The sequence below is a fragment of the Apodemus sylvaticus genome, chromosome 14 (assembly GCF_947179515.1).
Source record: "Apodemus sylvaticus chromosome 14, mApoSyl1.1, whole genome shotgun sequence".
Taxonomy (NCBI): Eukaryota; Metazoa; Chordata; class Mammalia; order Rodentia; family Muridae; genus Apodemus; species Apodemus sylvaticus.
In genome coordinates, this window is record NC_067485.1 from 43,268,388 (window position 1) to 43,549,986 (window position 281,599).

Consider the following 281,599-nt stretch of genomic DNA (forward strand, 5'->3'; position numbering starts at 1 on the left):
ATTTTGTTTTATGTAATTATTTCTCCAAATTTATACTGTTTCAAACAAGAAATCAATTAAGATGCCTCCCCTTAGTTATTAACACCTAAAAACATGACACCTCCCCCTCTCCACCAAGCCCCAGATGAGAAAAGTTTCATCTTTCTAAAAGAAAAAAGAAAAGAAAAGAAAAAGAAAAAAGTCCCATATCATTTCTAATCACCGTTCTAATCACATTAGATCTCATCTTATCATATATTTCATAATAAAAGCAGCAAGCCAACCATCATGTCTGGAACTTTCTATGTTCTGGAATGCCTCCTGTCTTTTGTCTACTTTTTTCCCTGTCTTGCTCACTTGTTGTTGTTTTTTTTTGTTGTTGTTGTTTTGGTTTTTTTGCTTTTTTTTACTGGTAATTATCTTTGTTTTGTTTGTCTTATATTATCTTGTCTTGTCTTGAGACAGGGTCTCACTACATAGCCCTGTCTAGCCTGAACTCACTATGTAGATCAGGTTGGCCTCACACTCATAGAGCATCACCTGCCTCTGCCTCCCAGGTGCTTGGATTAAAGGTAATTGCCACCACTTTCCTGTTTCAGTATTTGGTCAATAGGAAGGAATGTTAGAAGGTAACAGAATAACCAGAATATTTCTCATCTTCCTTTTTACTCTCTGTAGCTTCTCTGTCCTCTCTGGAGTTCCACCTCTGGCCACTCTAAGCCAATCTGCTGGTCCTGTCAGCTGGCGCTTCCCCATCTCAGAAGGCTCTGTTCCGCATCTGCTGGACAGTATCATCTCCTCCTGCCTTGGTTCTCTAGCAGAAGAGAAGTGCCTCAATTCTGTTGCCCTTTGGTTACCCATCCCTCCCCCCCAGCACAATCTTCACTGATTCATCATCTGGTGACCTAATTACCTCCATCAGTTACTGAAATGTTCCCTGCACAAATACAAATACAAATAATACAAATACAAACACAAACACAAACACAAATACAAATGCACGAATGGTAAGACATGAAAGAACTCCTTTCCAAAGGGGCTGGAGGATGGTGTTGAAGGTCTTGCCTAGTCCTCCATACTGCACTGTCTCTTCTGCTGCTGGAGCCCACAGTGGGCGGCTGCTCCAATCAGAGCTGGCTTCAGCATGTGCACTAAGTTTCCTGCTTTGTGAATGAATTCAGAAGCTTTGGACTGTCTGTGATCTTGTACATCCAAGAATGTTGACATAGCTAGTTTTATGTTAACTTAACACAAGCTACAGTCTTCTGAAAAGAAAATGATAAAATGCTTCCAAAAGATCTAGCTGTCTGGTGTTTTCTTACTTAGCAATTGATAGGGGAGAGCCCAGAGCATAGTGGATCGTGCCATCCCTGGGTGTGGTCCTGGATTCTATAAGAAAGCAGATTAAACAAGCCAGTAAGCAACATGGCCCTGCATGGCCTCTGCATCAGCTCCTGCCTCCAAGTTCCTGTCTGTCTGGTACTATTTTCCTTCTTTTCCTCTCCAACTTGACTTTGGTCAGGACATTTCATCATAGCAAAAGTAACCTTAACTATGACAGTTGAAAACTCCAGAATGTCTTCACAAGGAAAGTTGGAGAAGTATGTTCTGGTTGGGAGGACTGAATATGAGGCCAAAGGGGTGGGCGACCTGCTCTTGAGACCAAAGGGATTTGAGTACTACATATGAGGACTGTGGTGATTTGAAGGAAAATGGCCACCATGAGCTCATAAGGAGTAGCACTGCTTGGAGGTGTGCCCTGTTTGGAATAGCTATGGCATTGTTGGAGGAAATGTATCACTGGTGGTGAGCTTTGAGGTTTCAAATGCTCAAGTCAGGCCCAGTGTCTCTTTCTTCCTGCTGCCTGCCAATCCCGAGGTAGATCTTTCAGCTCCCTCTCTAGAACCACATCTGCCTGCATGCCACCATGCCTCTCACCATGGTGACAATGGACTAAGCCTCTTAACTGTAAGCCAATCCCAGTTAAATGGTTTTCTTTATGAGAGTTGCCATGGTCATGGTGTCTCTTTACAGTAATAAAACCCAAACACAGAAAGAGATTTGGGAGCACTGCACATTAAGTCAAAGGAATGGGAGCACAGCAGATGAAAACAAAGGGATGACAATACAAGGAACAATAAGAGAGCAAAAGAGGAAGGTGGAGTAAACCCAAACATTGAATTGTCCTTGTCCTTGAAAGAGTACCATGATGCAGACTATAGGTATGCTAACATTTTATCAGGTCTCATCTTTATAGAATATGTCCATTTACCTTTCCTATTCCACAGGTTAAAGTAACTAAAAATCCAGCCATTGTTGCCTTTAAAATGCAGTAAAACATATTCACCCGGGTTTGCATTGTATTATAGCAATGGTTCTCAACCTTCCTAATATTGATATCCTTAGATTACAGTTCCTCCTGTTGTGGTGACCCTCAACATAAAATTACTTTTGTTGCTATCTCAGACAAATTTAGCAACTGTTAGGAATCAAAATTAAATACTTTTGTGTTTTCCAATGGTCTTAGGCAGCCCCTGATAAAGGGTCATTTGACCTCCAGATTGAAATGGCTATATTATAATCTAAGTGGTCTAGAGGTGATTTAAAGTGTGTGAAGGATACAAATAGGTCATACATTTGCAGTACTATTGTATTTTATATAAAAGATTTGAGCATCCATGGACTGTGGCTTCTAAGTTAGGCTTGAACCCCAACCCCTCAGAATGGCAGTGGTCTACTGTATACACTCCCACAAATTGCTTGGATCTCTTATGTTGCCCCTGTATTTCTACCCTACTCCCATAACAGAGTATATAAAAATAAAATTAAGAAACATTACAATGACATTTTCTCATACTTGTGAAACAGTCATTTCTAAAAGTTGGTAGAATTAGTCACTGGAGGAGTTTTCTCAAAAGAAACAACAGCAAAGGTAGGTCTCTTAGATATACAAAGTTACAAGGTATGTTACATCTTCAGATTCAGTTTTGTCTTCTGTTGAAATGATAGTAAGAGCTCATGAGCTTATTGTAAAGTCTGAGAGAGTCCTGTTCTTAGACCAGTTTCTGCTACATAGTATCTACTCTACAGGAAATTACAAATGTATCATTGTGCATAACTTGCAACTCTTTACATTTGCTTCAGGACTGATGTAAATTATAGAGGGTTAGAGTGATTGTTACAAGCCTGTGGTGCTATTCGTGGTTGTCCACTCGACTACATCTGAAAGTGAAAACTCAAGCAGCTGAGTTAAACTCATATAATTATGAGAGAATTTCTTGATTGGGTGTTCTGAGGTGGGAAGACCCACCTTAAATCTGGTCCACACGTTCTCATAGCAACCTACATAAAGGCCATGGAGGATGGGGAACATTTGCTTTTTTGTCTAGTTACCTTCACCCTCACAGACTAAGTGCATGCATCCTGCTACTGCGGTATTCATTTCACTGGCATTAGAGCCCTCTTCCTTGGGATTCAGACTTATACTGAAGACCAGGTAAGATACCCAGCCTTGGGGACTGACAACTACTGTATTCTTGGACTTTCCATCAGGACGCAGCTATGGCTGGACTAGTGGGACCACAGCCTGTAAACCACTCTAATGAATCCCATTGTATATTCCATTCTCATTCTCTAGAGAACCGTATAAATCAAAGTCCATGAAGTTCAAGCAAGAAAAATGGCAGGGGCAAAAATTCAAAGGGTTGATGAGTGCAGCAAGAAACACAGCCCAGAACTCCCCTAGCAGCCTGGAATACTTCTGAAGTGGAAACTTAAGCATTCTTCAGAAAGTCAGTTGGATGATGTTCTGTTGGGGTAAATACATGAAGGAGTGGTTTTTTTTTTTTTTTTTTTGAGTGGGCATGGGTGAAAGACTAAGGTAGACTAGTGTAGGAATGGGCAGCTAAAGCAGGCACCGGAGAAAGGTTGTTCTGTTAAAGTAAGCATGTGAAAGGACATGTGAGGAATGATATTTTTGTTAACAATATGTATGTATTGGTCTATCTTATACTATATAGTTGAGTTATATTTGTTGGGACTCTATAGAGAGAAACATACCAAAAAACTTTTGGTGGTGTGTTATAGTGTTTGCTTGGTTTTTTGGACTCCTGCTGATTGTCAGAGTGATGTTATTTGAGACAGACGTATGTGTTGAGGCAAGACCTGTGGAAGACATGTGATCTTTGGAAGATATAATTAGGACTCGATGGACAGTAACAGAGGCTGACCTAGGCTTGTTTATAGAGTTAGCTCTGCAAAGCTTGTGGGTCTCTCATCTTTGCTGATGCTCGCTTCACTGAGAGAGGCACAGCCAAGAACTCCTCCTGGCATTCCTCCTGGTCCCTCCTTCTGACTCCAGCCAAGGCTGAGGCCTGGCTGTTCCTACCAGGTTTTGCCATTACTACTGCTGACCTGGTATTTCCATGAAGTATTTGTGAGTTCATCGAGCTGCCACTGCTAACCTGTAAACTTAACTGCCAGTTTCCAAACCACACAGATGGTAATTACTCCAAAGAACCTTTCTAAACAGGTTCACTTCCTTGTATCCTTTTGTTTCCACTACCCCTGGCAGGTGGTGAGTTAAAAGGAAGGTTAAAGCATTTAAGAACTGCTGGGGACAGCAAACAGTGACAGGGACTACCTGCAGTAGGCCAGGATGAAGACATCTCAGAAGCCTGCAGCAAGGGAACCTTGCTGCAGGGGACCCTCCAGGGGACCTGCCTTCTGAAATAAGGGACTGCCTGCAGTAGGCCTGGATGGAGACATCTCAGTAGCCCGCAGCAGCTCCTTGTAACAACAGTTGTTCCCATTTCTCCTAACTTTAGCCCTGGACAACAGCTGTATAGATTTCATTTGTGTGTGACTGCTTTGCAGTTGGCCTTGGTGTGCATAATTATTATATTATATCTGACTTTCTTACTTCTTTCTCCTTCTGCTCTGATGAATTCTGTGAAACCAAATGTTCCCTGATGTAATGTTTCTTACACAATTAAAAATCGAGGCATGGGACACAGCACAGCGCAGCCCTAATGGCCCAGGTGCATGCTGTGTGTTCTCGTTTTGGAAACAATGTAATAGCTGCACAATGGTAGTTCCAGATTAATGCTTGACTTGCAAAGAAAGTTTGACGAAATTATTAGAAAATGAATCAGAGCCAACATTGGGACCCCAAAGAAAGAAAAAATTATTAAAGTTTTGAAATAAGTTTTACACAACATTTGAGAGTAGATCCTTGATAAACAAGTATAGAATATGTAAAAATCTTAGATTAGTAAAACTAAGTCAAAACACTGGGACTCTAAGGAGAGTCATTGTATGCAATGTGTAGAAGCAGAAAGCTAGGGGAACTATGGAGTGAAGGGTTAACTTGATTCTTTCTGTCCACTGCCTGGAAGCTCTGCCCATGTCATTTATCATTAGAGCTTCACAAGAAAATGCAAGTAGCTGGCCTCAGAACTCTGCACTCCAAAGTATAATAAGTTAAAGTTAAGGTTTAAATAATGATAAGCTTGCAATTATTATTATTTTAGCTATAGACCTGGGAATAGGGAAGCTTGAAACTTTAGGGAACAATTGTAATTCTTTGTGGGATGTGGTTATTCTTTTGAATTTGGTTTGGCAACAATTATACAATGGTTTTTTTTTTCCCTGCTTTTTGAGTATCAATAAAAGATTGGAGCAAGAAGAAGACAAGAGAGCATGTAGAGAGCATGTAGAGATCGTGTAGAGAACATGTAGAGATCATGTAGAAAGCATGTAGAGAGAGTGTAGAGAGCATGTAGAGAGCACGTAGAGAGCGTGTAGAGAGCGTTTAGAGAGCGTGTAGAGAGCGTGTAGAGAGCGTGTAGAGAGCGTGTAGAGAGCATGTAGAGAGCATGTAGAGAACGTGTAGAGAGCGTGTAGAGAGCGTGTAGAGAGCGTGTAGAGAGTGTGTAGAGAGCGTGTAGAGAGCATGTAGAGAGCGTGTAAAGAGTGTGTAGAGAGCGTGTAGAGAGCATGTAGAGAGTGTGAAGAGAGCGAGTAGTGAGCATGTAGAGAGCGTGTAAAGAGCGTGTAGAGAGCGTGTAAAGAGCGTGTAGAGAGCGTGTAGAGAGCGTGTAGAGAGCGTGTAGAGAGCATGTAGAGAGTGTGTAGAGAGCACGTAGAGAGCGTGTAGAGAGCATGTAGAGAGTGTGTAGAGAGTGTGTAGAGAGCGTGTAGAGAGCATGTAGAGAGCGTGTAGAGAGCGTGTAGAGAGCGTGTAGAGAGCATGTAGAGAGCATGTAAAGAGCATGTAGAAAGCGTGTAGAGAGCATGTAGAGAGTGTGTAGAGAGCGAGTAGTGAGCATGTAGAGAGCGTGTAAAGAGCATGTAGAGAGCGTGTAAAGAGCGTGTAGAGAGCGTGTAGAGAGCGTGTAGAGAGCGTGTAGAGAGCGTGTAGAGAGTGTGTAGAGAGCGTGTAGAGAGCGTGTAGAGGGCGTGTAGAGAGCATGTAGAGAGTGTGTAGAGAGAGTGTAGAGAGCATGTAGAGAGTGTGTAGAGAGTGTGCAGAGAGCGTGTAGAGAGCATGTAGAGAGCGTGTAAAGAGAGTGTAAAGAGCGTGTAGAGAGCGTGTAGAGAGCATGTAGAGAGCGTGTAGAGAGCATGTGAAGAGCAGTGAGAGAGCGAATGTGAAGAGCATGAGAAGAGCTTGTGAAGAGTGAGTGAAGAGAGAATGTGCGATGTGTGTGAAGAGTGTGTGTGAGTGAAAGGGGAATACACGAGTGTGTATGAGCGTGAGAGTGCAAGAAAAGAAAGGCGCACAGGAGAAAAGCAGAGTGCGCAGGAGACTTCAGAGCGTGTGCAGCCTCGAGCTGCGAGCGAATGAGCGAGAGAAAAAGAAAGAAGAGAACGAGAGAAGAGAAACTTTAAGCCTTGAAAAAATTGCCTGTCAGCTTGTACCCAAAAAGTAGACTGTGTCTATTTATTAAGCACCTTGCAGATATCCCTGCTTCCAGCTGAGAACTCCGATCCTGTGTCGAGGCTGGCGCCCGGCAAAGAATCATCATTAAAAATAAGTTTTGAAAAAGTTAAAGTTGCATACTTCCTTTAGGGAAACCTCTCAATTATGTTGGCTCCTTGACTGAAGTGCAAAAAAGAATTTCAAGACATGCAAGTTTCAAGCAGAGTTGCCTTTTATTAAACAAAGAGAATGGGCGGGGCTGGGAATCAACTCAGTGCTTGAACTGCTTGCTCTGCAAACTACAGGCCTGAACTGAACCTCCAGAATTCATGTAAAAGAAAGCAGGCATAGGGGGGCTGGAGAGATGGCTCAGTGGTTAAGGGCACTGACAGCTCTTCCAGAGGTCATGAGTTCAAATCCCAGCAACCACATGGTGGCTCACAGACCATCTGTGATGAGATCTGATGCCCTCTTCTGGACTGTCTGAAGATAACTACAGTGTACTCATATACATAAAATAAATAAATATATCTTTAAAAAAAAATAGATGGAGGGACTTGTAATATGGAGCTGGGAGGAAGAGAAAGGCAGCTCTTCTTCTATTTGCCCAACTTGAGGCCAACTAGAGACCCTATCTCAAAAATGAGGTTGCTTCTAGGGAATGACACGCAAAGTCTTCTGGCCTGGACTCACATGTACACACAAATGTTAGTGTGCATGCACATAAATAAATAAATAAATAAATAAATAAATAAGTTGAACAGAAGAATAAGGTAGACCCAGGGTCACAGGTGTGGGCTTCTCCAGGGCAGTCTCGATTCATTGTCTATTGACAAGTGTTTATAGGACTTAAGAAGCTATGGGGGTTAAATTGGCCAATTTCTAAAAGACTCCCTCTCCTCTGCCTCTTTGTCCCTTTTCAATAAGTATGATTTAGGGGTAGGTCTGAAGGTGCCTTGGATAGGATCATAGACTGGTAAGGTTAAGCTATAGATCATAAAGTTTGTACAAAGGGTTAAGAAATGTCTTTTACTGTAAGTGGAGTTTCTGGTAAGATTGCCAGAATAAATGAAGGCCTACAACTAAGAAACAAAAAAATAAAGACCATTTGTGATTGGACCCTAACCATGATTCACTGTTATTTTAGCATTCTTGCTTGAAAGTTTCTTTTTATGTTTGTTTGGGGTTTTTTGTTTTGTTTTTTTTGTTTTTGTTTTTGTTTTTTGGATTTGGTTTTTTTCGACACAGGGTTTCTCTGTGTAGCCCTGGCTGTCCTGGAACTCACTCTGTAGACCAGGCTGGCCTCAAACTCAGAAATCTGCCTGCCTCTGCCTCTCAGAGTGCTGGGATTAAAGGCTGTACCATCACCGCCCTGCCGAAAGTTTCTGTGTATAAAAGAAACATTGTTTCCACATTGGCAACTTTCACAAGTGTTGACTGTGTTGCAATTCTTGACTTTGAGCTGGTAATAGGCTTCAACCAGACTCTGGAGCACCAGGCCCCTTTCCCTGCCCATATTCCTATAACTTTTCCTATCTTACTTCTTGGCCTCATGGAGAAAGAGAACAGTAGAGGAAGTACCTGCTTCCCTGTATGTTTTCAATAAGAAAGGTTGCAATTCACTAGTGCTCTTAGAAATGGTCAAGAGACATCTCTTAAAAGCATTTTCAAGTGCCATATATAATTCTATTCTCAAGATTATCTTCCAATTTGTATTTAGTATGCTTTCCAGAAAATAATATAATAATTACCTGATCCACAGTGCTGACTTGTAACAATATTTTTTAAATTAGTTTTTCCTTCCAGCCCCTTAGTTCTCATCAATAATGAATCTGAGACTAATTAGTTATTATTATGTGCCTAGTTATTATTAAGTGAGTCATTCCTAAATAGCGTGTAACTTATTTAACCCATTTTAACTATTCTAAGCCTACCATGTAGGTCGTTACCTCTCCTTTAGTCCCAGCCCACTTCCTTCGAATCTCTTCAGCATCTCCCTGCTGGTTTACATCCACCTTCCTGGTCTGTCTCCCATCTCACTTCTCACAGCCCTGCCTGCATCTGTCTTTCATCTTTTACCCTTTCCCAGAATCTTGTCTCTTCCTGCCAGTGTCCTGTTCCCTGCCTCCATGCTTTGGCCATTGGCTTTTTTATTGACAGATGATGTTTTTAAGAGCTTCATTCCACAGTAGTTCTACCCTGTATTTTAAACAAAAAAGGAACTAGACTCAGATAACACAGTATGCAGGGAAATCACTGAGATGGAAAATAGACACCTTCCACTTATGCATTTACCATGAGATGATGAACAACACAGATGTAATAGCAAAAAGAATTCCTCCCATGGGAGCGATTTTGCAAGGCTATATCAATAAAAGCTGATGATGTTCCCACAGTGAGTAGGGAAGGCTGAGAGCAATAGCATGAGCCACTGCTGTATCCTCACCCAGATTTTAGAGCTGGAATATGAAAAAGGACTAAACTGCTTAGTCACCTAGTCGTTCAAAGGCTTCAGATTTGGTGTGAGGGGCTGTCTGCAGAACCGTCACTCTCAAGACTTGTACATTCTCTTTCTGAAGTACATATGACTGACCTGTTGAAAGCATGGAGCAGTAGACCTGCACTTTTCTCTTTCCTGGATCACTCATTCTGGGGAAACCAACAGCCATGATGTGAGTTTCTGTGCAGCCTTGTGGATGGTCACATGTGCTCCAAACAGAGCCTTCGGCCAAAAGCCACCACATCCTTGCCACCTTAGTGATTCAGAGTCCATTCTCCATCCATTGGGCTTGTTAAGTCTACAGAGACCTGAATGTCCAGCTAACGCCTTATGCAAAATCACTGCTCAATACCACTCACTGTTTACCTCCAATTCCTACCACATGAAAGCTATATGTGATAATAAAACTTTACTGTACTCTCAACCTACTATGAAGATTACTCTTGCTTGTAAACTTTATGAGATTTAGAATCACCATCTAAGCTTGTCTGTGAGAGATTTTCTAGGTAAGTATGTCTCTGAGCAATTTCTCTAGGTTGTGATCTGAAGACCCACCTTCAGCGGAGATAGCACTATTCCGTAGTCTAGAGACCTGCATTGAACCAAAAAGAGTCTAGGAACATTCACCTCTGTCTGCTTCTTGACTGTGCACCCAGGATGACCAGCAACTTTGAATGTCTGCAGCCATTTCTCCCCAACTATGATGAACTAACTACACCTGATATCTATAAGCCAAAATGAGCCCTCTTCCCTTAAGTTGCCCTTTCAAGCATTTTGTCATAACAACAAGATAAGTAACTTACACACATTTGTTGGGAAATTTGTTATGTAGTAATAGCTAACTCTGCAAAGAGTCTATCTGCCTAACCATTTATGCTAAACCACCAGTATTTATGAATTAATGATCCTGTTTAATAGATAATGCTGATTTTCAAACTAGCATAGACACATAATACAGAGTATAGAAAAATAGATAAGAAATAATCAGAATATTGCTAGAACACGTATTTTGAAAGTCTTCAAAAACCAATGGGTTGAAACTTAGTGCCCATCCTTTAATGCTAGTGGGAAAACATAGAACCTGTCAAAAGCAGAGCCTAATGGGAGAACACTGAATTATTGGAGTGTATATTAGGTTGCCAAGCAACTGCCTCTCCTGTTCTCTCTTTGCTTCTATGGCAGCCATAAGATGAGAAGTCATACACCATTATATGCAATTTCACTACAGGCCCTAAAACAATGGAGCAGGCCAACAAAAGCCCACAATCAAAGCAACCAAAGCAAACCTTTCTTTTTTTTAATAACCTGATTTTCTCGGATACTTGGCTATAGTAACAAAGAGCTAAGTAGTAGATAGAGAAGCTAAGGAGGAAGGAATCCAAAAGTCGTCTCTTCTTTCTCATTGAGATCCCTTTATTAAAGGCACCAGTAAGATCTTTGAATAGATAAATGATAAAGACATTAATTAGGAGAATGATTATGGGACAAATATTAAAATTAATTGAAAGGTAGCTCACGTTTCTGACATTTTTTATACATGTCATGTTTTCACACAGAGGAGAATATCCTTATTTCCAGAATTAAGAGATCTGTGTACTGCTCATAAGAGCAGCATGTACATGAAGGCTTCTGTAACATTCTTAAGATCTCCTGGCTCAAGAAAGCACAGACAACAATTCTCATTCCTACATACAAACATTTCCCACCTATACTTTTTTCAGTAGGAAAAAAAAAAGCTAACTTGCTGTAAATTTCAAAGGATTCCCTTCCAGTATCCCATAGTAATGGGGCAGCCTCTATCAAGCTTTATTATTATTATTATTATTATTATTATTATTATTATTATTAAAATGGAATCCTGGGACTGAAGTGATGGCTCCCTGGTTAACAGCACAGCACCAACAATGGGTGGATCACAACTGCCTATAAATCTAGTTCATGGAGATGCAATGTCCTCTTCTGGTCTCTGAAGGTACTGCAGGCATGTGGCACACAGACAAAATCCTGGCAAAACACTTGACACGTAAAATAAACCTTTTTAAAACTAAAAAAGAAGAAATCATGAAGAAGATAAAGGTTGCATATAATAAGTGTAAAAGGGGTATCTATTAATACTTCAAATTTTTGTTTTAAATAGGTCCTATATATGTGAATGTGTTTGAGGGAGTCAATGATACAAAATGTGTTTTATGATGGTTATTGACAAAATGAGTTCCTAAAAAGAATAACTAGTCAGTTACCAAATTACAGTAGTGTAATGTAATATAATGTAATGTAGATAAATGTAACAGTAATGCAAACCATTACTGTTTGGGCTATTCGTGTGATATAACAAAGAACCCACAAAATTTAACAGCTTCAAGAACCGTTTTACTCTGCTCACTCAATTTAATTTGAAAGATTCGGCCACATGCTCATGTCCTGGGGACTTGCACGTTGATAGTCTTCTGGAAAGCGATGGGATACTGAGGCTCGCACCTCAATAATGTGCTACTGCCCTGCTGGGTTGGTAAATTGGAGTGACTGAGAAATGGCGGAAAGCAGAAGGTAGGAAGGACCCACCTAGAGGAAATGGGTCAGTAGGGATACACCCTGGGAAGGCGTATCGGGTACCCTCCTCCTCCCTTATCTGTGTCCCAGCTACCACGAGGCAGGAAGTATCCTCCACCACACAGTTCTGCCACTATGATGTTCCGTGTCAGCAAAAGTTCGCACCCACGGAGCTAGAAGGTTCTAAAGCCATGAACACGGACCAATCCCTCCTGCCTTAGGCTGTCGCTTGCATCTCTGTAAGTGGTGAAGAGTCTAATCCTGCTAACAGAGCTGAGGCATCAGAAGTTCAGATGGGGTTCAGAGGACTCAGTTTGTCCTTGTGCCTTGATTCTCAGAACTGCAACCAAGGAACCATGATGCAGGGAGCTGGAAACCTTCACATTCCTGGTCCTTGCTCTGGGGTGGTTCAAAAGCTAGAATGGCTAAGCAAAGTGTCTAATTGGCTTCCCTGTGCCGCCATCTTTATCATATTTGGTGGCAACGGCAGCACTCCAAATGCTAGCTCCGGAATCCAAGGTTACACATAAAGTATCCACATTGTAGCTATGAGAACAAGGATGAGACTCTCTGAATAAATAAATATTCTGGACTATTTTTATTATATGAAGCGGCCTCTGCATTAGCGGTTCTCAGCCTGTGAGTCATGACTCCTTTGGGGGTTGTAGAATGACTTTTTCACAGGGATCATATGTCAGATAGCCTACATAGTAACATTATGATTCATAACAGTAGCAAAATTACAGTTATGAAGTAGCAATGAAAATAATGTTGTGGTTGGGGGTCACCACAACATGAAAAATTGTGTTAGAGGCCACAGCATTAGGAACACCGAGAAACACCGCAGAGTTAAGAAAGAGGCAACCCGGACTTGTGGGCGTGGCCAGACTCACCTGTAATGCCAGCAGTTCAGAGCCGGGCAGAAAGATTATAAATGCCATGCTGATAGAACAACCCTCTGCCTCAGAAAAAAGAACTGCAACACCCAAAACAAAAACAAAACACTAAAGGAAATCTCTTGTTAAAGAGAAAACAAAACAAACAAACAAAATCAAACAAGCAAGCCCCACCCCCCCTTATTGTAACAATAAGGTACAAATCACTATTTAAAATTATTTCAAATTATTTTCTAATAATTTCAAAAGCAAGGCAAATTGAAACATATTGCTCAAGGATACATAACAAATTAAAAAAGAAAAATAAATGTAAATTATTTCACTAAAAGTCCAGGTTATGAGAAAGAAGAACAGTCTCTGAATTATTGAGGATATTGGGGGGGGGGGGAACCTAACAAAAAAAAAACCTTAGAAAATATATAAATAAATGCAGATTTAGGCACAAAAATGAAAAATCTACCACTCTGGGGAAAGCTTTATTCTGAATTATTTTTATTGGTAGAAAAGTTGCAAGAAGCATTCAAGAATTTTCTTATTTCCTTCAACTGGCTTTCAGCAATGTTGATATTTTATATATCAAGAATAAGAAATAGATATTGATACAATATTAACTAAACTTCAGATATTTTTCCAAATTCCAAAAATTCCACTAGTGTCCTTTGTTAGCTCTTAGACATGATTCAGAATATCACATGGAATTTATTTTTGCTTTTCTTTCGTCTCAACCTGCAAGGGTGTGTCAGTGGGTCTCATATCTTGAAGACTGACATCCGTAGGGGACTGAACACACTTCCTTGCATGTGCCAACCGAATACTCAGCCATTCACTCATATCCTCAGTCATGATCGGCCATTTTGAAGACTGACCCTTGACTTGCATTTCTTTGATGTTTTCCTTGGAGTGGTTTTATGTGTTATCCTGGTGGGGTTTTATTTTCAAATTGACACAATACAGAGTCAACTGATAAGAGGGATCTGAATTGAAGTATGACCCAGATTATATTGGTCTGTGACCACGTCTGTAAGAGATCGTCTTGATCGTTAATGAGGAACCTCTGCCTTGTATAAGAAAGCTGGCTGAACACACGAGAGTCAGCAAGTGGATGCAAACCAGTAAGCAGCTTTCCTCCATGGTCCCTTCTACTTCCTGACTTCAGTTCACGGCTTGACTTCCCTCAGTGATGGACTATAGTATGGGTATATCACTAGGGGTGGGTTTTAAGGTCTTAAAAGCCCATCACACACACACACACACACGTGCGCGCTCATGCACACACACTGCCTGTGGATTAGGATACAGCACTCTACTTCTCTATCACTATGCCTGTCGCCATAATGATAATGCACTAAACTTCTGAAACTGTAAGCAAGCAAGCCCCAATTCTCGTAGAAGAGAGTCACCTTGGTCATGGTGTCTCTTCAAAGCAATAGAATAAGGACTAAGATAATATCCAAGTTACTTTTGGCCATGGTGTTTATCACAGCAACAAAAAGGCAAACAACAAGATATATATATATATATATATATATATATATATATATATATATATATATATATTGCCAAAATGGACAAGCACATTTCTTGAAATGAGGAGTGAATGACATAGATATTTCTTATGCATCATAACACTTACCTTACTAGGTCAGTGTAGTTTCTGTTGGAATTCTTCATTGTCAACTATCTGTTTCATCATACTTAAGAAATGTTTCAGAAAAGTTATGTAAAACTGCTCTTCTACATCCATCATAGATTATATCTATCTATAAGAAAATAACAGTGATTACATGGTAGTCTCCTTCTACATCTATCAATTAGACTTAAACCATATAAAAGTTTTTCCACTTTTATGTATTTGTGGATATATATTTATATATGTAATATATATTAGACATATAATATTGATATATATAATGTTATTCTATGAGTCATGTATATTTGTAAATGATACATTATCAATTAACAATATGATTTATAATAATATTTTATGTAAGATTATATATTATATATTATTATATATATTATTCTATGGGTTAAAATAAAAAACAAATGCCTTCTTCTCCTCCTTCTCCTCTTCCTTCTCCTCCTTCTTTTTCTTTCTTCTTTTTCTTCTTCTTCTTCTTCTTCTTCTTCTTCTTCTTCTTCTTCTTCTTCTTCTTTTTCTTCTTCTTCTTCTTCACTATATATTATATTATATATATATTTTTCTATGGGTTAAAATAAAAAACAAATGCCTTCTTCTCCTCCTTCTCCTCCTCCTTCTCCTCTCTTCTTCTTCTTCTTCTTCTTCTTCTTCTTCTTCTTCTTCTTCTTCTTCTTCTTCTTCTTCTTCTTCTGTCAATTAGGTCCATTTTTACCATTAGGAGTTTCTTGAGATTTTCTTGCTTTCAGTTTTCAGCAAGTTTCATTTTTCTTTTCTTTTTCCCAATCTCATTTTCTAACCTTGCACCATATCACAGGCATGCTGAATAATACTCTACCTCCTGCCATGAAATCAATCAAACTTCAGTAAGCAACTCAAACTCTTGGTGAAAGTGGTAATTGCCACTGGAAAGTGACCTACTTCTATGCTACACAAGCTGTCAGAGAAGACATGTATACATACTGAGCTTTCCAAGACTGGTGTTCTAGTTCTATAAGTGTGGTAATGCTTTTCAGTGATTTCTACTATCTCATTTTCAACAACATGGAATATTATATATGTTTATCTAATTCCAATGTATAAAAACAGTTGTTTAAATCAATAACCTATATTCTTGAAGAAGTACTTCCACAAGATTACAGCATGGGGGGGGGATGTATCTTTGTAGCTTTGGGTTTATAGTATCAATCACTAGTTTTCCTTTATCCTTAAACTTTATCTTTCTTAATACCCCAGTGTTATCAGGGTCTCACATGTCAGTGTGTGTATTCTACTGGATTCCAACTGGTTTTAATCACTTATTTAAGATCTTGGTTTTGCCTGGATAGCAAATATACTAAAGAAAATGTCCTCCTTCCTTTTACTTTTTCTTTCTATTACCTTTTCTTCTACCTCCTATATATAAGCAATCTTTTCAGTTTTTATTTCATCTTCCCTGTATTTATTCTATTCAAATGAACAAAAGGTATCTTTCTTGCTTTGCCTTCTTTATCACAGAGTATCGTATTATGAATATTCCTTTGGATTTATCTTATTACCTGACTGTATTTCCCGTAATTCAGTCCAAATTAGTTCATAGAGATCTTCCTGAGACATTTTGTAGCTTCATGTTATTCCCTTATGTGAACATACCTGTGCTCATTCAACCACCCACATTTAGATGGACACAGAAATTATATCCAGTTTTTACAATTCCAAATACTACTGCCAGGAATAACTCTGAGTATACAACCCACAGCTTTACATTTTTACTTAAATGAAAGGAAAAGGGATGCCTGGGATTTAAAAAAAAAAAAAAAAAAAAAAAAAAAAAAAGGTTACTCTGTGTATTCTAAAATGTCTCTTCTACAAACTCTGCCTTTAGAACACTACCCATGAGGTCATACATAGCATCATAATAAAATGGCAAGAAACTCAAAATTGAGAAGGGAAAGGAACTAAGTCTATGCCTCTTATTCTTTCAACTTTTCTAGAAATCACATTGTTCCTCTTATAAGAGATGCTATATATCCAAAACAGAAATGATCAGAGTGTCAATAATACTCCAGAATGCTTAGAATAGTTTTTGGGTTTTCTTTGTGTGTTTGTTTGTTTGAGACAGGGATTCTCTGTGTAGCCCTGGCTATCCTGGAACTCACTTGGTAGACCAGGCTGGCCTCGAACTCAGAAATCTGCCTGCCTCTGCCTCCCAAGTGCTGGGATTAAAGGCGAGTGTCACCATTGCCTGGCTAGAATTGTTTTTTAAAAATCAGACAGAAATAGTGAGTTATGCCTATTACTCTGGTACATAGGAGGCTGAAACAGTAGTGTTGAGTGCAAGTGAAATCCTGAGTACATGTGTGTTGTTTGACATAAGCGTGACCATGTTGAAGACTTGTGCATTAGCCTGATGGGGGTGGCAAAGACTTCCTCCAGGGAGGCTCAAAGGGATCTCACAGCTTTCCACTGGTCTAAGTGAATACAGAAAACACCCATCATTGCTTCTTCCCCCCATCCTCCCAACCCCAGATGATGCAGCCTAAAGACTTATCCCCTACTTATCCTCCATTCTTACCAAGATTAACTAAACTTTTCTCCTTGATCCAGTTGTATACCACGAACCGTACCTCCATGTTCAATGTATGCAGTACCCCATCTTCCAAGCGTGTGCTCACATCCTAAAGGTGTGTCCATGCCCAGGTTTTTGCCAGTGTCGTAGATAATCTTGGTTAGTAGCTTGGCACCCCTAAGAAGAGGGAATTGCCCCCATCAAAATGGACCATGGACATATTTGTGAGCCATTTTCTAGATTTCTAATTGATGTAGGAGGGCCCAGTCTGTTGTAGTCATTACCATCCATAGGCAGGTAGGACTGAGCTATATAAGAAAGGTAGCTGGCCACGAGTCAGGGAGCAAGCCATTGAGTAGTGTTCCTCAGTTGGTTCAAATTCAAGCTCCTGCCTTGGTTTTCTTCTTGGCTTCCCTGGACTGTAAGCTGAAGTAAGCCCTTTCCTCCCCAAGCTGCTTTTGGCCATGGAGTTTATTATAACAAGAGAAAGCAAACTATAATAGGGAAACCTATATTTCCATAGAAATACTCACATGACAAGAGGCAAGTTTGCCTCATTTCATCCCAGTTAGAGAGCAGTGACTCTCAGACTTGGCTGGGTAATAGCATGTTATGAGAAACTAAAACACTCATATTTTTAGACATATGGAGAGTCATTAATCAGAATCATCCGGAGAAAAGTTTGTAATTTGTAGTTAAAATACAAGAATGAAGGTTCACACATGCATGTGTCATGTTGCTGTTGCTGACTTGCCTGTCAGATTAATGCAAAAGAGTAAAGTTTTCATAATGTTCCTATGTCATTATTTTTATAAAAAAGTATCAAAATCACTTGATTTAATGGTGGGCAGGGTTGATTGCCTTCTTTGTCAAGCAAGCAGTTGAAGGGGAAGACTTATTGACACAGAGGACTTGAATTGCCTCAAAATTCAGGGAGTTTAATCCTGGCCCCCATTGAAATCAATGAGAAACAAGAAACCAAAGAGATTGAAGAACAAATAGTAATGTGTTCTACCATTTACATGAAGTTTTGGGGGGTTTTTTGTTGTTGTTAACAAAAAGGGATTAAATCCCCACTGTTCAGTGTCAAATACCCATACAGTTTCTCTGCTCTGGCTCAATTTTAATGAATACCAAAGTTTGCATTTATTGATATATGCAGGTGAAAATATACATCATAGCATAGAAATACTGATAATATAAATCATTTTTATATCAAATTCATTATTAAAGATAATACTACAAGGTCTTAAAAATGCTTCATGGACAGTGTGTTTAACTGCTGTGTTCCTCTAGTTGCATTGCTTTCTGTGTGGAAGTTTAGGGTAGTAGAATTGATAATGTGATGTTAGAGACAATTGTACCACAAAACAACAGCCATCACATTATACAATTGTATAATATAACATTGTTTCTTATCCTATTGTATAACATTGTATCTTATGCTATTGTATGATATAAGATTGTATCTTACACTATTGTATAATATAACATTGCATCTTACACTATTGTAAGATATAACATTGTATCTTATACTATTGTATAATACAACATCTTATACTATTGTATATTATACTATTGTATAATATAACATTGTATCTTGTCTCTGTAGTGGAAGCCTTGTGATTTCTGAATATAATTCCAATAAAATATCCCAGAAATAATTATTGTCACTGGGCTTTCATTGACCTCTTAGTTGTTACTTTGGTTGAACAGCTACATAAGCAAAACAGCTCATTTAACATCTTGTAAGGCATGTCTTTGATTCTGCTTGAATGTCTTCTTAAATCTGATTCTAATGTTAAATCTTAGCCCCACATTCACCCTAAATGTCAGTTATATTCAAGGAGATCCAGGAAACATTAGTCCCATGTTTTCATGAGGAACAGCCATATTTGGAGAATAGCTGTTCAGTAACAGGGCTGGGATTTTCTAAGGATGGGAGTAGTGATGTTCTGAGCTATATTTCTCATCTGAGTTTCTCTTGGCCAATGGTTTAGTTATCTAGTTTTAATATAGTATATTACAATTTAGTCCTAAAACATATTTCAGAAGAACTATGCAAGATCCAAGAGAAATTTCTCAAAGTAAAACCCACCTTCATTTCCAAAGACTTTGAAAACACCATTTATATGTTACTTGGAAATTAGTCATTTTCATGTCTGCACTATAGGTATGTTTTGTAATCTCCCCCAACCCCAATACTCTAAATTTGAGTACCTTAACCCAAAGGAGTAGTTGTCTAGAGAGATAGAAAAGCAACAGCCCCGCCCCCAACCCTTGGGAGCAGAAAGAAAAGAATTATACTAAGAAATTATATAAAAACTTAGGTGGAGCGGGTAGAAATAAAACCACAGATATATAGACTCATGGCCTAGGAGAGAAGAATTTAACTCAAAATGGTAAATAATCTGTTAAGCATTGAACTAAACCAGCTTGATGAACTCAAATGCCCTCGGCTCAATAGGCAGGACTCTCGGAGGAGCCTGTGTTACTTCCCTCACTTAAGTGCAGATTTGTAATAAAAATCATAATGCCAATGGCATGGTTTTGGGCTACACAAGAAGCTAACCACTTGGAGAATAATCTTTGATGGGTCAGAAAACTGTACAGTCCAAGATCAGTTTATAATTTACGAAGAAAATAGAAAGTTTTGTTTCTCTGAGTTGAAATTTGCTGAACACCGCGGGAAATATTGCAAGTTTTTGGCAGAAGGCTTAGTGCTTTGCTCATTTTTTGAGATGTGCATGAAGCCCGAGACTTCGGGGATCATTATTTGAGAAAAATTGGGCAATTCGATGTAGGGAATTTTGACATTTTTGGCTTTTTTTGAGGTGTAACAAACACAACTCTGCATCCGAGAGGACACTCCACGGCTGCGAGGCGGGCTGGACAGCGCACCAATCACGACGCAGCTCCGCCCTATATAAACGGGCGGGCGCAGCGCCGCGGCCCGAGTCCCGGCCAGTGCCTCTGCTTCCGGCTCGAGTTCTCTCTCTTCACACGCCTCGCCATGTCCGAGACTGCGCCTGCTGCGCCCGCCGCCCCGGCCCCCGCCGAGAAGACACCCGTAAAGAAGAAGGCACGGAAGGCCGCAGGTGGCGCGAAGCGCAAAGCGTCCGGACCCCCGGTGTCCGAGCTCATCACCAAGGCTGTGGCTGCCTCCAAGGAGCGCAGCGGCGTGTCCCTGGCCGCGCTCAAAAAAGCGTTGGCAGCCGCCGGCTACGACGTGGAGAAGAACAACAGCCGCATCAAGCTCGGGCTGAAGAGCCTGGTGAGCAAGGGTACCCTGGTGCAGACCAAGGGCACCGGCGCCTCCGGCTCCTTCAAACTCAACAAGAAGGCGGCTTCAGGTGAGGCTAAGCCCAAAGCAAAGAGGGCAGGCGCGTCCAAGGCGAAGAAGCCTGCGGGCGCAGCCAAGAAGCCCAAGAAGGCTGCGGGAACAGCCACCCCCAAGAAGAGCACCAAGAAGACTCCAAAGAAAGCAAAGAAGCCAGCGGCGGCTGCAGGAGCCAAAAAAGCTAAGAGCCCGAAGAAGGCAAAGGCAACTAAGGCTAAGAAGGCGCCCAAGAGCCCTGCCAAGGCGAAAACGGTAAAGCCCAAAGCGGCCAAGCCAAAAACCTCCAAGCCTAAGGCAGCTAAGCCAAAGAAAACTGCAGCCAAGAAAAAGTAAATTTTCTTTGGCTAACTGCTTAGAAGCCCAACAACCCAAAGGCTCTTTTCAGAGCCACCCACAAGTCTCAGTAAAAGAGCTGTTGCACACTCAGAGGGGGCGTGGTTAGGGTGGGACCGATACCTAGTGGGCTGAGCTTCGCAGAAGAGGTTGGGGATTTGTGGGTGTGCGCAATGGTATTAACTCTTAACATGGCTATCCTCGTTTAGGTCTGTATACGATATTAACGAAGGGGGGACTCATAGCCCACAAGTTAATCCTGGCTGCCACTCGATATGCAGCTAACTTTTAAGGGAGACAGCAGAGTTTAGTGATAGAATCGTAAGCATTAAGCCGTTCAGTGCGGAATGAGCTGGGTCAATGTCCTGATAGCCCCCCGCCTGTATCTCACTGCAATGACTGCTGAATCAAGCATACAGACCCAATCAGGATTTTCCTGTATCACCCGCCCCCATGTTTGATAGCGCCTTAAGTAGGTTAGCTATAGCAGATTTGCGCAGTTTAATTCGTACTTCCCGATTGGTGAAAGCGAAGTGACAAGACAGCCAATGAGACAGAGCTTCAAGTGTCGTTTATGTTCCTGTTCGTGACGAAACACTGAAACTAATCCAATCCTGAAGGAAATCTTATTAACCTCATTTGAATACTGCGTAATGTAAATGAATGTGGTTTAACTGATGACGGGTAGTTATTTTACCAAATGTTTGTTTAGTGTACCAGTGGGAGGGAGCTAAATTTTGCACAATGCCTGAGCTAGCGAAGTCCGAGCCTGCCCCATACAAGGACTGTCACCAACAAACAGAAAGATAGCAAGAAGTGCAAACACAGATGAAAGGAGAGCTTCTCAATGTAAGTGTATAAGGTGCTGAAGCAGGTGAACCCCGACTTGAGCATCTCGTCCAAGGCCATGGCTATCAACTACATTTTAAAGCGCATTGCCTGCGTCGTGCTGCATTATAAAAAGCGCGTGACTATTCTGTATTGCCCAGGAAGCTGGCCAAGGACCAAGCCTGTCACCAAGAAGCCAAGTAGGCATTTTAACGAATCATTCCAAAGACTCTTAGGAACCAGGCATTCTTTCAACAAATGAGTTGTAAGTTGTTTCAAGTATCCTTAAACTTAAAGCTATGCGCTTTTTTCCCTAATCTGTTGGACATGTGATCAAGGATTCTAGGCCAAGTTAGCCCTGGAGTTTCAATCCTTCCCAAGTAAAATTTATTCCTGTTCACTACCACGCTTGCCAGTACCACATGCTTCAAACTTGTGTTTATGTGAACTCCATGGTTCCCTGGAAATGGGGGTGATCACAATAGTTTCCAGGAACGACACACTCACTGGCACAAACATCCACATGCCATAAGGGTTCCATATAGTTACATCGCTGTCGCATAACTTCAGGTGCTGAAATTAACTAAAGATGCTGTGTTAAGCAGGCAGCTCTCTATTCGAGTGCTTATGTATCCAAGTTCCTCCTCTCTAGAGACTGCATTGGCCATAAGAGTCCCTGACCAAGCCCGCTCAGTCAGTCAACAGGTTCTCCAGCACAGGTGTTAGGATTGAAAAGAAAGAGACAATTAGACAAAACTGCAGCATGACCGCAGTCAATTCTGAGACTGAAGGGTGGGCTTAATAATTATCAATCCATTTTTATACTTGCAGATTTAATTACATGCAGGAACTAAGGTCAATAGTAGTACAATAAAGAATAAGCAAGATGTAAGCAAAATCTTACATCACTTCAGTGACAGTTGTTTCCAAGGGTGTGTAAGGATGACCAAAATATCTGAGCCTACTTCCTTGTCAAAGCCCAGAATCTTGCCTGAAGCTTGCTTCTGCTGTCACCTACTTCCTTATTATGCCCTAATGTCAGATTCCTGCTTGAGCCCTTGTCCCTGGTCAATGTCAGGCTACTGGCAGGCAGCACGACACCCCAATAAGGCTCTCCACAAGTCTGGAACTGCTCTCCCTGAGCATAAATGACCATGCTCAATTCCATTTTGATTGAAGCTTCTGCTTTCTTCCCCATTCAGACCCCCAACTTCCCCCCCCCCCCCGCCCCCATAAGGTAAGTGCTACTGAAATGGGATCTAAGACAAGAGTTCCCACAGAAATGTGGCTGGTTGTAGACGCTTGCTCTGCAAGCAGGCCAGTTTCAATAGGACTGAGTTTGCCACTGGCAGAAATAAAGGGAACCTGGGATGACCAGGTTCTCTGTTACTGTACCTTAGACACGTACTTAGTTTACATCTTTGAGCAACTTTCAGCAAGTATGTTCCCCAGGTGCCTGTCATGGTGGCGGCACACCTGTGACAGCTGCAAGTCAGGAAACAGGCTGAAGCCAGAAAGGGGAAAATCCAGGTCTGCCAGATGTAGCTGCTTCTTTAGAAGTCGACTGGATGGCATCCTGTGCTAAGGGAAGAGATGATAGCAGGGAAAATAAATCAAGGAAACAGAGGGGCTGGGAAGGAATGTGGCTAGGAGAAAAGCATCGTAGGTTTTTCAAAAATCTCACCATGGGTCAGGCTGAATGTGAAGTAACTTGGGTGGGATGGTGGAAGCAGTGAACTTAGAACTCTCTCACACCCTCATGAACAAAAACAGGTTCATACTGTAGGGATAATTTTAATATAATGACAAGTTTGATAGCTCTGCAGATAAATTAAAATCCTAAGGATGTTTTCCTTTTACGAAGTGCAACACTGCTCAGGAAAAGGGACCTGGCATCTGTGAAACCCCAAGAACTACAGCTGACTTCACCCAGCCTAAACTTTGGTACATAAGGAATTACATGGACCTTTAAGTGGAGCTTTAATCAGAATCTAGAGCTAGTGATGTTGTGGCAAAAGATCTTTCTTCAGCAGTGTGATCTGAAAATCCACACTGCCAAGCACAGGGGCCCTACCCCAAGACGACGACATGGAAAAGTTCTGACCTTGGCTCTGGAGCAGGCTTACATTCCAGAATTCAAATCAACAAATACAGTAACTAAAATGGATATTTAAGTAGGGTTTTGCTAAGGTAACTTTGTATCTGGAGGCACTAGGGGGAGTTCCAATACTAGTTATGACTTTGAATTCTTAGAACTGTGTATCAGTGCATGAGGTAGAAACACTAGGATCACAGCTGAGAATTGTGTAAAGTTGATGGATTTCTTAATACAAGAAATGAAAAGAAGAAGGTTTGCATCATGGCATGGTGGATCAAACTATAAGCTCTTAATAAATACAGTACTCATTGTCTGGAGATCCTGGTCTCCTGGAGCACCAGACACACATGCAATGCACTTATGTAAATACAGGCAAAACATCATATACATAAAATAAAACTTAATAAATTTCTTCAAAGGAAAGAAAGCCACAGAGTGTGGTAGTACACACCGTTAATCCCAGCACTCAGGAGGCAGAAGCAGGGAAATCTCTATGAGTTTGAGAGCCTGATCTATAAATCAAGTTCCAGGCCAGCAAAGACCACATAGTGAGACCAGGCCAGACAGAGAGAGAGTGAGAGAGAGAGAGAGAGAGAGAGACAGAGAGAGAGGGGGCATACAGTCATCATTGTCTTTTAAGTTCCTTTTCATAAAAATGATTTGGGAATTTATGAGTTAAAACATTTCCTTGTATATGTGTTTAGTATTTATTGAGTTGTAATTTCCTTCTAACTTCATTTCCAGTTACTAATTAGGTATGGGGTTTATCCTTTCTGTTTTGGCATCACATGAAGTCGCACCCTACCCTTTATTGACCTGTTTTCATAAGTAGAGGTAGAGATCCTCATGTTGGTTCCTGCTTACATTCATAAGACATATTTTAATATTTTGTTCATGATGAGTTATTAAATTAGAATATGTTTGGATACATATTAACATTTTATATGAATTTTTTCCAACTTATTTTCACACATGAATCATTCTGTTATTTTTCTTTTTGAGGGCTACCTTTCCTAGGTTTTGCCATTAAGATTATGACAGCTTCATAGTCATGTTTATCTATTACTATATGAAGAAAAGAAGGAAGAAAGAGAGAGAAAGGGAGAGAGGAGAAAGAGGAAGAGAGAGAAGGAGAGAGAGAGAGAGAGAGAGAGAGAGAGAGAGAGAAATTCCAAACAGGAATACTTAAATCAATGAGTAGCTGTCATTTATTGTCTCCTGTGAGTCAATAAGTTAAGCGAGAGCTTAAGCCAAAGGGATCTTTTCTGAGACTGAATCAGAGGGAAGCATGACTGTGGTCACCCAAGAGCTCTCAAGTACTTGAATGTTCCAAAAAATCCTCCGAATTTCTTTAGAAACCTCATTGACTATCTTCAAAACAAGGAATTCCAGTATGAAAGGCTAAAACAAGAAGATTGCTGATAATCCAGCCAGCCTGGTCTACATAGTATGTCCTTGTCTCAGGAAAAGCTACAAAGGAGGAGGAAGGGGCCAGGCAAGGTGATGCTTGCCTTTATATCAGCGCCGGGGAGGTGGAGGTCAGCGGAGCTCTGTGAAATTTAGGCCAGCCAGGTCTACATAGTAAAACCCTATCTTTAAAGATGATGTGCAGATTCTGGAAGTACCCAGGCTGAAGGTTTGTGCACTGTGGTGAGCAGCAGTTCCCTAAGTCACATCCTCAAGGCTGGGATAAGATTCTCATCTTTGACCAGCTGGCCCTTGAGTGCTCCCATCTGGTCCTCTGAAGGGCCAAGAGGTATACCGATATTTTGGCAAGGCCCCAGGAACCCCACACAGCCATATTAAAGCCTGTGTCTGTTCCAAGGCCAGGAAGTTCAAGAATGCCAGAGGTCGAAGGGCCAACCAAGGCTACAAAAAAACTAACCCTGAATCTTACTATTAATAAAAAAGCTGTGGATGTTTTAATAATAATAATAATAATAATAATGGGTTTTAAAGTTAGACACAAAGTGGTGCATGTCTTTAACCCCAGCACTAGGGAGGCATGGTAGGCAAATCAATGTAAGTTTAAGGTCAGTCCTGGTCTGCAAAGGGAATTCCAGGATATCCACCAAAATCAAAGCAAGAAAATAAGATAAATCTAGACCCAAAGCTAAAACCAATTTATTTAATATATAAAGTATAAGACTAGTAATTGACAAAATCTTAAGTTTAATATTAAAAACATAAGATATCAAATTAAGAATTAGAAAAAGAGAAGAAACAAAATAGAAGATTTAGTCCTGTAGAAAAACAAAGCAATGAACCCATGATTTCCACATTTGAGAGGTGGGGGCAGGGGAATCAGGAACTCACACAGTCACACTGAAGTACATCAAAAGTTAGTTCAAGGAAAGCTTAGACCTCATAGTAAGTACATAGCAAGATCTTATGCCAAATAAAGAAATGAATGGGTGAATACCTATTGAACACAAAGTTATAGAACATTATAACAAAATGATACATATTAAAATCAGCCAAGACAATGCCGAGCGGACCATGCTTCCAAGCACATTGTCATCTCTGAACAATGATATCAGACAACACAATCTGCTCTTCTGAAGGAAGTGCAAGGGCTTGAGACAGAAGTGAGTGCTCTAACTGAGCACCCATGGTGGACTTCGCCTGAGAACTTCAATGTCCCACGAATGGTCCTCATGGAAAGGAGCCCATATTTCATATTTGCACAGAGACATATATCTTGTATGCATTGAGATACACAGCAACACCCTCATGCAGCTGCACTGGTAGTTCACAGACTCAGACCAGGCTCAAATCACTGGAGTTGGACCATACAAGGCGAAGCAGTGAGGAAAGGTTAGGATCTAATATGTGAGTAGCCAGGTAGCTTACCAACAGGCCAAGAGACTGACCAGCAGGTCCTGTTCAACCCTGACCAGCACTGACCTAGATACCACTCTCAGTTCAGTCACATAGCTCTGGTCTGTCTCCAGCTAACAGAATGAAAGGGGCCACCTGATCTTCTCCGGGAATCTAGAGAGTAAAGAAATCTTTACCAGACTGAGAAATGCATGAAGAATAATAAAAGGAATCAGTGCACATCCTGTCACTCTCCCACACCTGTGTGAGGAAAGTCTCCCAATAAAATAACCTACTGAGTTGGAAGTCAGGCTGGTCTCCTGAGTGAGTTCCAGGACAGGAAGGGCTACACGGACAGAGCTACAGGAGAAACCCTGTCTGGGAAAAAAAAAAAGAAAGAAAGAAAGAAAAGAAACAAAACAAAACAAAATTTACCTACTGAATGAAAAAAATAGATACATAGTGATACATATTGACAGCCCAGGAAAACCACAGAACCTTGACTATAAAACTTGTTGCTAGGCCTCAGTCTCACGCACAGTCATGAGTGCTTACACTGCTGAACTTCAGTTTCTTTCTGTCCACAGACAGAAATGGCATTGTCAATGTTTCTACCACAAGTGATACCAGCAGACTGACCAGAGTAGTTCAGGGTCACTGGGAAAGAAGACAGTCTGCAGAGCTGTGATTGTTTGAATAAGAACAGCTTCCATAGTCTCATATTTGGGCTGCAGTTGGTGCAATTGTTTGGGAAGTAATAGGAGGTGCGGCCTTACTGGAGGACTTATGTCACTGGAGGTAGACTTCGAGGTTCAGAACCCTCCCACCATGCCCCATTGGCTCTCTCTGTCGCATTTGTGGACCAACTGGTAACTCTCAGCTCTTCCTGCCACCATGCTTTTTTTCCACCATCACAGACTCTTTTAACCCTTGAGTCGAGTTTTGAGACAGAATGGCAGACTGTATACATACGTAAACAGGATCCAACATTTTGCTACATACAGGAAATGCACCTCAGTGTCAAAAACAGACACTACCTCAGAGTAAGGGGCTAGAAAACAATTTCTAAGCAAGTGGTTCCAAGAAACAAGCTGGAGCAGCCATTCTAATATCGAATAAAATCAACTTGCAACCAAAAGTTATCAAAAAAGACAAGGAAGGACACTTCATACTCATCAAAGTAAAAATCTAACAAGAAGAACTCTCAGTTCTGAACATGTATGCTCCAAATGCAAAAGGCACCCATATTCATAAAAGAAACTTTACTAAAGCTCAAAGCACACATTGCACCTCACACAATAGTGGGAGAATTCAACATCCCACTGGCATCAGTGGACAGATAATGGAAACACAAACTAAACAGAGACACATTGAAACTAACAGAAGTTATGAACCAAGTGGATATAATAACTGTTATCTATAGAACATTTCATCCCAAAACAAAAGAATATACCTTCTTCTCAGCATGGTACCTTCTCCAAAATTGACCAAACAGGCCTCAACAGATACAAGAAGATTGAAATAATGCCATGCATCCTATCAGATCACCATGGATTAAGGCTGGTCTTCAATAGCAATAAAAACAACAGAAAGCCCACACACACATACAATCTGAACAATGGTCTACTCAATGACTTGGTGAAGGAAGAAATAAAGAAAGAAATTAAAAACTTTTTAGAATTTAATGAAAATGAAGGTACAACATACTCAAACTTATGGGACATAATGAAAGCAGTGCTAAGAGGAAAACTCACCTCTGAGTGCCTCCAAAAAGAAGCTGGAGAGAGCACACACCAGCAGCGTAACAGCACACCTGAAAGCTCTGGAACAGAAAGAGGCAAATACACACAAGAGGAATCGATGGCAGGAAATCATCAAACTCAGGAATGAAATCAACCAAGTAGAAACAAAAAGAACTGTACAAGGCAGTGGTGGTGCATGCCTTTAATTCCAGCACTTGGGAGGCAGAGGCAGGTAGATTTCTGAGTTCGAGACTAGCATGATCTACAGAGTGAGTTCCAAGAAAGCCAGGGCTACACAGAGAAACCCTGTCTTGAAAAACCAAAAGGAGAAGGAGGAGGAAGAGGAGGAGGAAAAAGAGGAGGATGAAGAGGAAGAGGAAGAAGAAACTATACAAAGAATCAACAAAACCAGGAGTTGGTTCTTTGAGAAAATCAACAAGATAGATGAAACCTTAGCCAGACTAACCAGAGGACACAGAGACAGTATCTAAATTAGCAAAATTAGAAATGAAAAGGGATATATAGCAACAGAAACTGAGGAAATTAAAAAAAAAAATCAGATCTACTATAAAAGCCTATATTCAATAAAACTGGAAAATCTGGATGAAATGGGAAATTTTCTAGACAGATACCTAATACCTAACTTAAATCAGAATCAGATAAACCATCTAAACAGTCCCATAACCCCTAAAGAAGTAGAAGCAGTCGTTAAAAGTCTCCTAACCGAAAAAATGCCCAGGACCAGGTGCGTTTAGTGCAGAATTCTATCAGACTTTCAAAGAAGACCTAATACCAATACTCTTCAAACTATTTCACAGAATAGAAACAGAAGGAACACTACCCAATGCATTCTATGAAGCCACAGTAACACTGAGTATTCTCCCCAGAAGATGGAACAGTTTTTGTCTAATCGTGAACCTGTTGCAATTTCCTTTCATAGAGGACTTCATAAGAGATTTTCTTTTCCGTTTCTATCATATTTATTGTTCCAAATAGATTTTTAAAACTGGTTGAGTGCATATTACTCTTAGCTTCAGAAGACACAAGAGGCAATTAACTATTATAAATTATTTTGATGACTTAAAAATGTCAATACTGAGTTGTATATTTTAAAATAAATTTTATTAATAAAAATGATGTAACTTTCAAAAAACAAAAAACCCAAAAAACAAAAAAATAACAAATATCAAATGCAATTACTGGTCAGTAATAGCTTCTGACATAAGATAGCATTCAGTTTCCTGTCTTGAGGTCTAAGGAAGACCAGACTAAAGTAGAAAGACAAAAGAGAATAGTGATAACACACCCGAAGACAAGATACAAGGAATAACTGTCCCTTCAATGAGATATGTATTTAGAGCCAGGTACGGTGGCCCAGACCCAACCCTAGCACTCAGGAGGCGGTGCTGTCACAGTGTTGACCTCTCCTGCTTTCTTAACTCCCACCTTAGAAAACATCACCTCCCCTCCCCAGGTCACTCCTCTTCAGCTGGCCTCACTCTTGATTTCTCGAACAAAATCATCCCTGAGTCCTCTTCTCAGGACATTTTTAAAAGTGTTTATGTGTAGGAGACTAAGAATGAGCTAGAGGCCGAGGAGATAGCTCAATGGATACCGCTCTAATGGACAAGACTGAACACTGGAGCTTGGAGTCCCAGAACCCGTGTAAAAGCCCAGCAGCCATGATAACCCTTCTGTTATTCCAGCAGACATGGGGGAAATCCCTGGGACATGTCGAATAAATAGACTAGGAGTCAACAAGCTCTGACTTCAGTGAGAGGCCTGTACCAATATATAAATCAAAGAAGGCACCTGAAATGAGCTTTTGGGCTACGTGTGCACTTGAACATTTCTCCCACTCCCCCTTTGTAGATCATCTATGTGTGTACACATCTGTCCATTCATCCACCTACTTAGCTAGCTTCACATTTTCATGAGTGGACCGAGACATTAAGAACTGTTGTGTCTCTGTGGAATAACTCTGAAGGTAAGATTGCTTCAATTTAACTAAGTCATTTGAGAAGTAGCATACTTATCCAAAGGAGTTGAAACATTCTCAAACTTGTTTGTGTCCCCAAGTTATCTAAAAGACTTTTAAAGCAAATTGCAAGTAAGTACCATCTGTACTTGATGGTTTCAACTCCTTAAATTATCATGGTGACGCTGTTGATTATATTGATTATGTTGTTTTAATTATCCTGAAACACTATTACCAAATAACAAATATAGTCTTGAAGTAGAGGTGGGAGACCCTGAAAGTGACAGACACTGTCCTACTGGTGCCAGTGTGAAAGGGTGGTAGAAAATCTCTGTCCCTCCACAAAGCCCTGCCACAGTTCTCATCGGCTCAAGTCCACACCTGAAAGTCATGAAGACCTGCTTTCAGGGCTTTGCTTTGCATTCTTACCACAATTCAACATTTCAGGTTCCCGTTAGACAGCCTGTGCTCATGGGCCCAGCCACTGCTCCCTCACATTCCCACAGCCTGGACAGCAATTCTGTAAACTTTGGCAGTACTTAAAGTCCAGGAGTCTAAACTCTACACCTCAGTCATTTACGTAAAAAAAGGTTCAGGATACAGCACAGTGGACAAATTACTTGCTTTGTGTAGTGGTTTGCAAGCACTGTGAACTTAAGTCAGATTCCTCAGAACAACAACAAAAAAGCTGTGTGTGGTAGCCCTCCTGGACTACTTGGTGAATTCTAGATCAATGAGAGACACTGTCTGAAAATTTTAAATTAAATTAAAAATAAAAAGGCACACAGCTGGACAGTGTTTGAGAAAGAGTAAGACTGACCTGGTCTACAAACACACACACACACACACACACACACACGCACGCACGCACGCACGCACACAATTATTTATCAAAATTAAAAAGACCATCTTGAAGATTTTGGTCCTTTTCCTCCTCTTCCAACTGTTTCTGAAGACTCAGCATATAGAGAACTAGTGAAGATTCGGGAAGAAAAAAAGAGCATCCATCCCAAGTCTCTTCGCTGAGAGAGCTTATCCCTAGTATGTAATTGTTTCCTCTGAGATTTAAACATTCTAACCTGCACAAAGCTCCTTGAGCAGGATGAGGACAACTTAAAACAGCTCCAGAAGTCCCTGAAACTGATCACATTCACTAGGCTTCTTCCTACAAGAGTAAACTATAAAAGCTCTCAAACAGAGAAATTCAAACTACAAAGATCCCTCTCACACCAGACCAGACCAGACCAGACCTGCTGCCAAGAAAACTCAGAAACCAGATGAGCTGCCTAAAAGTTTAAACCAACAGAAGCATCTGGAAAGGACACTTTTCAAGCTGTTGCTGTTGCAAAGGACCTCGGTTCTGTCCCCAGAACCTACATGACTGGTCACAGCTATCTGTACCTCCAGTTACAGAGGATCTGACACCGTGTTCTGGCTTTTGTGAGCAACAGACACACTTGGTACTTGTACATACACATAGGCAAAATGTCCTTGAATGTAAAATAAAAAATTAATTTAAAAAGAAGAAGAGAAAATTTAAAATTGAGGTCAAAGAAAATATCCTTACAGCTATACTCATCTTCCTTTAACTCTGATACCACTATCATTTTTAATATCTGAAGGAACACACAAAGGTGTAATCGCATGGGATCCAAAATATGTAATATCGTAATGAGGGTGCATAGCAGACAACATTCCAGATCCACTTTTTTTTAAGATTTATTTATTATATGTAAGTGCACTGTAGCTGTCTTCAGACCCTCCAGAAGAGGACATAAGATCTCATCAATGGATGGTTGTGAGCCACATGTGGTTGCTGGGATTTGAACTCAGGACCTTCGGAAGAGCATTCAGTGCTCTTAAACACTGAGCCATGTCTCCAGCCCCCCAGATCCACTCTTTGCTTGTTCGTTTTCCAGTATCCTATAGAGAGTTAGTGGCAGTGAGCATTCTGACCCATCCTGATTAGCTCTGAGTCCTTGCTGTAATCATTACAATGAAGGTATCATCACTCGCTAACCCTAAGGAATTAATCCAAGGAACATGTTAAAACAAACAACAACAACAAAACAACTTGGGCAGGCAAAATGGCTCAGCAGATAAAGGCAGTTTCCCATTAAGCCTGGCTACTGAAGTTCAGACCCTAGGGCCCTCACCGTGGAAAGAGAGAACAGATGACAGTCGTCCTCCAACCGGCACACAGACATAAAAGTGAGACTTGCTTCTCACAAGACAGTGAAATTTCCACTTTTTTCCCTCTAAGCACCCACTGGCATCCATGATGGGCAGTGGTCCTCCCCCTATAGAGCAGGGCAACACTCACTCAACTGCCCCACCCTTTGTATGTACGTAAATAAGGTATTAGCTTATCGCTTCTGAGAATTTCAATCTCTGAAATTCTTTGCTTGTCTGGGGAAGTGTGTGGAGACTTCTGTTGATGACCAATGGATGTTCCAAGCTATCTGTTTTTCCCTTTGACATCATGAAATTTGTTTATAACCTTATATTTCAATAACCAGTGTCCTTGAGGATGAATCTGTCACATAAAATGCACATGATAAACAGTAGTTCAATAAACGACTTGCCTAAACCTAAACAATTAACAACAACAACAGTAATAATAATAATAATAATAATAATAATAATAAAAAGGTTGCCAACTGAACTTAAAAGCATGGTTGATATCCTAGGAAGGTGTTTTGCCTTTGTAAACCACAAGGTGGCGCTACGAGGCTGTATAATTCCAGGACACTTGAAATCCCAAGGTAATATTTGGATCCAGTTTCTTCCTTCCAGTACTCTGCCAGCTTTATAAACAGACTTTGACTTTACCCTTGATCCGAGTGTGTAGGCATCTTCGTTCTATTAAAAGAAAAACAAAAACAAAAACAGAAACAAACAAACAAACAAAAACTTGCAACTCTTTTCTCCAGTAGGCAAAAAATCTCAAATCTCATCGTGGCATTTACCCAGGAATTCCTAGTTTGTTACCCTATTTTAGGTCGTAAGTCTGTGTTCTGTGGAGTTTCAAGGATTTCTGTTGTTATATATTTGTTTTTTTAAGCAGGATAGGTTTGTGTGGAGGGTAAGTTTCTCTACTCTTTAGGCAGGAGTTTTGCTGTGGGAAGATTTTCAGAGTATCTGGTCTTCCTCTCTGTAAATTAAAATCCTTACCATGTCCGTTTCTATCACTAATACATTGAGCCTTCATATTCTGTCTGATACTAAGATTGCTGAGTAACATTTTCCTGTAAGCATTAGCAAGGTGTTGTTTAAATCAATTCATGAGTTGTTTTCAGGCTGATAGGCTTATATTATAATATATGCATTTATATAGTTCTTATATAATTAATGTGCATATAGGTCCTTCACTTTAACATACAACATATAGAGACTCCAGATTTGATATATTTTTAGAAGTCAAAAGCAAACATAAGCTTCCCTTCTCTGAGTTCACACCCATAAAGTAAAACCTTGGAATGTATCTTTAAGTCAATGTGATATTTCAGTTTTATTTAGTTAAGTGTGGAAAAAAACGTTGTGGATATGGGGGCAATTTCACAAGGCAAACTTTAGCAGAACAATCTTGCTTGTAAGAATTCTAGCCAATTGTTTTGATTGGGTGGTTGGTTGACTTTTGGGATTGCTTCTGTTTTGAGACAGTGTCTCCTGTAGCCCATGCTGACCTAGAACTCACTATGTAGCCAAAATGGCCTCGAAGCCCTCATCCTTCTGCCACTGCCTACCAAGGAGCTGGAAGCAAAGCATATGTAACACAAGGGCCTGCTCCAGTACGCTTTGCAAACTAGCATCCCGTGGTCTAGTAAGACATAACACTGCACCAGCAGACAAAGATGCCTTCACCAGTGAACAATTCCAGTTGGATCAGGAACTCTGCAAACTTCAGTGTAAACACATCACTACAAATCACTGATCCATCCCAGCAAGTCTACACTACACTAAGACAATACCAAGTGTGTTTCATAGTCATCTTTCATACAAATTAGGCCTAGCACGTTTTAATGAGATAGTACTTACTCCACCTGGCAATACTGACCATGATCTGGGGTGACCCTGGAAAGCAACAGCAATTAAAGACATCCTAAATGTCTTCAAATGGTTTTGTTTTGTTGTTTTTGAGAGGCTTCTGATTTAAATGGACATTTTGCTTTGTTTCCTGAGCCAAACAGCCTAAATTCTTATTCTTTGCCTTGTAAATAATAACCTGACCTGTCTTGCAGATTAATTTACAAAGTGCTTCTTATTCAAAATAGTTAAAAATTCTCCTTCAAGCAGGCCCTGGGAATTTCACCTCCTTTCTATCTCCTGCCTTGAGTGTCTCTGTGAGACTAGCCTAACTTCAAACTAAAAATGTTCTTTGATCTAGGATTCTATCAGGCTATGTACATTCTGTCACACTTTCCAACATGGAATGCCTTGCGGCCATTTCTCCTGTTGGTGGGAAGTACGGAAAGGAGACAGAGTATCCGAAAGAGGAAACAGAAGAAACTAATGTTATAGGTTTTCCAATAAACTTCCTTAGAAAACATTAAGTTGCACAAAAGTAAAATTTTGCCACAGAGCATGCCTCTCTCTCTGCCAGGCAATTTGGAGAGGCCCACCCTGGCTGACAGGTCCTAATTAAGCCTTATACCTCTTATCAGAAAGACCATCATTCTTCCAGGCAGGCAGGACAACCCAGGTTGGCAGCTGTGTGGGAAAAGCTGCCTTGCTCTGTCTCTATAAAACAATAACAATGTTTATAGTGAAAATGTCTGTACTTGTCCAAACAACCAAACCCTGGGATTATACTCTATGAAACATGATAATTGATCAAAGTGTAACCTGAGGCCATAAACCTATATGAATTGTCAGGAACCTATATGAACTGTTCTGGTCAGAGCAGTCATGCACAATCATCACAACATTTGTCTAATTGATCTCTAAGAGCACAGGAGTGTTTACTCGCTAGGAAGGTGTGTTGATTCTACACAGAACAAGCAGCATTGAACTGTCGGTCTTTCCACCTCCAGATCCCAACCGCTGGGCTTCTAGGAGCCCCACACATGTTCTGATTTCCCTTTCAAAGGCGTCTGCTTAGGAATACAAAGCACCGAGATAGACTGACCTCTGTAGTAAGAGCATAGAATAAATCTCTTAATGTAATGTAGACCCAAAGTACTATTATGGCCCTACACCTTCAAGGTGAGTTTAACTTGTTCCAGGGTGATCAGAAGACATAACAGATGACCTTGTCCTGCTTCCTTGACCTTCCTCTTGCCTCAGGAAGGATGGTCTGTCTTGTCTTGGACAAAGATTTTGAAGGGGAGTCTGCAGGAGAGAGATATAGACCTCTATGGTTGCAGCCAGGTTTTTCCCTTGGCAGACCCAAGGAGGGCTGCTCTCCACCCTCCCTGTGTGAGAATCCTATCTGTTGAGGGTCAGTCTCTTAGTTCTCTCTTTATGCTGCCTCAGAAATCTAACATTTTGCAGCAAAACACAGGAAGTGCATGCAAGGTCTACTAGCAACCTGGGCCTCTACAAAGACAGGCCTCCCTTATCCTCATGCACTTGACAGACCCACGTCCCACGTAGGCCAGACAGGGCTGTCTGTCTCTCTCCAGCAACAGTTTCTTCCACTTTCCAGCTCCATCCTTCTCTCCTCTCTGTTTCATTAGCCTGGTCTTCTGAGTGCTCAGTCAAAGGTTCCAGGAGCTTTGCAAAGCCCCGCAAGCATCCTTGGTAGAGAATTCCAGGAACTATCCACAGGCCATCAAGACCCTATCAAGCAAAGGTTCGGGGAAGCATCCATTTGTCTCTTGGGTCTGGACTCTAGGAAATCCAAATCCACTGGTTAACCTGAAACCTGAAGATGCCTCTGGGTAGCTGGATCTGACCCATTGTTTTACTCTGGGTTCACATCTACCATGAATTCCAAATTGTCTCTGTCAGAGGACACACTTTTAGCCTGTCTGAGAGCTAATGAAACAGCGCTCCAGTTAGGAGACCTCAAACTGGACACACAGGTTCAGCTCTTGGTCTCAATTTGGCTTCAATATAATTGGTCAGCAGTTCCCCAAAAAAACACAAGTAAATCTTGGCCAAAATGCTAACACTTCATTCAACCTATTCCTCACCCCCATTCCAGGGTTTTCCCAATAGACTAAAACTGCAGTTTGGGGGATATTTTGAACATAATTCAACTCTATGGGTGTGTGACATTAGGGGTATATTAGTGTGAAATTAGGGGTTTATTAGTGTGACATTAGGGGTATATATACAGGAGCATGCATGAAAGATGCCTAACAAAAGCAGAAACTTGGAAACTCAAGGACAGCTGTATCACCAAAGCCACATCCCAGCACAGGTGACATCTTTCAACAACTGGGTAACCTGGAAGGCACTGCAAAGCCTCAGGCAGCTCAACAAGGTAGAGGCTGCCCCAGGTCACCCAGTGGCTCTAAACTTCTTCCAGGCATCCCAGCCGGCCTCTGCTTCTCCTTTCAGTCTTTGCAACTTGGTTCGTTTATTCTTGAGAACGGACCTGGTGAGTCTGTTCAGTTTCAGGAACTTCCAGAAAGTTATTCTGAGTTGGTTAACTTGCCGTGTAAGGAGATTGTCTAAGGGATGGAATGATTCAAACCTGCTATGCTACCCTTGTCCATTAGAGCTACTACCAGTAAATATTCTTACGGAATCTTTTAAAGGAATCAAAAAGGTTATTTTAGGGCAAATCCAAGAAGTCATAGAAAGAGATTGAATTAACTCATTAGACAGAAAATAGTTGTTCAGTGCAAGAATAACTCTTGAGGAGATAACTAGCTAGGATCTCCTTTAAAATATCAAACAATGGTATTGGTTGTTTAGTGTTTAGCTTTAAATAAGGTCTATGCATGTCTCCCAAAAGCTTCTGGAAATCACTTAAAGTTTGTAATTGAGTGAACTGAACTTCTGTTTTGAGATTCAATAATATGGTCCTCCATTTTAGAACCTAAGAAATTATAAGGAGCCGAACCCCTTCAGGAACAGTTCGTAAGTTATCCTTTCAAGGTGACAGTGTCAACAGGGAGATGCCAATGTGAGATAAACCTGTTCCAAGGTGACTAATAATAAGCCATCTCTATAATGCATAATAGCTTGAGAAAAAGCACATTTAACACACTGAGCCACAAACAATGACATCGCATACAGATATTTTTCACTCCTTGTGGCGAAACTTTGCAGTGGTCTCATCCCATAGCCTCTCGTTAGGTCTGTAGCAAGCTCTCAAAATGGAGCAGCTGCTAATGATATTGTAAAACAATAGCCTAGGCCTGGCTAACAGAAGGACTGTTACTGGATCTCCTGTGGTGGTTTGGTTTTTGCCAGAAAAGCCACTTCCTCCCTTGCTCCAGAGTGGTCAGCCACCTCAGGAAGGGGCATCTGGTTCCTGATTAACCCACAGATCCCGCAGCAATCGGCCTCCGGGTGGTTGTTAGTTCCCAAATGGACATCTTCCTCCCTTAGACGGCCTGATTCCATAGCTTGGCTGCACCCACATTCACAGTGATTATGGAAGGATCTTGACAATATAAAGTAATGGTTAAAAAATAACTTTTAAATCTAAAACTATGATATGGCACTTTTAAGGGACCATAGAAAGATGGAGGCAGCCAGGTTGTGAGGACCCCATAGCTTGCTTGCGTAACAGTATTAATGGCTCTTAAATTATTTAACAATCTCCATGTGAAGGACCGATGCACCAATGAAGGGGGCTTAAAAAGAGAGAAAGGGGGGTTTAGAGAAATGTGGCACAGTGGTGTGGGGGAAGGGGGTGCCCAGGCGGGCCCATGCCCAGGCACCTCTTCCCCTGAGGGACCACATGCACACAGACATGGTATAGAATAGAGTTTATTCAGGGCAGAGAATGGGAGTTAATGGTATAGTGGAAGTAGAGAAAGGCAGAGAGAGAGAGAGAGAGAGAGAGAGAGAGAGAGAGAGAGAGAGAGAGAGAAGAGAGAAAGAGAAGAGAAGAGAAGAGAAGAGAAGAGAAGAGAAGAGAAGAGAAGAGAAGAGAAGAGAAGAGAAGAGAAGAGAAGAGAAGAGAAGAGAAGAGAAGAGAAGAGAAGAGAAGTGGAGGCCGGCCATGAGTACGTGAAGAGGGGGGAGGGGAGGAAAGCCCAAGAGGGGCAGAGCTATGAGAGAGCGAGAGGAGGGGCAAGCAGCCCCTTTTGTAGTGGGTCAGGTCTATGGGGCAGGGCAGACCTGGCTGTTGCCAGGTAAGTGTGGGGTGGAGCTTAGACAGAATACTAACACCATATACCAGATTTTTTTCTTAATAGTAAATAGAGGTGTATTCGAAGGACTTAATGAAGGCTCAATGTGACCAGCATCAACTTGTTCTTCAGTTAACTCTTTAGTAGTCACAAGTTTCTCCCTGGAGAGAGGTCACTGATTAGCCAAGACCAGCTTATCTGAAAGCTAAGTGATGGCTTCAGCTGTTCTGAGTTAGGGAGACTTTTCAATGACCCCACTAAAGCTTGGTTGGTTGGTTGGTTTCTAAGACCAGTATACCTACTGGTAAAAGAACGCCTTGTTGATTTTTTCCTAACTCTTTCTCTAGAATATACCCTAAATTAATCATCATGACTTGAGCATTGCAACTTAAAGTTATTCCCATTAGGAACAATAAATCTCTTTCCCATAAATGTAGTGGTGATTTTTGTTTCATCACATAAGGTTTACATGATCCTGCATGATCAATTAAGCAATTGGGTAGCCTGATAAACTTCTACTGGTGTGCCAACTCCTATGGTACACTCCCCTACTGTCCAACTAATGGTTAAGCAACTGGCTACCATTTATCAATAATTATCAATACAACAACTTGGATCAAAATATCCTTTTTAAAAAAATGTTTCCTATTAATATTAATATTGGAACCTATGTTTCTTTAGCTTTTCGGTCTCAACACTTCCACAAAGGAGTCTTTCATATATATATGAAATTCACATATTCATATATACATGAATGTGTGTGTGTGTGTGTGTGCAGAGAGAGAGAGAGAGAAAGAGAGAGAGAGAGAGAGTAGAATTAAGAGTTGGACAAGCCCTACCCTGAGAAGTATTCAATAACTAAATTGATGGAGACCATAAAAAGAATGTCTCCTGTAAAATCTAACCAATCACTCCAATTCCTGTTTTTTGTGTAGTCATTTGCCCTATCTGGTACCAGCTCTCAGGATATAAGGTTCCTTCTCCAGGGAACCAAGGATTCTAATAAATCAGAATATCTAAGCGTTATTCTAAATCCTTAGTTACTTTTATTCCTCTTAGTTTCAACATATTATTTAACAAAGACAAATAATGTTACCTTAGACTTTGTGAGTTTCCCATGTTCTTGGGTACTTACTGGAGTGTGTTCCCCAAACTTGCTTCTTCTCAGGTCACCCCAGAACTGCTCTGTGACTATAACTGTCGATGTCCTTCAGGTTCCACTCTAGGTGTCCGTCACACCCCACAATCGGCGCCACTGGCTGCATGCATGTGTCCAGGTCAGCAAAAGCTCACACTTGGAGTTCCTGGAAGAGAAGACAGTGATCCCAGGGCAAAGCTTCACCTGGAGTCTCCAGGTTCCTTTTAGGGAGAACAGAAAACAACTATATTTTACGATTCAATGTATTTAAAGGGCAGAGTGGGATTGCTCCAAGTTCCAGACCTTTCCTAGGGCGTTGGGGGTGATAAGTGCTCAGAGATCTCTCAAAGAGCACACCTAGAGGCGCTCTCCTTCCTCCTATCAAATCGTCTGCCTTCTCCACAGAGACACCTGAATATCAAGGAGAGCATTAGCTGAATCACAGGTTGTCCTTGAATTTACCCTTGATGAAAGCTTTGCAGAAAGACTGCATAGCAACATGTGATTACAGTTAGTGTTGTTAATTTAACCAAATATAGCTAAAATGATATGATTTTAACATGTAATTAATAGACAAACTATCAATAAAATCATTTATTTCCTTCTTTAGCACTAAATTCTTGAGAATTGATGTGTAATTTAGATATAGACCTCATCTCAATTTAAGAGTAAATTAGCGTGGGAAATCTGTACAGAGATTCCATAAATTTTAAAACCAATATATACTCCAAAGTTACATCTAGATACTTAGCTTTTCAAGTACATCAGAATTGTTTTTCAAAAGTGCTGGGGTATCTGTTACTGCATGGCTACAGTTGTTGGCAAAAAATATCCTCAGTGTCCCACAAAGAAATACCAAACAAAAGCATCTTGAAAAGGCAACTTTGTCTCTTGTAAAAAGAGGTGTCAGAACCCAAGCCAGGCCAGCTTTACCACACCCGGGACAGGAAGTTCAATGAGTTTTTTTCTAACATAGGTGGTGACTATGTATCATCCCATTGATCTGGCACAATTGGCAAATTCATAATTAGCACAAAGGAAATGAAGGGAAACAGAAGAGGGCGGCTGCTCTCAGTCAGCGAGCCCCAGGAATGAAGCAGGGCCTTTGTGTAAAGAAAAGATTTACCAGGTAGGGGAGACCAAAAGTCTTAAGTGATTGGGAGACTTAGGGAATACAGGCCTTTAAAAGGCTAGCCACCTTTGACAGAAATCACAAAAGAAGCCTTTTCTCATGCACAGTAATAGTACCTGAAAATGCACACCTGCCATCTCCGCACTCACGGACCGCTGGAGTTCAAGACGGTCTGGACTACCAAGCAAGTTCCAGGCTAGAGAAGGAAATATACTGATAGCATGTTAAAAAAAAAATCAACATAAAACCTTAAAGTGATAATTTAAACATGATTTTTACAATGGCTTAACCACGCCTAAGTCAACTATACACTTCTAGTCTGTCCGAGCATGAATTCACAAACCATTCTATTTTAATTTGTTTCTCCAACACTTATGCGGTTTTTTTGCTTTTTTGTTGTTATTGTTGTTTTGGGGGTTTCGGTTGGTTGGTGTGTTTGGGTATACTTAGTATTTACTAAACAAGCAAATGCAATGCAATTACTAATGATCCTTAATTATGCTAAGATAATGTACGTACAAAAGTGAGAAAAGAAGCTCTAGAATGTCAACGTTGAAAAGTCCAGTAAATTTAATTGGACATTAACTAAAACATAGGCAAAAAGAGCAAATATTATTGACATTTTATTTGCTTTTTCTAATTGTTTGGTGTAGGGGGCAGGAAGTGTAAATCAACACAAAAGTTATAGAGTGCCTTCTAGACAATGCCTGGCAAGGAAAAAGGTCCGGGGTGTCAAAGAATCCACCATGGCATGGTGGTGTGCACGTGTAGTCCCTGAAGTTTAGAAGGCTGAGATAGACAGGCTCCTGACCAGCCCGGGAAATAACCAACACTCCTCCCAGAAGGGGGAAAAAAAAGAATTTCATGTGCTTTTGATAACTCCCTCAAGGGTCTCTACCAAGGTATGGTGGGACTGTAGGCAAGGTGGCCTGTGAACTATCTCTGGATCCTGCTCTGGGCATACCTGGCTTGTACAAGCCAAGTGTTACCTGGCAGCAGCCAGGTATGCTCCGCCCCACGGTTACCAGGCAACAGGCAGGTAGGCCGGACCAATATAAAAGGGGCTGCTTGCCCCTCCCCCTCTTGTCCTCTTGCTCTCTAGCTTCTCTCCTCTCTTCCTCCCCCCTCCCCATTCCCTTCCCTCCCCCCCTCTCTTCACGTGCTCAAGGCCATGGACTCTTTCCCTCTCTCTGCCTTTCCCTACCTCTACTACCCACTAAACTCCCTCCCCATGCCCTGAATAAATTCTATTCTATTCTATTCTATTCTATTCCATACCATCATGTTGCTGTTCCCTCAGGGGGAGGGATGCCTCAGCAGGGGCTGGTTGAGACATCCCCTCCCCTCACACTCACCTCACCCCCATAGAACATCTTATATCTCTATCTTTTTATAAACACGTCAAGGTGGACATCATTCCCCTAAGCACAGTTCCTCATTAGCACTGATTACATACTGTGGCTCACTGAGTTATCCATCTACGTGTGCTCTGTGACACACGTGGTCAGGTTGCTAGTCTCTTCCTGTGCCTCATCCTCCCCCTACATTTTCTCTTTACATCTAACATTTTCTTATTGAAGACGGTGTCTCTCTACTTTGTCATGCTGACTTCCAATTCCCATGTCTGGACTCAACCTGGTACTTCTTTGCAGATAAAAATGAAGTGAAACTCAACCACTGCTCTCAAAAAGGGACACACGATCACAGCAGAAGGCCACGTATGTTGTCATAGGAAAACTAAGAATCAACTGCAAGGAAAGACAATTAGAAATTCTTAGAATTAATTAAATGAGATGTTCTTTACACACACCCTAAACGAATGTGTTTTATCTACCCGAAAACAAGCAAGAAAGTCCATAGCAAAATAGACCTTAAAGATCTGGAGAAATAGCTCAGCAGGTGAAAGCAGGTACTTCTCTTTAAAAGGACCAGAGTTTGGCTCCTAACACCCAGGTCAGGTAGCTCATAGGTGTGGATAGGAAGCCAAAGATATGCAATAATACATAATTTCTGAAAATATATTGAACTCACAGCTGTGAGTGTACTAGGCCATCGCTCTATAACTGAGCTGTTAATACATGCCCAGTTTTCACACCATAGCTTTTAAACTCGGGTATTTGTTACCAGGACTAATTTTGTAATTCTGATATGGTCCACATAAATTTAATTTGCATAAATGACTTTAGTTTTGTTTTTTAAAAAAACCTATAGATGAGTCTTAGGACAATGACTGAGTAAAGTACTTGTCATTCAGGCATAAGGACCTGAGTTTGAATTCCCCAGATCCCATATATACCCAGAACAATGGAATACCTCTGTGTTCCTACTTGGAGATAAAAGGCAAGGGCAGGATATCCCATGGGAATTCAAGGAACAACTATCTTGGTATACACAGCAATGAACACCAAACAAACAAACAAACAAACAAAAACCAAAAAAACAAAAAACAAAAAAACCCAAACAGATAAACAAACAAACAAAAAAAAAAACCATCAAACGATACAGAAGGAAAGTAGAATAGGCACCAGATTTGTCCTTAGATCTCCAGAGGCATGCCAGGACACAATACACGAATACAAACCATAGGCCCATGCATCAAAATTTTTATTTAAGATTCTAAAAATATGCACAGTGAGCTCATGCTTATAATTCCAGCACTTGAGATGGATGCAAAATGCTCAGAAGTTGATGGTCAGTCACCCTTGGCTACAGAGTGAGTTTAAGGCCACATGGACCTTAAACCTTATAGAAAACAAATAACTACTAGTGTCTTCAATCAGGGATGAAAATTTTTCAGCACTGGTAGGTAGCTCTCAGTATTTAATTTTTTTAAATCATTGTCTTCATTACCTATGTATAAGTCTTGTTTTTTTTTTAAGCTAGATATAAAAGTGAAGGAATTTAAGTCTTTAGCAGTAATTAAAATAAAATATTATTTACTATATTATTAAATATATTTATATTATATAATTATTTATCATGCATTTATATTATAAAAGTATAATTAAATAAATTAATTAAAATTTAAAAATAAGAAGAGAAGGGTCACAGCTGTGTTCATATCCTTAAACTAAGAATCTGAGTGGCTGAAGCAGTATTGTCATCCTGTCAAATGTCACCCTCCATGGCCCAGTGAGGGCTGGACCAGTGTTGGAGACCAAACCCTAGAAAACCAGAGTTTCAACAGCCCTCACCTTGAAAGTTCACCGACCTTGCGGTTTACAGCAACCGCCCCCCCCCCCCGCCCCCCACCTTCTTCACCCAAGGCTGATCAACCGGTTCTCATCCTGGTCCAGCACCTGGGATGGTCTGGGCGGAACCAGCATTCCAGGAAAGCTGCAGATGCCTCGAGCCCGAGTCAACTTCCACCCGGGATGACCGGGTGCTTCTTTCGGTGCTTCTAGTATCCTCCCCCCCCCTCAGCCCCTCCCTACTTCCTCTCACTGAGGGTTCATAACCAGGTGTTTTGCAGTTCATTAAAGAGGTCTTGACAAAGACACTCCAAAACGCTTGGCCTCCCTCTTCTTTCTCTCCAGTTTCTCTCTTTCAGGCTTGGCTGCCCCTCGGGTCCCCGAATTACTAGGTCCCGCCGGTCGGGACAGACCAGCCTGGGAATAGGTATAGGAAGGAGTGCAGAGTGTCAAAAACAAAACACTAAATTCACAAATACCAATGGCTATATCTTTTATTTATTTATTTTTTATTTTCACTAAATTAAAATTTTAGTTCTGATGTTTGCCAAAGAAACTGACATTCCCGTTTTGGGTTCTTAGTCTCATTAAATACTAGAACTTAAAAACAATTTCAGAAGATTAATGCCAGTTTTATTAGAGTCTGAAAGACAAACAGTATGGGAGCTGTGCTAAAACCTGAGAAACCAATGGGGGGGGGGGGAGGGAGAGATGGAGGAGGGAGAAAGGGAGGGAAGGAAGGAAAACCGGAGTAAGGGAGGGAGGGAAAAAGAGACAGGGGTAAGATCATACTTTTAAGTCCAACTTTTAAGGTAGCCTTGGAGGTCAGAAACAGAGTAGCCCACAGTACCATGCAAAATGTTGTCGGGCCGGCTGAGCAGAGGTCACCAAATTCCAGACTTACATCTCAAGGGAAAAGGATTACTCCAGGAACACGCGGTTGAAAATAACTAGCAGCCTGACCCGTGGTGGCGCACACCTGGAATCCCAGCACTCTGGGAGGCAGAGGCAGATGGATTTCTGAGTTCTAGGCCAGCCTGGTCTACATAGTGAGTTCCAGGACAGCCAAGACTACACAGAGAAACCCTGTCTAGAAAAAACCAAATCCAAAAGAAAAAAAAAAAAAAAAAAGAAAAAAAGAAAAGAACTAGGGACAGATAATAAAGGAAAAGCATCCAAGCCGGTAGTGGCCAAGAGGGCTAAAGAAGTGTCCCAGAAAGCCACCTAATGGACAGCCCGTCTTTGTCTTTGGCATTTAGCGGGCTTTTTTTTTTTTTTTTAATCGTAGCCAGCTGTTGCCCAGAGGCTGTCTGTGGTAACGGACGGACTTCCAAACTTCTTCAACAATCCAGCTACTTCCATACGTTAGTCTTAATGCTTCCATTCTGTCCACCTTCTCCAAATACAAGATCTTCCAATTCGACTAAAGTGTTCTGTTTATTCTTTTTAAACAAGACGCCTTATCCCTGCTTTGCTCTAACTCTTGGCATCTGTAAGATTTACTCCCAGCCTTTTACTGAGATTTACTTTCTGTAGAGCAGATTGCACTGCCCTGGGGACTCGGGGAAGCTTAGAGTCGACTGGATCTTTTCTGTTCTTCCTTCACTGGACTGAAACTTAGATTAAAGTGTTAAAATACAGCTTTTACAGGAACGTTTCAATAGTTTCAGAACATTTGGTATTAAATTAAGCACAAGCTTTAACTTCTGGAATTTCAAAATAGAGCAACCTATGTTTAAAAAAAAAAAAAGCACTTTAAAACGTTTAGAAGCCGGCAGTGGTGGCGCACGCATTTAATCCCAGAATTTGGGAGGCAGAGAGAGGTAAGCGGATTTCTGAGATCTAGGAAGAAACCGATTACTGAGTGTTAAGAGGCATAGTCGCTTGAAAATAGTTACAAGATTAGGAATTGACCAATGGGAGAACAAACCGTCCTTTGTAACCTCTAACCAATCAGACCGGGTGAAAGCAAACCTTAATTTACATATGACTGCCTACAAATAAACAAACACAGCCCAAGAATTCACTTTCTTTTTCTTCCTGAGAAAGAGATCCGAAGATGCCTGAGCCCGCCAAGTCCGCGCCCGCCCCGAAGAAGGGCTCCAAGAAGGCCGTGACCAAGGCGCAGAAGAAGGACGGCAAGAAGCGCAAGCGCAGCCGCAAGGAGAGCTACTCGGTGTACGTGTACAAGGTGCTGAAGCAAGTGCACCCCGACACGGGCATCTCCTCCAAGGCCATGGGCATCATGAACTCGTTCGTGAACGACATCTTCGAGCGCATCGCGGGCGAGGCGTCGCGCCTGGCGCATTACAACAAGCGCTCGACCATCACGTCCCGGGAGATCCAGACGGCCGTGCGCCTGCTGCTGCCCGGAGAGCTGGCCAAGCACGCCGTGTCCGAGGGCACCAAGGCCGTCACCAAGTACACCAGCTCCAAGTGAGTTCATCTAATTCACTCCTGACCCAAAGGCTCTTTTCAGAGCCACCCAACAGTTCACAATTAAGAGCCATACGCTTGTTCGTAATGCCAGCTAGTAACCACTGTTACCTGCAAAATTCTTAATTTTTACAGGCTGTTGCTCAGTCAAGTACTTAAGACGAAAACGCTTACAAGTATCAATTTCTCCTTTGTAAAGGCATTTGACTACGCAGCGTAAGAGAGGCTCCATTTCCGTTCTGAATAATGAATCGGATGATTCGGTTCGGCATCCCGAACTAGGTTTAACAGTGGCCTCAGAGTCCAGATCAATTGCGCTTGTAAACGGTCTTTTGTTCTAAAAGCCTTTCTGGGGAATTACCATTGGTTCTGGAAGGAGGAGTGGAACCGCGGGGTTTACTACGTGGTTTAGCTATGCTACATAAGGGTCACCGGTGTCTCCAAATTTCGATCAAAGCGCAGGACTAAGCTGGTTTTCAGTGAAGCTCAGGCCGCCATTTTATGCGGCGCCGCCCTGGATGGCGAGAGCTCAGTTCAGTTCGCTGAAAGCGAAAGTCTCAGCATAAAGGGCCAGCTCGAGCGTCTACCGCTCCTAATTCTTCCCTAGTCTTCTTCCAAAGGCCTACAGCTTTCGGATTTTTTTAAGGCTTTCACACATGAATTAAGTTGTGGGAGAAGCCACGAGATCTCCCTTTTTAAAAACATGTACTTTGTTTACTTTTTAAGTACAGGAAATGGTGAAGGGGGGTTGTAAAACTAAAAAGCAAAAAAATAGGCAGGCCTGCAAACATTTAATTTCCTTCCCTTTCCTGACCTGCTGGGTAGTTTTTTTTAAACACCAAGAAAATTCCCAATTCCCTCTCCTGACTCGGTTTGTAAAGAGACCTGAAAAATAAATCATTTCCTAGCATCTAGCCACATCACTTTCTTCGCTGCTTACTATAGAATGTTAGGTGTGGCTCTGCAGATTCCCATCTCTTTAATCTGCCAGGCTCTGGAGTCTACAGCTTCTGAGTTTGAGCTATTAGTCCCAGCAGGAAGGGACCCTGGCCCAGTCTTGTGAGAAAGTAGGAGTATCAGAAAGTGCTGGGTGTTGCAAGTATCACAGGTGTTGGGGATGGAAGTCACGGCCCAGCTCCGGAGGCGGTCTTGCCTGGGTCCAGCCTCTTCCAGGGCTCTCTTCTGAGCCTGGGTAAGTACCTTTATGCAACAACCTTCCTAGGCTTTAAAAGTAAATACAAAGAAACTTTTTAAAGTAACAAAATTGCAGCTGCAATCCAGGAGGCTTCAAAAGTAAAGTAAATACAAAGAATCTATTTAAAGTAACAAAATTGCAACTGTAATCCAGGAGGCGTCTCAATGTATAGTTTTTTGCCACCAAGGCTGAACACCTAAGTTGTGTCCTGTAGCACCTACAAAACAGGTCCTCTGATCTACAGACATCCCAGAGCACGTAGAACACACACATGTGTGGGGTTTTTTTTAACCTTTTTTAAAAATTACAAGTCAACTTTACTCACAGTGGCTTGAGAAACTGTACTGAAACTTCCCTGTGAATTATTTACACATCAGAGTTAAAATGTTCATGGTAATATTTTGTTTTCCTTTGTTTTGCTTAGCTTTGTTCTTTTGTTTGGTTGGTTTTCTTGGGTTTTGTGTGTTTGTTTTGTTTAGTTTAGGGTTGTTTGTTTGTTTGTTTGTAACAAGATTTCAGTCTGTAGCACTGGCTACCCTGTAATTAAACTCTGAAGTTCAAATTAAGACTCAACAATCCCGACTTCTCCATTCTAAATATGGAATTATAGGTGTAGACCATTACACCTTGTAGTATTCCTCTGTTCTTGTTTGTGGTTTGTTGGTTTATTGAGACAAGGTCTAAAATTCATTAAACCAAGCTGGCTTCAGAGACTTCAGCCTGACTGACTGCCTGCTGTGCACCGGGGTGTGTGCCTCCAAGACTGCCAAACTCTTCATTATTAAAGCATTCCTGATTGCGCATGCTCGGAGCCTTTCAGCCATCTCCCACAGATCTTAAAACTGGAATTGCAGTGGAGTAGTGCTCAGTAGCTCTCCATAAAACCCAACCTCAAGCAATTCCTCTCTGGTGATTGTCTTTTTGATCTTTTCCTATTGGTTAAAATTCCCCAGGGGTTCGTGGCACAGAGCTATAGTCCTCACTGCTCCAGATGCTAGAAGAGGAAGATCACAAGTTCAAGGCCAGCCTACACAACTTAGTTAAACCCTGTCTCAAAATAAAAATGGGTGAAGGGTTATATCTTTAGCTGGGAGATGGTGGTGCACCTTTAATCCCGGCACTTGGGAGGCAGAGGCAGGTGGATTTCTGAGCTTGAGGCCAGCCTAGTCTACAGGACAACTAGTTCCAGGACAACTAGGGCTACACGGAAAAACCCTGGGGGGGGGGGGGGGGTGGAATTCCCCAAGAGCCCTCCAGTTTCTGTTCTGGGATAATTTTCTCTACCTTGAGGCCTGGCTTGCCTACATAGCAAGATGCTACTTTAAAATAGAAAAGAAACAAAATCTGGACTCCAAAGTGGATGTGAGTATTGTCTGTGGGGCTTGTTGAAGGATATATTGATAAGTTACTTCTTCAGGTAAATGAGCCAAATCAAGCCAGATTGGTTTATTGGGAAGGTGATTTCTGGTGATGTCACTGTCCCCAAGGCCAGGGAAGTCACCATGGGCAGAGGGGGTGGAGGAGAGGAAGAGAGAAGGGGCGCACACCAAGAGAGAAGAGGAGAGAAAAGTGAGAGGAAAGAGAAGGCAAGAGACCAAAATGTCTGAAGTACGCAGGGAAGAGCCTCTGGGGGAAGGGAAGCCAGGTCCTGGGCTGGACATTTCAGTGTTGGTGGCAGGGTGTGCCAGGTAGGCACAGAGAGAAGCAGGGAAAACCTGAAGGCCAGGTCCGCTTTGATATGTAAAATATGTTAAGTTGTCCGGAAGCTGAAGCACCTACAATTCCAATACCCAAGTATTTGACTTCAAAGTCTACGTCTTTTCCTTTTCTTTTTTTTTTTTTTTAATTCTTGGAGAGAAGGGCTGGAAGGACAGCTAAAGCTAGGCCCTGTGAGCCTGATGGACTGAGTTTGATCCCTAAAACGTATATAAAGGTAACAAATACACACGCAACACAAATAAAAGAAAAAATTTAAGTTCTCAGGGGACATTGATGTTTCTTTGGTGATTTCTTTGGGAACAACTGATAAACGCTGACTCAGGTTAATGAAGTCCTGGACCACACGAAGTTATCCTTCAGTAGATTGGTATGTCAAACTGTGGTGTTTATTTTACAGATTAGGAAATTAGAGAAAGCTGGGTGTGGTGGCCCAAGCCTTTAATCCCAGTACGTGGGAGGCAGAGGCAGACAGATCTCTGTGAGCTGGAGGCCAGCCTAGTGTGCACAGCAAGTTGCAGGCCAGGGCCGTTAGACACAGAAGCCATGAAAGAATGAAACGTGGGAGGGGAAGAAATTGTTTTCCAGAAAAGAAAACTTGAACATGATCAGTTTCCAAGGATTGGATTGATGAGAGAGGGTTTGGTTGAGACAAAATAGTTACACCTTAAGGGCCTTGAAAAGAGGGTGATCTTGACCTCTGACCCTGACCCTCAAGCCTCTACCTCCTGAGTACTGACATTTAAGAATGAGCCACCAGGCCTGCTTTTAGGCTATCAATACTGGAGATAGAATTGTAGGCCTGCCTAAACAACACTATGCATTGAGCCACAGTCCCATTACACATCTCACTCCTCCCATGCCTTCACCCCCTTCCAGAAAGCCACCACTGATAGGAGCAGATTAAACATTGTATAAGTAAAACTTACATGCGCACACACATATATGCATGTGCATATAAGAGTAACAATAAAGGTCCATTATGAAAAATAAAACAAAATCCTGGTCAAGAGAATAGAGTCTCTGGCCAGACAGAAACCCCTAAGACCATCCGAGGTGGTTTCAGCTTAAACCATATTAGTGATGCATAGATTTTCTTTTACCTCTTATGAGATGCAGTATTTTTCATTCACAAACATTCTCCACCACCACCCCAATTACATCAAGATGAACAGCTATAAAAGTTTGCACCATCTGCCCACTTCTTTCTCGGTCTCCTGGCCAGTACCTAAATGTTCTGATGGTTTGTACCTTTAGGACCACAAGCATACGGGAAGACCCTGAGGTGAGACACCTTGAACTGGAGTTACAAACGAAAGCCACCTTGTACATGCTGGGAAACCTGAGAGACTGAAGAGGGAAAAATCCTTAGCGCCAAGTCTGTAAACAGGAAGCCTAAGGCAGGTGGCTATCAAATTAAGTCACCCAGCAGCTGAGAGCGACCATTTTCACTGTCAAAAATACCAGACATTTTAACTTAATCTTAAGGTTAGAACATACCCATTCAGTTAATAGAGAAACTGACAGCAACACCAATTGTGTCTTGCAAAAATGTCAGTTTCCCCACCAGATACAATGACTTACAAAACCGGAACAAGCTCCTTTACATGAGAAAGTAGTGGCCCTGAAAAGGGCCTTTGGTTTATGGTTGAGAAAAAGTAAACTTAGCCGCCGAAGCCGTAGAGGGTGCGGCCCTGGCGCTTGAGCGCGTAGACCACGTCCATGGCGGTGACGGTCTTGCGCTTGGCGTGCTCCGTGTAGGTGACGGCGTCGCGGATCACGTTCTCCAGGAACACCTTCAGCACGCCGCGGGTCTCCTCGTAGATGAGGCCGGAGATGCGCTTCACTCCCCCGCGCCGGGCCAGGCGGCGGATGGCGGGCTTGGTGATGCCCTGGATGTTATCGCGCAGGACTTTGCGGTGGCGCTTGGCGCCACCCTTACCGAGCCCCTTACCGCCTTTGCCGCGACCAGACATGTTGCCAAATAGAAAGCTAACCTCTCTACACAGTGAGGGTAAGATGCGCCCTTCCTGGCTTTTATAATACAGTGGCGGACCTGTTTGAAAACCTGAAGGGAAGGGGCGGGAACTACACTCAACTCCCGCCCTTCTTGCGTTTATCCTATGAAAAGGCTGAGGAGACAAGGCGGAGCCTGAGACAACAGCAGAGCTAGGAGTAAAAAATTGTGTCTATACAATTCTTTCAACCCTCGATAGAAACGATTTATGTATCGTGAAAGAAAACTTTGTCTCTTAGTTCAACAAATAGAAAGTAATACATTATTAGTCTTGTGAGCCTATAAATAGGGACGCCCCTCCCCCAGTAGCATTTCAGATACTTACAATTCATAACAGTAGCAAAATTACAGTTAAGAAGCAATGAAATAATTTCATGGGTGAGGGTAATCACAACATGAGGGGCTGTAGTAAAGGGTCCAGCATTCGGAAGGTTCAGAACGACTGCATCTAAGGTTTTAGGTATAATTTTAAGAACATGTGCCATTTCCCATACATGAAGCTTTTTACTGACTTAGGTACGCCTAGGAATCTGAACTGTGCTTTCTACCATTCAGGCTGACCAGGGGGAAGTAAAGCCTCAAAATTAAAGCCTACAGGACTGTAGCGCTAAAAGATTAAACCATGCAATGGACATCCATCCCAAAGGTGTGAACTGAATTACACATAAGCATCAGGAGCTCTGGAAATGCGGATGGGGGAAAGGTTGTCGCTCTGTGTTTTCACTATGCTTTCATTGGATTCGGAATTTCTTGCATGTATGTGTTTAGTCAATAAACATTACACAGAAAATCTACTATCCTTATCGCATCATACTTACATGTACCTCAAAACATCATGCAAGCACACCATACCAAACTGAGGAGTTCCTAGTCAAAGGATTATGTATTAATGAAGAGTCACATACCAATATCTCACCAAGTTGATTCATAAAATGCTAATACAGTCAATATTCCTGTTGTTTTCCACATCTACATTTCTCTCCTAGAAAGAAACAGAATAGGTTCTTCTGCTCTACAAATGAGTGGATGACCCAAAGCAATGTTTTAGAATCACTCTCCTCGAAGAGCCCTGCAGAATTCAAAGACTGAGTTTCTGGATGTTCACAGAGAAACATTAAAAATGTATGTGAATATTCACTGGGTGAAGTGCTTGACTACTATAAAAACCCTGGGTTTGATCCTGGGGACTACAATGGTCTGGTGACAATGCACTCCTGTAATCCCAGCACTGCTTAGGAAGTTGAAAACAGGAAGATCAGGTATAAATAATTCTCAGGTACATAGTGAGTTTGAGGATAGGCTGGGCTGTGTAATGTTTTGTTGGAGAGAGAGGGTAGGGGAAGACTCCACGCTTGTTGAAATGAAATTGTGTTCCTTATAATGATCTATTAGAAATGTCCAAGATTCTGGAAATGAATGGTATGATTACGATTTTTGTCCTTCAATTATTCTTACAGGTTTTTATAGAGAAATAGTAAACTTAACTTTTAGTCCTCTCAGGGGTAGATGAGAAACATTATAGAGATTAAATCAAGTCTGCATCTTTAATAATGGAGAGAGTTTTTTTTAAGTCATGGGCTTAATGACCTCTGTGAAAAACTAGATAGTCTTCTTGAATCAGCTTTGAAAATCTTCCAAGATTTTTGGAAAGTGCCAGAGACACAGTCATCACTGTATCTTCTTCCACTCTGCTCTGATTGCCATCCTAATTTTATAGCCATGTTTATATGTCTTATGAACATACAGATCTCTTAATGTCTGCTCCTATCATTGATAAGTGGTGTTCTTCTGTATTGGTAAAACTCACAAACATGAAAGATTATAGGTTGGGTTTTTTTTTGGGGGGGGGGTTGGGATTTTTTTTTTTGGGGGGGGGGGTTCGAGTCAGGGTTTCTCTGTGCAGCCCTAGCGGTCCTGGAACTTACTCTGAAGACTAGGCTGACCTTGAACTCAGAAATCTGCCTGCCTCTGCCTCCCAAGTGCTGGGATTAAAGGCATGTGCCACCACTGCCCAGCTATAGGAAATTTCATATTCCTTCATTTTCTCATGAGCAGAATTATCATGCCTGACATGAATTATCTATCTAGGTCAATACAAGCAGATTTCCCAAAGATCCCACATTTTTCTGTCCAAGAACAAAAAGTTGAACAGAGATATACGGTAGGAGTATATACCAAGGAAGGAAGCCAACCAGTGCAAAAAGCTGACTGTACAAAGAAATGGGGTTTGGTCTCTGATAAACAGCTCTAGGGTCATCGGAATAACATGGACTTGATGACAGTGCTGTTACATATTTATTGGTTTACAGCTTCCTACAGTTCAGTCTCAATAATATTACAAGTGGTGGATTTCTGAGGTCACCTTCAGACTTCATTGAGTACTAGTTCTCCTCCAAGAGTGACAGATGGGGCAAGGGACTGAATGGTGCTTTCCTCCTTATGCTAATATCTTAGCCTTGGGGGAACAGGGTCTTCTCAGCTTCACTTTTCACTCTACCTTCTGTCCCAGCACAATCACAACTGATGGGAAGTCGAAATAATGACAGATAAACATGAGGTTTCTGGAAAACCTCACCAAATGTGATAGATTGCATTTGGTAATCAAAGCAAGAAGGGAAGAGCCATGTTAGGAAAAGATGGCACCATCACTGTTTCCAAACAAAAAAGAGACAGCCGATAAGATCCAAGATTGACCACTGAAAATGGAGTGGCAAAGCCTTTCTGACAACGGGAAGAGTACATTGGTCTATGGAATCCCAGCTACTCTCTGGAGACGACTGTTACTGCATTCCTTTGAGAGAGGGGGGGGGGGGGGAAGGAAGGAAGGAAGGAAGGAAGGAAGGAAGGAAGGAAGGAAGGAAGGAAGGAAGGAAGGAAGAAAGAAGGAAGGAAAGAAGATTTTGAACTCGGGAAATCCCATAGTAAATACAACCTCCAAATAATCAACAAAAATCCGTTAAAATAATTAGTCTAGTCCAATAGAATTTTCTGATCAGAAAGTGATGGGCATCTATCTGTTACTGTGGTGAATTACCAACAAAGCACATTTATTAAAATACAAAGCGGACCTTTGATTCTTAAAGTAAATCTCAATGGAAAACCAAGTAGTTGTTCTGAGTCTAAACACCACAGAAAGTATGATTTACTAGAAAGTCCATAACTGAAAACATAAGCAGGTAGCCAGGCACAGCGGTGCACACTTTTGATCCTAGCACTGGGGAGGCAGAGGCAGAGGCAGAAGGATCTCTGTGGGTTTGAGGCCAGCCTGATATACAAAGAAAGTCCAGGACAGCCAGGGCTATTACCAGGAAACCCTATCTCAGACAAAAAAAAAAAAAAAAAAAAAAAAAAGTAGATAGAATGATAGTAGATAGATAGATAGATAGAGGATAGATATGCATATAGAATATATACATGTATATGTATAGAATTTTTTAGACAGTAAGTTACCTCTCAGCTCTCTCTTCATCAAAGACTCGTAGTCCTTGATGATGGTTATATCAGTTCATTTTGTATTGTTACAATGAACAAAATCAAATTCTGAAAGAAAGGGTTTATATGACTAACATTTCTCATCATAGCCACTCATTGAGAAGTCAGGGCAAGAATTCAAGGAAGCAATTTGGAGATAGAACTAAAATCAGAGGCCATGGAGGAACACTGCTGTTATTTGTTCACAGTAAACGCTGGAAGATGTGCCGGAGAGTAGCACCACTCAGTGAACTGCGCTGCGCCACATCAATCATTAATCAAGACAATGTACTACAGACTTGCCCACAGAACATTCTGATAAAGATATTTCTTTGGATAAGCTTCCTTCCCCTCAAGTGACCTTAGTGTGACCCAAGTGGACAAAATATATCCAGCACAATGCTTTGGGGATGTTTGATTAAACACTGGAAAAAGAAAATATGAAACTCCCAAAGCTGCAGCAATCCAGGATAAAAATCAGCGTTGTCCTTCCTCGGGATTTTCACCCCTCCTCTGCATATTTATTTTTCATTGTGTATGCTTAGGTCTGTGTTTGGTGGACATATACACAAGAGTGCAGGTCCCACGGGAGACCAGAGGCACACGATCCCCTGGGAAAGGGAATTATAAGCAACTATGGCTCCCTTGGCACAGAAGCCAACAAGAGTCCCCTGCAAGAGCAGAAAGTGCTCTTAGAAAGGGCTTCCCATATCCTAGTCATTCTTTTTCTTTTTTTAGACAATTTTACAAGTCCACTTAAAATCTAAACTTCTTTGAATCCCAGGTTAGTCTCCAAATTCCTATTTCCCTGCCTCACCATTAGAGTACAGAAATGGCCAGGTGTGAACGTCCACTCTCGCACGATTGCGGTTATCCTGAGTTATAACCTATTTCAGAATTAAGACACTGTACCTGAGAGCACACAGAGGAATAGTTTGGAACCCATGCAAAAGCTGTGTCCCTTAATTCTTGCTTGCCTGACAGCTTCAGTTGGGGATGTCTGCTCAAGTTCTGACTACCGACAAGGCCTACAAGGTTCCACAATCCAAGTTTCTCTCTAGAGAAATTGCGTAACTTAGCAGACATGGCAATATCTAGCCGTGGCCACAAAGGAAGCAGAGCTACCAGTTAGAACTTGTACAGGTTAATCAAGTTCATGGTTCTAATAGCTTCATAAGCAAAGGCAGAATTCGGAGATCTGGGCCATAGCCTCAATAAAACCCCAAAGCAATACAACAATTGAATGGCAAAAACGTACAGTGTCAAGTAAATGCTAAAACCAAGTCAAGGGACTCCAAATACTAAATATAGATAACCCAAGATTTCGGTAGTAACTGAAGTCAGAACCTGCGCAATGCTTAAAAGGTACTGTAAACAATTAGAGGACAATTACAAGGAAAGAAAGGCTAACAACGACATACAGTCTTTTAGAGAAAATGTGGGTGGCTCTGAAAAGAGCCTTTGGGTTGAATGTTTTTCACGCTCTACACTTTATGCCCTCTCCCCACGGATGCGGCGGGCCAGCTGGATGTCCTTGGGCATGATGGTGACACGCTTGGCGTGAATAGCGCACAGGTTGGTGTCCTCAAACAGACCCACCAGGTAGGCCTCACTCGCCTCCTGCAGGGCCATGACGGCCGAGCTCTGGAAGCGCAGGTCGGTCTTGAAGTCCTGCGCGATCTCGCGCACCAGGCGCTGGAACGGCAGCTTGCGGATCAGCAGCTCGGTCGACTTCTGGTAGCGCCGGATCTCGCGCAGCGCCACGGTGCCGGGCCGGTAGCGGTGGGGCTTCTTCACGCCGCCCGTGGCCGGGGCGCTCTTGCGGGCGGCCTTGGTGGCCAGCTGCTTGCGCGGGGCCTTGCCGCCGGTGGACTTGCGGGCGGTCTGCTTGGTGCGAGCCATAGCAAGAAATAGACAGAACTCTCAGGCAAAGAGAAAGCGAATGAGCTGTAGCTGGAGTACATATATATAAACCGAGAGAGCCCTGTTCTCATTGGACAAAACAGTACACTAACACAGCGACCTAATTGGTAGCTTTGCTGCTATCTCTCCAGACCCCGCCCCATTCATTTTAATATTTTTCCATTGATCTGGTTTTATGTTTTATGCTTTTCTTGTTCTTACAGTTCTTACAAAACCAAGCTCTATCCAATCTGTACTTCTTAGAAGGACCCATGCTGTTTGAGTACTACCATTTATAAATTGTAACCCCAAAACCTCATCCATTCTTCTGAAAGGCGTCGGGCTATATGTGTGTGTGTGTGTGTGTGTGTGTGTGTGTGTGTGTGTGTGTGAGTGTGAGTGTGTGTGTGTGTGTGTGATTATTGAAGTATGTTTTACTTTTTTCTTCCCAAAGGTTGAAGCAAAGGGAAGATATAAAAATCAAAACGTAAACTGAGTCTTTGTCTCTAAAGAAGCTATTTCATTCCAGTATGTACATTAATAATAGTTATGCAGTAATTTTAACGATGCTTTTTATCTGGATACGTGAGAACTTTTACCTAAAACCTTTAGATGTATATTTTGTATATAAAAATCTGGGTAAAGAAAACTCTTGATTCACGCTTAGTAACAATGTTGAGAATTACCACATGAGTTTTGTCCAACTTGTAACAAAGATAATGCACATCTAGAAGTGTTTTCTAGCATGAAAAATCCCAGTAAGTAAAGGTGTTGACATTTAAAAGAACGCTGATACATGAGGCTTGGCAAAAATCTTGCTAGGGATACTAGAGAAAAATCCTACATTATAAAATAGGGGCGTTGAAAGTGGGTATTACAACTCCCACTTGTATGATTTCACTGGGAAAGGTCAGTAAAAGGCTCTTTTAAGTGATGGAGTGGTGGCTCTGAAAAGAGCCTTTGTTTTGAAATGGTGAGGGTTCGGGACAGTGGTCTCACTTCCCCTTGGCCTTGTGGTGGCTCTCGGTCTTCTTGGGCAGCAGCACGGCCTGGATGTTGGGCAGGACGCCGCCCTGCGCGATGGTGACGCGGCCCAGCAGCTTGTTGAGCTCCTCGTCGTTGCGGATGGCCAGCTGCAGGTGGCGCGGGATGATGCGCGTCTTCTTGTTGTCGCGGGCCGCGTTGCCCGCCAGCTCCAGGATCTCGGCCGTCAGGTACTCCAGCACGGCCGCCAGGTACACCGGGGCGCCGGCGCCCACGCGCTCCGAGTAGTTGCCCTTGCGGAGCAGCCGGTGCACGCGACCCACGGGGAACTGCAGGCCGGCCCGGGAGGAGCGGGTTTTGGCTTTGGCGCGAGCCTTGCCGCCCTGCTTGCCGCGTCCAGACATTGAAGTAGATGTAGAGGAACTCCCAGAAAAAGCTTTCACAAGACTGTACTGAAGGTAAGTGAGTAGCTATTTATATTCATAGATGGAATGGAAAAGGTGAAGTGTGATTGGTTAAAATTATCTTTGCTCTCCAGCCAATCAGAGAAGAAATATAATATGATATAATTTGCATAATGGTGTCACTAACTGGCTTTCAAATCACAGTTGACTACGTTCGAATCGCTTATTTGCATAGAACCTCTATAAAAGCGCAAGAACCACGACTAAACTATATTGCATTTCCTCTGTTTTACTTTCTACCAGTCTTTAACATGCCTGAGCCAGCGAAGTCCGCGCCCGCCCCGAAGAAGGGCTCCAAGAAGGCCGTGACAAAGGCGCAGAAGAAGGACGGCAAGAAGCGCAAGCGCAGCCGCAAGGAGAGCTACTCGGTGTACGTGTACAAGGTGCTGAAGCAAGTGCACCCCGACACGGGCATCTCCTCCAAGGCCATGGGCATCATGAACTCGTTCGTGAACGACATCTTCGAGCGCATCGCGGGCGAGGCGTCGCGCCTGGCGCATTACAACAAGCGCTCGACCATCACGTCCCGGGAGATCCAGACGGCCGTGCGCCTGCTGCTGCCCGGGGAGCTGGCCAAGCACGCCGTGTCGGAGGGCACCAAGGCTGTCACCAAGTACACCAGCTCCAAGTGAGCACCCAGTCTTCAGTATCCAAAAGGCTCTTTTAAGAGCCACCCATACTATCACTTTAAGTGGTTGTAATACCTGGTTTTTTATCTCTTAAGCAAATCGGGAAAGTGGCACAGTACTATGTAAGTATCTTATTTTAAGTTTAATGTAAAGAATACATGCTTCCTTGTTTACATCAATGTTAATCACCTCGTTGCCACCACTTTGTAAACTAGACAGTAACTTCCCATATTTTTGAGAATGGCTGGATGGTTGGAGTCCTTAGGTTTTCTCCTGAAAGTGAATGTGAGAGGGGTTGAGTTGGAATATTTGCCAGTTGTATATAATTAGCCAGTTCTAGCATCTTCCTGTAGTTCGAGTTCCAAGTAATTGATCCCCTCTCAGATCTGTGTATACTAGTTACAAGTGATGTCTGTATGAAGGGGGTGCTGGGATAGATTTCTGTGGGGTTGTTTACAAGCATCGAGGTAATCAAGGGAGGTTCACATTGAGGCCTAAACTGCTAGCATCCTCCTCTCCCAATTAAAGTCAAGTGTGGTTTTGATACTACCATCAGTAATTCTTGAACCTGTAAAATTACATTATAATACTACTGCCAGTGGTGGCGCACGCCTTTAATACCAGCACTTGGGAGGCAGAGACAGTCGGAGTTCGGGGCCAGGTGGTCTACTGAGTGAGTTCAGGGACAGCCTGGGCTTGTAGAAAGAAACACTGTCTGGAAAGAAGAAGGAAAAAAAATCTGCTGCTTTAAAATTTTAATTAGTCTCAAAAGGTGAGGTTTATTTCTGATTTTCTGAGGCTAGCTACCCTTTCGATGTGTCCTTTAGTTTCAAGGCAATTAATTGCAGCTGCATCCTCCATTAGCCATTACCTTCTCTTCCAATTTCCTCTTCCACTGTTATAGATTCAAGCAATTACAAATTAGATAATCTAAGACAATGTCCTAAATTCTGGAGTGATTTCACATTCATTTCACATACAAGATGAAAAGATGCTTTTTTTGGACAGCCTACCAATACATCAAAGTATGGCAATTCCTGCACAGCATCGTGAATCACAACATAGATTGACCGCTAACTTCTCAAAAAGGAAGCAAATACAAACAAGTTTCTTGATAAGTTTCAGGAAATTCTACCTCCAGAAAACTATAATAATAGACTAGATGCTTAATTCTGAAAATACTGTAGGAAAACCTGAACCCGACTTGGCACAATGTTAGTCCCAGTTTCTGGGGGACAGAAGCCAGAGATTCTGGAGTTAAGGTCATCCTAGCTACATGAGGCCAACAGATTTGTGTGTGTATAACCAACTGACAGCATGAGCACACATAAAGCTACAGAATATTCTCAACTTTTCATTCCATATTTTATTTTCCGCTATATACTGTGTATTTGTTTATCACACATAAGATACTTTCATTTTAGGGAAAATGATAGATGAGGTGATTTTTTTTTTTTTTTTGGACTACTTAAAATTTCAAAACATGCCGCATATTATCCACTATAATTTGAAACAATAATTACCGCCCATAAATTTGCAGGCACATGCTTTTTTTTTTTCCTACACAGAACACAAAAGTAACTATTGTTACTACATACCAACACCTAATGTTACAATTTTTCTGACAGGATTAAAACACCTTAAAACCCTTCAAATGTGTATTGTCCCCGTGCACAAATAAGTCGTGAGGTTTAGAACCAGGTTTTGTTTTGTGAAGCATGTAAGAGGATAGATGGCTCTGAAACCCTTCTTCAGGGCAGGAGCGGAGGGCTCAGAGAAGATAACCAAAGCTTTATTTGTAAATCAACAAAGCACAACAGGCTTTCTTCAATTTACTTTGAGAGTTTATATGTAAATATGGCACGAAATGTGCCAGGCTTCTATTGGGTGAAATATAAATTCCACTTTATGCAAAATAGGAACGCTGAGTCTGATTTACGATTGGTTGATTCTTTTAGGTTTCTTTAGCCAATCAGCACTGAAATCTACAATCTACCCTGCAAGTATAACTTACACGTTTTCACTGATAATTCCTTGTGGACTTTATATCCTTCATAAGTATGTCTGGACGCGGCAAGCAGGGAGGCAAGGCTCGCGCCAAGGCCAAGACCCGCTCCTCCCGCGCCGGCCTGCAGTTCCCCGTGGGCCGCGTGCACCGGCTGCTCCGCAAGGGCAACTACTCGGAGCGCGTGGGCGCCGGCGCCCCGGTGTACCTGGCGGCCGTGCTGGAGTACCTGACGGCCGAGATCCTGGAGCTGGCGGGCAACGCGGCCCGCGACAACAAGAAGACGCGCATCATCCCGCGCCACCTGCAGCTGGCCATCCGCAACGACGAGGAGCTCAACAAGCTGCTGGGCCGCGTCACCATCGCGCAGGGCGGCGTCCTGCCCAACATCCAGGCCGTGCTGCTGCCCAAGAAGACCGAGAGCCACCACAAGACGACCAAGGGAAAGTAAGATCAGTCTTCCTATGAAGACTGAGTATAGAACAAAGGCTCTTTTCAGAGCCATCCACTTAGTTTAGAAAAGTGCTGAAATACTTACTGTAAACCTTATGTTCAAGTATACTTTAGCCCCATTTTTAAAAGCTGAAATTTCTCCCTAACATTCAATAGCATGAGCGAACTAAACGTGTCAATTGTCCTATACCCTTTACAATGGAGATCATCTTACCTACAAGGACATTGTTCTCTATTTGTGTGCATATGAACAAGACCATCATGAGATTGGCTTTCTGCCAAACAGTAACAAGGATGGATTGCCGTGAAACACCAGAATTGTTATAATTTGGCAACATGTTTAAAATCTTATGTTTATGTGCACATAATATTCTGACATAGATTAGGTAAAATGAGCCAAAAATATTAAAAAAAAAAAAAGAAAACGCTCTTTTCGTTATTCTATGGGAAATGATAATTGTGCTTTGAAATGAAACAAAATGTCAATAGTCAGGATCTTTCAAGTGAGAGTCTCAAAACACCAATTGGGGGTGGGGACTTGACAAACTAACCATGATCCCCTAAAATATTTCTGAAGAGTATCAGCAAACCTTTCAGACTAAACTTTAATATTATAATGAAAGGAAGCACATTCCATGTTGACTTTAACTCCAATTTTCAAATATTTCTCAACAGCAGTGAGAGCTCCTCGATGTGGAGCGTTCCTTTCTTGTCCTCAGAGGGGAAATCTGCCTTTTCTGCTTCCCTCAGGCAAACCTTGAAAGTGATACATAAGAGTTGGGGTGGAGGGCTACTGTTCGATTTCCAGAGCTAAGCAACCTGAAAATACCAGAGCCATCCATTGTTGCCACCTCTTTGCCCTCAGTCAAGTCAGTGGCGTACTTCTTTAATTCATTGTTTTCACTGGATATAATTAAGGTAGAATAAGAAGATGGTGCCCTCAGCTTTACCTCCCTGATCTTCATAGAGCTCTCTTATTGAGGTGTGTCAACATAGTTGATCAAGGACTGTCCAATTGTCAAACTACAGAGAAAATATTAGAGCATCATTAAGATGATGTAGGAACTACTCTCAGGATGAAAAAGTGTCCTAGCCTCACCCATGGTCATTATTTACAAAAATTATTTTCTAACTATTATTCGTGTTTTAATCTTGACTATGTATTTCTTCGTCACTTCTAGGCCTGTAAATTCAAAGGCAACGTTATAATTGATTTTTAAAGTAGGAATCAAAGAATATATTTAATTAATTTGTTCTCAAAGTAATATTAATATGCCTTCCCAGTGACAGATCACTCTGTACATTTAGAGAGTATTAAGGGCAAGGAGGATCTCTTTAATATATATAGCACTTGTCCAGCTATTGCTAACGATGCTGACAAAGAATAAAAGAATTTCCTAACTTACATGCACTTTAGATGTATGCATCCCACATACATTGTCATCCTTACATTGCTTTCAGATCCCAGCCTCAGGTCACACTTTAAACAATTTAAAAAGAGAAAGGAAATCACAAGTCTGGTCACTTGGGTAGTGAAAAAATGTACAACAAATCTATTGTCAGAATTACTTCTTCTAAGTAAGGTAACACAGTCTCAAAAGATCAACCAAGGTATGCACTCGCTGATAAGTGGATATTAGCCTAGAAACTTTGAATACCCAAGACATAATCCACATATTAAATGATGTCCAAAAAGAATGGAGGAGTGGCCCCTGGTTCTGGAAAGACTCAATGCAACAGTACAGGGGAATTCCAGAACAGGGAAGTGGGAAGGGGTAGATGGAGGAACAGGGGGAGGGAAGAGGGCTTATGGGACTTTCAGGGAGTGGGGACCCAGAAAAGGGGAAATCATTTGAAATGTAAATAAAAAAAAATATATCAATAAAGAAAAAGAAGAATTACTTCTTAAGTCCACCAGTATTGTTCATTTTGAAAAGTTGTTACCCAGGTCCGTCTTGCCCACCAGATAGAATTCTGCTTCTGATGAAAACACAGGAGACTTAATATCACACCAGGACTTAATGGTGGCTGTGATTCTGCACTGCCCCTAGGACTGAACCTTAGGAGTATGTTCTTTGATACCAGGGATGAGCATAATGGTAGGTTGTAAATTTCTTTGGTTATGGAAATAAAACCTAATTGGGGTCAATGTTGGTAAACAAACATTAGCATTCTAGTATTCTAAATTTTGCTTATCTCTAATAGGCCAGCTTAGCATATGACTTCTCTGTGGATTTTGGAGTCAGTACTCCCTTAGCTAAATTCTACTTTGTGTTCCTTAAGGTCTCTCTCCTAAGCAATCTGTCAGAAAATACTTTAAGGGTCAGTTCTGTCACTTTGAACTTCTTCTACATCATATCAATAAAAAGGGTGAAAGCCATGGAGGTCTTAAGCCATTGAAGTAACCGAAATGTTGTATCTAGCTTTTTAAACAAGAATAAAATGTTGCTAACCTAGAGTGAAACAAAAGCACGGTCCAGAAGCCAATAATCTTTGAAGTTCTTGGTTTGTATTGTTACTTCTTTGTTGCTGAATTTAGTGTGTTTTCCTAAGCACAAAAGCTGGCCAGAATATAGTTGTCAGAGGACAGCCTGCAAGATTCTATTCTCTTGTTCCACTGTAAGACCCCAAAAACGGAGGGTGCCCCAGCACCCCACACCCGGGAAGGCAACACCCAAATCACTCCCAAGAAACCGTCTCGATGCAATAGCATGAGGATTTCTTTATTTCCAGAATTCTGGGTTCCATAGCAGTGCACCATGCAGGGTTAGAGGACTATTGACCCCAAGTGCCGAATTGAGACAGCTTTTATAAGTTTATGACAGAGCCCTCGAATCACAAACCAATCATTTCTTAGCATGGAGAGCCCACGAAATGCGAGCCAATTGATATGTACCACTCCATAGTTTTTAGGCCAATCAGTTTAAATTATCGGAGCCCGCGCTCAGTGGACCAATTAGTTTCCTATAATGTCTACAGCTGCATGAACTCCTGCCTAGGGATAATGGCGTAAGTTTACAGAAGATAAGCTTAGCCCATTTCCAGTTACCCTATGGGGCCAGGATCACCTATTCAAGGCCTTTCTGCTAGGTCTAAACAAAGGGCGGGCTCTGGAATGTGACCTTTTACATAGTTTCTAACAAAGCGAGATAGCATTTTAAACTCCTGATTTCTTGGGTTCATTAGAGTTAGGCTGTATTATTTTCTATCCTTTTACCATCATGTGGCCTCCATGGGTTTAAACTGAAATCCTCAAGTAAGAACCTGATGAACCATCTTGCCAGGTCTCATCTTGGGAGTGCTGTTGGCTCCACTAACCAATAATAACTTTGCATTGCAACATAGAATACTACAGGTCTAGCCAGGCGGTGGTGGTGCACACCTGTAATCCCAGCACTCTGGAAGCAGAAGAAGGCAGATTTCTGAGTTTGAGGCCAGCCTGGTCTACAGATTCCAGGACAGCACAGCCACGGCTACACAGAGAAACCCTGTCTCAAAAAAAAAAATCCAAAAAAACAAAACAACAACAACAACAACAAAAAAAAAACCCTACAGGTCAAAAGTAATCCTGTGTTCAAGCTTAGCAACAGTAAAGACAAAAATGATGAGCTACATTTCTCTATAATCCCATTGTGGCCTTAGCCTTTCCATTCAGCAAAACAGAGTTTACCATGGTTCCCAGTTTTAAGGTGTTTTTTCTAAACTGTACATCTTTACTAAGAAAAAAAATTAATCAAAATTTAGCGGTTGTGGGGTGGGGGTGGGGGACAAAGAAGGTAGGAGCACAGTCAGGGTCAGCGTTCATATGTGTACCTGGAGCCACGCTACCCAGCACTGGACATGACCAGTGACCATCAATCCAACTAAAGCACCTACACCTGTAAAATTAAATTTGTTTCATTAAAAAAAAATGATCAAGAAGATGCCACACAATCTGTCTCCTCCCATTCAGGACATGAAGGTTTGACCCTGGGAGTCCTAGGGATCTGCTGTTTGCTTCTAGAGTCCTCCCCTCGCACCTCTGTCCACACTCTTCATCTTCAATAGGATACAGGAGCTATAACTGGGGATATGTACCTTACCGTGAGCCTGTGTCATAGGGTGTCAAAGCACTTGAGTATTTTAGGTGCAGTTATCTGCTGCTATTCGCCAAATCTGACCTGGTAAGAGGCCCAGTAGGAAATTTGGACATATATTTTAGAGCTACATTTAGACACTTAAAAAATAAAAGCTGTTGGGGTTGTAGAGATGACGAAACACTTAAGCTCACTTACTGTCTTTCCAGAGGACAGGTCCAGTTCACAAATCCAACTTGGTAGCTGACAACCATCTCCAGTCCCCATGCGTCTGAGGCCCTTTTCTGGCCTCCAAGGCAGTTGCATGCATGTGGTGCAATGTATACCCCTGGTAGGTTTCAATCTTAAATGACCTTGAGGTGAACTGGATCTATACCTTATCTTTATTTGTATATTTCAACAAAGAAGATAAAAATCAACCTAAGTTGGCACATAAAACTATTTATGGAATAAACATCTGACTTTGGGAGACCAACTGTCTGTTGCGATCTATAATCCTTTCAGGGCCTCCAGTTAAAACCATGCCAGAAAACAAAATGACTAGTATGGAACTTTGCTCAAAGACAGGGCACCCAGGCTTCTTGATGAACTCAGCGTTACGGTAAATGTGCATGTTGTGATGAGCTGACATTCATAAAGAGATCTAACAAGGACTATAGAAAAAACAAGCCTGTTATATGAGTTTTGGCTTGTGTGTCGATGATCATACATGGGTACCTATGATGTGTCTGGAAATCTAAAATGTTTAAACAGGTAATGCTAGTATGAGAAGGATGAGAAAGGGAAGGCCACAGGTGAGATGCTCAGGTCCCACATACATGTGACAGACCTGGACACATACATGTAACATTAACCTGTCTCTGTGGCTGTCTCCTGTTTTTATTCCTAGATCTAAGGCCCAATCCTACTACAGCAACAGTTCTTGGAAAATAAATAAATATGAATACCAACTAAATTACTTCTTTTAGAATGTCAAAATGAATCTGTTCCAGTGGGATATCCAGGAAACCTCAAATATGGTCCTCCTTTTCACTGTAGTACTACAAAGACCTGGTTAAGCCATAATCAGAGAGGCAGAAACCAGAAGACAGTGCATCTGTTCAATTTAAAACTACTGAATTTTTAAAAACCTGTTATGCAAAATAGACAATATAATGGGTTAATAGCCTGCCTAAATAGAATATGAACAGTAAAAAGCAATAAAGTGGAGTTACAGGGGGAAAATAACCTATTATTAAGCAAAAATATTGTGTGACACTTCAATAATGTATATTTACTTTGGGACTTACATGAACTTGCGTTGGTGGTTATTAGCAAGTTTTAAACTTTGATATCTCAAGTCCAATTTACTAATTAAAGCTTCTAAAAGATTTGCTTTAGGATAGACATGTATCCCAGCACTAACTATGGTAAGATACTTGGAAAGTAAAATCGTATATATTCACTTTGGACCTGGTAACCTGACAGGAAAGTATTGAGATTCTTCCCAACATTATTTTCCGCAGCAGGAATAAGCAAACAAGGAGTTTGCAGTCTAAACTCTGGTTGGGCCATATTTCTAAAACCTTGTGAAGAAGGTGAAAGAAATGACTGTTTTGCAAGGGATAGTATACGCTGCTTGACCACCTGTAATTTTGTACCCTGTAGATTCTTTTTATACTTGTTAACCGACCATATTGTAATTTGGAAATAAGCTGTCACTGTCCTGTTTGTACCTGAAAATAAGAAAAGTTCTATAATGTGGACAAGAACAAAGTGCTATTAGTCTCGGACCTTCAGGTCTCCACAGAAGAAACAGAAGACAACACAAAGGAACTTCGAAAACACGGCACCGCCATCTCACTGCCCCAACACGAAACAAAGCGACGCGATCGTGCTGGTCTCTCCAAAGAAACTTAATTTACATTTTAAACACGTTTAAAAAAAAAAAAACTATACTTGTCATTTCTGTGACACTAACTCGAAGAAAATAATAGCGGCAAGTTGTCCGTAGGTGGAACATGGTTCCGGGAACCTGGAGGTGGGAAGGTTACCGCCGCCAGATGAACTGCATTAGCAATTTCCAGATATGAGAAATAACTAGAAGGAAAATGGCCGAGGCAGGGAAATGGCTTAACTGAAATTCTACAACACTTTGTTCTGGGAACATGCTTTGTGTACAGCAAGTCAGGTTCACACCGGAAGACGACACGAGTAACGTTCGTCTGTGAAATGTCTCCGGGCTTAAGAGATTGTCACAAAGCAGCCGTTTAGAGACTGATTCTTTAAGGGGGCGGAATTACTTATTTAGCAATCAAAAATCGCACTGCAAGGATCAGCCAATCGTCAATCCCTAGATGCACTTCCGCAAATACCGACGGAAGCCTGGGAGCTGCTGGCAAAGATCCAATCAGAGCGACGCACTTCCAGCATAAATAGCTGCGGCACTGTCGCTCTTCTACCGTTTTTTCCTGACCAGCCATGGCTCGTACCAAGCAGACGGCCCGCAAGTCCACCGGCGGCAAGGCCCCGCGCAAGCAGCTGGCCACCAAGGCCGCCCGTAAGAGCGCCCCGGCCACGGGCGGCGTGAAGAAGCCCCACCGCTACCGGCCCGGCACCGTGGCGCTGCGCGAGATCCGGCGCTACCAGAAGTCGACCGAGCTGCTGATCCGCAAGCTGCCGTTCCAGCGCCTGGTGCGCGAGATCGCGCAGGACTTCAAGACCGACCTGCGCTTCCAGAGCTCGGCCGTCATGGCCCTGCAGGAGGCGAGCGAGGCCTACCTGGTGGGTCTGTTTGAGGACACCAACCTGTGCGCCATCCACGCCAAGCGTGTCACCATCATGCCCAAGGACATCCAGCTGGCCCGCCGCATCCGCGGGGAGAGGGCTTAATTAAGCACGCTTTCTACATTGGCACTCAACGAAAGCTAAAAAAAGGCTCTTTTAAGAGCCACTTCCATTATCTACCAAAGATGCTGTAATACAAGCCTGCGGGGTCTGTACCAGGGTTCCCTATCCCTAGTTACTGTACTTTGTGACAAGTACCAACAGCCGAGCTACCATTCAGAATCTGCTTTCAACTAAAATTGCGGTAGGCATTTGAGTCAGACACACTTAATCATGCGCTTTTATTTTAGTTCCTTGGGATTGTGGTTTTACAATGTACCACAGTTATAACTGAGTAATGATAGAGGTTAAAAGCGACGTGGTCATATGAGTTTATTCCTCTCTTCCACCCCTCGGAGACCCCACTCTGCCCTTGACTGGCAGAGGGGCAGGCAGGGTCTAGATAGTAAGATCAGTTTAAGCTAGGACTGCACAGTGAGACTGACCTGAGGGAAGGGGGGGAAAGATTATCCCGTTAAGGAGATAATATCTCCCAGGTCTTTAACACATCTTTAGGATAATAGGCTTTAATGGGGGAAGAGGGAGTTGGAGTCTTCTAACAAAGTGATGAATAAGAAATGTTCTAAACTATAAGCAAAATTAGAATGCCATGTTTCTAGCCAAGGCCAAAGTTAGAACAGTTTCATTCCCTGGCAAAGAGGAGATAGATTTCTCCCAATAAGATTTAAAGAAACCCTGATACCTCCCTCCTTTTTCCCCCCCATATAATAAGGTGAAGTTGGACTCAGAAGTTGAACCTGTCAGGGATAATGCCAGACTTCAATTGTTTCTAAACCTAAGGCCGAACTTGACAACCAATAAAAATGATAGTTGATGCTCAAATGCTTTAGAATGAATCATGAAATAATTCAATTAAGACCACAAGTGAATCTTGTAATATACATGTGCCTTTTTCAAAAATTGTATTTTAAAGAATTATTTACTTATTATATGTAAGCACAATGTAGATGTCTTCAGACACACCAGAAGAGGGCATCAGATCTCATTACAGATGGTTGTGAGCCACCATCTAGTTGCTGGGATTAGAACTCAGGACCTCTGTAAGAGCAGTCTGTGCACCTGACCACTGAACTATCTCACCAGCCCTATATGTACCTTTTTAAAACCCCAAACAACTCATAACATAATAACATTTTAAAGTATCTCTAATACTACACAATTCAGTTAATTTTGTTGTTGTTGTTGTTTTGTTTTGTTTTTAGATTTGTTTTTTCCGAGACAGGGTTTCTCTGTATAGTCCTGGCTGTCCTGGAACTCACTCTGTAGACCAGGCTGGCCTTAAACTCAGAAATCAGCCTGCCTCTGCCTCCCAGAGGGCTGGGATTACAGGCGTGCACCACCACTGCCCGGCTTCAGTTATTTTTTATTGATAATTTATTACTTTATTTCCAACATGTAATAATGTAAAAAATGTATCTTTAAAAGTTCAGGCTTTCTGGCTAGAGAGATGGCTCAGGGCTTAAGAATAAATGCTAGTACAGAGGTCAAGTTCAATTCCCCACAACCACATGGTGGCTCAACCTTCTGTAGTGGGATCCGATGCCCTCTTCTGGTGTGTCTGAAGAAAGCTACAGTGTACTCATATGCATAAAATAAATAAACATATTTTTATTACAAAGTCCAGATGTTCACTCTACCGGCTGAAATTCTCATTTGAAAAAAAATAAAAACACTGACATTGTAAGCGCTTCCAATTTTAAGTATTTTCTCCCACATTGAAATTTATGAAAACAGCCGGGTGGTGGAGGCACACGCCATTAATCCCAGCACTTGGGAGGCAAAGGCAGGTGGATTTCTAAGTTCGAGGCCAGCCTGGTCTACAGAATGAGTTCCAGGACAGCCAGGTCTACACAAAGAAACCCTGTCTTGAAAAAAACAAAAAAAAAAAAACAAAAAAAAAAAAAAAAAAAAAAGAGAAAGAAATTTATGAAAAATAATAACTGAAGTTCATCAGCACATACGCACAGTTAGTGCATATACTCTGAGACTTTATCTAAAAGATGGCAATCTAAGTGACGTAGAGTGATGATGCAGAATGCTGTATACACATACAAATTTTCTTTCAAAACAACAAAATTAAAGTCTCAAAAGATATGCAAGGTAACATATGCATGTAATCCCAAAACTTGGGAAATCAAGGTAAACAAACCAGAACTGAAGATTATCCTTGGCTATATATCAAGTTTGAGTCTATCACAACATAAGTGAAAACGATCTGTCTCAAAATATAAACTGAGGCCTTTAATCCCTAGACTGTTAAGCAAAGGCAGGTGGATCACTATTAGTTCAAAGCCAGCATGTTCTCTATCAGGAGATACATATATTTATCCATCCCAGTATACAGAATGATACAGAATGATAGATACCCTGTCTCAAAATTAAATAAAATAATTTTAAACTTTAAAATAATATAGTGAGCTAAGTCTCAGAAGCAGGTTCAAAAACAAAAGTTCTTACCTCCAGCACTCTCCTTTCTCCACCTCCTCCCAAAGCAAAGTGTAAAAACAGGAATATTCCTTCTGCAATGTAAGAATGCATATACTCTGAGACTTTATCTAGCCATTTCCCCCAAAGCAACAACTACTAAAGCGTTTATCTTCACCAACCTTTTTAGGTCTTGCAGCTATAGACAGGAATAATGATCATAATGATGATGATGATTTTAAAAATATTACAAATAAATACTTCCTTGTCCAAAAGTGTATCAAACTGAGGCATTACCACTTAAAGAGTTGTGTCCAAACTCAGGAAAGAAGTAACACAGAGGCAAAAAAGAATTGGGAATAGATCTGACTAGATTTCTCCACACAGTATGCCCAAAGTAAATTTTCATTTCCTATAATTGTGAGTCTACACAGTGGTACATGTTTTAAGTAGCTCTGCCCCTCACATGCAGAAAATAAAAACAGCATCTTTTTTTGACTTTTTTCCTTTTCTCTAGAAATTGAATCTTGAACCTGTATTTGTAATGTCACAATGATGTGAAGAGATGGCAAATCGGAAGCATTCTAGAGATCCTCCATCCCATCTTTATCCAGCTGGTTGTACAGGGTGGGGAAACTGAGGCAGCAATCAGTCTCTACAAGATCAGTGTGGCCCCTCTGAGCAGATATCAACTCTGTTTTCTGATATTTATGATGTTGGTCCTTTTCTCCTCCTTATCTTGCCTCTAATGCAGAAAGATTTTTGAAAAGACCAAAGGCCTGAGGCATGCACCAGAGCCAGTCTTGTGAGAACACCCAGACTGCAGGTAACTAAACAAATAAATCGTGAGCAGTGCATGTATGGAGTAAGGTTTTAATGCGCTCTTAGAATAAAGAATATACATCTCCGCTATAATCATGACACTATTATTGTTTTATTAATAGAGAACAAAATGTTTAAATTACCCACAAGTTGGAGCCCAAAGGCTCCTTTGCTACATAAAACTACAACATACAACATTTGGTAACATGTCTTTTGTTATCCTGGTACTTTCCATGTCAATGATCCTCAGTGATGGATAAGAAAAAAGATAATCCATAAATAGCCAAGAACTTTATCTCACAGAAATGATAGAAAAAAAAATGCATGGAAATCCAAAAATACCATTTCATTATTTTCTTACATTTTCTAATCCGTCCACACATAATAATACTGACATTTCACATATTGACGTTTTTTCAATTTTATGGACTCCTCAATGTGAAGTGGCATGGTTCAGCAGGTAAGGGAGATGGTAAGAAATAAGACCATAAACCAGGCGGTGGTGGCGCACGCCTGTAATCCCAGCACTCTGCGAGGCAGAGGCAGGCGGATTTCTGAGTTCGAGGCCAGCCTGCTCTACAGAGTGAGTTCCAGGACAGCCAGGGCTACACAGAGAAACCCTGTCTCAAAAAAACCAATCCAAATCAAACAAACAAACAAACAGAAGTAAGACCATAGAGTCCCAGGTCAGAAAAATATTCCCATAGTATTCATAAACATTTTAACTTATATATTTATTTTAAATCTCTAAATCCAGTCAATATCAGACAATATTCTAATTCAGTTCATGGGATGTTGAAAATGCAATCAAGTACATTGAAAAAGTGGAGGGAAACACGAGAAAGATGTGCCTGCATCTGCCTGGGATTAACGCATTAACATGGTACTGGCATCCAAATCAGGTCTTGTCTCACTGGAGACTTACTCAACAGTCCAAAACTTCCTTTTTGTTGTGCAGTCAGTGGGAATGGCTGTGGTAAAGCTAAACACACATTCTTAACACAATAAACTTAAAGGAAAAAGTATGTGGGATGAGAAAAGTAGTGACTGTGATCATATTTTACCTGTGTATTTATTGGGCATTCTTCAGCAGCATCATATAATTAACTCCAGGAGCAGACAGAGGAACACTCATATCACGAAATTCATTTGGAGATACAAACTTCTTATAATGCAAACACTTTTGATGTCACAGACACTTCAAAATGTAGTAAGATGCTCCCTATCCTTTACATTATTTCTTAAATTACATATAGCTTTACCTTATCTGGATTAGGTGTGAAGAGAAGGGTGAGTTACACAAGCACTGGCCTATGGAACTCAAAAATCATCTTTTAGGAGCCTGTGTTCTTCCATCATATGGATCCCTGGACTGAAATCAGGTCTTCAGGCTTGGCTACAAGATCCTTTACTCACAATCCTCTGAAGGAAATGCTAGACTGAAATGTAGATTTCTAAGGATACAGATGTGCTGGTTTATAACAGGTGCTTGCCTCCAGACCTGCAGCCCACATAGGGGAAGAGAGCAGACTGTGGCAGGTTGTACGTGCACACACACACACACACACACACACACACACACACGCACACACACACACACACGCAAATATAAAAAATATTTTTTAAAGTGATATGTAATTTCTTCCTAACAGGAGCTCAATTAAATTTCTATAGAATTCTTCTGTCAGGATGAACGGAAAGTGAGCCCCCACTTTCAAAATAAATATACATATACAAACTACTACTTTCAATAATGAAATGGAAATGACATCCACCAAATTTGGATCACCTTCGTGCAAGTCATTTTGATTTGGTTTGTTTTTCTTCGTTTGGCTTTGCCCAAATTTGAGAAACTGCAAACCAAACCTTCCAAAATGGATTTTCTTTCACGTTCTCAGCCTAATACTGATCTAACGACCAAATAAGGGAGAACAGATAAACTCAAAATAATGCATGAGGAAGGGATGTGCAGAACTGTAAATGGTGTTCGCTGTACTAAAACTTAAGCACCAGGGTATTAGGAAAAGCTTCCACACGTAAAAGAGATCAGTCGCTAAAATCTCCCAGGGTGGCTAAGTATTTAAGAAATCGGAGCTCTAACAATTGCTCGGCAAGCACACACAATAAATAAATAAAATAAAAATTAAAAAAACATGTCAGCCTCTTACACTATTAGGAGAATTCCAGCTGAGGTGAGCAAAGGGGCGGGGACAGGAAAAAATGCCAGCGTCCCAGTACTAAAAACGTAAGTCTTAATATCACAACCTCTGATTGGTGCAATGCTTCACACCCACGACTGAAAGGGCTGTTTGATTGGTTAATTCTCAAGTCTGTAGACGGACGGGGAAAGGTACTTAAAAAACTTGAGCAGCTCCGGCGTGTAGACACTATATTGTTGGATTAGCTTGCTAGAGGCCCCTGTGCATTGCCACGCCTAGGCGCCAGAAGGGAGGACCTCCCGCCAAGAAACTGCACAATACCATTATAGAGCACACTCAAAAGCCAAATACTGTAAACTATCAGTGGAGCTAAAAAATGATACCTGTCCCTAAATTACGATCTCCAAAAGCTCCAGAATGCCATGCACCCACGCCACCCACAACAGAACTGGCTCAGACGACACAGCAACTGTCAGCTGACATAATAGAAGTTCTTAAAATAACAGGAAAAGTTAAGCTCTTTTGAATGAGATCTGTGGGTGGCTCTGAAAAGAGCCGTTTGAGATTTAAGGCAGGACGCACCACTCTACTTCTTGCGAGGGGCAGCCTTCTTTGCCTTGGTGGCCTTCGGCTTAGAAGCTTTAGGCTTGGAAGCCTTAGCCTTAGGAGCCTTGGCCTTGGCCGGACTCTTAGCTGCCTTCTTGGGCTTAGCAGCCTTCACCTTCTTCGGGCTCTTGGAAACTTTTTTGGCGCCGGCAGCCGCAGCAGGCTTCTTCGCCTTCTTCGGGGTCTTCTTGGCCGCCTTTTTGGGTGTGGCGGCTCCGGTCGCCTTCTTGGGCTTCTTGGCTGCACCCGCAGGCTTCTTGGCCTTAGCCGCGCCTGCCTTCTTCGTCTTGGGCTTGGCCTCGCCGGAAGCCGCCTTCTTGTTGAGTTTGAAGGAGCCGGAGGCGCCGGTGCCCTTGGTCTGCACCAGGATGCCCTTGCTCACCAGGCTTTTCAGCCCGAGCTTGATGCGGCTGTTGTTCTTCTCCACATCGTATCCCGCGGCCGCCAGCGCCTTCTTGAGCGCGGCCAGGGAGACTCCGCTGCGCTCCTTGGAGGCGGCCACAGCCTTGGTGATGAGCTCGGACACCGGGGGTCCGGACGCCTTGCGCTTCCCAGCAGCGGCGCCAGTCTTCTTTGCCTTCTTCTTCACAGGTGTCTTCTCCACAGGTGCAGGAGCAGCAGGCGCCGCTGGAGCAGTCTCAGACATGTCTTAGCCTTTGCTAGTAAAGCAAAAAGTAAGCACAAACAGTCGGAGAGGGTTGTTCCCAGTGCTGCAGGCTCTGGGTTTATATAGAGAGAAGCTGCGTGGTGATTGGTTCCCTGCGCTCTGCGCCGTGCGCCGCGCCGCCAGAGAAAGGATCTTCAGCTTTGCCTTGTGGCTGTGTTTGTTGCCCCTCAAAAAAGAATAAAAATATGAGAAAGACGGGCACGAAATAACTAGGGACTTGGGGGAAACTGATCCGAGAGCCTCTGGGCTACGTTCTTGCCTTAATTTGTACAGCTATGTTCAAAATCGGCACCCTGAAACTTCTCTGATTGCCCCAACTCTCTTTCAAACTTGACGAAAATTGGGACAACTTTAAGGTTTTCCTTAAAAATATTATTTCTCTCGCAGTCATTAGGAAACTTTTGTTTCAGAACATGGTTCTGCACATTCTTATCCTTTCAGGATTCCATGGAATAACTTGCTGTCACGAAAATATGTAGGGAAAATTGAGTTTTTCGCGAAAGCAACAACACAAGCTCCCAGGGCTCTCTCCACCAAGCTGTAGGATTGGAACTAGATGGGAAAGTAGTGCGTGCCGGGGAAATGATTATTGTAGAAAATATCGATTGGCTTCTTTTAAGGTATGTGATATACCAGTGTGTAATTTCCGTTCGGTTTTCATGTTTTAGTGATTGAGCCATTTTTTTCGGAGGCAGGATGAGTCTGTGCCATCCCTCTTAGAGATCAACAGCTCGAAGCCCATTTATTCAGATTCAGTAGAGAACTGTAGACCAACTCCCGCATTAAAGACAAAAGGTTATCTAGACAAGAAGGAACAGAAGTTTAGCAACTGTGAGCTGAAGAACAGTGAAATATAACCTGACCCGACAACTCATTCCGTGCTTAGAGTACACTGTTTTACAGGTGTGCATAACAGGTGTGTATATAATACAGTGTTTCAGGATACTGTTATGCAGCTGTTTCCCCCTGGCAAAGGCTATCATAGCATTTTCTGCACATCTCCAGTTTTAAAATAATTTGAATTTCATTATTAAAAAATAAGCATAACTTTAAAGAAAATCTGTTTTTTTAATTTCCATAATAGCTACTGACCTTATTACATATAACACATATATAATACAGTCTGTCACAAGCAAAAGAATTAGCAGGTAGTATCCACCAAAGGATTTAAACATTTCAGAGTCAGCTTGTCATTATGATAACTGCAGCAAGAATAAGGATCCTGGAAAAGGGATCAACCGTGGAACCAAACGCTTAAAACTTCACTCACTCCCACTCATTACTGTGGAGGCCAACATCACAAACGTGGCTTTGGTCTTGACTCCAAAATATGATCACATCCTAAAAAACAGCAAATTATTCTCTATAGTAAGACTTGCACTATTTTTGTAGAGATTAAAAACAGGTGATAAAAATCCCTAAGAGATGTGAGAGCCATGAAACTTATGGCCTCATCCTCTTCTCTCAATTTTGCTTAAGATAAGCATACACACACACACACACACAAATGCACACCATTACCTTAGTAACAGCTGAGAGATAACAGTCTCAGGACTCATTCTACAAGACACATTCTCGGGCATTCTAATACCTACAGACTTTCAAGTCTACAAGAGGCGGTGGTTATATAAATAAAAATCAACCTGGTGGTTGTGGTCACTGCCTTTAATCCAAGAATCTGGGAGGCAGAAGGAGGTAGATCTCTGAAATTCAGGACAGTCTACAGAGCAAGTTCCAGGACAGCTATGGCTACAGGAAGAACCTAAACCCTGTTTCAGAAGGAAAATTATGCTACTAATAAGATAGGAAGCAAGAAAAGAAATATAGAAGAGGAAGAAGACAACTTCAGTAGAAAATAATAAGTAGCAAGAAAAAATAGAAGGGAAAGAAGACAAATTTAAGACAAATGTGCTCAAAAGGTCTATAAAAATAGTTATCAATTTTATATCCCTTTCTGTTGACATTACATGAAGATACTGGCAACTTAAAACTCACACCCAAGTGCAAACAATATGTATTAATTTCATGTTCTAAAATGGGCACTTCTAAATATTTAACTACCACCACCACCACCACCCCAACCCATTTTCTCTCTCCCCTCTGTAACATCTTTTAATTGTGTGTGGAAGCTAAATAGCATCTTGCATACTTGAGTGTTCTAAGTCCTCCCTGTTTTTAGAAAGGCCCGTTCTCTAGTGTGCAATTCATCCCCATCCACAGTCTAGATAAATGGAACTGTGGTTAACAAATTTCAGGGCAATGTCAATGGAACTGGGATATGGCTGCTTCGCTGGCATGCTTGACAGCAGCTAGGGAAACGCTGAGCTCATGTCACGCCACACCCCTCAGCTGAATTTAGTTTCCTCTTAAGTGGCCTTTGAGTTCCTTAGGTGGGGGAGAGGAATCCACTGTGCCATTTAAGCCCACTGTTTCCACACTAGGTTTTGCATTCTGCTGTTTACAGTGTGAATGGGGTGAAGGCTGGTGATTTTCTAGAAAGCATAGGAAAGCTCTGTGGGTTAATTGGGATAAGCTAAAACCCAAGCACATCCTAATTTCCAGGAAGTCACTTTTAATTTTTTTCCTCTATCATTACCATAGAAACATCTCACACAAACACTAGCCAAACCACATCTTCAAGATGACCTCTATCTAGACAAGGATGGGGCTCAAACCAGTACTACAGAGGCGAAAAAGGAAATGGTGGCTACCAAGGCCATGAGACATAGAATCCCCCCCCCCCCCAGGAACAATGGTGTTTATTAAAAAGATTAGATCTTCCTGAGCAAGTCTCCATCTTTACAATTCAAACAGCATCTTATAAGATGGGAAACAGTATATATCCAACCAATACTAGCGCCCTCTGTAGAGATTTGAAAACACCTATGTGCAGGCCGCTGAGAAATGCCAAGAGCTTCATAACAAGTGAGATTTAATAATGCTTACAAAAGCTTAAACTTTACATTTTCATAAACTACCTAAAAGGTAATCCTACTGTACTACATCTGGTTTTGAAGATAAGTGTATGGCTACAACCTTCGTTTTACAAATCGTGAGTGGCTGGGAGAATAATAAATTATCGACTGTCAGAACCTAACAGAACATTTCTAAAGGACACAAACGAGTGACTAAGAACTCCAAGAGAAAAGCGGAAAAGTCATGTTCCCCTCTCCACAGAGACTGTGCCTTCCGCCAGGCAATAGGAGTCAGTCAGTGAGTTGGAGGGGCGGATACGGAATCACCTTCCCGCCCGCGCCTTTTCAGTCTTCTAAAAGGTCCGCAATCGTCATATATATATAGCAGCTATAGAGGGCGCTTGAGGAACTTCGATTTTCTCAGTACTCGTAACCATGTCTGGCCGAGGAAAGGGCGGTAAGGGTCTGGGCAAAGGCGGCGCCAAGCGCCACCGCAAAGTCCTGCGCGATAACATCCAGGGCATCACCAAGCCCGCCATCCGCCGTCTGGCCCGGCGCGGGGGAGTGAAGCGCATCTCCGGCCTCATCTACGAGGAGACCCGCGGCGTGCTGAAGGTGTTCCTGGAGAACGTGATCCGCGACGCCGTCACCTACACGGAGCACGCCAAGCGCAAGACCGTCACCGCCATGGACGTGGTCTACGCGCTCAAGCGCCAGGGCCGCACCCTCTACGGCTTCGGCGGCTGAACTAAACGGACTACTTTGTATGTAAAAAGGCCCTTTTTAGGGCCACCCACTTGCTCACAAAGAGCTGTTTTCATTTCTCAATGTAAGTTCATTGTACTTAAGTCTCAAAATGGCAGAGACAATTTACAAGGTAAGCTGTGGAGGTGCTTCCCCAGTACTTAATTTTTACACACCATCAAATTCAGCGAGTTCTTATCTTTCCCTACGCTTCAGCCGAGGCTTAGTGCCGTAAGAGTGTAGAAAGGCAGGCAAAGAGTCTTGAATTGAACTTAGCCCACTGTGAGCCAGGCCTTCCACATTGAGAAGGGTTAAACTACTAAATGATTTGTTGGTTGCTTCCCAATTTACAGCTCTCTTATACATGAGTTCTCAAATCACTCCAGCGGTCAAATTGATACATCCAAAAGAACACTAGCGGCCCTTTTGGCTACTTCTCTTAGCAATGTCAAGATCGCATGCTGACTGGCACACATCCTGCATTTCTCATTCTTATAGATGCTTTCTGGGTCCTTTTCAAATTGTTATAATGATGCGTGATGTTTAAGAAATTTAAAATTGTTTTCATCTCTTTTGTACAAAAATGTTTCTAAACTGATCATCCCGATTCTAAAAAATAAAACCCAAACTCCTGTTTTATTTAACATCTGTCTTGCCTCCCTAACCATGAATTAATTATATTCCTCACTATACCGAACAACACTTTTTTTTTTTTCAAAAAAGAAATTTCCTTCCATTACACATGTGGTTTATCGGCTCCATAAGAATACAGTCTTTTTCAATCTGCACCTTTTTACCTGGACCAAGTACTGCAAGTGCCAATTATAGAACCTAACATACAGTAACTACTCAAGACAAATAAAATTAAAAGCTTTTTAATTTTAAAGCTATAAAGACAAAACTGTCTTCCCTCTATCTGTGGCCTGCAATATAACAATTAGATTTTGATCAATTATTTGATCAAGAATAACCATGTAGTATAACAGTGACAAACAAAACCTTTTCTTTGGAGAAAAATACTTTTCAAATCCTTTCAGCTTAGTAGAGTTTAAACATGATCTGTGAACAGCTCACCTTCTAATCAGACTTCCTAGAGCTGTCTTTCAGAAAACCTCAGCTTCACTTCTAAGCAGCAAGCTGACCCCAAACAAATCCCTTGCTTCACTGTCTGAAGCTTTTGCTTATGAGTCTACATTCTAGAACATGACATCCACTTTTATATTTGATACATCAATATTATTATTTATAAATCCTGTTATTGTGGTGAAACTCAGAACCCATGAGCCTGGAGAAGGGCACGGTACAAGAAGAAAATCTGAACGTATTAGGTATACTTGGTTGACTCCAGGTCTGATAAGGCAACAGGATGGGCAGGCACCTAGTAAGGAGTGGAATGACACCCCTGTCATCTATTCTGGGGTTTAGTATCTCAAGTGTCTGGCATCTACGTGTTTGAACTTGGTAAGCAGCAGCTTTGACACTTCTGGGTCATACTGGGTCATCTATGATGTATCTGGCATCTATGATGTATCTGGCATAAAAGTAATGATACTGTTTGATCTTAATGTTATTTAGTATATTGACAAGCATTAGTACACAATAGCACCCAACTAAATCAAAAGCACATGGCCAAGAGGCTCTCAGGCAAGGCTTGCAATTTTCTTGTTACTTGACATGTTTTAGGCAGCAGCTGGGTTTCTTGGTTTCTTTGTTTAATGTTTATTCTAATGCATGCAACCAAAAGAGCAAATAATTGTTTTGGTTAAAAAGAAAAACACATTGGTTTTTACTGATACAGTCTCAAGGACTCTCTCTCTCTCTCTCTCTCTCTCTCTCTCTCTCTCTCTCTCTCTCTCTCTCTCTGCCTGCTGCAAGTATGTTTTTTATCAGCCAGAAAAGGCAATTACATTTTAGCCAGTAACACTTTGGCATTACATTGTTACATAATACTTTATTTTTATTTACTACACACAATTAAAGTAATCTAGCTGCTCCTCACCTTAACAGCCAAGTTAGTCCTGTTCTTGTTTCTTATTTACATGCTCTCTACACTCAGTTCATATTGAAGTCTCCTTGTTCAATACTGCCAGGCAGGTAGAATTAAACTGCTTAGTGTCCCTTGTCGTATCTCCGCTGGCATCTCCGCTGACCTTTGCGCTAATGATGTCTGAAATGCTCTGTTTATACATTCACCCACTCCAGCTCACTTCAAATTCAAGACCCAGGGCAATGTCTTGGGGCAGTGAATCATGAAGCATCCTCTGTGTGTGTGTGTGTCTCTGTCTGTCTCTGTCTCTCTCTCATTGCTCTAAAGAGTCTCTAACACACAATTTTGGCATCAATTTAAGTTGCCTCAAATTTTTGAATAAGAATAATGAGTAAAATCAAGTATATAAATGTATTCCATACCACCTACCTATGACACAGGGGGCAGGGGCATAGATGTGGGTGTGTGGACGCACACGCACCCATGTGGGACTTACTGGTCTGAAGCATTTGAAATTCCAGACAGACATGAATCTTTGTCCCTAAATACTTGAACATGAATATATATACTGTCCAATTCACATCTCTTTTCTGTTAATATCTCACTATCCTCTGGGTAGTATATTGCTCAAAACTGTTTTAAACTTAGCTGTCACAGATACTGTTTGGTTGTTTTAAAAGAACAAGGTCTCTACCAACTGGCCATTTTGTTGAAGTTCACCTTTAACTGATGATCCTCCAGCTCCCACCTCACTTCTGGGATTATGAGCATATTATGAACAGCATGACCGCAATACACATGGATGGGAAATATGCTGACGTAGCACTCCTACCACTGAGCTAAATTCCTTAGTACTTCTTTTAAAGATTTTTTTTAACCCTAGATACAGGTGTTTGCTCCCTTTAAAGTATTTAAACAGGATCCCTTCATCAGAATTAAACTGTTTAGATTGAGAAAGTCGAGGATCTGTACTGTTCCTTCACAGGGAACAGTGTAACCACGGCACCAAAACTATGCAACAGCACTTTTCAAAGGAAGGAGTAGGTGGCTCTGAAAAGAGCCTTTGGGTTTATGATTCTTCGAAGGAATTTAAGCCCTCTCCCCACGGATGCGGCGGGCCAGCTGGATGTCCTTGGGCATGATGGTGACACGCTTGGCGTGGATGGCGCACAGGTTGGTGTCCTCAAACAGACCTACCAGGTAGGCCTCGCTCGCCTCCTGCAGGGCCATGACGGCCGAGCTCTGGAAGCGTAGGTCGGTCTTGAAGTCCTGCGCGATCTCGCGCACCAGGCGCTGGAACGGCAGCTTGCGGATCAGCAGCTCGGTCGACTTCTGGTAGCGCCGGATCTCGCGCAGCGCCACGGTGCCGGGCCGGTAGCGGTGGGGCTTCTTCACGCCGCCCGTGGCCGGGGCGCTCTTGCGGGCGGCTTTGGTGGCCAGCTGCTTGCGCGGGGCCTTGCCGCCGGTGGACTTGCGGGCAGTCTGCTTGGTACGAGCCATGGTTACAAAGAAAGCAGGAGATAGGAAAGAGAAGCCTGTGGGTTCCTTTTTATAGAGGCGAGATGTTCCTGATTGGTTGACATGTTCAAATGCCTTGACGAATGCGGAAGTACTTGGTAATTGGATAACAGGTCTCAACTTTAAATTTGGGACCAATAGAAATCTGTTTTATTACCTGGCTTACTGTTTGTTAAATATTGCTTCCTCAGAGACATTGTTGCTGTTAAGTACCTGAATTGTTGCATTTGGCTTTAAAAAAAAAGTTAAGAAGAGATACTATGTAGACTTTGGCGACCCCAGAGCGATTCCAAGGGTTACTTGTTGAACTTGGTACTGAGTTTTGTCTTTTCCCTTAAATTGTATTTGAGGGAATGAAATGCAGCAGTTTACTTTCCGGACCGAAATGAAATCCGACAGGCACGCAGAACTCTTTAGAACATTTAATGAGTTCATGAGCTTATACATGTATCAGTATGTGTAAGCCTACTTATCTTCAGAAAAACACTAGCATGATTTCTAGTAACTATGTACGGGATTCATTAATTTTGCCCTACCCTTGCAGCACGGCAGTGCCTCTAAAGATTCTTGGGTCCAATGAAAAGTGTGCACACTTCAATCAGACGGTACCATAATTATTTCTAGAAGCTCTAGGTGAATAGTATGAGATGTCTTCCATCTGAATCCTTCACAGACAATTTTTGAAACAGAAAACCAACTTTACATGAAACTAGGATTTATATAAATGTTGTATCTAGGAGGACAGAATTTATTGCTACTACTGACAAAATAACTTTTAAAAGTAAAATGGCTTTGCCTTTAGTCCAGTATCAACACACCAACTTTTTCCTGAAAACTTATTTCGTCTAGGTTTCATAATGAGTCTATTGACTAAATTTAGCCAATCAGAAGAAAGAAAGATGAGACTTCATTTGAATGCACCCTCTGGTCCGCTTCTCCTTCAAGACAAAGATGTTTCCTTTGATTGGACATTTAGTGCATGACGTTTGCAGACTCTCTGACAAGGACAGCCACAGCTTTATTTAAGCGCAGGAACAGCAGGAGAGAGTTCAGTTTTTCTTCCTTTCTTTTCTCACTTTGCCTTTAGTTTGTATTCACTATGCCTGAGCCCGCCAAGTCCGCGCCCGCCCCGAAGAAGGGCTCCAAGAAGGCCGTCACCAAGGCGCAGAAGAAGGACGGCAAGAAGCGCAAGCGCAGCCGCAAGGAGAGCTACTCGGTGTACGTGTACAAGGTGCTGAAGCAAGTGCACCCCGACACGGGCATCTCCTCCAAGGCCATGGGCATCATGAACTCGTTCGTGAACGACATCTTCGAGCGCATCGCGGGCGAGGCGTCGCGCCTGGCGCATTACAACAAGCGCTCGACCATCACGTCCCGGGAGATCCAGACGGCCGTGCGCCTGCTGCTGCCCGGGGAACTGGCCAAGCACGCCGTGTCCGAGGGCACCAAGGCTGTCACCAAGTACACCAGCTCCAAGTGAGCGCTCCGAACTCACAACAAGCTCAAAGGCTCTTTTCAGAGCCACTCAAAGCTTCGAAATCAGAGCTTTAATGCTGGTTCAGTGACAACTGAGGGAAAAAACTACTGTATGTCTGCAGGGTTGTGTACAAATACTTATACAGACTAGGCATTGCAATACCAAAGTCCCAAGAACCCTGTTATACCTGGTTGGGTCTTCAAGAGACCAGATACCCAAGTAAAGTAGTTCAGTTGTACAGTTCAAGGAAGCAAGTCTTATCATTTCCCAATAACCTGTATTTCTGAATGTCTATATATATTTTATTTTGGTTTTTTGAGACAGGGTTTCTCTGTGTAACCCTGGCTGTTCTGGAACTTGCTCTGTAGATCAGGCTGGCCTCGAATTGTAGATCCGCCTGCCTCTGCCTCCCAGAGTGCTGGGATTACAGGCCTGCGCCACCAGGCCTCACTCTGCTAGAGTTGTTACTATGTCTGTCTCGATACAGTGCACCTGTTACCAGACTCAGAGAAGAGATAGACTCACAAAACAGATGTTAATGTAACCTTTTACTCTTCCTTCATTTAAAGGAACCCACTTCACAGCGGCTGCTCCCAGTAATGAACCACCTGTGGCTTGTAGTAAATAATCACACAAGGAAATAGTATAAAGTTTATGTAAAGTCTGAGGATATGAAAGCTTGCGTTGTGAGGGTCTAAAAAAAGTGTTTAAGGGTCTAAGGAGGTGTTTTAAGGCATATATATTCAAGCTATAACTTAAGGTTAGTAAATGCAAATGCAAGTTATAAAGGTTTAAGCTTAAGTGGTGATAAAGAAAGTGATTTTAGGTACATAAATACACACACATGCTTTTTTTTCTCCCTGAGACAGGGTTTCTCTGTGTAGCCCTGTCCATCCTGGAACTCACTCTGTAGACCAGGCTGGCCTATGAACTCAGAAATCGGCCTGCCTCTGCCTCCCAAGTGCTTGGACTAAAGGTATGTGCCACCACTGCCTGACAAGTTCAAGAGTTTTAATATTAGTCAAGCTATGGCAAAGCACTATTATTATTATAGTCACAAGCTCAAGTTTTTAAATTTCCTTTGGTTGTCTTCTAAATATAGACTTAAAGATACTTGTGCTAAAAAAAAAATCTGATTTGTATACTTTTGCAGTTTCACAATCTGTATTCAGACTGAAAATAAAGAGCAAGGATAAAGAGATTTCGTGCCCTCCGATCAAAAAAGGTTTCCTTTTTCCCTGAGCTCTCCTAAAAGAGTCTTGATGCTTTTAACCAAAAACTGTTTCTGAAGCTCCCACTGTGACACAAAGATGTGAGTGTACTTCCTTTTCTACAATGTAGGCTTCAGTGCAGATTACAAACAATGATAATGCTAGCATGTCTAAGACTTACCTATTTGTAAACCTAAAAAAAAAAAAATTAAGATTTAGGGAATCTACTTGAATCCACCTCTCATGAGTCAAATGAAATCCAGATAAGCAGCCAGCCCTGTCAGTCAACAGTATTAGGTCCCCTCCCCCATGGATTGCCTATTACTGAGGGTGGGATCCTTCACCATTTCCCTTGTCTTGGGACTCCCCTCTCCAACTACCAGGACCCTGGACCTAAAAGTTTCAAATGTACACCTGAGAGGAAAAAAAGGTTTTGCCCTAGATTCCTTAACTTTATCTTCTTTGATACATTTCCGTATCCTCCAAGTCCAGGTGTTGACAGTCTAAACAATGTCAAATGGCTATCCCCAGTCGGGCGGTGGTGGCGCACACCTGCAATCCCAGCACTCTGGAGGGCAGAGGCAGGCGGATTTCTGAGTTCGAGGCCAGCCTGGTCTACAGAGTGAGCTCCAGGCCAGACAGAGCTATAGAGAGACCCTGTCTCAAAAAAAAAAAAAAAACTAAAAGGAAGGAAGGAAGGAAGAAAGGAAGAAAGAAAGGAAGGAAGGAAGAAAGGAAGGAAGAAAGAAACAAAGAAAGGCAGGCTATTCCCAGCTGGTTCCATCTGCTTCAACTAGGCCTGTACATTCTTAGCTCCAGATGGTCCCAGGGAGCCGGGACAATGAGTGAAACCACCAGCTCGCTGAAGCATCCCAGTTTTCTTGGGTCCCCAAAGGAGCCATTACCCTCAGACAGCCGAAAGTTGTCTAAAAAATGCAGTTCCCACTTCCTGCCTCACCATCCCTTCCTAGTTACTCCTTTTTATAAAAAAAAAGGGGGGAAGAGAATGCTAATGACCAGGCATCCTCACTGTCCTGCTCTTGGGGACCTAGGAGTAGCTTAAATCATCACCTGCCACTGCCAGGTGTGCCAGGTGTCCTAGGTATTGTGGATAAAAGGGCTGCCAACCACCCCTATCTTGTGTGTGAGACCCAATTTCCCTCCTCCCCCTCCCTCCCTTTCTCCACTCTGTTCCTGTCTGCCTCTAGCTCTCCCTGTTGTCCCCGGGCAGCCTTTCATGTTCTCCGCCCACAACAAACCTTATACTAAATGTTACATGGCATTATTTCTCAAAGGCACACCTTGGCACTGTCGGCCAAAGTTACCCAACCCCTTCATTGCATTTTATCGTACGGCCAATGTCTTTAAAAGCCTAAAGCAATAAATGTTGCAAGCCAATGTTTAACAAAACATTTTATGTGTAAACCTTTAGCATCTGCACCATCCAGGGCATCACAAACGCTCATGACTTGATAACCTAACTGTAATTCGGGAACAGCCGGGCGGTGGTGGCGCACACCTGTAACCCCAGCACTATGGGAGGCAGAGGCAGGCGGATGAGTTCGAGGCCAGCCTGGTCTACAGAGTGAGTTCTAGGACAGCCAGGGATACGCAGAGAAACCCCGTCATGGGAAAAAAAAAAAAAAACAGGAACAGCAAGATTGTGGATCGACAGCATGATCTAGCTAACCATAACACTACTTACCAGAAAATGTACTTGTGATATAGTACTTTCACACATGATGAAGCTAGCTCATTAAAGCCCACCACTTGGGAAAGTACGCTACAGCTCTTTTTATGGAAGATGGGTGGCTCTAAGAAGAGCCTTTAAAGTGGTTGCACGGATGACAAAACTCCTTAGGCTCTCTCGCCACGGATGCGGCGGGCCAGCTGGATGTCCTTGGGCATGATGGTGACACGCTTGGCGTGGATGGCGCACAGGTTGGTGTCCTCAAACAGACCCACGAGGTAAGCCTCGCAGGCTTCCTGCAGGGCCATGACGGCCGAGCTCTGGAAGCGCAGGTCGGTCTTGAAGTCCTGCGCGATCTCGCGCACCAGGCGCTGGAACGGCAGCTTGCGGATCAGCAGCTCGGTCGACTTCTGGTAGCGCCGGATCTCGCGCAGCGCCACGGTGCCGGGCCGGTAGCGGTGGGGCTTCTTCACGCCGCCCGTGGCCGGGGCGCTCTTGCGGGCGGCCTTGGTGGCCAGCTGCTTGCGCGGGGCCTTGCCGCCGGTGGACTTGCGGGCGGTCTGCTTGGTGCGAGCCATAACAGCAAACGGGCGTAAAAGAAAAGATAGCCAAGCAGCGCACCCGATGCCTTTAAGTACGCTTGCGTTCGCGCACGCGCAACACACGTTCCCGCTCTGTACCCCTCCTCCCCACAGAGAAGCATCCTGATAGGCTTGTCTGCTTTTCAAAGGTCCCGCGCTGTAGTTCTATTGGCTGAGGATTTCAGGTGGTGATTGGTTAACCTTATATAGGCGCTACACTCAGGTTTAAGTCTGACACATACACAAGCGTTCTTAAGTTTTTGTCTCCACTCCGATCCGCTTAAAGGACATAAGACAAAGGAATCTTTAAAATATGATCCTAAAGATCCCAGAAACCACTCTGGAAAATATGTTCTCTACCCTTCTTTGGTTTTATTTTTCCACTTCTTGTGCCTATACTGCAACGTTATTTCTCAACCGGTGAAATGGGCCAATCCAAGCCAGATTAGAATATAAGAAAGGCAGCTTTATTGGAAAAGTGCTTTGGTGAGTTCCCTGGCTCCTAGGACTGAGGCTAATCAAATCAAGGAGTGGCAGGGAGCAAGGAAGGAAAGGAGAGGTCAGGCCTGCTTTGATGTTAAAACATGCACCCAGGTCCATTGTCCCAGACTCGTAAACCAAACTAAATCTTGTTTCACACAGGAGTGTTTAACTTAACAGGAACTACACGTGAAGTAGGTTGGGCATGCTGCTGCTCTGTGAAAGATTCCCTAACAATTTCCTTACATACTTCTACATTTCCTCCAATCACACACCTCCGCTGCCTCTCCTGAGCAATACCATGTAAAGGACTGAAGCACTTTTGTACAAAATGTAATCCTTCACGTTTGTGCTGTATCCAATATTCCTCCATTCAAAACAGCCTAATAATTAGCTCAGCCAATCAGAATTATAGTTCGGTGCTTGTCACTTTGATAATGGGTTTGGCACAAAGCAAACAAAACGCATCTTTGGTTACCAAGCTCTCATACGAATAAGTAGTGGCTCTGAAAAGAGCCTTTGTGATTTAAAAGGATGACTTGCTCACTGGCTTACTTCCCCTTGGCCTTGTGGTGGCTCTCGGTCTTCTTGGGCAGCAGCACGGCCTGGATGTTGGGCAGGACGCCGCCCTGCGCGATGGTGACGCGGCCCAGCAGCTTGTTGAGCTCCTCGTCGTTGCGGATGGCCAGCTGCAGGTGGCGCGGGATGATGCGCGTCTTCTTGTTGTCGCGGGCCGCGTTGCCCGCCAGCTCCAGGATCTCGGCCGTCAAGTACTCCAGCACGGCCGCCAGGTACACCGGGGCGCCGGCGCCCACGCGCTCCGAGTAGTTGCCCTTGCGGAGCAGCCGGTGCACGCGACCCACGGGGAACTGCAGGCCGGCCCGGGAGGAGCGGGTCTTGGCCTTGGCGCGAGCCTTGCCACCTTGTTTGCCGCGTCCAGACATCGTAGGTATGTAGATTTTCTAAAATTGTCTCGCTGTCAGGATCTGTTCAGTATAAGGCGAGGCAGTCACAGCACCGAACTTATACTCAACGCCTGGCGCGAAAACAGAGTAATTTCATTGGCTACACAAATCGTTTTACCTAAACCAATGGTATAGCGTATTTGAAAGATACTTGTTTTGATTGGATAGTTAATGCATGACGTTTACAAACCTAACAAGAATAGCCTCAGCTTAGCTTAAATAGCAGAAAGTCCCTCCAGGACGTTCCAACCTCTTACTGTTTTTTTGTTTCTCTTTATTCCCTGTTCATCATGCCTGAGCCAGCCAAGTCCGCGCCCGCCCCGAAGAAGGGCTCCAAGAAGGCGGTGACCAAGGCGCAGAAGAAGGACGGTAAGAAGCGCAAGCGCAGCCGCAAGGAGAGCTACTCGGTGTACGTGTACAAGGTGCTGAAGCAAGTGCACCCCGACACGGGCATCTCCTCGAAGGCCATGGGCATCATGAACTCGTTCGTGAACGACATCTTCGAGCGCATCGCGGGCGAGGCGTCGCGCCTGGCGCATTACAACAAGCGCTCGACCATCACGTCCCGGGAGATCCAGACGGCCGTGCGCCTGCTGCTGCCCGGGGAGCTGGCCAAGCACGCCGTGTCCGAGGGCACCAAGGCCGTCACCAAGTACACCAGCTCCAAGTGAGTTCTTCTAACTCACTCCTGACCCAAAGGCTCTTTTCAGAGCCACTCAAAACTTCAAAATTAGAGCTTTAATACTGATGTAGTGACCACTGAGGAAATAGCTACCATCACATCTGCAGAATCATGTGTGGGAGTACTTAACTTCAGTTACCAGTATATGGGATACACATGCTCTGTCACCAGTGTTTTCTGTGTTTAAAGATTAGAACATTTTAGGAAAGTGTTTTAGAAGTGCTCACTTAGGTTTGAAAGGCTACTTAAAAGATTTATCATTTTCCAACAGTGGCTTTTTAGTGGAGTGTGCCTTATGGAATTTGGTAACTAGTCTGAAACAGCTCACTTTTTGAATATAATGTATCCTGCTTAGTCAACTTTTAAATTTTACCCTTTACCAGGTTATCAGAGGCTTGAGGTAGTCACTCAGGCCTCAACTGATTATTAATTTTTCAGAAATTTTATGCAGTAATTACATCTATTTTATCTACTCCCAAAGAGGAAATAATTCAGAATTTCTGTATTCACTATAACGATAAGAGAAGAGGAAGACAGTGTCTCAGAGGGAAGTCTCCGACCCATGGTTTTAATGAGGCTCTAGTCAAGCAGCTCTGCTAATCCTGTGTCAGAGTTAACTGATCCTGTAAACAATACTTTTCTAACAGTTCAACTTCCTTTCCTGTTCGGGGACATCCTAGATCCTAGACCTCTAAAAGTGTTCCCCTCAGTCCCCACCTAAGGCCTTCACAGGACTCCACTGACTTACTAGATCTCATAAAACCTAATTAGGAAAAGACCAAATAAAAGGGAAAACTTGCCCCTGTGTGTTACACTAGCTTTTGGATAGGCAGAAGAATAGATTTAAAAATATACAGAGAACTGTTGGTATTAATTTTAATACTTTTTTCTTAAAAGAGTTATTTTTTAAGTATGTTCCTATCTTTATGTATCCCCTGGAACTGAAGTTACATGAGGTTGTGAGCACTGAACTCTGGTCCTCTGCAAAAGAAGTAGACTTTCTTCTCAAGGAACCTCTAGCTCCAACCTTCAATATTTTTAATATTGCCCATCGTCTCATTTTTGATCAAATAAAAATTAAAATTAAAATTATTTAAGGGTAGACCTTAAACCTGCAAAACCACACTAACTACTTTCCACAGCCCAGACCACTGATCCAAAACAATGTCATCCACAAACGGAATAGCTGTGGCAGCTCCTTACTAGTTTTCCTTGACACTAGTTTTCATCAAACATCTGTATTCATTGTTTTTAAATTTAATTCAGATCTTGCCTGTTCTCGGCACCAACCCTACAGCAGTTCCCACCTCACCCACATCAATGAGAGCAAACTCCAACAAAATGAACATGGAACCCCTCACTCGTTCATTTAGAGCACTGGCTGCCTTTCCAGAACCACCACCACCCCTATCCCCCCAGCCCCCACCCCCCCCCCACCACCACCACCCCTATCCCCCCAGCCCCCACCCCCCCACCCCCACCCCCCCCCATCCCCGACACATTCACACCCATGGCAGCTCACCACTTATGTAAGCCCCAGTTTCAGGGGATCCAGCACCTTCTTCTAGCCCTCTTGGGTAAATGTGCAAAAACAACCATACAGACACATTTAAATTATTCATACCTATAAATTCCAAGCTGACAGATGCTGTGTTCAGATTATTTTTTTCAAGTCTCAGATTATTTTTTCTTCCTCAAACGAGTTGTTAACCTCCAATAATATGAGTCTTTTCACTTACTTACCCACAGAAACCCTTATCTTTAAAAATAAAGAGGTCCTAGAACAGGAGGTACTGGGGTCGGCCTTTAATCCCAGCTTGACTCAGGAGCAAAAAAAATAAAGAAAAAGGAGCGGGGGGGGGGGGGGGGGGGGGGGGAGGAAGAGGTGGTGGTAACAGTGATGTTTGTAACATAATGACAATGATGTTACATCATGATGATGACAAGAAACAGCCCGCCAGAAGGCTGAACAATAAGTAAAATAAGTAAGAGTGATTTGCCTGTTGAGCTTGGATCCCTGGGTGGAAGGAGAGACCCAAAAGGCTATAATTTGTTCTCTCTCTCTCTCTTTCTCTCTCTCTCTCTCTCTCACACACACACACACACACACAGTAAATGTTAAATGAATGTCTCATTAACACCCTGAATCTTCTTCTTGATTCCATAACTTGATTGCTGCCCATGAAAACCATCTTTTCTGTTGAGGTTTTTCTTTTGTCTTTTTTAAGGAATCAGGACATTTAGCCCCAAAGTTTTCCGTGTACAGTGCTTTCAAATCTTACCACTCCTGGCTGAAACCAGATTCCTGAAGATACAAACTCAGACCACATTGAAAATATCAAAACAACCTATACTGTCTTAAATTTCTATTTAGACATGCATCGTGGATGCACGTGTTAATGAAGTCGGCACATTCCCATACAGTTGCATATTAGAACTTCCAATGTGGCAGTGCTGCCAACGCCCCAGCAGAGAGGTCAACATCTAATTTGAAATATTAGAAGTGGATACAAAACTATTTCTGAAATGCAGACAATTAAGTGTGTTGGTGGTGATGATGATGCTGTTGGTAAAACATGTCTCCTGATATCCTACACACCAAACAAATTTCCATCGGAATTGCACCAACTGTTTTTGACGACTATGCAGTCACGGTTCCAATTGGTGGAGAGCCAGACACTCTTGGACTTTTTGATTCTGTAGGGCAAGAGGATTATGACAGACTATAATAACTTACCCACAGACAGATGTTTTTCTAGTATGTTTCTCAGTGGTCTCTCCGCTCTCATTTGAAAATGCGAAAGAAAAGTGGGTGCCTGAGATAACTCACAACTGTCCAAAGACTCCTTTCTTGCTTGTTGGGACCCAAATGGATCTCAGAGATGACCCCTCTACTACTGAGAAACTTGGCAAGAGCAAACAGAAGCCTATTACTCCAGAGACTGCTGGAAAGCTGGCGCGGGATCTGAAGGCTGTCAAGTGCATGGAGTGCTCGGCCCTCACACAGACAGGCCTAAAAGATGTGTTTGATGAAGCAGTGTTGGCTGCCTTGGAGGCTCCAGAACCAAAGAAGAAAGAGCCGCAGGTGTGTGCTGCGATGAACACATCTCCAGAGCCCTTTCTGCACAGCTGGTGTTGTCATCATACTAAAAGCAATGTTTAAATCAAACTAAAGATTAAAAATTAAAATTTGTTTCTGCAATAATGACAAACGCCCTGCACCTACCTACACGCACTCATGTGAGACAAGGCCCATTAGTATGGCCCCTGCCCTTCCAGTAATAGTTAATTTTGAATAATTATGTATTGTCTGAAAACCATTGAGTGCTAGTTTTTGTTTTCCTTGTTTAAAAACAACAACAAAAATCCCCTCCATTGTTTTGTTTTGTTTTGTTTAAAAGCAAGGCAAGCTTGTGTTGACTGTAACAGACTAATTCAAGTTGTCAAAGCAGCTCCCTGGCTCCATTTTGGAGAGTAATCTGGGGCTTCTTAGTGTCTTCTGTTTTTGTTTTGTTTTTCCTCAACCCTTCTCTCTTTTTGGGGCGTGTATGGGATTGTTTCTTAGACTTGTATTTTAAAATTGGTTAACCAGAGGACAGCCTGTTAGGGAGGAGGGCAGATTATTTCCACATTCCACTCCCTAGGTCTAGTTTAGCAAATATGTCCCCACCTGGTGCTCTTAGGAAAGAGTATAGAAATGCCTTGTTTAATAACATACTCCATGAAAGTTGCCTTTTCTCTCCACCCTTAAGTGGATCTAGTCTTTGATGAAATTCATGAAGATGGGTGGAAGCCCTTTCTAGGATGCACTCTACATGTGACTGTGACTTTCAAGGATATTTCTTTGCCATTTGCTGATTTGGGGAGGGGGATAACTTCTAACTTCTTTCATTGATAAATGAGAAAAAGTATTGCACCTTTTGAAATACACCAAATGGATTGAGTTCCTAATTTTAAAAGGTTCTTTAAAAAAAAAAAACCTTCCAATGGTTTTATATTTTACCTAATGCCCAACTTTAATAAAACACTCCTTCTTTAAATAAACACTTGTCCTTCACCATGAGTACCAGAAAACCCCACAGCGCATGGGTCTCGAGGACACGCAAGGCGACATTCTTTGAAGCCGGATTTCCGCACTCTGCAGAGGCTCCTAAGCACAGAAAGAGCCAACCACGGTCGGTAACGTGTGCTCAGACCCGCCTCACGCTTTTGTCACAGCTGCGCATCCGCTACCTCTCGAGCCTTTGTCTTTACAACGCGCATCTAAACACCCGCAGTACACTTCAAGGTCACTATCGCTCCTACTTAGAAATGCACGTTTCCCGAGTAAACAGAATAGCCAACCTACATTGTAAATACTGTAGTTGATCGATCATAGTGGTTCTTAAAACACTACTAACCGTGCAACCAATCTCGAAGGTAGATACATGCCCGCTCTTTTAATATGAAAAGGTGGGCGGCCCTGAAAAGGGCCTTTGGTTTTTCTGAGGTCAGACGCAGAAGTCGCTTAACCGCCGAAGCCGTAGAGGGTGCGGCCCTGGCGCTTGAGCGCGTAGACCACGTCCATGGCGGTGACGGTCTTGCGCTTGGCGTGCTCCGTGTAGGTGACGGCGTCGCGGATCACGTTCTCCAGGAACACCTTCAGCACGCCGCGGGTCTCCTCGTAGATGAGGCCGGAGATGCGCTTCACTCCCCCGCGCCGGGCCAGGCGGCGGATGGCGGGCTTGGTGATGCCCTGGATGTTATCGCGCAGAACCTTGCGATGGCGCTTGGCGCCGCCTTTGCCCAGACCCTTACCGCCTTTGCCGCGACCAGACATAGCTGAAGCTGTAGAAACAAACCTCAACAGGGTGGAGGGCACAGGCTCATTCCTTATATGCAGGGTGTTCGGACCTAATTGAAGACTGAAACCCGTGCGCACTCGCCCCGCCCCTGACATAGCTTATGCCTAATGACGTCACCAACGTTCGTTGTTCTCTCCTGTGCTGGGTCCTTTGTCCCCAAACGGGACTTTCCGGCCATTTTAACTAGTTCAGACTAAAGAATTTCTTTAACAATGCACATTTGTCCCTTGCGACATATTTAGAAAGACAGCAGCTCTTTGGTGAGCCAGGCTATCACAAATGTTGATGTGGGTTTCATGTGAGGTCTCGCCATGTTTTTATTTCCTGCTCTAAAGGACTAAACACGAGAAAACAGCACCATTTCTTCCACTTATTTCGACTTCAGGACAAACCCGATCCCAAAGTCTGCGCGCAGGTAAATGCGTGGTTGGTCACTGAGACTTAGCAATAGACGTGCTATATTGTTTTTTTGTAGGATTGTTTACGAGTATGTTAATGTTTGCTGCTCTAGTCCGAATTTTGGCTTTCTCTTTGATTCAATAGCGATATTATTCTCAACAAGTAGCACTCTTTGGGTAGACAGAGGTGTTTTCTTGTAGGCCTTTTTAAAAAAAAAAGAAGAAGAAGAAGAAGAAAAAAAAACACCAACTGCAAATACAGTTAAGTGTAATATTAAGTAGGTCCTTGAGACAAGTAGCAGAGTGGCGCAGCGGAAGCGTGCTGGGCCCATAACCCAGAGGTCGATGGATCGAAACCATCCTCTGCTAACTGTAATTTTTTTTCCTCCCTTCTAAGTACTTTATTTAGTTCGTTCTGTAGTTACAAAGTCAAGACGGAACTGAAGCTTTTTCATGGACGCTCAAGTGGTAACTAATGTGTTCTCTTGACAATAAGTCAGATTTATTTTGACTTATTATCTTTGCCCGATAAAACCTAAAATCACTAAACGAAGGCAAATACAAAAGCAAGAACGGAGGAGCAGAGTTCAGTTTCTTCCATACATAATTCATAAAGCCTTAGTTTTCAAGGGTGTGGTGAGAGACTAGAAATACATTGAACAGTCCCTGTAGATATTCTTTGCAATTACTAGTCTTCATCGTGACAGCAATAAGTAGTGTTTTGAGAAAACCGTGCAGTTAATGGAGGGTGTGGGGATCTTCAATTGAAGTCTGAGAAAACCACTTCTGCTACCGACCTCAGCCGTGTTACTCTCCACTTTCACAAAGATAAATCTTTTTGCTAAGCTATCGCTATTCTCTACGCTTATTTTTCAAGCCTTGTACTCGTCATCTTTTTTTATTTCTCTCTCAGGAAAGATTCCTGTATTTAAATTGTATCTGTCAGATTATGTCCTAGAAGTTAAAACACAGAAAAAGCACATTAAGTAGCCTAGAATCAATGCAGGTATTTTGGGTTGCTTTGCTTTGAACGACCTTGAAATGATCCTCCTGCCCTCCTGCCTCTACCAACAAGGCTTACTGTGTCTTTTTAAAATAGTTCTTCACTGGATCAGAAAACAGAAGTTCAAAGGCCTCTCTCCTGTTAGGCGGAGGATGGAAGACTTTCTTCTCAGAGAGGGCTGGTCAAGATCAGACCTTGAAAACGATTGACAGAAACACCTAATAGACTTTTTTCTTTTTTTCTTCTCTTTCGTTTTCTCTTCTCTTTCTTTCTTTCTTTCTTCCTTTCTCTTGTTTTTTAAGAACTACTTTGTGAGCTGCAAAAATAAAATGTTGATCTCAGCCCCATAACCACCCACTAGTTCAGTGTCTACATGCATGTGCAGTTAGGATTACAGGAAAGATTACAGTACAGGAAAAGGCTGCCACAAAGGTGAGGACTGCAGAAGGCTTTCTTGTCCTCTCCTCCATCGTGACTGACAGACTTCTCTCCAGCTGCGAGCCACGGGAGTATGTATCAGCTATGCCAGTCTAGTAAAGGCCATTGAAGTCCAAGTAGCTGCAGGGAACTGGCTGCCCAGGGACCCATGCTTACTGGTCATAAAGATGCTACCAGCAATAGAGACTCCCTGCTTCAGGGATGTAGAGTGAAATGACTACCCAGAAGCCAGAAGCTATGTGAGCATTCCCAGATTGTCCTTCTTAGAGTATGGCCAAGGGTCAACACCATGGAACTTGTCCACAGAACTCATGTCACAGAACTGAACGTTAAATAGAGAAGGTCAGCCCCCATAGCCTTGCCCTGGAGTTGCAGGGTGTGTAGCCACTGGGAAAAGACCGTAGAGTCAATCCGATTATAATTACAAAATGTAATTATACATACAGTCTCTGAGCTAAATTTGAGATTGCCATAAAGAAGGACTATGGGAAAAGAGTTTCAAAAGGGAAAACAATGAGACCTTTAATGTATCTATACAAGCAAGCAAAAACTGTTCTGTTTTGCCAAGCTAACTGGTTAGGACAACTCAAAGCCATCTTTGGGTATCTGTGCAAGCAAAATATAAAGTTAGTCATGTAGTCACAGTCTCACAGGGCTCTTCAGTTTTGGAGGGGATCATTGAGTCAGAGTTACTGAGACTTCTCTTCCAAGGACTGGAGTCAGAGACAAACAGCTCGATGGCTGCCTAGCGTAAAATAGTTTCTTTAGCCATCACACATTTATAGACTAGGCAAAGGGTGGATTTTCCCAAGAAACTTGAGTAAGTTTTGATTGCTAGACAGCCAAGAAAAGCATTCCAGGCAAAAGAAACAAACGGAGGTACACATGAGACCTAAACACTTCTAACCACCAAACCTCCGTGTGAGAGAAAGAAGGTGAGGGAGGCGCTTCTGAGGAGAGAAGGGGTTGCGCTCAGGTCATCTCCTCAACCACTGGAATGGCGTGAGACAGTAGAACACAAGATACCTGATATAGGCTCGACGGGATTGTTCCAATGTGTATGTTTGGAGCTATCTATATTAAACTATGCAGGAGTGACCATCTCTACATTAATATTTCATACACAGACTTAGCCAAACAGATCTTAAACACACACACACACTTCCACCTCCCAAATGTTCCTCCATCCCACTCCACAACAACTATGGGGATGGCTGTTTGTTTGCTGGTTCTGCATTTTTTTTTTATTAAAATGTAGTTATATCTTTTCCTGCTCCCTCCTCCCCCTCCAACTCCTCCCAAACCTGCCTCGATCCTTATGAGATTCATGACCTCTATTATCATCATTATTATTATTTCAAACATATGCATTACATAAACACAACCGGCTGAGTCCATTTAGTTAACACTTTTTTTTTTCCTTGCAACAGGAGAATTAAGTCTCGAAGACTAAGAAGCCAATCAGCAACCTCACCAGCTGTGCAACCAATTTCCCATGGTGGTTAAACCAGCCACGCCATCTGAATCCATGCCATCTGAGCGTCTGAGCTGCTTTTCAAGAAATCGCCAACTCCAGGAAGGAAGAGAGCATCATTCTGTTGTGCGGTGTTCATCAGAGAAGAGAAAGTCTTTCTTAGCTGACCGATGACTGCACTGCGTTCTGGAGCACAGTACAGTGCTAAGCCTTTCTCAGGGTGAACTTTTAAGCACAAAAAGCATGTGCTAGGTTGACATACTTCAGTTATCAAGAACAGTTAGCCAGAAGCAGAGCTACAGAAGCCAGAAAACAAGGATGTTGGTGCATTTAGGGGCTCTCCCAGAACTATGAACTTGGCCGGGTTGATTTTTTCTTTCAGTTCTGACAGCTGGTGCGACCTATTAGAGCCCGAATGGCATTTCAGTTACAGAGTCAGTTGTGCTAAGGTCTCAGGGCCTCTTACATTCCAAAGTCAACTTCTGAAGAACCAAAGAATGTGTCTGAGTGAACCAAGATGATTGTGGAGTTCCGGAACAAATTCTGTAAACGTGTAAAGAATTCACGTTTCTGTTTCATTTTTCCTATTTTCCAGATGTTATTCTACTGACAGGAAAGAAAGTCTGTGTAAAAGGCCCCCTTTCTAAATTCCAGTAATTGCTCTATAGTAATCATGAAAGCATCATGAATTCTATGAATGCTTCTTCTCTAAAATTATTATAATACCTTTTTCATAAATTGGGTGTGAAAATGATAATAGTCAAAATTGTTTGTATTCCTAACTTTGGGTCTTTTCACTTCTTAATGAAAAGTAATTTACAAATAGCAATTAATGACCTTGGACCTGTCAAGACAGGTCCCCCAAAAAAGTACTGTTTCCTTTTTGAACAGTATGTACCTTGAAAAGTGCTGTGGCATCAAGTTATAAGAGTCAACCAAAGTAGGAGAACGGGGGGGGGGGGGGGGGGGGGGGGGGAGGGTGGCTTTGTCACCCCAGAGGGTCTGCATGTAATGAGTTCGTGGATGATGAGCATTAACAGGGACGCAGTTCTCCGTATATGCAAACTACTTGCGTAGCCACGAATTAGAATACCGAAATAACTCAGACCCAGTTTTTGATAAATCTGACCAAGTGGCCTCAAAGAATCTATAGGATCTCTTTTGGACTGCATTGCCTTTTCTAATGTGCAGACATTTCCTTTCACTTCCTAAATGTTTTAGCCAAGCACTGTCTACATGACCACGTGGCCTAACGGATAAGGCGTCTGACTTCGGATCAGAAGATTGAGGGTTCGAATCCCTTCGTGGTTAGCCAGCTTTTTTTTTTTTTTCTCCCTCCTGATCATTTAAGTTAAATTGTACCGTCAGGTCGAAAAATAAAAGAAGACTCCCTCATTTTCCGGGTTTTCCTAAATTCTTGCTTGCTTCGGTCAAAAGGAAAGGGGAAACAATTTTCGAACACCTTAAAGCAGTGGTTCTCAACCTTCCTACTATTGAGACCCTTTAATATAATTCTTCATATTGTGGTGATCCCCAACTATAAAACTATTTCCTTGCTACTTCATAACTCTAACTTTCCGACAGTTTTAATCTTAATGTTAATATCTTGATATGCAAGATATTTGATATGTGAGTCCCACTCCGGGGATCGCGACCCCCAGGTTGAGAAACACTGCGAAGAATTGAGTTCCAGAAAGACAAGAAAAAATTGAAATGAGGCCTTCGGGTATCCTGAACTGCCAGATTCTCCCAGGTTTAGACTGTGGGCCTCTGGGCCTCCGTTTTGAATAATCCCCACCCCTGCATTTTTGTTGCATTTTGAGATAGGGTTTTAAGTAGTACAGGTTGGCCCCCGTCTGTACCGTGCACTCAGGCCTGCCGCATCATGCCCAGCAGAGATTGGATTCTGATCCTGAACCAAAGTGTTCCCCCTTTTCGTCTCTTTCTGTCCCACCCAGGAAGCACCACAGAGGAAAACTGAAAAAGTAGAACAATCTCGGACACCCTGAGTATTCAGTGGTCACTAGATGCTAGAAATTTGTCCCAAATTCAGAAAATACAGTATTAACAAACACCCTTTGATAAATATGTGAGGCTTGTTGCTTTAAGGAAGGAGTTCAGAAACACACACAGGCCCTGGAGTTCTTAGAGATACATGGAAGGTGAATGGAGATGGAGAAGGGAAGAAAGAAAAAGAAAGAGGGAGGAAGAAGGGAAGGCAGTAAAAAGAAAGGTAGGAGGGAAGGAAACAGGATGGGGGAGGGAGAGGAGAATGGGGAAGGGAAGAAGGCATCGTCAGTGAACGGACAGGCGGACAAGCCATCGTCAGTGATAGTTACCAATGTAGAACAGTAGCACTAACCCACAGCTAACTGTCCTACACACAGACCCATCCGATCCCAGCCCACCCCAACTCCACATGAGGATCACTTCTTTCCCACATACAACTATAGTCTTACATTATTGTTTCAGCTAGATAAAAATGACTGAGCGAGCCAGGAATAGCTACTGAATCAAGTGATTCACCACCACATTTTGCCTCCTTCGTTGTAATAAACCACTAAATTCCATTTCTGCCTAACTGAGGGTATGTTTTTGATAGTCGTTGTTTGATTACTAAGACTAAAATAATTAGATCAAGTGAAATGCTCAGTAAAAGGTTAGGCAGAGAACGGGTCACGCGGTGAAGGAGCACCTGCTTATCCCCAACAGGCCCCGGATCCCAGACTCTAGGATCCTTCAACCACGTGCCTTGCTGTTTACGCAAGAAAGTTAGAAACCGCTGCATGAACATCTAATAAGCTCACCCATAGCTTCCAAAATGCAAACCCCGCTGCCGGGCTTTTGTGGGCCCTGGGCATCGCTCTCACAGTTCCCATAGCCAAACAGTGCATCAGCCCAGCCACGTGAGGGCGCCAGAGAGCCACCAACTCTTTATCCATAACCAGCAATTTTGACCAGTTTTTTCCCTTGGCCCAGGGGCCAGACCCCAGATTCTGGGCCTTGCTCATGCTAAGCAAGTTGGTCTTGAATTTAAAACAGATGAGTCAGCTGTCTTGCATGTAACACTTTCCATTTATCCACCACTAAACCAGATCAAGGGCAGGTGGGTTAAATATTTGAATACACTCTTCCCAAGACACAACTGTAGCAATCTTTTTCAGTTTACCATTTGTTTAACATTGCTGTAGTTTCATTTACTTGGGAGAAATAGAGGACTAAAAGACAATATTTCGATGTTTTTTAAAGATAAATAGGAAAATGTAAATATTTATTTACTAGCTTCATCAGCCTTTTCATTGTGGTTTATCTACACATACTTTCATACATACAACACACACTTGGTACCTTTCTGTCTTATACATTTTTATGGTCTAATAGTCTTTTATTCACCATAATGAATGTGACCAAGCTCTTATTTACGTTACTAATGGTTACAGTTATAAGCAGTGCTGCATTAAACATTCCTACAGCCAGTAATATATGCACATTGCAATGACCTGCACATCTTACAGACTGCCCTCACTGGATCCACTGTGGGGAGAAGAAATGATAGACGTGCAGACAGAAAAGCTGGGATAGCATGGGTTGTGCACTCTGATGAGATGCATGAAGAACGGCCAGGAAATGAATGGATTTGCTGGAGATCACTGAAGAAAAGAAAAAAAAAAAAAAAGGCCTGCAGTTTAATCTTCTTTTGTTAGGGGAGCAGTGTTAGGCTGTAAAAACCTGGAGGAAGCTGTGGTTAATAATTTCTGCATGCAGTTAGCTAAAGGGCAATCTTGACCAGGAGAAGTCTTTTCCGGTCCCCAGAGCTCAGTCAGGGAAGGCTTTCTTATTCCCACGGATCTGAGGCACTGGAGTCTTGGACATAGTTGTATTGCTGTCGATGATACACATTCGCTAGATCCTCCTCTAGTCCCACGCCACTTTCCCTGTGTCCTTTACAGAAAACTTACAGACGCAGGCCCTTCACACCCTTTCCTTCACGTGGCCCGCCGTCACACTCAATGGCGTATTTTTGACCTGTATTATCACTTGCTTCTGAATGAAGTCCCCTTTAGTCTAAAGAGTGAAATCTTCTGAATAAAATAAACTAAAATGAGCAACGTAATTTCTACATTCAAAAGGATATACAATGCCAAGGCGGGCAAGAAACTCAAGGTGATCCTCCTGCCTCAGCCTCCCAAATGTTGTAATGATGAGTGTTAGCCACCAGACCAGGCTTTGAGTTTCTGATGTAAATTGTCAATGATCTTCTGGGAAAACATATCTTATTTACATTCCTTCCACAAGTGAAATTCATCCCTCCCTTCCTCTTCCTCTTTCCCTCTTTATTTAGACTGGGTTGGCCTAGAATTCCCTAGGTAGCCAAGAATACTCTTGAACTTCTAATCCACCTCCTAATGCCAACCCAGTGCTAGGATTACAGGCAGACACCACTGTGCCTAGCTTTTCTCAAGATGAAAGACTCAGAAAGGCAAAATTGTTCTCACATCCACTTCCCTATTTTCTAACACACTTAGATACAATTAAAAGCCTCACTCAGGTATAACTATAAGAGTGACAGTGTCTATATATTATACTAGAGAAAGTTCCAGTCTCTTAAATCCTTACACACACACACACACACACACACACACACACACACACACAAAACTTTAAAGATAAAGAGAAGAAGTGCAGGGCAGACCAGGATGTGACTGTTCAGCTGTCCCAGATATCAAGCATCCGGGACAGAGCACAGCACCCACTGTATCTGAATAGTCACCTCTACGGATTCATTTACAAGGCCAATCGGAAAAAAGCTGTCTTCGAGCCATATACACCGTGCATAAAACTCAAAAACACGTTCCTACTCCATCTCCAGTTCTTGTGAGGCTTTGAAATCCCCTGGGAACCTGGAAACTTGGAACTTGTTGGAGAGATGTCAGCACTTTAAGTGATGGATCTAAAACAACCCCACTTCAATGTCCTTATCTAGAAAAGAGACAAACGACAAAGAGAAGAAAATGTTTCAGAGACCATCTTCGCTAGTGATCCCCACCAATCCTGTGCTTCTATTATGGGTGCATAATATTTTGCTGCGGGTAAGTGGTGTGTTTCTGGGTTTCTGATGTGCTAAAATTAAGATATAAGTGTAAGAATATGGAAAGGAGAAATAGAGACCGGAATGCCTGAGACGATCTCCAATTAAAATACAGCAACGCTTTCTGTCGGAGGAAATTCAAGGCAAGAGACTATTGCCTAGTTTTTTGCCAGCGAACAGCAGAAGGAACGCCATGCCTAGAAACAGGAGGGGAGAGAAACCACTACGAAAAGGCAAAGTCAGGAAACAGTGAAAGGCAAAATGGGGTAGGAATGGGGGTGGGGTGGGGCGGGGACTGTAAGGTAAGACAACCTCGTACCTATAAACCGGCCTGAAATTGGGTAAATCAAGGGGTACAGGAAGACAAAGGGAGATTAAGTTCCCGAGAAGAAAGAGGGAGGAAATCTATCACAAGCTCCACGGAAATGAATACCATGGCGAAAGGTGTTGGAAGAGAAAGTTTAAAAGACGCAGGTGTGTTCTTTACCGCCCGCCGCCAAAATTGCAAGCCCACAGAGGCATTCGGTGAGCTAGACGACGAGGATGGGATTCGAACCCACGCGTGCAGAGCACAATGGATTAGCAGTCCATCGCCTTAACCACTCGGCCACCTCGTCACACATACTGCAGCTTTGGGACAGGTATTATGTTGTGTACCTTGGTAATGAGTCGGGTTGGGTGAAATTAGAGTTTAGGGCCTTTTTTTTTTTTTTTTTTTTTTTTTTTTTTTTTTTAAGGAGAATTACATTAGTTTAATTTGGCTTTTTAATTAGACGGTTTAAATATACGGTCCCATCACTTTATTGTATCTGTCATTAATGAAACCAAAGCCTTTGCTGTCTACAAATGCCCTTAGTTCGATCAGAGAAAAAGAGAAATAAACAAACTGCTGGGAAGAAGTGGATCTGAATAAAGCCACAGCAGGAGAAATGAATAAGGAAAACCATTTATGATGACTCTGGTTTTAAATTCAGATGGATTTTGTCATTTTTATGGCCATGCATATTAATTCTATTATATTGGAGTTACGATAAAACTTACTTTGCTTCCAAGTATGCTTCCAATGTAAATAAACGCCTGCCATGTGATAGAATCCTAGACTCCAAGGTGCCCAGGTGGGATAAGTTAAATTATCATTGGTTCCTAACAGACCGTGGGCTTTGAGACGCAGAATTGCTGGAATATCTGAGAGCACTTTGTTTTGTTTAGTTTATAGAGGAAAATGTGACAAAACTGGTCATTTGGTATTTCTAGTTGATACATTCCTTATTGTTGTCTATTTCTACACCAAACCAAGCAAAGATCATCAAGGATGAATTGGGTTTGTTGCTCTGCAAATAAGAAGAACACACGATTAGAAGAAACCCTCGAAGACTCAGCAAGAAGGTGTAGGAAAGAGCTTTGCAACATTTGCACGTGGTCTGCATGATTTGGAGGAAGAAAGAAGAAAGAGGTTTCATAGAATAAAACCAGGATGCTACCAGGTAGCAAACTGTTCAGATACCTAATCAGTAAAATGTATAACTGATACACCAAGAAAGAACATTGTTTGGTCACAAAAAGAAAAGATAAAATACAAATGGTGTTTGTGTCTGAGAGTAGACTTGGTGTGGACGGTAACAGTGGAAAGAAAGGCTGTAAAACCCATGAGCTCTCATTATTAGTTATCAGGAGATATCCACAGACTGTTGAATCCTCGTACCAGTCAAAATGTGAAATGTTCAGTTGTTGTTTGATCGAGTTTCCACCTCATTTCATTGAAATAAAAAAAAAAAAAAAACACCAGTGTGCTATGAGGTTGCACAGCAGCAGAAGACAAACCTTTGAATCCAACTCTGAGTCTCAGGCTAGATCCTAACACCCAAGCCTGTCTCTGGACACCAGAGAATATGTTTCTTTTTCTCTTCTGTACCCAATGCAATGGCTAAAAGGGGGTGGGAGGAGGCAGGGGGGAAGTGTGTGTGTTTTAATAAGAATAAATTAAAAGAATAAGAAAAGATTGTGGTGTTGCCAGGGCTTCCTTCACCCAAGGAGCTCGGATTTGAGGAGAGAAAGTGTAAGTCTGAGGGTGTGTCTATGCATGCTTCGTAGAGTCCTAGCCTGGGCGAAAATGAAAAGCCAGGACACCAAAAAGAGACAGATCTGCTGAGGCTTGAAGTCCAAGTGCGAGCCACGTTATATCCTGAGTGCCTTAAGCTAGATGCTTACTGAACGTCTGGCATGCACTTTCAATAGACAGTTAATCTTCTAAATGATGTCAACTCATGAGAATAGGTGTTTACATGGTGTCGCTAACAAGAGAAGCCCTAAGATGAACACACTGTACCACTGTACACCAAACTTTTCCAAGACAGAGTCCATGCTACCAAGCCAATTTTACTTTGAGTAGCTTCAAGGAAAAGGAAAAACTGAAAATTTAAAAATGGAAGCACTCACAGCTAGGTGCATACATCCTGAAGGTGAGCTATGGGTGATTAAGGAGACTTGAGGTGTGGAGGCAGGGGAAGGAGAAAGATAGGGTGGACAGAACACATTTTAGAATATAACAGAAAACCCACTAGACCATATTATTCTTATACAGTCACTGAATATCTCCTGATAACTAATCTTAGCTTATTGCTAACATTTCTTTTTGCATTCGAAAATATATTTTGAAGAGATTCCAAAGAAAAGATTGCTGAGAAAAAAGAAAACATCGACACTTGAACAGCTAACTTTCTGACTACACATAATACTTAGCAAGGACAAGAAGTGAGTATGGGGATCCACCCACTGGAAGAAATGTATGGAAAGATGATCCAATAACTAGTAAAAACGCAAAATGAGTGAAGGTCCCACCGAGATTTGAACTCGGATCGCTGGATTCAAAGTCCAGAGTGCTAACCATTACACCATGGGGCCCACACGCTGGCTATCACTGTCCTTATGAAACTACCTGAAGTATGTTTACATGTACTTTAATCTTAATTTGTACATTAGATTTTGGCTTACCTCAGACAGAAAGTACAAGAAATATCACGTATTGTATCTTGTAAGAACCAAATTCACGTATAAAATCTACTGACGTTCAAACAATAAGTAGTCCTTTACCAAGGAATTCAGTTTCAGGATAAACAAGACACATCCCTAATTCTCCCGTCTGCACAAAACTTTGCCAGATTAGAAACTGCAGTTTCCAACAAAAATGGTTCTTGGTAAGACTTTAAGTGAAAGATAGGGGTAAGTATAGACATAAAGCACGTGATTCTACAGCTTGGGAGATTTAAGATGAGCTAAGAAATCGTTCTGATGTCTTTTAACTGAGGTTGCTATCTAACTTGTTCTGAACTTGCCAGAGATACACAGACAAATTCTGAGGGAGATGCACCAAAATTGACATGAGGTCCCACCGAGATTTGAACTCGGATCGCTGGATTCAAAGTCCAGAGTGCTAACCATTACACCATGGGGCCCACGTTGCTGAGCGACTTGGTTAGACGTTAGGTCAAGAGTCTGAAGCCCGGTCCGCGTTTGTGCGATCTGGATTTGTGGCGTGGCTGCAGCGCTAGAAAATCGTTGCAAAAAGAGAACTGTGTGATATCAACATTCGCTACACCAGAATTTACAAAAAAAAGTGTCAACACCTAGAAATCTCTTAGTATACCTAGGCATGTGGCAAACGCAAGAAAAAAGGAGGTAAGTGTAAAAACCGAAGAATTTAGGATATAAAATAAATTGCTTTACCTATTTAACTGTCTTCTTTGTCCGCAAGTCCGCAAGTCACTTCCTGAGGATGCTATCCTGAGGTTGGGCCGTTTGTTTATATAATACTAATAGTTCATTTTATTTTATGACTTTTATTTTACGACAGCAATCTCTGTACCCGGGAGAAAGTCCGGGTATTTTAAAGAGCGATAGTATTGTTTTTAAATTAAATTTGGCCAAAAACAGTTTTAAAATTTGTCTGCTAGTTTGACTCAAAAATTAGTCTTCCGAAACAATCTAAAGTTAGGTCAAACGAAGTTTATTTGAAATATTTATCTCAAAGCATTAAATACACTCAGGAGTAGTTATGCGATGTGATGCTTGTACCTTGAGTGCAGGCGAGGATTTTGAAGTTCAGACAAGAAATATTTTTCAATGTCAGACGGGCATGACCTTACATTTTGCTAGACTGAAAAGAAGAAAATGGAAATAAAATGCTGCTCTCAAACAAAGAAAACTGAGGGTCTCAATGTTTACACTGATGATAGGGACTGGTCAAGAAAACTCTTACCCGTAGTCGGCAGGATTCGAACCTGCGCGGGGAAACCCCAATGGATTTCAAGTCCATCGCCTTAACCACTCGGCCACGACTACAAGAGCAAATACCTGCACAGGATATATTCCCATGAGAAGTAATTGTCTAAATACTTTTCAAACACTATTTCTGTAAGAGCAGATCTAGACTACTCGCCATCATATTAAACACTGCAAGTGACGGCTAGAGACAGGAAGTGTAGCACAACAGCTGGCTGATGTGAGCGTCCTAAGGACAGAGGTCAGGTCAAAATGATCGCAAATGTAGTAACCTGAATGACAGACTCTCTCAGGAGACTTTACTGAATACAATAAGTAGTTATTACAAAATTTTACTTCGTAATTCAAGTCTATTAGCTAACTCTGATCTTCCCAATCGAAAGTTTTCCTTGAAACCTGGCCAAAAATTCTAGCTAGCAGAGGATGGTTTCGATCCATCGACCTCTGGGTTATGGGCCCAGCACGCTTCCGCTGCGCCACTCTGCTCACCTGCTGACAACGTTGTTTTTAAATCTTTATTAAAGACAAAGACGTTCAGTTTATCCCTAATTATTTATTGATTGTTTAATACCATATGAAAAGTAACTTGACATCTTTACCCGAATTCACCGACTTAGAGTTTTTCCTGCTGAAAACCGGTCAGCTGAAGTTGGAGCTCAGGAGTTGAGTAAAAATTGTTTCGGATTAGAGGACAAAAGGCACACTCAATGTCAGAACTTTTAATACTAATCTTGCAAAAGCTTTGAACTTCCAAATTCCTCAAGTTTTGCATCCAAATACTTTTTAATTTCTTTTTCTTCTTCTTTTTTTTTTTTTTTTAAAGTTGGTTCGTTTGTTTTTCTTTTGGTTTTTTTTTTTTTGTGTGTGTGTGTGTTTGCTTGCTTGCTTTGTCTCATTTTGGTAGCTTCATAAAAGAATTTTTCAATAAAAACTGTATGTGTGCATTGGCCGGGAATCGAACCCGGGCCTCCCGCGTGGCAGGCGAGAATTCTACCACTGAACCACCAATGCTACCTAGTAATGATGTGCTTTCCTTTCTCCTTACATAGCTATCATTTTATAGTCTCACTTTGGTTAATTTATAAGGGGAAAAAGTCAACACCCAGAAAATCACTACGGAACAATTTTTAAAAGATGATTAGAAAATAGAGATTATCTCAAACAAAAATAGAGTATTTTATTTTATTTCACTGAAAGAAATGAAATGAAAAACAGCAATATGGTCCCTCTGTCTATCTTATTCGTTCTTCAGAACAGAGAAGTGTGGTGTCTTCCAAGGTGTTTTTTGTAGTGATTGGCTACTGTGGAGTGGGGAACAAAAGAAAGAAAGAAAGAAAAAGCAAGAAACCAAAAAAGCAGAAAACGTTTCAATTTCCTGGAAAGGGAGAACTGGAGCTTAAGCAAATTTCTCTAAGTTCTAAATTTGGTATACAGATCTGAAGAATATGAGAAATATCTCAAGTTTTGTTTGAGTTACCTAACTTGTTCTTAATTACTTATTTCTAACAATTGGAATAAAGAGCTAGCTTACAAAGGAAAGTTTAAATGGCACCTATTTAAAAAAAAATTTAAAAATAAAAATTTTTAAAGAAAAACTAAAATTAAAATGTTTAGAAACAACCTAGATGTGATGGCTTACATGTGCTATTCCAGCAGGGAAACCACAGAGGCAGTCAGAATTTTTTCTCTTCCAAAATCATGCTTTTGAGTCTTGGTTAGAAGCCTGTTGGACACACAGTACAAAGTACTTCATAACCACCCCAAAGGCTGCATGTAAACCATTAAGCAGTCATTCGAAGCCTTCTACTGAAACTTTGATTAGCATTTCACTGGAGTACTGGAATACACAAACACCTATTTGTGACATCTTGGTTCCTGAGCAAATATCTGGAGAATGGAATGCTAGAATGAACGTGTGGGAAATAAACTCGTGTTAATAAGGAGAGTAAACCATTTGGGACGTTCACAAACCTCACATTCAATACCAGCTCCCACAATATTTAAAAACCATTACGTTACAAACTTAAATTTATGAGAAAAACGGTAGATAGACAATCATTTAGCAAGTCTTACAATGACGTTAAAATGCTGGTAGCTGGATGTGGTGGGACAACCCTGTAATTCCATCACCTGGGCGGTAACCCAGCCGGTCACAGTTCAATGTCATCCTCAGTTATCAAGAAGCCTCCAGTTCAAACTGGGCTTAAACTATACATACAGACCCTTGCCTCAAATTCTTCCCAAGGTTGATAATGATTACCTACCCAGCAGGATCTGAAATTATGAAAAGGCAAGCTCCTAGGAATGTCTGTGAGAGACTGTCTGGATTAGGCTGCTGGGGTGGGAGGACCTTCCCTAACTGAGGATGTGGGGCTCTAGACTGAATAAGGAGAGAGCAGGCTCGCCATTCGAACGAATCACTCTCAGCTTCCCTATCCGAGAAATGTATTCATCATGCCTCTGGTTTCCTCCTCTTCTAAACCACTTTTTTGTCCTGGTGTTCTGTCACACCAATAAGAAACATGCACACCTTAACTCCAAAAGACATTCCTCCTCCTATTGGAAACTAAAAATCTATTTTCTAGTCTGGAGTTTGGTTGGTTGGTTGAATTTGGTTTTTGAAACAAAGTCTCACTGTTGTTGCTAGCATTCAACAGTGCTAGCTCAATCTGACCAGGAACTCACAGAAGTGGGGCTGCCTCTGCCTCCTGAGCAGTGGATAAAAAGTGTGTGCCCCCATGCCTGACTAGTCTGAATTTTTGGAATCTTTGAGTCAATAACCTATAGAAATGCATTAGGCAGAACCTAACATTTCGAATATTAGAGTCGTTAAGTATGATTAACATTTCCTTGTCAGTTGTGGTCACTAGAAGTCACACTAGAGTCAGAATGGAAAAGGAGACAGAAAATGCTGAACTCAAAAACGAGTCTAGATGAAGCAGAAGTGTATGCACAACAAATTTAAAACTGCTAAATCTCGTGTGAGGTAAAATCAGGATGACATTGACAGAAGCAGTCAGCCTCCAGACACGAACTCCTTTGCTAGGGTTTGGACCTCAACTACACTGGCAGAACCAAATCAATGACCTTGTTGCCTGAAGTAACTAGGCTCTAGGGACAGATTCTCACTAACCTGACTCAGTATCCTGGTGTTAAAACATCAAAATGTCTCTGGGCAGTGGTAGTGCATGCCTTAAATCCCAGAGGCAGGCAGATCTTTGAGTTAAAAGCCAAATTGTTCTATAGAGTGAGTTCCTGGGCACTCAGGGCTACACAGAGAAACTGAGTCTTGAAAAGGCATAAATTAAAATAAAACAAAAATGTCATTTTTTATTTTGTAAGGGGACATGTAACACTAGAATCTTGGTGCTGAAACAAGATCAGAGGATCAAGTCCATCCTACATTACAGTAAGCTTAGGCCAACCTGGGCTACAGGATACTACATCTCAGCTTTGCCTCCCCACACCAAAATCGAGAATCATCACAACCGTGGGTCACGTCACCTTGATCCTCTGGTTCTTCATTGTCCTTCAGAATGGGTTGGTGGTGAGAAGATATTCCCAGAGCACAGCGCCCACAAGGATTTCCTCACCGACCACACTTCAGTGAGGCTTCCTTGGGCACTCTGAGTGGAGCACTCAAGCATGGTCTGCATAGCCCAGTTTTAGTAAGAATCCTGGCAAATCATGCCATACCAGTTAGTGAGGGTCCTCCCTCTGATGCTCCTCTCCCAACCTCGCCCAGCCACTGTCTGTAAGCCTCAACCTTGAGCCCTTGCTAAACCTGGAGACAGAGAGTTGAGTTCAGCTGTCTATTGTAGTCTCTTTCTCCACCACAGTCACTCGAATAGAATCTGTCCCACCATTTTCAAAAAGACTAGCTATGTGTGTATATGTATAAACAAAGTTTCTTTGTGTGCGTATATGTGTGTACCCAGAGTTGCCAAGGACCAGCCTCAGCGTGGAGAGGGTTTCTGAGAGCAGGGTGTCTGGGAGCGTAGAAAAGAGAGACTGGAAGTCAAATCACAGATCCAAGCTGAAGACTTGTGTTCACTTGTTAGTCTAGGAGATCTCTGTCCATGTCCTGTGCATGCGCGCGCGTGTGTGTGTGTGTGTGTGTGTGTGTGTGTTAGTTCTACAAGCAGTTCTCTCTTTTAATCGAAAAAATTCTCAAGATAGCTCATCTCCTGCAGAACATCGGTCCAGTCTTTCATTTTACTTATTAATCCAGTCATTTACTCCGGGTTTCCTTTTGATTATCTTATGAATCAGCATCCCTTGATCCCAGGCCTTTGATTATTAGGTGACAGCAAGCATACATTTTTTCTTAACATTGCAAAAGAATTCAGAGATCTGTCTTTGTTAAACATAAATAATAAGTTAGTTGGGTGGGACCTTGCCCTGAAATTACCAATTCTAACCACACCTGGGAACCTTGCTCTGTCGTAGGCTAACCTTGAACTTGGGAATCTACCTGCCTTTGTATAATTCATATTGCATCCTTATATTTTTCATAGTTGAGAAATTATATATTTTTGAACTCATGTTTTTAGAGTTCTTTTCCACAGCCTTAAGGGCTGTCCTGAAGGACCCAGGGTTTGCCATTTTGCTGAGACACAGCCATACCTTTATCTCCCAGACTCATGCCGGTCTGATTATCATGAAGTCATTAATGTTAACAGACAGGACATTCCTTGAAGGAATATGAAATGTGTACATTATCATACAAGCAGGCCCTACACCCAGAGCAGCCATCCACACTCAGAGGCTCACAGCAGGGCCTTGTCCCAGGGGCAGCAGCCACGCTGCTCTGTCCCCTCCAAGGGGTTAGAAGTGCGTCAGAGACGCTCTGGAACTGGACTCCCGGGCAGCTGTGAACTGACTGATACGGGCGTTAGAAGCTGAACTCTAGTCTGCTGAAGCTGACCTTGAACAGCAGTCACCCGGTAACTGCTGAGCCACCTGGACCTGTGCCCTGCCACTTTTAACAATGCTCAAAATAGTTGCACCTTAACAACATCAGCGGAAAGGAGCACAGATGGTGGAAGGGAATTCCACTCAAGTTACAATGAAGAGTAATGAGTTGACCAGACAAACTTTCATTTATTTGGCTTTTACCCATGAATCCTCGGGTGCTTCTTTTGCACCGTGCCCCCAAAATATGACAGCAACGACTGAAGTTCTCAACACTGATTTGTTGAGATAAAGAAATCAGGCTTTTTATGTCATACTGCTCACGACATACGATCCTTTCTCTAGGATGTAATCAGCATTCAGTTCCTCAGTTTCCCCACCCACCTCCTCAGCCTTAAATCAATCACCTCTGGGGTGGTTTTGTATCCCAAGCCTTGTTCGGTGTACACATTCTTTGAACTCGGGCCTGACCCCTGCACTCTGACCTTTGCACTGTGAGTCACTCTCAGCTCACTTTATACCATAGTTTATCCTAATCACCGGTTAATACTGGCTCTTCTCTTCTTGACACTGACCTGATGTTTGCTCCACAGTGAGAACCTTGGGTAGGAAGAGTTTTGGTTTCTTTAAAAACCCAGTTATATGTATGTTCAAATTTTTATCCCAGGTGTGGGATATAGGGCTGCCTCAGTTTACCCACAGCCATTGACGATGAATGCCTCACGCTCTATGGGGGGAGCACGTTTTCGCCAGCTGCAGACGGTTCAATTCCGGAAGCTCTGGAGAGGGCGTGTGGGGGCTGCTGCCCCTCTGCCACTCCCCTTGCTGCTATTGCTGGATTGCTGGGTTGCTGGATTCTGAGTCTTAAAGAACAAAACAAAGCAAAATATATTTTCCACCTTTCAAAAAAAAACCTTATAATACATATCTGAAAAGGATAAGTGATAAATCACAAAAACAAACTAATAAAAATATTGTTTAATCTCCTGCCAAGAGGTGTATGCTGTTAGTATTAGGTAGAATCATCAGTTATTGTGGACCATGCCGTGAAATTTAATTGATGTACAATGGCACCTAGAAAAAAAACAACTTCGCACATCTTTCAAGTTTGTTTTCATTTTGTTTACTTGATTTTTTTGTTGTTGTTTTGTTTTGAAACCGGGTTTTGCTAAGTAGCCATGTCTGCCCTGGAACTCACACATACACAGATCAGGCTGGTCTCGGGCTCAGATTTGCCAGCCTCTGCTTCACGTGCCACCCCCACACCCTAGGGACTTTCTAAGTTCTGCCCTGTGGCTGATTATCTCTGCTTTGCTCCCATACTTCTGACCTCCACGGTTCCAGGCCGATCGATCTCCTGTCCCAGGAATCCTCTCCCAACCACAAGCCCCGCCCTCTATTTCCTGCTTAAGCTTATTGACCAATTAGCATCTTATTGACAGACAGGTGCTGCATTGATACAGCATACCAGACATTTTCTCTTCTCTACCTTCCCACTTATGTCTTGGCATATGTGTGTGTGTGTGTGTGTGTGTGTGTTTGCACGTACATCTGTGTGTGCACATTAGTTCTCCTTCTAAGTAGTTGTGATAACTTATACATTTGCTCACTAGATATTGGATGAATTGAAATGCAAGTTCATTTTGTATTAGTAAGAAAGCCACAATTGTGGATAGAGTGATGCAGGCCTTACATCTCAGCACTGGGAGGCAAAGGAAAGTGTGTCACTGTGAGCTCAAGGCCAGTTTATTCTATATAACAAATTCCAGGCCAACCAAGGCTTCCTAGTGAGACCCTAGTGCGGGACTCACACAGTGGAAAGAGACAACCAAATCTGTTGTCCTCTGACCTTCACACACATCTACACACAGCGATTAAACGTAATGCAAAATAAAAAAAAATAGAAAGAAAGAAAGATCGTCCTGACAGATTTGTGAATGGCTAAAGATGCTCGTGGTAGCCTCTGGAAACCCAAAGAGGGGGGGATGGGCTGCTTCTCTATGGATTGTTGGCCAGAGAGGCCCCTGAGGCCTTAGAAGCAACACGGGTCCTTGCCATTGCCCCGGGTTGCCCACGCAAACTAGAAGGTAGGTCCCCATTTCTGAAGACATCACATACCCTGGCGACTAGACGTGGAGAAATAAAGCTAAACCCGAGCTAGACTCTTCCGTCTTGCTGCATAGGACGATGGTTCTGCGCAGATCAGTGTTTGTGGAGGTGGTGAGGGGACTGCTCAACAACCGTACAGTTAGGAGATGGCATCTGCCCTCCCAAGCTGCCGGGCAAGGCATGCCTACTGCTGTAGTGGTGGCAGTTCCGTTATGGGGATAGTCCGCTGAATTTGAGCCCTACTCCGGAGAAGAGAATTCACTTCCGGTAGTTTAAACTTCTCCAGACTTGGAAGGTCATAGGCCTCAGTGAGAGAGCAGTTGTCCTTGGTTTATTGTTGTTGTTGTTGTTTTAATGGATATGCTGGTTAAATTGCCTTCTAACAATTGTCTGCATTTACAATCATAAATTAGTACAGTCAGAGAGACGAGCTCTCTGAAGCGACAAGTAGTAACTGCGGAGATTTAGAACTGGCCACAGTGCTGAGAAGAAAGGACTGAATGCTCCACCAAAAAGCGGAAATCTGTTTTCACCCGGTCCAAGATTCAGGGAATGTCTCAGAAGAGGGAGAAGAAAAGAAGGGGTTGCGTGGCCTGCTGTCTTCCAGGCAGGATGAAGCTTTTGATTGCACTTTTGAACTCTCAACTGCTGTGATCGCTTTCATTTGATTGGTCCCGTTAAGGAGGTGGGAGGGGCTCATAGGGCTCCACCCCGCCCTGAGGATCTATAGGCAATTATGGTTGTGTGGGAGTTGTGAGTTCCAAAGCCATTGGAGAGATGCCTATCCTGCTTTAAGTATCCCTTAGTCGTGCTCCTACAAGCATCCTTGGTGAAACTGGAACACACCGACACAAACACACTTGAGGAACGTAGAAGGGGTCTGATTGGGAAGAAGGAAGGCGTGGGGGTGGGGACAGGAGTTGGGGTGATGTCATGATCAAAATACATTCTATAATGTAAAAAAAAAAAAAAGCCACAGTGAAACCCACTTATTATGTATCATTTAGGATATACTAGCAAACACCAGCAAGCCTGTAATTCCAGCACTTGAGAGATAGGCAGAGACAGGCAGATCTCTGTGAGTTTGAATTTGAGACCAGCCTGATCTATAAGAGTGAGTTCCAGACAGTCTAGGGCTATCACACAGAAAATCCCTGTTCTCTTGGAAAAACTGAAGAAAATAAGAGAGAGAAAGAGAAGAAAAGAAAAGAAGAGAAGAGAAGAGAAGAGAAGAGAAGAGAAGAGAAAAGAAAAGAAAAGAAAAGGAGAAAACCAAGAGAGTTTTTCAGGCTACTGACAAAACTCTTTTTTTTTTTTTTTTTTTTTTCCGAGACAGAGTTTCTCTGTGTAGCCTTGGCTGTCCTGGAACTCACTCTGTAGACCAGGCTGGCCTCGAACTCAGAAATCCTCTGGTCTCTGCCTCCCAGAATGCTGAGATTACAGGCATGTGCCACCACCACCCCACCAGACAAAACTCTTTAGTAGTATTTTGTGATATATATCTTCTGTCTCCTTCCATAGTTCTTTCAAAATTAAATACCTTCTGTATACTGTTAAGTTTCAAACCCAGGACAAGCAGCTGAGCATCTCTTTAACATCTCCCAGTATCCCCCAGTCCCTACTTGTTACAGACTATGGCTGATACACCCTGCCCTTCACCCTGAACTCTCCAGCCCAGGGACTGGGTTGCCCTTCTCCCAGAGGCTCTTCCCTGTAAAATCCAGACCTTTCAGCCTATATGCCTTTTGTACCTTTGGCCTCCTAGCTGCTGTAATTGGTTCCCCTCTCTCCCTTCCTATCTCCCACGTGATTCAGGGTCACGACCAGTAAGGACTCTCCCAGACGTGTCTACCTCTGGCTATGTCTACCTCTTATCTACAATAAACATTCCCCTTCATCACACCTGGGAAGAGTCACGTCCTTTTGTTCATCGTACGCTTTCCTAGGCTCTGGGGCTACAGATTCATACATACTGATTTTCCAGGACTTGGTGGTGGAGACCGTTTAGGAAGTGAAGGCCTGACTGGAGTCAGAAGAAAGGCTGCTTTGGAGGAACTAACTTGTTTTGGTTACGCACTGAAAACTGAGTATCTAAATCAAGGGCAGAGAATACCTTTTCAGAACACATTCTCAGAGAAGTCAGACACAAAAATCCTGGGTAGAGAAAAAGCAAAATGGGCCTGAGAAGCCAGTAGCACAGGGCTAACAGGCACAGGTGGCGGCCAGGATAAGATTTACATTGAAAAATAAAAGATTTTTAGAAGCCAGGTGCATGTCTGTAATCTCAACACTCTAGAAACAGAGGCAGAAGGATAAGAGTTAGTTTAAGACCAGCCTCAGCTATGTAGACAGATTATCTCAAATAGCATAATACAAGCATAACATTAAAACACCATGGTGGCTCCACAAATGTGCACAATCACAACTTGACTGATAAATTGATCAATTTTTTTTCGGGGGTGGGGGAGGTTTGGATTTATCTAGACAGGGTTTCTCTGTGTAGCCCTGGCTGTCCTGGAACTCACTTGGTAGACCAGACTAGCATCGAACTCAGAAATCCGCCTGCCTCTGCCTCCCAGAGTGCTGGGATTACAGGCGTGCGCCACCACCGCCAAACTCAATCTTAATTTTTAAAAGCAAGTATAATAAAGATACAGATTTATTTGAGCAAGAGAAAAACTGGGAAGAGGTGAACAGCCATGCCTGTATTTTATGACTTACACATTGCAGATGAGCAGTCAGGTATATTTTTCAAACGCACACTTTATTGTTCACACACAAAAACGGGGAAAACAATTTATAGCAAATGATTCTAACAATCTTACAGCCTCAACCTAAGTGACACCGTCGATAAGTGGAGACAGAATCCACCCAGGGACAGTGGGTGATGGACCAGCCTGACTCAGTCTTAAAGATGGAAGACATTTCGTTACAAGGTCAGACAACTTCATTTCTGTTTGCTGCAAAAATCAAGTTGATCATACTTTAATCTGTTTCATCCTATGGAGTTTGACTCAGCCCCTGAATATACCCTGATAAAGTAAGGCATTCTACCAAATAATTTTAAAATGTTCAGCCAAGTTTGTACATAACCATGTTTCTTTGGAAATCCCCCAACTCTTGAAAATCCCTTAGTCTTGCAGGGATTTTTTTTTTATTTTTTTATTTTTGGATTATAAACTCTACCTAGTCCTATGTTCAATGATATTTTTTCAATCCCTGCTTTAGGGAGATAGCCCTGTCTGACAGAAAATAACGTTTGCTTAATTTGAGCAAAGAATTTGGGTAACGATCTTTACTTTCTCTGTCTCTGTCTCTCTCTCTCTCTCTCTCTCTCTCTCTCTCTCTCTCTCTCTCTCTCTCTCTCCTGGCGGGATTAATATGGGTAGAGCTAAAGAGCTAAAGAGTCCAGTAGCCCAGGACGCAGCAAGCCAAGGTCCGCACCTACTGGTGGGAAGGGCCGTGAGTTTAGCGGGCAGTTGGTTCTGCAGTCGAAGCTCCTAGGGAGCGTCGTTCTTGGGAGCGATGGAGGTTGGCCAGAGCAATTTTCAATAATCACCACGGTCAAAGCCCTGCCACATGTAGGAGATCCCGGTGGTAGGCGAAGTCACCAGAAGGCTCGACTTTGTACCAAAGTCGTGAGTTGAAGGACGCTGGGGACTCCAGCCCGATGAGCTTCCTTGAGCCTACAGAGTTGTTCCTAATTAGGATTTCTATTCCTGCGATGATTCACCACGCCTAAAGGCAAGTTGGGGAGTGCACCATCAAAGGAAGTCAGGACAGGAACTCAAACAGGGCAGGAACCTGGAGTCAGGAATTGATACAGACGACGAGAAGGATACTGCTGCTTACTGGCTTGTTCAGCCTGCCCTTTTATAGATAGAACCCAGGACTACCTGTCTAGGGGAGGCACGACCTACAATAGGTTGGCCCCTCCCCTATCAATCACTAATTAAGAAAATGCCCTATGGCCTTGCCTACAGCCTGATCTTACAGACATTTTTTTCAGGTGAGTTTTCCTCCTTTCAGATCACACTTAGCTTACGTCGAGTTGACGCACGACTAACCAACACAGAGGTTTATCCTTTCATTGCCGACTGTTTGGTCCCTGCTCCTGATTGATGCCGCAGCCGGCTCCCAAGCCTTACAGGTTACCCAGTTCTGCTGTCAGTTCGTTCTGATCTTGCAAACCACTTAATTTTATTCTTGTTCTGTGTTCTCTACAAACCCTCTTTTAAAAGAGTTAGCAAAAGCCAATAACAACCCAAGAGAAATACATAACAGAAATCTCACTGAAAGCAAACATGCAGCGCTTTTTATCAGCACAGCCCTCAAACCAAAGAACTAAATGTTCATTTTATTTTAGTCTTCCTCACTGACCTTGACCAAAAGACTTGACCCCGACGTGATTTGAACACGCAACCTTCTGATCTGGAGTCAGACGCGCTACCGTTGCGCCACGAGGTCACAGCCACATCCTTTTTTTCAGGCTAATTTAAGTATCCTGAATGACCTTTCTACCTGTGCAAAAACTTGATCCTTTATGTTCTCAAAATTCGTATCTCCATTAAGGCCTTGTGTGAAAGAGTAAGGAATTCTGACGATTTAACTTCCAAAAACTCTTGCTACTTCTTCTCGTTTGCTAATTTTGTCTCATTTTCAGAAAAACAATAGATGAATGTATTGATTCCAAGCAAACGGGACCAAGAAACATCTCTTCTACTCCTAGACCAGCCGTTTAGCTTTGCAGTGAGCCGCAGAACTGACCTGTGAGTGCGCCGACCATTTTCTACCTGGAGTGCCGGCCACCGTTGATCCCAAAGCCTTGTCTCCAGGTCAGGCTGCACCAGCTTCCTGGCAGTCCTAACGCCTCCACCGGCCGCTCGGTTCACAGCAATGACACAAAAAAGCGCCCCCACTAAAATAATCCTGGATTAATGCTGTTACTAGGGTCAGGAGTGGGATGGGGTTCTAGGTTTCCTAAAGGATTATATTTCGAAGCAAAGTAGCCGGCTACTTGAGTTTGAATGCCCGAGAGCTCATTCGGGGTTTTGAGACAGGGTCTTGCTTCGAATTCGCAGCCATCCTCCTGCCTCGGTCTGACAAAGGCTGGAATTACATACATTACAGAACCCTCTTACAGCTGGGAACTGAGAAAAAGGACAGCTTCCTGCTGTAGAATCCGAAGATGAGTCAAAAGCGTGTTTTGATCAAATGTCCAGGTAAGCTGGAAGGGAAAAGTTTGCGAGTTCCCCCTACCCCGCCTCGTGGATTACTGCTGTGTGTTCTTTTATTTCTTTATTTCTTTCTCTGTTTCCCATTTGTTTGTTTTAGGGAAGGGTTTTGGGTGGCCCAGCCCTGCCTCGAGCTTACAAAGTACCTGAAAATGACCTTAAAACCCCTAATCTTGCCTGAGCTCCAGACCGTTGGGATTCCAGGCTTGCGCCATCATGACAAAGTTAATATTGTGCTCCTGAAAAGCAGGAAAAATCTGAGCAAACCTTTTGTCCCTTATTCTCAAATAAGCCTTCTAGAGCCACCTGGTTAGCTGCTCTTGGTTGACTAAAGGCAGCCCTGACGGATGAGGCACGATGGCGACCGACATAGTTTAATCCAATCACTTCTTCTTGCTACTCAGACCATCAATATCTTCAAAGCCTATCTATCCCTCAAGTTAGTTTTGGCCTGTTACTCCTTTTAAGAGTTTGTTTCAGCTAGAAGACAGAGAAGACCAGGCTAGAAACCCATTTTTATAAAGTTAAGCCTTCAGTGTGAGGTTGGTCTGGGCTGTAGAGTGAATTCCAGGATATTCCAATCTACAGTGAGACACCCTTTGAGGGACAGAAGAAAGAGGTGGGGAGAGACACAACTTCTGACCTTCTAGGATGGAGAAAGACAAAGTGGTAGTCACACGGGGCCGCCATAATACGGCAGGGGCTGTGTTTAAACAACAGTGATTTCTTTCTTTCTGTTTGTTTGTTTTTTTTATTTTAACAAAAGTATACTGATATATACATATAGTATATACACACATATATTATATGCTGTATACTGATAGACATACAGTATATACCGAATATATATTGTAGCTATACATATATATCACCCTAAGGATTCTTTCCCCTGGCTTGCAGGCAATGGTCGTCTCTATCTTTGTGGCCTTCTATTGTGCCCCAGTGTTCTAATACACTCTTCTTGTAAGAATGCGAGAATGACAGTCATGCTTTGCCTCATCACCTCTTTAAAGACACCATCGTCCAGTACAGTGACATTCAGAAGATCTAGGTTTGGACACATGCCTCTGAGGAATCCGGAGGGCACAGCAGAGCACCCGCAGATCGCCTCGAAGGGCTGACACTTAGGAGCCTGGAAGTGCACGGTGGGAACAGAAGTGGCGGGCGGTACCAGCCCCATCGCCTTCGCCTTCACCAGAACTTGACGCTCAGCCTTGACTATCAGGCCTCTACCAGGTCCTGTTGCTCCTCCATCGACCGTTCAGATGATAAAATTTCTGGTCTCTGTTCATAAATCTCTTTTTATACTTTCCGAGCTTATGTCTTAGCTCTATTTGAGTGTGTCTGTGGAGTGCATGCGGTGAACTCCTGACCTGGAAGCACCTGTGTGTACCGACAGCAGCGAGTCCACTCCCGCTGAAGCCCTGGCGCTTACAGTGGCCTTGTTTCCGATCGAACTATTTAAAAACGACAACAAAAACAACAAAAGTAAGTGATGCGTCAGATTTCTATATTCAAAACTTCCTGATTGCAACTCCATGACATTAGATTTAAACGTATTTCACTAATAAAGTTGTAATAACATCAATCCCTATCGTAAAGCACAAAGAGTAAAGGTTAGTTTCCAATAATACATGAACTGCAAGCCCCTCATGTGGGACCACGTGGCCTAATGGATAAGGCGTCTGACTTCGGATCAGAAGATTGAGGGTTCGAATCCCTTCGTGGTTGGCTTTTTTACTTTTCTTATTTTTGTCAATAAGTCATCTGACAACTGCTTCCTGATGTAAAGTTAGTACTAGGTAAGTAAGGTAAGCACAGAGAGAAAACTTAAAAAAAAAAAAAAAAAGACTATATCAGAGCAAAACAACAAAGCAAAATCTCTGGAAGACTTCTCCAAACTAAAAGAGACTGAAGTAGTCATTACAGTCAAACAATATGAAGCAACTTGGACCAGATGCCGATTAGAAAAGTGGCTACCACTCTGGTAATACCAATACTCTACAGACAGAGGCAGGAGCATCAGCACAAGTTTAAAGATCGCATTGTCTCCACACGGGGTTTCAGCAAGGATTACGGAAAGAAACAGTCTCAGAGGGAGTTAGAGAGAAAAAGGAAGGGGAGAGATAAAAAGACTGATATTTTAAAGAAACTTAGAAAAGAACAAAACATTACTAGATACCTTTAAGGAACTGTCACATTATCTTCAATTGAACAAGGGCACAGTGACTGTATTCACATATGTTCATGTGATACATGTTTATATATTTAATCATATATCCCCAAATTAATGTTATTCAGCAAAAAAATTTTTTACAAGTAAATGAAACTAATAAACAGTTACTTGTTGACTGTGGATGATGAAATACAAATAATTCCCTGTTTTCATTAATATATTGAAAACATCGTAATAAAAATGTTGTTGAATGTGGTAATTCATACCTGCAAATCCCAGCCCTCGGGCTGAGGCCGGAGCATTCCAGGTGGGAGGCCTGCCTAGGGAGGGAGGGAGAGAGGGAGAGGAAGAGAGAGGGGGGAGGGAAGGAGGGAGGAGGGAGGGAGGGAGAGGGAAGGGGAAAGAGGGAGGGCGGGACGGAGGGAAAAGAAAAGAAAAAAAGCTAGGACAAGAAGATCCCTAAGGATGAACGCGTTGGCCCTAAACAGCAAGGCTCAGGGTAAAGAAAGACGTGTTGCCGCATGTTTTTCTAGTCTGATAAGCGGTCTCTCTGGGAGGACAGAAAATACTAGGGGTCATTAAAATTAGCATTTTAGAATTCCATCGAAATATTTCACAGGCAAAACTATCTTTTGTTTCTTTATCTGGCTTGGCTCTAAATATTTTAACACCAGAAAGAATACTTCTGAGTGAAGCTAGAAAAAAGTTTTGATGGTCAAATCCTTGTCATGATGAGTTAATCCGCTCTCACAGAAGGAAGAGCAGCAGTATGGCGGGCTTAGTTCACCTTCCACAGTGTCTCCAGTGTGGCTTCTCATTGTTGTCTTTCAAAAAGCCCTGCCTCGCCTAGGCCGAGCTCTCGTCCACGTTGCCACGTTCCGCCGGGTTTAAATTTAGAACGCAACTTCATCGCCTCCGGATTGGCTCCATCCTACGCAGCCTTCAGAGCTGAGCTTGAGTGTAATTCACTCTGTGAATATTTATTAGGCTCCCCGTGGAAAATTCAGAGTTTAAGAACAAAATTCAAATCAAATGTAGAACTGGCAGGTGTCTTAGCGCACCTTGGGTTCTACACGGATTGCAGGGAACACGGAGACCCCTGCGGGTGGGAGGTAGCGCACGTTTCTCAGCTACTGTTACGCACGGCACATTTAAGTTCAATCACTTCTGTAAATGTTTATACTAAAACGTCTTGAAAGTTGTGGCCGGGTTTTTTGGGTTTTTTGTTTTTGTTTTTTTCATTTTTTAATTCCTTTGTGACAGGGCATCACTATGCAGCTTGGGCTAACTTCTAACTATGTAGCCAAGGCTAGTCCCCAATTTGGTTATCCTTTTGCCTTAGCCTCCCAGGCGGCTGGGATTGAAGGCACACACCGCCACGCCTTGGAGGATGGAGCATTTGGAGTTAGAAAGTGTTGCTCTGGGGACAAGCAAAAAAAAGAAATGTCTAGGGCACCTAAATATTCTGGAGCCGAGAAGAGAGAGGGTCAGGTGGAGGGTGATTTTTAATCCAATGTGAAAACGTGCGCCGTGGTTTCTCAGTCTTGGATGAGACGCGGAAGTCCTTGTTTTCCCACAAATGCATGCACAGGCTTACAGACAGGACCGTGGTCACCGTAATGAAGTTTCAGAAACGTGAAGTTTGTGGGATTCTGCCCTGATAGTGAGAATGGCCTTTGTATTTCTAAACTATTATCTGAAAATATCAGATACTTCCTTCCATGACAGAAGATCCGTCATAACGAAAAGGATTTGACCATCAAAAGATATTTTCTAACTTTACTCTGAAAATCTTTTAATGGTGTGAAAAAAATCTACAACTAGACAAACAAAAGGTAGCCACGCCTGTAAAGCATTTCGATGGAATTTTAAGGTGCTAATTTTAATGGCAGCTAGTGTTTACTAAAACTTTTCTATATTGCAAGTACTGGACTAACTGGTTGTACATATGAATCCCTGAAGAACACTTCTCTGTCAGGCTCGACATGTGTGACGACATTTAATATTTCTGGAACGCGGGAGGATAAATATCATCACAAGTTTTTGGCTTGTGATAACGTTCTTTAACTTCCCACTTACATGTATGGAGTTAAACTTGATTGATTCTTCTCTGATTATTGGTAGATCACAAATTCAACAAATCATTAAATCATAAGACCAGAAGGGTAATCATTGTGGGATATACATTAAGATGTAGAATAAGGAAGAGAAAGTATAGCACTTGTAGTCGTGGCCGAGTGGTTAAGGCGATGGACTAGAAATCCATTGGGGTCTCCCCGCGCAGGTTCGAATCCTGCCGACTACGATTGTGGGCTTTTGTGATTTCCGGCTCTACTTCAAAGTAAATACTCCATCTCGGAGATTTTATAAATGACATCAATGACTTCTCCAAAATAGAATTGCAATTGCATAATAAGGTTATTATTTAGTGTTTCATAAATGGTTTTTCGATGTTTTTCTCATGAAGAAATTGAACAAAAGTAAATTAAAGACATCTGTAAAACTTCAGTTCTAGTAGTTTTGCACCTTTGAAATGAAATAAAAAGTATTTCCCAAACGTAACCTTAACACCTCAGCATAATACTGTCACTTCCTTTATCTATATACATTCTGACCTATAGACGGGCCAGTGGCGCAATGGATAACGCGTCTGACTACGGATCAGAAGATTCCAGGTTCGACTCCTGGCTGGCTCGGTACATTTTGTTGTCTTTATTTTGTTTGAGGATTCTCAAGTTTCTCCTATATTGAATTTCTGCATATTGTTATAGAAATTTCATCTTAGACAAAATAAATATAGGCTAGAATTTAGCTTTGCCACTCTTCTTTCATACATATTAGTTGGTTTTCCTCAAAGCCCATCACTCATTACCTACAATACTCCTCTCAGGGTCTTCCCTTACTATCAAACCTCATCTACAGAAGTCAGGATTCTCTGCACTACCCTCTCAACGGCTCTCTGCCCTTTGCCAATCACCCCTTTTATTGTTACTATTTCTATTTTATACATACCAGAGATGCAGTCAGATTAGGACTCAAAATATGAATATTATGTATCCCTTAAAATGATAAGCTAGCAGAGGATGGTTTCGATCCATCGACCTCTGGGTTATGGGCCCAGCACGCTTCCGCTGCGCCACTCTGCTACTACTCACGCTACTCTCTTAAGTACCTTTTGTTATTTCTCTGCTGTATCTTTTTGGGGTTTTTTTTGTTTGTTTGTTTCGGTTTTGTTTGATTTTTTAAAAAGTAACTATTCTAAGTTGCTACCTGGCATGTAATCTTTCGAAATCTCCATGGATCAAGAGTACTACAGCTATTGCAAATAGAAAAAAAGAGTCTGTAGAAATAAATGGCTCAGTAGTTAAGATTACTGTTTGCTCTTGCATAAAACCTGAGTACAATTCCCTATACCCACGTGGTGGCTCACAACCATCTATACTATACCTCCAGTTCCAGGGAACTCAACATCTTCTTTTGATTTCCTGGGCATGGAGTGCAATATACATACATGAAGGTATTCATACACAGAAAATAAATCTTAAAATAGAAAAGAAAAAAAAAAAAAAAGCAGACCAGTAGCGGGGCATAATGGCACGCGCCTTTAATCCTCAGACCAGGAGAGGATCAGCTGGAGGCCAGCCTGCTCTACAGAGTGAGTTTCAGGACAGTCAGGACTACATACAGAAACCCTGTCTCAAAACAAAAACCGAAAATAAGCAAACAAAAATGGCTGTGTGCGGTACCTCATTTATATCATCTGCTGATAGATCAAATTCCTGATTTTAAAAGTCATCAGTACAAAGTGTGAAACCCAAACAGGAACCACATTGCTGGAACCACACTGTCATAACTTGTTGCTATTAAGTCTCCATACCTTATATGAGTACATTTCTAGTTCTTAAGCCAAATGTATCCTGCAAACTATGTTTTCAACCGAGACTCAACTTGAACGCTCACGACGTGTGCCCACCCTTTTTGCCAAATATGGTCGACCTTTTGTGTTACGAAAATGTGACTTCCCAGATACCTTGATGACTCCCCTTCCACATGAAGTAATCTTGCACTTATATTTCTTGCCTCCTTTCTAACAGCCAGTTATCCCGACAGCTGCGTTCTGTCTCACTTATCTACACCATAGGCAGCCTTGAGCCCACACACACACACACACACACACACACTTCTGTTCAGATGATAACAGCCAATGATCTCGACAGCAGTTTTCTATCCTAACTCTTCTCCAGAAAAGGAACCTCAAAAGTCAGTGAGGGGCTGCTGTCTAAAATCCTGACTTAGGGTTAAGTCTAAATAAAGTGTCCTTAATTAGACAGTCTTGGAAATGTTTCCCCGACCCCCCTCGGGTCTAACAAATGTAATTAAACGTAGTTAAACGTAACTTCTGAAGAAATAGACGTGCTGGCGCTCTGATGGACCTGGTGCCGTAGAGCGGTGAGTACTGGCACATTTGTGCACTTTTGTTTTTTTAAATATAGAGATTTATTTAAGTCCGTGGAGTTGGGGGAGGGGCACCGAATCTGTAGCTCACGCATTTTAATGGTTCATTCCCCAGAATTTGGCAGCATAATTGCGTTCAGGTCCCCTGCCTTTAGAAATAACTCCATTCGAGTTTTTGGAGAGGTGGAAAAAAATCAGTGATCCTGTGACGCTGTGGTGCGGAAAAGCTAACTTGCGGTAGGAGTCTCACGAGCCCAGGTCACACATTCCAACTGGAGTTATAGGTCCACAAACCTAGAGCTTGAGATGGGAGCCGAGGCAAGTATAAAACAATAGAATCTGGGGTTAAAACGGGAACAGGAGAGGGAAATTCGGAATGCTTGTACTAAAGTTACTAAATTATTTGTGGACTCTTGCTTTCATTTTCTAATAACTCTACAATAATTCGGCAGCCTACAATTTTCCCTACAGTTCTTTCAAGAGTGATACCGAGTATAAAACACTGACCCCGACGTGATTTGAACACGCAACCTTCTGATCTGGAGTCAGACGCGCTACCGTTGCGCCACGAGGTCACCTGAGAGAAACGCTGTTAATTGCCTTCTTTCCAAATCTATGTAATTAGCTTCTGCTATCTCTCAGGAATGTAGTAAATAGTGATGATTTCAACAAGACTTTTCCTTCGTTCCTGTCCTTCAAAGAAGGCTAACGAAAGTGAACTCTGAACTCTGTACAGGAAATTGTTCCTTGTCTGACGTGGAACCTACGGTTATCAGATTCCGACCACCTTCCAGATCACATCACTGTACCAGGACCGGTACAACAACAATTGTCTGCCTGAGTCAGGCGAGGATTCTGCCTAGGACCTGCCTAGGAAAGCGCCAGACTCCAGATCTGAAATAAATAGTGGGCGAACCACTTGACACTGTGAACAGAAGCCCACTGCTATAAAACGGCCACCTCAAAGGCTGGGGGTGGGGTGACACAGTGGATATGTTTGTGAAGCATTTCCTTAATTGATGATTGGTATGTCCAACATGGGCAGTGCCTTCCCTGTGCAGATGACAGTCCTAGGTTGTATGAGAAATCAGGTTGAGCAAGCCATGAAGAGCATGCCAGTACACAGTTGTTTCTATAAAACTTCTGTTTCCTTTCCCGACTCCATATCCTGCCCATTTCTCTTCATGATGAATTACAATACTGTAAGCTGAAATAAACTCCTGTGTACTCAAGTTGCTTTTGGCTGTGATATTTGTCACAGCAACAGAAAAGCAACTACAACAATGTTGAGTATCTCTTCTAATAAACCTCTTACCCAAAAGGGCAAACTAACTCAGTGTCCCCCTTGTACCCCAGACCTAAGAACATTCATTATAAAGTCACTTATATCACCCAGTGTTGAGCTGGAAAGATATTTGCCCAGCTAACTCCTATGAGCTAGGACAAGCCGCCCCACGCACATCAGTATCAATAAAAGGAATGGATGCTCTTAGGCACTGTGGTGTTTTGAATAAGCTATGTCCTCCACAGGTTTGGATATTATAATATTTGGTTCCCAGCTGGTGACATTCTTTGGGGAGGTGGTACATCTGCTCTGGAAGACTTTTCTATAAGAAAGTCTGTCACTGTACAGGTTGGGCTTTGAAATGCCGTTGCTTTGACCCACTTGCAGTTTTCTCCCTATTCTGTGTTTGCATTTAAAGATGTGATTTCTCGGCTTCCTGTTGTAGCTGCTTGAGGTCGGCTTCCTGTTGTAGCTGCTTGAGGTCCTGCTGTGCTCACTGTTAAGGACTCTAATCCCCTAGGATAGTAAGCCAACAGAGACTCCTTCTTCTGTAGGTAGCTTTAGTAGCAACAGAAAAATAAACAGCGAGGGTACTGAATGTTAAGTGTGTTTCTCTGAACTTTCAAATAGCATCATACAATTATATCAAGTCTTCACCGTAAGTCTGTGAGGTCAGCTGAAAGGTAAATCTGGTCACAAGCAGCTAAAAATTGCAACAACTGAACGCACTTCTTTCCAATCTGAACAATCAGTAAAGACGGCCATTATATTCCCTGTACTAGACAAATGGAGACGAAACACCATAATTATGTCTATGACAGGGAAAGGGGAAAGCATAGTTCACACCCACAAATAAGAAATCACTCTCCAGCATCACTGCATCCCATGGACATCTCCAGGTCCACTTCATCCTCCTAAAAGCAGTTTCAGGGCTATCCAAGCAGGCCTTGCCTCGCTTCCTGACCAACAGCAGTCCCAAGAGTCTGAATCCCTTCTACCCTCTCAAATCCAGATGCCCTGCCCTTCCACTAATGAGTACCCTCCCCTGTCTCCCATGTTGGATAAAGCTAGCTTTCTTTGGCCTTCAATGTATTTTTAGAGGTCTTTGGCAAATGTTCCCCAGCAAACAAGAGCAAGTTGTCCTTGGTAGAGGGGAAAATTAAATGTTAAACTAAAAAGGCCTGAGAGAACTGGTCTGAGACAAGATTTCATACAAAAGATCACTTTCAAGAAGCAGATGATGGCCTGGGCTAAATTTGAAAGACATTGTCCAAGGAAGGAAAGTTAACTGGCTGCTAGGATGGGAGACTCACAAGTGAGTATCACACAGATCAGTAGCAATGAAAGGCTGATACTGTCGCTGAAATGAGATGTCCTAAGGATACTAAGATGCTTTCAGATTCAAGAACTGCCCTGGCTTCTGCCTTACTCCCACCTGCTAATCATTCCAGGCTTAACTGGAAGCCAAAGGGTAAGGGAGCATGGGGGAGAAACTCGTTACGCTGTAGAGTAGAGCAAGACAAGGAAGGAAATGAATTTGACGATTCACATAATAACCCCCATTATGATTAACCTGTTAAATCTGTTAAACAATATTTTTAAATAATCTTCAATACTACAGTCTGCCCTTTGGGACAAGTCTTTCCAATATCCATTATAATGAGAAGAATATTAGTGAAATAGATTTACTTGGAAGTTACAAGTACCAACATCATGACAAGGTTTGTTTGTTTTGTTTCTTGAGATAAGCCACACACTGTAGCCCAGGCTGGCCTTGGATTCCAACTTGCAGTAATCCCTCTGCTTCTGCCTCCCAAGTGTGGCATTATAGATGTGACCCACCACATCTAGCAAAGACTAACTTTTAGGGAAAAAAAATAGTATGTGTGTATGTGCAAATTTTACATTGTTTCTAGAAAGATCTCAGATGTCCAAAGCTGCTTGATCAAACAGAAGGTTCCCACACTGTGGGAGAGCTGTGTGTAGCCTCTTATTTTTGCAGCATTCATACCTATTTTATATTTCAAAAGGTTTGCTGTGAATTATAATGATCTGTTCCAAGACAAATTACATGAAATTGTATGGTTCATATATAAGGGGTTTTGTGTGTGTGTGTGTGGTATATATAGTGTGTGTGTGGTATGTGTGTGTAGTGTGTATGTGTAGTGTGTGCATGTAGTTTCTGTGTAGTGTGTATGTACTATGTGTGTATGGTGTGTGTGTGTAGTGTGTGTGAGTATCTAGTGTTGAGATTGTTGTGCGTTGGCAGCAGCAGCAGTGGCTCCCGAAAGACCACACCAGGCCAAACAGTTCCATGTGAGGTTTATTGAGAGGGAAAGGGCAAGGTGGTGGAAGAGAAGAGAGGGAAGAAAGAGAGAGAGGGAGGGAGGGGCGTTCCCCTTATATATAGATGGTGCCACAGTCACAGGTAAAGGTGGGAGGTGAGTCCCATGGATTCAGGGAATATGGTGGCCATTGCCTTGGCAAGAGGTGTGTAGGTTGCACTGTCACCTATGTGATGTCACAGGTTTTGGAGGTTCTGATACCAACATATAGTGTGTGTAGTGTGTGTAGGTGTGGTATGTATCTGTGGTATGTGTGTGTAGTGTGTATATAGTGTGTGGTATAAGGATGTATAGTGTGTGTCTGTAGTGTATGTGTGTAGTGTGTGTATAGTGTGTGGTGTGTGTGTGTAGTGTGTATGTGGTGTGTGTGTGTGGTATGTATGTATGTAGTGTGTGTAGTATATGTGTAATATGTGGTATGTGTATAATATGTGTGTGGTATGTGTATGTAGTGTGTGTGTATGGTGTGTATGGTATGTGTGTGTAGTGTGTGTGGTGTGTGTGTGTGGTATGTGTGTGTAGTGTGTATGTGTGTAGGGTTTTTAAGGTATGTGTGTGGTATGTATATAGTATGTGTGTTGTGTGTATGTGTGGTATGTGTGTGTAGTGTGTGTATGTAGTGTATGTACAGTATGTGTGTGGTATGTCTGTGTAGTATGTGTGTGTAGTGTATTTATAGTATGTGTGGGGTATGTGTATGTAGTGTGTATGCATAGTGTGTGTAGTGGTATGTGTGTGGTGTGTGTAGTATATGTATACTGTGTGGTGTGTGTGTAGTGTGTGTATAGTATGTGTGTAGTATGTGTGTGGTGTGTGTGTGTGTGTGTGTGGTGTGTGTAGTGTGTGTGTAGTATGTGTGTGTGGTGTGTGTGTGTGGTGTGTGTGTGTGTAGTGTGTGTGTAGTATGTGTGTGTGGTGTGTGTGTGGTGTGTAGTGTATGTATAGTGTGTGGTGTGTGTGTAGTGTGTGTGTAGTGTGTGTAGTGTATGTGTGTGGTATGTGTGTGTAGTGTGTGTATAGTGTGGCGTCTGTATGTGTAGTGTATGTTTATAGTGTGTGTATAGTATGTGTACGGTATGTATATGTGGTGTGTGTGGGTACTGCATGTAGTGTGTAGAGTGTGAGTAGAGCTGGAGCACAATCTCGGGGTCACTCCTCGGTCGCTGTCCACCTGCTGTGAGGCCGAGGCTGTCACTGCATGGAGCTCACTAAGTCAGCTCAGGTGGCTGGATAGTGAGCTCCAGTGAGCTCAAGGGAGCCCCGTTTCTACATCTTCCCAGCGTTGGGATTGCAAGCTTGTGTCACAGAGCTTGGCCTTTTGATGTGGGTTCCAAGGATCAAACACTCAGGTCCTCATGCTTGCACGGCAAGCACTTTACCAACTGAACTGTCTCCCCAGCCCACACATTAAGTTTTGTTGTCACAGCCAAATCCAGCTTTATCTGTGACCACACCATACAACAGTAGAAAATATTTAATATCTAACTCCTTACAAAAATAAGGCTCCAGATCCCAGGCTAGAGAAGGATGTCTTAGAGACACAGCTACCTGCTGTAGCCTGGTATCAGAAGTGTCTCTAGAACTCTGATTTCAGATGCAGGGCAGGAGATTCTGGCTTCATCCAGCTTGAACTGCTGCCTGGGGCCTCTTTGCTACTTGCAGAGCTCTGGCAGATGGACAGATTGAGTTAAAGGCATTTGAAGCAGCAAGCAAGAAGGTTGATGATGAATGTACTTCTTTTTGTAAACCAATGAAATTTCCTGTTGAGAGATGTTCTCAGTCTTATCACCAAAGATTTAAAAAGTAGATTTGTGCAAAGTATTCTGTACAAATAAGCCCTGTTAAACCTGTCTCCACAGCTACCCCTACAACCTACAGCCACCGTGGCCCAAGTCCCTCTGCTTTATGGAACAAGATTTCAGTTTACTTTTTGTTCTCCTGGTCTGTTCCATATATCAGAAACTCCCCCTTTTAAAATTACATTTATTGTGACACATAAAACTTGTGTCAGACTGGGTATAATGGCATGATGGTCCGTGCCTGTATCCCCAGCACTTAGGAGGTAGAGGGAGTCAGATCTTGGCAGATTCTCTGAGTTTGAGGACAGCCTGGTCTGTGTAGTGAGTAGCAGAACATTTGGGTGTACAGAGCCGCATTGGGGCAGTCATGCACGTGGTTTGAGTTTGACATTGGTCAAGGACAGTCCCTGGCTTCTGGCAGGAATCTGCCATTAGGGACATAATAGGGAAGTAGGTTAAAGCAGGAATTTTTATCCTAGGGTGGAGCTCAGTGAAGGTTAAGCTCATTGTTCCTCCAGGTCTAGGAATTCCTGAATTAAGCAGGTGACCCACCCAGCTGCTGGTGCAGTCAAGACAAGGACCTCCAAGAGAAGCTAGACCACTTCCACTGGAACTCAGCCCAAAGTCTGGGGGGAAGGGTTTGCCCAAACTGTTAAAAGGTCTGGCACCATTAAAGTTTCCGGCCTTGATCAGTGAAATATTGTCTTGGCCCCTCTTCTTTTAACCCCTTCCCCATCCATCCCTCAGCTTCTGTTCCAGCAACCCAATTCGTAATAGCTGCAGGCAGCTAAGGAATACAACATTTGGGGCTATGTAAAGCAATCCTGTCTCAACAAAACAAGGCAAGACAAAACCCCCAAAACTTGTGTAACAGAGAAATGTCTCAGTGGGTAGAGATTTGGGGCTCAGTCTCCAGAGCTGACAAGATGCAGAGGGAGAACATCTTCCCACAGGTTGTACTCTGATTTCTATGTGTCCTATAGTGCACATACATGTGTGGGTGCACAGAAACACACACAAAATAGACAAATGTAAAAGGACAAGGCTTCAGGCTGGAATCTGACCTTGGGCAATGACAAGGAAGTAAGCTCTAGCAGGAATCTGACTTTAGGGCATGATAGTTAAGTTCAGGCAAGAATCTAACTTTAGGCTATAATAGGGAAGTAGGGTAGGGAGAGAATTTTAATCTTAGGATAGAATGAAAGAAGCAGGCTTCAGGCAAGATTTTGGGCTTGGACAAGGAAGTAGGCTCAGGTATTTTGGTCATTCTGACACCCTTGGAAACTACTGTCTCGGTACTTTGCTTATCGCCTTGACTATTTTGCATTTACTGCCTTGCTTGTTCCTCTTTGTGTTATTATTGATCTTAATACCTGCATGTAATTAAAATGGTATAAAAGTGGATTGGAAATTATTAAATCTGCCCTTCAGTCTCAGAATTGACTGGGGTCTTGCTACAATGTTGTTTAATCATCTTTTTTCTTTTTAATCCTCTCTCCTGTGCTGGAGAACCTGCTGACTGAGCGGGCTTGGTCAAAGACCCCATGGGATCTCTACTCTTGAGCTATTGAAGTCACTATTGAATAGTTATAATACAATATGCTCTGCTCTGAAACCACCCCATCACCTTCTTAATTGAGTTAGAGTTGCGTTGTTAAAAGTAAAACGTATCAGAATGTGAAAAATACCTTGAAGTGTAATTTACTTTAGGAGAAATGTTCTTTTCAATTTTCAGGGGAAAGGTAGGCCACTGTAATTTCATAACCATCAGGAAAACCGAAGAGATTTTGTGGTTTTAGACCAGGGATCCAACCTTCCATTTTATAGATATGTTCTGTTAGCCTACTTGATGCCAGGTACTTTTCTAGGTTTAGTAAACTTCAGTTACTAAAACTGATTTTAAAAGACACTTTGTGTGTCTGTCTGTAACTATCCAGCAACTTTGGTTAAACTAGGTACACCTGGAAGGAGAGCTGGGGCTGGAAAGAGAACGCTGGGACAGGCCAGAGGAATAATGAGGCCAAGAAAAAGTTCTGATCAAGGCCCAATGGTTAATGAATAACTGAATTTAAAGAGGAGAAACTCATCCCCCAATATGCCAGGATTTGGTCAGGAAAACAGCCTCAGTTGCTCAGTGTGTAGCTAGCTCGTTGCAGGAAGCTACAGATCTGGAAGAACAATAGACCTCTTCTAGATCCGAAGGCTCCACCTTAGGTGGGCGACTGTGGCAAAACAAGGTCTGAATTAGCCCACTCGAGGCTGGGGCAAAAAGCATATCTGTCTGTGTTTCTGGGTGTATACATGTGCACGTCATGTGTGCTGGAGCCTCAGAGGCTCCCAGCTCCTCAGGTTCTGGCTTCTGTCTCTCACTGGCCAATACCCAGGAATTCTAATACTACATTTTTAAGATTTACTTTTCATTTTTAATTGTGCAATGCACGTGTGCCTGTGGAAGATCAGCTCCTCTGGAGCTAGCACTACAGCCTGGTGATTTGAAACCAAAACTGGAATAAATACTTCACAGGTTGCTGTAAGACCAAAGCAGAGAAGATACTTTGCAGAATAAGAGTTCTGTTTACAACCAAGACAGTTAAAGAGAAGTTCCAGTTAGTTTGGTGCTAGATTCTAGCTAAGATATACCTGGTGTGTAGCCTGCCTTTGTTACTGCTTGTAACCCTCATTCACTTGTTGTAGATCCTTGCCTGTGCTCCTCCCCTGTTCTTTATATTCTTTTACCAGGGAACAATCACCAAATCTCTCACCCCCAGTGAACACTTTATCTCTCCCATAAGATGGACTTCACGAGGCCAGTTGGGAGATGCTTTCTCAAACTCCGACTGAGACAGAGACAGAGACTGTTGGCTGGCCAGTCCAGGTTACACCCAAATACAACTTTCATTTGGACAATTGCGGACTTGTCCTTTCTTGAGAATCTCAGGATTAACAGAGCAAGCAGCCTGGACACGAGGTCTGGAGTGAAGCGGAGTCCTAGACACAGCTCAGGTTCTACTTAGCAGCACAGAAAAGCATTCTGGGGGAAGTCGGAGAGAGGCAGTTAGTTAAAAACAAGACATTTGAAGAGGGTCAAGTAAGGATAACCTCCTTAACTGTCCTGGAAAATCTGTGTGTGTGATGCTGTAACCCTGGTGCCTAGCAAAACATAGGATTCAATCATTTCACGTCCTCATTCCCATTTTCAAATCCCATTTTGTTCAGCTGACCTGTTTAAATGCTGTCTTTTCCCAGTCAAGGGTAAAAAAAGAACCAAGAGACATTAATATTTTATTTCATTTCATTTTATTTATTGACACTGGAGTTCTCTGTGTAGCCCTAGCTGCCCTGGAACTAGTTCTGTAGACCAGGTTGGCCTTGAACTCACAGATTCACCTGCCTCATACTCTTAAATGCTAGGGTTAAAGGTATGAATACCACTGTCCGCTGACATTAGCTTTTTAAAAAAATCTCCCTTTATCTACAAGTTCAAGAAGGATCTCTGAGAGGAGGCAGTGTGGCAGCGGAGTGCTGTCTTACCAGATCGCCTGAGTCCTGCCTCAGAACCTCAAGTTGAGAGAGAGAGAAAAAAAAAAGCCTAATTGTCAGATAGTCCCAGCATTCAGGAAGCTGAGGCAGGAGGATTGCCACAAGTTACAAGCCACGTTTGACTACTTAGTAGCAGCATAGCCAACTTGTACTAGAGAGTTTCTACCTCAAAAAGCCAAAGAGAGTTAGAGGAAGTAGATGGATGGATGGATAGATGGATGGACAGATGGACAGACAGATGATAGAACGTTCTTTACTGTTTTAAACAATGAATCAGCTGAATCAGTGTTAGAACTCAGTCCCATTCTTCCATGGATATCTCCCTTGACTAATTGTGGTCTTATGTTGTTCAAGCGGGTCTTGAATGCTTTATGTAGCTAAGGTTAGCCTTGAATTCCTGACCTTTCCCGACCTCCTAAGTGTTTGGATTATTGTAGATGCCTGCCCCACACTTAACTATTTGAAATATTTATGTTAACATTGTAACCCTAGCATGGTATGGTCTTGTGCATCTTTGATCCTAGAACTCAGAAGCAAGCAGATCTCTGTGAGTTCGAGGCCAACCTGATCTAAAAGCAAGTTCTGGGATAACCATGCCTGGCAGGAAACCCTGTCTCAAAATTCCAACCATGGTACCCCACCAAAGAAAACAACAACAACAACAACATACGTTCTAAGCCTAGTACCTCAGAACCTCACTTTACGTTTGGGGAGGGCCTGATGCAGAACTCTGAAGGTGTGGTGTTTCCCAGTCCTGCTGAATGGGAATCTGGTTGTGAGGCTGAGGGTTTGGACGAGGACCCACAAACTGAGATCACAGAACCGAGAATGTGTCCAGTTTGATGTTCAGACACTAGAACACAGAGATGTAAAGGCTTATGCCAGGGCGGGAAGACAACAATCACGCCTGGAGATTTTCCCCCATGTCTTTGTCTCCCAAATCTTGTACTATTCTGAGAGAAAGTCCTGAGGTGACTAAGCCAATGTCCTCTGATAAAGAAAGATCAGTATTAAACAGGATGGAGGCTGGGACCAAATTAGTGTAAAATTTCACTCCTGAGTTTTTCCTTATGGGATTTAAACAATTCGTAGGGTCTTACCTCTGCTATGAGGTTCCTAATGACAAAGAAGCCTTTTGGGGTTCCTGTTTGGTACAATTCAGCGTATGGGTTGAGAGACAGGAACAACTTCCCAGATGCACTTTTTGAACAGAGAGGCAGAAGAGGTGGAAGGGGGAAGGTAAGGAGGATGAGAGGAGGGAGGGGAGCACGGTAGGGGTCGAGGAGGGAAAGAAATAACTAAATAGGAGGAAGAGGGTGGCAACAAGTGGAAGGGAAGAGGGAAGAAGGACAGAGCAGTGTTAAACTACTGAAAGAACCAGAAGGAGGGAAAGATGGGAAAAGCAGAACGCGACAAGTGATTGAAAGGAAAAGGTAACTGGGGGAGGGGCTGGAGATAACGAAGGTCTGATCCGTCTCCGTAGAATGATCAGGGGAGTGTTAATGAGGAAACTTCTAGATCAGGTTGGCATGCAAATGACTCTAAGGAATTTTCTTCTATGGGTTGAGTTGGGTAGAGTCTTGAACCAGGCCCAGGGCTGTATGAGAGAGCTGAGCACTGATGTTATTGGGGAAACGGGGTCTCTTTTTGTGTCTTCGTCCCATTAATAAAATAATCTTTAGATGAGAAGAATACTCGCAGACAATTTTATTAGCTCTTTAGAGAAAACCAGGGCAGGTAAACTGAAGGATCCAGCAGCCGCCGGAGGAAATGCAACACTCCTCTGTAGAGGTCTGAGACATTGGAGAAGGACGTCGGGAAAGAGTATCAATAGTGCGGAGCCAGGGAGACACGCGGCTAGAAACAGAAATAGAGACCGTTTAGTAAAGGAAAAGGACCCCCAAGTGAAAGTGGAGTAGTAAGAGAGGAAAGAGATCAAAAGCACGCAGACTTGCAGAGCAGAGTCTTTTTAAGGACCTACGAGTTCTCCGCCCCTCTCATTTGCATTTCACTTGCAAGTGTTCCGTACCCGGGATAAAGCCAGATAAAGGAGGATCTCCGGAGGATCAAGGCGAACTGGCTTCTTTCATATGCTAACCTTGGCATTTCAGCCTTTCCCTTGCTACACTGACTTGCTTTATGTCAGAGGTTGAGACCCCCCCTTTGGGGACCCTTTCACGTGGGTCACATATCAGATAACCTGCATATCAGATACTTACAATTCGATTCATAACAGTAGCAAAATCACAGTTACGAAGCAGCAACAAAAAATAATTTTATGGTTGGGGTCACCACTACACCTGGAAGGAGCTACGGTGAAGGGCTGCAGCGACTGCTCTCTGCTCTTCAGAGTAGATACAATGTAGCCATTTTCTCAACTTTTTAATACCTTGATTTCCCCTGCCATCGGTGGGCTATAGCACGGATTGGAACTGCAAACTGAATTAAGCCCTTCTCTGTTAAGTTGCTTTTGTCAGAATATTTTACCACAGGAAGAGAAACTAAGACAACCACCACGTGTGAAGCACTGCAAAAGAGAAAGACAGGATTCTCTGGACCACAGTAACAACAGTAGGGTATTTTACACTTGAAGTTTTCCTCACGTTAACAACTCAAAAGGATTACTGCGATTAGTTCTTTGTCCTTACTGTGGAATATGGTTGTTAAAGAAGCATAGGTAATAACATAAAAACATCGGGGCAGTTTATTGAACTTCACTACACTTAATCACTTGAGGTCATCTCTGTAGTCATTCTGCGAAGCGAAGTGGTGGAGCCCTTCTCTCAAACAGATCACACCGAGAGGAAAAGAGAACTCAGCCCACTCCTGCCTTGGCTTCTAAATGCTGGGATTACAGGCATCTCCACCGTTCTCTGATTGCTGGTATTGTTGTTGTTGCTGTTATTTATTCTGGGGATTAAACACAAGGACTCGTGTATGCCAGGGAAGCATCCTACCAAGCTGTGATTACATGTGGGGGTTAGTTTTGTATCAGTGTAACACCAGCTAGAGTCAGCTGGAAGGAAGGAACCTCAGCTGAGAAAATGCCTTCTTAAGATCTGTCCACAGGCATTTTCTCAATTAGCGATTGATGGGAGAAGGCTCAGCCCATCCTGGGTGGTATCCATCCCAGGGCTGGTAGTAGGGTTTCTACAAGACAGCAGGTGGAGCATGCCCACAAGGAGCAAACCAGTAAGCAGCATCCTCCAGGGCTCCTGCCTGAGCTTCTGCTTCCAGGTTCCTGCCCTGTTCCGGTCCTGACATCCATCAATGATATACCACAATATATAAATGAAAGCTTGTAATAAACTCTTTCCTGCCCCAAGTTACTTTGGTCATGTTTTTTTCATGAAAGTAATAGAAACCCTAAGACAATATATTTATTCTTTTTTAATTGACAAGTAAACATCTAATCAATTTATAACACAACATGCAGTAAGCATATTAGAAAATGGCTAAATTGAACTAATTAACACACAAATCAGTTCATGTCTATTTACGTCTGTGTTGGTTGAAAATGCTCACAATACAAACTTTTAAATTGCCAGGAGTGGTGTCACTGCCTTTAATCCCAGCACTTGTGAGGCCGAGGCAGGCAGATCATTATGAATTTGAGGCCAGCCTGGTCTACAGAGAGAATTCCAGGACAGCCAGGCCTCTTTTTGGCTTCTTGAACAAAACAAACAAAAAGGCAGAGATGGGAAGATCTCTTCAAGGAGTTCAGTTTACCCATTTTCTAATATGCTTACAGCATGTTGTGTGTTATAAATTGATTAATGTTTACTTGTCAATTAAAAAGAATAAATATATTGTCATAGGGTTTCTAGTACTATGATGAAAAAAAAAAATGACCAAAGTACCTTGGGGCAGAAAAGAGTTTATTACAATTTGTGCTACCTAAGACTGCATCTCGACAAACACAAAACACTCATCTGGAGCGATTGCTCAGTGGTTAAGACCCAGATTTATTTCCCAGCACTCATTCGATGGCTTATAACTGTGTAACACCAATCCCAGGACATCTGATGTCCCTTTCTGGTCCCATAGACAACCACGCATGCAAACAAACCATATGTTTACAAATAAATGAAATAAATCTAAATCTTCTTAAATACAAAATACTTCAAGCTACACTCTAGAATTATAAAAAATGTAACGTAAAAACATTAAAATTTCATTTGGGGAAGAAAAATATATTACTCATTGATCTGCACCAGCATTTTACCAAGCACCACTCCTGTTAGGTACTGACCAGTGCAACAGAATTCTCGAAAAGCTGGGTCGGTCTGGTAGACAAGGGAAGTCAGATGCTCAGGTACACCTTTGTATTCTATTTCTCTTTGTTTCAAAGAGGCAAACATGAATTCAAGAGATTTTACTTCATAATATCTAGTTTTTCTGGGTCCTCATTTTCAGATACCCAGGGCCTGCAGATTCTTAAGCCCTAACCCTTATCAAACACGCCTGAAGCAAGATGCTTATTTCTTTCACAGCTGTATATATCAAGGGATAGTGATTATCTGAAAGATAGGGTATAGGTGGCAATCATTGTCTGGAGATGGAGAGAGAAGAAAGGAAGGATGCAGGGAAAATATCATCTTATTTGCCTTTAACTTCTGTCTTAGTTTATTTTCTGTCTCTATGATAAGATGCCCTTACAAAAGCAACTTAAGGGTTTGTCTTAACTCATAGTTCAGCACTGAGAGGTCACAGCAACATGAGCTTCAGGGGGGCAGATCATATCATATCTATAATTAGGAATACAGAGCAAGGAATGCATTCATGTCAGTGCTAAAATCATTTTCTGCACTCTTATAGTCTCAGAGCCTCTGTATAGAGAATGGTGCCACCCACAGTGGGCCAGTTTCCCCACTTCAATTAATACAATCAAGATAACTTCCCACAGACGTGCCCAGAGGCCTATTTCCCAACTTTGAAATGTATTTGCCTTATATATTCTACATTACATCTGAGAGCTTTTATTTCTAGGGATGAAATAAAAGCTATGCCTCATTAAATAGACTTAAGACAATAGTAAGCATGTTGGACACATATTTTCAGGTGAAGTCAAAGGATAACTTCCTTGAGTTAGTTAGTTCTCTCCTATCACATGGGCCAGAGTTCTAACTCAGGCTCTCAGGCTTAGTGACAGATACCTTTAATTAGTCACTTTGCCAGCCAAATATATGGACGATTTTGTTGCAATGCTGGAGATTAAAGCAATAGACCCAGAGACACTAGGCAAGTACTCTACTAGTGAGCTGTCTCTCTGTTGCTAGAGACTCTCTCTGCACACACTCTAGCTCCCCTGAGCTTTGTGATTTCTCCAAAAGAATTCAGATGTGAATAGGAAGTATAGTGCAGAAGAGAAATGGAGTTTATTGCAAGGTTAAGTAGGAGCCCTGGGGAGATGATAGTAGGCAGACCCCTGTGGAAGAAAGTGCTCTCAGGAATGAAGAGATGGCCTTTACACCGATGTACTTTTCCAGGCAGTTTTTATACTATTTCTTAAAGTTTCTTTAACAGACAGCTTTCCTGAGGCGGATTTCCCCGTCCAGATGTTTGCCAGTCATTCTTGGATTAACTCTTTTGAGACAGGCCATGGCTTACTAGCCATGGCTGATGTCAAACTCACAGGTCTGTCTCTACCTCTGAATGCTGGAATTAAAGACATGGAATTAAAGTCATTCCTGGCTTGATTACCTCTTAAGGGAGTAGACAGTACTAAGACTTTGTTCTTCATTTTGAAAAAGACTCCAGTGGGCTGAAGAGATGCCCAGTGGTTAGAACACTTAGTGCTTTCCCAGAGGCCCGAGGATTTTATTCCCAGCTTCCGTAGCACCGAGTGCAACTCTAGTTGAGACGGGGAGGTTCAGTGCCCTCCAGGCTTGCTATCACCGCACTTGCTACCTTACAGTCATTTAGGAAATAGGCATCAACTTGATCTGGCTGCTTCTAGCTAGAAAGAGTTTCACCTCTTGGTGACTCTTAGGTCTCTGAAGACAACCAAAAGAATCCTCATAGATCATGACAGACTCCTGAACAATCAGCTAAGAGTAGTCTACTACGAGGGGAGAGAAACAGAATTAAGACAGCCGACCAATACACGGTCTGAAGGGAACAAGATCATTATTAAGATGGTAGAAAGTGTAACCCCATTTCTACTGGTCATTTTGAGTCCTGCTCTCCCCCTCCCCCTCTTTTTCTGTTTTGGATTTTGAGGTAGAGTTTCTATGTATAGCCCTGGCTGTCCTAGAACTCACCCTGTAGACCAGCCTGGCCTTGAACAGTCAGAGCTTGACTGCTCCGGAGAGCTGGGATTAAAGCACTCGGGTGTGTGAGTCAGCACACCTGGAATTCATCTGGCTCCCTCCCTATCTCCCATCTTCACACACACTTCAACAAACAGGGAGGAGGCCTCGGTCAGCAGGCCCTACGGCAGGATCTCTCAAGTGGGAGGAAGAGAAGAAAGGAGCGGGTGGAAGGGAAGGAATAAGAGGGAAGGGAAGAAAGGGGCAGCAGGGAAGGAAGACAGGAGGGACAAAGGATTGTTTCTGGGTATGCTACCTAGTAACAAGTGACAGAGAGACACAGGAATACTATTGGCTGATGACTGGCTGGCCAATCCCGGGCTCTAAACTGCTCAATGGAAATTGTGAGACTTGCACGCGAAGTGGGTCCGCTGAAGACTGCTGTCCCGAGTCCCCGCACTTTGCGACTAATGCATAGGGGAAAGTTCTTTCCTCTCGACTGTAGCAGTTTGTTCTCAGGTGGCGACAGTGCTCAGCGGCGTGTGGGAGAGTAGAGAAAAGGCAGGATAATCAGCATCTAAGAGTCAGAGAAGAAAACGAAGTTAATTCTAGAAGGTAGGGAAGTGGGGAGGGGAGCGCTCCGAGTCCTGGCAGGGGCGGTAGGAGCAGGGATGGGGCACAACACAGGCAGCTGGGAGGGAAAAGCCGGATCTTTGACTCAGGAAAGAACACCAGGGGGGAGGGGTAGTCTCACCTACCCAGTTTTACCTGAGGTTCACCAGGAGGAGGGAGTAGGATGCGGGGGAGGGGGATTTATGGGGGAAGGGGAGATTACGTGGGGGGAGGGAGGGAAGAAGGCTTGGGGGGAGGGAAGGAGGAAGAACTTGGTAGAGAAGTAGGAGAAAGACCGGGAGATTGAGGAAGAGGAGGGAAGGGTCTTGGAGAGAGAGAGAGAGCGCGAGCGAGGGAAGGAGGAGGAGTAGAAGGAGGAGGAGGAGCCCAAGAAGAAAGGAAGAGGAGGAGGGAGGGGGGATGAATATCAAATGACAGCTGAAGAAACTAGACTCTGGAAAGACAACTGAGCCTAAGACAGTAGAAAACTGCCTGCCTGGTATTTATGTTGTTTGTTTAATAGAATGCTTGGTGAATCCACCTGTTAAGGTATAACCGGTTCCATAGGGGAAAAGAGGCCATCTCAGGCCGAAGTCTGAGTGCTCCTGAGACCAGCATAGGGATAAAAGGTGTAATCTATATGAGAAGCGTGGGTGATTTATCCTCTGCACTTCTAGGTTTTCTGTCCACACGTGACCTAGGCGACGACGTCCTGAAGACCTATGGAGCCTGCTACCTCCCTGCATCCTTGCCCGTTAGCCTCCCTTCTCTTCTTGGTCCTCAGCCTGTTTGTGCTGGTCTCAGGTACAGCTGTAGGCTTCTGGCTCCTATGAGCTTTTCAGAAAGCAACAGCCACAGTTCTCCTGATGGACAGAGACAGGAATAGGGACTGTGGCTGTGTTTGCTCATCCTTCTGAATGGGAATGCCGGATTTAATTTCAATTTTGCCCTACCGAAATGTACCTAGAGCATCAAAGGAGCTCTGTAAATGTCCAAGTGGCAACATTCACTAGAATTCAAAATAGATGAAGTAGATTTGAATGATTTCGTTTAACATCATATCATCAAATAGTAATATTTAAATGCTTACCTTGCCAGGTGTGGCAGTATCGTATACACCTATTAACTTAGGAGGGCGAGACAAGACAGCCAAGAGTTCAAGACCTGCCAGGGGTACATAACAAGGCACTGTCTCAGAAAGCAAAACAAGGGGGCTAGGACTGTGGCTCACTCGGTGGAGTGCTTGTCTAGCATGCCAGGCTGTGCTTTGAGCCCTGGGCCTGTGCCACACTCAGGCACTGGGCTGCAGAACAAGTCTTTCTGAGCTGTACTGTATGCTCGGGGTGACTACCATGTTCAGTTCACATCAGTTTTATTTTGTCTTTGTTCATGACTGGGCTTGAACTTGCTATGAAGCTACAGATAACTTTAAAGTGCTGATCTTCCAACCTCCATCTCCTCTGTGTTGGGATTGTGGGTGTGCACCACAATCCCAACCCTGTGTTTTGTTCCTGAGATATTCGAGGCCTCCCTGGATTGTTCTCAGCAATGCTGCCCACCAGCCACAGCTACCAGCCCCTGTGAAGCCCCTGTGGCCTTGGAAACAACTTGTCTAATCCAGGGCGGTCCAATGTTTTCAGTTCTCCAGGCCACACTAGATGAAGAATGTCCTAGGGCCCTACATTAAATGATTCAAAAGTATCTGCTCTACTTTCATTTCATTTCTGTTGCTGTGCTAAATACCTTGTCAAAAAGCAACTCAGGAAAGGGAAGGGTTTAATTAGGTACAAAAGAAAGCCACTTTCCATCACTGGGGGTGGGGGTGGGGGAGTCAAGAAAGGAACTTGAAGGCAGGCCTGCTTTTTATCACACACAGCATTACCTCCAACCAAGGAACTAACTTCATTGCCAGAGAAGTGTAGGATAGTCCATGGAAGACACTGCTGGTTGGCTTCTCTCAGACTCTGATGTAGGTCAGGACCCCCTGCCTAGGGAATGGGGTGGGCAGCCTTAACATTGTTGCAATTGAGAACCGAGACAATCTTCCACAAAGACAACCACAGGCCAATGGCTTAAGCATCTTTTCAATTTGGATTCCCTCTAGAGATATTTCTAGGTTATGTCAAGTGGAACTAAGAGTTAAAACTAACAGCTGGGCGGTGGTGGCACATGCCTGTAATCCCAGCACGCTGAGAGGCAAAGGCAGGTGGATTTCTGAGTTCGAGGGTAGCCTGGTCTACAGAGTGAGTTCCAGGACAGCCAGGACTATACAGAGTAATCCTGTCTCAGGGGGGAAAAAAACAACCAAATCCAAAAAACCAAAAAAACCAAAACCAAACCAAAAAAATAAATAAATAAAATAAAAACCAGGACAGTGGCCATTGCTTCTTGAGTGACAGACACTGTTAGAAATGTGCAGGAGTACCTAAGATAAACAAGTATTGCCCCAAAACTACAACAGACATTTCTCTGGTTAATATTAATCTTATAGTTCAGACCAGGCTTTATTTTGTATGACACTGTAACACAAAACTCTCACCAAATAGTTTACTCTTGGGAACTACAGAATCAAAACAAACAACAACAAAACCAAACCTCATGAGTTAAATTTAACAGCTGTAGTTCCTGCCTGATTGTCCCCCTTTGTTGAATAGCCCAGTTTACTGTCATAGGACCGGCTGAGCCCATCCTGGCCATGGTAGGAGAGAATACCACACTACACTGTCACCTGTCACCAGAGAGAAATGCAGAAGACATGGAGGTACGGTGGTTCCGGTGGCGTTTCTCCCCTGCAGTGCTGGTGTACAGAGGCCATCAAGAGAGACCAGAGGAGCAGATGGTGGCATACCAGGGAAGAACCACCTTCATGAGCACAGACATCAGCAAGGGAAGAGTTGCGCTCACTATCCACAATGTCACCGCCTATGACGATGGCATCTACTGCTGTTACTTCCAGGAAGGCAGGTCCTATGACCAGGCAACCATGAAGCTCATGGTGGCAAGTGAGTCCTCTGTTTTCCTCTGTTGACTTTTCCTAGTGTGATTTTTGGGGGGAGGGGGATACCTCGATTCAGACATCACAGACTAGCACAGATGAGGAATCACAGATTCCTCATCACAGACTAGCACATTTCTTGCCTGTAATCTCCTTTACATAGGGAGGGTTGCTTCTTCAGTCTACCTGAATGAGCTCTGCTAAGCTATGGTCATTGCTTCTTGAGTGACAGGAACTGTTAGAAATGTGCAGGAGTACCTAAGATAAACAAGCATTGCCCCCAAAACCACAACAGACATTTCACTGGTTAATATTAATCTTATAGTTCAGACCAGGCTTAAACTCACTTTGTTGCTGACAGTGACCTTGAACTTCTGATCTTCCTTCCTCCCTACCAAGTGCTGGGATTACAAACTGTATCCCAAACTTTACCATCCTCAGCTAACTTTACCTTGCCCTTTTCCCCATTTCTCCTTGTAATAATTGTAAAGAAATCAATTGACATGTAAACAGATATTGTCAATATTAAGTAAGAATTATGTACAAGACTGGTGGCCCCGTAGAGGAACAAGAGTGCTGGAGCACTTTCCAAAGCTTTAGGATAGAAATGGCAGTTAAACTGGGCATGCAGAAAGGAAGCCATGTTTTCTTAGTAGCACACAATATTACGGGAGGAAGGTTTCTGACCCTTGTAACCTGATCCTTTTCACAGCAGAACTTCGCGAATGGCTAGTGGTGCTTGAGGGTTCCAGGAACCCTAATCCTTTCCTGTAAGCATGTTGCACTGACTTACCCTGCTCTGGATCAGAGTGCTATAAAAATGTTTAACTACACGGGGTGCGTGTTCTTACCTGTATGTATGCTTATAGCAGCCAAAGGTGTCTTTCTCAGTCACTTTCCAACTTAGTTTTTGAGACAGGATCTCTTGTTGGGCTTTGATCTCTTGCTCTGCTATCCTGGCTGGCCAAGTAGCCGCCAGGATCTGCTTGTCTCCCCATCCCCTGCCTCAGGGCTGGGGTTATAGACATGAGACCACCGGAGCTTTTGTGTAAGTGCTGAGGAGCCTAGGATCCAAAGCACTACAACGAGTACTTGATCTCCCCAGCACCCTTTGATTTATTATTTTAAGATGTCTTTATTTCATGTGTGTGAGTACACTGTGGTTCTCTTCAGAGATACCAGAAGAGGGTATTAGATCCCATTACAGATGTTTGTGATCCACCAAGTGGTTGCTGGGAATTGAACTCAAGACCTCTAGAAGAGTAGTCAGTGCTCTTAAGCACTATTTTGTTTGTTGGATCGATTGGCTGGGTGATTTCATCCTTAAGTCTGTTGCTTCTGAGCCCCATGAAATGTTTTAGAAAAGCATTTTGTTCAGATTTCCAGGTCTTGTTGGGGTTTGTTTATTTTTGTTGTGGTTGGTTGGGAGTTGTTTTTACTGTTGTTGTTTGAGGCAGGGTCTCTCAAATATAGATCCAGCTGGCCGAGTTATTTTGAATCGTATTCCACATCAAGTTTTCTGAGTGAGGCTGGGCGTCTATGGCTTTGTTTGCTGGGCAAAATCAAATTGAAGGTCCACACATGATGGCGCCTGTGCTCCCACTCCAGCGCTGGGGACTTGGACAAAAGAAGATCAGGAGTTCAATGCCATCCTCAATTGCATATCCACTTCAAGGCAAAGCTGGGATACATAAGATTTTTGTCTCAAAAACAAACAGAAAAATCAAGTTGAATAGCCCAGTGTGGTAGCATATGCTCGAAATCTCAGCACCCAAAGGATAAGACAGAAGGATTTCTGTGAGTTTGAGGCCAGCCTGTGGTCCTATCTCAAACAAACAACAAAAAATAAAATAGAGCATAAAGCACAGGACTTCAGTTTATTGAATGATTTATTCTCCTTTCTTTGGTATAATGTATTGAGTAAGCTTTACGAAGGAACTAGTCCATAAAAGTTTGTGGGAGTGCCTCAAGCGACAGAAATGTCCCACAACATGCATCTAAAAGTTTATCATGCCTAATGTTCTCTTCAGCTGAAGACTTCTAGGATATTCTTTTAATGACATACATTGAATGGTGATACTGTTTTGACTGCATCAGGTGCATTCATATCTCCCTAATAGGTAAATTTGGGGGAGCACTATAGATTACCTACCCAAGTGAGTCCCCAGGAGGTAAACACCTCTGAAAGTCAAGACTCAGCTCTGTGGTAGCAGCCCTTGTGGTTAGTGCACAGCTGTGAGCCACTACCTTCCCCTCCGCTTGGCCATGAGAGATGGGAAGCCCTGAAAGCTATAAAGGACAGTGTTGTAAAGTAAGAAAGCTTCATCAAGATTGTGGCATCCTGATAAACTCTTGTATTACTCTAGAATGTCACGAGGCTAAAGCAGCTGAGATGTTTTCCCCGCAGAGCACACCGTGAAGCTCTAAGGAGACCCTTTGGACTGAACGTACCTACTTAGAAGTGAGACTAGTAGAGTCTCTGTCTGAAAGTGTGACACAATAAGCCTCTAAGGAGACACTATAGATATAGATATCTAGGCTGTGGTGAGCCCTGGAGCAGAGCACAGTGGAGAATGCCATGGAATCCTTTGCTCTTGAAGAGCCCCCAGTTCAGTTGGCACATTGCTCCCTTCTCTAACATCAAGGCCTTTCTTCCTACCCATCATCTCTTTCTTCCTTCCTGTTTCATCCTCCCTCCATCTTTCCGCTGCCACAGAGCTGAGGCTGCAGGAGCTTGCATGCTCAGTGTACCTAGGTCCAGCCAGTTTGGACTTCCCCTTTCTTGGCTTCTACCATTGAGAGCAGATCTCTTAAGACATGCTCACTGAAATACTATTGTTCTATGATACTGGGGAACAAACCCAAGTCCTTGCTTATGCCAGACAAGTAAGTGCTCTGCTATTGAGCTACATCCCTAGCCCAGCTGCTCTGTCTATTTCTTTGTTTTTTTTTTTTTTTTTTTTTGAGATAGGGTCTCACTATGTATCCCTGGCTGTCCTGGAACTCTGCATGTAGGCTATGCTGGCCTCAAACCCATAGAGATCCCCCTGTTTCTGCCTCCCTAGTACTGGAACCAAACCAGCCACTCTTTTAGCTGAGCCCTGGTCTTTCCTTCCAGGCCTTGGCTCTGAGCCACTTATTAAAATGAAGACTCTTGAGGATGGGAGCATCTTGCTAGAGTGCACATCTGAAGGGTGGTACCCAGAGCCCAGAGCTGTGTGGAGAGACCCCTATGATGAAGTTGTACCTGCCCTGGAGGAGGAGTACACAGCTGACAGAGAAGGCCTCTTCACAGTCACCATGACTATAATCATCAGGGACTGCTCTGTAAGGAACATGACCTGCTCCGTCAACAACACTCTGCTCAGCCAGGAGATGGAAAGTGTGATTCTCATTCCAGGTTAGTGCCCTGCCCACTGGAGATATGTCCTGAAATGATAGGCTCTGCTGAGCTGGACGCGGGAGGGAGCTGAGGTCATAGCCCTTGCAACAAGAAAATCAATTAGTCCCAACCGTGTGAACGAGTGGTGATACACAGGGATAGAATAGCAAGGGACAGCAGTTATGCTGGTTTATACTGTAGGCCTTACACTTGGGAGGACCTGACAGGAGAATAGACTGGTCTTTATTTAAACTTGACTAGACTTGAACTTGTAGTAATCTGCATCCCCAGAGCTGGGCGTATGCTATGTACCACCACACCCAACACATGGGATGGGTTTAATGTGTAATGAACTGGATCGCTGTCCCTCTGTTGAGAAGAGACCACATGCAGCAAGAGCAGAGCAAGGAGGAAGGCGTTGCAAGAGCCTGGACCTAAATGCTGGGGACCTGTGCAAGGTGGCGCCTGTAGAGGTTTAGCAGCCTGCTTACCTTGTTTCATCCATGGCAATGCATCCATGGGCTTCATCCATAGCAGCCTTGAGAGACTGCAGTTTCAATCCTCTGAGCCCCAGACAGAGCAGTCAGAGGTCAGACAGTATTTTTCTCCCATCCTTGTTCCTGAGGGAGAAACCGCAGGTCTGGGACCTGAGACAGCTCTTTGGGTAAACTTCCTCCAAGGAGTGTTCTTAGCCCTAGTGTTCTAGCTCTCATGACACAGCCCTTCTCTGCCTCACTTTCCAGAATCCTTCGTGCCCAGCTTTCCTCTGTGGATGGTGGTTGTGGCTGTCACTCTGCCTGTAGTAATGCTGGTCCTCCTCACATCTGGAAGCATCTGCCTTGTCAGGAAACACCGCAGGAAGAAATCGATTCTGTCAGCTGAAAAAGAAGCCGAATATGAAGAGAAGGAAACTGCACGTAAGGAACTAGGGAAATGAGACAGAAATGAGAAGGTAAAGGAGCAGGGTGGGAGAGTTCACCATTCCTCAGTTCAAGGCCAGACTCAGCTACATAGTGAGTTCAAAACCAGCCTACCACATCTGAAAAGCAAAAGATGAAACAAGAGGGGGGAAAGAAAAGAAAGAACACCACCCTCTGAAGTAGGCAGAGGACGCATAGGTGCAGCACAAGTGCTAAGAACTCTCAGAGCCTAACAATTAATCCTCTGGATCTTTTGATTCGATCTGCCAACATTGCATCATTAGTTCCAAGCAGGACTGAATGACTGAACAATAACAAACCCGAACAAAGGAAATCCTAATACTGTTCCCTCACCTGGTTTCTGACAAGTCTCAGGAATGGATATTGTATTAGTCACTTTTGTCATTGTTGTGATATAGTTATATGACAGGGGTTGACAAGAGGGCTCAGCAGATAAAGACACTTGCTACCAAGCCTGACATCCTAGAATTCAATACCCAGAACCCACATGGTAGAAGAGAACCAACTCCTACAAGCTGTTCTCTGACCTCCACACCTGTAACATGTTACATGTACACACACACATAAACACATATATACACACTAAGTAAATGAAAAAATTGCACTTATGTAAATGAATATTTTGCCTTAATGTTTTCAGAGGACTGAAAAGGGCATTGGATAGCCTGGTACTGGAGTTACAGATGTTTGTAAGTCACCATATAGGTGTTGGAAATAGAACATGTGTCTTCTGCAAAAGCAGCTAATGCTCTTAACCCTAAACATTTAAAAATTACATTTATTTATTTGTTTGTTTGTTTGTTTGTTTGGAGGAGTATGGCAAACCATTGCCTGCATGTAGAAATCAGAGGACAGTTTGTGGAAGTTGGTTCTTTCCTTTGTGGGTCTTGGAGAGTGAACTCAGGCTTTGCAGTAAACTCCCTTACTGTCTGAGCCACCCTGATCAAATTCATTAACTAACCTGGAACATCTCTCACCGACAAACCTAGATTTGTTTCCACAAATCCTGTCAATGTAACAATTGAGATTCATCCTCTCAGGTGGGAATGAAGGGTTTAGTGCTGTAGCCAGAGCCAGCCCTGCTTTGTTTAAGACAAATCTAAATTCTCTCAGCCACCTACTGAGTACAATGCTTGGCTTCCTTTCAGGGCAACTTCAAGAGGAACTGCGTAAGTTTACCCTTCCCTGAACTACTCTCTGCTGTTTGTGTTCCGCTGGCTTAGCCATGACCTCATGACATTAACCTCTGTCACTTGCAGGATGGAGACGAACCCTCTTACATGCTGGTGAGTGCCTCTGCCATTCTCTTATACACTAAGATTTCCTCTCTAAGGGAAGACATGAACAAAAGACTCAAGGGCCCTGGAGTGGGGAAGCAGGGGATTGAGAGTTCTTCGTTGGCCATGACCCACCAATGCTGGACTCCAACTTGGTCAGGGAATCCCCACAGCTTTCTATCAGCCCCTCAGTATACTTCTCACCGTCCCTTCTTTTCTCCTTCCCTTCCCTTCCTTCCTTCCTTCCTTCCTTCCTTCCTTCCTTCCTTCCTTCCTCCCTTCCTTCCTTCCTTCCTTCCTTCTTTTTTTAAATCCAGAAGATGGTAATCCATAAGTAGCAGAGGTCTACCATACAGAATAGATCTCCCAAGAGTATCTCTTGCTCTTGGATCCTGAGTCAGTTTGAAAGAAGACACCACTGCCTTGGGTATTTATTACCTGGGAGGTGATTAGAATGAACAGTTAGATCCTTGTGGCAAAAAGGCAATCTGCTTCCTAGGATTGACCAGGGATGTAATAAACTAGGTGTTCAGAAATGCTTTCCTGTTCTCAGGAGACTGCTAACACTCATCCAGTGTCATGAGTGGGAGAGCCCAGAGCATAGCTTCCTTTTCTTCTTGAGCATTATTTATTTTTCCATGTTTCATCAACAAGAATAAAGGCATCACCAGAATGCCTTGGGACAATAACTGTTCCTCCTTAAGAGAAAATTCAGTATTGTCACTGTCTAACTTGACACACAATCACAAGTTGTCATAATCAGACATACCAGCTTGGAGGAAGGAAGGTACTATTCTACCATGATAAGCGAAGTAGACTGATTAGGCAAGCTGTGATGAAGATAGCTGGCAAGAACTTTGTATTTCCACAGTGGCTTCAAACCTGACTGAAAGTTTCTCCCTCATGTTTGCTGCACGTTCTTGTCTTTGGGAAACATTTGTTCTCCTTCCTCGTCTTTTTTGGGTATCCTTATCTGTCATTTAAATCAGTTGTCATCTGGTTGAAGGAATGTAGAGGCCAGTGGGGTGATCCTATACTATCCAGGACATTGTGTAGTGAGACTCAGATTAATTCCCTAATTGACTCATCATTAGGGAAAGTGAGAGATTCACTCTCAAAGCCAAGTTGGATGGTTTCTACTAAGGGAATTCCAGAGATCTTATGTCATGGTGAACACTGGGGCAGGTCTGAAAATGCTAAAAAGGAGGGCAATTCACTCTTGTTCATTTGCTGAGCTTTCTGGTTTTTTTGAGCCCCGATCTTTTCTATAGAAGATAATGCACCTGTCCCTAGGAGACAAATGAGCTTCATCATGAGCTTCCTTGGGTCAAAAAAAAACAAAACAAAACAAAAAAAAACCAAAAAAACAAAAACAAAAACAAAAACAAAAAAAACCAAAAAAAAAAACAAAAAACAAAAACAAACAAAAAAAACCTTTGGAAAGGCCATCACACAGAGGAGGAGTCCCACATCAGCTCGCAGGACCCGGGGGTCTGGGGGTTGGGAAGAGAGGTTGTGTATATCCTGGAAACTGAGATCTCAGCTCTAAGCCTGAGACATTTTTTTCTACAGCTGACGTGGTCCTGGACCCAGATACAGCTCATCCTGAGCTCTTCCTGTCACATGACCAGAGAAGTGTAATACGAGGCCCTTCGAGGCAGTGTGTACCTGACAACCCTGAGAGATTTGACTGCCGTCCCTGCGTCCTGGGCAGGGAGAGCTTCTCCTCAGGGAAGCATTACTGGGAGGTGGAGGTAGAAAATGTGATGGTGTGGGCCATTGGTGTTTGTAGAGACAGTGTTGAAAGGAAAGGGGAGGCCCTATTGGTTCCTCAGAATGGCTTCTGGACCCTGGAGATGTTTGGAAGCCAGTATCGAGCCCTGTCTTCCCCAGAAAAGATCATACCTCTGAAAGAGCGTCTTCACCGTGTGGCCGTCTTCCTGGACTGTGAAGGTGGAGATATTTCTTTCTACAACATGAGAGACAGATCACACATCTACACATGTCCTCCTGTGACCTTCACTGGGCCCCTGAGACCCTTCTTTAGGCTCGGTTCTGATGACAGTCCCCTGTTCATCTGCCCAGCATTCACAGGGGCACAGGGAGTCACAGTACCTGAGGGTGGCCTATTCCTATATAGGACAAGACCAACTTCTCAGAGTCTTGTAAGGAAGTCGTAGCTCTCAGCACAGTACCATCTGGTGGAGACCAGACCCTGTATCCTTCAGGTCACGTGGTGCATCTTCCAGCTGCCGCCTTCACACGTACTTCAGGCCCAGGCCTCAGATCACTACATTATTTCTTTTAACTATGGGTCTTGGCAGACCCAGTCTTAGGAGACGATTGCTGTGATATAGCTCTCTCCTGAGAAGAAAGTATGAGAAGGGTAGAAAACTTGTAGATTTGACACGACGATGCTCTGCTCACAGTGGATGTTAGGCAAGAACAACAGGGTGCATCAGGATTATAAGAGGAGAGAACTGCAGAGGAAGGAGACAGATAAAGACAAATTGATGCCAAAGATGGAGGAAATGGACTGGAGAGCTCTGGGGTAAGCCCTATATGACAGCTGTGGATAGGTAGGAGCTAATGGTCCATTGATATCCAAAGCCAACGATATATCACACAATATGTCTGGAGTGTGTATCTGTAGACCAACACATGAGAGGGAATAATCGTAGTGATGATCTGGATGTAAGTTGGCTCAGACGTCCCTACAGTAAACACTCACTTTCATGTCTAATTTAAAAACTTGTTTCTGACCCAGGCAGTGGTGGTGCAAGTCTTTAATTCCAGCACTTCAGAGGCAAAGGAAGGCAGATTTCTAAGTCCAAAACCAGCCTGGTCTACAGAGTGAGTTCTAAGCTAGGCAAAGCTATACAGAGAAACTCTGACTTTCGGGGTGCAGGGAGTTGTTTCTGTTGGTTGTTAACTTAACTACATTTGGAATGAGCTATAATCTAGAAATGTAAAGAGATATATATATATTTTTTTTACTCAATTTGAAGTGGGTGAATCTATTTTTAGTCCATACCTTTGAGGGAGAATTTAGAGCAAGAAGACACAAGCCTTTAATCCAGATTTTGAGGTGGGAAAACACACACACACACACACACACACACACACACACCTACCTTTAATCTGGGCCACACCTCCTGATGGAAGTCTATATAAGGACATAGAAGGAAGCTTTTGCTCTCTGCCTGCTTGCCTCACCTTGCTAGCACATCCATTCCCTCACTGGCATTGTGCCCTTCGATTTGGGGATTCCAGCACATACTGAAGACCAGCAGAGGCATCCAGCCTTATGGACTGAGCAACTACTCAATTCTTGGGCTTTCAGTTCACAGCCCGCCATTGTTGAGTTAACTGGATTGAGAGACAGTCACCCTGTAAGTTCTGTTACTCTAGAGAATGATGACTAATACAGTTTCTAAAGTAAAATATATTTTATTAAAAGAACACTAAATATTAAGAATTATTTAAGTTTTTGAAAAATTTCTAATGAATGGTTTACCAAAAGATAGCTGTTTTGTCATATCTGCCTTTTTATTTATTTTGTTGGGCTATCAAAGAACATACAGGTTCTAGGGGACTACAGTGTGCACTAGAGAATGACAATGCCTTATTACAAAATAAATATTAACCTCACAGACCTCCTGTCCTATGTCCCCATTCTTAAACTAAGGCTTTTACAACTTCCCCTGTGCTTGAGTTCTCTGAACAGATACACCAGTGTTCTGGTTAGGTTGTTTGTGTGTGTAAACTTGACACAAGCTAGAGGCATTTGAGGAGAGGCATCCTCAACTGAAAAAATTCCTGGCACTAGACTAACCTGTGGGCAAAGCTCATGGGGTATTTTCTTGAATAATGGCTGATGTGAAAGGGTCCAATCCATGTGGGTGTTGTCGCCCAGGCTGGTGGTCCGGGGAGATTTTATAAAGCAGCTGAACAAGCTATGGAGAGCAAGACAGTAAGTTCCTGCTTTGACTTCCCTTCAGGGTGGACTGTGACCTGGATGTATAAGCTGAAATAAATCCTTCCCTCCCTGGGTTACTTTTAGTCATGGTGGTTTGTCACAGCAATAAAAACACCAACCAAGACCATCAGTCTCCAGTTGATAGCAATATCCTAAGCCTATTAACACATTTTGCCTTTTCCAGAAATTATCCCTTATCTTTAAGGGATCCTTAAAACCTAAGTATCAGGTCTGTGCCTGATACTAAGAGAATATTGAACAGTGTAGCCCTGCCTGCTCTGCTCTGCCTGCTGTTCCCTTCTTACTCAGTCCATTCAGTATTATCATGTGCCAAGGCGTCAGGCACAGGAGCACCACTGACTAGGGAAAGGAAGGGGAGGTCCTTTGGAAGGCTGAGGCAGGGTGGCTGTAGACAGAGGAGGTGTGGGAGTTTTCGAGGACTTCCTGGGGGAAAGGCGTGGTTTGGTTGTGGCTTGTGGACTGAGAAAGACCCAGCCTGTGAGAGCTGGGGGAGCAGTGTGAACAGGAAGCATCAGGGCCAGAAGCGACTTCATGAAGAAACATTAGTGGTCCATGTGGTTAGAGCAAATTAGAATGTGGGAATACTTCACTTTGGCAAAAACAAACATGTATGACAAATAAATCAGGCAAGTGTTCATCCTTGGTAATGTTTCCTTCTCATGCATCTCAAAGGCAGCTCCACGACTTTCACCCTAGAGAAGAAAAGGTCTGAAGCTGCTCCAGCATCTGTCCCAGCACAGTGTCCCTGCACAGTCCTCTCAAATCACTGCTAACTGCAGAAACCAACTGAATGGGGAAATTTGAGAGACACATCACAGGAACTAGGAAACATCTGGCTCTAGAGTAGGCCCGGAGGTGCAGGTGCAGCTTCTTCGATCTCCTCTGAGGCCTGGGATTAAACTTAATCTGACAAGGCAGTTTGTTGTCTCAGCTGCTGTGATCACTATGCGCTAAAGCGAACTGGGGAGGAAAGGGCTTCTTTCATCTTTCACGTCTGCATTGCAGTTCATCATCCTAGAACAAAAGACAGCCATAACTCTATTCATTTTACCAAATACCCGAGTGGGGAGATCAGGAAGGCAGGTTTACAGCAGAGATGGAGTCCCTGCTACAGGTTTCAGATGCTATGTGATTGGGTTCTTTAAGACAACTCAACACAATTACCTTTCAGTCAACTAAACTGCATTGGCAGATTGTGGGGGACTTAGTAATGAGCTTTACACCAGCTGCATTTCAGGAGGTTGGGAACATAGTCTGAGGACACAGTGTGATATGTGAGTTAGGGAAGAGTGGAGTGGGGACATAGAGTGAGGGGAAAACAGACCAAGAGTGAGTCGGGAAGTACCTGGGAATTCTATAGATGGATGTTTTTGTCTCTTACAGAGTAATTGAATTCGGTTCTCCTTTTAGGTTCTGTTGAACTGGCTTTCAGGACACTGGGAAATGCAGGAAGGGGAAGGGTCGCCAGCTTAGAGGTGATAGAAAGATTCTGAATAGAACTTCAGTGGTCTGCATCTTCCACATGACCCTGACTAGTCCCTGTGTGGTCAGCACCACTTCAGTGGCTCCAAAAGGTGCTCCTCCTGCTGTGGCTTCCCGCTCTCACTTTGGCAGCATTATTTGATGAGCCTCAGCTTCTTGTTTCCTAGGCACCGTCAGCTGCCTTTCACACATCATCATCTATAGACGCCTCCATACTAACTGCTGTCCTCCATGCCTACCTCATACCTAGCCAGTCCTTGCTCGCACAGTGTCTCTTCTGCTTACAGATTGTCAGTCATGAGAACTAGCTCATGCTTTGGTCTATTCCTAGAATGGATGCCAGAGTTCCTTTTCTCATACTGCATTTCTCCCCACATCCATGTTGTATGCCGTTAAGGGAAAGAGATTTAAGTACCTACTACACCAAATGCTGAGCCCAGCCTCAGAGAAATACAGTGGTGTATTAGGTGCCTGTCCCTCCTTTGACTCTCTCTAACAGTCAAAAGCACCTAAGACCATGACTCAAGCTGTAGCTTGGTGCATCATCACAGGTGTGCAAGGACTGCAGTTTCTTCCTCTCCTCCCCTTCCTGTCACAGTGTCATCACTCAGCCCTTGTTCCTGTTGGTGTGCCGCGGTTAGCTTGCCTGGCAGGGGACGGAGTGCAGTGTATCAGATCTGCAATGTCCCCCAAGGCTCCTGTGCTGAAGGCCACATCTCCAGACTCTGGGGATATAGTGGAACCTACAGTGTGTGAGGCCCAGTTGCAGTAAGTAGGTCACTGGGTCATAACTTTGAAGGAATTCACAGCTGCTAACTTTTGTCTGCTTTCTGGACACAAGCTAAGCAGTTTTATGTCCTCACAGACATGGTGATTGTCTTACTCAAAGGTAACAGCAGGGCAAAGAAACTTGACTGATGAAGTATGCCAAAATCTTTTCTCTTTTTAAGTTGTTTGTCTCAGGTATTTTGTCAACACAGCAGGAAGCTCACTAATGCTGATTGCTGAATGTTGAGAACTGTAATGGAAAAACTTTCCATGGTAGCATTTGTCAAACAATGTAAAACAAGTCTTTTTTCTGTATACCCAGGTCTGGTGCTTTAAAGGATATATATGTATATGTGTGATGAATGATCAAAGGCAATGTAGAAACCCCCAATGGAGAGTTAGTATTTAATACAACAACTGTGCTCTTCCAATGGAGATGTTGCATGGTTCCTATGTCCCTCGTCTATTATTGATGAGACTGTGAGGTTTTTGGCTTTCATAACCCTGAATACCTGAGTTTCAGCATCAAGAGTATTTATGGGTGTTGGCTTTCCAGAAATAAAGAACTCATTGTGGTTTTATATGTGTGGTGGTCTGTGACTTTCTCACCTATAGTGGAACAGAGTCTCCTGAGAGAGAGAGTACTTGGGGACCATTTCTGCTACAACTAGTGTAAAGTCTGAGAATCTAAGAGAAAGATCTCTCTTCCATCACTTCAAACTATTTCCTGCAGAAAACCCTTAGCCTCTCTACCTGCACCCTCCCATGGACATCTATAACTCCACTACCATTCTTCTGCTAAGGTGGATGACCTGCTGGGCCCAGATCAACCCTTACGTCTCAAACTACACCTCAACCATCTGCAGATTTTTGGGAGGCTTAATGCTATACTGTGGACTGGTCATGGCCAAAGAAAGCTTGTGCCCAAGGTCCATAATTCTGGAAGGCCTTCCTGCTCCCAGAGATGACTGTGGGCATGGCAAAGTCCTCTGATAACTCGTTCAGTATCTCTGTCTGTCTTCCTTACTTCCCCCAATGTGTTGACTCATAGGTATTCCACAGTAACTGTCTTATAGTCTTCCTCTGGAATCATCAGAGAGAGGGATTCCCAAAAGTGTGCTTCAGCCCAAGACTATTTAAGAGGAACCATGAAGTCAGAACTCTTCATTGCGACTAAAATCAGTGTTCACGTCTTTGCACATTTTACGTAGGCCCCAGAATTTTCTAGATGCTAAGTGACACCTACTGACACTATCCTACCACTGAAATGTGTGCTTTTGTATTATTTATATGCTTAAAATGTTTTTTAACTTGAATTTCTATTATATTAAATGTTGATTAGTTACAACCCACATAAATAAAAATTCTTCAGGTCCTCATCTATTTTTAAGAGTACAAAAAGTTTGTGAGATAAGAACATTTGAAAAGTTATGCTTGAAGCAAACACTAAAAATAACCAGGTCTGTTCCAGAAGAGAAAGGCGAAGCCTGTTCATTCATTGCTGGGGCTTGAACCCAGGGCCTTTGACAAGTTCCCTACCCCTGAGGTACTAGCCTCAAAACTAAGGTTTTGTTTTATTTTGTTATTATTTAAGACTCTAATTAACAGATATTTTCAGTTTATTATCTTTTTAGAAAAATTCAAGTTGTAAACTTTTATTACAAATTAAAAACCATTTTCAATCTCAGCTTGACTGGAGGTGGCACTAACTCTCACAGGAGCTTACCGCAAGGTTCTGTGCTAGCAACCTGATGATCCTTACAGGGTAAGGACCTACTCCCCCCTCCCACCAGGACCTGTTTTCTCTAGACATCTAGATTTCCAGAGCTGGGCTCTCCACTCTAGTCCTATGAAAAAGCTTCTTCCAGTTGCCAGACACACACACACACACACACACACACACACACACACACACACACACACCAGCATCTCTCAGTACATTGTTCGTTTAGCAGCTTAGATGATATCTACAGCACAGGTTGCAGCCTCCAGGATCTTAGCCACAGGCAGTCAGAATTCTCTACCAGTCTCCCAGCATTTGCAGCACCCGCCCCAAATTGGCTCCAGGATTTGAGTTCTCAGATACAGTAAATTCTTGACATCTGAAGCCAAGAGGAACTTCCCCCAGCTTTCTAAGAAGAAAAGCTGAGACATGGATCATGATGCACTATGATAAATTTTCTGCAATCAGGCATTCACAGGAGGGGACAGTTGTTTCATTGTGAGTTTTATGCACACATTCCCAGAAACTCATCTTAACCCCATTCCACTGATTTCCACATACTTAACTCACCTGATAATTTATTTTAGTCTTGCTCACTTTCCAAAAATACTCAGAAAGGAGCCTGGAAGAGTCTGAGTCCTCTTTGTCTCCATTGTTCTACAGACAATAAGCCTTTTATAAGCCCCACTCTTACAAGAATTGGAGTGCATAATGGAGTGTGGGCCACTGACTTCAAAGGGAATCTAGCTTTAACCTCCCACAATTTCTAAGCCTCAGGATGTGTGATAATTTAAAAAATAAAGGTAAAACAGCAATTTGGAGAAAAGGATGGAGAGGAATGAGATGGTAATTGTTTTGAAGCTTTAGGACACTAATTGTCTCTTGGAAGTTGATCACAACATTAGCTGTCCCATTTCTCCCTCCCTAGCATTCTAGGAGGCACCGTAGTTTTGGCTGACAGTAAGGGAGGGAGGATTTCAGGCAGAGTGTGGTGAAGAGGAGCAGGGACTAGAGCTGGTATAGCACAGCAGTGAAAAGGCTCAGAAAGTCCCAGGGATGCCAAGGATTGATAGCATAGTGCTCTACTTCTTTAAAGGCAACTAGTTGTCTTCTGGATCTCGCGTCTCTTGAATTTGAAGGTGCCACCCCTTTGTCTCCCAGTTTGCCTGGAGAAGTACCAAGGGGCTTAGGCATCTCTCTGGACAACATCACTATCCAAGCCCCTACGAAGGGCAAGATTTCCACTGGGTTCTGAGATGGGGAGTTTCTAGTTCCACTTAGTCACTTAAGAGCCCCTGGTAGGGTGTGGTGGCCTATGCCTTTAATCTTAGCACCTACATCCATTAGCAGAGGCAGGTGGATCCCGTGAGCTCAAGGCCAGACACATCTATATATTGAACTGCAGGGCAGTCAGGGTGACATAGTGAGACTGTGTCAAAGAGAGTCCCCAGCAAAGCAGAGCTCACAGCAGCAGCCTAGTAAACTTGCCCTTTGTTAGTTCTTCCTGTCTCCTTTCTTCACTTCCTCACTGTGCTTCCTGAAGTCACTTCCCAGTAAATTACTGGCATCCACATCTTTGTGTCAAGGTCTGCTTTTGGTGAAGACAAACGGAGACAAGGTTTAATCAGGGTCCACTAAGTGACAGTGATGGTATAAGGAAATCAGCTGCCTCATCACCTGAGGATTCTGATTCAAGAATAACACACACACACACACACACACAGAGAGAGAGAGAGAGAGAGAGAGAGAGAGAGAGAGAGAGAGAGTAAAAAATGCATCCAAAATATAAATGGTTATATACAGAAATAAAAGTATAAATGAGTTACTGTGTTCAGAAATGTGTAGACAAGTAACAGATAAAACAATTATACAGACTACCACGGTGGCTCATGCCATTAATTCCAGTTCTCAGGAGGCTGAGGCAGGAGGATCACCGTGCCTTCAAGGACATCCTAGACTACATAGTAAGTTTCAGGCAAGACTGGGTTACCTTGCCTCAAAATAAATAAAATAAAAGTGATGAGCAGGCAGCCACCTTGGCTTCACCTCCCTATAACCCCAGCCTTGGGAGGTGGAGGCAGGAGGATAATTTCAATGCTATCCGCAGCTGTGTAATGTGCTTAGTGCCAGCCTGGGCAATGAGATTCGGTTTTCCCCACCGCCGCCTGCAGAAGTACAGTTATATTTGTTTGTTTCTGAAAGAAGCGGTGGAAGTTACCACCCTTAGGTGACTTTTGAGAGAGGAAGAGGAATTAACAATGCAGACAAGAGGGGCAGAATGTTCTGGAAGAGAGAAGATAAGCACTATTATCTGGAGAAGGTTCTTTGAGTAACCACACCAATTCCGAGTTTTGCCAGCTAGTGGGACAAGTGTAGGAAGAGGAAAGAGAAAGACTTTTACCTTTCTTCAACTTTTTACCATGGAAATATCTTTGTCATTTACAAACACATTGGAGGAGGGGAAAAAAAAACACAAAATGATCTCATATGAGTCAATGTTGAGACTCATTCAGTCACCCTGGAGAGAAGTGTTACATGAGGCTGTGGGTCACAGGTTAAACACACCCGGGACTACCAAAGTATTTGTCCCTCCCTCCCTTCTATCTGTCTTCCTCCTGTTCTTGTTTTGAGACACAATGTCCCTGTGTAGCCTGGCTGGTCTGTGTCTTGTTTTGTAGGCCAGGAAAACCCCTCTCAAACTCAGAGCAATGCTCCTGCATCAGCCTCCAGTCTGTTACAAATAGTCATCTTAATTACATCTCTTCCTACAGAGCCTAAGGGTTCCGACTTCAGCATAGTTCCACGTCCGAGTGATGAAACTACACAGTCAAAAACCCTTCTTAATTATTCAGTAACCAGCAATATATTTAAAGGTTTGTTTTTCTCATTTTTAACTGTGTGTATATATGTGTGCCCGAGTGTGGGTTCGTGCACACAAGCGCAGATGCTCCTGCAGTCCAAAGAGATCCCTGGGAGCTGGCCGGCCATGAACCACTTGGACATATGTTCTCTACAAGAGCAGTCCAGGTCCTTAACTGCTGAAACATCTCTCCAGCCCAACTATTAATATTTTTGTTCTTCCGTCTGGTAAGCTAGGATGGAACATTTAAATCTATTGTATAAATCATTTGAAAACACAAATTACCAAGCCGGGCGGTGGTGGCGCATGCCTGTAATCCCAGCACTTGGGAGGCAGAGGCAGGCGGATTTCTGAGTTCAAGGCTAGCCTGGTCTACAGAGCGAGTTCCAGGACAGCCAGGGCTACACAGAGAAACCCTGTCTCAAAAAACCAAAAAAAAAAAAAACACTTTTTTTTTCATTTATTTACTACATGTAAGTACACTGTGGCTGTCTTCAGACACTCCGGAAAAGGGAGTCAGATCTCCTTATGGATGGTTGTAAGCCACCATGTGGTTGTTGGGATTTGAACTCAGGACCTTCAGAAGAGCAATTAGTGCTCTTAACTGCTGAGCCATCTCTCCAGCTCCCCAAAGCTTCTTGCTCAAAGTTAATCTGCAACAACAACAACAACAAAAAAAAAATATTCTGCCCTTGGGGCGGGGAGACAGCTAGGGATCTTGGTAAGGTGCTTGCTATGCAAGCATGAGACCTGTTGACTCTCAAAACCAACATTCAAAATCCTGTGGTGCTGTATCCTTGTCACCTTAGCACTGAGGAGGTAGAGACAGGAGGGTCCCTGGGGCTTGGTGGCTGGCCAGCCTAGCCTGGTTGGAGAGCTCTGGACCAATAAAAGGCCCTCTCTCAAAAATGAAATGAAAGGCTGGCAAGATGTCTCAGCCACTGTGAGTGGGTGCTGTGACTGCAAGGTTTAGTTCCCAGTACTCAAATCAAGTGACTCACAACTGCCTATATGACTCCAGCTCCAGGGGGTCTGATAACCAATTCTGGCCTCTATGGACACCTGCACTTACGTACACAAACCCACACACATAGACACATCATTTTAAAAATAAATAAATTAAATAAAAAAAAAAAGAAGAAAATACAAATTACCCACAACTGATGAGGCAAGAATTCAGAACTAAAGTTCTGAAACTGATATTTTGATAATATATATTTCCTGTAGGTATGGTCAAGATGAGTGTGGAATTTCCGGTTGGCATTCAGACATACAGGGATTGTTACATTCTAAGTCCTCATGCCAGTCCTTAACACGCAGAGAATATTAAGCAAAAAAGTAATAAAATCAGATTCATGCTTAGGAACAGCACACATTCTGGCAGCCAGTCGGGCCAACTGGAGTAGCTATCTTTGGTCTTAAGCATAATAATTTTAAGAAATTAAATAAAATGAGAAGGAATGTTGTCAAAAAATAAAGTACTTACTTTAAAATTGTTTTTAATTTATTTTTAATTTATGTGAATGCACGTACGTCTGTCATGTGTGTGTGTATAGCTGGGAGGCCATGGAATTTGAATTATGGACAGTTGTGAGTGACCGTGTGGGTACTGGGAGTGTGTGGGTCCTCTGCAAGAGCAACCGGCACTCTTACCTGCTGAGCCATCTTCTCAGACTCCAAATATAATACAATTATTAACTCTAATTTCTAAAAAGTCCACAAGAAAGAAGACCTCAAAATAGACAGCAACTGGTCTGGATGGCTCCAGACCAGATTGTATCAAGTGGCTGGCTAATCCATGAGAAATGCCCAGCCTTGCTGTAATACAAAGGCTTTATACTATTGCCACTACGACAACGACTACTACTTCTACTACTACCGATAATGATGATAAAACTGAATTCCACTAATTTTTATATAAGCATGTAAGATAATACCTCTTGTTGCTTACAGGTCTGAAGGACCCTCTGGTGGATGCTATGGTCCTTTTAATATTATAGGAAAAGTCACTGATAACATATATGTTTATGCCCTTTGATTCAATGACTTTATTTATGAGATTGGATCAAGCATTGGTAGTTATCATATTTATAAACAAAGATATATACATATCTTTTTCTATTTTCTTTTTCTTCTTTCTTCCTCCTCTTCTTCCTCCTCCTCTTCTTATTTCTTCTTCTTTGTCTTTTTTTAACCATTTTTTCCAGGCAGGCTCTCCCTGCATAGCTCTAGTTGTCCGAGAACTTGATATATAGATCAGGCTGGCCTCAAACTCTTAGAGATCTTCCTACCTCCGCCCCCTGAATGCTAGAAATAGAAGCATGCACTAGTATGCCTGTTTTACTGTGCATTAAAAAAAGAGTTTATCCTACCCTTTTACAACAGACAAACAAAGAACAAACAACATCCATTTACTGATACTTACTGCTTGCTACCAGCTAGTAAAGCAAACAGACAGAGATGGTGGATCCATCCAAGCGACAAAACAACTCTCCTTTGAACCAGGGACCTAAGGATTCCCAATGTCATGATTCTAATCGTCCTCCACTCTACCATCCAAGCTATCAGGGGATATCACATAGAACCTCTAACAGAGTGTCAAGTAGCTTAGACTAGCTTCAAACTCCTCCTAAATTTGAGAATGATTTTTAAATTTCTGATCCTCCTAATTCCACCTGAGATTACCAGAATGAGCCACCATGGCTGATTTTAAGCAGTGCTGGACTTCATGAATGCTAGATGGATCCTCTACCAAATGCATTCTTTATAATAGAAAAAGAACTGAAAATCCCACAACCTTGGCAAATATATACTTATTAGCTATGCTATGACCTGTGCAGGAAAACTTACTGATTGTTTCTATCATATGCATAAATATAAAGTAAATACCAGAACAATACATATCAGCTTATGGTGATTTCTCTTTATTTTTGGTGTTTTTCTTTATTTTTCCATTTTTTTCTGTAATAAATGGAAATTCAAAACCAAATAAGGAGTTGCTGATCTCATGACTGACTTTGGCGGGGTGAAGCTCAGGTCCTTGGGAGCTGTGCAGTTATACCTCCTTGAAGATGGGCGTCCGGTGGAATCCGGCCCCGGCCTCCACACTCCCGACGACGACGCTGTCTTATGGAAAAGATCAAAGAGGGAGAGCTGTAGTCATTGTGGACTCACTCTTTAGTTATTCACACCTGGGCTGGAGAGATGGCTCAGTGGTTAAGAGCACTGACTGTTCTTCTAAAGGTTTTGAGTTCAAGTCTTGGCAATCACATCCATCTTTAGTTATTCATACCTGGGCTGGAGAGATGGCTCAGTGGTTAAGAGCACTGACCTTTTCTTCTAAAGGTTCTGAGTTCAAGTCTTGGCTCACAACCATCCATAGTTATTCACTGCTGTAATGACAAAGTAATTTACCTTTTGGGCTCCTATTCTTTAGCTTGTTTCAAATACTGTTTGTGTCAAATACTCTTCCAACTCAGCATAATTCAAGCAAGGTATTAGTAACATTGTTCTTTTTTTTTTTTTAAATTAACAAACAAAACCGGGTGGTGGTGGCGCACACCTTGTAATCCCAGCACTCTGGGAGACAGAGGCAGGGGGATTTCTGAGTCCGAGGCCAGTCTGGTCTACAGAGTGAGTTCCAGGACAGCCAGGGCTACACAGAGAAACCCTGTCTCGAAAAAAAACCAAATCCAAAAAAAAAAAAAAAAAAACCCATAACAAACAAACACCCCCACTCTCTTTTGTTTTGTTCTCCATATGTAGCCCTTGCAAGTCTGGGTCTTGCTAAGTGGCCCAGGCTGGCCTTAAACTTACAATGACTCTCCTGACTCCCGGAAGCACATGGGCTAAAAGAACAGAAGCCACAGAGGTAAATTCACTGCTTGACGGCCTCTGTGTCTCATTTCAGTTACTCAAGCCTTCTTTCCTTTTGTCCCCATCCCCTATATTCAGTCCAGCTTTTTAATGACTGTATTGTTCTCTTAGCAGAGGCGGATGAACCACCAACCTGTGGTCCACACGTTTGAAAAGCTGCCCCTCCCCCCACCGCAAGTAAATACACTTGGCCAGTCCGGGCAGGCTTCTGTAACTGCACAGCCTTCCTCCTTCTGAAGCTCTCATCTCTGGCCCTGGGGTGACAAGCAGCCTCTTTCACTTGGTCACTGTGGCCCTGGCTCCCCCTTCCTCGGGAACTGTCAAAGTCGGTAGGTGCTTCACTCTCAGCTCAGCGAGCCACAAAATATCACAGCTCTCTTCCTCTCTTCTTCGTACTATGCTCTTTTGTTCCTCAAGCTCTTCAGCCCTACCGCCTCTCTCTATCAGGCTGTGACAAGATTGTATGGACCTCACAATGTAACTCCCGGGGCTCGCCCTCCTGCGTGCTGCTGGGCTTTCAGGTGTGAAGCACCACCTCCCGTCCTTCTCCCTCTCTTTCATGTCTGTTCTCCATTTGTACCTCTGTGCCTTTCTCTTCTTTATCACTTCTAAACACAAATAACAAAGTATCCCACTCGATACCATTTTATTTTATTGTTTTATTGTTGTTGTAACATGGAGATTTCTTCATTATCTACAGCTGTGCCTCACAGCTCCCTTCTGGAGGCAATGGAGGGCTGGAGGATGGAGTTTGCTATTTTGTACCTGCCTGACCAGACTTACAGAAGGGTATGGGCAGGCGCTGTTGTAACATGGACTGAAAATTACACTGCAGGGGGAATACAGAGCCCTCCAGGTTGGAAGGAACTAGTGGAGAACAGGGCACTTGCAGAGCTCATAGTTTACCTCCTGACCATTTCTCTCCCAGCTGAAGCTCTTGGTGGGCTCTATTGCCCCAACAAGCTCAGAGATGGCAGTTCCCACCGAATCCTGCCTCTTGGTCTATCTGCTCACCCTCGTGACCCTACAGCTGCCCACGCTGGAGTCGGGTAAGTCTCTCTTCTAGCCTTCTCTTTCTTGCAAAATTGGAAAGTCCCTATAAATATCTGTGACCCGGTTTGGCTCTTGGTGGGTACCTCTACCACAATCCAGTGAATTCAAAGGCAATCCACTGGGCAACTAGTACACACCTGCAATTCCAGCACTAAGTGGGCAGAGGCAGATCTTTCTGAAGCCAAAACCAGCCTGGTTTTCACAGAGATAGCCAGGGTATCCAGGGTTATACAGGGAGTGCCTAGCTGTTTTTCCTTTAAATCAAAGGAATTGGAACTCTGAGTGTGGTGGTGGTGCACACCTGTAATGCTAACACTTGAGAGTTGAGGGCAAGGAGATCAAGGAGGTCAAGGCTGCATAGCGAGCCCCAACCAATTGTCCAATCTGACTTTGTGTATTACAGCAGCTCCCTTCGATGTGACCGCACCTCAGGAGCCAGTGCTGGCCCTAGTGGGCTCAGATGCCAAGCTGACCTGTCGCTTTTCCCCAAACGCGGGTTCAGAGCACATGGAGCTGCTGTGGTTTCGACAGACGAGGTCGCCATCGGTACTTCTATACCGGAATGGCCAGGAGCAGGAGGGCCAGCAGATGACGGAGTACCGCGGGAGGGCGACGCTGGTGACAGCCGGGCTCCTAGACGGCCGCGCTACTCTACAGATCCGAGGTGTCAGGGTCTCAGACCAGGGGGAGTACCGGTGCTCTTTCAAAAACAACGACAACGAATCCAAGGAAGCCGCTGTACTTCTCAAAGTGGCTGGTGGGTACAGAGGGGATGTGTCGCCTCGTCACTCAGCGCGGAGACTCTCACTTTGGGAACCATCAAGTTCATTTTCCAAATCACTTTGAGTTTGAAGAAGCGGGGCCGGCGCAGAGTGGGAGATGAGTGGGAAGGAGCAGGATGCAGAGCGAGATTCGTTCCTGCGGATATTTTTCTCTAATTATCTTCTGCACTTTCCCCTCTAGAACAGGACGACTCCCTCCGAGAAATACATAACATTCGTATTTTAACTTAGTTTTTGAAACAATATCTGCTATGTAGTTCTGGAAAACCTCCTGCTTCTACCTCCACAGTGCTGAGATTACAAGTGTGTATCCCCACATTTGGCTATTACATTATTTTACAAGGTACACCATAATTTACTGGACCAGTTCTGGTAAATTTGTATGCCAGTTTAACTTGTGTATGTTTGTAGGTTTACAGAAGACTGTGGGGATCATCTTAGATGCTCTGAACAGCTTCGTGGTTTATTGTCTAAGGACAGACATCCTAACAGAGTGTGGTCCGTTGCTAAAGTTCTTGATCCACCTCCAAAATGGTTTTATTCGTATTACTCGTATTCTCTACGTCTCCCTCTCTGAGATAATAAGGAAAGAATACACTGATCTCTAATTTCCCTCCTTAGTGATCCAAATCAAGCAAAGCTCCCACTCCGTTTTTCCTACTGTGAAACCAAAAAGCTAAATCCAGCAAGAATTTGCAGCAAGGAAATAGATAAGTGAAAAATACTTTGTTAATGGTAAAGCATCATATACTTATAAATAAACATCTACATCTTAGGCTAGTGTGTATAATACACAGATATTGCCATTCACCAGTTCTCATTTAGGTATTTAACTTGCTACTTTTGAGAAAGGAGCTGACATACCTCTGTCTCAAACATCACAGCTTTTAAGAACACTTTGAAGTTCTTTATCAAGTGCTAGAATCATTTTGTATGGAACAAACCAGATCAAAAGGTTGAGCTTCCCACACCGGGAGTCGAACCCGGGCCGCCTGGGTGAAAACCAGGAATCCTAACCGCTAGACCATGTGGGAGCTGCTATGTATAGCTTTTCATCTTGTCTCCTCCCATGTACAGGATTACAGGTGAATGACACACCCGCTCTTTAAATGCTAGGAAAGGAATCTTTCAACTGTATCTCTAACTCAAAAATACACTGCTATGTTTTGCCATATTTAAATTCATGTCATATTTAGAGAATGGCATCTTAAAATTATATAATATATACATATATATGTATATATTTACACACACGTGTGTTTGTGAATATTTCAACTGGGAAGTGACATCCTGTAATTCCAGCAACTGGGAGATACAAGCAGGAAGATCAGAAGTTCAAAATTGACCTTGGCTACTTAGAACCTCGATGTTGTTATTATCTTTTATAAATGATGGCCATTTTTATAAAACAAGTTTACATTTTCATACACACTAGTTGAAATATGAAGAGCTGTTGAAGTATTGTTTAAGGATACTTTTCTATAGCCCAGAATTTTTCTATATCCTGTAAAACTGTGAAAAGGGGAGAGGGGAGAAGGAAAGAGAGGTAGGAAAAGAGGAGAGAGGAAGAGGGGTATATAGATGAGAAAAGTAGCTTTATGTTAATTTTGTCGCTGCTAATTTTCTGCTGCTGTTTGTTTGTTTGATGTTTTTGTATCAGGGTGCTACTATGTAGCTTTGGCTGGCCAGAAACTTGCTATGCAGACCAGGCTGGCCAAGAACTCATAGAAAACCGCCTGCTTCAGCCTATCCAGCACTCAGATTGAAGGCCTGGACCATCACATTCTCTGTTGTTATTGAGATACGGTCTTGAATTCATTATATAGCAGAGGCTGGCTTTGAACTCCTGAGTCGTCTCCCTCCACCTCCCGAGTGCTAAGATTACAGTTGTGTGTCCCCTGTGTTGATTTTTGTTGGGGCACAATTCTGTGAAGAAAGATGAGGTTGAAACCATTTAAGAAAATTCTTGAATCAGCATCCTAGGTAAAGGAAAGTTAAATTATTAACTACAAACTCCAAGGAGAAAAACAAAACAAAATTCCAAACTCTGTTCTCAAGAATATAGTCTTTTGGGGAGTAGAGGTGTGACTCGGTTGGAAGAGTGCTTGCTTAGCACGCGTGAAGCCCGGGGTGGGATCTCCAGCACTGGATACGCATGGTTTATGGTGGCACATGTCTAATACCAGCTTTTGGAAGGTAGAGGTAAGAGGGCCAGAAGTTCAAGGTTAGCTTCAGATGTTTGAGGCCAGTCTGAGCTACATGATAATCTGTCTAAGGAGGATACTTTTCCTTCTATCCTGAAATACTCTAGTCACCTCGTCCCCCAAGTCACGGTATGCTCTTCTAACCCCAGAGGTTTTTCCTGACTCTAAAGATCCTAAGGCACCTTTTAGCCATTGTTCTTACGGTTCTAGATGGCTGCACCTCCATGTGCACTCATGAGACTTTTCCTTATGTTGAAGAGTGTGGTCTCAATAAGGCTCCATCTCTAATATAAGACATTGATTTTTATTGATCCTTCAGTCTTCATACGAAAGGATTAGGATTAGAGGAATCCTACCCAGCCCCAGTCTACTTTTGCCTCCTCTCTGTCTTTCTCAAATGAAGACTGGTTCCCAGGGAAGCAACCACTGAAAGATTAAGGTCAGTTTCTCTCTAATAGCTGTGGGCTCAGATCCTCACATCAGTATGAAGGTCCAAGAGAATGGAGACGTGGAGCTAGAGTGCACCTCCTCCGGATGGTACCCAGAGCCTCAGGTGCAGTGGAGAACAGCCAACGGAGAGACGCTACCATCCACATCAGAGTCCCAGAAGCATGATGAGGAAGGCCTGTTCACTGTGGCAGCTTCGATGATGATCAGGGACAGCCCCATAAAGAATGTGTCCTGCTGCATCCAGAATATGATCCTTGGCCAGGGGAAGGAAGTAGAGATCTCCTTACCAGGTCAGTGGAACTAGTGCTTGGTTCCCAGGATGACAGAGACCCAGGTCAATATGACTTGGGACCCTGCTCAGAAGGGACTTCATGACAAAATTGTTTACATCTCCCCTAGCTCTTGCCTGCTGACTTGAGGAAGCCCTACCAACTTAATTAGAATAAAGACTCTGAGGGCTGGGCTGTATCTCTGCAATCGAGTTCTTTCGTGGCATGCAGAAGGTCCTGGGCTTTATCCCTTAGTCTGCACACAACACCTCCATCCATGCCAGTCTCATAAACACTCCAGAACTTTATTCCAGAGAAACAGGTGACAGAGAAGCTTTGCCTCTGGGGTCCTTCCTGACTGCACCCGTCTCCTTCAATAAGCAGAGAATTATTTTTCCGATTTGACTGTGTCCTTCCAGAAGCTCTCCTCCTCCCTTTCTTGTTCCACGATGGAGCTCCTCCATACAGGCCGCCAAAGACCGCCAAGTTCCTCCAGGAACTTTCATCATTTCAGTTTATTGCCTGTGGTTTAGCGGGAATCATTGCTTGTTTATTGGCCAATAACTTCCATTCTGTCTTACATGCAGTCACCCTTCCTCTTCCTTCTTTACTTCAACCACCTCGCTGATAGTTAACAAGGGGTTGCTGTCAATCTTTATTTCACATGTTCTTACCCCAACTGCAGTGCTTGCTTTGGCCCAGGGCCAAATCTTTCTGAAAAGCTTAGCAAGATGGAGCAATTCTTGCTGGGGGGCGGTGGGGGGGGGACACGAAGAGCACCCCATCTCTGGTCTCCTTTGGTACCAGGAGAGAATCTGGAATTACTCAGTTTCCCAACCAGTGTCCCTTTTGGTTTGTTGTTTGATTTTTGCTTTGCTTTGTTTTTTAGCTCCCTTCATGCCAAGGCTGACTCCCTGGATAGTAGCTGTGGCTATCTTCTTACTGGCCTTAGGACTTCTCACCATTGGGTCCATACTCTTCACTTGGAAACTATACAAGGAAAGATCCAGTCTGCGGAAGAAGGAATTTGGCTCTAAAGGTAAATCACAGTGTCCCCAAAGGCTTTGTGTCACAGCTCCAGGGAAGGTTGGATTCAGGCCTGTTTGGATGACTTACAACAGGAAGATGTTGGATTTTAAAATTCTGAGGTTGGAAGGAATTATAAACCTTCTGAAGTGACAGGTACCTAATATAAAGAAAACTGCATGTGCCCCAGGCAAAGTCAGAATTAGCCCGAACTGTCATTGTATATCTGATATTCTTTCACAGTCTAGAGGAAGAATCTTATTATTAAGATCTAGTCCTAAGTCTTAAGCCAGAAGGAACTTCCAGATGATTTCTTGGAAATATTCTGGCGGGGTTTTTATTTATTTATTTATTTATTTACTTACTTACTTATTTACTTATTTGCTTATTTACTTATTTATTTTTATACTTTATTTTAGTTTGATGCCAGCATTTCCTTTTTATTTATTTTTGTTTTTTATTAGATATTTTCTTTATTTACATTTCAAATGTTAACCCCCTTCCATGTTACCCCACCGAAAACCCACTATCTCATTCCCCCTCCCCCTGCTCTATTCTTTTTTTTTTAGATATATTCTTTATTTACATTTCAAATGATTTCCCCTTTCCTGCACCCACCCCCACCCTCCACCCACCCCCACCCTGCACAAAGTCCCATGAACCATCTCCCCTCCCCCTGTTCCCCAATCAACCCTATCCGGCTTTCCTATCCTGGCATTCCCCTACACTGTTGCATTGAGCCTTTCTAGGACCAAGGGGCCTCTCCTCCCTTTGATGTCCAACAAGACCATCTGCTGCTGCCTATGCAGCTGGAGCCATGGGTAACTCCATGTGTACTCTTTGGTTGATGGTTTTATCCCTGGGAGCTCTGGGAATACTGGGTGGCTCATATTGTTGTTCCTCCCATGGCGCTGCAAACCCCTTCAGCTCCTTAGGTCCTTTCTCTAGCTCCTATATTGGGGACCCAGTGCTCAGTTCAATGGCTGGCTGAGAGTGTCCCCTCTGTTTTTGTCATGCACTAGCAGAGACTCCCAGGTGACAGCTATATCCACCGCAGGCATTTCTATTCCTGGTTTGCAGGCAGTGTTCCTGTCACCAGGGCACCACAGAGTAAACAGTGCTCCTTTATGTGTCTCTCATTCTGGTTTTCCTTCTTCCTCTTTTATATATATATATATGTGTATATATATATATATATATATATAGTCATTGACATAATTTTGTTTGTTTTCCAGAGAGACTTCTGGAAGAGCTCAGTAAGTGGTCTTCTTCTTTTTGAGTCATAAGATTTTCTCTCTCCTACCTGTTAACCCACCACTGACGGTCTCTCTCTTTTTACATTCCAGGATGCAAAAAAGCTGCAGTACATGAAGGTCAGTGGTGGTGCTGAGCTCCTCCCGGCCTCTGAAGCCCTACCCTGGGAGTCACAGACCTGTGAGGCTTGCACTCTGACAACCTCCTTAGTGACAGGATGGAAACAGGGAAGGTGACAGGAATGGTCTCAGAGCTCTCTGTGAGGCATCCTGAGAACCACCAATGGGATGGTGGCTAGTGGAAAAGCTCCTCTGTCATACCCAATTTAGTGGTCAGTTCTTAAGTCATTCCGTAGCAGCAAAGAAGAGATAGGAGAGCTAGCGAGTGGTCTGATAACTCCCCTGCCGCAGGGGCTCCTACTACAGCTTCTGCAACTCTGTGCCACATCTCTGGGAAGGAGGGACGGGTCGAGTAGTCCAGGTCTCCTAACAGGCTGATGCAGTCTCTCTTTGCCTCCAGTTGATGTGACTCTGGATCCAGACACAGCCCACCCCCACCTCTTCCTGTATGAAGATTCAAAGTCGGTTCGATTGGAAGATTCTCGTCAGATCCTGCCTGATAAACCAGAGAGATTTGACTCCTGGCCCTGTGTGTTGGGCCGTGAGACCTTTACTTCAGGGAGACATTACTGGGAGGTGGAGGTGGGAGACAGAACTGACTGGGCCATTGGTGTGTGTAGGGAGGATGTGGTAAAGAAAGGGTTTGACCCCATGACTCCTGATAATGGGTTCTGGGCTGTGGAGTTGTATGGGAATGGGTACTGGGCCCTCACCCCACTCCGGACCCCTCTCCGCTTAGCAGGGCCCCCTCGCCGAGTTGGGGTTTTCCTGGACTATGAATCAGGAGACATTTCCTTCTACAACATGACTGACGGTTCTCTCATCTATAGTTTCCCTAGCATGTCTTTCTCTGGCCCGCTCCGTCCCTTCTTTTGTCTGTGGTCCTGTGGTAAAAAGCCCCTGACCATCTGTCCAACTGCCAGTGGGCCTGAGAAAATCACAGTCATTGCTAATGTCCAGGACAGCATTCCCTTGTCCCCGCTGGGGGAAGGCTCTGCTTCAGGACACAGAGATGCTACCTTTCTCGCCTAGCCAAGCAGCACCGTAACAAATATCCCACCTTGATGCCCGCCTTCCTTTGACTAGTTCCTAGTGCCCCGAAGCTTAAGCTGCCAGCTTCTCTCGGTCCTGTTTCTTCCTGCTGGATGGAGATTAACTCACATTGGGAAGGTGTAGGCTGCTGCCAGACAAGGCAGGAGGAAAGGCCACCCTGGCTTGTTTCCGTACTGACATTGGGGAGGTTGGGAGCTGAATCCTAAACTATTCCCAGTGCTCATATTCCTTCAGGCCAGAGCCTTCACAGGAGGACTTGATACAATCCCCTGAGGGACCAAGAGGAATTAGGTTGGCATGTAATTATGGCAGAAACATCTGGAATAGGGTTTCTAAAACAACAGGTTTTAGGTAAGGAAAAACCAAACCAAATGGCAGAATGCTAAGAAAGGAAGATACTGGGCTAAAATCCTCTAAAGGGACTTAGAGGAGACGTGACAGGCAAGTGAAGTGAATTTGGTCTAATTAGATACACTTGTCCTGTCCCTAGGGTTTTTCAGTTATATCTCAATTTTTTTCTTAATTAAAATTTTAAGAGAGCTTCATACATGTATAAATGCATTCTAATTACACTCACCTCCCTCTATTCTGTCTTATTTTCCTCCCTTTTCCTCATCAATACACCTCCCTCCCCCACCCCCACCCCCCATCTTGCTTCAAACCTGGCCACTGAGTTTAATAGCTACCATGAGAACATGGATTTAGAGCTCTCCTCTGAGCTCAAGAGAGCAGGTGTGACTGAATACAATGATTTTCTCTCTCCTACAATCAATCAGCAGTCAATAGTTGAGCCAGGAGGGTCAGGGCCGCATGAGCCCCTCCCCTATCAAGGCCAGCTGTTGACAGGGCCAGTTTTAGCACCTGTGAGATCATGATTACACGAGCCCAGAAGAGACCATTGCTCAGCCATCCTCCCTACCCTCTGGCTTTTATGGTCTTTTGTCCTTTCTTTCAGGATGCATCTGAACACTGTATCTTGAGTTTTTTAAGTCATGTTTTACAGGACAGAGGAGACTGGCCCTGCTTGTTTGAGAGCACTGTGAGCGAGCTAGCAAGAAACAGAGGAGTGGAGATGAACAGGGGCTGGAGAACCAGACAGGCTTATAGTAGAGGAGAAATTTCTAAACAAACCCTCCAGGTATATATATATATATATATACACAAATATATACACACACATACATATACACACACATACATATACACACACACATACATATACATATACACACATATACATACACACACATATACATACACACACATATACCTTCCTTTTTTTTTTGACCTCCCTAAAGGTCAATCCAACCTCACATTATTGACTCCACTAAGTAGAGAGAGTGTGTGTGTGTTTTAAGATAGAGGTATGTAGCTTAGACTGGCCTTGAATTCCTGATTCTCCTGCCTCTGCCTTCCAAGTGCTGGAAACATAGCCACATCCACCACACCTAGCAAATCTACCAACTTTGATTCAGCATGCTTAGGTCCCATCACTGTTTTATCAGGAGCTGCATGCTCCCTCAGCCCTCACTGTGATGTCGATGTCTGACCACCTCACAGGCCCCTTCTCTTCCCTTCCCTTTCCCTGCCATCCTTTTCCACACTGTGCCTTTACTCAGTGCAGCCTAAGCAGGTATCTTGCCTCTGGTCCCCAGAGCTGTACCATGATGCTCTGCTCCACACAGCTGAATGGTTTGTGCCTACTTTTGCGTGCCCTGTGTCCTCCTGTTTGAATGGGACTTGTTTTGTCAATGGCCTGTGTGTGCATCCAAGCCCTTCCACTTCTGTCGTATTTTTCCAGCTTCTAGAATGGATTCTACCAAATAAAGAAAGAGAAAGAAACGCATGTCTGTTTGCTGAAGGCAGCCTCTGAACTTTTCTTTCTGTATCGCAGTCAGAGGGACTGGATTGAACTGCAACAGGAATGAGCGCTGCCTGGGAAAGTGCTGTCACAGCAGGGCTGTTCTCTATGGCCCCAGGCCTAGGCCTGGAGGACTTCTCAGAACCGGCAGAGAAGGGAGCTACTCAGGAAGATCAAACTACCTTCAAAGAGGCCACTGTGCTGCTGGCTCCCTGCTCTCAGCCTTGTTTCAAAGGCAACTTCATTTCTATTCCTACTAAGGTAACTTTGTAAACCCCACCACACTGCCAGATGTACCAAGAGGGTGCAGGCAGCTCCACAGTAGAGTTCTGGCCCTGCCACGAACCAGTCCTGTGTTCCGATGCAGCACTGCTGCTGTCCTACACATGACTCTGGACGATTCAGTCTCCAAACACATGAACACTGGGGACACATTCAAACCACGGCAGCTTCTTTCCTCTGTCACCTCACAGGTCCCCAGCGCCCACTGTCGTCCTTCTCTTTTTTACCTCAAACAATAGCCACCCAATGTAGCTTGTCTTATACTATACTCTTAGGAGAAGAGTATAATGTATCTTTTATTTAAGAGAATTAATTTAATTGAGTATGGTGACATGTGCCTGTATTCCCCAGAATTCAGAAGACAAAGGCAAGAGAATTGTCACATATTTGAGCCGACTTGGACTATATGTCAGTTCAAGGTCAACCTAAGCTATATAGTAACACCCTAAGTCTTAGTCAGGGTTTCTACTCCTGCATAGATATCATGACCAAGAAGCAAGTTGGGGAGGAAAGGATTTATTGAGCTTACACTTACTTCCATGCTGCTGTTCATCACTAAAGGAAGTCAGGACTGGAACTCAAACAGATCAGGAAGCAGGAGCTGATGCAGAGGCCATGGAGGGATGTTTCTTACTGGCTTGCTTCCCCTGACTTGCTCAGCCTGCTCTCTTATAGAACCCAAGAATACCAGCCCAAGAATGGCACCACCCACAAGGGCCCCTCCTCTTTGATCACTAATTGAGAAAATGCCCCACAGATGGATCTCATGGAGGCATTTCCCCAACTGAAGCTCCTTTCTCTGTGATAACTCCAGCCTGTGTCAGGTTGACACACAAAACCAGCCAGTACACCCTATCTCAGTAAATAAATAAATGTGTTCACTTTATTCAAATATTTTACTTATAAAAATCCACAGAAAATATAGTCAAATCATCCTTTTAAAAAATGCATTGGAAGGTTGGTGAGATGGCTTACCAGATAAAGACTCTTATTTGCCAAGCCTGATGACCTGAGTTCAATGCCAGGGACTCCCATGGTGGAATGTTTTGTCCTCTGATATCCACATGTTTGTCATAGATCATGCTCACACACACACACACACACACACACACACACACGCTAAATATGTTAAATGTCTAGGAAGGTAGACAATTGCATCACTGTGTTTAATGTGTGATGTTGCATCACTGTGTTTAGTGTGTGATGTAGATCCTAATACGTATCTGTAAAACTTCACACAAAATATGTGGGCCTGCAGCTCTGAAGGGAGAAAGAAAAGGGATCTCAGAACTGGGCACAGTGAATCTTATCATCTCAGCACTCTGGAAATGGAGCTGGAAGGACCACAACTTCAGTGCCCTCCTGAGCTACACAGGAAGTTTTAAGGCCCTATCTTAAAGGGGGAAGGGGGGGGGTTTCAGATTTCAACAGCTTCGTCTCTGCTTCCCTTCTCCCCATTATCTTCAGGGAAAATGGTCCATGGGCACTGAGCAGGCATTAGAGTCTCAGGGAGCGCGATGCGCTGATGCCCACTGTTCTAGTTCTAACCTCTGTCTGTCACACCCTTAATGACTGTAAGTTTATTCTCCAACAGAGGTACTTCATTTTTACAGTAACGGCAGCCTTTGAAAAGAACCAAAGACAGGTGTGAGGGCGCATACCTGTCATTCCAGTACTTGGGAGGTAGAGGCAGGGGGATCAAGAGGCCAACATCATTCTCAGCTACTGCTGCAGTTTAAATCCAGCTTGTGTTGTATGAGACCTTGCTTCAAAACAAAACTAAAGCATAATTTGGACCAGAGTCCTGTTCCATACGGTCTTGAACATTGTTATGAATATTGTTGGTACACCGTCATCTTTAAAGATTTGGGCTTTCACTAAAGCTTAACCCTAAAACTGTGCTCTCAAATCTGGATGCATATGGTGTTTCTGTGGGTAATGAGGGCCCTTTAAAACCCCTGACAAGATCCAGGACAGCCAGGGTGATATAAAGAGTTCCTGTCCATGATGATGATAATTATAATGATGATGATAAACTTAAAATTCTGTCCTCAGGTAACACTTCCAGACATTCTGATTTAATTGATCAGGGAAGAATTTCTCTCCTAGAGGGTTATCAAAGGCATTACCTACGAGTTTTTCTAACTTTTTACTAATATTGGAGGGGCGTTTCTCTTAAAATTATAAAAATACTATATTTTATTTAACCCAAGCAGTGCTCAGGCCACACTGTCTCACAATCGTGTAGAGGGCCTGTTAGACACATAGTGTGGGGCATTATCCCCTAAATTTAAAATTGACAAGTCAGGATAATATATACTTATGGTGTACAAAATAGTCTGATGTATTGTGGAAAAGCTAAATGAAGTTACAAATCACACCTGTTACCTCACATACTTTTGTTTTGTGTAGAGAACCTTTAAAATTTCTCAACAATTGCCAAGTATGTGATACATTGTTATTAACTATAATCTTGTTTTAAACAGCAAAACTTCAGATTTAGCATCTATCTGGGTATTGAGAGCTGGAAATTTTATTCACAGTGTCAGGGATTAAGCAGTGTTTCATCAATGAAATTTACACAATAGAAGCTGTTCAGAAATAAGAAAAAGCAAAAAAGGAAACAAAAGAGAAAGAAAAAAAAAGGCAGTTTCTAGACTCGGCTATACAAGCCTGTGAGCCCAGCGCTCAGGAAGCTGAGGCCGGCTTGGGCAACATAATGAAATTCTTAAATCTCAAAAACTAAAACTAAGGGTAGTGCTAGAGTCGGGTAGAACAATTTCTAAAGCCCACCAAGCCAGAGCGATTTGTCTGCGTTTCTTCAGCTGACTGGATCTAAAGCTGAATGAAACCAGAGCTCCAGTTTCTTTGACTTCCAGTGAGATTCCAGGGCGGCTGAGATTGTCAACAACAACAACAACAACACCACATTTAAAAATTTTGTCAACCGATTAAACTTGATTTGCATTTGGAAAATCCTTTGTTGTCGAGGATTGCTATAATGTGCGTTGGGCGGGTTTAGGAGAAAAACATTTCTGGTTTTCAGTTTTGTTTTGGTCCCTTTGGCCAGTGGGTGTGCTTGCGCGGTTGTCGCCTTCCCGAGGGTCCTTGGTGAGCGGAGAGACAAGCTGGTGAGCCCCGCAGAGCTTTCGCTGCGAACTTGGAGCAGACCAGGCTGCAGACCCGGCCGCGCTTCCCGCCTCCCAGAGGGCGGAGCGCTCTGAGCTTTATTAGTTGCCGCTGGAGGAAGTTCACTTAGATGCGGAGACTGTAGTTTGTATGAAAAGTTCCCAAGCCATGAGTGAAACAAGACAAAATGAAATTAGAGTGCGGAGAGCATAATTTTACGGTAGAAGTAAGACCAGGAAGAAACCACATTCCTGTAAGTCAGGGTGGCCGAGCGGTCTAAGGCGCTGCGTTCAGGTCGCAGTCTCCCCTGGAGGCGTGGGTTCGAATCCCACCCCTGACAGCTGTAACTTTTTAAAAACCTAATTGCTTTACAGTCTATCGAAACTTTCTTTTCTTTCTTCAGTAAACATTTATTTTTTCTTTCTTATTATATATGTACAGTGAAAGCACTGTAATATTTTCTTCCTTATTCTATGTATACAGTGGAAGCACTGTGTACTTACAAAATAGCTTCCAAGGTAGAGATTTTAATATTTTCTTTGTCGCTCCTTGTCTGGTTAACATACAAATTTAGATGAATGTTAACTCTTTAATTCATGGCTCATCATTATCACTGATGTCTGCACAGATACAAATGTACAGAGAGGTTTATCGTGAAGACATAGCTCACAATTATCGAGGCTGAGAACTATCATGACCTTCTGTTTGCAAGCTGGAAAACAAGGAAGGCAAATGGTGTGGTTTGGTCCAGTTATGAAGAACTGAAAATCCAGAGAGCAGATGCTAATATAGTTGGTCAGATCATGAAGCTACTTACCCCCAACCCACCACACTTCCTCCACATTCAGGTCAAGACTGGATCAAGCCCATCACATTAGGGATGACAATCTACTTAGTTTGGTTATTTATGTAAGTCCTAGAAATATAGAGAACCCATGGCAGCTCAACTTGACGTTTTAAATTAACCACCACATTGTTGATGGTCAGGCACAGGTCTTGTTTCTAGAGATACAAGAGAACAGGGCAGGCTCAGCCCCAGCTCGAGGAGTGAACTGATTGTTACAGAGACATGACCTGGGTGTGGTGCCGTACACCTGTGAACTTCCCAAAGGTGAGGGCAGGAAGATCACAGGTTCGAGCTCAACCCCAGCAAGGCCAAGCCAGCCACTAATCAATCATGACCACAAGCAGGTCTGATGGAGGCAATTCTTTAGTTGAGGTTCCTAGTTTGTATCAAACTTGCAAAAACTAATCATCACAAAGTCTAAAATGTAAAACAAGACACACAGGCACAGGCCAGGGTGGATTTTGGTAAATTTGAGGAAAAATGAAGTGTTGGTAGTTTTATTGTGATAAAGAGACACATATACATTGTTACAAAAGTTCATTGGCACTTCTACTGTTCAAACAGTACCAAAAAAGGTCACGTATTTGTGTTGAAAATTATGATTAGTCCTCATGGTTTGGGTACTTGGCACGCTAAAGATCAAGTACCAAAGTGATCTTGGGTTACCTTTAGTCCCCTTAATGGTCATTTACCAATGTATTCAGTATTGACTACTGGATGTATTAACTTGGAAAAGCATTGTCTTTCATCGACCCCAAAGCTAAGATTGTCATCAGATAGTGTTTGAAATCAATGGCAGAGATACAATCTGTTTACCCAATATCTACACCAAGGTATCTGTGGTAAGCACATTGGTTAATGACTTTCATCGTTGCTTTTCTGTGACTATAAAACATTCATATCCACTCTCAGAAGAATGTGTTATACAGAGAAACCTGAGTTTGTGCTCCAAAGCCATGATCACTCATAATCTGCTCACAATAGACCATCTTGTACTCCTTTTGGAGCAAGAACTTTGCTTATATTGAATGCTTGAGGGAACTCACCTTGCTGTGGTTGGCTGAATAATTAGGTAAAGATCAGAATTGGCAGGCAGTCCTATTGAGAGATGCTTAGAAACAAGATCAATCAAACAAAAAACAACCGTACTCTTAAAAGAGAAGGTAGGTTATTTGGATAAAGTGGTCAACTTTTTGTGATCTTAACACTCCATGGGTCTAATCTTTGTTTTGTTTTGTTTGTGTGTGGGTTTTTTTTTTGTTTTGTTTTGTTTTTGTTGTTTTTTTTTTTTTTCGGTTTTTTTTTTTTTTTCGTTTTGTTTTGTTTTGGAGACAGGGTTTCTCTGTACAGCCCTGGCTGTCCTGGAACTCACGCTGTAAACCAGACTGGCCTCGAACTCAGAAATCTGCCTGCCTCTGCTTCCCAGAGTGCTGATCACAGGCGTGCGCCACCACCGCCCAGCTGCCTCTTATATTTTTATTAAATCTGCCATATAAAAACAGTACCCGCGTGCCTAGTTTCTGCATTTAGCATGGCGCCGATGAGGCAGGTTTGGTAAGAGGAAGAGGCAGCGATATGCCATCCCTGGAAGGTATGGAGAGAGGGAGTTTGTGAGCAGAGAGGAAAAATCTGTCTTCTCGCAGTCTTTGCTGCTCAACGCTGGGATCAGAAAGTGCAACTACCACCTAAGCTGTTCCTCAGAGAATCGGGCTGCTCTGTCTCCACAGAAGCCATGAAATGGGGCTTGGCATTCGTTCTGTGGGTCTTGCAAAGTGAACAGGGGCTTGGCACCTGAGTTTCTGTTTCCCTTAGTGAGAACACTCAGCTAAGAGTAAAAGTGACGTTTTTCTCCACACTTCTTAATTTCCTCGTATTTCAGAATTTGGGGGAAGATTCCTCACTGCTAAGTTGTCTTCAGGTCTCTGTGTTCAGAATGTCACTCACTCTGTGACAGGTGACTGTGTGGACGCTCTCCTTCCTGGATAGGTTTTTCAGATGTTTCTTTCCCAAAATCTCTGAGCACCATAGAGTTTTGAAATAAAGTACAGCTTGTTGTATATGGTTGTCAGAGGTACTGCGGGACTTTCCACAACAGACTAATTAGTCATTTAAAAAACGGGTTTAAAAAATAAATAAAAGAAACAAACTAGTAGAGGCAGATTGAGGAAGTACACCCATTCAAGAATTCCCGAGAAAGAAAATAAAACAACCAGAGGCGTTATATATTTCTTGCAGAGTATTTTGTTTACTGTCTGTTTTCCCTGATAATTTTTGTGTTTGCTAGGGGGGAAAGGTACTATGTGGAACAAAATTATAGGACACTAAGAAACGTGTATATTTGTTCTTAAGGAAATAACCTTACTTTTATTATTTATTTGTTTATTTCTGTAAATTAAAACCAACTTCTTTATCTGAGTAAATACTTTAGAGACAGGCGGGCAGTGCACGACGACGACTTTAAAGTTAATCTCGAACAGACCCTGTCAATGAGCAGCGGAAAAACCACAAAAAGGCCCCGCTGGGATTCGAACCCAGGATCTCCTGTTTACTAGACAGGCGCTTTAACCAGCTAAGCCACGGAGCCGGCACGCTTTCTCGGCTTCAAATCAACAAAGAAAAGGAATGAACATTACATTTGTTGGGTGTATTCTCAGCCTCCTTATTGAAGATGACCCAGGCAATTCCCCAAATCTTAAAAATGCTCTCGGTTTCGCTCTGAAGACCTAAGAAACCTCTCAGCTATAGGAAAACAGTCTGGTCCGGATGGGCCGGAAATGTACTACTGCAGGCTGGATGTGCTAGAAGGAAGCTCCCTCAAAGGGCAAGACCTCTCCAGCTTATCACACTGATAAAAGTACCAGTCAGGCGTTAAGGGAAAAACGAGTAGACGAGAAGCACTACGAATTGTGTGTGTTAGTTACACTTATGTTGATCGGGACATTCCCAATCCCCAAACGGGTCCATGCAGCAAGCGAGCTTTTCTTATTTTATGACTTTTAAGTTAAACTGAAATTTAAGATTCTGATCATCCTTTAACCGTCGTCACCTCTTTCCCCCTGTAAATTTAGGTTTCACTTTCCTCCGTCTTGGTTCTAAAATTAACGAAAAGAATTTCAGACTCAAGTCCTAAAAAATTCAAGCCTTCATATAATTAACTGCCCATTCTTGGAAAGGGATAAAGGAGAGACCGTGTGTGATGTCTGCGGAGGGAAAGGCTGCTTATGCTTGTCCAAAGAGTGATTTAATATACGGTCCAGTAAAGAGCATTTGCAAAATTTCTGTATTGTCCCTGGTGCTGTGTATTTGTTCCTGCTGCCAACCTACTCAGCCCTCTGTTAAAATAAAACCATCCTTGAAGTACAATTCAAACAAGTTTACAAACTGTTGTAAAAATAACTTCACAAATGAAACCTGCAGCTATACAATTGGTTGGGGTTCCTTAGACCTATTGTCCCAGCAATGAAGCTAAATTCAGCATTTCAATTATTTCTAAACTGTGTTCACAGTTGATCCACAGTTGAAGGGTTTGTCAAACTAAGACAGCCGGCCACTGGATGAAAGAGAAGGGCACAGTAAGAGTCTGTGGGTACTAGAGTTCTTACTTTTATTAGAAGACTTATGATCTCCAAATTCAGTATTTATGATCTACAGACTCTATGAGTTAACCTCCTGTTCCTTTTAAGTGTGTGTGTGTGTGTGTGTGTGTTCGAGAGAACGCGCGCGCGCGCCAATGCACTTGTCTGAAAGCTGGCACTTGAGTCTGGAAGGGGGAGTTAAATCCCCTGGAGCTGGAGTTTACAGGTAGTAGCTGCCTGACTGCCTAACTTGGGAACTGAACTCAGGTCTTTTGAAAGACTAGAACTCAACTGTTGAGTCATCTTTCCACCCCCTGCTTTTTAATCTTACAGCCAGCCATCATATTGCTAATGGTGTGTTCAAAGGCTCAAGCACACACTATAGCTTTAACTAAATTGTGGTAGTAACCAGACAACAAAACAAACATTGTATTTGGTTGGTATTTTCCCTTTGAGAGAGGTTGATGCTGTTTGCATGGAATATCTAAGAAGATAACAAAACCCTGACCAATCCTGTACAGATATGTGTGAGCTGGGCTCACACGTATAATCTTAGCACTTGGGAAGTGAAGGCAGGAGGGTGAGAAGTTCAAGGTCATCTTCAGCTTCAGTAGAGACCATGAGGTCAGCCTTGCAACAGGAGACTGACCCTGTCTCAAAAAATCAAAACCAACAAGCAAGCAACAGAACTGTGAGAGTGAGTATTATTCCCAGGCGGCCTCCACTGCGACTAGGAAGGCAGGTTCATAGAAACCTCCTAATGACTCTGCTCCACCCATCTGAGTCTGAAGACAATCTAGAACTCTGTGTCACATACTGCTCACATAAGAGAAGAGAGGGAGGTAGAGAGCAGTTTTCCTTACGCCTTGGAGCAAAACCAAAGAACAATACCTTGAGACTCAGAGGGAGAGAGTTCATCAGTTATCGCTTAATATGTCAGCTTGGCCAGACTGTATGGCTCAGTTATGTAATTAAACGTTGATGTAGCAGGACACAGTGGGGACACTTAGAGTCCAGGCTATTCAGTAGAATAGCTGCATAAGTTTTAATCCCGTCAAAAACAATATCTTGCAGTGGACATGGCTTAGTAAATCGAGACAGCTAAATTAGACCTTCAAACACTGAACAACGAAGGGAGTTGTTTATAGATTTAAAACAGGAGAACAGGGTGTGTGGACAGAGCATACAGCCATCTGGGCTAAAGCCGTTCTGGACAGACAGAATGGACTTTTAGAGGTGCCCTAGGTTCTGGCTCTATTTCTCTGTGTGGCAGGACTTGGAGGCACCAGATTTTGCTTCATTACTGGAAATCCAAGCACATCAAAGGACATGCTTTTTTTCTTGGTTGGTTGGAGACAGAGTCTCAGGTAGAACAGTGCTTGGAACTTGCTAATGAAGCACTGATCAGTAGATGAGGTTAACCTTGACCGTTTTTTGTCTCCACCTGCTCAATGTTGGAATTGTAATCACGTCTCTCATGACTTTGTGTTGGTGACATACTTCAATGTAATTGATTTCTTTTTCAAATATTTTCTTTTTCTTTTTTCTTTATATATAATAGCATCATTCTGCAGTGGAGTGGAAAATCACCAAATTACCTTCCCAGTCTGTGTACAGAACCTGATAACAAAGAGCCCTGTTTTTGAGCAGAAAGTGTTAAGTAGGCTTCCATTAAAGCTTAGATGTGAAAAACATACACACATGCATGCACATTCAGGGTTGTTGAAACTGTATACGCCCAAACTAGTTTTCTAATCTCAACATGTATAGTCTCAACATCAAGCAATTAAATTCTGTTCAACAGCCCTTGATTTATTTACAGTGCATGAGGATAGAGATGCCTGTTCAAAAATATAGAAAGACTGAAACACACATATGAAAACCATCTTTGCTTAGAAAGTAACCAAATATGTACCAGAACTGACATATTCTTGTAAAGGCATCATGCTAGACCTGCAGCGAGGCTGCCTGTGGCGATCTTGTTTGGTAAATGTTTGGGGTCGGAGGTTAAACAACCTACAGGGAGATAAGAAAAAATATCAGAGGATGTCATAACACGTTTCCCTTTCCCTTTCTGTATTATTTTTCCTCTAAAACCATCAAAATTTTATTTAGACCGTTAATGTTTGTATCAGAACTACTGTTTTATTTTCTCGAGGGCACGGAGAAAAAAAAAATTTTTTTTTTTTTTTTTTTTTTACTGTTTAATCTCCCGAGTATCCAGCAATATTGGTTGAATGAATTTGAGTGTGAATAGAAAGGTCACATGGGGACATCTCTCACCACCATTTTATTTGGCGGGGGGAGGGAGCAGAAACAAACCTAAAAGGAATAAAAATAAAAAAGAATCTAAAATCTATTATCCTAAATCGAACCTAAGTCAGGAGGACAGCACAAAGTCAGCCTCGAAATACTGTAAGTAGTTGCCCCACCCAAGAGCTTACGTGTACAGGGCCAGTGGCGCAATGGATAACGCGTCTGACTACGGATCAGAAGATTCCAGGTTCGACTCCTGGCTGGCTCGGAGTGTACGTTCTTTTTTTTTTTCTTCCATGGAAATTTAATGAAAGAAATCCATTCATGTCTGAGTTTGCCTGTAACAAAACAAAACAAGGAACAAAAAGATCACTCCGATATCATCACTCTTATTGTCGTTGTGTTTTTGAGACTTTTTCATTCTGTAACCAGTCTGTTCGAATTCATAGCAAGCCTCCTGACAGTCTTAACGTACCTCATCACTTCTTTGTAGAGCAAATTCCACGTCGGTTCATGCGATGGCGTCACCGGCGTATATGTGGAGCCGTGATCCCTAGGTCAGGATGACTTACCAGTCCATATTGGCTGTAGGATGATTTTGAAATAACCCCTTAAGTCATTAAAATATATTTGTAGGGATTAATTTTAATGACAACGGTAATTTGGAGAAACTACTGAACTTTGTCTTAGTCTTTCCTCTTCAGATCTTTGTATAATGATAATGTAGTTTCAAGTCCCAATTATGAGCTCCGAGGTTTCTGTTTAGTTCTGTTTCTAAGATTTAATTACAGTGGATACCTTCTCACACCACCATGCATAGAGCCGAACAGAAGCAAATCATATTGAGAGAATTGTTGAATACGAAAGGCCCACGCTAACGTGTTTCCGTAGTGTAGTGGTTATCACGTTTGCCTCACACGCGAAAGGTCCCCGGTTCGAAACCGGGCGGAAACAACCGTGGTACATGTTTTTATATCATAAAATATAATTCTATGTTCTTTTCATCAGTTACTCTGTTTCGCTTCCTGAGTGCAGCTTAAGGCGTCATTTCCAGCAACTGAGCCCATGCTTCTGTCAGGGAACTGAGAATCTTCATCCCTGTCACACGAGCGGCCGGAAGCGCACCCGTGGCTCCTTCCGGTTCCCTCTCGGCTACGTGGTCGTCAGCCCCGGGCCGCTCTAGGTGAGATCCCGAAGGCCTCCGCGTGGTAACCTCCGCTCGTCCGCGGCGGGGACCGGAAGAGAAGCCCCGGCTTTCCACTGATGCTCTCGTGCAGGCGGGATCTGGAAAGGCCGACGCCCGCCCTGCTACGGGGAGGACGCGGAGGAGGGAGCCGAGGGCGCGTTCATCCCTGCGGTTTCAGGCCGAGGCGAGTCCGAAGGACCCGACGTCTCTCCCTGTCGTCCTTGTCACCGAGCCAGACAGAAAGGCAGCCGGGAGGGCAGGCTCACGCCAGTAGCCGCTGGCACTTGGGAGGCTGAGGCAGGAGGATAGCTGTGAGTGCAAGGCCACCCTGGACTACAGAGTGAAACTGTCTAAAGCAAACCAAAGCTGAGAGTATTTATCTATTCCCCAAGTTAAGGAATAGATAAAAGGACCCCGAGGAGGTGCAGCGTCCCAGGGATGGAGAGAGTGGAACGACCGCCCACCAGGGGACCACGGTGGTGCGGGTGCCGAGCACGCGTTCGCTGGAGAGTGCGAGGGGGGCGGTGGAGAAGATGGGATTTAGTCCTCGGGCACCTGAGCCACACAAAGCAAAACAAAACAAAAAACTGGGCAAGACCCCAAAAGTATCCTCATCAGTTATCTTTGCCTGATAATAAATAACAACACAATTGCTTTAACCTGAAATATGATCAAAATGGCCCAGGTTTGCTATAATCAGTAATACAATAATCAATAAAGAATACAAATTGGCAGCCTGAATCTAAACTTTTTAAACAATTCCAGGAAATATAATGTGACCTTACTAGCTAATTTTCTTATTGCAGTGACCTGTGAAGAAGCAACTTAAGGGAAAGAGAATTTATTTGACTCTTGGTTTGGGACATAGGCCATCAGGCCTCCAAGGCCTGGGGTTAGGTGTAGCCCACAGCTTTGACAGTCGGAGCTTATTCATATCTGAGAGGATTAGGAAGGGGGGGGTATTTCTTAATATTTTATTTAATATACATAAGTTACTAACTTTGGTATAATTTTATTTCTAAATGTTAAGCATGCCGATTTCTTGGTGTCTTATGTGTTTTGTGTCTTGATAAAGAACTCGTCTCAGGCGTGGTGTGAGAAAGAAGCGTCTGTGACCGGCAAACTAGACGCCAAGTACTGTTCCCACCACACATAAGAGGCAATCAGCTGGAGACAGCAAAGAAGACTGGGCCGCAGAGGAGATATGAGTGGCTGTGTGCTAATCACCAAAAGGAAAGTCACCAGGTCAAAAAGGAAAAAGAAAAAGGCCCCTGAAAAGAAGGGAGAAGAGCTGCCAGAGGAAGGGGGAGGAAGGGGGAGGAAGGGCGGAGTTAATGCTGGAACAATCCGGCAAAACTCAGGAGATGCCAAATAAAATGGTGTGTGCAGTTAGTGACCCTGCTGTTAAAATAACTTTTTTTTTTTTTAAATTCACTTATTTTATGTTAGTGAGTACACTGTAGCTGTCTTCAGACACACCAGAAGAGGGCATTAGGTCCCATTACAGATGGTCGTGAGCCACCAAGTGGTTGCTGGGAATTGAACTCTGGTGTCTGTAGATCAGTCGGTTCTCTTTATGGCTGTGCCATTTCTCCAACCTCCTAAAATAATTTTTTTTAAATTATTTTTTTCTTGAATTGTAGAATTTTATTTTTGAAGTTACATTATTCATACATAAGGACACTTGATTTGGGAGGAGGGGTACTACTGAGTGTATCTCAGGCGAAGAATTGAAATGATGGAAATGGGGTTTTTCTGTCTGGATTTTATATGGTCACTGGTTCCCAAGAAAGGTTGCTGGTTCATGCTTTCGGAACTTTGGCAGAGAATCTTCACAGCACAGGAACAAGAGTGCACAGGCATGACTGCCTCAAGTAACAAGCTTTCTATGATGTCATAAAGCTGCCATTCACAAGGTGACAGCTTCCTGCCTTCCTTTTGCCAGTCATTCTCTGGAGAATTTCTGATGCTGAAAAGCTCTTATCTGGTTGGTGAGACACATTCACTTCTGTGACGTCTTTTTCACAGCAGCAACAAAACCCTTTTTGACTTCTACAGTGAAGTTTGGAGAAAGGAGCTTGGAAACTGTTACAAAGTGCTGCCCACAGCCCCCACATCCTACCGTGAATATCTATCTGTATTTGAAAAATAAAGCTAGATATAAGTGAGCTTGTTGAAGGTGGAGGGAATTTTTTATACCCAGAATTTAAAGATAATCTTTACTGCCCTGTAAGTTTAGAGTTTTGCTTTTCACACTTACTTTAATCTGCCTTGAACTGAGTTTTGTGAAAAAGAGATAGAAATTCAATTAAAGCTGCTCACTTTAAGAGTAAATATTTACTCAAGAGTCTTATCTTTCTCCCCAGGCTGCGTCCTAGCTCTTCCCAAGTGCAGGGTCTGTGTAAGTGTGGGCCTCTGATTGTTCTCCTCTTCTTAGTGGTCTGTGTATCTAACCTTGTGGCACTATTATTTAATGACCACAGCAATACAAATAGTTGTAATAATACAAAACAAGATGCTTCTGCCTTCTGTCAGTGCTAGCCAATCTCACTACTAGCTTTTTCTTCCTATAAATGTCTTGGTAATTATAGTCATTTGTTCTTCCATAATATTTCTAGAATAAGACATGGTGGAATTTTTATTGGATTTGTATTGAGTTTATAGATTAATTTGATAGGTTACATAATTTTTTATAATGCTGAGTCTAATAGTCTGTAAACATGGAATAATTCTTTACTTGAGTAAACATTTTGAATGTTGAATTTTACTTGAGTAAAATTTCATAATTTTGTGAATATCTGTGAATAATAATTCTAGAGACTTTTTATTATTTAATGTTGTTCCCCTTGGTATATTTCTAGTTACGGTGTTCTAGTGGGTGAGGATGCAGGTTGCTTCTGTCTTGAAGCAGAAAGGGTGTTTGGAGGTCATTAAGAGCCAGTGAGGAAGCCCTTGGAGGATGGGGTGTTCTGAATGGAGGGATGTAACTTACTGGGGTCACAATAACTCAGCAGAAGAGACGGCGTGGTGACCAAGCCCAAAGACAAATGCATAAAGTGTCTCCCCTTCTCCAGAGCCAATACCTCAGGATCAGGCAAAACTACATGATACTCAGCGTGATTCGCTTCAGACACCCAGCTACTCAAAGTAGAAATAAAACACGCTGTTATTTATGGATTTACAGACAGGATGAGTTCCCGAGATCATCAAAATCCTGAGCAGACTAAAATTCTCACTTTGGGGAATAATAGTTTTTTTTTTTTTTAAAGTTTTATTTTTAATGACACATTTGTACAGTACAGGGTAAGATTTTAATATGTGTAAACAATGCTTAGTAATATGATTGGTATTGATTGCTTCAGATGTGGGTCATTTATGTTAACGTTTAAAATCTTTTCACCAGCTTCTTTGAAATATTCAATTAATTGCCAACATAGTTATCTGTGCTGTAGAGCAGTGAAGCATTCCTCCCGCTTCAGGAATGTGATCTTTGTATCTTCATGCGTGTATGTATGGAGTCACACACTGTGGCAAACAGTGCTGTCTAATGTCTCCATCCTTCAGTGTTACTGCTGGTATGGAGACCCTGACTCCATTTCAAGATGGCCTGCCCCCTCATCATTACCCCTTGGAATCAAAGTCATTCCAGTTTTATGCTGGAAACTACAATTGTTGAATTTGCAGAATACTGTAACCACTCAAGTTTAATACTTTCACAATGGTATCTTGCAAGTTTCTTAGTGTATTCAGAGACAGCAAAAATGAGGTCTCTGGAGTTGTGGTGGTACACACCTTTGAACACTCGGGACTCAGGATGAAAGTGCTCCATGATGGTCTCATGGAAAACCAGATCGTGACTGGTAATCATGTTAGCTGTCTGCCCACCATCTTACAAACAAGAGGTCACAGAAAACGCATTGTTATTTTTCTGTAATCAAAATTGCCAATAAAAACTTTATGTATGGTAAAAACGTTTTGTTAGCTTATATTAATTATACAGTATAATGTTTCATAGTGACATTTTAAACATGCACGTGATGTAGTTTGATAGTCACAGCCCTCCCTTTTCTCAGGCTAGCTAGTCCCCCCATCTTCAACTCTCTCTCTCTCTGTCTCTCTGGTCTCTCTGTCTCTCTCTGTCTCTCTCTCTCTCTCTCTCTCTCTCTCTCTCTCTCACACACACACACACACACACACACACACACACACACACGTTTTATCAGGGTTGGTTCCAGCCTGAGTGTGAATGAGTTACTTCTGGGAATAGGGGTGTCTTTAGCCCACTGAAGACAATGTCCCTTCCTCTCAGTAACTCAGCTATGCAGCTCTTCAGGGGATTCATTACTGCATTTCTTCCACCCACTCAGATATTCTCCATGTCTCTGTCTCTGTCTGTCTCTCTGTTCTGGTGACTACGATGAAATTAATCACCATGATTAGATAGATCCCCCTGCAGTACCGGAACTTTCTCTGTACACTTCAGGCTGCCCCACCTTTTTTTTTTTTTTTTTTTTTTAGGAGTTTGTAAGTACAGAACCGATGGTGAGAGAAATAGTCAAGTATCTCTGTAATGCTGTGCGCTAGGTAAATCACAAAGACGCGCATGGTGGCCATAGAAGCTGTGTTGGGCAGGTTCATGGGGACACAAGATCAACTGGAGTTCAACCCATTCCTGTAGACACTCAGGCGTGGCCCCCAAAATGGCACAGAGCACACAGAGTTCAGTTCAAATCAGGGAGGTGAGTCTGGAACTTGTGAAGAGACAAGCTTGGGGAAGCTTTCGGAGAAAGGAATGCTCTTCAAGAGTAATTCTTGATGAACACTGGGAGCTTTGAGTTCATGCCAAAACTATACAGCAGGCCGAAGGGCTTTTCCCTCTCCAGAGACAGGAGTCCAGGGTTTGGTGCATAGTGCAGGAGAGAAGCTATTCCATTCTCGGAGAGGCTTTTACACAAGCAGAAGTGAAGAAACCATGATGTACTCTGTGGTGTCTAGAACAACATTAGAAGGATACTTGCGGGCTTCTCTTTTTATTTGCTGAAGTTAGAAGAAACATAAGAATCAGTGGGCGGCAGGCCTGGGGCTGTAGCTCTGTGAAAGCGCTTGTCTCACATGTAACAGGGTGGGGCATGCCTGTGATCCCGGGACTGTGATCCCAGGACTGTGATCCCGGGACTGTGATCCCAGGACTGGGAAGCTAAAGCAGAAGCGGCTCAAGCCCTTAGCAAGTTTGAGGTCAGCTGGTGCAATGATCAAAGCAATTCCTTTGCTAACTGGAAATTTGTAACTGGGTGTTTTTAAGTAAAATTTTGGCCACTCCCTTCCTGCCGCCCTTCCTCCTCCCTTTTTTAAAGAAGCTTGTCTTATATGTACAGGCTGGAACCGTGGCCACTGGTATACAAGCTGTCTGTCTCCGCGGGGAGCTGAGGGTGATGAGCATTATGGTTAACTCCAGATATGCCCCTCGTGTGTGTGTGTGTGTGTGTGTGTGTGTGTGTGGTGTGTGGTATAGGTATGTGTGTGTCTGTGTGCAGGGTGTGTGTGTATATGTGCATGTGTGTGTGTGTGTGGTGTGTGTGTGGTGTGTGTGTATGTGTATGTGCATGTGTGTGTGGTGTGTGTGTGTGTGTGGTGTGTGTATGTGCATGTGTGTGTGGTGTGTGGTGTCTGGTGTGTGGTGTGTGGTGTCTGTGTGGTGTGTGGTGTGTGGTGTGTGGTGTCTGTGTGGTGTGTCTGGTGTGTGGTATGTGTGGTGTGTGTGGTGTCTGTGTGGTGTGTGGTGTGTGGTGTGTGTGGTGTGTGGTGTGTGGTGTGTGGTTTGTATGTGTGGTGTGTGTGGTGTGTGTGGTGTGTGTGGTGCGTGTGGTGTGTGTGGTGTGTGGTGTATATATGTATTGTATTCTGGTAACACCCACAGTCTATACATAGGCTTCCCAGATCAGTATTAATATTCCACATTTGGGCCCAAGCAAATCCACTTTCAAAAGCAAGTGAATCTGTTGCTGGAGCTTGTAAGGGAAAAACTGAATTGCTTTCAGCTACAGAATGTGAACGTAAAACGAGGGGCAGAAGCGACTGTTTATTTAATATTGCTTCACTTTAGCTGCTTTTGAAAAAATGCAAAAGAAAGAAGTTTTAAACAAGGGTACCCAAGGCTTGACTCTTGTTCCTTGTTGGATTTTTAGGTGTTTCTTTGGGATAGGTAGTGAAGTGACTATCCAGTGACTAGAAAAGTCTCTCCTATTTGAAAAGCCGATGACGATTGTCTTTCTTACTATTTCAGGATTTTGTTTTGTAAAGAAATAAAGCAAAACCAAAAACATTCTTTAAAAAAAATCTCAGTTTTTGAAGGAAAAAAAGCGATTTCAAAACTGGGGAGAGTCTCAAAGCCCACCTAATAGCAGCTGGGGATGTAGCTCAGTGGTAGAGCGCATGCTTCGCATGTATGAGGCCCCGGGTTCGATCCCCGGCATCTCCAGTTCCCTTTTGCTCCAGAAAAAATTTTTTACATTTTAAAATGTCAATTTATTATGTATTATGCCCAGCGCTACATTTGTTTTTTAAAGTATTTTTGTTTTAACTGCGGCTAATAGAGCCACATATTCGTAGGGAGGGGTCTAGGATTGCTTTGGTATTTTAAGGCGCTAATATCACTTTGTCTGAAATAAGAGCGTGGGAAAACACACCCCATGAATGGTTAGAGAATCGAAGCATTCTGGGAAAAGGTTCATTTTCAATAATGAATGCTTATTTGTGGTATACCGCCGGCCTTTTAGGGCAAACGTAATACTGTTTTGAAAACGCAGAAACATGGACAAAATGTCTTAAATTCCGTGTGTCATAGAGCAAACAATCAATATACAGTTGAGAAAAGGGGAAAAGTCTAATTCATTAAGGGCAAATTCAGCTGCTGGATATATAACCGAATATATGATTCAATTTCCAAGAAAACAAGGAATGATGAATAAAGTTGTTATAGTTATTTTGTTCACTTGTCCTCTCATCTGGCCGGTTAGCTCAGTTGGTTAGAGCGTGGTGCTAATAACGCCAAGGTCGCGGGTTCGATCCCCGTACGGGCCAGTTGCATCTTTTTGTTGTCAAGTCCTCTCTAATTTGTGAAAATTGAATAAAATTTCAGACTGTCCAAGGGCTGCTGATAGGTGACAATTCCTGAACCTTCCATCTAAACTGTAAGAGATTTATTTTCCCTAAGCAGAGTGCTCAGTCCCAGCTCACACCACACAGGTCTGTGGGTTTTTGGAGCGGTCGGGATGGCCCCACGACTGTGCACTAGGTCGGCGGGAGCGAACGCCACCCGGGGCGTCTCTGTCGGGGCGAGTTCGCGGCGGGGATTCCACGCCCCTAGAGCGACTTTCCCTTTTTCTTTCCTTTGCCTTTGATTTCTCAGGGAAGAGAAGCCGGAGCGCTTTGAGGGAATCCGCGTTTCCGGTCAGACGTCGCTCCTGTGGGGAAGCCGGGCGCCCGCCCTCCGCGCCGTCCCTGCGCGTCGTCAGCTCCTCCTCCCGTCTCCTCGGGACCCGCACGGAGCAGCTGTGTGTCTGGGCGAGCGCGCGGCTCCCCTGCGGTCTGAGGGAAACTCCCGGATCAGGGCCTCAGGTCCAAGCGAGCCTGGAGCCGGCCCCGCGGGTTCTCCGTCAGCCTCCGGAGCAAGGACAGCTGGGGTTCGCGTTCGGAGTTGGGTTGCGGTTCCAGATACCGACTAAGTGCATCTGAGAAGAAATTTTGTTTTCTGTATTTTTAATAAACGCCACGGTTGTTTCTCTTACAAGCGTGGGTCAAGAGATGTTTATATGGTTCTTAGAGATTTACTGAAGAAACTTTAAGAGAGTCAAGTGACCTGGCTTAAAAGACCGAAAATTAAAGACAATATAAATTATATTTATTAAACATCTACCAAACGTCTATTAAAAAAAGAGCTTGTTAAATGGTTAAGCAAACAGAGATATAGAACTTACATCTGGCTCGTTGGTCTAGGGGTATGATTCTCGCTTAGGGTGCGAGAGGTCCCGGGTTCAAATCCCGGACGAGCCCAAGTTTTAATCGTGTTTCCCATCACAGAACTTTCGAAAATTCAGACTTTTTCTTTTGTTTGGTTGTTTGATTGGATTTTCTGCAACTAAGTGTTCTTTCTGTGCACTTGGTTTCTGTTTGTAACATGAGCTCTCTTCTAATTAAAACTAGTCGTTTTCAGATTTGACTTTCATTTTTCCCTCCAGTCTCTCTAGACCAGCGAGCTCTGCGCCAAGAGGGTACTAAATTCTGCAAAAGATGTACAGGATTGTGATGCACCATAGGGTTCTCGCTGTAATGCCGTCATTTGAATTAATTTTTTTTAAGTTAATGCCGTCATTTGAATTAATTTTTTTTAAGTTACTAGATCTAAAATAATTTTGATTTTACCTAAAAATAAAGATTTGCGCCCAACGTGGGGCTCGAACCCACGACCCTGAGATTAAGAGTCTCATGCTCTACCGACTGAGCTAGCCGGGCACCTGCAGGTGCTTTCTCTCCACTGCAATAGGAGACCAGGTGTTACCCACCCCCAATATCGTCATAAGGCATGATTTTAGATTTTATTTAGTTTTTCATATTAGTTTTCTAAGTAGGAAAAGACGAAACTCTAATAATAAAAGTTTAGCTGGAAATTATTAGCCTGTGCTCTACACTTTCGTTTTCCCTATTCTCATCCACTGGTGTCCATCTTTCTTTCCTTTCCCACCCTCTTTCTGTTTTCGGCTCTCTTTGTCCTTTGACCTCTCTTCTCTTACCTCTCCTCTCCTTCTTTCCTTTTCTCCTCTTCCTCTCCCTCCCTGCGACCCCCTGACGCTGTCTGCCGCGGTTCCCACAGTCGGTTCTGGCGGCTTTCTTGCTCTTTGTGGTAAGAACAGACCTGAAGAGACAATGACGCACACAAGCTCTGTGACGAGGCTTCTGTTGACAGATGTTGATTTATGGCAGAGTAGAGGTAATCCAATCAGGATTGCCTGGTAGATTTTAATTCTCAGTAAATTGACAATGTCGACGTCATACATTTGTGGTATGGTCTAGTTGTATTTTTCAATTGTTTTCAAAATTGGAAAGACCAAATTCATACCCAAGGTATGTAATCAAACCAAAGGGGATTAGGTGGTAACAGTTGCATCATCTTGAAAACCTGAGCGCTCTCAGCACCGCATTACTATCGGCCAGGAGGCACTGGAGGTCGCATTTATCCCCCTGCCCCCGTGGAGTCGTCCTCCCTGCCCTCTCCTCTCCCTCCTTCCTTTTCCTAAGTACCTGGGTGTTACCGCCTCTCCGTCTTATATGCCGTGCCACCCCACATTCCAGCTAATCCATACAACACAACGATTCGTTCACTACCCTACCTAGTCAAAAACTTCATCTAGCCCTTCAAGTCTAGTAAACAGCGTCATATACTGTAAAATATCAGGATGGACTTCCTAGATTTGGTGATGTTGAAACTGGGAACCAAACATCAACAGTAGGTTGGAACTAAGTTTAAGGCTTTTACGTTTAACCTAACCTAAGGCTTTTAACTAAGCTGTTTAACTAACATGGACACCATTACATAGTAATTGTTATTGAACTGACATATAAAAAAAATCTCATGCGAGCTTTCTTAGTTGCAGATCATCTGCAGGCAGTTTACACACTTTTTTGGTGAAATATTCTTATGACAAAAAAAAAATCAGAAAACAATCATCTGAGGATCTGCCTGCAGGATTATATAGACAAAGGAGTATTTCTGAATTTATCAAAGTTCTGGGTGAAGGGCCCAGTGGAGACAGTCACTATGATCAATTCAGCCTGTTCCGGCACAGTGTTTGATCTGTCTGTGCAGGCAAGTGTATACTTGAAAGCCTTGGCAATTTAAGAGACGTAAAAAGGATTCAGAGGTGCAGGGACTTAGTGCAGTTTGTGGGACAGACTGGGCCTTAGGTGAAGGAAACAGGAAATCCTTTCCTCAAGGCTTATCTGAGCAGGCAGCAGAGGGGTCACAGACAGTAGCAACATGTATGAACGTCCTCAGCCTTCTTGGATCACAGTTCAAGAGCGTCTCTGTGAGGGACGTAATCCGGTTGGGTCTGACCTCTTGGAAAGTCTTCCAGATTGAGGTATGTAAGATATAAACTATCTGTTCCGTGGGATGGATTTCCACTCAAGTCACCACACAGGAGTCTCATGGAGAATAGGACTGTGGTTCAGGGGCCTGCTTTCTTCTAGTGGTAACAGTGAGGTCACCCTTCGATTTATGCTTTGGTGAATAATGCAAAGCCAAGGAGGAGGAAGGGGAGGAGGGCAGGGAGGAGGGGGCGGAAGAAGGAAGAGGGGGAGAAGGAGAACTTGTATTCTTTCAAGAATTTATTATTTTTGCAAGTTCTCATTTTATATTAAACAACAATCATGGAATTGAGCCTGCAAAAGTGTATTTAGATAAAATGGACAATATTAAATACATCTGTAATAAGCTAAAAATAAGATAACCCATTCAATCAGCTCGAGTTGGGAGAGAGAGAATGTTTTGATTTACTCTGATATTTCTTGAAGACATGGAGAGGTTAGTGCTCAGCTAAGTGATTAATAGCCTGTTTTTTATTCTTGCTCGGGGAAACAAATAGAACAACAAAATCCTACAAAACACTGAACAACAGCAGAGAACGCTTTCATTGGACCACACAGGGTGGACACGGCTAGTCCATTAGTGGTTCTGGGTGGGGCATTGTTCGCCTGTGTGTGTGACTCCAATGTATAACAACACAATGATCTTTAATAGAATCTGGACAAGAGTAAGACAGATTTCTGATGTCAGAAGTGTCTGTCATAAGAGCTATTTGGAGCTCCTCATGATCTCTAGGAAGCTGGAAGGAATTCTAATATCGAGTTAATTTACATTTGAATCCTACTTGAACCCAGCATTTAAAGCTATATTGACTTCATCTTCATAGTCATTTGTAAATTAAGAGCTAATGTGATCTCCTTGTCAATCGACAAAGACCAATGCCAGCTAAAGGGCGCTTTAGTATGTTTCTCCTCGCATAGTATAATTTTTATTCATCTTTATCTTATCCTATCTTTTCTCATCTTTGTTTGTGTACTGGCTGGTTTTGTTGACACAGGCTGGAGTTATCACAGAGAAAGGAGTTTCAGTTGGGGAAGTGCCTCCCTGAGATCCAGCTGTGGGGCATTTTCTCAATTAGTGATCAAGGGGAGATCTCAGCCCCTTGTGGGTGGTACCATCTCTGGGCTGATATTCTTGGGTTCTATAAGAGAGCAGGCTGAGCAAGCCAGGGGAAGCAAGCCAGTAAGTAACATCCCTCCATGGCCTCTGCATCAGCTCCTGCTTCCTGACCTGCTTGAGTTCCAGTCCTGACTTCCTTTAGTGATGAACTGCTGTGTGGAAGGTGTAAGCTGAATAAACCCTTTCCTCCCCTACTTGCTTCTTGGTCATGATGTTTGTGCAGGAATAGAAACCCTGACAAGACAAGGTTGGTTGGTTGTTCACACAGGCTTTCACTTTGGCTGGCCCTGAACTCACGATGTGGACCAAGCTAGGGCTGGAATTCAGTGACCTCTCACTGCTCCCGACTCCCCGGTGTTGGGATTAAAGTGTACTCAAGCACATCCGGACCAACCATAGAGTTTTGCTGCAACTACAGACTAACACGTCTCAATTTTTGGTGTTAACTGGGGGGTGGGGGTGGGGGTAGGGGGGTGGGGGGGTGGGGGGGAACGAGCTGTTTAAAATCACCACAGTAAAAGTTGGTCCTCTCAAAGTCCTTAATTTTGCTTCTGTTTTCTTGGTTTTTCAAACTTAAGTTTTCTTCAAGGGCCACGTCGCAGAAATTTGGTACTGGAATAAGAGAATGGATAAATGCAAACTAAAAAGAGGCAACTGTTGCATGCACAATGATTGACGACTCTAACCTCACGCAGAGATGGCATCCCAAGTCAGGAAGCAAGAACGCATGGGTCCTTCGATAGCTCAGTTGGTAGAGCGGAGGACTGTAGATGGGTACTCTAGATATCCTTAGGTCGCTGGTTCGAATCCGGCTCGAAGGAACCTATAACTTTTTTTCTTAGCGTTTGGGGGCTCATTTCCGAGAGAATTGAGCGGCGTTTTTAGCGTTTGGGGGCTCATTTCCGAGAGAATTGAGCGGCATTTTTCGTATTTGAATGAGCCCGACACTACTGTCGATGTGCAAAGAAGTGAATGTAAGTTTTAAAAATTGTTCTCTGTGATGATTTTTAATTCTTCCAAGCAGGCTTCGACGTCATAGATCACATAACCCCACCCCGGGGATCCTTGGGCCCTTGAGTAAAGGACCGGGGACGTCCTGTGGACACGAGGTCTGGGGCCGGGTGTGGTCCCTCAACCTGCCGGGTGGCCGAGAGAGAATGCAGGGCCTGTGGGTGGGGCACGCGCGCCCTCCAGTGGTGAGAGAGCTCTCAGCAGCTGGACCGCAGGCTCAAATTTCTCAGCCGGTATCTTCCTATCAGCTCTTGACAGGAGGGAAATCCTGTTCATTCCAGCTTTTTGGCTTAATTATGTTATGATGGTTTTGTTTGTTTGTTTCAAGAGACTGAGGGAAAATTGATGAAAGTCAGAATGACCTGGGGACATTTTGCAACCTAGGCGATGCGAATTTCAAAAGTTATACAGGTGATTTTAATGTGTTTCTTAAAACGCTGCTAGAACATTTCTCTCAACAAAACAAAACAAAACAAAACAAATAGCATTGCTGGAAACGAAATGGCAGTTTTAGGGGAGAAATGCAAGAGGAGGTTTAGTTCAAAGAAAATCTCCCATCTCAGTAGCACATATTTGCTAATTTTGTGCTAATTCCTTTAAACTACGTTACTTCTGCTCTCAAAATCGGTTACCTGTCAAGAGTTCAACGAGAGATTAATACCAAGTAAGACAAAGTAATTGACAAAGATTTTAGTTCAATATAACGAAGTTGTACAAGGGTTCTGTGCTTGCAATTTCTTGTACTTTCCATCTGATGTATCAGAACTTTTCTCTAAGCAAATTATTTTCAAGTTTGGTGTAAATCATAATGATCTTTAATTAGCAGCATGAAAAAACACGAGGTCTGGCTGTTTGCAGACCGGTTTGAGATGGCAACTCCAGATGATCCCGTGGGATGTGCAGGGGGGGGGGGGATTAGTTTTTTTTTTTTTTTTAAGATAACGGGGCCTCGGATACATAATACATTAGATAGTCCTGGACTGGGCGTTTCTTCAAGGTACAGTAAGTTCCAACCCACACAGAGTCCTACATTTCTTTCCATATCTTGGACTATATTCTGGAACATTCCATTACTAAACTAATTAAACTGAAATGAACTGGACTGGACTGGACTGGATGGACTGAACTGGACTAGACTGAAAACACAAAAGCAAACGACCTAGATTCAAACCCAGCTATGTATGATCTACGCTTCTCCGTCTCAATAAAGGGAATGCGTTTGCTCATTAGCAAAGGGAAAGCTGTGAGAACTTGATAGAAAAAGAGGAAATACATTAAATAAAAGAGAATATTATGATATGACTACTGGAAGTAGTGGCTTTGCAAATTCTCTCGACAGTAATAAAACTCCAGAGCTCCAAGCCTTGAGAGAAATCTCAAAGAACTCGGCCATTTCATGGAGAACAGTAACCTTCCGGGTGCCTGAGAGAATTTTGAAATTAACTATGGAGGTTAAAAGTGTTCCTGCTTTAGCAGGGCATGATGGGAAAAGAAAGAGGCAGATGCAAAACTGGAGAATGCGGGCATCGATCCCGCTACCTCTCGCATGCTAAGCGAGCGCTCTACCATTTGAGCTAATTCCCCTCGCGATGGTGAGAGAGGTTGCTACCTTGCTCCTTTTTGATATCTGGATTTAATTCAAGGCTAGCTGGTGTTTTCAAATAGAGATTATGGGGGTGTGAGTGGGGTAGAGGGGGTGTTAGTGTGTTTGTTGATTTGATTGTTTTTTAAGTCCAATGAAATCCCGACAAGATGATAAAAACGGAAATGGAGACGGTAAAATAGAGTATTTAAGAAAGATTTTTCCTGCGTTAGGGGTGGTGTTTTATAATCCCAGAACTTTAGGGGAGGGGAAGAGAGGCGTCCTAAGGAAGGAGAATTGCCCTCTCTTTGAGGCCATCTTGTTTTACATAGCAAAAGAAGCTTAAAGTGTGGGATTGTGGCTTGGTGGTGACGGACAAGTCCCGGGGTTACTTGCGCCCTGTGTAGATGAAAGACAGTACCGCCAGTTCTGAGAATCGCACAGGGGTGCGTACCAGGACCCGGAGATCACTGGAACAATGGTTCTGGGATTGGCAAAAAGTTAATGCTGGGACTCTGAGCACAGAAACCAGATGCCAGACGGGAATTCAACATTCGGCCGAGAAAAGTAATATAGTTCCCTGGGCTCGACTTTGGCTGGCCTTGATCCGCACCAATCCTCACATCCCTCACATCCTCTTACTTTTACGACTGGTTCCAGAAATCGACTCTTTGGTCTCTACGGCTCAAGAAGGCTCGCTTTTCAAGGTCAGTCCTTTGTCTGGCTTTTTTCTCTTTCTCTTTTCTGCTTCCTTCCCTTTTCTTCTCTTCTCTTTTCCTCTCTCTCTCTCTCTCTCTCTCTCTCTCTCTCTCTCTCTCTCTCTCTCTCTCTCTCTCTCTCTCTCTCTCTCTCTCTCTCTTCTTTTGATTATTACTGCTGGAGGCCACATGGCCAAGAGTAAAAGCCTCTGTCCTGGTTAATTTCTCTTTCCCTGGTTTCTGCAGGCATTATTTCGAGGAGTTTCAAAATTCAGTTTCCAAAGTATTATCTAGAAGCTGCTAACTTTGAGGCAGAGCCATGCAGCTAGGCCTTAAGAGCCTAAACTTCCCTGTGTAGTTGAAGATGACCCCGAAGTCATGATCCTCTCCTACCTTCAGGGGCGTCCCACTACCTTCCTCTAGAATGGGTACATATATGGTTTGGGCCTAGAGAAATCTGCAAAAAGGAAAAAGAAAGATTGGCTCTTTTCCTTTTGGATTTGCGGAGTGTCAGTATCAGGTGCGGTTCCGGGTTCTAGGTAGGACTGGGTGAGGTCCCTAGTCGACAAGCACAGCCCAATTGCCTCTTCTTCTGAAAGTTCATCAGAAAGACTTCCGCTTGTGGGCTTAATGTTTATTTTTGAAAACTCAATAAAATCGGAGCAAGATAGTAAGAATTAAAAGAAAGAACGTGAAACATTCAAATCAGTGATTCTAGAGCCCGTTGTGGGGTGGCGTATCTCAGCAGCTGCGGGGCTGGGCTGGAGGTTTGCCTGGATTACTCTATGAATACCAGCAGTCAGAGCTAGAAAACAAGGTCCGGTAAATAAGAAAGAAAAAAAATGAATAAACAAATAGAAAAAAGGAAAGAAAAGAAAAAGACACCCACCCCCAGGCCCGACACCCGTCCCCAGGCCCGACACCCATCCCCAGGCCCGACACCCGTCCCCAGGCCCGACACCCATCCCCAGGCCCGACCCCACGTCTCTGAGCTGTGCACGGAGCCCGTCCGAGGCCTCCTGGGGCTTCAGACCACCCTCAGCACTTGCTTTTCTCTTCTGCTTATTCACTATAGTCAGGGTTGACAAAAAGAGAACGGCTTTCTGTAGGAAGAAGTTGTTCCCTCCACAGAAGAGATTTTAAATCTCAGATGCTGAAATTGTATATAGAAACCCACTGTTATTCCTCTTATAGTCAGACTTGCCCTGACACTCACCGCTACCTAGATTCTTCCTTCTTACCGGACAGAAATCTGCCCGGTCTGGCCTCTGTTTACCTTCAAATGACTATGAGGCGTGTAGGTGTGGAACCGAAAGGTTCATTCCCGAGGCACCGACCCATCTGCTGCGTGACTACATGCGCACTATGAGGTTTACAGCAGGAACAAATTTTGGGGTTCCAGTAATACTGGATTGGTTGGAGGAATATCTTAAAATTTACGCTGAAGTTTTAGCAGTTGCTAAATGGCGCCACCTCCTGACGTTCAGGAAGAAATACCCCAGCACCAAAATACACTGGCCATGGATGGCTGTCTTCAAGCCACAACTGGCTTCCTCAGTTGTCTCGTACTTGACGCAACCATATCATTTATCTAGCAAATCTAGATAAATTTAAGAGAAAGGAAGTAATCAGAAAGGACAGGGTGGCTATAGAACATCTAGGAGGGTCAAGGACAGGGACTCTTTCTATTTTTTTTGTTTTTATTGTTATATATATATATGATATATGATGATTATATGCTTTATATATATTATATATTATATGTAATATATAATAATATATATATATCCAGGAAACTGTGAGCATCGCTATATAGAATACATCCAATATTCTTAAATATTGATATTATTATAACCCTTAGTTATAATATCAACAACAAAGCAAAATCAAGATCATATAACGTTATATAACATTTCTAAAAGTGTACTACCTATATCCTTCGATAGCTCAGTTGGTAGAGCGGAGGACTGTAGGGGGAATTACCTTCCGTTGAGGGCATCCTTAGGTCGCTGGTTCGAATCCGGCTCGAAGGAGAAGTGTTTTGATTGGGTATCTGCTTCTAGGTCGTCCTTCCTGCTCACAGACTCACAAAAATGCTTGGCGTTCTTTATTCTTCTTAACCAGGAATTACCTATTTGCAATGACCGGTGGGGTCCCCTTGGTCTTGACATTTAGCAAAATATTTATGAGGCCAGGCCAAGCTTACCCCAAAGAAAATGTAAGGTACCATTTCCCAGATAAAGCCATTGTCAGTTCAGTTCCTTTGCATAGTGTGTCCCCACCGCACTCTGGCCCACCTGTGACGGTTCTACGCACACCTAAGCAGTGCGGCCGCCTCATCTGGGACGGTAGTATTGAGAAAAGGTCGGTGTAAGGTTATAAAAGAGGGACCCGCCCTGTTCCCCTCTTTTCCTCCCCACTACCAGCGGAGTCTATTGAGGAGGAGTCTCTGAAAAGAGCCGCGCCTGGAATCCCAGCAACGGAAGTGGTTGAAGCAGGAGAATCTAGGGAGAGGCCACAAACATCTCCAGCGTCTGATTTTGTTGTTGCTGTATGTGTTTTGGTTTTTCTTTCTCAGAGGCTTTCTGGTGCACCTAGACTGTGCCAGCTCCTTACAGCCTTCCTTCAGCAATCCAGGTTTTCGCCTGTGCAGTCTCTGCTCCTAGCCTTTCATAATAAACTTAACTTTGAAGTATATGTTACGTTATGTTATGTTTATTTGCTCCAGTATAATTGTGCAGCGTAACGTGGACCAGCCCACTCCTAAATACATACGGTGATTAGTTGTTCTTAACTTGACACAAGCTAGTCGTCTGCCACAGTTGTGAAAGTGCCTCTATCAGATTTGCCTGTAGGCAAGCCTGTGGGAGCGTTTACATAATTAGTGATTGATTGATTGATTGATTGATTGGGAATGGCTCAGCCCGCGGTGGGTGACGGCAGGGTGGGTGCTGCTGGGTTGTGTAAGGAGCGGCGTGACCAAACCACGGAGAGCAAGCCTTTAAGCAGAACCCTCCACGTTATCTGCCTCGCTTCCTGCCTTCAAGCGCCTGCCTTGCTTGAGTTTCTGTCCAGGCTTCCCGTATGGACGGTGATCAAGACGTTTCAGTTAAATAAACCTTTCCTCCCCAAGTTGCTTTTGGTCATAGTATTTTAACACTGCATCGGAAACGAACCTAAAACACATGTCAAAAGCTCCTCAAGTTTCGTGTCTCATGCTTTCGTTATCACTCGATTTTCTGCGTTTCTATGGTGAACTGGGCAACAGCTCTGTTTCAGGATGGTGTTGTCCGTCTGTGGCATCGCTTTCCTCTAACTTTTAATTGAGAGAGGAGGCCCCAAAGAGACCGGATGCACCGTAGGACAAGGGCAGTGAAGACCTTAAAAGACTTCCTGATGCTTGCCTGCATTTGAAGTAGATCAGAAAATAGAACAAAGTACCCAGCTATTTCATAAGTCACACAGCTTGTATACCTCCCTTCGATAGCTCAGTTGGTAGAGCGGAGGACTGTAGGTTGATGTTGATATCCTTAGGTCGCTGGTTCGAATCCGGCTCGAAGGAGGTGTACTTTTTTTTTTTTTTAAATGACGTTTATACCACCAAAAGATAGTATACGAATGCAATAACTTCATACTGATTAACAATCTTTACAAGCTCATATTTGGAGGAGAGTCAAGTTTATTACCATAAGGCACTTTAGATCTTTAACTTTAACGAGATTATCTTTCATAGCTGTTTATATACACAGGTATCTTTTCATTGTTACCCCTTCCCATGACCCAGTCTGAATTTCGTGAAAAGTAACTGCTTCCAGCAACACAAGAACTACCTTATTTATTTGTACTGTACAGAACCTGAGGTTTGTTTATTTTACCCTAAATTCTACAATAGAGTATTTCAAGTGACTTTGGTTCACTGCGTTATTGAAAATCAATAAGGTTGCCGGAAGCAGTTACTTTTCACCATGGTTGGTGAGACCTTTTTAAAAGGTCATTCCTTCGAGCCGGATTCGAACCAGCGACCTAAGGATCACCACATTAGTACTCTACAGTCCTCCGCTCTACCAACTGAGCTATCGAAGGAAGATGTCTAAGGTTTTCACACAATTGCAAAAATATACAAACACACCAGGAACATTTTAACACATGTCATAATTTAAAATATCCAAACCTTTCATAACTCATGTCTTCCATGAAAATAACCTTGGATGGCTTGTTGTTTTTCCTAACAGATTCATTTTCTGTCTTAGGATGAGGAAACTGAATGGCACCATTGGTATTTACTAGCCGAGCATGACAGCACACTTAAAAATGAAATCGTCAAAAATTTTGCTTGAGTGTGTGTGTCTGTGTGTGTCTGTGTGTGTGTGTGTGTGACGTGTTTCATTTATTTGCTCCACTACAATTGTGGGAAATAGTATGGACTACTCCTTTCCTACTTGTCAAAGACCTCTTAAGCTTTACGCCTCATGCATTTGTGTCTACCCCTGGGTTTTCCTTGTTCAGAAAGGAGAATCACACGTTTCCTTCAAGTGGCCATAGCTCTGTTTCAGGATGGTACTGTTTGCCGATGTCACCACTGCCATCTTCACTCACTTTTGATAAAGGAGGTTCTGAGACAACACCGCAGGGAGGTGCAAAGGGGGCGGGGAGGGGCTGGTCCTGTCTGGGACGGTTCGAGAACATTCTCAGGAGCAGCTTGAGATAGATTTGGAAATCTATGTAAAGCACTTATACAGTAAAAGCACTCAACTCAGACCTGTCAAGACACCTGTTGAGTGATCACTAGCTAAACTAGTTTTACAATATTCTAGTGCTCCAAAAACATTTCCTTGTACTTCGAAATGAAGCAGAACAAGTCCACCAACTATTTTAGAAATGTTAAAGAAAAGATGTTTGTCTTCCTTCGATAGCTCAGTTGGTAGAGCGGAGGACTGTAGAGTGCTACCGTGGGAATCCTTAGGTCGCTGGTTCGAATCCGGCTCGAAGGAGTGACTTTTTGAAAAGCCATCGCCATGGTGAGAATCCCAGGATTTACAAAAATTTCCAGTGAACCAATGTCACTTAAAACAGTTGTAGGATTTGAGGTAACCTCGGGTACTGTACAAAATCAATCAGTAAAGCGTTTGCGGTGCTCCCGGCAACGCGATACTTTTCACGAAATTCAGGTCATGAGAAGGGGTAACGATGAGAAGGTGCCCTGTACGCCTGTTTCGCATGTTCATTCACTGACGACTCCATGGCTCTTCACGACCCTCTCTATGCTCATCAGGGTCTCTCCTGCAGCCCAGGTTGGTCTGGAACTTACTTTCTTCTCCGTCTCCCAAGAGCTGCTTCCAGTTTCCTGGGCACGTAAAGCGTATACATATTTCATTAACAGTAACTTCAGGGACGCACAAAGTGGAGCAGGAGTCGGGAGTTGCCACTTCGCCATCACACTCTTGCATCTTCTTCACATGGGCCCCGCCCGCAGCTCTCAATGTTTTGAAGTAACTCCGCAAGGCGCTCTCAAGTGTCACCGCTGTTGAAGTAGTCAGTGAAAAAATTAAAAGTAGGGGTCTTTCCTCTCCGCCTTCACTTTTGGTAAAAGGTAACCAACAGCAGGTTCTCTTTAGTGAAAGTCCCCGGAGTCAGGTTTAGTCATTAGGTCCTCAGATGCACCTGAGCTTTACGAATAACGCCAGCGTCTGCGCACGCGTTACCCTGTCTTCTGTCACCTTCGTGATGATGAAGGATAAAGCATTATGCAGGGCCTTGGCTCGGGAGACCGTAAGTCCTCAGGGCCATCCTGCGCTCTGTGCATGAAGCAGGACGCAGGATTAGTACGTCATCTCCAGCGGCGTCGCTCGAGCGTGGGCAGCTGCTCTTCCGAGCCTGAAGCGCGGCTGTGGCAGTGGCCGCCGCTCTGGGCCGGGCGGTGTGGGCGCCAAAGGCGAGGCCTGCACTCGGAGCTGCGCAGACGCCCCCTGTGTGCCGACCGCGCCCCCTGGTGTGCCGACCGCGCCCCCCAGGTGTGCGGACCGCGCCCCCTGGTGTGCCGACCGCGCCCCCTGTGTGCCGACCGCGCCCCCTGGTGTGCCGACCGCGCCCCCTGGCGGCCGCCCCCCCCCCCCCCCCCCCGGGCACTGTCGGAAGCGCGGCCGGCGAGCTCAGCTGAGAACTGCTCCCCGCACCCCTCGCTCGTCAGCGTGCCACGGAGGCGCGTTTAGAATTTTAAAACCGCAACTCCAACTAAAACTCCAAACGTCTACGTGCAACTTTATAAGCTGATTCAAAAAAAAAATCCAAACTTTAATTTTAAAATGTTAAAACTCAGTTGGGACTTTAAATAATTAAAACTTCAAAGTTCAGACGGAAGTCTACAAGTTGAGCTTCATCAAACTTTTACAAATGTGAGTTATCCCTTCAACCACATTCGCACCGCCGTCCTGGAAGAAAATGCTGTTTTGGTCTCTACAGCACACTCTCCCAACACTGGTCTGCAAAAATCCCGCGAGAGGCACCGGGGCACGCTCTCGGTGCATGGAGGCAAAGATCATTCATACACATTTTTTTTAAAAAATTAGAAATAAGCTCCGTGAGAGCTTGCCTCAGACGAGGGTTGCCGCGCCCGAGGTATTTTACCAGGACGCACATCCTGCGGCCCCCACCCCTTCTCCAGAGCCACGTCTGTGGGCTCGCCCCGCCCCGTCAGCCTCTGCCCCGCCCCGTTAGCCTCCGCCCCGCCATAGAACGGCATCCAGGATTCACGTCACTTCTTGGTCCGGATCGCAGATTGGTCCGCCGGATGTGCGTCATCAAATGGCGACAGATTTACGGCTGTCGTGCTCCCCATATCTGCCGTGGTGAAGGCAGGAAAGTTGGTGGAGGAGCAAAAGGCTACGATGGAGGAAGAGGAAGAAGTGAATGCAGAGGTGGCGGAGGAGCCGGACGAGCCGGAGGAAGCGGCCTGCAGCAGCAGCAGCAAGAAGAAGAAGAAGGTTGTTCCTGGTATTGTGTACTTGGGCCACGTCCCGCCGCGATTCCGGCCCCTGCACGTACGCAACCTGCTCAGCGCCTACGGCGAGGTGGGACGCGTTTTCTTCCAGGCCGAGGGTAAGCCCTGCGGCGAAAGGAGAGGGTGGCGGTGCGGACAGGCGGGCACGACTTATTTTCTTGGCTGTACATGAATGAAGCGTGGGGTGCTGGCTCTTCGAAGGCTCTGGCTCCCTACTAGCTGCTAAGTATGTGGCACTCGCGTTCTTTAGGTGGCAGGGGCGGGGAAGGAAAATGGAGAGTGCGCCAATAAGGTCTGATTTTCTTTCTTTCTTACACTCGATTTTCCTTCCTTCCTCCTTCCCTCCCTTCTTTCTCTCCCTCCCTCCGTCCTTAAAATTTATTTACCTATTTTTTATGTGCATACACTGTATGCTATCTTCAGACACATCAGAAGAGGGTCTCAGATCCCATTACAGGTGGTAGTGAGCCGCCTTGTGGTTCCTGGGAACTGAACTCAGAACCTCTTAAAGAGCAGTCCGTGCTCTTAACCACTGAGCCATTTCTCCAGCCCCCTCTATTTTCAAGTAGCCCCAGAAACCGTATTAGCCTCCTCCTCTTCCACCTCTTGATATGCACAATTTGGAAATGGAGGTGGGGATTGGTGCCGATCTTATGTTCGTGAAGTTGTCAGTTGAAGGGAGGAATGGGTTAAAGAAAGGAGAAGCTGCACCTTAGAGACAGCCGTTTTCCATCAACAACTGTAGAGTCGCATCTAAACCAGCAGGTTCAGACTTCTGGCCAAACTGAGGTGTGTCTCAGTGGGTGCTTGCTTGATCTCAGCAGGATGTTCATTGTGTTTGGCCCACAGATCACTTTGTGAAACGCAAAAAGAAGGCAGCCGCGGCTGCAAAGAAAGGAGCTAAATACAGCAAGGACTATACGGAAGGCTGGGTGGAGTTCCGAGACAAGCGCATAGCCAAGAGAGTGGCGGCCAGTCTACACAACACTCCCATGGGCTCCCGCAAGCGCAGTCCCTTCCGATATGACCTGTGGAACCTCAAGGTGAGGTTCTAGGTTTCTCTGCCACAGTTCTTTTCAATTCTTCCCTCCAGCTCTAGCCCACGCACCCCATGCTTCCTGCTAGCTCTAAGCTTCTTGTTTTTCTGCCCACAGTATCTGCATCGTTTTACGTGGTCCCACCTCAGTGAACACCTTGCCTTTGAGCGCCAGGTCCGGAGACAACGTCTGAGAGCAGAGGTCGCCCAAGCAAAGCGAGAGACTGACTTCTATCTTCGAAATGTAGAACAGGGACAGCGCTTCCTTGCTGCTGATGGGGACACCACGCGGCCAAATAGCTCCTGGACATTTACTCAGCGTCCCACCGAGCAGGAGCTGAGGGCCCGGAAAGCTGCGCGGCCAGGAGGGCGGGAACGAGCTCGGTTGGCCACCGTCCAGGACCAGGCCCGATCCAACAGAGGGCTCCTTGCCAAGATCTTTGGAGCCCCTGTACCTGCAGAGAGCAAGCCAGACCCATAGCCAGTAAGGGGCCTCCTGAGGGAAGAAGAAATACCTACAGCCCTGCCCCATTCTGATCCGCCTCCTGCAGAGTGTAACCATCTAGGCAGATGTTTTCTCTATTCCACAGACCAAGAGTCTGGGAAAAGGCCTTTTTGTTGGTGTCTTTTACCTACTTTGACCAAACCCTGTTAGTGCCAGGCTGAGAACCTTACTCATCCTATCCAGGATGAAGACCACTGTAGGTGCCTATTGCGTTTTGTTTGATTTCTGATTGCCTGCCTCTTTCTCAGTGGGCACCTAACAGTTTGTGGCTGGAAGAGGGGACTCGCCTTCCAAAGGTAGTGGTCTGTGGTGTTTGTTCACTGTGGTGGAGGGCTGAATTAACAGGAATTGAATAGTGGTCCAGTTTGAGTTTTATATTTGAAAATAAAAAATAATTTATTTTTATATGCTTTTTACTTTTTCATTCAGTAAGCTTCAACTTCTTTTGAAGCCACACATGCCGCTCAGTTACTTTACCACAGGAATGATTCTGCTCCACCCATGAATCTCAGGTGCTCTAGCAGATATAGTACGGTCCCAGTGCTCCTGTATTAGTCAGGGTTCTCTAGAGTCACAGAGCTTATGGGTAGTCTCTATATAGTGAGAGAATTTGTTGATGACGTTCAGCCTGTAGTCCAACCCCCCAACAATGGTCAGCAGCAGCTGTGGATTTAAGACCAAGGATCTAGCAGTTGCTCAGTCCCACAAGGTAAGCAGATCAAGGAGGGTCTTCCTTCTTCCAATGTTATTATGTAGGTCTCTTGTAGGAGGTGTGGACCACCAGCCTGGATCTGGGACTTGCTTTGTCCCAGGCTGACCTTGAACTCAGAAATCTCCTTGCCTTAGTCTCCTGGGATTCATAGCCACTATGCCTCAAGATCTCTATGCCAAGATCCAGGTCAGAAACTTGTATCTCCCAGCCTCAAGATCAGGATCACAGGTGAGCCTTCCAATTCTGGATTATAGTTCATTGCAGATATAGTCAAGTTAACAACCAGGAATAGGCACTACAATCCACCCCTTGTCAACTTGACACAAATACTATCTCATATCCATATGAAACAACAAGGTTATGAATATGCCTAACATGATATAACTATTCCTTGTACAATTACAAACACATTTGTAAATTTACAATGGGGCAATGTCTCTTGGGAACATTCTTTTAGTATCTCTACTTAAATACCAATCGATGTCAAAGAAATTGGAAGAAAGACAAATATGTTCTTAACAAAATAAAACAGAAGCATTCATATTACATTATAATCCTTGTTATGTGGCCTTAGCTGGTATTGATAACTACCTTCCTCTGCTACCCATTATGAATTTCCTTTACCCTCTGCAAGCACCTCAGCAGGTCTTGGCTCTTCCTGGAGGAGTGACCTATACCTTCATTCCTGATGGGTCTGCATCCTTTGTCATCCTTCTTGGATTAGGCTGTTGTAATTTCCCATTGTCTTTAATCATAGGACATGGTAGCAGTAAGGGATCCTTAAGGGATTTCCTGCACTCCAGACATAATCATTCATGCCTCTGTTGTGGAGAGGCAATCTAATTTCCCCTAGTAATCTGGATCTATCACCCCTCCTAACACTGTTATTCCTTTCTTAGCCTGTTGGTTTAAGGACATTAGAAACCCAAAATGACCAGGGGAAGTCTGAGCTTCCAGTTCAATGGAATGTTTGTTGTGGCTCCTGGTAGGAGCACTCCCCACTCTGGAACCAAAACTTCTAGGCCAGCAGAACCTAGAGTTGTGGGGATAGGAAGCAAAAATTTTCCTAGAGGATCACTAGGAGTGATAGTAAAACTATTCCCTTTCCACTCCTTGAAGGAAGAAGAGGAGGAAGAGAAGAAGACAGGACAAAGTGTTTTTCATGTTTTGAAAGTGCCAGGTGACTTCATTACTAGTTGTAGGATCTATGGTGTGGAGGTACAGCCAAAGCTAGCTGACTCCTGCTTGTAGTGTAGCGTCGTGTGCAGTTAGGTCATTGTGCCTGTGCTTGCTGAATCTCAGTTGGCAATGTGGGCTATGGATTAGTTTATGTGATGGCTAACCCTGGAAATTAGTTACAGACTGATAGTGATTAAGTATAAGGAAGAGTGCTTTCCTATCTACCTACCTACCTATCTATCTATCCATCCATCCATCCATCCATCTATAAGGAAGAGTGCTTTCCTATCTATCTATCTATCTATCTATCTATCTATCTATCTATCTATCTATCTATCTATCTATCTCCATCCATCCATCTATCCATCCATCCATCCATCCATCCATCCATCCATGTTTTTCCTGACTAGGTTTCTCTGTGTAACCAACCATCCTGGCTGTTCTGGACTTTGCTTTGTAGTCTAGGCTGGACGAGAACTCATGGAAATCCGCCTGCCACTGCCTCCGCTCCTCTGCCTCTTGAGTGCTGGGATTAAAGGCATGCACCACCACTGCCTAGCCTTGCTCCTTTTTTGTTAACTGATTTTTTTTTTTAAGTTTTTTATGTGTCTGGGTGATTACCCTCATGTACATCTGTGCACAGTAGACATTACATCCCCTGATGCTGACAGTTGTGAACTGATGTGTGAGTGTTAGGAGCCCAGGTCATCAGGAGGAGCATAGATCCCAATGACATCAGGAGACCCTGCAGTAACCACTGTCATTTCTGTCTCAGGGTTTGTGGGTGTGATGATAAAACCACTTCATTTAAGCTGCTTACTGCTGAAAGATTTCTAGGTTAGCTCTCTCATAACTCAGTATGTCCCAATCTTCTGATCTACCTGATGAAAAGTTCAAGTTAGTGATGGCTGGCTGTGTGCCAAGGGTCAGTGGGGTGCACAGGCCAAACAGAAATGTGTTTTCTGGTGTTTATTTCCTTACTTAAAGATAGGCCTCACTGTGTAGGCTTGGCTGGCTCCGGCCTGCCTATGTGGACAGGGTGAACTCCTACCTCCCCCTCAAAGTGCTGAGACAACAGGCAGATGTTCCTATCAGTTTCAGACTCCTGGCTTCCTGTTCAGAAATTAGACCTGTAGAATCTTCCAATAAGCTGTTTCTAGGTTCCTCCCACTGAGGTCAGGGATTTGAATTTGTCACTGAAAGGACTCAGCAAGAAAAAGCATTTGTCGCCAAACCTGAGGAGCTGAGTTTGTTCTCTGGTAGAACACATGGTAGAAGGAGAGAACCAACCCCTGTATCTGCCCCGATTTCCACAATGAACAGAGCTCTCCTCTCTTGCCCTCTAGTAAATACCTGTAAAAGGATTAAAAACCAAAGACTGTCTACATCATCTAAGCTGAGAAGCTGGAGGGTAGACAAATGTTCCAAAGGCCAGTAGATGTCATCAACATTACGAAGGTTACTGACAAAGTATCTAATCATTGTAATCCACCCGTGTCAAGAAAATCTTCAGAAAGTTTCTGAGAAGTTCATCAAAAACCTCGGTCATGACTTGCATTAGGTCATCGCACACTGGGAAGGACAGGGGAGGTGCAAAAGGTTCCTGAGGGGAAAAATAAGAAACCGGCACTGGTTCACCATAGACAGCACCCTATTTTGCAAGGAGAAAGTACATTTGTGGATTCTTGGCTTTGTTTTAAACCTCCCCTCCGAGAATAAACACGAAAACAGCAGTCATCCTGCTCAATTTTCTTTGATAAACAACTGTTGCAGTCCGTATAGAAACAAGCTACCACGGCTCATAACCAACTGAGAGAGAGGCTTTAGTGGAGGGGTACCTGGTTAGGCATCAACACTACGCAAAAGCGCCAGGTAGATATGAGAAATGGGACCTTCCTGCCGCTAGGAGGCGATGTGGTTGAGTTTCTGCCCAATGACTGGGGCTGAGGCCTGACCTTGTGGGTCCGGAATCCTGTTCTATTCTGTGCATGCGCTAAGCCTGCTTCCTGTCCTCTACCCATTGGGAGGATTCTCTGGATTTGTCCACACCAATGTAAGGGAGGTTCGCTACCTCGCAGTCAGTGCACAACATACCCAGACACCAGATTCTCAGCACAAAGATTAACCAAGAGGGACAAGCGGGAGTGGGTGGTGGTGGTGGCGGCAGCGGCGGGTGGGTGTGTGTGTGTGTGTGTGTGTGTGTGTGTGTATGCGTATGTGCGCGCGTGCTCTCAAACGTAGCGCCGGCGTCGGAGTGGGCAGCAGCAGCAAGCAAAGCAAAAGAGCAGAAATAAGTTTTTAAAGAGCAAAGGAGAAAGTCTGTGCTAGAGTGAGCTGGTACGTCCTGATTAGCTCTATTAGCCACCCTGGGGGCTAGCCTTAGGAATGTAACAGTTTATAACAAGAGAAAGAACAAGGGCAAAAGGGCAAAGCCTTCTGGCCAGCTAGAGCCCCTTCAACCAAGCACACGCAGAGCAGAAAAGGACACTGGAATGTGGAACTCTGAGCTGGTTTTCTCTCTTCTGCCTGATTTGTGGCCCTGTATAGCTCAAGTTTGTTTTAAAAATTGGAAGACTTGAATTTTAAATTGTGGTTTTCATGAAATGTTCTTGTATGATGTAGTTCTTTGTACTATAATACTGTCTTTGTTAGGGGTTTTTCCCCCTGCTGTGAGCAGACACTATGACCAAGGCAACTCATATAAGGACAACATTTAATTGGGGCATCAAGGTGGAAGAGAGCATGGCAGCATCCAGGCAGGCATGGTGCAGGGGGAGCTGAGAGTTCTACATCTTCATGTGAAGGCTGCTAGTAGAATACTGGCTTCCAGGCTGCTAAGATGAGGGTCTTATAGCCCACACCCACAGTGATACACCGACTCCAACAGGGCTACATCTTCTAATCTTGCTACTCCCTGGGCTGAGCATATACAAAACCATTTACAAATAGTTAGTGTATTTTATTAATTAAAACAGTGTCTTAGCAGTTTGGATTATACAGTGTAAAAAATGTTCAGAGTATGCTTTAAATGTCACAATGTAAATACTCCGATATTATCTGGCATACATTGTCCCAACTCTCAAAAAGCAACATGCCAGAAATCTGAAAATTCTGAGAAACTTGTTTTTGTTTTCATAGTATGTTAGAATTCTACATTGTATCATTGGTGGATATACTACATAATTTTATGTCAGCACAGGCTGGAGTCCTCTGAGAGGATGGAATCTCAAGAAATGCTTCCATAAGATGGGTTTGTAGATAAGCCTGTAGGGTGTCTTCTTAACTGATGGCCACAGGAGGGCCTGGCCCACTGTGGTAGCACCGTCCGTCTCTGGGCAGATTTTACAGGAAAGCAGGCTGAGCAAGCCAAGGAAGGCAGCTGGTAAGCAGCACTCCTTCACGGCTTCCGCGTTTTGTCTCCAAGCCCCTGCCCTGTTTGGGTTTCAGTCCTGACTTCCTTTGATGATGAACTATAATGTGGAAATGTAAGCCTTCCTCCCCAAGTTTCTTTGATCACAGTGTTTCTTCACAACTCTAGTAACCCCAAGACAGTGTATAACTAAAAGCAAGGTTGGAAGCAGAGATGTGTTCCTGGGTACAAATCCCAAGGTCAGCGCCATTGTTTGGGCTGTCCACTTCCACCTTTCTAATAGCTCCTGTGTGGCTGGTGCAGGGCAGAGCATTTATGAGTTCATACGCGTGGTCTCTTCTGATTTCAAGCACATGGGTACCAGGTATCCTGTTACCGCTATTCCTCAAGCTGTCTTAAAATCTCTAAATATCTGCTGAAAGGAGACAGGGTGAGCCTCCAAAAACCCATCCATCCTTGGATCTCTAAGCCATACCCTGGATGCTGAGTGACACCTGACGGTTACTTTCCTGTTCCTCATCCTCACCAGCACGACTCCTAATGTAGCCTTTGACTTGTCAGCCTGAGATTTTAGCCATTGTGAAACTTCAGTGGGAAAGTCCAGATGTCATCGCCTTCCCCAGGAAGACTCATGATAAAATGCAGCTTACCCTGTGATGTTCCTCTGAGGGACGACCCTGCATTTTAGAACACTGTTCTGTCCCTAGATGAACCTTTGTATTAATGCTGCATGACCTCAGAGGCTGACTGAGATGCTGTTACTGCTTCATCAAGACAAACATGTTTAACAAATGTGGAAGGAGAAATCACCTCAGTCCTCCCAGCCTTCTGCTCCTGACCACCCCCTTCCCAGCCTCCCCTGCACCATGCACAGTCCTCTACCTTCCCAGCCTCCCCTGCACCATGCACAGTCCTCCACCTTCCCAGCCTCCCCTGCACCATGCACAGTCCTCCACCTTCCCAGCCTCCCCTGCACCATGCACAGTCCTCCACCTTCCCAGCCTCCCCTGCACCATGCACAGTCCTCCACCTTCCCAGCCTCCCCTGCACCATGCACAGTCCTCCACCTTCCCAGCCTCCCCTGCACCATGCACAGTCCTCCACCTTCCCAGCCTCCCCTGCACCATGCACAGTCCTCCACCTTCCCAGCCTCCCCTGCACCATGCACAGTCCTCCACCTTCCCAGCCTCCCCAGCACCATGCACAGTCCTCCACCTTCCCAGCCTCCCCTGCACCATGCACAGTCCTCCACCTTCCCAGCCTCCCCAGCACCATTCACAGTCCTCCACCTTCCCAGCCTCCGCTGCACCATGCACAGTCCTCCACCTTCCCAGCCTCCCCTGCACCATGCACAGGCCTCCACTCCATCTTCACCTAGTTCTCAGTCTCACCTGCATTCAGTTTAGAAAGAGGGAACAATTTTGATTCTCCTGAAATGTGAACTGACCTTAAGTATTATCCTCAATTAGTGGAAATCTCTTTCAGGATACTTCCATTGACTAGATTCATTTCCTTTGTGAAGTAAAGACTGTGTGGACACACACACACACACACACACACACACACCATGAATGGCCATGCTAGAACTCTCAGATACGGAAGGAAAAGCGTAATTGTGGCTCTGTCAAACAGCCGGGGAAGCTGTTGCATTCAAGTTACAGGCTTAGGGGAGCAGGCATTCTGGCTTTAACATCATTTTTCTATTTCACTTATTTATCTGGAGAAATGTGCATTACAGCCCCATGACTGTATAACCTGGAGCTGGCTACACAGACAAGGATGGCCTTGAGTATTCCAGTTCTGTATGACAGTCAGCTCGTATATTTTATACAGTGATTTGTGCCCACTCTCAAAGTGGAAATAGAGCCAATTAAAAGCCTTTTCTTTTTTAAATTTATTTTTGATACAGGGTTTCACTATGCAGCTCTATCTGACCTGGACTTTACCATGAAGACTGGGCTGGCTTCAAATTCACAGAAATCTTCCTGCCTCTGCCTCCCATGGTGCCACTGCCATGCCAGTGTGGAGATGAAAGGCATGTGCCACCATGCCACACCCGATTAAGATTTATTTATTTATTTATTTATTTATTTATTTATTTATTTATGGATAGGGTCTCACTGTGAAGCTAGGCTGACCTCAACTTTCAGATTCTCCTGCCTCAGCCAGTTTGGGGAATGCAGACCTGGGCTCTGGAACAGGGGAAGTTTATGAGGGAGGCCAGCCTCTTTTTCTGGTCTCCTCAATAAAATAATTTAGAGAGAGCCCCGGGAGTCCGCAAGCAAATGTGTTCATTCATAAAGCTGAAGTGCATGCTGGGTAGCAGAAGGCAGTCTCAAGTGGGGTCCAAGGTCCAAAACACCTAGAACTGACAGGTTTAGGTAAGGTCTAATGACAACCACAAGGACCAGCAGCATTTCTAAACACCGGCCACAAAATGCCTGAAAGAGAATTTACAGCAGCTACAAAATAGAAACAATGCATTTATCCAGCAGGTTTAAAAGCTATAAAACACTTAAAAGGATATGAAAACAATGAAAGAAATGATAGCATTTCAGCAAAAAATAACAAAAAAAATCCCATATCCACAAAACCAGAGTCATCATACTAACTGACTCATAAATATATCCTACAAAGTTATGGTAACCTGAACACTATGGTACTGATATCATATGTAGACCAGTGAAACAGAATAGACCTATGAATATATAGTCAATCCATTCTTCAAACGATAAGAAACAGTGTGTGTGTGTGTGTGTGTGTGTGTTTCTACGATTGACTGACTCATGCTTGCAATCCTAGTATCAGGAGACTAAGGCAGGAGGATTGACCAAGCTTGGGCTATACAGTGAATTCTAGCCCAGACTGTGGTACAGGGTGAAACTTTCTAAAGACAAAACAACAAAACCTAAAAGAGAAAAAAAAAATGTGAGGGAATGTGAGGGAATGTGAGGGAAAGAGTACTCTATTCAATACACCATACTGGGATCTGGATATCTGAATACCAAAGAATGAAGCTGAGTACATCTCACACACCAGAAGGGGAATACCGAATGTATTAAACACTCAAATATAAGACTTGAATGCATAAAACTTCCAGAAGAAGGCACAAGGGCAAAGCACCATTGTCTGGCTGTGGTTTTTGGATGCATTTTAAAAGCAAAGGCTACCAAAACAAAGACAGAAACCACAGTTCCTTACCCAGAGCCACACACTTCTGCACAGTGTAGGATACAAGCAATGGATCCCCAGGCTGTGTGCAGAGTGGGAAAAAGCATGGAAACCCACACACCACATAGGAGTTGATGCCCAAATACACACAGAGCACCATAGCTGGAAAACAAATAGCCTGACATAATGGGGGGGGGGGGGGGAATCAGGTTAGGCATATTTCAAAGAAGACAAAGAATAACCTAATCTATGAAAACGTGCCCAACTCATTAGTGACCAGGAAAACGAGACCCAAAGCCCAATGAGTATACCTCACTCCTGTCCTCCAGAAAGAGCTATCCATCCACAAACATAGAAAAGAGTGAGGTATGGAAAAAAGGAGGATGCTGGCACAATTTTGATGATTTAAATGATTTCAGCCACTAGAGGCACTGGTATGACAATTCCTTTAGAAATTTAGCAATAGAGAACATTGCCAGTCATGGGCTCATGTTTGCTCTGAGACACTCGTGTCTTCACATTCAAGATTGTTCATAATAACCAAGACGCAAAATCAAGCTACTGTTCATCAACGGACAGATGAAAACACAGCAGACACACATGGGACGTTAGCTACTCCGCCCTTTATAAAGAGGCTCCGTCACTTGCAACCACTAGAATGAAGAAGCGGAGAACATGGGGTTGAGTGGTAAACCAGCCACAGAGAGACAAATTCACTAACAGCGTGCGATCTCAGCGCCCAGGCGGCGGTAGTGGAGTGGCTCACCAAGGGCTGCGGATGGAGTGGGGCAGCTACCTGGGTTATTTTGATTTAGCTAGACCATAATACAAGTAAATACAACAAGAACTAACCCCAAGACAGTTAGTAGCCTAGCCATATTTTGAATTCATGTCCTCAAACTAGGAAATTTTACTGCTATTGGGTGTTTCCGTAGTGTAGTGGTTATCACGCTCGCCTAACACGCGAGAGGTCCCCGGTTCGAAACCGGGCGGAAACAAGATTACTTTTCTCACCTTCCCCTGTGTTTTTAGACTTTCAGTTCACTCCTTACACTTTTGAGCAGTTAGAAGACATCAGTTTCGGCCCTACGTTTTTCAGCTTTGACCAGTATGTTTTTCTGGATCCTAGACATAGCAAGTATCTTGTGTAAGGACCATTGGAGGCCACGAATGAAAGAAAGAATTAAAGAGTGCTTTTTCATCATGGGGGATTAGCTCAAATGGTAGAGCGCTCGCTTAGCATGCGAGAGGTAGTGGGATCGATGCCCGCATCCTCCAGTTATTATGTTATCTTGCGCACCAAATTTCCAATGATGCTCCCTCAGTGCGGATTAAGAATTACCTTACGCTTTCCTCTCACAATCTAAGCCCTTCAGCACATTCTCACTTTCCAGCTTCTCAAATCCATGCTTCAGAGCATCTGTCAAATCTGATTTGAACCTTTACCCGATTTGAACCTTTACCCAACAGATGATGGGTCAAAACCTATTCTGTACAAACACTTTTAGGCTTTTCCTCGTCAACTTCGCCACGCTGTACGTTCTCTTGTCCGCCTCTCTGTAATCTTCCTTTTCCTCGTCCATCTCTGCTCCCTTAACCACGTTATGGGAGGGTCTTGTACTGCCTGTACCTCCACTCGGCCTGACTGGGATGTGGCACGCTCCGCACAAGTCTCAATTGTCTAAGCTCTGTAAAAAACAAACACAAAAACAAAAACAAACAAACAACCTCGGAGACTCTTTCCTTAACGGTTGCTTTGACTATTTGAGCCACCTGCCCGGGTTCTCTCAAAAGCTCTCCAGCGTCTACAACGTTCTCCTCGAGGTGTCTCCCGACCGCCTGCCCTCTGCGTGTTTTACTCGCTTGCGATTCCCCTGCGGGAATGCCTACACCCGCGCTTTTTCAAACTTTGCTGAGCTCCCCCCTCCACCGCGCTGCCTGAGGAACATTTTTTGTTCCTTCCCTCTGCCAGGATCTCGCCTCTTCTTTTCCCTGATTTTTATCTCTGGTTTGTGATCATTCCTTGCAGTTCTTTCCTTTAGTGTGGATCTATAACCTCTTATCACACTTTATACATTATCTGTCTTGCTTTGTAGAATTAGAAGTTAAAATGAGGTCATTTGTCATGTTTCCGTAGTGTAGTGGTTATCACGCTCGCCTCACACGCGAGAGGTCCTCGGTTCGAAACCGAGCGGAAACATTGCTATTTTATGTCCCCCGGTCACAGAAGAAAGTGCACAAAACCCAACGATTTAGCCCTGCCACCTGCCCACAACACACAACACCTTTGTCAAGGCGGCTGGAACATCCTGAAGTGGATGCTTTTTAACCTAATCGGTGAGCCATCTAACCGAAGTCGCTTCCTGTGTACTATCCGGATTCCCCACTTCTGCTCCGGAATGTGATCCTGGACTGCCCGCTCCCACACTGTTCCCTGCTCCCGCGGCCTCCCTCCGCCCCCCCCCCCCCACCCCCCCCAAGAACCAAGCAGCGTGCATGCAAGCCTTGCCTGGTCCTAGTCAGTAGTGTCTCACAGCTGAGGACCAAGGGAAGTGACCTTTACGCTACAACTGGATGAGGGAGAGAATAAATGAATGTTGGGGCTGTGGGGAGAGGGGAAGGGGCAGTGCGGGGTGGGGGGCGGACTCCCAGTTCAGGTTCAGAGACAGAATCTGCAGATTTACTTGGTTCCTCAAGGTGAGGAATCTTCCAGTGTCTGGACACACGGCTCCTTTGCAGGCTTCTCTGAACACACAGATAGCCTAGACAAGGGGCCTGCTGCCTCCGGGTCTAGAGCTGCACAACCAATTTGCTCACTTGCCTCCACTCCAGAAGCTGTGAAAGCAAGAACATAACTCAGTTACTCTTTCTCTGCAGGAGAATTTCCTCCTACAGTCTAAATGCCAACTTGGTCTGGAAACACCCTGGCAGAGTTCCAGGGGGATAGAGCCCAGCTCTGGAGCAGGAGACTACAACCAGGAGCCCAGTCTAAATTCGAGGCTGTGGGGCTCGGGAGATTCGATATTTGGAGTTTTAACGGGTGAGTTATTGTGTAGACCAGGGAGGGACAGGTGAGTTGGAGCAGAGGAAAAGTTCGTTAATTGATATTCAACCTCTGCTTCCCAGTTTAGGCTTTGACACTTGCCAAATCTGAGACCCCGGGAAACACACTCAATCTACCTGAGCCTCTGTTGCATCTGGAAAGGGTCAAATGTAACTAAGTTCGTTTTTGTTGGACGCCAGGCAGGAAGAGTTGCGGTGGGTAAGGGAGCTTCCTAGAGAACGCCCACGCCACCCTCTGCTCAGCTGCGATGGAATGAGATGGAGACACAACAGCTGAGATGGGATGAAGACCTCAGCTGCTTCATCCTAGTATTGCTTCTTGCTGGGATGTGCCTTCTCAGATTTGCCACTGCTATGTTCCTCATATACCTGCCCTGGCACGGGAAGATCCCCACTGCCTGTAGTCTGGTGTGATTACTTCCTGGGTTAAGATAACCCACGCCGTTGGGCAAGTTTCCTGCATGAAGATGTATGTTTTTGAGATAACGCTGTTTAGATGAATTAGTGATTTCATGGAATTCCTGATTTAAGTATTTTTAGAAAGTTAGTTTGATTTAAATAATTTTAGGGAGTTAAGGTAGGGTAGTTTATAGAAAGTTTAAAGTTAGAATCAAGAATAGAATGTGCCCCCCCCCCCTTCCTCACAGAATAACAAGAGCTGCTAGAAATAGTAGAGAGGGCTTTCATGCATTTCAAGCACATAATTGTAGCAGCAAGAAAAATAGGCTTGGGGCAAGTTAATGATCAAAGAAAACATGCATTCTAGGTTGGACCTCAGTTCCTTGATCTTGTGATCTAGGGATGTGGTCACAGGTTTCAGCGTACACCATGAAAAGGAGGGTCATAAACGAAGAGTAGGCCATTTTATTATGAATGAAAGTACAGGGAACAGATGATCAGCCAGTTTAGCTGAACAAGACTTCAAAATGAAGACGTGAGGTAAATACAAACTGTCATCAGCTAAGCACAGGAAAGAACTTGCTACAGTAAACTGTCTTGCTTAAACTTCGCTAATCAATGAGAAAAGGATTATTGTGTGGACTGGAGAGATGGCTTAGTGGATATAAGCACTGCTTACCATCCGGAGGTCCTAAGTTCAATTTCCAGCAACCACGTGGTTGCTCACAGCCATGGCTAACGGGACTCAATGACGGCAAGCAGGCACACATGCCGATAGAGTATTCATACATTAAAAATCAATCTTAAAAAAAGAATCATTGCTTTGGGGTTATGATAAACTTGTGGAAAGAAAGATGGAAAATGTTAGTTAGGTGTGAGTTTCAAAAGAAGATACAGAATCAGTCATCCTGTTATTTTTTCCTCCTGTGTAATGATCTTAATCTGTTTCTGAGTAATGTTTTTATGGTGACTGTTTTTAGAGAATATGTAACCTGTGGCTGTAAGGTAATTTTCTTCTTACATAGAAAACTTTGTCTTAGCAGGTATGAAAGCGTTAAGGGGAAAATAAAGTTGGAGGTTGTCTTGCTTCATCCCCTCAGTGTGTGTGTGTGTGTGTGTGTGTGTGTGTGTGTGTGTGTGTGTGTGTATGAGGGAGAGAGAGAGAGAGAGAGAGAGAGAGAGAGAGAGAGAGAGGAGAGGATTTGTTCTCCCCTTTCTTGCTGGCCCCAGAGAATTAAGTTTTGCTTCCTCAAAAGAAGTCTGCTGAATGACTAATTCCTAACTCCACACTTAACCTTCCTCAGTTTACCCTGTGGTTTTGAAGCTGGCCTTCGACTCCTTTGCTGCCAAAATTCAACTGGACTATGTGGAATAAACGCAACAAATCTTTAACAGTACTTACGGGCATATGGAACTGGAAACCACAGGGTTTTGTGTTGTAAGAGGAATGCCTCCACTTGTGTAGTGTATTAGTCATGTCTTCTAGAGTAACAGAACTCATAAAATTAATATCTCTCTTTATATAGAGAGGGAAATTATTAGAATATCCTATAGGCTATGGTCCAGTTATTCCAACCACAGGTACCTATGAATGGAAGGTCCAAGAATCCAGTAGTTGAATCCACAAGGCTGAATGTCTCAGCTGGTCTTCAGTATATGTCAGAATCCCTGATAAGTGGGCTCTAGTGCCAGTGAAGAAATGTGCTTGCTAGCAAAGCAAGAGTGAGCAGGCAAAAAGAAAAAACTCCCTCTTCCATGTCCTATATATAGGCCACAAGCAGAAGTGAGGCTGAGATTAGATGTTGGTCTTCCCACCACAAAGATTCAGACCAGAAGTCCATTTCAAATGATATAACTAAACAAAAATCCATCATGGGCTTGCCAGCCATTTTGGGATTTTGTTTAATTCCAGATACAGCAAAAGTGACAACCAAGACTGGCCATCACATGTAGACACTGATGGAAGCAGAGGCACAACAGCAGCATGTACAGAATAGGATACAATCAGGAGAGTGAGCTCAAGGGCTATTTACTTGCTCATTCAGTCAATGAACAGAGAACCTCTGTTGTTTTGGGCAGAGAAGAGTAGGAAGGAAGGACTCCGAATGCCAGAGAAGTGAAACCTGAGGTAAGGGAGGGGCACACTGTTAAGTGAACTTGCTCCCACATCTCAGAGGGTCTGGTTTAGATGAATCCACACACATGAAGGGTGTGGACACCATCATTTCTGGATGTGAATCTTATGCTTCAGAATCTCAAATTCATCTGGAATAACAAAAAACCAAGGATAGCTAAAACTATCCTCAACAACAAAAGGAATTCTGGGGGAATCAGTATCCCGGACCTCAAGCAATACTACAGAGCAATAGTGTTAAAAACTGCATGGTATTGGTACAGTGACAGACAAGTGGACCAATGGAGGCACAACAGCAGCATCCAGAAATGAACCCACACACCTATGGCCACTTGATCTTTGACAAAGGAGCTGAAAAAATCCAGTTGGAAAAAAAATAGCCTTTTCAACAAATGGTGCTGGCTCAACTGGAGGTCAGCATGCAGAAGAATACGAATTGATCCATCCTTGTCTCCTTGTACTAAGCTCAACTCCAAGTGCATCAAGGACCTCCACATAAAACCAGACACACTGAAACTAATAGAAAAGAAACTGGGAAAGACCCTTGAGAACTTGGGCACAGGGGAAAAGTTCCTGAACAGGACGCCAATAGCTTATGGTCTAAGATCAAGAATTGACAAATGGGATCTCATAAAATTACAAAGTTTCTGTACAAGGCAAAGGACACCATCAAAAGGACAAATCGGCAACCAACAAATTGGGAAAAGATCTTCACCAACCCTACATCTGACAGAGGGCTAATATCCAATATATACAAAGAACTCAAGAAGTTAGACCCCAGAAAAACCAAATAATCCTATTAAAAAAAATGCGGTACAGAGTTAAACAAAGAATTTTCACCTGAAGAACTTCAGATGGCTGAGAAGCATCTTAAAAAATATTCAGCATCATTAGTCATTGGGGAAATGCAAATCAAAACAACCCTGAGATTTCACCTCACACCAGTCAGAATGGCTAAGATCAAAAACTCAGGAGAAAACAGGTGCTGTCGAGGATGTGGAGAAAGAGGAACACTCCTCCACTGCTGGTGGGATTGCAAATTGGTACAACCACTCTGGAAATCAGCCTCAGAAAACTGGGCACGTCACTTCCGGAGAACCCTGCTATACCACTCCTAGGCATATACCCAGAGGATTCTCCAGCATGTAATAAGGATACATGCTCCACTATGTTCATAGCAGCCCTATTTATAATAGCCAGAAGCTGGAAAGAACCCAGGTGTCCCTCAACGGAGGAATGGATACAAAAAATGTGGTATATATACACAATGGAGTACTATTCAACCATTAGAAACAATGAATTCATGAAATTCTTAGACAAATGGATGGAGCTGGAGAATATCATCCTAAGTGAGGTAACCCACTCTCAAAAGATCAATCTGGTATGCACTCAGTGATAAGTGGATATTAGCCTAGAAACTTGGAATACCCAGGACATAATCCACGTGTCCAAGAACAGAGGAGTGGCCCCTGGTTCTGGAAAGGCTCAGTGCAGCAGTGTAGGGGAATACCAGAACAGGGAAGTGGGAAGGGGTGTGTGAGGGAAGAGGGGGAGGGAAGAGGGCTTATGGAACTTTTGGGGAGTGGGGAGCCAGGAAAGGGGAAATCATTTGAAATGTAAATAAAAAATAAATCAAATAAACAAAACAAAACAAAACAAAAACAAAACAAAAAGACACCTGCAGGTGGATACAGGGTTCTTAGAGGCAAACACTCAACAGCTGTAATGTGAAGTTGCTGATGGGAAAGGCTTTTTCAGTGCAGCTGCAAGTCTGTCAATGTCCTACCAGAAATCTCTGACGTCCGACCTCAGAGAGGGCAAGGAGACCTTCTTTTCCACACAGGGTCTATTAGCTGCTTGTGTAGCAGGCTGACAGTGGATGACATATCCCTTGACAGGACAAGCATTATCTCCTTTTCAAAATCACCTCGACTTCTCTATGTCCAACGACAAAAGCATTCTTTTTGGAAATAGGACTTAACCATCAGATTATTGGGAGTAACCAATGGTCTTAGAAGTAGCCCATGATGCTTGAAGGTTTCCATGGGACCTCTTAGGCCAATGTCTCAACAGAACATAGCCCATTCCTGACCTTGGAGGTTTTACTTGATGTGGTTAGACGTCTAGTTATGACACTGTCTCTTTTATTACTGGTGATTCCATGTAGAGTCCTTTCATATATGTATACTTTTAGGAGGCTTCTGTAGTCGTAGGTTTCCCTATGGTTGTTCAAAAGGCCTTTACTCTTAGTTGTCCCTCCCCATTCCCTCCTTTATCCTTCTCTTCCATCAAACTGCTTGTTTTATCCTCCTTTTCTGTCCTACTTTTCTCTTTGTCCCTCCGTAACACTATATTCTATTTGCTCTTCCTTGGGAGATCTCCTTTGCCTGATTCCTTTCAGATTGTAGTATACCAGTTAGCTGCAAATTTCAGAATATAATTTCTCTTAACAGCTGGAAAATATTCCACTGTATAAATGGACCACATTTTCATTATTCATTCGTCAGTTGGCAGACATCTAGGCTGTTTCTAATTTCTGAATATTATGAACAAAGCAGCAGTGAACATGAAGGAGCTAGGATCTCTGTAGTGGGTTAGACCTTTGGCCAGGACCCTAAGTGGAATGATTGATCTTATCAGCTTGTTTGTGTGTTTGTGTGTTTGTGTGTTTGTTTGCTTGTTTGGTCGAGACAGGGTCTCACTGCATAGCCCTGGCCATCCTGAAACTCACTATATAGACTGCCAGACTGCCCTCAAACTCACACAGATTGTCCTGCTTCTGTTTTTCAAGGGCTGAGATTAGAGGCATGCACCACCGTGTCCAGCATTAACTTGATTTTGAGGTAGATCTATTCCTAACTTCCTGACCAACCCCCCACACTAATTTCCACAGGGGCTGCACAAATTTGTGCTCCCATTCACACTGAGTAGTGCTCCCCCTTCCCCTCAGCCTCTCCAGCACTTGCTGTCATTTGCTTTATTGATCTTGGCCATTCTCACTGAGGTAAAATGAAATCTCAGAGCAGCTTTAATTTGTCTTTCCCTGCTAGCTAAACTTGTTGAACGCTTCTTTGTTGCCCAGCTATCTGTATTTCATCTTCTGAGAGCTCTCTGCTCACTACTGTAGCTATTTTTTAATTGTGTTATTCTCTTGATATTCAGTTTTTCTAGAACTTTATATGTATTAAATATTAATCCTCTCCTAGATATATACATTTTGCAAAGAACTATCCACATCTTTAACCTTGCTCTTTTGCTAAATGGCAGTGTCCTTTGCTGTTCAGAGGTTTTAGCTTCAGTCTTTCACTTGTTTTGTTAGGCGTCATCCCAGGATAGATTTTAAGAAATTGTTAAAGGTACTGCCACCCTGGTTTCTTTCTCTGCTTGTCCTTTGCAGGTAGAAGAAGGACTGTGCTTTTTATGTGTTAATTTTATATTCCGCTATTTGGCTGAAAGTGTTTATCAGCTATAGAAGTTTCCTGGTGAAGCCTTTAGGGCCTTTGAGGTATAAAAGGTCATCTACAAACACAGATACGTTGACTTCTTTCTTTCCTTAATCGCCTCCTCCCCTTGATGCCCTTCACTTTTGCTGATACTCTTGACTTCAAAGTCTGTACTGAATAGGTTGCGAAGGAGTGGCTGTCCTTATCTTGTTACTGATACTAGTGTAAACCCTTCGAGTTTCTCTCTGTTTAGGTTGTTGTTGGCTGTGGAACTGCTGTAAGTCGCCACTATTATATAGAGATATGTCCTTTGCATCCTCAATCTCTCTAGGACTTTTATCTTGACGCTGTGTTGACTGTGGTCCCAAGCCCCTTTTTACATCTAAGGAGACTTGGTATTTCTTATCTTTCCATCTGTTTGTGGTGGATTACGTTTTTTGATTTACACATTGAAACCACCCCTGCATCTCTGGACGAAGCCAGTTGGATTATGGCAGAAAACATTTTGATGCCTTCGCACTATCAGCTGAAATGTTCCCTTCTAGTTTCTACTTTCATTACTATAAATCTTCTCCTTGTACTTTATTTAATTTTGCTAAACGTTTGTCAATCGTGTTGATTTTCTCAAAGAAGTAATTTATTGCATTAATTCTTTGAATTGTTTTATGTTTTATGTCTGCTTGCTTGTTTCTATTTCATTGATTTCAGTTCCGAGTTTGATTATTTCTTGCTCTCTTCTCTGTTGTTCCTTGTAGTCACTGTCTGAGACTTCCAGGCAACACTGTGCCATAAACTTTCTGTTATACGATCTCTGATCTCTCCAGTCTTTTGATGTAAGCATTTAGTGCTATGAGCCTGCCTCCTAGAACCTCCTTCTTTGTGTCCAATAGGATTGAGTATGTTGTGTTTTTATTTTCATTCAATTTAAAAAGGCTTTAATTTCTTACTTTGAACCCCCGTGAGGATTCTCGCAGAGGTTCCTGAGGGGTGGAGTGAGGACCTAGGGGGGTAATAAGCATGAGAAATTGAGACAAGACAGGATTCTGATCAAGTCTCCTTTAATGCAGGTTCACACAGCCATTATATGGTAAAGCGTTTGGCAGCAAAAATAAAACAGAGAATCTAAAGTATACGTCAGCACGCTGTGTCTCATCGAGAGCTCAGGGTACAGTCAGCAGTAACAGTTCCAGACTGACCAGACCACTTCCCGCGACTAATGCCCCCACCTTGACCCCACTCAGGCCTGAGAAAGACATGTCTGACTCCAGTGGTCTCCTACATTACTTGGTTTCTGTCTTGACTCATTTTTCATTCAGTACTGAGTTACTCAGCTTTCATGAGTTTGTATACTTTCTGCTGCTACTGATATCCAGCTTTAATCCATACTGGTCAGATTAGAGGTAGACTGTTATTTCAATTTTCTTTTATCTGTTATGACTTACTTTGTGGCCTAGTATGTGTCTAATTTTGGAGCAAGTTCCATGAGATGGTGAAAAGAAAACACTAAAGTTTAAGAAACTGAACTTTAGTGTTTAGTTGGAATGTTCTGTAGATGTCTTCCAGGTCCATTTGACTATGATGTTATTTAACTGTAGTATTTCTGTGTTTAGTTTTTGTCTGGGTGACCTGTCTATTAAGGAAAGAGGGGAATGGAAGTCTCCCACTATTGCTGTAGGTTACAAATATGTGATTTTAGCTGTAGTAGTATTTTTTTAAATGAACTTGGGTACCCTTGTGTTTAATGCATAACAGTTTACAATTGCAATATTCTCTTAGTGGATTTTTTCCTTTAAAAATTTTCCTTCCCTATCTTTTTAGGTCAGTTTTGAATAGAAATCTATTTTGTCTGATATTAAAATAACTGTACCCTCTAGCTTTTTGGGACCATTTGCTTAGAATACCTTTTTCTATCTTTTTACCATGAGATGCTGTCTACCCTTGATGAGGAGGTTTATTTCTTACATTCATTAGAAAGATGGAATCTAATCTGCTAGTCTGTTATCAATGAGCACTGTTTATTGGTTTCTGGTATTTTGTTGTTGTAGTGTGAGTTTTCCTCCACTCTTTTGATTTACTGTTCTGGGATTATTTTTTCCTGTGTCTTTTTGAATGTGGCTAATCTCATCAGACTGAAGTTTTCCTTCTAATGTTTTCTGTGGAGCTGAATTGGTAGATAGAAATTATTTAAATTTGGTTTTGTTGTGAATTTTTTTTTCTTTCCTTGTTGGTTGCAATTGACAGCTCTGCTGGATATAGTCTCTCTGAATTTGTAGGTATCTGTCCAGGCCCTGCTGGCTTTCAGAATGTCTATGGGCAAGTCAGGAATTATACTAATTGGCATGTCTTTACAAGATTGATCTTTCTCCCTTGCGATTTTTAATACTGTTTCTCTGTTCTGTATATTTAAAGTTTTGGATATTATGTGTTCTGGGAAGTTTTTTTTTCCTGGTCCTGTCTATTTGGTGTCCTATATGTTTCTTCTACTTGGACAGGCAGGTACCTTCTTCTTTAGATTTGGAAAATTTTCTTCTACGATTTTGTTAAAATATTTTTTGTTCCTTTAGTCAGATTTTCTGGATGTTTTGTAACTGGGATTTTAAAAATATATTCAACATTTTCTCTGACTTCATTTTACCTTGTCTTCAATTTCTCTCTTGAATGCCTTGTAATCTGTTGATGAGGTTTACCTCTGAGGTTCCTGTTTGACATCCTAAGGTTTTTATTTCCAGTTTTAGTTCAGTACAGGTTCTCCTTACCCATTCTATTTCTACTTCCCTGTCTTGTTTTCTTCGTTTCATTGTCTTAGGGTTTCTGTTCCGTGAAGAGACAGCTGACCATGGCAACTCTTAAAAAAGAAATAATTCAGTTGTGGCTGGCTTACAATTTACAGCAAAAAGAAAGAGTGAACCATTGGACCTGGCTTCTGCTTCTGAAACCTCAAAGCCCACCTTCAGTGACACATCTCCTCCAATAAAACCACACCTACTCCAACAAGAACACGTGTCCTAATCATTTCAAATAGTGCCACACCTTATGAACTTATAGGGGCCACTTCCATTCAAACTACCACATTCATTCAACTGTTCATGTTTTTGCACTTTTCAGTTAGGCATTTTTCTTGTCATTTTTAAGGTTAAAGTCCTTAAACACATTCATAATTATTATTTTAAAGTCCTTGTCTTATGCTTTTTTGCATATATTGCATTTCTCAAGGCCTATTGCAATAGGGCTGCTGGCTTCTCCGGAAGGCATATTGTCTTGCCTGTCCTTTTGGCAGAGAAGTTGTGATACTTGAGGCATTTCTTGGTGTAGATATCTGTTCCTGGTCTTATTGGGTGGGTATTCTGTTCTTTGGTTGCTGTCGCCAACTCTGGACCCTTGGCAAGGGTGGTGGCCGTGGAGTTTCCGGTAGAGGGAACTCCTGTAGCTTGCTGGGCGACACAAAGGAATGGGGATGGCTATGAGGAAAGACTCAGAGGGAGGGGCAGTGGGAAAGAGCTAGTGGACTGGGTGGGTTTGGCCCCCGAGCACCGGTCCTCGGTGCCCGCAGGGTGGAGGTGCGGAGGGAGGAGGGGCTCCTGCCGGCAGCCTCTACAGGACTAAGAGTAGGTCTGGAGAGACCAAAATGGAGGGCAGGAAGGAGTGAAAATTGCCCGCGTCCCAACTCAGTGTGCTTGCTGGAGGTTCATGGTAGAAAGCATTTCTGATCGATAGCTGAACAGGGAACGGAGACGCGCTATGAGGAAAGGCTCAGAGGGACTGTGGGAAAGAGCTAAGGGACCCCAAATCCCACCAAGAGCCCCAGGGATGGAGATGGGGTAGGGTGGAGGGGGCTCCTGAGTCTCGGCCCAGTGTGGTTACTGGGAGTCCCTGGTATAAAGGGTTTCTGTGTCACACTAGCTGACACAAAGGAAGGGGAAGTTGAGTGAATCCACGGGAAAGCCTGTTATTTCTTACGTGTAAGGGTATTTACATGCAGTGTCCGGAAGTGGCCAGAAGAGGGCAATAGATGCCCTAGTACTGGAGCTGAACTCTCTTAGGAGCTCCCCTGTGGTGCTAGACTTCAAAGTCCGGTCCGCTGAAAGAGCAGCTGGTGCTCTAGCGTGACAATTTCTTTAGAAATTGAAAATAGAGCCACAGAAGCTGCCCTCCACTGGCCATGAGGCCACAGTAGTGGAATCAACGTGTTCTGAGACATTCACTGTGTTCCGAACATTCATGAAAATGGAACAGTGTCTTCTGAGACACTCTCACGTTTGTATTTATTGCAGGATTATTCCAGTAAGATACAAAATCAAGCTGCTGTTTATCAATGGACAGATGAAAACAGAGCAGGTACATATGGGACGTTAGGTACTCCGCCCTTTCTAAAACGGCTCTGTCACTTGCAGTCACTGGAATGAAGAAGCGGAGGACATTGTGATAGGTAAGGTAGACCAACCACAGGGGGACAAATTCCACAGGACTTCCCTTACAAGTCCTGTGCAATCTGAGTGTTCACTTGGCACTAGTAGAGTGGGGTCACTAAGGGATAGGGGTGGAGAGGGGCAGCTACTTTAGTTACTTTGATTTAACTACCCGCTGATACATACATATACAAAAAAAGTCAACATTATGCCATTTGCTAATCACGTTTTAAATGCACGGGTAGAAATTAGGAATTATACAACTTTAACGCGTTTCCGTAGTGTAGTGGTCATCACACTCGCCTAACACGCGAGAGGTCCCCGGTTCGAAACCGGGCGGAAACATTGTATTGTTTTTTTTTTTTTTTCTCACTTTCTCCTCTTTTCGGATCTTCAGCTCATTCCCTACATTAGGAGACATGGATTTAGGCTGTGTTTTTTTGCCTTGGTAACGTGGTAACATCATATGTACGTTCCTGGATTCCAAGTATATCGAATGAGTTGCTTGAATGACAATAGAAATTACTAGCCATAAAAGAAAGTACAAGAAACACCTTGCTGTGTGTGGGGGATTAGCTCAAATGGTAGAGCGCTCGCTTAGCATGCGAGAGGTAGTGGGATCGATGCCCACATCCTCCACAGTTTTTGAACTTCTAGTCATTCTCTTATAAACCACACTCAAGCCTTCTATTGTATCCTATGGAAGAGATGTCCATTTTGGACTAAGTTGTTAGTCTTTGCTGACACATTTAAAGGTATAAGCTTTGGGGTTCCGTTCAACTTTCAGTGTTCTGTTCGTCTAAAAAAATGCTGGTAACTGTTTACAAAGTTGAGTGAGAACTTTTTCCGTGCAGGTGTAGGACGTCACCGTTAAAGTTCCACCATTGTGCCTGCTGTAACTTCTCGGGAACCTTCCTTGGCCATGTTTCGCCAACTCTACTGCTTTGGTGGGAGGTTGTTCTGATCGCCACCGGAAGGGAGCTTCCCACAGCCCTGAACTGTCACCACCAACATCATGTGGACAAACCTCTACTGGGCCTGAGTGGGACTCGGGCCCCTTCCCACTCGTCTCAGTTTCCCATTTCTAAGCTCCGTGTAAAATCCGAGAGTCACCCTGCTGTACCATTTAAGTCACCTGCCCGCGTTCTCTCAAATGCTCTCCAGCGTCTACAGCGTACTCTTCGAGGTGGTTCCGAGTGCCCGTGCTCTGCCCCCCCTTCCTAGTGCTCTACCCTCCTTCCTTGCCCTTTTGCCTTTACCTTCAGAAGGCAGTGTGGTGTGCCCCCCTCCCCCGCCCTGCCTCCCGCCAGAGGCTTTAGCTGAAGATGCTCCCTCATGACATTCCTAGACAGGTTAGAAAACAACCATTGAAACCACCAAGGACACTTCCACCTCTCCGGCTGAAAGAGAACTCTTGAGTTGAGGTCTCTTGAGTGGACATTCTAACGCAGGACATTCCCCATGGAATATCCAGATCCCGGATTAGCATTCTTCTGTCATGGAATCTGAAACGGGATGGTGGACAGTAGTTCCCTCCTGGAAAATGAAGCAGCAGGTGTGGTTTAAATGCCTTCCAGGTGTGGTTTAAAAGCACCAGCCAGATTTAAATGCCTTCCTGGTCTGGAACTGCTCTGGCAGTGTCCCACAGTGATAGAGTTCAGTTCTTGGGGCAGGAGACTATTACGAGAAGCCCAGTCTAAATCAAAGCTGTGGAAGTTGGGAGATTAGATATCTGGTGTGTTAACGGGTGAGTTACTGTGCAGACCAGGCAGAGACAGGGGAGTTGAGGCAGAGGAAGCGCTCAGTATGTGATACTCAACCTCTGCTCCCCAATTCAGGCCCTGACACTTTCCAACTCTGAGATGTGGAATACAATCTACCTGAGCCTTCATCACATCTTGAAAGGGCAAATGTGCACAAGTCCTTTGACTGCCAAAATTCAACTGAACTACGCAGAATAAACTCAACAAATCTTTTAGAGTAGTTAAGGGCATACGGAACTGGAAACCTTAGATCGTTTGTGGAATTATTGCAAGGGAAATGTCTGTAGTCATGGAGACACAGACGGAAGCAGAGGATACAGAATGTCCAACGGAATGGTGTGGGCAGAGCATGAGCTCAGGACTATTCACTCGCTCATTCACTCAGTCAGTGAATGAAGACGCTCCTTGTTACTTTTCTTCCAAGGGGAGCAGGGAGGAAAGACTCCTCAGAGAAGAGAATATCAGAGAAGTGAGACATGAGGTAAGGGAGGGGCACCGGGCAGTGTTGAGTGAACCTGCTCCCCCAGCTCAGAGGGCCTGGTTTAGATGAATCCCAGAGGGGTGTGGACGCCATCCTTCTGGATATGAAATGCTTCAGATGCAACACTAGCTGCTAGGGTGAAAAATCCAAGTGATGCTTTATTGTGCAGCTGCAAGTCTGTCAAACTGGAGAGGGCAAGGAGAAGGAGACCTCCTTTTCCAACCAGGGTTAATTAGTTACTTGTATAGCAGGGTGACAGTTGGTGACAAGGAAGGACTGGAAACACACACACACACACACACACACACACACACACACACACAGGTAGTTATTGAACACACTGACATCAGGAACTGATCCTGGTTGTTTGGGAAGATGTGTAGGGAGGATTTCAGGACACACTGGACACTTTGAATGAACATCTGCTCTTACCATCCTGTGCTGGAGGAAGCAGGGCAGACGCCGACTCAGCGTGGTCCACTGAAGGAGCCTGGCTGCAGCTGAGGCACAGAACCAGCTGTGAAGTCATCTACTCTTAACTCAGCTAACAAATGAGTCCTGGACTACATTGTGCAATTGCTGTTCTGCACGCAATGTTTCAAGAGTAAACAATTTCAGAGAAACCGATTGCCACTTGAAAAAACAAAAACAATAACAAATAACTGAGAGACTGTGATTACATGTCAGTACAGGGGACTCAGCAGAGCCAAGGGTAGGCAACGCCAGAGGGCCCTCCAAAACGTTTACATAATGTCACAGCAGGGAGACACAGATTCCCAGGTACACACCCAGGGTCAGGAGGCCAAGCGAAGCCCGCAGGGGAGGCCTGAGTGTTGAGTCAGCAATGAAATGGACCCTGTTGTGTGTGAGTTCTTTTTTGCCTGCACATTTCTCAAATTCACTGTCTAGACTTTTAAAAGTACCCAAGTGATGGGCTGTGGCTTAGCGGCACGGTGCCTGCCTACTGTATAAAGCCCTAATTCAGCCCATAGTACGTTAAAGAATGAACAAAAGTTCGAAGAAATATCTGAGAACATCTGACTTTCTGCATTACATCGTCTTTCTTTTCTTTTTCTTTCTTTTCTTTTTTCTTTTTTAAATTTTCTATATTCTTTATTTACATTTGAAATGATTTCCCCTTTCCCAGTTCCCTCCTCCCCATAAGTCCCATAAGCCCTCTTCCCTCCTCCACCCATTCCCCAATCAACCTCCTCCCACTTCTCTGTCCTGGTACTCCCTTACAATGCTGGATCAAGCCTTTCCAGGACCAGGGCCCTCTCCTTCCTTCTTCTTGGGAATGATCTGATATGTGAATTGTGTCTTGGGTATTCAGAGCTTCTGGGCTAATTAATATCCACTTATCAGTGATTGCATTCCATGTGTATTCTTTTGTGATTGGGTTACCTCATTTAGGATGATATTTTCCAGTTCCAACCATTTGCCTAAAAATTTCATGAAATCATTGTTTTTAATTGCTGAATAGTACTCTATTGGGTAAATATACCACATTTTCTGTATCCATTCCTCCTTTGAGGGACATCTGGGTTCTTTCCAGCTTCTGGCTATTATAAATAGGGCTGCAATGAACATAGTGGAGCATGTGTCTTTATTGCATGCTGGGGAATCCTCTGGGTATATGCCCAGGAGTGGTATAGCAGGGTCCTCCGGAAGTGTCAAGCCCAGTTTTCCGAGGAACCGCCAGACTGATTTCCAGAGTGGTTGTACCATCTTACAACATCGTCTTGATATTTGTCTTCTAGAATGTACCGGGGAAGCTCACTGAAAGGGTCGTGGTAAATGCCACACGCTGACCTCCGCTGGGCTCCCGGGGAATGCTGGGAAGGACAAAGCTCGGGGTTCAGAAAACTGTCAGGAAAGATCTCCAGCTGAAGACGCTTTGGACCTCACTAAGCAGGTAGACATCGATGAAGGGCGTGGCGTTCTGAACCCGACATTCCTCACTCAGGTCCGTGTCTCTAGATTAACAGAAGGCAGAAAACAGAAATGAAGCGGCAGCCAGAGGCCGGGACTGGGTTTTTCTGGAAGCCTTACCCAGCCTTCTAATCCACACAGCTTTGCAGGAAGTCAGTTGTTGAAGTCGGTGTGACTGGAGAGGAGGCACTGCGGAAAGTTGACAAGGAAAGACCCAAGTATTCGCTGCTGTTTCCCACTGCTTCCAGATTGAGTCCTTCTGGTTTTCTACAAAGTGTTTTCAGAACAAAATAAGAAGGCAGCGAGACGGCATAGGGCAATCAAAAAGAAACATTCAAGGTGGTATGCCTTACACAGCTGTACAGAGTAGACACAGAAGGCAAAGCACAGTAGCTAAAAAGTACATGTGGCCCGTACGGGGATCGAACCCGCGACCTTGGCGTTATTAGCACCACGCTCTAACCAACTGAGCTAACCGGCCAGATGTGACAAGGTCCTCTACGACCTCTACAGATATTTAACGATAAAGTTGCCAAATGAGAAAGAGTTTTTGTCTTGTTTTTCGAAATTTTAAGATTTCCTTTAAGATGTAATTTATAAGCCTCGCCTTATCCTAAGTAGAAAGTTTCTGTGAGCAGAAAGAAAATTCTTTACCACAGCAACAAATGTCGTCTTGGACTCACTCATTCCTCAACTCAGTCTGGGTCGATGCACAAAGAGCAAGCCGCCCTCTGGCCGCGGCGGAGTTCTGCAGTCCACTTCTGCCTCTTATCCATAAGTGACTATTTGAAGTCTTCCCAGTTTTAATCAATTTCAGAATATGTTCTCCAAAAACATTTAGATAACAGAGGATGGCAGGCCTCCTCCAGAATCGCGCCTCTCTACTGGGCTGCTCTCTAGACGGGGGTGGAGGGTGGGGGGAGATTGGGGGTGGGGAGAAGGATGGGGGGATGGGGGCTTGGATTCCGGACCAGCGGCTCGGGAGAGGCTGTGTATTTGTTCCCAGACTGTCTGCGTTGTTACGGCCGGACGTGGTCTCCCGGACACTGTCGCGGTCCGCGGAGTCGCTGCGAGAAGAGTGCGGGACCAGCGCGCCCTAGTCCGTCCCAAGGACGAGTCCTCTTGGCGCATCCACGCTCGTCCTGGGTCGCAGCGACGCCAAGATCCGCTCAGCTTGAACTAGGATTTACCCTTGTCACTAGACCTGTTCCAGAAGTTTTGGGGACGCCTGCGCTCCCCGGCGTTTCAAGGCTGTCTCAGCAAGAACTCTAATGGAGGCAAGATCGTGCTTTTGGCGTCTGAGTTCTGGGATGGGCGCCGGTGTCATTTTGTCCTTCTTTAAAGAAGTTGCGACGGAGTTGAGAACTTGGAATTCTGAAATGAGTATTTTCGGGCCGCCCAGAAAATACGTACCTTGGTGACAACGAATATCTGTGATTTCGAAGTCGCCTGCAGTCTCCGAGGAGGCCAACGCATCAGACTCCTCCTCCCAGTCGTTTGTTTTTCGGGGACCTTTGGGTGAAAAAGACACCGTTGGTCTTGTTTTCCAGGGACCTCAGAGCTCCAGGCCCCTAACTGGAGGCTTTACTGTGGCAACAACCACAGAAGTAGACACGGACTAAGGGAGATTTTAAAAAGCGCGATGCGTGAGGCGTGAGGCACAGCTCTGAGAAGTCACAAGCCACTGAACCACTCTAAACTCGAACTGCTTTTACGGCCAGGCTGTCAGGACCCTTGGGGACAAGGTCTCCGACCGACCCGCAGTCCAAGAGCTCTGCTGGGTCTTCCTTTCACCAACGCCCTGTCCTGGCTATTGATCCAGTAATTCTCCAAAGTTAGAAAACCTGTGCGAGCGCAGCTGACGTGGCCCTTACAAACCTCTCTGAAGTTAACCCAGGAAAGCGTCATCCACCTCCCTTTCCATCTTCTGAGGTCTGCCGGGATGTGGCTGTAGGGCACAGGGAGGAACGTGTTAACAGGATAGTTAATTTCTTTGGAAGATGGGGCCGGAGTTCCACACGATGTTGACTCTAGTCCCCGCCGGAGGAAAATTATGAATGGATATTCTGATACCGTTGTTATGTGTTAGATGACAAAACAACAACAACAACAACAACAACAACAACAACGAGTTCTGACTACCTCCAAATCCATAGTAAATTGAGCGTCCAAAACATTTGCTCGATTTCAGTTGAGCTGTCTCATTACCACTAAAATATTTGATAAATCTCACCCTAAAACGGAACACCTGGTTCCTGTCTGGGAGAGACTGTGGACACCTCAGGTTTAGACTTCAGGCCTCCAGACCCCAGGCAGTGAAGACCTCCTGTAAATCGCCGGGGGTGGGAGAATCCACAAACTACTCCAGTGCCGCTGACCTGTTTGTAACCAGGGTTACGATATGGAGCTGTGTGAAAAGAAATGAAGGCCACTGGTTTCTTCAGGCGAGTGGTTTCTGAATGGAAAGGGAAATGGCTCTATGTGTTGATTTAAAACTGAAAAGAGGATTTGAAAAGACCAGGGAAGCCACCCAAACCGGATTAAAGAAGCAGTATGCAGATCAGACCGCGCTGATCTGGCTTAGGTGATTCTCTGGATTTCAGCTTCAGATTACAAAATAGTAAATGAACACCTATTAGAAAAGCCAAATGCTGCGGGGTGACTGGCTCCAAGGACAGAACAGTCACTAATCTAGAAGGAGACAGAAGGGGTGGATGCCAGTATTTCCCTGTTTATATCCTGTCCTCCCCAGTTCTAGACTTCCATTGCCCTGGTATCCGGTAAGGGATTTGCCTTTCGTTAGTTCAGTGCCCTGTGGTGGGGCCGTATTATTTTTTGCTAGATTAATAAAGCAAACAAAAATTAAACACACACACAAATATAAAAAGAATAATCCAAATGACATATCCATTAGGTTAAGAACTCTTTAGGATGTCAGTCAAAAATTAGTATTTCTGTGAAAAAGCCAGACTTCAGCCTCTAGGCCCATGGTGGGAAATGACTTGGGAATTTAGTCAAGAGTTCCCGTGACTAGGTGCACGTGTCACCACCATACTCTGTTTTATTCACATTCACAAGCTGCCCTCTGGGAGCGTAGGAAAAGTGTTCTTGTGGGCCAGGCATTCAGGAAGGACAACAGGCAGGAAATCAGCCTGAGGCCAGGGGAGTGCAGGACTCCGCCTAGTAACTCCTTCTGGCAGACCGAGTTTGATCACCAAAAATAAAAATATAAAAATAAAGACCAGGTATGGTGGGCTGTACTTGAAATACTTACCCTCCAGAAGCACAGACAGGGGCCCCTGGCCAGCTCATCTAGCCTGTCCAGAAAGTCACAGGCCAAAGAGATACTACTATCACAAAACAAATACAAAAATAACAAAAGCACGCCACCAATTGGACTGGTTATCCTCTTAAATGTGCACACATGTATACAATATAAAGAAAATATATCTTGGGTTTAAAACTTTAAAAATTCTGTTATGTGCGTGTTCATGCACGTGAATCTAAATGCCCAAGGAGGCCAAAAGAGGACATCCCATCCCTTGGAGCCAGAGTCCAGGTGTTTCTGAGCTGCCTGACTGGGCGCTGGGAACAGACTCTGTCCCTCTTCATGAGAAGTGTGTTCTCTTAACCATTTCTACAACATAGTTGTACAATTATAACATCTGTCTCTGTTCAAAGTAACTGCATGAGACTCTAGATTAATCCCCAGCCATGTAACGTAGCTCACTGTAAGAGAGCAGAGACGAAGCATCCTTGTTCAGACGCCCTACAGGGTGGTTTCACTGTGTGTGCGAGGATCTTCAAGAGATAGGGTGGGGTAGGATGGATGACAAGTAGGAAACAGTGACTGTTTCTTCTAAGACACAGCTAGAGAGGCTACCTCTTGTGGTAGTGCAGCAGGTATCGAGCCAGTCTCATAATCTGAAGGTCCTGAGTTCTATCCTCAAGAATTTTGCAGATTTCCCTTCCAAACAGTCTTGAAGCTATCCTCATGAACAAATGACCAGAGATTTGGTAGGACTCCTTCTCTGGGTGCTGAGTGAGAATTCCCTTAGATGTTTTTCTGTTCTAATCTTTATGGAGCTCAGAGCCACGGAGGATGCAGGAGTCCTTGAGGCATACTTTGAGCTGAGCCTTCCTTGCTGGGTTCTTAGAACATACTGAAGTACCAGAAGTCAACGCTGGGACCCTTGAGCTAACTGGAATGGGATTTATAACTGAATGGACTATATGTTCTCAGGTTGTGAGAACATTGGCCTGGGAGGCAGATGGATCAATTTGGAGGAAGAACTGCAAAGCTTCTGTTGTCCTGAGGAGGACATGACAGACAGGGGACCTGTAGGAATGGTCCAAGAGAGGTCCAAGTTGGAGAAGCTGTCTTCGAGAAAGCATTGCATGCCTTGCATTGCACGTCTCATTATTTCAACTGTAGCTTCAGAATTCTTCAAACTTCTGAGAACAAAACAAAATGGCATGCATACTTCCCCAGGATATCAGGATAATCTGCTCTAAAAATAGAAGCAACAAAACAAACAAACAAACAAACCAATCAGGCCAAAAATGATCAAAGATAAAAAGCACTTGTGCCATGAGGGGTGGGGAGCACCAGGGGAGGAGGGGGGTGTGGCAGCAACCAGGTGTGGTGCTGCTGAGTTAATACCCTCCAGCCCTTGCTACACCCTCAGGAAAAGTGCTTCTCTTAAGAATAGCTCTAACAAGCAGACAAAACAGGTGTGCTGTTAAATCTCTACTCTTTAATTAATTATAATTCCTGTCTTCCAGATGTCTCTGCATTGAGGCCTGTGTTAGATTTTCTTAAGTGCAGTCCTCTGACCTGAAATTGGACACTTTTTAGGCTGCATTGTAATATATATTACTTGACCTTCCTGGAATTTATTGGGAAACAGAATTTTCAAATTCTAACAAGACACCAATGTAGGAAGAAGGAAAAATGGAGGAAACAACATAATTTCCTGTTTGCACATTGTAAAGTCCCTTTCAAGGATCCTCATGTCTGAATTTTTGGAACCTGTGAGGAGCTGCCATGCATGACTTTGCAGGAATGCTAAGGCCACAGAATCAGGAAGAGAGTTTAATTTAGCTTTGGGTTCCAGAGGGCTAAGAGGCCAGCATGGTGGGAGTCTGGAAGGCAGGCCTCAGCCATGGCTGCAAGAGCAGCAAGCTGAGGAAATCCCATTCCAACCACAAGCAGAGAACTGGAAGTAGGGTGTGTTTATGAAGTCTCAAAGCTGACCCTGTGACACTTATTGCAAAGAAGGACCATCTCTGCAAACAGCTCTGCCAACTGGAAACCAAGCCTTCAAAGTACCAGAGACTAAGGAGCGGCATTCCTAACTCAGATCACCACAGAGGCATTGCCTGGGTTTACCTAGGTCAGCCCAGTATAATCATGTGAGTCAATAAGAATGGAGGACCTCTCCCTGGAAGGTGATGTAGAAAGAAGTGAGAAGGAGCTGGTCTTTCATTGCTGGCTTTGAAAATGGTGAAAGAGGGCTACACCGAAGGAAGAGATGAAACCTGGAAGCTGGAAGAGAAGAAAAAGGATTTTCCTGATGGAACACGTACAGACAACAGTCAGGTATAACTGAGAGACTTAGGCTAGAGTCTTGATCTATAGACCTGTGGGATGATAAAACCATCATCATTATTGTCATCACATTGTTTCACTCCGTATCTTTGAAGATATGTGTGATAGCAACAATAAGAAAATAATCTATTGTTGAGAAATGCTACAATTCCTCTCTTTTAAGGAAATGTTAGGACACAATTTCTTTCATGGAATGACTTCACTACAAGAGTCTGGTACATACTTACTAAATGAGTAAATTAAAACTGTGTACCCCCATGGTGTCTTAGAATTTCGGCTAGAGTGTGATGTTGAATTTGTATTTAGTTGTTCTTCAAAAAGAATAGTCCCCAAATGTCTTATCCAATGTGTTTTTCTTGCTTTTAAACATTTTCCCTTTTCCATCTCCTTCTCAAAGTTTCTAAAGTTCGTTGTGAGGGCTTCTTTGGTCTTAGATAAACAAAGCACTTTTGACTGATTTACCTGACAACCTAAAATGCTTTTCTTATTAGTGAAACATTTCTTATATTCTTTCTTAAAGATAAGGTTTCAATGTCTAAGTTTCAGGAAAGATATTGCCAATAGGTTAAATGAGAAGTGTCTGCCCTAGGATCCAGTACCCCGCTTGGTCTCCAGTTGGCGACACTGTTGGGAACATCAGAAGGTTCAGTCTTGGCAGGAAGTACATCTCTGAGAGTGGGCTTTGAGGTTAAAAAGCATCGTCTTCTTCCAGTGTGCTCCCTCTGCTCCAGGTTCACAGTTTAAGACGTGAGCTTAGGCACTCTGTTTTTGCCACCATGCCTGAGCTTAATTGTGCCATCAGAGACTCTTATCCCTCTGGAACTATAAGCCAAAATTGTTTTTTTAAGTTGCCTCTGCTCAGTGTTTTATCACACCAACAGAAAAATAACTAATACAGAAGTTGCTATCAGAGAGTCAGCTGATGCTGTGAAGAATGGTGAATGTGGAAAATGGTGGAACTTTAGACTAGGGAAACACTAGAGGATGTGAGCTCTGAGCTTCCTGCTGCCACCCTGTGCCTGCTCCCATGCTGTCCCCGTCATTTTGGACTCGAATTCTCTAGAATTGATAAGCCAAGATAAACTTGCTCCTATAAGTTATTGTGGCCACAGTGCTTTATCACAGCACCGGGGAAGTAAGTGTTATGGTTGCCACAAGAATTGTCTTGGGGCTGTAATTCTTTGGTGGAGCAAGACCTTGAAATTGCCTCTGAACATTCAACAAGACAACACAATAATACTGCTGAAGAATCTATGTACTGTGCACACTCACTCTACCAAACGGTCAACTCTATCTTATTATGGGAAAACATATGTGTTTTTGATTTCTATGAAGATTTATAATTAGGAATACGTCCTCTGAGATAAAGAAAATGCAGTAATTGGGCTGAAGTGATGACTCAGCAGTTAAGAGTGCTTGCTGCTCTTGCAGAGGACTTTAGTTTGGTTCCCAGCACCTACTTCACGTAACTCATGGCCACATGTAACTCCAGCTCCCAGGATCTGATGCTCTCATCTGGATTCTAGAGGCACCACACTCATAAATGCAACATACCCCCACATAGACCTGCACACACATGTATACATAATTATAAGTTTAAAAAAATTTTGTTTTAAATTTTGGTACTCAGGATCAAACCCACAGTCTTGAGCATTGAGGGCAAGCACTTTACTCCTGAGACACATCTCGAAAAAATTTTGGCTGAAGTCTTAAGATTCTTATTTCTTAGTAATGATATTTTTCATGCCCAATGATTCTCAAAATAATACTTCCTTAGTTTATGACTATTGAGTTCCATATTTTTATAGTAGTTTTTCCTAAAATAAGAGTTATACTCCAATGAGGGCTAGTCCACTAAAAACATCAACATCCTCCTACTCAAATGTGGCAGGAGCTTCTTGGAAAAGTAAGGGTTTTATCCAATGAAATGATTTTACATAGTACACTTAGTCTTTGTTCAGCTGTTTAACTGATGACAGCCTCTTCCTTTATGAACATCTTTATTCAAAAATATTTTCTTTTTAAAAACGTAGTTGCAAAACCTAGAGTCTTGGGTGTATCTGAAGCAACAGCACTCCAACCAAACTAAGCTGAGTTCATCTCATATGTAATTTCCTAGAGGGACACACAAGCACACATATTCATGTGCACATACATTCTTTGTATTCTGATAGTGAGCTTGCTGTTTCTGAATATCCTGCTTATACACATCACCTGCTCTGTAAGACCCTTGTCTTACAAGAACAACTTACCAAACAAGAAAAATACACAAAAATCATTAACCCCTAGTCTGCTGTCTTGAGAATGTGTTCACATTTCTCCTGTGTGAACCCATGGGCATGTGTGAGGGTGAAGAGAAGAATAAGTTTTGAAAAAAGATAGTAATATTGTCTATTTTTATATAATACAAAAATATGCATTTCTATAATGCATGAAAGCATGTCTTTTTTCTTTGGGAGCCTTTTAAATGCTGACTGGTTTATTCTCTGTATCATACCCACCTCATGGCACATTACTTTTAAGTTTCTCTGTGCTAATTTGGCAGCTTTAAAGCCTACATTTGGGTCACATGGTATTGAGTTTATTAACCTACAGTTAAATCATCTTCTATTCAAATATGCACAACTCTTTAAGTAGCTCAAAAGCACATTTTTAGACTTATTTTTTTTTACACTTATACAACAGTTCACTATGAGTTAGTAAAAACTACTGTGAAACGTATGGTCATGAAGGCCACATTAACAGCCAATCTGCCACATCAATAGCCATTCGCTAGAATTTATGAAGGATGTGTTTCTGTGTGCAAGCAGTGGTTAGTAGCATAGATGGAGACTAGCCTTTTTAGTAAGGTTCTCTCTCTCTCTCTCTCTCTCTCTCTCTCTGTGTGTGTGTGTGTGTGTGTGTGTGTGCTTCTCTATGTAGTCCTGTCCAACCTGTAGCTTAAAGACTTGCCTTGCACTCTGAGATCCTCCTGCCTCTGACTCCTGATTCCTGGGACTGTAAAGCTGATAATTTTAGCACTGGTGGAGACATCAGGATTGGGTTTGAGATCAGCCTTGGCTACAGAGTGAAACCCTGTTTTCAAAGAATTAATAGGTTAAGAAAGTAAGTAAATGGTTTTTACCTCTGAAAGTGCTGGAGGAAAAGTCTGTAGATTGATATTCTTTACCTGTTTTTATTTCCTCGACCTATTTTACTGTGCACTGGTACTTGATAAATTAGAATTATTTCCCTCAGTAACTTAACCATGCAATCTTTTATACTTAATGCAATTTTTGTCATTTCCACTTTCCGTTTGAGACAAGATCTCACTGTATGAAAATATCATCCTAAGTGAGGTAACACAATCACAAAAGAATACACATGGAATGCAATCATTGATAAGTGGATATTAATTAGCCCTGAAGCTCTGAATACTGAAGATACAATTAGCATATCAAATGATTCCCATGAAGAAGGAAGAAGAGGGCCCTAATCCTGGAAAGGCTTGATCCAGCATTGTAAGGGAGTACCAGGACAGAGAAAAGGGAGGGGGAAAGATAGGAGAATGGATGGAAAGAAGAGGACTTATGGGACAGATGGGGGTAGGGGGAACTGGGAAAGGGGAAAGCTTTTGGATTGTAAACAAAGAATATAGAAAATAAAGAAAAAAAAAGAAAAAAAAAAGAAATTTACCAAGAACTGAAAAAAAAAATCTCACTGTATAACCCAGGCTGGTCATTCCCTTGCAAGCTTCCTGCCTCTGCCTCCCAGTTGTTGGGGTTAGAGACATGCACTACCGTATCAAAGACTCTTCTTGATTTATAATGATTTGGGGGATTGGAGAGATTGCTCAGTGGTTAAGAACACTTGCCCATCTTGCAAAGGACCCTAGCCTAGTTCCCAGAACCGATATCACTGATTCAACTGGAAGCATCAATTACAGAGAGAAAGAACAATGTAAAATTTGACTTTTTAAAAAATAATTCATTTATTAGGGAACAGGATGGATAGGTAATACACCTATATATTCTGTATTCTATAAGTACATTTGTCCTCCTTATTGTAGAAAGAAATTTTCATGTACATGTTATTAACAGGTTAGTCTGTATGTATGGTTAATGTTTCCGTGTTCTTTGTTAATTCTCTGAACTCTGATAGCCTTTGCAGAAGCACAAGGCTGATAACATTTAGAAACTAATATTAGGCATCTCATCTGACTCCAAACATTGCCATTAGCATTCTCATTAACAAGGTTTGCTAATGAGAGGCTCAGACATCACAAGTCTCAACACTAAGGGGCAGAACTGAGATCTGAATGTCTGTCAGCCTCTGTTTTAACCCTGTCCTCCTTATATAACCTGTTGAATGAAGATAAATAGGAATCAATTTTTAGGGTATTCAGTCTGCTACCTTCTTAGATTGCTAGCTCTCTCTCTCTCTCTCTCTCTCTCTCTCTCTCTCTCTCTGTCTCTCTCTGTCTCTCTCTCTGCCTCCCCCGCCCACCCCTCCCCCACGTGCACACAATCAATTCCTGTCTGCTCATTGGCCTCTTGGATGTCAGGCAGCATGAGCTGCACTGTTCTCTTTATGTACTCACGTTGACTGTGAGATGTGGTGGCACAGCCTGAATTCCCAGGGACAGCCTTTGGGGAACATGTCTTGGCAAGTTGGTCCGACAATGCTTACGTCCATCCAAAAACTCAGCTCTCACTTAACAAGGGTATAAGATTGCTTATTCTGGAACCAAATTCGAGTGGCCGGCCAGGAAACACAGATTAGCTTACCCTTAGTTCTGAGTCCCGACTTGGAAACTGTTCCATGAAGTTTTTATGGTAACAGAACAAAGGCCTTCATAATGCAAGGCACATGTTAATATGTGGAAGCATTTCAGGCGATGGCTTTAAGGCTGCAGCTCACCATTTCAGAAACCCTCTCTCCCTCTCCCTCTCCCTCTCCTTCTCCCTCTCCCTTTCTCTTCTCTCTCTCTCTCTCTCTCTCTCTCTCTCTCTCTCTCTCTCTCCTCTCTCTCTCTCTCTCTGTGTATGTGTGTGTGTTGTGGCAATTATGAATGCTCTTTGTTAGAAATTATATTTCATTTGTCTTTCCTTTAATCATTTCAAGGTGTGTGTGTGTGTGTGTGTGTTAAAACTATCTCATTTTAACAAGCTTAACTCTATGACTTGGTGACATTAATTATATCTACAGTGCTATATATTATTATTACCTGCTCTTAGCCCTGAAGTTTTATTTATTCTTTTGTAAGTCACTACATTCTTAGCTTATACAAAGCATTTAACTCCAGGAAGAGCCCAGAATCAGCCTCTCGCATCTCATCAGTTCACTTACTTGTGCTAGCCTCTCTCATGTCTGCTCTGGGCTCTAGCTAGGTCACAATCCCTAACTTGTGCACCTTGAGTCATAACCCTCATCACTAGATCAAAGGAGGCACTCTTCAGAACCAAAAGATACAGATATGCCATAGCCCTGTCCAATCAGATCATCCAGATGGGAATACAACAACTCTTAAGGAAAAGGAGAAAGGGCCAAGGGACTGTAGATAAAAGAATGCTAGCTAGCGGGAAGGAAAGAGCAGTGGTCATGATATGGAAGCGGAAGGAAATAGGGAGATCATGGTCTTCTGTGAGCAGGAGAACTTCAGACGCACCAGGCTTTTGAGACCCTCTTTCTTCCCCCTTGTGGTACATGAGCCTATTTTATAAGGTTTGTGTCAGTAACAATTGTGTAATGGATTTTTGCCTGTTCCAGAGTATTTTCCACAGCACTAATGGGAGGGGGGAAGGGGGGAAGAGGTTATTTTTTGAAAAATGTCCTAGATATTAAATGTCTTTCTGCCAATGAAATTTGAGTTGTCATAGTACAGGGAGAGAAGGAGGTTGGGCATGAGACAGATTGAAGGCAACACAGAAACTTGATTTAGTGTCCTGAGCCCCTCAGGAGAGGAACGTCCTGGAGAGAAGGAATGAAGCTGTGCTGAGCTAGGGCAGGCTGTCCTCGGAGCATCTCTGCACGGTCTCTCTGTCAGGCTTCATTCAGTCCCCGCCAGACATTTATTTTTAAATTGTTTTAATCCCCCCTTTCCCGTTTTCCAAATTCTTTAAAAAAAAAAAAAGTGAGTACAGGTACTCTCAGAGATTGTTGAATCCCTTGGAGCTGGAATTTAAGGTAGTTTTAAGCTACCCAAAATGGGTGCTGGGAATTGAACTCAGGTCCTCTGCAAGGGCCATAAATGTTCTTAACTGCTATGCCATCTGTGCAGTTCTACCTGAACATTTTTTAGAAAAAGACTTGAGGGGAGGCCAACTTCTTATGAGGGTTTTGAATGAGGTGTAGTTGTCTAGAGGTGAACTGAATGGGACAGTAAGAACTCACTCAATTAGGGCTCAGGAATGGAAGTCCTTGATGACTTTAACCAAGACTACGTCTTCGAGGCAAAACAGGACATGCCTTATTTTTCTTTTTTCACAGACTTCCTGCCTAATCTCCAAAAGCATTTGTTGGAATGTGCTGACTAGATGAGTGGTGTGTGATACCAGCTAGATCATCTCAGGGCATATAGCAGGTTCTTCAAAATAAAAGGCCTGCATACAAAGCCTCAAAAGGAGTCAGTATCAATGGCCACAAGATATTCCCTAGTCACACAAAAGGTAACGGCAGTAACTTTGCCCAGGACATTTGGACCTCTTGCACCAATCTAATGAGATTGTGTTCTGAGTAGGCCGTTTGTTATCTCTACCTCCAAAGAAGATCGAGGGTGCTGGGCACAGTGGAGACTAAACTGTATCCCTAGGGGTCTAAAGACTCCATGATGACTTTTGCTTTGAAGAAATGGCTTATCACTTTGTACACTCCTAGGCGTTCTGAATTTAGGAGTAGTTTCATTTGAGCAGGTCTTGATCACTTACCACGATCTTTCTATTTGGCAAAGGAAAGCATCAATTTCTCTAGTGAAGCTTTACTAGTAGTAAACAGATTTTTATGTTCTGGTTATGGGTAGACTCTATCTGCCAGGCTTCCCCTGGATATCCTCCCTGAATCTGCATTCCAGAGGGAAGCATGTGGTTTTTGTAGGAATTACTTTTGACAAAATTAGCACTGAACTATTAAAGGTATTACCTCTAATAGCCCTCTCTCTGTAAGTAGCTTTAAAACTGAATGGCATTTCTTTCTTCCCAGGTGGTAAATTTCGTGAAGAGAATTTTTTTTAAAGGTTTTCCATTATAGGGACTGATGGAGCCACAGATGACCGTCAGCAGTGACCCTTCCTTTTTGTATTCTTGGGCTAGTGCGTGACACCAACCTCCTGGGGAAGCAGGACCTCATATAAGAACTCCAGGATTGTCTTGGAGTGTTTGATAGATGCCCTCAAGGTGGTCGGTAATCCTGTGTCTTCCAGAAGGCAGCATGAGCATGCAGTATCAAGTGTGGATTTCTGGGATTTGTATAGGTATTTACCTGCTTTCCTCTACCAACAGTTTAGTTTTAAAGAGCAGCACATGAGATACAGATAATATTGGTGAATTTTCATGTGCTATTTAGGGTCACTGAGAAGCTGGCTCCGGAAATGGGATTTGGCCCTCCCACTTCAGACCTCTCTTTAAAACTAAACTTAGTCATTTAGGGTGGACAGGGAACTCACTGTGGAGTCAAAGACAACTGGCTGGACCCCAAACACCTATCTTCCTTATGACCCATCTACAGTTGTCCAAATGAATCACACTTGCTGGGTCACGTGTTAGGAATGCGGACTGACAAGCTATAGAAAACGTCTCCTTTTGTCAAGAGTACTAGACAAGACAGAACACTTAACACTAATAGGTTGCCCTCTGGCCTCTGTAAAGTTTATAAAGTCATGGTTGCAGGGCAGTCTGCACTCATGATCAGGCCAACATATGTATCTTCTTTTACCTGTGCTTAATGTGAGATCTTTCCTGCCAAGTTTTAGGTGGACAAATGCTTAAAAACCTTTATCCACAGTCAGTTTGGTTTGGTTTTGAGACAGGGTCTTATTATTATTAGCCTTGGTTGTTTTCAAGCGCTCTATGTAGGCCAGACTGTTCTTAAACCCATAGAGATTTGCTTGCCTCCAGCTTCCAAGTACTAGGATTAAAGGTGTGTGCCATTATACCTGGCTTCAAGTTTTATTCTAAAGGTAGGAACTGACTTTTACAATTTTCTACTTGTAGTATTTGACTAGATTATAAAGTACAATGCAATTTTCACTCATTTTAAAGTTAAGTAGGACCTGCAGATTGTTCACCAAATTTATTTGATACTTGTACATTATCATTCTGTGTACCAGTGGGAAACCTGAGGTGCCTCAGCAACTTAGGAAACAAAGAGAAACAGTGTTGATAAGGAGCCTGGAACACAAGTGTCTATACCATATAAACATGGCTCGTAGTATATACCATCCAAACATCACCCAGGAGGCTATTTCATCTGATCTCTTTGTAGTATCCGACCCTACCAGCAAAAGTCAATTTTACTTATCTTTGCCTCCGCATTTAAAACTGAAAATAAAAAGAAAAAACACTTTTAAAGATGTTTAAACTTCAGATATATATAATTAGGCTGCTGCAGCATGCTTGAAATTTCAGGGTTAATTTTCTTTTAAAATATTTACTTTGTGTGCATATGTGGTGTGTGGGAGGGGTGGAACAAGCATGCCACCACACAAGTGTGGAGGTCAGAAGACAACACGAGAAGTCAGTTTTTCTACCTCCTGTGTCATGAGAATCAAACTTGGGTTTTTAGCCTAGGCAACAGTCATCTTTATCCACAGAGGCATCTTGCTTCTGGCCTGGATTTCTCATTAAAATTAAGTTTGCTTCTTTGAAATAACTGTGACTCGTTTCCATTCCACTTCATTTTCATCTTATTTCTACTTACAATCTTTTACCTCTTCCCTGGACTTTTTGCAGAATGCTAGCCAAGTACCCCAGCCCTATACTTCCACACCATCTTTTACAACTAAACTACTGACATCTGCATTTCCATCCTAGAATGTGAGCATGAGACGAGTCAGCTTAGGGCTGAGATGACCTGAGATGACCTGTGTATTTGTGTTCTAGAGAATAGCAATAAATGGTCAGAGACTGAATGCACTAGGCGTTCTGCTTGGGCCAATGTTTTTATGGCAACTGACTGAAGAGGTTCAGCACTTATCCCACCTTCTCAATGTCCACTCCAGTACTTCCCCACAATACTCTGAGGTAGTGTGGGGAAGCCCTAAGTGTGGTGGCTTCCATGATTGACTCTGGTATCATTAGTTCAAGTCAGCTTCCCATGATTAAATGTATAAGTGGGTAAGTTAATCTCCCGGTTTACAGTAGCCATTAAGAGTCTATGTGTGGACCTCTAACAAGCTGGGCTCAGCTACCTGTCTTAAATATGTCAAAAAGACAAGCAAGAAGAGCAGTGAACGTGATTAACTCACTATGGCCACACTGGGAAGAGGAATGAGTAAAGAGGTTCAACCACTAACATGAGGTTCAGATTCTTTTAAAGGTCATGAGTTTGTATAAGTAAGGAATCCTGGTCATCACAAGTAGCCCCACTCATCATAGTCAGAACTGTGTGAAATCTTGCCCTAACTTTCCCACTGGCTGGCACCAAGGCCCAAGTCCTTTTCTTTTTCCCAGCAGAAGACTCCTGCCACAATTCCAATCCTTGGAGTTCATTGTCTCAACAGTCTTAGAGTTGAAAGGGATGGTAGAAACACCTTCTCTCCTGCAATTACAGTGTACATTTCTTCCCAATATAGTCGTACACAGCTCATTCCATAACGTGATTAGAGTTGTGTTTGGTATATCTTACACTAAAGTCAGGTAATGAAAAGTTATTTAAATATTAAAATTAAGGCTAGAGAGATGGCTCAGCATTGAGGACCACTTGCTCTTGCAGACGACACTGGTTCATTTCCCAGCCAGCACCCACATGGTAGATCATAAACTATGCATTATTCCAGTTCCAGGGGATCTGACATCCTCTGAGAGTGTGCGCGTGTGTATGCACACACACACATCACGTGCTTATATATGCTGATAAAAGACTCATACATATAATATAAATCTAAAACGACCTTAAATATTAGAATGACACTGGTGGGATTTATTTTTGCCTTAATTTTTTTTAATTTAAAATAAGCTGCAGCAACTCTGCAAATTCTGACAACAGGAATTAGTGTCTAACTCTAGTATTTAGCAGGCAGTCCAAGTTCTTCATCAGACCAGAGAATTCTAGTACTCATCATCCCCTGTGAGGGTTTTTATTATATACATATATGTGTATGTACGTATATATGTGTATATTATATACTTGTTTACTAGTGTGTATCCCTGTCAACTTTTGCGGTCAGTTCTCTCTCTTCCCGCTTTTGCCACCGGTTCCAGGGATTAAATTCTGGTTGCCAGGTTTGAGCAATAAGCACTCTCTGCTCCTCACTCACAAGAGCCATCTCGCCAGACTACATATATCTATATTTTCAAATAAGGAGGATATTAACTGTTCTTTTTTGATTTTTTTTCTCAATTTGTTCTCTAGCCTGGAATCGCAATCAGAAAGGACTGAAATCCTTTCAACACAATTTCCCCGCAGCTTTCTCCACGCAATAAGGCCACGCAGCCGCTCCCTTTTCATAGCTTCTTAATCCATCTCCTTTGCTAGCGTGAGTGACTGCTCCGCAGAGCCTTTGGAATTCTCCACTTCTCCGGCTTTTCAAGGTATTTTAAGACTGGGTCCGCAGCATCTATCCTTGAGACGCTACTCCTGACTCCTGATTTGAACAGCCGTGGAGAACGAAAACAGAAGTCCAGAGCCGCAGTACTGTTTCAATTCAGTGGCCACCAGAGCGTAGGCCAGCTCCAGGGTCCCAAATTCCGGGAGCTGAAAAGGTTGTTTGGGGACCCGAAAGAGCCAGGGCGCAGGCGCGATCAGGCTCCGCCCATTTCCCCGAGGTTCGGTACCTATTGGCCAGGGTAAAGCCCTATCCTGGTGAAGCCCTATGAGGAGTGGTTACGTGCCTCGAGGCGTGGCTACGCCTCCCAGTCCCAGCTGGTGAGAGCTGTTTGCGTCCGCCCTGTAGCGTGAGGGCACGGGTTCCCCAGGTTAGTGTGTAGCGGTTGGCTGGCTGACCTCTGGGCATCTCGACCCCACCCTGCTTCCCTAAGAGACAGGGGCGGGACCGATCGGTCCGCGCGGAGTGCACGGCCCCGGAAGCTCCGGCGTGAGGGTCCGGTCACCGGAAGTGCCGCCCCGGGCGGCGGAGTAAGCGTGCAGCGGGTCCTCGCGGTCCTTGGCGGTGAGAGGATTCGGGCCAGGCGCGGCGCCCTTGTGGTCGCCATCAACGAAAAGTTGGGAGGAGAGCCTATAAGACTGTCTTGGAGGTAGTAATGGAGCCTGGCTCGAATACAGTCTGTAGTCTTCGGAATGTCTAGAGAACCGTGGGCGCTGAGAGGACCCTCCCCCAGCCGTAAGGGCGGGGATTAGATGAGTAGCCCCGGAATCTGCAGAATTTGTTTGCTCAAAGCCTTCCATAGTCATTTATTTTTAGCAGCCTTGGTCCTATGTAACTTTACATTCATGTATCGTATTCCTGCAGGTTTTAGTGCGCTAGGAATGAATCCTTGATCTCAGAAGTTGAAATAATAATACACTATCAGTCACCTGAGCGTTTGGGAAGCTGAGGCAGGAGGATAGGGAATTCAAAGCCAGCCTTAGTTGCCTAGCAAGTTTGAAGTCAGCCTAAACTACGTGAGATTCTCCCTCGTCTTAACAGCAAAAATTAAGTGATACAAAAACAAGTAACAGGAGAAAAACAAGGCCTAGGTCTTTGTTCCGAACTTAAGTTCTCTCAGCCAAAAGAATTCTTGTTATTTTTTTTTGTAGAACAGGTCAGAAAGAAAATAAGGAAACATTAGAATGAGCACATTTTTGCTGAAGGATGATGTCTGGATTGGAGAGGGCATGGAACATTATTTGAATGGCCTGATGTGGGAAAAAAATGTAAGTTTTGCAGTCATGTTCAACATGGTTGCTTTTTCCCCTAGCAGAGGGAAGAATTTAATATTATGAGTACTTCTGGATTAGAGACCTTGTGCATCCAAAAGAATAAGTCGTTGGGTTCTTGTTAAGGTAAGTGGCATATATCTGTTTCTATATAAATGTGAACTTTCGAGTAGGGGTGGGACAAGAAAGAAGGTAAAACATACTTGGAAAAGGAAAAGGGTCTTTCTGGTAGCTAACATAGTGGCCCTTTGCACATACTTTTCTAACAAGCATGTATAGTCACAGTAGGTTTGCAACAATTGTGGCTCTTTTGATTTGCAATACAAAGAAGTCAGTGTGCCCAATGCTCTGGAAGGCTCCAAGATGGATATTTAAACCCTGTCTCTGTTATCTGTGAGTTCTTGGGTAATTAGGTAACTGCCATAGCAACAGGTTTTCTATCAGTAAGATGGTGGTAGCAACTGATTTTACAGTGTTCTTGGGAGGATTAAATGTCCATAATCCATGTAATCAATGAAAATTGAGGCAGTCCCTGGTCTGAGGCTGTACAGCAAGTGTGGTTTTTAAGACAGTGCTTTAGTATTTACTGTTTGATAATCCCATATAGCCTTTAACTGAGAAGACTCTTGAGCTCTGAAGTTCTGTTGCTCAGCCTGTCTAGTGGAATTTTTGTCTGCTCTTTGCTTATGAAGTGCAGTCTGATGTTGCTCATGAAAGAACAGAAGTCCTCCTTTCCTAGGAGGGGCAAAGGAAGCATTTTAGAGACAGTAACCTGGAGTAGGGATTTGGAGGCTGTGTTTGTGTTTGCCAGATACACATTGGAGATCCAAGGATAATGATTCTCCTTTTCAGTCTGAGACTTGTTTACTTGGTTTTTGTTGCTGTTGTTGTTTAACAGATTTATTCTAAATGTTACAGATATTGCAGTGACCAAAAGACAAGATCCTAACCATAGTAGATGTTACGCTATCGTAGGAGAGACAGACAAGGGTGTGCACATGAAGCACATATCATAAAGTTGGACAGTCGTTTCAGGCTGCTGCTTAAACAGATAGTGGAGGAAGCTTCATGGAGGAACAGTGGTTTGGGCAGAAGAAACAAAATTTTTTGAGGTGCCTGTGAGGATGAAAATGGCAGAAATTCCATAGTATGGAAGGCGGTACAAACCTTGGATTTTTATTGTAAATGTGTTCAGAAACAGTATTTTAAATGGGAAGTGTCATATTCTGTTTTGAAGATTGACAGCCAGATCATATTTTATTTGCATACAAAAATTGTTTCCTGATTTAAAATTGGTTTTCTGTTTGGTTTTCTTGTGCACCATAGTTTCTTGACTATTGAGAGCAATTGTGATGCTTTGGACTGGTAGTTTAATAAGATAATCTGATCCATTTCGCAAACTGTGAGCAAACTCAGGTAAAGAGGTGAGGCAGGAGGATTGGAAGTTACAAAATTAGCTTGCGCACCTAGGATAAACCTTTCTCAAAATATAAAAAAGGATAGCTCAGTGGTAGAGTATGAAGTGTGTGCAGCCCTTGGGTTCAATCCCTATCACCATGAGGCAGTAAAAAACCAACATACTGTATTTTTGTTTGAACATTTCTGTATTTTAGCTCAACAAAGATACTTACCGTAGGCTGGTTTGCAAACCCTGTTATCTACCATGTCTCCTGATTCCATTCAGTGATGAACGCTGTGAACCTGGAGTCTTATACTTACATTATAACATGTGCATTATTGCTGTGCGTTAGAGCTGACATTATTAGGATAAGAAACCCTTTCATGTGTGCACTATACAGCTTCTGCGTACAGTGCAAACTGTGGCCTCATTCTGATACTGCCCTTTAATTCCATCTAACCACACAACAGAGTTCATTCAAATCTTGTTCTTTTCTATTTGTAATTTCCTTCTGTAACTGTGGGGAATCTATGTCCCATTATCCAACTCTGGTATACATACCAACTAGTATGTACTGTGAGGAAAAGCCCCATAACTAGGGTTCACTAATTGTGTATATACAGTTTGGGAGACTGTGTGTGCTGCTAATCTCAGTACTGGGGGCGGGAGTCTGAGGCAAGCAGATCAGAATTCAGGATCTGCCTAAGCTGTATAATGAGCCAATTTCTCAAATAAAAAATAAAATAAATAAATAAATAAAAGAAACAAATTATTCATGCTATATAAGAGTTATTTTTTCCTTTTGGGTGATCTGTTTGAAACAAACTGTCTTTTGTTTGTTTTGAAATGGGTTCTCAGTTTGTAGGCCAAGCAGGCTTGGAATTTTATAGCCAAGGCTAGCCTCAAATATTCCCCAGTTCTCCTACCCATCCTCCAAGTACTGGGATTATAGTTGTGAGGCACCACATAGGTGTCATTTTGCAGCTCCTTGGCACTGCTAGTGATAAGGGCCTAGGGCCCTACATATGCTGCACTACAGAGCCCTATCCCAGGCCACCCGTTTATTTCTGTTAAATATATATGTATGCAGAAATGTGTCCTTAGAGAAATATGTCACTTTCTCCTTTTATTCACATCAATTCTGTCCTCCTAGGTTTTGATCCCATTTTTACCTATCTTGTGATATCAAGTACATTAGTTTCCTCATTTTTTCCTAATTTATTTTTTTACCAAGTCAATAAGTATATGTTTTTTAATATTTTTAAAATATAGTTTTATAGTTTTAAATATAGTTTTTTTAAATTTCTGATTTCTTACACAAAATATAGTATTTGCTTGCACTTTAAGCTTTTTACAGTTGAATGCTAGGGAGTGGTGTCACACACTGCCTTTAATCCCCAGCATTTGGGAGACAAAGCCAGATGTGTTTGAGGCCAGCTTGGTCTACAGAGAGAGTTTCATGACAGCCAGGGCTATATAGAGAAACTGTGTCTTGAAAAACCAAAACAAAAAATATTTTAAATATTTACATTTGGAGTTGGAGAGACAGCTCAGCTGTTAAGAGCATTTTCAAAGGACCCAGGAGTGGGTCCCAGTACCCAATGGAGCTAACAATAGATTTCTTTAAATTATTATTATTAGATATAGTCTTTATTTTCATTTCAAATGGTGTTCCCTTTCCTGGTCTCTTCCCCCCCCCCCCCCCCCCCCCCCCCCCCCCCCCCCCCCCCCCCCCCCCCGCAAAATCCCCTAACCCATTCCCCTCTTTTCCTGCTCACCAATCCACCCACTCCCACTTCTCTGTCCTGGCATTCTCCTATACTGGGGCACCTAGCCTTCTCAGGACCAAGGGCCTCTCCTCCCTTTGATGTCCAACAAGGCCATTCTTTGATGTCCAACAAGGCCATCTGCTACATATGCATCTTGGTTTAGTCCCTGGGAGCTCTGGGGGGGGCGGAGGGGGTACTGGGTTGTTTAAGTTGTAGTTCCTCTATGGCACTGCAAACCCCTTCAGCTCCTTGGGTCCTTTCTCTAGCTCCTCCATTGGTGACCCTGTGCTCAGTTCAATGGCTGGCTCAGAGTGTTCTCTGTATTTGTCATGCACTGGCAGAGCCTCCCAGGTGACAGCTATATCAGGCTCCTGTCAGCAAGCACTTGTTGGCATCCACAATAGTGTCCAGGTTTTGTAACTCTATGGGATGGATCACATACCATGTGTGTACTTTTGTGATTGGGTTACCTCACTCAGGCTATTTTCTAGTTCCTTCCATTTGCATAGGAATTTCATGAATTCGTTGTTTTTATTAGCTGAGTAGTATTCCATTGTGTAAATGTACCACATTTTCCTTATCCATTCCTCCATTGAGGGACATCTGGGTCCTTTCCAGCTTCTGGCTATTATAAATAACGCTGCTATGAACATAGTGGAACATGTGTCCTTTTTAAATGCTGGGGAAACCTCTGGGTATATGCCCAGGAGTGGTATAGCGGGGTCCTCCGGTAGTATCATGCCCAATTTTCTAATGAACTGCCAAACTGATTTCTAGAGCGTTGTACCAGCTTGCAGTCCCACCAGCAGTGGAGGGGGTGTTACTCTTTCTCCACATCCTTGCCAGCACTTGCTATCTCCTGAATTATTGATCTTAGCCATTCTGACTGGTGGTGGGTTGTTTTGATTTGCGTTTCTGAGGTCTTCTGAGGTTTCTTTCTTCAGAGACTTCAAGTTCTTGTCATACAGATCTTTCACTTGTTTGGTTAGAGTCACACCAAGATACTTTATATTGTTTGTGCCTATTATGAAGGGTGTCGTTTCCATGATTTCTTTCTCAGCCTGTTTATCCTTGGAGTATAGGAAGGCTACGGATTTGTTTGAGTTAATTTTATATCTAGCCACTTTGCTGAAGTTGTTTATCAGCTATAGGAATTCTCTGGTAGAGTTTTTGGGGTTGCTTAAGTATACTATCATATCTCCAAATAGCGATAATTTGACTTCTTCCTTTCCAATTTGTATCTCTTTGTCCTCCTTTTGTTGTCAAATTGCTCAAGCTAGAACTTCAAGTACTATATTGAATAGATACGGAGAGAGAGAGGGCAGCCTTGTCTAATCCCTGATTTTAGTGGGATTCAAATTTCTCTCCATTGAGTTTGATGTTGGCTACCGGTTTGCTGTATATTGCTTTTACTATGTTTAGGTAAGGGCCTTGAATTCCTGATCTTTCTAAGACTTTTAACATGAAAGGATGCTGGATTGTGTCAAAAGCGTTTTTAGCATCTAATGAAATGACCACGTGGTTTTTTTCTTTGAGTTGGTTTATGTAATGGATTACATTGATGGGTTTCCGTATATTGAACCATCCCTGCATTCTTGGGATGAAGCCTAGTTGATTGTGGCGAATGATCGTTTTGATGTGTTCTTGGATTCGGTTGGCAAGAATTTTATTGAGTATTTTTGCATCAACATTCATAAGGGAAATTGTTCTTTGTTGGATCTTTGTGTGGTTTTGGTATCAGCGTAATTGTGGCTTCATAGAACGAGTTGGGTAGTGTTCCTTCTGTTTCTATTTTGTGGAATAGTTTGAAGAGTATTGATATTAGGTCTTCTTTGAAGGTCTGATAGAATTCTACACTAAATACATCTGGTCCTGTGTTTTTTCCAGTTGGGACACTTTTCAATGACTGTTTCTGTTTCTTTAGGGTTTATGGAACTGTTTAGATGGTCTATCGGATCCTGATTTAACTTTGTTATTTGGTATCTGTTTAGAAAATTGTGCATTTCATCCAGATTTTCCAGTTGTGTTGAGTATAGGCTTTTGTAGTAGGATCTGATGATTTTTTTTTTTTTAATTTCCTCCATTTCTGTTGTTATATCTCCCTTTTCATTTCTGGTTTTGTTAATTTGGATACTGTCTCTGTGCCCTCTGGTTAGTCTGGCTAAGGGTTTATCTATCTTGTTGGATTTCTCCAAGAACTAGCTACTAGTTTTGTTGCTTCTTTGTATAGTTCTTTTTGTTTCTACTTGGTTGATTTCAGCCCTGAGTTTGATGATTTCCTGCTGTCTATTCCTCTTAGGTGTATTAGCTTCTTTCTGTTCCAGAGCTTTCAGGTGTGCTGTTATGCTGCTGGTATATGTTCTCTCCAGTTTCTTTGTGGAGGCACTCAGAGCTGAGTTTTCCTCTTAGCAGTGCTTTCATTGTGTCCCGTAAGTTTGGGTATGTTGTGCCTTCATTTTCATTAAATTCTAAAAAGTGTTTGATTTCTTTCCTTTTATTTCTTCCTTGATCAAAGTATCATTGAGTAGAGCATTGTTCAGCCTCCATGTGTATGTGGGCTTTCTGTTGTTTTTGTTGCTATTGAAGACCAGCCTTAATCTGTAGTGATCTGATAGGAGGCAGCATGGGATTATTTCAATCATTTCATATCTGTTGAGGTCTGTTTTGTGACCAATTATATGGTCAGTTTTGGAGAAGGTACCATGAGGTGCTGAGAGGAAGGTATACACTCTTTTGATTTAGGATGAAATGTTCTATAGATATCTATTAAATCCATTTGGTCTATAACTTCCGTTAGTTTCACTGTGTCTCTGTTTAGTTTGTATTTCCCTGGTCTATTGATGAGAGTAGGATGTTGAAGTCACCAACAATTATTATGTGAGGTGCAATGTGTGATTTGAGCTTTAGTAAAGTTTCTTTTATGAATGTGGGTGCCCTTGCATTTGAAGCATAGATGTTCAAAATTAAGAGTTCTTGGTAGATTTTTTTCCTTTGATGAGTATGAAGTGTCCTTCCGTGTCTTTTTTGATGACTCTTGGTGGAAAGTCTATTTTATCTGATATTAGAATGGCTACTCCAGTTTGTTTCCTGGGACCATTTGCTTGGAAAATTGTTTTTCAGCCTTTTATTCTGAGGTAGTGTTTATCTTTGACACTGAGGTGTGTTTCCTATATGCAGCAAAGTGCTGGGTCTTGTTTTTGTATCCAGTCTGTTATTCTGTGTCTTTTTATTGGGGATTGAGTCCATTGATGTTAAGAGATATATATTAAGGAATAGTGATTGTTGCTTCCTGTTGGTTTTGATGTTATTTTTATGTTTGTGTGGTTATCTTCTTTTGGGTTTGTTGAAAGAAGATTACTTTATTGCTTTTTCTACAGTGTAGTTTTCCCCCTTGTATTGGCATTTTCCATTTATTATCTTTTGTAGGGCTGGATTTGTGGAAAGATATTGTGTAAGTTTGGTTTTATCATGGAATATTTTGGTTTCTCCATCTATGTTGAGAGTTTTGCTGAGTATAGTAGTCTGGGCTGGTCTTTTAGGGTCAGTATGAGATCTGCCCGGATCTTCTAGCTTTCATGGTCTCTGGTGAGAAATCTGGTGTAATTCTGATAGGTTTGTCTTTATAAGTTACTTGCCCTTTTTTTCCCTTACTGCTTTTAATATTCTTTTTTTTTGCTTAGTGCATTTGGTGTTTTGATTATTATGTGTCGGGAACTTTCTGTTCTGGTCCAGTCTGTTTGGAGTTCTGAAGGCTTCTTGTATGTTCATGGGCATCTCTTTCTCTAGGTTAGGGAAGTTTTCTTCTAGAATTTTGTTGAAGATATTTATTGGCCCTTTAAGTTGGAAATCTTCACTCTCTTCTATACCTATAATCCTTAGGTTTGGTTTTCTCATTGTGTCCTGGATTTCCTGGATGTTTTGGGTTACCAGCTTTATGCATTTTGCATTTTCTTTGACTGTTGAGTCAATGTTTTCTATGGTATCTTCAGCACCTGAGATTCTTTCTTTTATCTCTTGTATTCTGTTGATGCTTGCATCTATGACTCCTGAATTCTTTCCAAGGTTTTCTATCTCCAGAGATGTCTCACTTTGTGATTTCTTATTGTTTCTACTTCCACTTTTAGATCCTGGATGGTTTTGTTCGGTTCTTTCACTTGTTTGTGTTTTCCTGAAATTCTTTAAGGGATTTTTTGTTTCCTCTTTGAGAGCTTCTACCTGTTGACCCATGTTTTCCTGGATTTCTTTAAGGGATTTTTGTGTTTCCTTTTTAAGGGCTTTTACCTGTTGACCCATGTTCTCCCATATTTCTTTAAGGGAGTCCTTTTTGAAGTCCTCTATCAGCATCATTCGATTTTAAATCCATCTCTTGCTTTTCTGGTGTGTTGGGGTATCCAGGACTTGCTGCAGTGGGAGAATTGGGTTCTAATATTGCCAGGTAGCCTTGGTTTCCATTGGTTGGATTCTTGTGCTTGCCTTTTGTCATCTGGCTATCTTTGCTATTAATTCGTCTCGCTGTCTCTGGCTGGAGCTTGTCCCTCCTGTGGGCCTGTAAGCCTGTGTCTGTACTCCTAGAAGACCAACTCTCTTCTGGCAGGGTCTGTGCACAGATTCTCCACAGAAGGCTGTGGAGCTGCCTGGCTCCCTGGTACAAATGGCAATCAGATGGCTCCTTTCCCAGCTGCTCTACTGTTCATATGCCCTGTGCACCTCCTAGCTGTTCCCCTCCAGAGAGATATTGGAGAGAAAGTGGAGATCTCTACTCCACACTCAGAAGTGAAAGTGCTGCTGGGAGATCACTCTCTCCAGGCCGGCTGTGCATAGAAGACTGTGGAGCCACCTGGTTTCCTGGTACAAATAGCTACCGGAAGCCTAACAATAGGTTGTACCTTTAATTCCAGAGGATTTGATGCATTCAATCTGGTCCCTTTGGGCATTGCACATATATGGTGCATATACTTGGTGCATGGTTTCAATGACAGTGACTCCCCACAGGTTCATATTTGAATACTTGACTCCTAGGTGGTGGAACTGTTTGGAAAGGTTTAGCAGTCATGGTACTAGAGGTGTGTCACTGAGCCTGGGCATTGAAGTTTCAAAATATGTTATTCCTACTTTGCTCTTTCTGCCTTCTACTTACAGGTCATGATGCATGCTCTCAGATATTCCTGACATCATGCCTTTTTTCCCACCATCATGGATTGTAATCCTCTAAAATCATAAACCCAAATTAAATACTAATTGCCTTGGTGTCTTATCACAGCAATAGAAAAATAAGACAGTACATATGTATCTGTGTAGGGAAGAAAACTCATACACATAAAATATAAGTAAATCATAAACAAACCAAAGGGGGGAACCAACAAAATAACTTTACAGTTTGGGCTGGAGAAATGGCTCAGCAGTTAAGAGTACTTCATGCTCTTCCAAGAGGACCTGAATTCAGTTTCAAGCATTCTTGTTAGGTGACTCACAACTGCCTATAGTTCTGGCCTCCTCATGCACTTGCACACATGCAACATACAGAGACATAGAAAGAAAAAAATTATTTTGGTATGGGTGTTTTGTTGGATAGTTTTGTATCTGTTTAATACAAGCTAGAATCCTTTTAAAAGAGGGACCCTTAGATGGGAAAATACCTCCACTAGATTGACCTATGGACAAACCTGTGGTGATGATGTGGGAGGTCCCAGCTAATTGTAGATGAGGCCGTCCTTGGGCTGGGGGTCCTAGTGCTATAAGAAAGAATGCAGTCTATGCAAGCCATGGAGTGCAGCCCAGTAAGCAGCAGTCCTCCATGGTTGCTGTATCAGCCCCTGCCTCCATTTTGCCAGTGCTCTTAACTACTCAGTCATTTGTCCTGCCCCAGGTGCTAGTGATTGTTCTTTTTTTTTTTTTTAAACTTTTTATTAGATATTTTCTTTTTTTTTTTCAATATATTTTTTATTTACATTTCAAATGATTTCCCCTTTCCTGGCTCCCCACTTCCCGAAAGTCCCATAAGCCCTCTTCCCTTCCCTTGTTCCCCCATCTACCCCTTCCCACTTCCCTGTTCTGGTATTGCCCTATACTGCTGCACTGAACTTTTCCAGAACCAGGGGCCATTCCTCCGTTCTTCTTGGAAATCATTTGACATGTGGATTATGTCTTAGGTATTCCAAGTTTCTAGGCTAACATCCGCTTATCAGTGAGTGCATGCCATGATTGATCTTTTGAGACTGGGTTACCTCACTTAGGATGATGTTCTCCAACTCCATCCATTTGTCTAAGAATTTCATGAACTCATTGTTTCTAATGGCTGAATAGTACTCCATTGCGCATATATACCACATTTTTTTTGTATCCATTCCTCCGTTGAGGGACACCTGGGTTCTTTCCAGCTTCTGGCTATTATAAATAGGGCTGCTATGAACATAGTGGAGCATGTATCCTTATTACATGCTGGAGAATCCTCTGGGTATATGCCCAGGAATGGTATAGCAGGGTCTTCCAGAAGTGATGTGCCCAGTTTTCTGAGGAACCACCAGACTGATTTCCAGAGTGGTTGTACCAATTTGCAACCCCACCAGCAGTGAAGGAGTGTTCCTCTTTTTCCACATCCTCGCCAGCACCTGTTTTCTCCTGAGTTTTTGATCTTAGCCATGCTGACTGGTGTGAGGTGAAATCTCAGGGTTGTTTTGATTTGCATTTCCCCAATGACTAATGATGTTGAACATTTTTTAAGATGCTTCTCAGCCATCTGAAGTTCTTCAGGTGAAAATTCTTTGTTTAGCTCCATACCGCATTTTTTAATAGGGTTATTTGGTTTTCTGGGGTCTAACTTCTTGAGTTCTTTGTATATATTGGATATTAGCCCTCTGTCAGATGTAGGGTTGGTGAAGATCTTTTCCCAATTTGTTGGGTTGCCAATTTGTCCTTTTGATGGTGTCCTTTGCCTTACAGAAACTTTGTAATTTTATGAGGTCCCTTTTGTCAGTTCTTGATCTTAGAGCATAAGCTATTGGCGTCCTGTTCAGGAACTTTTCCCCTGTGCCCATGTCCTCAAGGGTCTTTCCCAGTTTCTTTTCTATTAGTTTCAGTGTGTCTGGTTTTATGTGGAGGTCCTTGATCCACTTGGAGTTGAGCTTAGTACAAGAAGGATGGATCAATTCGTATTCTTCTGCATGCTGACCTCCAGTTGAACCAAGTGCTAGTGATTGTTAACCACAGGTCTTTACATTCTAGGCAAGAACCATGCTAGGTTTTTGTTGGTGGTGGTTTTGTTTTGTTTTTGAGACAGAGTTTCACCAAGTTGCCTTGACTGGCTTTGAACCTGTTTGGTGGTTCAGACAAGCTTTGGACTTTTATGATCCTCTTTCTTTATTCTTCCAAGTAGCTGGAATTAAAAGCCTCTCCCCCAAGGACTGCAAAGTACCAGTATTTTAATTTATAAATAAATTTATAATCGCTAGAGCAATGACCCAATAGTTTAGAGTACTTGTTGCTCTTGTAGAAGACTTGGGTTCTATTCCAAATATCTATATGGTGGCTCACAGTTCCAGGGGATTCTTCCTCTGCCCTCTTGGACCAGGCTTGCACTCTTGCACAGACCTATGTGCAAGCATAAAGGTGAAAAAAAACATTCACAGAAAATAAAAAAAATATTTTTAAAAGTACTTTGTTCTATTCTCTAGTTCATTGATTTCCAAGTTTATGTTATTTTCTTCAACTTGTTATTTCTCAGTATTTGATCTAAGAAGTTTATGTTTAATTATTTCTTTTAACTTTCAATACTTATCTACTTAATAACTCTTCCAATACTTATATACTTAATGGTTATCCTTTCTAGAGTTGAGTCAGTGAGATTCCAAAAGAAAATTCTTTTGCTTTTTTTTTTTTTTAAGATTTTTGAAATTTCATTTCATGTATATGAGTGTTCTGCCTGCATATACGTTTGTGCAGCATGTGCATGTCTGGGGCCTCTGCACAAGGGTATTGGGTACTTTTGAACTAAAGTTCCATGTACCATGTGAGTGGTAGGAATTGAACCTGGGTCCTCTGCAAGAGTAGCAGCTGCCCTTAACAGCTGAGCTATTTCTGCACCCCTCATTTGTTGTTTTTAAGGGAAATATTTATTCACTGTTAAGTCCATTATGTGTAAATGATCTAGTATAAAGTTTTTCTTTTGTACTTGTGTTTTACAGAAAGCTGGTTTTTTTTTTGTTTTCTTTTTAAATTTTGATTTTCTCAAGACCATAAAGTGAATGCTGCTTTTCTTCTGTCTACAATATCGGTAAGTTACATTTTTCTTCAGTCTTATAAATTTGACCTTCTCCTTTACAGACTGCACCTTACCAGATTATGTGGGAAAATCGATTTTTTTTAATTCTCTTTTTTAATTATTATGTTATTGGTGTTTTGTTTGCATGAAGTCTGTGCACCATATAGGCCTGGTGCCCGTGGGAGGCAGAAGAGAGTGTTGATGTCTTGGAACTGGAGTTACAGAAGGTTGTGAGCTGTCATATGGGTGCTGTGAATCAAACTTGGGAACTCTGGAAGAGCTGCCAGTGTTAACTGCTGAGCCATCTCTAGCCCCAGGAAATAGAATTCCTTTGAAAATCCATTTATGACAGCAATTGCTTTTTTATATTTAGTACTACTCTACTAGGGAAGGAACACTAAAAGCATCTTTCCTATATTTAACAGTATACAATAAGCAAATAAGTGAATGATAGAGTGTATTAGAGTGTGATAAATGCTCTGGAGAAGGATAAGACAAGAAAAGTGATAGGTAGCTTTGTCACTGGAGAGTCACAATATTAAATAGAGTGGTTGGAAACAGTTTGTCTAAGAAGTGATAAATGAAAAAATAGTTTTTGGGGTATTAAGAGAGAGCCATGGCCATACTTGGATCAAGGTATGAGAGCAAAGTCTGAAGAAAGAAAGGGCACAAATCCTAAGTAAGAGTATGTGTGGAAGAGAAACAGCTTGGGAAGCCATTGTGGCTGAATCAGACCCCGTATAGACTGAAGAAGTCAGGCAGTGGCACAAAGTGGCAGCGCAGCTCCAGTTGAGACTCTTGGGCTATTGTAAAGATTTGAGTGGAAGAAAAAATATTGAAAGGATAGACGTATATAATCTAACTTTCTGTTTTAACAGGATTATACTGGCTGCAGAGGAGATTGTAGTGAGGGTAGCTATACACAGAAGGCTTCTTAGCTTGTTAGAACTGCTATAAAAAACATACTACTGTCTGAGTGTTTCTGACAAACAAATTTTGCTCTTTTTTTTTACACTCTGAAGACCAGAAATCGAGTATCAGTTTGTCTGGAGGTCACCTTGCCTTACAACAGCTGCTTTCTCACTGTCCTCAGTCTTAAGTCTGACTGTGCTTCTTTGTGCTTGCCAACTCTTTGTATCCTAATCTCCAGTTAGAGGAACATTATTCTACTCGAATCAGAACCATTCATATGGCCTTAGTCATTTGTTAAAAGATCATATGGCCAAATATATCACATTTTTAGATGGTAGAGATTAGGAGTGACGTGCAGTTAGGCCTATAAAGAGAAGAATCTGCTAAGAAGTAATTATAATAATCCACAGAAGTAAGAGTGGTTTGGACCAGATTGGTAGCAGAAATTGATGAAAAGTGGTTGGATATGGATTTATCAATTTTTAAATGAAGCCAACTAATTCTTGACACCTTGATTGTGAGGTATAAAACAAAAGAGAATGCTAGGTGATCTTTCAAAATTTTGGATGAATTGAAAGCTTTCTGTGTAAAGAAGGCGTTTGCTTGCTTGCTTTGACCGAAAGTCAACATTAGATTCTAGATAGGTGCTAGGCTCTCGTTTCTCTAAACTGAGCCTCATAAAAGAAAGTAGGAGTAATATTCTCTGATGTTTTAGGATTAGAGGATTGAGTATGACAGGGACAAAGCATGCTCTTTGCTCAAATTAGTGATTTTTCTGATAACTTTCCTAAAAGGCCTTTGGTGTATAGACAAGCAAATGAGTATTTGATGTGGATTCCTCCCACCAGGCAGTCTGTCAACACTCTGACACCCACCATGCATGAATAGACAAAATGAACTTTGATTGATTCACCATCTTGGTTAGAAAAACATAAGAGAGTATCTGCTTATGTGATGAGGGTAGGTATTTTATTGTCTAGCAAGGATTCACTTAGTAGGTGTATTTGCACTTCCTAGGATACTATCAGAGAAAAAGGGCTCAGAGTGTGAGGGGTTTCTCTGTGATGCCAGGAGACATCTGAGTGACAGCAGCTACCGTGCAGAATGTTGAAAATCTGGACACAGTCACTGTATAGCACAACTATGTCTGTGCTATTTAGTTCACAGTTCTCAAAGACTGTTTGCCTCTCCTTATCCTTGCTAGCTTTACAGCACAATGTTCACTCTGTCAGTCTGCAGTGCAAAGCTACATTTTGTACACATCTCTTTGCCTTGTATTTAGCTCTCATATCTTCAAAGCTAAATTTTAAAGCTTTTCCAAGTGACTTTTGGAATACTGGCATCTGCTTGTAGGCTTTTTTCTATTGATTAAATTCATCACTCACTGCAATAAATAAGAGCACTGTCTTTGTTTTTCATAAGGAAAATAATAAAAATTGCTGAATGAAAATTAGAAAACTGGAGTTAGTAAATTGATGAAATAAGAAGTCATCTATTGTCTTATTAGCAGAGGTGAATGTGATCCTAGTGTGTCCCTAAGATCCTTTTGGGGTATTTTTCTAAGTTCTGCTCCATTTTCTTTTTTCTTTTTCTTTTGTTTTTTGTTGTTTTTTTTTTTTTTCGAGACAGGATTTCCCTGTGTAGCCCTGGCTGTCTTGGAACTCACTTTGTAGACCAGGCTGGCCTCGAACTCAGAAATCCGCCTGCCTCTACCTCCCAAGTGCTGGGATTAAAGGCATGCGCCACCACTGCCCAACCCCATTTTATTTTTTAGTGTGCTATGTTGGTGACCTAACATTTGCTAACATGCCATTTTTTGTGAGTTTTGATATTTTTTCATTTACAGTTTATATGTAGGCTCTAGGCCAAAATCTGTTTGTTGAATATTTAGCCTTTGTGATAAATTGTGAATAATAAATTTTCTTCCTAGAAAAATAGACATAAAGTGAGCAACAAATGATTCATAGGTTATACAGGAGTCTATAGATGCCAAATACGATCTGTTGTAAATTTGAGAACTCCGCATGTACTAGGTGTTAAACAGCAGTGAACAAACTGAATAATAGTAATGGAAACATGTGTGGGTATTCTTGTCTAGTAGGCTCATAGTCAGTGGAGAAAAATCAAATAGAAATATGGAAAGGGTGTTAGTGAGTTGGGATGGTGAATAAGATGGTCAGAAAAGGCCCCAGTGAGAATGTGTAACAGCTGAGCAAAGATTTAAATGAGGTAAGAGAGAAGCTTTGAAAACAGTCTAGAGGAGGAGGGAGAGACAAAGGACACGAAGGAAATTGTTGTGCTTGCTTGAACCGTGGCAAAGACCAGGGTGACCAGAGTAGGGACTGTATAGGAATGACTCAAGCTGGCAGCTAGGGTCAGGCGTCCTTGATGTTTGTAGGTCTCTGAAGGAATCTGGTACGAGTTAAGGCTGAGTGTCTGATTGGAATATGTATGTCCAGAAACCCCAGAAGACAAGAACCAACACTTAACAGATGGTTTTTCTTTTGGGGAGTTCTAATATAAGGGAGAAGAATAGGGGAGAAGTAGTTCGAGGCTAAGGTGGTTGAGAGAACTTGCTTGTTGGCTGTGCTTTGTTTTTGTTTTTGTTTTATTTTAAGAAGAGAGCGGATGGCCTCGTTCCTAACTAGAAAGATCCTATAGAAAGGAATAAATTGATGATGTAGGAGAGTGATGACAGAACAGCTGTCAGGATGCAGTTGTGAGGAAAACAGATGCAGTGAAAATTTGTGGAAGAAAAAACAAACTTCTCTGAGTTGTCCTCTGACTCCAGTCATGCACTGTGGCATGGGCACAAAAACAAGAATTTGTTTTTAATTTAAAAATACTTTATGAGGGGCTGGAGAGATGGCTCAGGGGTTAAGAGCACTATGTGCTCTTATAGAGGACCCAGGTTCAATTCCCAGCACCCACATGGTAGTTTGCAATTGTCTGTAACTCCAGTTCCAGGGCATCTGACATCCTCACACAGACACATGCAGGAAAAACATCAATTCACATAAAAGTTTCAACAACAACAACAAAACCCTTATGGATTGTCTTCAGGCCCTGTGTGTAAGATGAGTCTGAACCTGAATGAGTGTTGTGTTTTAATATGCATCCCATTGCCAGGGAAACTCTATGTATATATGGATATTTCAAAATCTCAGATCCAAAAAATTCTGTTCCCAGGTATTCTGGATAAGGGGCCCATGTAAAATTTACAGTTTATCCTCCCTCTCCCTCCCTTTCTTTGCATTTAATTTGTGTGTGTTTAGGAGTAGGTAGGTGCTGCATGACACCAGTGTGGATATTGGAGGACATTTAGTTCTCAACTTGTACCATGTAGATAGGTTGTGGGAATAGAACTCTGGTCATCAGGTTCAGTAGCAAGCGTTTTTATCCATCAAGCCATTTCAGCAGCCCCAGTAAAGAGTTTCTCTCAGTCTTTACTATGGTGCTTTTGGCTTTCAGACTTTTTAGTGATAGAAATATAAGTAATATTTCTGCTTTGTCTCATAGGTTTGGAGGTACCAAGTAAGAAACTAATGTATATGATGCTGGAAGTTTTTAAACACAAACTGCTAATGAATGAAAGGCTTAAAACAGATATATTTTTGAAGTTATCAGAAAAATGACTATGAAAACAGGGATCAAGAAGACTGATGGAAAACCACTTAGGACGGAACCATAGAAGATGTACACTTCAGAAGAGAAATGTAATCAGAGAACTCAAAAAAGGAAAACATACCATGTATGTCCTCAGAAGGGGAAAAAGATTTATATTCGTGTACACAAGATTACTCAAATAGATAATCAAATATATCAGTGCCTTGAACGTGAACAAAACTTTCGTGAAAACTTAGCACGCATGTGTGAGAGAACATATACTGGGGAGAAACCTTATAGATGTGATATGTGTGAGAAAACCTTCATCCAAAGTTCAGATCTTATTTCCCACCAGAGGATCCATAATTATGAGAAACCTTACAAGTGTAGCACGTGTGAGAAGAGCTTTTGGCACCATTTAGCCCTTTCAGGACACCAGAGAACACATGCAGGTAAAAAGCTTTATACCTGTGACATCTGTGGCAAGAATTTTGGTCAGAGCTCTGATCTGCTTGTCCACCAGCGAAGCCATACGGGGGAAAAACCTTATTTGTGTAATGAGTGTGATAAATGCTTCAGTCGAAGTACAAATCTCATAAGGCACCGAAGAACTCACACAGGTGAGAAACCTTTTAAGTGTCTGGAATGTGAAAAAGCTTTTAGTGGGAAATCAGATCTTATTAGCCACCAAAGGACTCATACCGGTGAAAGGCCCTACAAATGCAATAAATGTGAGAAGAGTTACCGACACCGGTCCGCCTTCATTGTGCATAAAAGAGTTCATACTGGGGAGAAGCCGTATAAGTGTGGTGCCTGTGAGAAGTGCTTTGGCCAGAAATCAGACCTTATTGTTCACCAGAGAGTCCATACAGGTGAGAAACCATATAAATGCTTGGAGTGTATGAGAAGTTTTACTCGGAGTGCCAACCTAATTAGGCACCAGGCAACTCACACTCATACTTTCAAATGCCTTGAATATGAGAAAAGTTTCAACTGTAGCTCAGACTTTATTGTACATCAGAGAATTCATATGGAAGAAAAACCACATCAGTGGTCTGTGTGTGAGACTGACTTCTTCCTAGGTATGGACTTCGTTGCCCAGCAGAAAATGAGGACACAAACAGAGGAGCTCCATTATAAATACAGTGTATGTGATAAAAACTTCCATCATAGCCCAGCGCTTCTTCAACATCAGACAGTGCACATTGACGATGAATACATTTGTAATATGAGTGAAAAAGGGCTTGATCTCAGCTCTCACGCATCGGAAACCTCACGGATGTCTTGACAAGAAGTCACATAACCTTAAAAATATATTTACATATCAGAATCCAATAAGAGAAAGAGTCCTAGGCAAATTTCAGATCTCCCTTAGATCTCAGACTTCATTGGAGTCCAGAAAAAGTCTACAGTCTTGGGAACTGTAAGAAAAGCTTTAATGCAGAGAGTGGCCCCATCAGGACACCTTTATTAGCCACACTTGTAAAGAACTCCACAAATGCTCTGGGTTTTAGGAAACCTTCCTCACAAGATTTGTATAGGTAGGAAACCTTATAATGCAGTATGAGAGCTCCAGCAGTGTTAAGTCCTCATTTTTACAAGACAGTTCACACCAGAGAACAACCATATAAATATTTTGTATTGGCAGTACTTCAGACACTATGTACGCCTTATTGGATATCAGAAAATTCACCCTGGGGAGAAGCCCCAGACTTTACAGGAAAAAGCATCTAACAGAAGTCTGACTTTCTTACCCCTCAGAGAAGCCATACTGGGGTAAATGGGTATTTTGAGTGTGGCAAAAACACTTGTTGGAGAGTCATACTTGGGTTTGCATCCTCCTAGACAAAAATCAGAGAAACAATAAGTATCTGAATAAATGAAGAAAGCTTATTAATTTTCAGCTCTTGGGGCTTATCAGGGAACTCAGTGAAAACCTGTAAATGCATTGTGTCTGAGAAACTAGAAAGACGTTCTTACTTAGTCAGGCCCCAGAGAACGAGTTTTATGTAGGAGTTGTTCCAGTAAGAGATCTAATTGTGGGTGAGAATCTGTATATATGCTGTGTATGCAAAGACCTGCTCTCATAGGTGAAACACATTGTGAAAAAAAAAAAATGAAAAAACTATAGAGTTGTATGGAAATAATGTCTTAGCAACCCAAAAGCTTGTTCTAGAGGAGCTAGGGCAGGTCAGCGTGGATCTGGAGGGTATCTCAGGTAAAGATGCTTTTCTTTCGTTTCAACCACTTAATGATTGCTTTAGTTTCACTTTTAAAATGTCATAAATCCAATAAAGGAAAGAATTGTAATCTTGTGTGTAAGTAGGGCATGGTTTATTGTTAGAAGAAAGTTGTGCTTTGATTTACGCTTTCCATTTGGTTTTCTTGTTTGTATCTTAAAAATCTCTTGGCTAGAATGGGAATGGTGTGTTGCTAAGAAGCTAGGGAGTACTTAGCGTGGGTTAAAATTCTTAGTAGTTTCCCTTTGGCATGATCACCCTCAGCAAAAAATAGAATACTCAGTTCTTTGCTTAGTGTTGACATCTGCCCTCAGAATTGTCCTAAGACGTCCAAAATTGGCCCTAAAATTTCTTTTTGAGTTATTACTGGGGTCGTTGAAATTTAATATTTATAGATTCATTATTTTCAAGTAAAAACATCAAATTCTAGGATCCTGGTTATGATGATAAGTTTTGTGACTTACTTCACTCTTTTAGTGATAGATATTGTAACAACTGGCATAGAGCAGAAGGAATAGGGGGCAAGTTGTAAGTCAGAGAAAGTAGAGGAGACACGCAGTGAAGCATTTTCATAGAGAAACAGGTCACAGATTTTGAGGGTCCTGACTCCAAAGCTAATGTTCTTCTTCAGTCTATTATCCTGATACTTGCAGCAAATTAAGTTTCATAATGATATTTTTTTTCCATTTATTTCAGTTCTATCAAGGAAAGAAACATACAGTTTAATCCCAGGGAAAGGATTGCAGTCAACACAATATAAGGTATATTCTTGGTTTGGAATGCAGGATTCTAAATATTAGAAAGTAGTCAGCAGATTGACCTGAAATTTAAGAATAAATATGTGTTTCCAGTCCAGTAGGGTAATTAATTGTCTTTCACATTCTTTGGATACCTCATGACCCAAAGCATCTGCTTAATGGTCACTTCTCATTTGCTTTCTTTGACTTAAAAGACTTAATACAAATATATCAAGTTCCTGCATATCTGAGACTGTATAGAATTATAATTATTTTATTGCTAATCACAGTCCTAGTTTATTGTAATGTTTAGTGAACCCCTGAATTTAGGGGGTATTAGTGTTTGGAGTCACAAAAATCCTTCTGGTGCTACCTTACATGTGGCTGTAAGCTCTCAACTGGACAGTTGTTTGATAATCATAATCTTAAGGCCAGTGAATTTAGCTCAGTAAAGAATCTGGTTCAAGTATTTTTCCTTTTAGAAAACTGATTGTGTCAGTTGTTTTGTTTGTTTTTGTTTTCTGTTTGTTTGGTTTAGTTTGGTTTTCTGAGACTGGATTTCTCTGTGTAGCCCTGGCTGTCCTGGAACTAGCTATGTAGACAGGCTGGCCTCAAATTTACAGAGATCCTCCTGCCGCTGCTTCCCTAGTCGTAGGATTAAAGGCATGCACTACCACCACCTGTCTTTGTGTTAGATTTTTTGATTTAATATGTTCCAGTAATTTTATAAATAATTTTAGTACTATGAAAAATTACATAGTACTATGAAAAATTGTGATAAATACACATGAGATGTGTATTTTTCTCTTTGGGGGAAATCATGCCTATCACCAGTAAAAGTTTGAAAATTGTGATACATAACATAATACTGAGTGTGTGACAATGGCAGTTAAAAAAAAAGGTCATTATAATAGAGAGACCATGGAGAAAGAGACAAAGCTTAAAACATTAGTAGGTTGGTGATGTACCCTTCCTTCAGCCTCTTTCACTGGTAATTGTCTATAGTCTGAAATTAAATTAACAGTGGACCATTCCTCAAACAGAACTTTGAGGATGTAAAACAGGCCTGAGGCTTTTTAACTGTGGTAAGACTGTGTTGGTATTACATAAGATAACCTGAGGTTGGAGAGGACCACATGGGAGCCTGTAACCAAAGCTAGAAGGTAACTTCTGGGATGGATGGAGGTTCCCTTGAAGCAGTGCCAACGCAAATCTACCTCAGGTAAGTTGTCAGAGTAACTTTTTCAAGATTTCAGACCAAATGAGATATATTATGTTCTGTTCATGTACTCTTCTTTGCTTATTGTTTTTGTTTACCTTTAATTCTTAAATAAAGATTTGTTCTGAAATACTCCATTTTTGTCTCTACTATACTATGAAAAATTAACATGTCTTCTACATTTACATTGCGGTACTTGATGATGCAATGTGTAGGTGGTAGCCATAACCATTGGACAAGGGCAAAAGGCAGCACATTCTTTCCCAAAATAGTACAAGAAAGATCTCTAACCCAGTTGTTAATAGTTTTCCTCTCTGAAACCTCTTAAGCATAGCTCTCAGTACTGCTGCCTTCCAAGCTCTTAACTATGATAGCCCATTATCTGCTTATAGAATCTAACTACTTCTCAATTTCAAAATCCCCAAATCTTCCACATTCTTGAAAAAATAAACTGTAGGACCTCCTTTTCGGGGAGATCCCCACTCTATTCTCGGGATAGCATACACCCAAGGAAACACGAGAGACCGACTTGATGCAAATGCATGAGGTAGTTTATTATCAGAGCTCTGAATCAACATGTATCACACAGGAGACAGTGGAGTCAACCCTGAGGCTCAAAAGTTAGGGGTTTATATAGGAAAAGTCGGGGTTTTGGTGTGGTTACACATAATTTGCTGATTCAAACATTGGCGGGGGATTTTGGCACGCAGGGTGGGTTTTTTTAGAATACATGCAGATCGGGCCGTCAGCAATGTAGGAGGGTGGTTTATTTTTGTTAGCAGGAAGGTCATTTTAAACTGCATCCAAGGACAGGAGACAGGAGACTCTAGTTCAGATAGTGTATGACCCATAGGAGTTTTTCCAGGCATGCCCCTTACCTTTTATGGCCGGTCTGTTTGTGGAATGGCTCAACCACAACCTTGCTTCAAGCTTGTCTGCCTCAATTATGGATTCTGAAAAGTCCCAAGTCCCTTCAAAACAAAACCCCCTCATGGTCGAGTTTGTCACAACAGTAGCTCTGGTACCAAGTTCTGAGTGACTGTTAGATTGCTGTGATAGCAGAGCATGACCAAGGCAACCTATTAAAGAGTTTACTTGGCTTACAGTTAGAGGCATAGAGTCCATGCTAGTAGAGACAAGGAACAGCTGAAAGCTCACATACTGATTCACAAAACTTAAGGCAGAGTCTTTTGAATCCTCAAAGCCATGCGAAGTGGGAGACGCTAGACTGCATTTACCTTGTACTCCGTCAGATGATGAGCTCATGGGAAGTGCTGATACACTTCTTGGGGTGGGAAAACGCAGCCTAAGATGTGGGAGGTCAAAATTGGGGTTCTTTGATTCTTGGATGGATGTCCAATTTCTGCTGGAAACACAGAGGGGTCAGGGATCCTCTGTCCTGTGAGGAGCCTCGGGACAGTTCTTGATGAAAGAGACGGTCCTTGGTTTCAAACTATGTATTGATCATTGTGGAAAATGGGTGCATGCCATCTCCTAAGCGTGGAACAGAGATTAAATATCCTTTGCGGGGAGGACTGTCTTTGAAGGGAAGCATATTGGCTAAACCCTCTGGGTCTCTAGATACCTCATTAGTATGGAGAGCTCTGTTCTGATATACCAGAGGTTATGTTCTTATATATGGAGTGTGGACACGTGACGGGCCTGGATGGAAGCAGGGGAAGCTCAGGGGTAAGGTTTAACCCCATTGAGACATACTCATCTCTCTCCCTCCCCTACCCCCTGCTGCCCCGTGTGTTTCTTTTAAGTGTTTTGCTTGCATTGCATGCATGTCTGGTGCTGGAGGTGGTCAAAAGAGGGCATTGGATACCCTGGAGCTAGGGTTAAGGATGGTTGTGAACCACTATATTGGTTCTGGGAACTAAACTTGGGTTCTTCAGGAGCAACAAATGCTCTCAACTACTGAGGTATCTCTCCAGCCTTAACCATGAACTTCTGGTATTCTTGCTTCTGCTTCCCTAGTGTTTGTCACCACACCAAATTTATGAGATGCTGAGGCTCAGCCTGGGGCTTTGTGCTTGCTAGGCAAGCAGGTGCTGTACCAAATGAGTTATTTCTTCAGCCACACTTTTTCTTAACTCATGTTACACCCCGCCCCATCTCGGAGGTTTATGATCTCATACTCATTTTCATTTTTCCAGAAGCATATTTTCAGGTGTGCACGTTTCTGAGTAGATCCCTCTTGAGCACAGGGAACTAGTGACTGAGTTTCTTCATTAGATAAGATTAAGTAACAAAGATGTTATAGTCTGCCCAAATTGCCTGCAAAAATATTGTGTGCCCCTGACCTAAGATGGGGACAAGGAGAAGACCTTGTGGTAAGGGCCTGAAGGCAGCCTTTAGGAACTTGTCCTGGAGTGACAGCCTACATGAAAATGGTTTCAGTATTACAATTTGAAAGATGTGAATTCTACCAAACACCAGTGAGTCTTGGAAAGGGTTTTAACTACAAAGACTGAACAGCAGCACCAGGTAAGCCAGACTCAAACTAAAAGCTGTTTAGAGATACTGGTTTAAGAAGTAAAATCTCTGGTAGTTTATTATAGTAACAAAAAATGAATACATAGACAAACACGTTTTGTTTTATTGCTGCCTCTTAATCGGTAGAAAGCCAGAAATCTGTTTCCCCCACCCAGATCCACAGATGTGCCTCTTTCATCATCTCTGTTCACTCTTACTCCTTTAGTGTCATTTGGTTCTGCATTTAATATTGGATTTCTTCTCTTTTTGGAGTGTGTGTGTGCACATGCATGTATGCATGTGTGTGTTTTATAGGCATGTACATGAAAGTGCCCAAGGAGGCTGGAGGGTATTAGATTTTCCTGGAGTTAAGAGTTACAAGCATTTAGGAGCCTCCTGACATGGGAATTAAACTCAGGTCCTCTGAAAGAGCAGCAAGTGCTCTTAACTATTAAACCATCTTTCTATGGTTTTGTTTGAGTCTCACTGTAAAGTCCAGACAGATCTTAAATTTGTATTTTTCTACTTAAGTTTCCCAAGTGCTGAGATGACAGGCAACTGCCACCATGCCTGGCACTTTTTTAAAAACTTACACCCCCAGAGTAGATGAAAGTTCACTTAGATTCCCTGTTGCACATGTATATGCATGTATCACACACACTTCTGAGGTTATTATAAGTTTAGATTATTATAGGCTTAAATTTTTCAAAATATACTTAAAGGGTTCTTAAATGCTTTAACCTCCCCTTCCAGCCCACTACCCACTAGAGGTAGTAGAAAGGAAAGGGATATGGACCTGTTCAGAAATAGTTCTTTGGGGCAATTACGGTTGTCATTGTCAGGATATCAGCAGTTCAGTTCACATAAATCAGTAGAGATACACTCGAAAACACCATCTATGAATTAGCAATGGGAGTTTGGTCCCAAAGAAAATGCAAAGCTGTCCAATTGGCCTGAGTTCGAGGAAGTGACAAGAAGCTTCCAGAATATGAGAAGTTCTTTGGTGCATTTCTCTACAAAGTCATGACAAATGAAGAGCAAAGGTGGCAAGGTGAACCAATGCCACAGCATTAACACCAAAGACCTAGCATCGGCAAAGCCCAAGAAAGACCAGCAAACAGGGCTGGAGAGATGACTCGGCAGGTAAGAGCACTGAGTGTTCTTTCAGAGGTCCTGAGTTCATTCCCAGCAGCCACATGGTGGCTCACATCTGTGATGAGACCCAGTGCCCTCTTCTGGAGTGTTTAAAGACAGCCATGGTGTAATCACACACACACACACACACATAAATATAAAATAAATATATTATGTGCATATACATACATATATACATATATGTATAAAATGAATAAATATACTTTAAAAAAAAAAGGCAAAGAATGACAAGGTGAGCCAGTGCTAGAGCCTCATCTGCTGTCTGTTGGGTTTATACCCTTTCCAAACATTACATGTCCTTTCAAGTGTCCGTTTCAGCAAAACATCACATGCCCTTTTTCCAGGCAGCTTCAAAACAAACAGGCAAACAAACACCAGGTCTGTTCTCAGGAAAACATCCTTTACATGTCTGCTTCAACATAACATCTTTTCAAGACAGTTCCCAGAAAAATAATAACAAATGAATCTCAAAAAAAAAAAGCCTCAAAAAACAAAACAAAACAAAAAAACAAACCCAAAAATTCTACTTCACTTTTGTTTTACCACCTACTTGGACATGAGTGTCATAACAACTTGTTGTTCCATGTCTAAGGAAGGTAGTATGCATTTTCCACTGGCTCATCTTGGGAGGCATATGATATCTAAGCTTATTTTTTACATCTTTAAACAAAGGTAGGTTTTTTGGTTTTGGAATAAGTGCTAAATAGTAAGTTACAATAATGATGTATGAAAGATTTTAACATTTTAGATTATCTTTGCTTAACTGAATTTTGTAATTGCAAAATGGGTATTTCCTATTTCTGTAATTTGTCTTAAATTTACTAGTCTTACATAGACACAGGATTTTTCCCTAACTCCCTGTTTTTTTCCTAAGAATTGTTGTGAACCTTCAGGTTTTTGTTGGTATATTTCACTGCCATTAATCGTTTCAGTGTTTAAGTTACCGTAAATGTAACTAGTAGAGCCCCCTCACAACACTTCCTGTGTCTTGGTGTGGGCATGTCCCTACAACTAATTTTCTTTATAGTGTGTACAGTATTCAAAAAGTCCTTACTCTTGGAAGTTTGCAGTCTTGCATTGTCCAATCCTCAAAAGAAAAAAAAACAACAACAACAACAAAAAAAAAACCAGTGCTTAGAAACTGAAATTTTGAGTGGTGGCTTTATTCACTACTTGTGGGAAGTTGGCTAGGTCCTTTCGAGAGCTCAGTTGATAATCTAATTTGATTACAACTTTCTTCCCTCAATTTACTCTTCCATGTCTGTCCCCAGAATCCTTACCCAAGAAAAGACCCACCCACCTTGTGTGTTCACAAACAGATTGTAGAACTGAATGTCAAATAACGAACTAAGCCAACCAAGCAGAAATCCAACGTGGGATGTAGTGACATGGGAAAAGATACATTCTACTGAACTACTAACCCCAAAGCACTCGAACTTGCAACCCTTGAGTTGTTAGTAATAAAATTAAAATATTCCTAACTAAGACATTCATATCTTTATGAGTTGATATCCTTATCAAATCCAAGAAAGGCTTTCTTTCAAAACTTAATTAGGCAGACATGGTGGTGTATTCCTTTAATCCTAGCACTCAGCATTCTGTACTTGGGCAGAGGCAGGCAGATGTCTGGACTACAGAATGAGTTCCAGAACAGCCAGAAGTACACAGAAAACAACAACCTCCCATTTTCCTTTTGCTGCAAGATCTCACTGTATAACCCAGGAAGGCCATATACTTGCAGTCTTCATGCCTCAGCTTCTCAATTGTGGGGTTACAGACATGCATCATCATACCCAAGACTTTGCTGTACTAGATAGGGTTTCTCCGTGTATGCCTATAATGCCCTAGATCTCATTTGTAAACCAGGCTGGTCTTGAACTCAGAGAACCACTTGCCCCTGCCCTCTAAGTGTTGGGATTAAAGGCATGCGCCACCACTGCCCATCAAAATTAATGTTTATGTGTGTGCTTGTCTAGATGTGCACCACTAAATGTGTACCAAATGTGTTCAGATACCCTGGAAGGCCAGAAGATAGTACCAAATTCCTTGAAACTAGAGTTACAGGAAGCTGTGAGCTACCCAGTGTGGGTGCTGGGAACTGAACCAGGATCCTTTCAAAGAGCAGCTGGTGCATTTAACCACTGAGCCATCTCTCCAATTCCCCAAGACTCTCCCCAAATTTAAAGCAATTTGGGGGAGCATCATCATTAATTCACAACTACCTATAAATTCAGTTTCAGAGTATCTGATGCCCTCTTCCGGGCTCTGTGGGCAAATGCACATGCTTTTGTAAAATTTCTAGAAGAGAGAGGATTGGAATCACTTTAGGAGGAGAAATTAATTTCCAAAAGAATTGAAATCAGGAGATTTGGAGAGATGGATCAGAAGTTAGAAGCACTTGCTGATTTTAAAGAGGGTTCAAGCATCTAAGTCAGGTGACTCACAACCATCCTTAAGTTGCAGGGCATTTGATGTTCTCTTTGAACTTCTGTAGGTCCTGCATACGCATGATGCACATAGAAAGAAACAGTAACACGTACATACACATAAATACAAATAAGTTAATAAAACATTAAAGTTTAGAATTGTAATCAAGATCTTATATAGATATAGATAGGTTTCTTGCAACATCATGATATCCATGATATGAAAATAACCTAGGTATATATTGCTGGATGAATGAAGAAAATGTGGCATTCCTATGCAATAGACTATTCACCGAGCCTTAGCAAAAGAGAAATCCATCTTCTATGAAGATATGGAAAGGCCTGGAAAATACACTAAGTGAAGCAAGCAAGTTATAGAAGGGCAAATACTACATAGGACTACTAACATGAACTATCAAACATAGTAAAACTCATTTTAATAAACAGAAGAATGGTGGTTATTAAGGGGTAGAGAACATTGATGTTCAAAAGAATGAACATATTCATATTTCAATATGTAACTTGAAAGTAGATGAGGAAACAATACCGATTACCTATAATGTTGCATCTATTGCTAATACTGTCAGCATAAACCTCACCAGGGAACAGGAGTCAATCAAGATCAAGAGGTCACTGGCTTCCATTTAATTTTAGGCAATCTGCAAATACTTCCATTTTCCATTGCATATAGGAGCACATTCAATTTAAAACTTTCAAACTTAATAAACCATTGTGTCCAGTTTGGGATGTCCATATCCTTCTGGGTGAGGGAACATCTACCAAAGTGTGGTTACTCTACAAGGAGCCAAACTTTTAATGAGAACTGAGTATCCTTCCCCAGAATTCAAAGTATCCATATCTCCTTAGTAGGAATGAGAGCACACTTCTTATTCTGTTCTAGACTGTTTGCTGGCTTGATTTTGAATAGGTCTTATGCAGTGAACCACTGTGGCTCTGAGTTCATAAGTGCAGAGGTCCTGTCATGTCCAGAAGACATTGTTTCACTCTGATCTTCATTGACCTTTGCTTCTTATAACATCCCGCTTCCCCAGTAATTATTGTGATTTGGGGAAGAGGTCTGATAAGATACCCCATTTATATAGCTGACCACTCACTCCATAGTCACTTTTTTCTCTGCTTTGATTACTTGGGAGTTTCTGCACACAAATTTCTCTTATGAGCTGGCTTCAAGACAGGGTTTCTTTGTATATAGCCCTGGCTGGCCTGGAATTAGTTCTGTAGACAAGGCTGGCCTTTAACTCACAGAGATACCATTGCTTCTGCCTCCCAAATGCTAGGTTTAAAACCAAACTGAGCTATATTAATACACATATATGAATTTAGAAGTCGTCTGAGACTGTGTTGTTGTAGCAGAATACTACTAGTAGGCTCACCATTGGGGCTTGAGATCCTTAACCATGGGTTCTCAACCAGATTAAGTGGATCAAACCAAATTTTTTTAAATTGTGGATAGGCCTTAAAACCAACCAGAAATCAGTTGGTAACCCCTATATCATTTGTGCCACTATTGCACCTGTAGACACATCTTGCCCTGCTGGTCATTATTGTATGTCAAAGCACTCACAACTATAACACATACATTTTATGAATACAAAATGTTGTGATATACTTTGTTTTATAAGCTTTTTCATTTATTTTGAAGAGATTGAGTGTAAAGTGCTATAGCTGCAGGGAAACCAGTCATTAAAAGAATTTAAGAAAATAAAGATGTTCTGGTTCAGAGAAACAGTGATAAGAATGAGGAAAATGTTCACACTTCTGTGGGCTCTTGGAGATAGAATCAACATAATTTATTGATGGATTTCTCATAGACATATAAAGGAGATATGTTTCATTTCTCTTTTAAAAGTTTATTGTTATTTGGTGTGTGAGAGAATGAGAAAAACAGACACACAGAGGTGTGTAGATGTCTGCAGAGTTGGAGTTAGAAGTGGTTGTGTGCCATCCAATAAGGGTGCTTATTTATTTAAGGGAACTAAATTTATGTTCTCTAAAAGAACATTCAAGTATTCTTAACCACTAAGCCATCTCCCCAACCCTGAGACCTGTATTTCAGTGTCTCCAAACCTAGAAATTCTCAGTAAACTAGAAATTCTCAAACCATATTTGTACTGACTTTGAATGAAAATACCCATTTTTAGGGATTAAAAAACCATATACACCACTGACAGATTTCAAGAGAATATAGAAAGGCAAATATGGTGTTGTGTTTTATAAAAATGAGAGCCAGGAATATGTTTTATAGAGCCAGGTATGGCGAGGTGAAAGGGGTGCCTTCGTGGGCCCATGTTGAGGCATCCCTTCCCCGTGAGGTACCAGCCATATGATGGATATAGTATGGAAGAGAGTTTATTTAGGGCATGGAAAGGGAGGCAGAGAAAGAAGCTAGAGACTCTCTCTCTCTCTCTCTCTCTCTCTCTCTCTCTCTCTCAAATACACACACATATACAGAGACAGACAGAGAAAGAAAGAAAGAAAAAGAGAGAGAGAGACAGAGAGGAAGCAGAGGTAAAGACAGCCAGGAATATGTGGAAGTGGTGAAGAAGAGAGGGACAACTGGGTCAGGGAGAGAAGAGAGTCAGAACAAGAGAGTGAGGAGGAGGGCAAACAGCCCCTTTTATAGTAACTCAGGCCTACATGGCTGTTGCCAGGTAACTGTGGGGAGGAGCCTAG

The 281,599-nt window shown here is 42.9% G+C and overlaps 16 protein-coding genes, 1 long non-coding RNA gene, 35 other non-coding genes and 1 pseudogene across 57 annotated transcripts; 32 read left to right on the plus strand and 21 right to left on the minus strand.

The window, feature by feature from the left end:
• The first annotated feature begins 20,000 nt into the window (after positions 1–20,000).
• Positions 20,001–20,765, plus strand: H1-4 (H1.4 linker histone, cluster member). The gene has a single exon (XM_052156418.1). It carries the CDS (start codon positions 20,048–20,050, stop codon positions 20,705–20,707), a length of 660 nt encoding a protein of 219 aa, XP_052012378.1. The 5' UTR covers positions 20,001–20,047; the 3' UTR covers positions 20,708–20,765.
• A 25,152-nt stretch (positions 20,766–45,917) lies between these two features.
• Positions 45,918–50,605, plus strand: LOC127664447 (histone H2B type 1-C/E/F/G/I-like). Its single transcript, XM_052156424.1, has 2 exons — positions 45,918–46,325; positions 50,494–50,605. The coding sequence occupies exons 1-2, from the start codon at positions 45,949–45,951 to the stop codon at positions 50,588–50,590; spliced, it is 474 nt and encodes a 157-aa protein (XP_052012384.1). The 5' UTR covers positions 45,918–45,948; the 3' UTR covers positions 50,591–50,605.
• Positions 50,606–56,133: 5,528 nt separating this feature from the next.
• LOC127664451 (histone H3) lies at positions 56,134–56,647 on the minus strand. Its single transcript, XM_052156428.1, has one exon. The coding sequence runs from the start codon at positions 56,624–56,626 to the stop codon at positions 56,216–56,218; it is 411 nt and encodes a 136-aa protein (XP_052012388.1). The 5' UTR covers positions 56,627–56,647; the 3' UTR covers positions 56,134–56,215.
• A 920-nt stretch (positions 56,648–57,567) lies between these two features.
• On the minus strand, positions 57,568–58,040 carry LOC127664456 (histone H2A type 1-B). The gene has a single exon (XM_052156435.1). It carries the CDS (start codon positions 58,012–58,014, stop codon positions 57,622–57,624), a length of 393 nt encoding a protein of 130 aa, XP_052012395.1. The 5' UTR covers positions 58,015–58,040; the 3' UTR covers positions 57,568–57,621.
• Positions 58,041–58,285: 245 nt separating this feature from the next.
• Positions 58,286–58,781, plus strand: LOC127664461 (histone H2B type 1-C/E/F/G/I). Its single transcript, XM_052156441.1, has one exon. The coding sequence runs from the start codon at positions 58,326–58,328 to the stop codon at positions 58,704–58,706; it is 381 nt and encodes a 126-aa protein (XP_052012401.1). The 5' UTR covers positions 58,286–58,325; the 3' UTR covers positions 58,707–58,781.
• A 1,883-nt stretch (positions 58,782–60,664) lies between these two features.
• LOC127664455 (histone H2A type 1-H-like) lies at positions 60,665–62,964 on the plus strand. The gene has a single exon (XM_052156434.1). It carries the CDS (start codon positions 60,764–60,766, stop codon positions 61,157–61,159), a length of 396 nt encoding a protein of 131 aa, XP_052012394.1. The 5' UTR covers positions 60,665–60,763; the 3' UTR covers positions 61,160–62,964.
• Positions 62,965–67,670: 4,706 nt separating this feature from the next.
• LOC127664470 (histone H3-like) lies at positions 67,671–78,516 on the plus strand. The gene is made up of 3 exons (XM_052156447.1): positions 67,671–68,026; positions 71,343–71,347; positions 78,141–78,516. Exons 1-3 carry the CDS (start codon positions 67,698–67,700, stop codon positions 78,461–78,463), a joined length of 657 nt encoding a protein of 218 aa, XP_052012407.1. The 5' UTR covers positions 67,671–67,697; the 3' UTR covers positions 78,464–78,516.
• Positions 71,458–74,823, minus strand: LOC127664438 (histone H1.3). Its single transcript, XM_052156416.1, has one exon. The coding sequence runs from the start codon at positions 74,778–74,780 to the stop codon at positions 74,115–74,117; it is 666 nt and encodes a 221-aa protein (XP_052012376.1). The 5' UTR covers positions 74,781–74,823; the 3' UTR covers positions 71,458–74,114.
• Positions 78,517–81,488: 2,972 nt separating the features above from the next.
• LOC127664554 (uncharacterized) lies at positions 81,489–86,952 on the minus strand. Its single transcript, XM_052156615.1, has 4 exons — positions 86,514–86,952; positions 85,979–86,025; positions 83,042–83,476; positions 81,489–82,059 (listed from the first exon to the last, which is right to left on the minus strand). The coding sequence occupies exons 1-4, from the start codon at positions 86,919–86,921 to the stop codon at positions 81,537–81,539; spliced, it is 1,413 nt and encodes a 470-aa protein (XP_052012575.1). The 5' UTR covers positions 86,922–86,952; the 3' UTR covers positions 81,489–81,536.
• Positions 86,953–87,902: 950 nt separating this feature from the next.
• Positions 87,903–88,408, minus strand: LOC127664457 (histone H2A type 1-B). Its single transcript, XM_052156436.1, has one exon. It carries the CDS (start codon positions 88,346–88,348, stop codon positions 87,956–87,958), a length of 393 nt encoding a protein of 130 aa, XP_052012396.1. The 5' UTR covers positions 88,349–88,408; the 3' UTR covers positions 87,903–87,955.
• A 222-nt stretch (positions 88,409–88,630) lies between these two features.
• LOC127664462 (histone H2B type 1-C/E/F/G/I) lies at positions 88,631–89,091 on the plus strand. The gene has a single exon (XM_052156442.1). The coding sequence runs from the start codon at positions 88,660–88,662 to the stop codon at positions 89,038–89,040; it is 381 nt and encodes a 126-aa protein (XP_052012402.1). The 5' UTR covers positions 88,631–88,659; the 3' UTR covers positions 89,041–89,091.
• Positions 89,092–91,224: 2,133 nt separating this feature from the next.
• LOC127664442 (cell division control protein 42 homolog) lies at positions 91,225–92,579 on the plus strand (annotated as a pseudogene).
• An 885-nt stretch (positions 92,580–93,464) lies between these two features.
• On the minus strand, positions 93,465–93,906 carry LOC127664466 (histone H4). The gene has a single exon (XM_052156444.1). It carries the CDS (start codon positions 93,868–93,870, stop codon positions 93,559–93,561), a length of 312 nt encoding a protein of 103 aa, XP_052012404.1. The 5' UTR covers positions 93,871–93,906; the 3' UTR covers positions 93,465–93,558.
• Positions 93,907–94,590: 684 nt separating this feature from the next.
• Trnam-cau (transfer RNA methionine (anticodon CAU)) lies at positions 94,591–94,662 on the plus strand. The gene has a single exon. It is a non-coding gene; the product is annotated as a tRNA-Met (tRNA).
• A 3,784-nt stretch (positions 94,663–98,446) lies between these two features.
• Trnar-ucg (transfer RNA arginine (anticodon UCG)) lies at positions 98,447–98,519 on the plus strand. The gene has a single exon. It is a non-coding gene; the product is annotated as a tRNA-Arg (tRNA).
• A 4,313-nt stretch (positions 98,520–102,832) lies between these two features.
• On the minus strand, positions 102,833–102,914 carry Trnas-gcu (transfer RNA serine (anticodon GCU)). The gene has a single exon. It is a non-coding gene; the product is annotated as a tRNA-Ser (tRNA).
• Positions 102,915–105,126: 2,212 nt separating this feature from the next.
• On the minus strand, positions 105,127–105,198 carry Trnaq-uug (transfer RNA glutamine (anticodon UUG)). Its single transcript has one exon. It is a non-coding gene; the product is annotated as a tRNA-Gln (tRNA).
• A 479-nt stretch (positions 105,199–105,677) lies between these two features.
• Trnaq-uug (transfer RNA glutamine (anticodon UUG)) lies at positions 105,678–105,749 on the minus strand. Its single transcript has one exon. It is a non-coding gene; the product is annotated as a tRNA-Gln (tRNA).
• An 804-nt stretch (positions 105,750–106,553) lies between these two features.
• Trnas-uga (transfer RNA serine (anticodon UGA)) lies at positions 106,554–106,635 on the minus strand. Its single transcript has one exon. It is a non-coding gene; the product is annotated as a tRNA-Ser (tRNA).
• Positions 106,636–106,989: 354 nt separating this feature from the next.
• Trnam-cau (transfer RNA methionine (anticodon CAU)) lies at positions 106,990–107,061 on the minus strand. The gene has a single exon. It is a non-coding gene; the product is annotated as a tRNA-Met (tRNA).
• A 454-nt stretch (positions 107,062–107,515) lies between these two features.
• Positions 107,516–107,586, minus strand: Trnag-gcc (transfer RNA glycine (anticodon GCC)). Its single transcript has one exon. It is a non-coding gene; the product is annotated as a tRNA-Gly (tRNA).
• A 10,407-nt stretch (positions 107,587–117,993) lies between these two features.
• On the minus strand, positions 117,994–118,065 carry Trnaw-cca (transfer RNA tryptophan (anticodon CCA)). Its single transcript has one exon. It is a non-coding gene; the product is annotated as a tRNA-Trp (tRNA).
• A 2,425-nt stretch (positions 118,066–120,490) lies between these two features.
• Trnar-ucg (transfer RNA arginine (anticodon UCG)) lies at positions 120,491–120,563 on the plus strand. Its single transcript has one exon. It is a non-coding gene; the product is annotated as a tRNA-Arg (tRNA).
• Positions 120,564–123,231: 2,668 nt separating this feature from the next.
• Positions 123,232–123,313, plus strand: Trnas-aga (transfer RNA serine (anticodon AGA)). Its single transcript has one exon. It is a non-coding gene; the product is annotated as a tRNA-Ser (tRNA).
• A 318-nt stretch (positions 123,314–123,631) lies between these two features.
• Positions 123,632–123,704, plus strand: Trnar-acg (transfer RNA arginine (anticodon ACG)). The gene has a single exon. It is a non-coding gene; the product is annotated as a tRNA-Arg (tRNA).
• Positions 123,705–124,082: 378 nt separating this feature from the next.
• Trnam-cau (transfer RNA methionine (anticodon CAU)) lies at positions 124,083–124,154 on the minus strand. The gene has a single exon. It is a non-coding gene; the product is annotated as a tRNA-Met (tRNA).
• Positions 124,155–125,966: 1,812 nt separating this feature from the next.
• Trnaw-cca (transfer RNA tryptophan (anticodon CCA)) lies at positions 125,967–126,038 on the minus strand. Its single transcript has one exon. It is a non-coding gene; the product is annotated as a tRNA-Trp (tRNA).
• Positions 126,039–140,887: 14,849 nt separating this feature from the next.
• LOC127664420 (butyrophilin subfamily 2 member A2) lies at positions 140,888–156,666 on the plus strand. 2 transcript variants are annotated; one of them, XM_052156391.1, is made up of 8 exons: positions 140,888–141,298; positions 141,973–142,099; positions 143,950–144,297; positions 147,409–147,690; positions 148,416–148,589; positions 149,762–149,782; positions 149,873–149,899; positions 151,463–156,666. In XM_052156391.1, the coding sequence occupies exons 2-8, from the start codon at positions 142,018–142,020 to the stop codon at positions 152,068–152,070; spliced, it is 1,542 nt and encodes a 513-aa protein (XP_052012351.1). In that variant the 5' UTR covers positions 140,888–141,298; positions 141,973–142,017; the 3' UTR covers positions 152,071–156,666. The 2 variants fall into 2 exon arrangements, with proteins under 2 accessions (XP_052012351.1, XP_052012352.1); XM_052156392.1 differs by having other exon boundaries at positions 143,968–144,297.
• An 8,178-nt stretch (positions 156,667–164,844) lies between these two features.
• Positions 164,845–173,406, plus strand: Btn1a1 (butyrophilin subfamily 1 member A1). Its single transcript, XM_052156390.1, has 8 exons — positions 164,845–164,928; positions 165,528–165,648; positions 166,056–166,409; positions 169,097–169,378; positions 170,247–170,396; positions 171,619–171,639; positions 171,730–171,756; positions 172,157–173,406. Exons 2-8 carry the CDS (start codon positions 165,570–165,572, stop codon positions 172,786–172,788), a joined length of 1,545 nt encoding a protein of 514 aa, XP_052012350.1. The 5' UTR covers positions 164,845–164,928; positions 165,528–165,569; the 3' UTR covers positions 172,789–173,406.
• Positions 167,397–167,468, minus strand: Trnae-uuc (transfer RNA glutamic acid (anticodon UUC)). Its single transcript has one exon. It is a non-coding gene; the product is annotated as a tRNA-Glu (tRNA).
• A 4,932-nt stretch (positions 173,407–178,338) lies between the features above and the next one.
• On the plus strand, positions 178,339–178,421 carry Trnal-cag (transfer RNA leucine (anticodon CAG)). The gene has a single exon. It is a non-coding gene; the product is annotated as a tRNA-Leu (tRNA).
• Positions 178,422–181,438: 3,017 nt separating this feature from the next.
• Trnat-agu (transfer RNA threonine (anticodon AGU)) lies at positions 181,439–181,512 on the minus strand. Its single transcript has one exon. It is a non-coding gene; the product is annotated as a tRNA-Thr (tRNA).
• Positions 181,513–184,954: 3,442 nt separating this feature from the next.
• On the plus strand, positions 184,955–185,027 carry Trnar-acg (transfer RNA arginine (anticodon ACG)). Its single transcript has one exon. It is a non-coding gene; the product is annotated as a tRNA-Arg (tRNA).
• Positions 185,028–185,640: 613 nt separating this feature from the next.
• On the plus strand, positions 185,641–185,713 carry Trnav-cac (transfer RNA valine (anticodon CAC)). Its single transcript has one exon. It is a non-coding gene; the product is annotated as a tRNA-Val (tRNA).
• A 72-nt stretch (positions 185,714–185,785) lies between these two features.
• LOC127664472 (uncharacterized) lies at positions 185,786–187,341 on the plus strand. The gene is made up of 2 exons (XR_007973206.1): positions 185,786–186,256; positions 187,021–187,341. It is a non-coding gene; the product is annotated as an uncharacterized LOC127664472 (long non-coding RNA).
• A 5,010-nt stretch (positions 187,342–192,351) lies between these two features.
• Positions 192,352–192,423, plus strand: Trnaa-cgc (transfer RNA alanine (anticodon CGC)). Its single transcript has one exon. It is a non-coding gene; the product is annotated as a tRNA-Ala (tRNA).
• A 528-nt stretch (positions 192,424–192,951) lies between these two features.
• Positions 192,952–193,025, plus strand: Trnai-aau (transfer RNA isoleucine (anticodon AAU)). Its single transcript has one exon. It is a non-coding gene; the product is annotated as a tRNA-Ile (tRNA).
• Positions 193,026–193,925: 900 nt separating this feature from the next.
• On the plus strand, positions 193,926–193,997 carry Trnap-agg (transfer RNA proline (anticodon AGG)). The gene has a single exon. It is a non-coding gene; the product is annotated as a tRNA-Pro (tRNA).
• Positions 193,998–194,383: 386 nt separating this feature from the next.
• On the minus strand, positions 194,384–194,456 carry Trnak-cuu (transfer RNA lysine (anticodon CUU)). The gene has a single exon. It is a non-coding gene; the product is annotated as a tRNA-Lys (tRNA).
• Positions 194,457–197,938: 3,482 nt separating this feature from the next.
• Positions 197,939–198,026, plus strand: Trnay-gua (transfer RNA tyrosine (anticodon GUA)). The gene is given in 2 exon segments: positions 197,939–197,975; positions 197,991–198,026. It is a non-coding gene; the product is annotated as a tRNA-Tyr (tRNA).
• Positions 198,027–199,727: 1,701 nt separating this feature from the next.
• On the minus strand, positions 199,728–199,800 carry Trnaa-agc (transfer RNA alanine (anticodon AGC)). Its single transcript has one exon. It is a non-coding gene; the product is annotated as a tRNA-Ala (tRNA).
• Positions 199,801–202,432: 2,632 nt separating this feature from the next.
• Trnay-gua (transfer RNA tyrosine (anticodon GUA)) lies at positions 202,433–202,529 on the plus strand. The gene is made up of 2 exons: positions 202,433–202,469; positions 202,494–202,529. It is a non-coding gene; the product is annotated as a tRNA-Tyr (tRNA).
• A 1,444-nt stretch (positions 202,530–203,973) lies between these two features.
• On the plus strand, positions 203,974–204,058 carry Trnay-gua (transfer RNA tyrosine (anticodon GUA)). The gene is given in 2 exon segments: positions 203,974–204,010; positions 204,023–204,058. It is a non-coding gene; the product is annotated as a tRNA-Tyr (tRNA).
• A 433-nt stretch (positions 204,059–204,491) lies between these two features.
• On the minus strand, positions 204,492–204,579 carry Trnay-gua (transfer RNA tyrosine (anticodon GUA)). Its single transcript is given in 2 exon segments — positions 204,492–204,527; positions 204,543–204,579. It is a non-coding gene; the product is annotated as a tRNA-Tyr (tRNA).
• An 820-nt stretch (positions 204,580–205,399) lies between these two features.
• On the plus strand, positions 205,400–205,487 carry Trnay-gua (transfer RNA tyrosine (anticodon GUA)). The gene is given in 2 exon segments: positions 205,400–205,436; positions 205,452–205,487. It is a non-coding gene; the product is annotated as a tRNA-Tyr (tRNA).
• A 753-nt stretch (positions 205,488–206,240) lies between these two features.
• Abt1 (activator of basal transcription 1) lies at positions 206,241–209,439 on the plus strand. The gene is made up of 4 exons (XM_052156616.1): positions 206,241–206,571; positions 207,271–207,591; positions 208,343–208,536; positions 208,648–209,439. Exons 1-4 carry the CDS (start codon positions 206,241–206,243, stop codon positions 209,008–209,010), a joined length of 1,209 nt encoding a protein of 402 aa, XP_052012576.1. The 3' UTR covers positions 209,011–209,439.
• Positions 209,440–218,391: 8,952 nt separating this feature from the next.
• On the plus strand, positions 218,392–218,464 carry Trnav-aac (transfer RNA valine (anticodon AAC)). The gene has a single exon. It is a non-coding gene; the product is annotated as a tRNA-Val (tRNA).
• A 207-nt stretch (positions 218,465–218,671) lies between these two features.
• On the plus strand, positions 218,672–218,744 carry Trnaa-agc (transfer RNA alanine (anticodon AGC)). Its single transcript has one exon. It is a non-coding gene; the product is annotated as a tRNA-Ala (tRNA).
• An 849-nt stretch (positions 218,745–219,593) lies between these two features.
• Trnav-cac (transfer RNA valine (anticodon CAC)) lies at positions 219,594–219,666 on the plus strand. The gene has a single exon. It is a non-coding gene; the product is annotated as a tRNA-Val (tRNA).
• An 11,517-nt stretch (positions 219,667–231,183) lies between these two features.
• Positions 231,184–231,256, plus strand: Trnav-aac (transfer RNA valine (anticodon AAC)). Its single transcript has one exon. It is a non-coding gene; the product is annotated as a tRNA-Val (tRNA).
• A 221-nt stretch (positions 231,257–231,477) lies between these two features.
• On the plus strand, positions 231,478–231,550 carry Trnaa-agc (transfer RNA alanine (anticodon AGC)). The gene has a single exon. It is a non-coding gene; the product is annotated as a tRNA-Ala (tRNA).
• A 3,944-nt stretch (positions 231,551–235,494) lies between these two features.
• On the minus strand, positions 235,495–235,568 carry Trnai-aau (transfer RNA isoleucine (anticodon AAU)). The gene has a single exon. It is a non-coding gene; the product is annotated as a tRNA-Ile (tRNA).
• A 16,172-nt stretch (positions 235,569–251,740) lies between these two features.
• On the plus strand, positions 251,741–272,983 carry Znf322 (zinc finger protein 322). Of its 5 annotated transcripts, none has more exons than XM_052156399.1 (4): positions 251,741–251,806; positions 252,749–252,833; positions 264,056–264,144; positions 268,564–272,983. In XM_052156399.1, the coding sequence occupies exon 4, from the start codon at positions 268,739–268,741 to the stop codon at positions 269,936–269,938; it is 1,200 nt and encodes a 399-aa protein (XP_052012359.1). In that variant the 5' UTR covers positions 251,741–251,806; positions 252,749–252,833; positions 264,056–264,144; positions 268,564–268,738; the 3' UTR covers positions 269,939–272,983. The 5 variants fall into 5 exon arrangements, with proteins under 5 accessions (XP_052012359.1, XP_052012360.1, XP_052012357.1 ...); XM_052156400.1 differs by having other exon boundaries at positions 251,750–251,806; positions 252,752–252,833; XM_052156397.1 differs by lacking the exon at positions 251,741–251,806 and adding an exon at positions 251,847–252,085.
• The last annotated feature ends 8,616 nt before the right edge of the window (positions 272,984–281,599 follow it).

Bases quoted from the DNA above. Each gene is read 5' to 3' on its own strand.
- H1-4 (XM_052156418.1), top strand. From the start codon at position 20,048: ATGTCCGAGACTGCGCCTGCTGCGCCCGCCGCCCCGGCCCCCGCCGAG.
- LOC127664457 (XM_052156436.1), bottom strand. From the start codon at position 88,348: ATGTCTGGACGCGGCAAACAAGGTGGCAAGGCTCGCGCCAAGGCCAAG.
- Znf322 (XM_052156399.1), top strand. From the start codon at position 268,739: ATGTACACTTCAGAAGAGAAATGTAATCAGAGAACTCAAAAAAGGAAA.
- LOC127664451 (XM_052156428.1), bottom strand. From the start codon at position 56,626: ATGGCTCGCACCAAGCAGACCGCCCGCAAGTCCACCGGCGGCAAGGCC.
- LOC127664447 (XM_052156424.1), top strand. From the start codon at position 45,949: ATGCCTGAGCCCGCCAAGTCCGCGCCCGCCCCGAAGAAGGGCTCCAAG. The intron at 46,326-50,493 runs GTGAGTTCATCT...TTGTACCTTTAG, and splicing joins ACCAAGTACACCAGCTCCAA to GACCACAAGCATACGGGAAG.
- LOC127664461 (XM_052156441.1), top strand. From the start codon at position 58,326: ATGCCTGAGCCAGCGAAGTCCGCGCCCGCCCCGAAGAAGGGCTCCAAG.
- LOC127664554 (XM_052156615.1), bottom strand. From the start codon at position 86,921: ATGGCTCGCACCAAGCAGACCGCCCGCAAGTCCACCGGCGGCAAGGCC. The intron at 86,026-86,513 runs TAAGGAGTTTTG...TTATTGCTTTAG, and splicing joins GCATCCGTGGCGAGAGAGCC to GCTTTTAAAGACATTGGCCG. The intron at 83,477-85,978 runs GTAACTTTGGCC...GGCTCTGAAAAG, and splicing joins AAATGCAATGAAGGGGTTGG to AGCCTTTGAGCTTGTTGTGA.
- LOC127664420 (XM_052156391.1), top strand. From the start codon at position 142,018: ATGGAGCCTGCTACCTCCCTGCATCCTTGCCCGTTAGCCTCCCTTCTC. The intron at 147,691-148,415 runs GTTAGTGCCCTG...CTCACTTTCCAG, and splicing joins AAGTGTGATTCTCATTCCAG to AATCCTTCGTGCCCAGCTTT. The intron at 149,900-151,462 runs GTGAGTGCCTCT...TTTTTTCTACAG, and splicing joins ACGAACCCTCTTACATGCTG to CTGACGTGGTCCTGGACCCA.
- Btn1a1 (XM_052156390.1), top strand. From the start codon at position 165,570: ATGGCAGTTCCCACCGAATCCTGCCTCTTGGTCTATCTGCTCACCCTC. The intron at 165,649-166,055 runs GTAAGTCTCTCT...TGTGTATTACAG, and splicing joins GCTGCCCACGCTGGAGTCGG to CAGCTCCCTTCGATGTGACC. The intron at 170,397-171,618 runs GTAAATCACAGT...TTTGTTTTCCAG, and splicing joins GAAGGAATTTGGCTCTAAAG to AGAGACTTCTGGAAGAGCTC.
- LOC127664462 (XM_052156442.1), top strand. From the start codon at position 88,660: ATGCCTGAGCCAGCCAAGTCCGCGCCCGCCCCGAAGAAGGGCTCCAAG.
- LOC127664455 (XM_052156434.1), top strand. From the start codon at position 60,764: ATGTCTGGACGCGGCAAGCAGGGAGGCAAGGCTCGCGCCAAGGCCAAG.
- LOC127664466 (XM_052156444.1), bottom strand. From the start codon at position 93,870: ATGTCTGGTCGCGGCAAAGGCGGTAAGGGTCTGGGCAAAGGCGGCGCC.
- LOC127664456 (XM_052156435.1), bottom strand. From the start codon at position 58,014: ATGTCTGGACGCGGCAAGCAGGGCGGCAAGGCTCGCGCCAAAGCCAAA.
- LOC127664470 (XM_052156447.1), top strand. From the start codon at position 67,698: ATGGCTCGTACCAAGCAGACGGCCCGCAAGTCCACCGGCGGCAAGGCC.
- Abt1 (XM_052156616.1), top strand. From the start codon at position 206,241: ATGCAGGGCCTTGGCTCGGGAGACCGTAAGTCCTCAGGGCCATCCTGC. The intron at 206,572-207,270 runs GTGCCGACCGCG...TCCGGATCGCAG, and splicing joins TGCCGACCGCGCCCCCTGGT to ATTGGTCCGCCGGATGTGCG. The intron at 208,537-208,647 runs GTGAGGTTCTAG...TTCTGCCCACAG, and splicing joins ATGACCTGTGGAACCTCAAG to TATCTGCATCGTTTTACGTG.
- LOC127664438 (XM_052156416.1), bottom strand. From the start codon at position 74,780: ATGTCTGAGACTGCTCCAGCGGCGCCTGCTGCTCCTGCACCTGTGGAG.